At 60.6% G+C, this 209,261-nt stretch overlaps 19 protein-coding genes and 2 non-coding genes across 55 annotated transcripts; 8 read left to right on the forward strand and 13 right to left on the reverse strand.

Moving 5' to 3' along the window:
- The first annotated feature begins 1,088 nt into the window (after positions 1 to 1,088).
- On the forward strand, positions 1,089 to 3,570 carry POLR2H (RNA polymerase II, I and III subunit H). 2 transcript variants are annotated; one of them, XM_074878185.1, is made up of 5 exons: positions 1,089 to 1,224; positions 1,754 to 1,837; positions 2,623 to 2,716; positions 2,866 to 2,949; positions 3,077 to 3,570. In XM_074878185.1, exons 1-5 carry the CDS (start codon positions 1,152 to 1,154, stop codon positions 3,192 to 3,194), a joined length of 453 nt encoding a protein of 150 aa, XP_074734286.1. In that variant the 5' UTR covers positions 1,089 to 1,151; the 3' UTR covers positions 3,195 to 3,570. The 2 variants fall into 2 exon arrangements, with proteins under 2 accessions (XP_074734286.1, XP_074734287.1); XM_074878186.1 differs by lacking the exons at positions 2,623 to 2,716; positions 2,866 to 2,949.
- Positions 3,571 to 3,962: 392 nt separating this feature from the next.
- On the reverse strand, positions 3,963 to 7,856 carry THPO (thrombopoietin). Its single transcript, XM_074878187.1, has 6 exons — positions 7,781 to 7,856; positions 6,028 to 6,483; positions 5,049 to 5,176; positions 4,876 to 4,962; positions 4,499 to 4,663; positions 3,963 to 4,392 (listed from the first exon to the last, which is right to left on the reverse strand). The coding sequence occupies exons 2-6, from the start codon at positions 6,065 to 6,067 to the stop codon at positions 4,210 to 4,212; spliced, it is 603 nt and encodes a 200-aa protein (XP_074734288.1). The 5' UTR covers positions 6,068 to 6,483; positions 7,781 to 7,856; the 3' UTR covers positions 3,963 to 4,209.
- Positions 7,857 to 13,972: 6,116 nt separating this feature from the next.
- Positions 13,973 to 22,000, forward strand: CHRD (chordin). Its single transcript, XM_074878188.1, has 23 exons — positions 13,973 to 14,119; positions 14,495 to 14,598; positions 15,128 to 15,254; positions 15,674 to 15,820; positions 15,902 to 16,019; positions 16,903 to 16,999; positions 17,101 to 17,242; positions 17,317 to 17,457; positions 18,013 to 18,095; positions 18,184 to 18,331; positions 18,423 to 18,529; positions 18,620 to 18,736; positions 18,824 to 18,980; positions 19,067 to 19,308; positions 19,398 to 19,511; positions 19,777 to 19,977; positions 20,060 to 20,153; positions 20,280 to 20,336; positions 20,443 to 20,546; positions 20,726 to 20,828; positions 20,939 to 21,093; positions 21,272 to 21,365; positions 21,530 to 22,000. The coding sequence occupies exons 1-23, from the start codon at positions 14,002 to 14,004 to the stop codon at positions 21,595 to 21,597; spliced, it is 2,838 nt and encodes a 945-aa protein (XP_074734289.1). The 5' UTR covers positions 13,973 to 14,001; the 3' UTR covers positions 21,598 to 22,000.
- A 1,122-nt stretch (positions 22,001 to 23,122) lies between these two features.
- Positions 23,123 to 36,475, forward strand: CLCN2 (chloride voltage-gated channel 2). 9 transcript variants are annotated; one of them, XM_074878624.1, is made up of 24 exons: positions 23,123 to 23,438; positions 28,516 to 28,672; positions 29,185 to 29,316; positions 29,418 to 29,546; positions 30,008 to 30,141; positions 30,219 to 30,296; positions 30,408 to 30,486; positions 31,089 to 31,214; positions 31,286 to 31,370; positions 31,513 to 31,614; positions 31,699 to 31,783; positions 31,861 to 32,016; positions 32,442 to 32,511; positions 32,648 to 32,758; positions 32,997 to 33,210; positions 33,308 to 33,441; positions 33,545 to 33,696; positions 33,779 to 33,884; positions 33,951 to 34,024; positions 34,529 to 34,579; positions 35,164 to 35,202; positions 35,418 to 35,522; positions 35,594 to 35,680; positions 35,773 to 36,475. In XM_074878624.1, exons 1-24 carry the CDS (start codon positions 23,301 to 23,303, stop codon positions 35,983 to 35,985), a joined length of 2,757 nt encoding a protein of 918 aa, XP_074734725.1. In that variant the 5' UTR covers positions 23,123 to 23,300; the 3' UTR covers positions 35,986 to 36,475. The 9 variants fall into 9 exon arrangements, with proteins under 9 accessions (XP_074734725.1, XP_074734722.1, XP_074734727.1 ...); XM_074878628.1 differs by lacking the exon at positions 23,123 to 23,438 and adding an exon at positions 24,057 to 24,145; XM_074878621.1 differs by having other exon boundaries at positions 33,779 to 34,024.
- LOC141947462 (heat shock protein beta-7-like) lies at positions 36,437 to 38,481 on the reverse strand. Its single transcript, XM_074878631.1, has 3 exons — positions 38,302 to 38,481; positions 37,351 to 37,502; positions 36,437 to 36,786 (listed from the first exon to the last, which is right to left on the reverse strand). Exons 1-3 carry the CDS (start codon positions 38,426 to 38,428, stop codon positions 36,598 to 36,600), a joined length of 468 nt encoding a protein of 155 aa, XP_074734732.1. The 5' UTR covers positions 38,429 to 38,481; the 3' UTR covers positions 36,437 to 36,597.
- A 204-nt stretch (positions 38,482 to 38,685) lies between these two features.
- On the reverse strand, positions 38,686 to 44,868 carry FAM131A (family with sequence similarity 131 member A). Its single transcript, XM_074878189.1, is given in 7 exon segments — positions 38,686 to 40,724; positions 41,105 to 41,233; positions 41,421 to 41,603; positions 41,893 to 41,986; positions 43,019 to 43,143; positions 44,768 to 44,811; positions 44,813 to 44,868. Coding segments are annotated over 7 exon segments (1,077 nt in total). The 3' UTR covers positions 38,686 to 40,278.
- Positions 44,869 to 46,732: 1,864 nt separating this feature from the next.
- EIF4G1 (eukaryotic translation initiation factor 4 gamma 1) lies at positions 46,733 to 65,756 on the reverse strand. 9 transcript variants are annotated; one of them, XM_074878636.1, is made up of 35 exons: positions 65,667 to 65,756; positions 64,496 to 64,556; positions 63,046 to 63,154; positions 62,861 to 62,947; positions 62,526 to 62,558; positions 61,888 to 61,908; positions 61,081 to 61,254; positions 60,630 to 60,729; positions 58,741 to 58,853; positions 57,564 to 57,656; positions 57,413 to 57,479; positions 56,120 to 57,016; positions 54,821 to 54,909; positions 54,428 to 54,614; positions 53,942 to 54,075; positions 53,551 to 53,688; positions 53,186 to 53,359; positions 52,908 to 53,105; positions 52,494 to 52,640; positions 52,166 to 52,402; positions 51,980 to 52,084; positions 51,412 to 51,565; positions 51,205 to 51,305; positions 50,955 to 51,057; positions 50,722 to 50,824; positions 49,821 to 50,077; positions 49,611 to 49,726; positions 49,273 to 49,445; positions 48,989 to 49,114; positions 48,822 to 48,903; positions 48,494 to 48,592; positions 48,234 to 48,368; positions 48,063 to 48,144; positions 47,843 to 47,983; positions 46,733 to 47,729 (listed from the first exon to the last, which is right to left on the reverse strand). In XM_074878636.1, the coding sequence occupies exons 3-35, from the start codon at positions 63,118 to 63,120 to the stop codon at positions 47,548 to 47,550; spliced, it is 4,923 nt and encodes a 1,640-aa protein (XP_074734737.1). In that variant the 5' UTR covers positions 63,121 to 63,154; positions 64,496 to 64,556; positions 65,667 to 65,756; the 3' UTR covers positions 46,733 to 47,547. The 9 variants fall into 9 exon arrangements, with proteins under 9 accessions (XP_074734737.1, XP_074734739.1, XP_074734741.1 ...); XM_074878638.1 differs by lacking the exons at positions 61,888 to 61,908; positions 62,526 to 62,558; XM_074878640.1 differs by lacking the exons at positions 61,888 to 61,908; positions 62,526 to 62,558; positions 64,496 to 64,556; positions 65,667 to 65,756 and having other exon boundaries at positions 53,551 to 53,670; positions 63,046 to 63,149.
- Positions 53,434 to 53,506, reverse strand: LOC141947532 (small nucleolar RNA SNORD66). The gene has a single exon (XR_012630187.1). It is a non-coding gene; the product is annotated as a small nucleolar RNA SNORD66 (small nucleolar RNA).
- Positions 54,699 to 54,775, reverse strand: LOC141947531 (small nucleolar RNA SNORD66). The gene has a single exon (XR_012630186.1). It is a non-coding gene; the product is annotated as a small nucleolar RNA SNORD66 (small nucleolar RNA).
- Positions 65,757 to 66,798: 1,042 nt separating the features above from the next.
- On the reverse strand, positions 66,799 to 74,142 carry PSMD2 (proteasome 26S subunit ubiquitin receptor, non-ATPase 2). Its single transcript, XM_074878642.1, has 21 exons — positions 73,974 to 74,142; positions 73,242 to 73,298; positions 72,686 to 72,850; positions 72,317 to 72,438; positions 71,722 to 71,946; positions 71,470 to 71,628; positions 71,039 to 71,183; positions 70,775 to 70,835; positions 70,338 to 70,484; positions 70,033 to 70,139; positions 69,504 to 69,631; positions 69,334 to 69,421; positions 68,794 to 68,956; positions 68,597 to 68,698; positions 68,365 to 68,510; positions 68,061 to 68,144; positions 67,765 to 67,933; positions 67,575 to 67,669; positions 67,280 to 67,406; positions 67,073 to 67,191; positions 66,799 to 66,991 (listed from the first exon to the last, which is right to left on the reverse strand). Exons 1-21 carry the CDS (start codon positions 74,106 to 74,108, stop codon positions 66,809 to 66,811), a joined length of 2,727 nt encoding a protein of 908 aa, XP_074734743.1. The 5' UTR covers positions 74,109 to 74,142; the 3' UTR covers positions 66,799 to 66,808.
- Positions 74,143 to 75,343: 1,201 nt separating this feature from the next.
- Positions 75,344 to 84,248, forward strand: ECE2 (endothelin converting enzyme 2). Of its 6 annotated transcripts, none has more exons than XM_074878193.1 (19): positions 75,344 to 75,652; positions 77,430 to 77,516; positions 77,972 to 78,063; positions 78,279 to 78,481; positions 78,583 to 78,707; positions 78,846 to 78,992; positions 79,070 to 79,135; positions 79,335 to 79,523; positions 79,951 to 80,093; positions 80,235 to 80,349; positions 80,594 to 80,704; positions 80,900 to 80,998; positions 81,091 to 81,168; positions 81,374 to 81,477; positions 81,805 to 81,915; positions 82,268 to 82,335; positions 82,991 to 83,181; positions 83,263 to 83,358; positions 83,483 to 84,248. In XM_074878193.1, exons 1-19 carry the CDS (start codon positions 75,611 to 75,613, stop codon positions 83,657 to 83,659), a joined length of 2,244 nt encoding a protein of 747 aa, XP_074734294.1. In that variant the 5' UTR covers positions 75,344 to 75,610; the 3' UTR covers positions 83,660 to 84,248. The 6 variants fall into 6 exon arrangements, 5 of the variants coding, with proteins under 5 accessions (XP_074734294.1, XP_074734293.1, XP_074734292.1 ...); XM_074878192.1 differs by having other exon boundaries at positions 75,345 to 75,652; positions 77,976 to 78,063; positions 78,266 to 78,481; XM_074878191.1 differs by having other exon boundaries at positions 75,346 to 75,652; positions 77,919 to 78,063; positions 78,266 to 78,481.
- Positions 84,249 to 85,095: 847 nt separating this feature from the next.
- Positions 85,096 to 87,916, forward strand: LOC141947465 (mitochondrial ubiquitin ligase activator of nfkb 1-A-like). 2 transcript variants are annotated; one of them, XM_074878643.1, is made up of 5 exons: positions 85,096 to 85,235; positions 85,517 to 85,676; positions 85,934 to 86,021; positions 86,100 to 86,220; positions 86,412 to 87,916. In XM_074878643.1, the coding sequence occupies exons 2-5, from the start codon at positions 85,560 to 85,562 to the stop codon at positions 87,106 to 87,108; spliced, it is 1,023 nt and encodes a 340-aa protein (XP_074734744.1). In that variant the 5' UTR covers positions 85,096 to 85,235; positions 85,517 to 85,559; the 3' UTR covers positions 87,109 to 87,916. The 2 variants fall into 2 exon arrangements, with proteins under 2 accessions (XP_074734744.1, XP_074734745.1); XM_074878644.1 differs by having other exon boundaries at positions 85,102 to 85,235; positions 85,537 to 85,676.
- A 5,554-nt stretch (positions 87,917 to 93,470) lies between these two features.
- On the forward strand, positions 93,471 to 97,557 carry CAMK2N2 (calcium/calmodulin dependent protein kinase II inhibitor 2). Its single transcript, XM_074878647.1, has 2 exons — positions 93,471 to 93,714; positions 96,171 to 97,557. The coding sequence occupies exons 1-2, from the start codon at positions 93,546 to 93,548 to the stop codon at positions 96,239 to 96,241; spliced, it is 240 nt and encodes a 79-aa protein (XP_074734748.1). The 5' UTR covers positions 93,471 to 93,545; the 3' UTR covers positions 96,242 to 97,557.
- A 1,027-nt stretch (positions 97,558 to 98,584) lies between these two features.
- EEF1AKMT4 (EEF1A lysine methyltransferase 4) lies at positions 98,585 to 102,792 on the reverse strand. The gene is made up of 3 exons (XM_074878646.1): positions 102,618 to 102,792; positions 101,490 to 101,773; positions 98,585 to 98,989 (listed from the first exon to the last, which is right to left on the reverse strand). The coding sequence occupies exons 1-3, from the start codon at positions 102,790 to 102,792 to the stop codon at positions 98,687 to 98,689; spliced, it is 762 nt and encodes a 253-aa protein (XP_074734747.1). The 3' UTR covers positions 98,585 to 98,686.
- Positions 102,793 to 102,941: 149 nt separating this feature from the next.
- Positions 102,942 to 106,149, forward strand: ALG3 (ALG3 alpha-1,3- mannosyltransferase). The gene is made up of 9 exons (XM_074878645.1): positions 102,942 to 103,116; positions 103,527 to 103,626; positions 103,720 to 103,867; positions 104,054 to 104,214; positions 104,365 to 104,485; positions 104,799 to 105,004; positions 105,242 to 105,318; positions 105,528 to 105,672; positions 105,779 to 106,149. Exons 1-9 carry the CDS (start codon positions 102,963 to 102,965, stop codon positions 105,966 to 105,968), a joined length of 1,302 nt encoding a protein of 433 aa, XP_074734746.1. The 5' UTR covers positions 102,942 to 102,962; the 3' UTR covers positions 105,969 to 106,149.
- Positions 106,150 to 106,526: 377 nt separating this feature from the next.
- VWA5B2 (von Willebrand factor A domain containing 5B2) lies at positions 106,527 to 118,760 on the reverse strand. Of its 2 annotated transcripts, none has more exons than XM_074878649.1 (22): positions 118,571 to 118,760; positions 114,920 to 115,075; positions 114,330 to 114,491; positions 113,799 to 114,012; positions 113,529 to 113,683; positions 112,928 to 113,059; positions 112,680 to 112,804; positions 112,381 to 112,557; positions 112,189 to 112,299; positions 111,864 to 112,066; positions 111,443 to 111,557; positions 111,184 to 111,369; positions 110,922 to 111,081; positions 110,557 to 110,846; positions 109,187 to 109,412; positions 108,756 to 109,100; positions 108,539 to 108,676; positions 108,340 to 108,459; positions 108,101 to 108,178; positions 107,815 to 107,884; positions 107,476 to 107,584; positions 106,527 to 107,156 (listed from the first exon to the last, which is right to left on the reverse strand). In XM_074878649.1, exons 2-22 carry the CDS (start codon positions 115,056 to 115,058, stop codon positions 106,566 to 106,568), a joined length of 3,846 nt encoding a protein of 1,281 aa, XP_074734750.1. In that variant the 5' UTR covers positions 115,059 to 115,075; positions 118,571 to 118,760; the 3' UTR covers positions 106,527 to 106,565. The 2 variants fall into 2 exon arrangements, with proteins under 2 accessions (XP_074734750.1, XP_074734749.1); XM_074878648.1 differs by having other exon boundaries at positions 113,787 to 114,012.
- A 3,038-nt stretch (positions 118,761 to 121,798) lies between these two features.
- On the forward strand, positions 121,799 to 126,227 carry LOC141947471 (uncharacterized). Of its 3 annotated transcripts, none has more exons than XM_074878651.1 (2): positions 121,799 to 121,888; positions 124,210 to 126,227. In XM_074878651.1, exon 2 carries the CDS (start codon positions 124,234 to 124,236, stop codon positions 125,533 to 125,535), a length of 1,302 nt encoding a protein of 433 aa, XP_074734752.1. In that variant the 5' UTR covers positions 121,799 to 121,888; positions 124,210 to 124,233; the 3' UTR covers positions 125,536 to 126,227. The 3 variants fall into 3 exon arrangements, with proteins under 3 accessions (XP_074734752.1, XP_074734753.1, XP_074734754.1); XM_074878652.1 differs by lacking the exon at positions 121,799 to 121,888 and adding an exon at positions 122,598 to 122,629; XM_074878653.1 differs by lacking the exon at positions 121,799 to 121,888 and adding an exon at positions 123,315 to 123,344.
- A 162-nt stretch (positions 126,228 to 126,389) lies between these two features.
- LOC141947472 (PHD finger protein 13-like) lies at positions 126,390 to 131,484 on the reverse strand. Its single transcript, XM_074878654.1, has 5 exons — positions 131,297 to 131,484; positions 129,628 to 129,720; positions 128,828 to 129,443; positions 128,463 to 128,501; positions 126,390 to 128,353 (listed from the first exon to the last, which is right to left on the reverse strand). Exons 1-5 carry the CDS (start codon positions 131,441 to 131,443, stop codon positions 128,127 to 128,129), a joined length of 1,122 nt encoding a protein of 373 aa, XP_074734755.1. The 5' UTR covers positions 131,444 to 131,484; the 3' UTR covers positions 126,390 to 128,126.
- A 641-nt stretch (positions 131,485 to 132,125) lies between these two features.
- On the reverse strand, positions 132,126 to 143,981 carry ABCF3 (ATP binding cassette subfamily F member 3). Of its 2 annotated transcripts, none has more exons than XM_074878656.1 (21): positions 143,821 to 143,981; positions 143,450 to 143,597; positions 143,296 to 143,375; positions 142,870 to 142,922; positions 140,660 to 140,757; positions 140,420 to 140,542; positions 139,878 to 140,144; positions 139,591 to 139,671; positions 138,941 to 139,000; positions 138,556 to 138,612; positions 138,326 to 138,348; positions 137,669 to 137,724; positions 137,325 to 137,525; positions 137,079 to 137,155; positions 136,800 to 136,844; positions 136,333 to 136,465; positions 135,619 to 135,707; positions 135,336 to 135,427; positions 134,610 to 134,742; positions 134,161 to 134,248; positions 132,126 to 133,050 (listed from the first exon to the last, which is right to left on the reverse strand). In XM_074878656.1, the coding sequence occupies exons 1-21, from the start codon at positions 143,891 to 143,893 to the stop codon at positions 132,892 to 132,894; spliced, it is 2,136 nt and encodes a 711-aa protein (XP_074734757.1). In that variant the 5' UTR covers positions 143,894 to 143,981; the 3' UTR covers positions 132,126 to 132,891. The 2 variants fall into 2 exon arrangements, with proteins under 2 accessions (XP_074734757.1, XP_074734756.1); XM_074878655.1 differs by having other exon boundaries at positions 142,870 to 142,925.
- Positions 143,982 to 144,823: 842 nt separating this feature from the next.
- AP2M1 (adaptor related protein complex 2 subunit mu 1) lies at positions 144,824 to 174,450 on the reverse strand. The gene is made up of 11 exons (XM_074878657.1): positions 174,361 to 174,450; positions 162,241 to 162,353; positions 156,565 to 156,830; positions 155,080 to 155,162; positions 150,711 to 150,846; positions 150,472 to 150,613; positions 148,017 to 148,136; positions 147,362 to 147,497; positions 146,546 to 146,643; positions 146,288 to 146,399; positions 144,824 to 145,945 (listed from the first exon to the last, which is right to left on the reverse strand). The coding sequence occupies exons 2-11, from the start codon at positions 162,312 to 162,314 to the stop codon at positions 145,811 to 145,813; spliced, it is 1,302 nt and encodes a 433-aa protein (XP_074734758.1). The 5' UTR covers positions 162,315 to 162,353; positions 174,361 to 174,450; the 3' UTR covers positions 144,824 to 145,810.
- A 765-nt stretch (positions 174,451 to 175,215) lies between these two features.
- DVL3 (dishevelled segment polarity protein 3) lies at positions 175,216 to 208,496 on the reverse strand. Of its 8 annotated transcripts, none has more exons than XM_074878660.1 (17): positions 208,270 to 208,496; positions 188,002 to 188,071; positions 183,995 to 184,116; positions 183,481 to 183,587; positions 182,747 to 182,882; positions 182,377 to 182,470; positions 181,964 to 182,033; positions 181,530 to 181,669; positions 181,256 to 181,332; positions 180,759 to 180,826; positions 180,348 to 180,398; positions 180,076 to 180,225; positions 179,107 to 179,238; positions 178,685 to 178,852; positions 177,881 to 178,093; positions 177,196 to 177,594; positions 175,216 to 176,740 (listed from the first exon to the last, which is right to left on the reverse strand). In XM_074878660.1, the coding sequence occupies exons 1-17, from the start codon at positions 208,434 to 208,436 to the stop codon at positions 176,709 to 176,711; spliced, it is 2,196 nt and encodes a 731-aa protein (XP_074734761.1). In that variant the 5' UTR covers positions 208,437 to 208,496; the 3' UTR covers positions 175,216 to 176,708. The 8 variants fall into 8 exon arrangements, with proteins under 8 accessions (XP_074734761.1, XP_074734760.1, XP_074734767.1 ...); XM_074878659.1 differs by having other exon boundaries at positions 180,714 to 180,826; XM_074878666.1 differs by lacking the exons at positions 188,002 to 188,071; positions 208,270 to 208,496 and adding exons at positions 186,661 to 186,800; positions 187,589 to 187,907 and having other exon boundaries at positions 180,714 to 180,826.
- Positions 208,497 to 209,261: the final 765 nt, after the last annotated feature.

Genomic DNA, 209,261 nt, shown 5'->3' on the forward strand with positions numbered 1-209,261 from the left:
GGTGTGGGAGGGGGAAGGAGCCGGTGGGGGCTGCAGCTCCCCAGCCCCATCGCTGGCTGAGTCTGCGCAGCTCATGACACTGATGCCCAGCTGCGGCCGGGGCGCCCCGGGTGAAGCCCCTCTGTCCCACGCCTCAAGGCGGCGGGGGACGGTGGCTACGAGGCTCGGACCTCCCCAGGCGGGGGCCACTGACTGGGTCGGCTCCGGGCCGGGGCCTGCCCGTGGCCGTGGGTGTCGCCGTGGCGTGGGCGACTCCACGCGGTGCCATCCGCGGCCTCGCAGCTCCCCCTGCCGGCACCCGGCCGGGCGGGCCGGGCCCCCCCGCGGCACGAGCGCCCCCAAAAGGGTCCGGGAGCATGACACCCCCCCCGACGACAGGCTGTGCGGGACCCTCCGGGGCCGGCCCACAGCAGTGCGGCCACGCCAGGGGCCTGGCAGCCCCCCCATGGCAGTGCCCGCCCCCTCTGCAGTGCACCCCACTGCTGTGCACCCCCATTGCAACGCCCCCCATTGTAATATGCCCCCACTGTAATGCCCCCCATCGCAATGCCCCCCATCGCAATGCACCCCCCCAGAATAATACACCCCCATTACAATGCCCCCCACTGCAATGCCCCTCTGTTGCAATGCACCTCCCCATTGCAATACGCCCCCACTACAATGCCCCCCATTGCAATGCCCCTCATATCAATGCCCCCCATTGCAATGCTCCCCTACTGAAATACACCCCCACTACAATGCCCCCCCATTGCAGTGCCCGAGCATTGTAATGCCCCCCCACCGCAAAACACCCCCGATTGCAATGCACCTCCACTGCAGTGCGCCCCCACCTCACTGCAATATCCCCCCATCTCACCGCCCCCCCTGTGCAATGCCCTATTCCCCCGGGATCTGCCGCGGCCCGACTGCTCGGCGCTGCAAGGAGACCCGGGGTGCAGCCCCACGGCGGGGGGGAACCGGGACCGGCGGGCACTAGGGCCGCGCGGACACCCGCTGCCGGCCGGCGGCAGTGCGCAGGCGCAGATATCGTCCCGCCCACCCCGAGGCTACTTCCGCCCCGCGGGGAAGGGCGCCCACCCGGCAGCGCGCGCCGGAAGTGCGGGCGCGTCATCGGCGGGCGCCGGGCGCGAGCGAGACGCGGAGCCGCCGCCATGGCCGGGATCCTCTTCGAGGACATCTTCGACGTGAAGGACATCGACCCCGAGGGCAAGAAGTTCGATCGTGGTGAGTGGGTCCCCGTGCCACCTCCCCCGCCCGCCCGGCCCCGGCTGCTCACCGCCGGGTCCGAGCCCGGGCCTGCGCCGCCTCAGCCCGGAGCTGCGCGGCCCAGCCCTCCTGCGGGGGGGTCCTGCGCCCTCCCTCAGCCTGGCCTGCCCCCCGCACCTGTCCCGGTCCCTGCTCTGCCCTTCCCGCCGGCCGTGGCCCCTGCACCCCGGCACCGACCCCCGCCGTGTGCTGCCCTACCCCGGGGCGCCCTGCTTCCCCAGCCCGCCGCCTGTGCTCCACACCCCCGCGGCCCCTGGTGCGCTCCATTTCCCATCCTGCCGTGTTCCTCACCCTGCCTGTGCACATCCTAGTCAGCTCCCATGTTCTGGCATCCGTCCCCAAACCCTGTGCACCTCTTGCCCTCAACAGCTCAGGTGCCAGCATGGGTTAGAGTGGGGGCAAGAATGGTGTGGCCCTGGGACCCTGCTCCCACTCAGCCCCTGGGGGTCTTTTCTGTCCTTGTCCCCAACTCTGCTGCTCTCCCCAGTGTCTCGTCTGCACTGTGAAAGTGAATCCTTCAAGATGGACCTCATTCTGGACGTGAACATCCAGATCTACCCTGTGGACCTTGGTAAGCTATTGGACTGATAGTCCAGAGTGTGCCGGGATGGAGTGAGGTTAGAGGAGGGAGACTGAATTTGTTGTGAAAAAGGAATGAGCTGTCTCAGACTTCCTTGGGCCCCTGTGCGAGGTTAGAGGAGGGAGACTGAATTTGTTGTGAACAAGGAATGAGCTGTCTCAGACTTCCTTGGGCCCCTGTGCTGTTCCCAGGTCACAGGAGGTAGTGGGCACTCTCAGTGTGCTGGGGCTGAGCTGGATTCTGGTTTGCCTCACTGTATTTGTTTGGGCTCATCTCCAGCCCATTCTCCAGAGATGCTCCTTAGTGAAACTGGCTCAGCTGGTGGCAATCAGGCTTTAAGGAACACCTTTTGAAATGCGTTTCTGTGACTGAATACACTAGATGAGTGGAAAAGAGAGTCTTGCCCTCAGCTGAAGCACAGAAGGGCTAGAACTGCTGCTGCAGAGTCTCGTGTACCTGCCCAGGGCTCAGACAAGCTCTCTGGAACTTTCCCTGTGAGTCTATTGCTGTGTCCTATGAAAACACCAGCAGCAGTGTCCTGGTGGCGCTGGTCTTTTCCGGGGAGGTGACCAATGTCTGTGGAGAACAGGGAGACAGTATCCAGTGTGATCTTTTCCTCATTCCCCACAATTCTATTGGAGAACTGAAGGCAGGGGCAGGGTTTGTGCTAAAACCCCTCAGGGTGGCTCCTTGCCACCACCCTGAGATCTGCTGTGGCCGCTGCTGCTGTGGCTGTGCCCCCACCTTCTCACCACTCCTCTGCCCTCTCCTCCCAGGGGACAAATTCCGCCTGGTCATCGCCAGCACCTTGTACGAAGACGGCACCCTGGATGACGGCGAGTATAACCCCACGGACGACAGGCCGTCCAGGTATAGGGGTCCAGCCAGGACCCACATGGGGGTGGATGAGGGAAAAGATGAAGTGCTGAGGGGCTGTGAGGTACCTTCTCCCAAAGGACGCTCAGCTGGGGGAACACCTGGCTTTGACTCTTCTTTGAACTCCCGCCATCCTGTCACAGGGCAGACCAGTTTGAGTACGTGATGTATGGCAAGGTGTACAGGATCGAAGGGGATGAGACCTCCACGGAGGCAGCCACGCGCCTGTGAGTGCCTGTCAGCAGGGGCGGGGGGACGTGGTGCTCTGGGCTGGTGTGGGGGAGGCACCGGGATCTCAGCCCGGGTCTCCTGTGGGATTTCCCACTCTCACCACTCCTCTTCTCCCTGCCCCAGCTCTGCCTACGTGTCCTATGGGGGGCTGCTCATGCGACTGCAGGGAGATGCAAACAACCTGCATGGGTTTGAAGTGGACTCTCGAGTTTACCTGCTGATGAAGAAGCTGGCCTTCTAGGAGACCTCCTGCCTCCGTGGGCTGACCCCAGAGACGTTCTGCTGGCGAGCAAACGCGAGCCCTGGGACCCCAAATCCTGCCCCAGCACCTGTGCTGCCTGGCCCCTCCAGAGCTGGGGGAGGAAGGGGCAGTCCCCTTCCTCATCCTGGCCTCTTCTGACTCCTGCTGGGATCCACAACCCCCTCTTGCATGGAGAGAGGTGTCTGACGACCGAGTGGAGACTGTGCTGGGTGCTCTGCAGTCCTGCCTGCTGGGGATCTCCTCACCTCTGCCCTCCCGTGCTTCAAAAGCGGGCTCAGGGCTGGAGACCGCTTCCTGAGGAGCCATCCTGGGGCAGGCCCAGCTTATTCTTGATTAAACTGGGATGTTTTTTTTACATCTGGCTCTGCTGGCTGAGATGAGGCTGGCAGGGAGCGGGTACACCTCCACGGGGGGGCAAAGGGGGTCCACACCACTTTCCCAAAGGACAGACAGTCCAAACCTGCCTTGGGCTCTTCTCTGCCACCCCGCCGGGCACACTGGGAGCTGAGGAGAGGCAGGTGGGGGTGTAGAGGATGAGTGGTAGCTCTCGTCCCCGAGCGGGCTCTGGTGCCCGACGGAGCCTGCCTGCCCTGCGGAGCTGGCGGCTGCCGCGGGAGGGAGCTGGGCGCAGGGGAGAGGCCCAGAGCACATCCCCGAGGGGCTGCCTCTTACTGAGGTTCCTGGGGATGCACGGTCCCCCTGCCAGGGCCGCAGCGGCGGGGAAATGGAGGACACAAACAACCCTTTAGAAAAATAGCTCTTTAATTCTAAAGCATTCACAGTAGAGGTACCTGCCTGGGCAGGAGCAGGGCCTGTGCTTGCTGGTGCACAGGTGTTGCTGCTGTCTGCTTCTGTGGGCTGTGCGGTCACCAAAGGCTTGAGGAATGGGAGCCAACCCTTTCCCTGCGGGCATCCTCCTGAGCACCCAGAGCACAGCTCAGTGTCCAGCAGGATTGCCCTGACCTGGGAACGGGGTTGAGCCCTGTGCACAGCCTCACCGGCCCCCGCACTGAGGGTTTCTGCCACCCCCCTGGCCTTGGTTGCACAAGTCCTTGGCCAGGTCGTGGAAGAAGAAGCGCAGCTTGCCCTGCACCAACTGCCGGTAGGTGAGGAAGATGCTGGTGACATGGGTCTGCTCCATGGAGCGTGGGGAACAGCCTGGCTCCGAGGGCCCTGCCTGAGGGGTGAGAGTGGGACAAGAGGGGTGACAAATGCCATCATACCCAGCCCAGCGCAGCCGACACCTGCGCCAGGGTGGTGTGACTCGTGTGGGGAGGTCTCACCTCCCAGCTGAAGGTCTGCAGGAGGAGGAGGAAGGAGCTGGCATGGTGGTAAAGCTGGCTGAGCTGCATGGCCCCGCACTCCTGGGTCACCTGGCGCTGGGCCCCTGCCACGGCACCCACCAGCAGTGCCAGGTCGCAGAGGATCTCCTGCCGCTTGGTCTCGTTCTGGGGGAGCAGGCAGTGAGCGGGCTGGCCCCCAGGCCCAATTTATTCCTCTGCCCACACTGGGTCTGGAGGGGATCCTCCACCACCCTGTGCCACCAGGTATGTCCACAGGCATCTTGTTCAGCATTTCTGGTGCTTGTGCCAACCCGGTGGCTCCTCCTCCAGCCCTGTGGGCACCCTGGTGCCAGCACTGTCCTCCCAGCCCCACTCACCGATTTGGATTTCCACTGCTGGAGCCTGAAGTCCACCAAGGGCAGCACCGCGGGGCAGCTGAGTGCGGGCAGTGCATGGCACTGACCCTGCGGGGGAGAGGAGGTGCTGAGGTGAGATACCATGAGCTGTGCTTGTCCCTGGCGTTGGGTTTTGGGGGGGACTGTATCCTCACCGCTCTCTTCTCCATGTCCTTGGCCTCCCCAATGTACTTCTGGATGAGTCTGTTGTCGCAGACCAGCCGTGTTGGGCTGGCATGGCCCTCTTCTATGTGCAGGAGGAAGGATGTGAGGAGGAGCAGCCCTGGGGGAGAAGGGGTTACCTTGGGCACCGTGCCAACCTCCCTGGGCAGCTCCAGCCCAGGGTCATGCCTGCAGTGGCAGCCCCTCACCCCAGCGGTGGCCTTGATGGTCCTGTGGTGGGGGCACAGGGGGAGGTCTAGGGGGGCTGAGGAGAGCATGGTGCTGCCTTCCAGTCAGTCAGCACAGGTGGCTGGTGCTTGCTGGGGAGAACCAGGGTTTCTGTGCCAGTGGTATGTGCAGAGGGGCTGCACAGCCATGGCTGTGCCAGGGGGTTTGGCTCTGCTCTAGGCTGGGCTGCGGGTGGGGAGCAGAACTGTGCTCCCTGCGCAGGACCAGGGCCAGCCCTACCGATCTGTGCCAGGAGCAGCTCCGGGCGTCACATGCTCTTCAGGGAATCCCTGCCTGCAGCATCCTGCAGTGTACGTCTGCTCCTTGCTGCTGCGCTGGCCAAGGGCTTGCCTGCCGGCACGCTGCTGCCCCAGGCACCTCTTGGCCAGGCAGCTGCTGTGCCCAGTGACTGCCCATCCTGGTGACAGGTATCTCCTCCCCAAAGCCCCTCTGTGCATCCACTTGCCTCGCCATCCGCCTTGGCACTACACCTGTCCCTAAAAGCCCTCGGCACAGCCTATTTCCCAAGGCCAGGCATGGAAAGATGCTTGGCTGCCTTATTGCGCCAGTAATGACCAGGTCCAACCAAACCGGAGCCACCCTTGGGGTTTGCTGCCTACATGTGCGGCTCATCTCTTGGGGTGCCCATGCAAGGGATGCTCTGCCTGTGCGGCCATGGTGTCCGCTGCCAATGCAATGCCCCTTCCTGCTCACTCCCGTCCCCCCTTCTAGCCACACACTCACTGTTCAGCTCCATGCTCAGCTGGGGGCTTCGGCCCTGCATCTTCCACCCTGGGGCCAGCGGCTGCTCCCCGGCTCCCGTCCCCCTTCCATGGAGGGTGGTGGTGGCGCGGGCTCCCCGCGAGCCGCCCAGCCGGGACGGAGGGCCAGGGGCCAGGAGCACCCCCGGGGCGGCACGGCTCGGCTCTCTGGCTCCCACCCGGCCGCCCAGCCGAGGCAGTGCGATTTCCTGTTGTGTCGCCGCTGACCTTCAAGTAAAATCGCAGCAGGGGCCCCGGGCCCGGGGGACGGCTTCCTGCCTCCAGCCGCTTCCTCCCTTGGCTCGGGGCGCGGGAAGGGCGTCCCTGGGCGCCCTCCAGGGCTGCTCACCTGCCCCCTGGCCTGAGCGCTTGCCTGCTGGGACCTCGGTGGCCAGTGCCTTGGTTGTGCCTGTCCAGGGGGTGAAGGTGCCCCTGGTACCTGTGAAAGAGATGGCATGGGTGACCTGTGCTGGGCGGCCCTGTGACCATCAGCCCTGATGGGGTCCTGCTCTCGGCTGTGGCAATCAGGCATGAAGGCCAGAAAAAACCCTAACCCAAAGGTGGGCTCCAACCCTGGTGAGCCTCACCCAGAGGTGGACCCCAAGCCCTGGTGAGCCTCACCCAGAGGTGGACCCCAAATCCTGGTGACCCTCACCCAGAGGTGGATCCCATCCCCTTGACCCTCACCCAGAGGTGGACCCCAAATCCTGGTGACCCTCACCCAGAGGTGGGTTCCAGCCCTGATGTCCCTCACCCAGAAATGGACCCCATCCATGGTCACCTTCACCCAGAGGTGGACCCCATTCCCCTGGCCTTCACCTAGAGGTGGACCCCAAACCCTGGTCACCTTCACCCAGAGGTGGACCCCATCTCCTTGACCTTTACCCAGAAGTGGACCCCAAACCCTGGTGACCCTCACCCGGAGGTGAGCTCCAACTCCAGTGATTCTCACCCAGAGGTGGACCCCATCCCTGTTGCTCCTAGCCCAGAGGTGGACCCCAACCCCAGTGACCCTTGCCCAGAGTTGGGCCCTGACCCCTGCATCTGTCACCCAGAGGTGACTCAGGGAGGTGGAGATCCCTGGCGTGGCTGTGGGCCACAGGGACCCCTCTGAGCTGGGGAGGGTGATGGAGCACGGGGGGTCTGGCTGGCACATGGTCCCTGGGGCTGTTTCACCAGGGGTATTGCCTGGGGGTGGGGTGGGTGAAGCACCCACAGATGCCCCCTCCCTGAGTAGTAGAAGCATTGGGGGTCTGACCAGCACCAGGCCCTGTCATAGCCACAACACGCCGTGGCAAAGCCACCCCCCCCTCAGGGCATTCTGGCTGCTGGGGAGGGGGGGTGCACACACCCACACCCGTGTCTACACGCACGTGTTGTCTGTGTGGCACACGTGTACACACTCCCCACATGCACCCTCAGACCTGCGTGTGCACATGCGCACTTCCTGCGGCACGCGTCGGGGCACACGCTCAGATAACCCCTGGGGCCGGGCAGCCCCCTGCACGCTTCCCTTGGTGGGGACCCCCCCCAGCCCACATCCTCTTGCCCCCGCTCTCCCTGTAACCCGCGCGCTTCCTTCTCACACCCCTCTTCTCGCACACTCTCGCACGCTCCCACCCCTGTCCCTGCGGCCAGCGGTTCCCGGCAGCGCCTGGCCGGGTGACAACAGTCAGAGTAAACACCTCGGCCCTGCTCCGCCTGCCCCATGCCCTGCTTGGCCCCCAGCAGCCCACCTTGCAGGTCGCGGGGTGCCCAGACAGGGGGTCCAGCGCGTGCTGAGGCTCCGGGGATGAGGCTGGCAGCCCGGCTCGCCCGGGACACAGCTGGCAGCGGTGGGACCTGCGAGCACTGGGGTCAAACACCGCCGGGCTTCCCCTGCACGGCCGTGTCCCGTCTCTGCGGACGTGACAAGCTGCAAACGCGCCCGCCAGCACCCTCAGCCCCTCTGCCAGCGCTGGCCCCGCTCCTGCCACCAGCCCCGTGCCAGTCCCTGCCATGCCTGGGTCCCTGTCCCTCCTGGGGTGCAAAAACATTGACGATGACAGGCTGGAGAGCTGCGGTGCCCTGCACTCCCTGCTTGCCCTCATAATTAAGCAAATGAACCCATTGGGGGTAACAGAGGGCAGCTGGAAACTGGAGGTCTGCTGGACCCCAGCAGTCACCGAGGCACCCCAAACTGCCCATAATAGTCCCTTCACTCCAAAATGCTCATTTTCAGCTGTGCCAGAAGCTGGCGGGCAGCGGGAGCCCGTGCCTGTGGGCAGCCTGGTATTCTGCTGGAAAGGGCAATGCTGGCGTTTGCTGCCCATGCCGGGGGGCAGAGGGGGATGGGGGTGGGGGGGAGCCCCCGCTGCTGGCTCACCATGTTTTTCCCAGCCCAAATCCAGGGATGCTGTGTGCTGTGGAGAGAGGGGGTGTGGGGGCAGTGAGTGAGGCTCAGGGACCCCAGGGAGGCATGGGGGCTCCAGCTGAGACAGGCCGGGCTCTGGCAGGGGGCAGGAAGCCGGGTGGGGGCCGCGGGGCTGCACAGCTGGCGGGATCCCAGTGCCAAGTTTCCCACCTCTGCTTACAGGGTGCAAAGTGCCGGGAATCCCGCTGCGGGGGGGCAGCCGTTCGCACCCACTTCGCCAAGGTGCCGAGGGCAGCCAGAGGTGCTAGGCAGCAAGGGGGGTCGGCGGGGGAGAGATCGTGGACAGGTGGCACAGCTGCTGTCCCCACAGGCCACCCAGATGTGCTCGGTGGGCACCCCCACGATGTCAGTGCAAGGCGGAGGGGGGGCATGGGAAGCAAACCTGAGCTTCCAGGGGCAGGGAGGGGGGTCCCAGCCCCCTTTGAAGCCCCCATAAAAGGGTCCAGCATAAAGGGAAGAGAAAGTCAAAGGAACAAAGAGAGCGGCTAATCCTGGCGTGAGCAAACAGCCCCGTTTGCTCAGGGCACAGCTGGCCCCGGGGCCAGGGAAAGGAGCACAGCAGGGCTCTGGGGGTGCCAGGCAGCGGGGAACCCCCTACCCAGGCTGGCCCCCTCCTTTAGCGCAGGCAGCCCCCGGGAGCTGGGTGCCCCCTGCCCCCTCTGGGCCTTTTTTCACATTTTCAAGTTGCCAATAAACATCCGTGGGCAAATCCTGTTCCCCACAGCCGTCCTGCGCACCCCGCACCGCTCCCCGGTAGCCCATCCCAGGAAAGCACCGTGGCACTGCTGGGTGAAGGGGCTTGCAAGGGGCACCTTGCCCTGGGTGCTGCAGCTTGGGGGGGTAAAGGCTGACAGGGTTTTCCTCACCTCTCCCAATTCCTGGCAGGCCACACGCTGCCCACCTACCCCGGTACAAAGCCCTGGGTGCAGCCCAGAGGATTCCCATGGGCAAAGCCTCCAGCCGCTGCCTTGTGCCATGGTGCCTTGTGCCAGTGGCCTTGCTGGCACCTGGGGCGATCCCACTGTGCCCCCTTCCCCCATCCTGTTCCTTGGCTGAGCTCCCCACCCCGATGGGGAGCATGGGACGGGGGGCGCCGGGAGGGCACTTCACCCCTCTCCCTCCATCCCGTGGGGCGGTGAAGGGGTTAATGCCAGGCGGCTGAGCCGCAGGTGGGCGCAAGAATGAAATTCCTTCTCGCCGTCCTGCGAAGTCTGGGCACAAATATTTGCCTGCATGTCCGGTGGGGAGGGGGGAGACCACCATCACTCTGGGAGCTTGCTAATCCCCATGCCAAACACGGCCCCCCCATGCCCCGCATGCCCCCCACCTTCCTCCTGCCAGGGTCACCCCACAAGGCCTTTGAGGAGGGGACATTTGGGGCCAGGGGGACACAGCACCTTTGGGTGCTTCTATAAGCAGGGAGCTCTGTGGAGCTGACGGGGTGCTGGGAGCAGACATGGTGCCCTGGGGCACGGCCGGGATCTGCCTGGCATGGCAGATGAGGCTGCTTTGGGGTCTCCATCCTGCTCCCCGAGCTGTGCCCACCGCAGCGGGCCAGGATGGAGGCGAGAGCCCCAGTCATCCCGCCACGCCGGCAATACGCCCTCCGTAATAAACAACATGTGTTTGCAGACAGAAAACAGTCACTTTCCCCCCCCTCCATCACTCCCCCAAGCTGCATCCCCCTCCCCGTACCTGCCACCCCCAAAACCCCCTCCATCCCCAGACCCCCCTGGCCCTCGCTGAGGCGGCCCAGCCCTGCAAGCCACCTACCAGTTGTGCAAATATTGCCGGAACGGCTGTAATCCCCGTGTCCAACGTGAATTATGAGATATTTCCACCCATTACAACAGCCCCCCCCGCCCCGCCGCGTGTGTGCGAGGCTGGGGGGATTAGTCACGGGGCAAGCCGCGCTCAGCACAAAGCTTTGGGGAGGCCGATGGCTCTTTGCTCCCCGCGCCGAGGCGGGCTGGTCGAGGGGGGCTCTTTTTGGAGAGAGGGTGTCCCCCCTGCACCTTCGCGGCTCCAGGCTCGCGCCTGGCACGGGAGTGAGGAGGGGGTGTCGGGGTGCCTGGGAGACGGTGGGAGGCTGTGGGAAGGGGGGGACCAGGGTGTGCGGTTTTGCCTCGACCCCATCCCCGGGGAGCAGAGGCTCCTTCCTGCCGCCCCGAGCCCGGCTCATGTTCAAAGCCGCAAGCAGGCAGCGGCTAATGAGGCCAGACAATAGGGAGCTGCGTGGGGCAGGAGCGCTGGCGAGGGCCCGCCGAGACGCCCCCATGCCAGGCACGGCGCGGCCCTGGCACCACGGCCTGCCAAGACCTCCACGGCACCCTCGCCGCCGGGCAGGGCACGTGCCCACGAAGCCCCGGCAGCACCGCGGGCTGTTTTGGGGGCCACTGTCGGGGTGTCCCACAAGCCGGCCGCCTGCTCCGAGTAGAGGTGCTGGAGGGGTGCGGGTGCCAGGCAGGGTGGCCGGGACCGCCAATGGCCGGCCGGCTCCATCCCCGTGCGGCTCCAGCTGCCCACAGCCGGCGGCCCCGTTGGGGCTATGTCGGCGCCAGGCCCGGCTCCGGAGCGCCTCAGAGCCGCCTTTGTGCAGGGCGCTGCCGGCACACATGTGCGGGTGCTGGGAAGCAGCTGGCGGGACCGGGACCCTTTCCCAGAGCCACCCCCGGCCGGCGCCACCCCCTCCCCGCCAGCACAGGGACCCCCGAGGCGCCCGCTGGCTCTGGCAAGCTGCCCGTTGCCCCTCGCCCGGGGGCACCCCTTGGCGTTTCCAGAGACAGCCAGGGCTGTGGATGAGGGATGCCCAGGCACGGCTGGGGCATGTGTTTTCCCCCTGCCCGTGTGCCCCCACTGCAGTGACGATGCCCCCTCCCCAGGCAAGGATGCCTGCCGCCCTCCCACCCTGCCAGGCCCCGTGCCAGCGTACCACTCCAGTCCCAGCCTGGCAGTGTCACGACACCCTTGGAGCCCCCCCTCCCTCACGCTGCCACCCCGTGCCTCAGTTTCCCCCATGCTGAGGGCCGCGGCCAGGCGGGTTCCCCGTCTCTCCTTCCTTTCCCCAGGAAAGGGGAGGGAGCTTCCCCCGCCGTTTCCCCGCGTCTCGCGGCCAAGCCAGGAGACTGTGACGAGCTCTGGGTGCACGGAGCCAGCGCCGGATTCCTGGCACCGGCGGGGCGGCCGGGAGCCATCTCCCGCCTCCTCCCTCCTCGGCCCCGCTCGTGTCCCGCCGTCCCTCAGGGCTGCTGCTGCACCGCAGTGGGCACCGCGCGGCGACGCTGGCACGGCCACACAGACCCCAGCCCTCCCCTGCACACCACGCTGCCGGATCCCGGGCCAGTGGGGACGCCGGGAGAGAGGACAGGGGACAGGTCAGTGGCACTGCCAGGGACAGCGGGGAGGGCACGGGGCCGGGGGTGCCATGCTGCCCAGCATGGTCCCAGCTCACAGAAAGTGCTTGTGAGCAGCAGGGCGTCGGGCACGGCCATGCCTGGGGGATGCCTGGGACCCTGGCCATGTCCCAGCCCTGGCGATGCCAGCGGGCCGTCCTGCCGGGGGGGGGCCGGGCTGCCCCTCGCTGCCTCACACCAGCTCCTGCCACGGGGCAGGTCCCCAGCACGGCCAAGCCCCCATGCCCCACTGCCCTCCCCAGGAGAGGTGCCCGCTGCACGGGGACACGTGCCAAACCGGGGCAGGAAATGGGATGGGGTGGCCGCGGGCAAGCCAGGGAGGGGCAACCCTGGCATCGGGGGCATGGGGCAGTGGGCTGCAGCCCCCCCAGCCGCTCGCCGGGCCGCGGGGAGACCCAGGAGGAGCCTTCTGGGGAGGCAGGGGCCTGTTGTGCTCCAGCTGTGCCGTGTTTCCCTAGCTACACCGCGCAGCTGGCCGGGTGTTTGTACCGCCCGGAGTTGATTTTGGCAGCCCTGCGCTTCCCCCTCCTCCCCTCCCCACCCGCCTTCCCCTCCCCGGGCGCCCGCCCGCCACGCACCCACCACCCGCACCCCTCCCTGCCACCCTTGGCAGGAGTGGCAAGGCAAGGGACATGGGTGGCACGTGCTGGCCCCCCTCCCCACCAGCCCCCACATCCCCGCAGTGTGTGCCTCAGTTTCCCCAGCTGGATGATGCTCTCCTCAGGCTTTTCCATGGTGTCTGCTCACTGCCCACCGCCGCCACCCTCGCCAGCCCGGTCACATGTGGGTGAAGATCGGGACCAGTGCTGGGTGCTGCTCTCTCAGCCTCCTCCACAGCTGCCCCCTCCCCTCCCTGGGCAAGGGAACCCAGGCATCCAGGCTCCTGTCCCCCCACAGCCGCTGTCACTGGTGGGCAGGAGCCCGGGGTCCTGCTCTGGAGCCTTCCTCTGCCCGGGCTGGGCAGCAGCTGGAGGGATTTGGGGATGTCGAGGGCACAAGTTGTGGGGTGCGTGTGACTTTGCAGAGTGCAGTGTGAATTGTGGGGGAAGGGGGCATGCTTTGGGGGCTCATGCTCGGGGGTGCTGAGGGGATGGAGGATCTGTATGTCCTGGGGAAGGGCTGGCTGTGGGGGGGAGGTTTGCAGGGGATCCATCCAGACGATGCCCAGCCATGCCCTGTGTCCTGGGGTGCCAAGCGGCCTGGGAGGGGGCTGAGTGGATGGAGGAGTCCTCAGGATGTCCCCATGCCTGGGGGGGCCCAACAAGCCCTGGGAAGGTTCATGCCTGAAGGTGGGCTGTGCAGATGGGGTACCCCCAGGATGCCCCGTGCCCAGGGGATGCCCCATGCGAGGAGAGTATGATTGAGGAGGGGGACATTTGAATGGGGGTGTCCCACAAATGCATTATCCCCGAGGGGGCTTGTGTGGATGGGGGACTCCCGGGGGGTTCATGTCCTGGGGGGACATGTGGATGGGGGCATACCCAGGATGTCCAGCGCCCAGGAACACCCCAAGCTCTGTGGAAGGGCTGTGGGTGGTGGTGGCAGTGTCTCCACAGTGCCCTATGTCCTGGTGGGTGTTGTGCGGACTGGGGGGGGGGGGTGTCCTCAAGATGCCCACACCCCGGGGGTGCCCCTTGCCCTGAGCGAGAGTATGTGGATGAAGGCATTCCTCAGGTACCCCATGCCCTGGGGCTGGCATGTGAGTGCGGATGCTCTACACCCGGGGGTGTACGCCATGCCTGGGGGAGGGGGGTCAATGCATGGGGGGGGTCCCCAGGACACCCCGAGTCCGGGGCATACCCCATGCCCGGTGGGTAGCTGCGTGCCCCAAGGTACCGCAGGACGGCCCGTGCCCACCGGAGCCGGAGTTGGGGGGGAGGTGGGGGGTCGGAGCGCGACGGGGGCGCGTCCCGTCCCGTGTCGCCCCCCCCCCCCCCCCGGGCCGGCCGCTGCCTGCGCCTCATTAGCGGGGCCTTTGTTTGCACAGGGCTCGCAGCTCCCGCTTGCCCATGCCGCCGCCTATAAAGCGGAGCCGGAGCCGGCGGCCGGGCAGAGGCGGCGGCAGCGACAGGCAGCGCCCGGCCCCCCCTCCCCGCCCCCGGCCGCCTGCCTGCCCCGGCCGGCCGGCACCATGCGCGCCGCCCTGCTCCTGCTGCTCGCCCTGCTCCTGCCCGGCCGCGCCGCCCGCCCCAAGCTCGCCCTGCCCATCCGGCCCGACACGGACCCGCTGCCCCCCGGGGGGGCGGCAGGTAGGAGCTTTCCCCCCCCCTTCTCCCCGCTTCCTTTCCCCTCTCCGGGCACCCCCCCGTCCTATACAAACCGCTGCCGCACCCCCCCTCTCCGGCTTCGTGCATCCCGCTTCGTGCACCCCCCCCCTGCCGCCCGCACCCCTCGTCCTTGCACCGCATGCCTGCACACGCCCCCCCTCCTTTGCTTGCACCCCGCATCCCCCTCCGGGCCCCCCGGCTGGCCCCGACCGGCACCGGGAGCGGGACCGGGCGCGGGAGCGGCCGCCGGGACCGGCGGGGCGGTGCCGGCCGCTGTCCGGGGCTGCGGCAGGGGGGTGCCCGCGGCCCGGAGGTGACCGGGGGCGGCGGTGGGTGTGTGGGTGGGGGTCTCCGCAGGCTGTGCTTTCGGGGGACACTTCTATGCCCTGGAGGAGACGTGGCACCCGGACCTGGGGGAGCCCTTCGGGGTCATGCGCTGCGTTATCTGCCACTGCGAGCCGGTGAGTGCCCCCGCACCCCCCTTTCCCCCGGGAGATCCCCCAGGGTCCGGCCCTGCTGGGGAGGGGGCTGGCAGGGCGGGAGTCCGACCCCCTCATTCAATACACCCCACCCTCACGGAAAAGAGAAGCGGGGATCCCTCCCGCCAGCCGGACACCTGGATATGTGTGTGCCCACACCCCCCCACCCCACCCCACCCCCCACCCCCCCGCCGCGGCGGCGGGGAGGAGAAGGGGGGTTTAAAGGATCAGGCTTCATTCCTCCTCCCCCTCCTCGGGGATGGCCCCCGGCCCCCTCCCTCCCTCCGAGCAGCCCCCCGAGGCTGGGGCTGGCGGGGCCGCTCACAGCTGGGCAGGGGGCTGGGGGCCGGGGGGGCCGGGCTTGGCTGCGGTACAGGCAGCTGGGGGCTGCGCAAGGTGTCCGGGCTGCCCGCGGGGGCTCCAGATGGGCCGGGATGGGGGCAGTCAGGCTGTGCCGGGGTGGGGGGCACACCTTGGCACGGCTTGGCACGGCTCTCCCCCCTCCCTGCAGCAGAGGAACCGCCGGGGGAAGCCCGCGGGGAAAGTGAACTGCAAGAACATGAAGCAGGACTGCCCCGTGCCCGCCTGCCCCCGGGCCACGCTGCTGCCCGGGCACTGCTGCCACACCTGCCCCAAAGGTGAGACCAGGGGGTGCCTCCCTGCGGGGAGCCCACCCTGCACCCACAGGGTCCCCTGTGGGCATGGGAAAGGGGGTACTGCTCACACCCCCCCAAAAAGGGCCGCTCGCTTTATTATGGAGGTTGCCAGTGCCCTCCGGGTGCCCGTGAGGTGCTGGGCAGGAGGAAGCCCTGATGGGCACAGCCCTGGGAGGGATGCAGAGAGGCTGCACAGGGCTAAACACCCTGCCTGTCTGTCTGCCTGCACCCAGCATGCCCCCCGCATGCCCCCCGCACCCCAGCGCAGAGCCCCATAGTGATTCACAGGGCACATCTCAGTCTATCTCAAGAGGGGGGGATTTAATATTGCCCCCCACCCCAAGCTCTTGCACACAAGCCACCCGGTGCAGTGGTCTCACCCTCTGCCCACCCCACACCAGCCTTGCCAGGCCCCCCGGAGAAGAGCCCCGCACCCCCCTTCGACACGTTTGAGTACTTCCAGGACAAGGAGGACGACCTGGACAAGCCCTACAACGATCGCTCCTACCTCAGCTCCGAGGGGCTGGCCCGTGACGATGCCCGCACAGGTGAGCCACCCACCCAGGAGGGCAGCAGCAGTGCGGGGCACCCCCTCATGCTCCCCACCATCATTGGCATCCCCTCCCCAGAGTTCGTGGCCTTGCTGACAAGCGGCCCAGAGCCGTGGCACCCCACATCCAGTGCAGTGGCCAAGGCTCGCTTCACCCTGCTGCGCTCCTACCTGCTCTTCTCCATCAGCTACGAGCGGTGAGTCCTGCCCCTGTCCTCTGCCCAAGCTGGCACAGAGGGCACCCCTCTGGAAAAGGGGGGGATGCAATGGTGCTTGTGCCTCAGTTTCCCCTCCGACGTCCCCCCTTGCATTGGCAGGGCGAGAGATTTGGGGAGGGGGGCGATATGCTGGGGGTCCAGCCTGGGCAAGCAGCCGGGATTTCGGCACACCCATGGTGTCGGCCCGGCCTCACCCCTTCGCCTCCAGGTCTGGAGCAGGAACAAACGGGAAGAGCTCCAGGCCTTGGCAGAGGACGCGGGCGCAGCGGGCCGAGGCGCTGTGCCGGCCCACGGGCCCTGCCGGTGGGCACCACCGCCAGGTCCCCAGCCTTACCGTGCCCTCCCCCGATGCCCTCCAGCAGCGGAGCCTCTCCTCTCCCTCCCTCCTTCGTGCTCCACTTTCTTCTGCTCTTCCTCGCTTCCAGGCCCCTTTGCATAGTAAAGTGGTGACTAATTTCCAGCTCCGACTGGGGGAGCCAAACGGAGCCGAAAATGCTCCTAATTTACAGCCGGGCCCAAGCGCTTGACTCCCGGTGGGTCCTGCTCTGCTGCCTTTCCTGGTGGGGACCCCCCTCCTGCTGGGTGCCAGTTTGGCACCGCTCCAGGGCAGGGGACCCCAGGGCACCCGTGCTGAGCTGGCACCCAGCAGGATGGCAGCGTTGGGCCAGCCTGGACGTGGGCGGGCAGAACATGGCGCTTGGCATCCCAGGGGAACCTCATCATTCCCTTGCCCACCCCAAATCGCTGACGACCACCCTGTGCCCTCCCCGATGCACCCCTGTGCCCAGTGGTGATGGTGGGTAGTGCCAGGGGAGCGAGGGCCAGAAAGGGGGGTCCTTGCTCACCCCCTGGGTACCCACAGGCTGGGGCGGCCGAGCCGGGTGCGTTTCAGCGACCCTGAGGGCAACGTGCTGTTCGAACACCCCGTGCAGAAGAGCGCTGCCCCTGAGGATGGCATGGTGAGAGAGGCCGGGAGGGCAGGGGGGCACAGCACCCCTTCCTCCCCCTGCCCGAACATGTGGTGCCCCCAGCCCCTGTCCAGCCCTGCCCTTGCCCACAGCTCTGCGGGATGTGGAGGACGGTGTCCAAGGCCAACATCCAGTTGCTGCGGGGGGAGCAGCTCCGCGTGTCCCTCGTCACCCGGGCGCAGCCCTCCGGAGAGGTCCATGGGCACATCCTCAAGCACCGGGCGCTCTTCGCAGGTAAGACCATCTCCCACGTGCCCACCTGGTGGGTGCTCACCGGGATGCCTCTCACACCCCTCTTCCCCGCACAGAGACCTTCGGTGCCATCCTGACCTCGTTGGACCCCACACACCTGGGTGCTGGGGGCATGGCCATGCTGACGCTGAGCGACACTGAGAACAACCTGCACTTCATCCTCATGGCCCGGGGACTGCTGGAGCCCGGCGCCGGGGGTGAGGGTGGGCACGGGCACCCCACAGAGCCTGGCACTGCCCAGGGGGGCTGCGTAGGGCTGGGTGGGGGGGTGCATGGCATTTATGTGGCTTGAGACGTGTGGGTCAGCATCTGTGGGGTCAGCGTGGGTGCACAGGGTGGGTGTAGGGCTCAGGGTACTTATAGGGGCTGTGCATGATATGAGGGGGCTGAGATGTGCGTAGGGGTTGTTGCATGATTTAAGGTGTGCATGGGTGGGGGGTGGTGTGTACCTATCGGGGGGGATGTGGGGTCAGGGGGTGCAGGAGGGCGTATGAAGTGTGGGGGTTGGTGGGCAGAAGGATGAGTTTGGGATGTGAGTTGTTCAATGATTTTGGGGGTGTAGGGGGGAAATGGTGGGGGTCCCGAGGTGTGCAGGGGTCCAGGCATGCAGGCCAGGCCAGGCAGCTGGCAAGAAAGTGGGGGATCAGGTGCAGGGGTTTGGGGGTGATGGGCACTGAGGGGTGGGTTTGGGGGCCAGGACAGTGGTCACAGGCCCCCAGTCCAACGAGTCCAACCCCCTCTGCCGTGACCAGAATCCCCCTGGGTCCCGCTGCGGGTCCGCATCCTGCACCAGGGCCAGACTCTGCGGGAGGTCCGTGCCAACATCACCACGGAGGTAAATCCATCTGTTTCCCCACATGCCCCGGCAGCTGCGCTCCCCGCTGCGCCAGGGCTGAGCCATGGCACTGTGCCACTCCCGGCAGGACCCCGATTTTGCGGAGGTGCTGAGCGAGCTGTCTGCCCACGAGCTGCAGTGGCTGGTGCAGGGGCAGCTCCGCATTGTGGCCGAGACGGAGGGCCGACACGCACGCCAGCTGGCAGGCACCATCACCACCCGCCGCAGCTGTGACAGTGAGCATGGGGTGGGCACCCCGGGGTGCAGGAGGGGGTGGCCGTGCCCCCCCAGCCTCAACCCCCCTGTGCCTCTCTCCCTGGGCTGAAGCCATCCAAAGCGTGCTGTGCGGAGCGGACGCCTTGTTGCCCACCAAGACGGGTGCTGTGGGCTCAGCCAAGCTGGTGCTTCATGAGAATGGCACCCTGGAGTACCAGGTAAGCAGAGGGTTATCTCATCCTCCCTCCTGGGGGTCCCAGGGGTGTCTCCCCCCTCCCCAGCACTGCCCCTTGGCACCCTTCCCGCAGGTGCAGGTGGTGGGTACTGCCAGTGAAGTGGTGGGCATCACACTGGAGACCAAACCCCGGCGGAAGAGCAAGAGAAACATCCTGTTTGACATGACGCCCAGCTACAAGGACGGGCTGGTGAGCGCTGGGTGGTAGTGGGGGGGATGGCATGGGGGCCTTGGGTAACTCCCCATCTCAACCCTCATGGTCTCCCACCGGCGGCAGGCCCGGGGCACCTGGCAGAGCCCCAGTGCCCGCGATGCCCACATGCTGCTGCAGAACGAGCTCTTCCTCAATGTGGCCACCAAGGACTGGGAGGAGGGTGAGCTGCGAGGCCAGGTCATCTCCCTGCCCTACAGCGGGCTGCTCGCCCGCTACACAGGTACCCCGGGGGCACCAGGGGTGGTGGCAGGAGTAGTGGGGCAGGTCCCCCGCCTGCCATCTCCCACGACCCCTGTCTGTGTGCAGAGATGCCTGTGGCGCTGGCGGGGCAGCTGGTGTCCCCCCCGGTGAGCAGCAGTGCCGGGGGGCACGCCTGGCTGTCACTGGACGAGCACTGCCACCTGCACTACGAGATCTCGGTGGCGGGGCTGGGCCGCCCGGCCGACGGCACCGTCAGCGCCCACCTCCATGGGGTGGCTGAGCTGGGCGAGATGGGTGCCCGTCCCCACCAGCACAAGCGTCTGCTCAAGGGTTTCTACAGCACTGAGGTGAGGTGGGGACCTGGCTGGGACACCCCACAGTGGGGCTTGGGTCAGCCCTCATGCCCCCGTCCCTGGTGTCCATCTTGCCCCCACAGGCTCAGGGGGTGGTGAAGGACCTGGATGCCGACCTGCTGCAGCACCTGGCACAGGGCACTGCTTTCCTGCAAGTCAGCACCAAAGCCCACCCCCATGGGGAGATGCGGGGACAGGTAGGTCCCCACCCGGGCAGGGCACCCCTACCCATCCCCACCACTGCCTGGGGTCTCCAGCCAGGTGACACTGCCCAGAGCAGGGTGGGAAGGGGAGAGGATGGGGGGGTCACACCGTGGCACGGTCCCGGCAGCTTGGCATGGTGTGTACTGTGATTGTGGGTGCTTCCTCTACCAGCCCTGACCACGGAGGGCAGCCAGGCACCAGCATGGGAAGCGGGGTCCCCCGGCAGTGCCAACCCTCCTGCTCCATGCCCCCATCCAGGTACACATCCCCAACCGGTGCCATGCAGGAGGGACCCGCCTGGCCCCGGGGGAGGCCGAGCTCTCTGAAGACATCAAGACCAGGGATCTGGAGCAGCTGAAGAAGGACCCCAACTCCTGCTTCTTTGAGGGGCAGCACCGGGCTCATGGCACCCGCTGGGCACCCGATTATGACAAGAAGTGTTCCATCTGCAGCTGCCAGGTACTGGCTGGGGGGGCAAGATGGGGGGCAGCACCCATCACTGGTGCCCCCCTGTAACGAGCCCCATACCTGCTGCCCCCAGAAGCGCACAGTGATCTGTGACCCCATCCTGTGCCAGCCCCTCAACTGTACCCGTCAGGTGCACCCCGAGGAGCTGTGCTGCCCTGTCTGCGAAGGTACCTGGGGACTGGGGGGGTCCCAGGCAGAGGGCTGGGGGAGCAGGGGGCTTCTTCATGAATACAGGGTGAGAGGGTCCCTCTCTGAGCCTCTGCACCCCCTCATGATTTCCGTCTTCCTTACAGAGAAGAAGATGGAGCAGGAGGAGCTCAAGCTGGAGCGGGCACGGGACAGTAGCGAGGGTGAGTTCCAGCAGACATGGGCTAAGGGAGCAGCTCTGCCCCCCAGCCTCCCCGGTACACCCACTCCCCCTGTGGGGGCTGTGCCCACCTCCTCCTCCTCTCCCAGGCTGCTACTTTGATGGGGACAAGACGTGGCGAGGCTCTGGCACCCGCTGGCACCCTGTCGTGCCACCCTTTGGCCTCATCAAATGTGCCATTTGCACCTGCAAGGTGAGTGTGGGTCCTAGTCCCCCCCACCCAGACCCCCACCGCAGTTCAGTAGCAGAAGTGCCCTGGCACCCATCATAGCTGCCCTGAGCTGCTGCGCAGGGACTCAAACCAGGGGGGGTGGGCTTGTGCCTTGTACCAACTGCCCTGTGCCCCCTGTGAGCCCCCTGTGCTCCCCACAGGGCACCACGGGCGAGGTGCACTGCGAGAAGGTGCAGTGCCCGCGGCTCACCTGCGCCAACCCCGTGCGCGCCAGCCCCTCTGACTGCTGCAAGCAGTGCCCAGGTACCTGCACCCCCTTCCTGCCCTTGGCTCTCCTGTCACCCCCCCAGGGAGGCAATGCCGTGGGGTGTCCCTGCTGCATGTGTGCCCCCTCCCAGTGCCCTCTCCCACAGCCCCAGAGAAGAGCGTCCCCGAGCTGGCTGACACCATGCAGGCGGACGGGCCGCGGGCATGCCGCTTTGGGCGCCGCTGGTACCTCAACAACGAGAGCTGGCACCCCTCCGTACCCCCCTTCGGAGAAATGAAGTGTATCCTGTGCTGGTGTGTGGTGAGTGTGCCAGGCCTTGGGTGGCACCAGGGCAAGGAAAAGGTGCCCTCGGGCCAGTCCCCAGCGCTTTGGGAACGGGTGGAAGAGCAGCCCAGGGTGGCACCCCAGGCCTCCACCGCACCCTGAGGAGCCGCCAGTGCCCCAACCCCTGTGCTCAGCCCTGCTTTCTGCCCTGCAGTCGGGGGAGACACACTGCCAGCGCCAGGAGTGCCCGCCGGCCGCCTGCGCTGGCCCCCCCAGGAGGGACAACCCCTGCTGCGCCAAGTGCCGCGGTGAGTGCGAGTGCTCGCATGTGGGCACTGCTCCCCCAAACACCCCCCCGTGGCCCGCGCACCTCCCCAGCCCCCTCGGGTGCTGAGCCACGGCTCGGACCAACACAAGTGCCCTCCTGCCACCCCCTATGTCTGTTTCTCAGCCCCACTTTCCTCCCTCACAGCCCCAGATGCCCCCCCAGATGCACGGGAGAAGGTCCACGATGCCAGGGCGGAGGCGTGGAGCCGCTGAGCAGTGACCGCTGCCCGGAGCGGGGCGAGCGCGCAGCAAGGCCGGGTGGCCGTGAGGGGATCCCCACTGCTCATCACCCCCACACAGGAGGGGGGGCACAGAGGAGCACGGGGGGGTGGATGCAGCCAGGCGCCCAGCCTGGGCACCCCGTCTTGGCATGGCCCCAATGCCGGGGCTGTCCTGCCCGCTCGTGCCAGCGGGCAGCGGCCGGGCTGGCGGAGGCCGGGGCACCCCCTGCTCTCCTGCTCCACCCCCCCCCGGCCAGCGGGCACAGCGGGCATCATGCCCGCCTTGTACATAGTGTAAAATCTCTCCGGTCCCCGTCTTGCCTGGGCTTGTCACATAATTTATGGTGCCTGTGGACGGGGGTCCCGATGTATTTATTAAAAACAGAGATATTGCCCACCTGGCTCCCTCTGCTCTGGGATTTGCAGGCCCTGGCCTTGCTGGGTTTGGGGGATGTGTATGCTGAAGGGGTATTTGGGGAGCATGTGGCCTAGGAGTCAGTGCCAGGCTGAGGACACCCCCAGTGGGCTGTGGGGTGGTGCTTGTAGGGTGGTACTGTCCCCCTCCGTGGTGAAACGAAGAGCCTAAGTGCAGCACCCACAGCAAGCTGAGTGCCTGGGTCTGGGTGTGCCACATGGCCACCCAGGGCAGACCAGGGCGCCTGCTTTGGGACAGCACTCCCCCAGTCACCCCAGTACAGCTGCACTGGACTAAGGCCTCACATGGCTCATGGGGCCCCTGGGAGCCCCACTACTGCTACCTGCCCTTCCATCCCCAATGTGAGGGACTGGGGCACCTCTGGGGACATTATCCCAGCACAGCACTGCAGAATGGGGTGACTGGGACAGCACTAGAGCTGTACTAGGCTATACTGGAACAGTGCCAGAGCTCTAAGGAAAGAAACACTGGGCTCTACTGGGACCGTGCTGAGGCATACTGGCACAAGAACAGTACCATAGTGGGACAGTGTTAGCCTATACTGGGACTGCACGAGAGGCAACATGGGGCTAGACTGGGGTAGTGGTAGGACAAGAGGAGGGTGGCACTGGGGCATACTGGACTGCCACAGAGCCCTGGGGTGCTGAGCTGGGTGTCCTGCTCTGTGTGTGCCCATGGCCATGTGGGTGCCTGTGCCAGCAGGGTGGCAGCACCCGTGGTGGCCTTGCAGTGTACTGGTGGCCCGCAGCCGGGCACGCTGGTGGCAGCGGGCAGAGCGTGTGTCCTGGCACGGGGCTGCCCCTCCGGATGAGCGTCCTGTTGCTGTGGGGCAGTGCCAGGAGCTGACGAGCGAGGAGGGAGCTCCGTGCCCGGGGACACAATGAGCGGGCAACCCATTTTATCACCTCCCTGCTGCAAACTGGTTCATGTCCGGCGATGAACCCTCCTGGGCTGGCACAGGGCATATCCCAGCCCCCAGCCCGGCCATCATCACCCACCCTTGGGGATGCCAACGTCAAACTGGAGGGTGGCACCCAGGCGGCGAGAACTAGCCCGTTCCTGGTCCTGCAGCACAGCCTGGAAGTGCCACGGCTCCGGCTTTCCCTGCACCCAGTTCTTGCCACGAAGGTGCCGTGTGGTGCCCCGGGGAGGAGGGCGAGCTCGGCCCTGCCAGCTGCCCTGGGTGCCCCTGAGCCCGTGGCAGGGGTGAGACGGAGGTCCCGCAGCCAGCCTGCCATGCCGGAGCGCCTTGCCCGAGGATGGCTGGTGCCAAGCTGTGGCCGTGTGCCCCTCTGGAGAGGGCTGAGCCGCTGGTGCCCACCGGGTTTGGCAGCAAAGCGCGGAGCCCACCTGCCTTCCCCGGGGCTGGCAGTGCAGGGACGCTGAGCAGCACCACGGTAAGGACGAGCTCCCTGCCAGTTTTGGGGTACCTCTGGCGAGCCCCCACAGTGCTGAGCTGCCCTGCCACCCGCGGGCAGCCACGGGTCCCCCTGTGCCCTCAGCGCCAAGACCTCAGAGGCACTCTGCCCCCCCAAATCTGACCCCCACCCAGACATAGCCATGACCCTGGATGCCCACAGTGCCTCCAGCATGGTCCTCCCCGCCCCTGCCCTGCTGCCCACATCCCACCGGGGAGGAACCACGGGGAAACCAGCACCAGCGGCGGTGCCAGCCCCCCGTGGGAAGAGGGACCAATGTGTCCCACAGGGAGCTGTACCCGAGGTCACCCCACCCCAACCTGCACCCACCGGCCGCTCACGGGTGCCATCCTCAGCTGGGAAACCTGTGGGCAAAGAAAGATCGCGGGTGGAATGGACCTCGCTGCAGGGCAGAGCCCCCCCCCAGCCCTTCCCCGGCCGGGCAGCCCCTGCCCCTGCCCGGCGCTGGGTGCTCGGCGCTGGCTGCCGGTGCCGGGCGCTGCCGGCGGAGGCGGAGCGCGGCCGGTCCCTCCCCCGGGCAGTGCCCCAGGCCCGCCCCGCACGGCCCGGGAGGAGCCGCCGCGGGCACCGGCACCGGCACCGGCACCGGCACGGCCAGGAGCGGCGGCGGCACCATGGCCTCCGACAGCGAGGCGCAGCGGGCGCTGCAGTATGAGCAGACCCTGGTGAGTACGGCCAGCACCGGGGGGACACCGGGGGGACACCGGGGGGGGCACCGGGGGGGGCACCGGGCAAGGCGGGACGCCTGGGGGAGATGGGCGGTTTGGGGGTGCTGCCCCGCTCAGGGGGGCAGTGCCGATGAGCTCCGCGGTGCCCGGTGTGGGGTGCCGTCTGCGGGCTGTGGCCGGGCAGGGGTACCACCCTGCAGCCCCCTCGGTGCTGGAGGAGCCCAGCTGAGCCCCCCCCCACCCCCAGGGCAGGACTTTTACACGCACCCCATCCCCCCCCTCAAAACTTATCACTGGGGCGATGATGCCCACCCTGAGGGGGGCTCCCAGAGGCACTGCCCGGGCACCCTTCACCCCCTGCACCGCATGTCCCCAGCCCTCTGCCCCCGAGATAGCGTATCTCCCCCGCCTGCAACCTTAGCCCCGTGTTTACGACTCCTTCGCCTCCAACGCCTCCCTGCTGGCACCCAGGTGCCCAGCTGTCCCGGGGGTGTCCTCCCTCCCCGCCATGCCCACAGCCCCTCCACTGCCCACGGCCCTCAGACATCCTGAGCAAAGGTGCTTCTCCCTGGCCTCTGCTTGGGACAGTGCCTGGGGTGGCTCTGCAAACGGGTACTTTGCCCTGGCAAAGGCATTCAGACAGTCAGGGAAGGTGGGGGCTGAGCCGCTGCAGGGTACCCGTGCCCACGGCTGCCCGTGTTTGTCGAGAGCCTGAGCCGGTTGCTGTGAGTGGGGCCGACCCTGCCGAGACTTGCCCACCCGACCCATGGGCACGGGGCAGCATCAGGGAACTGCTGCATCGGGCACCCGCCGCATCGTCATTCCAAGCACCCAGAGCCCTTGTCTAGGGGGTGCTTCTCAGTGCCCACCCCAAGCTGCCCCTTGCTTGTTGCTGTCGGGTGGCTGCGGGGCACCAGCCAGCCATGGGAGCCCTGGCTGTGCCAGCGTCTCCACGATCTTATCGGCCCCACGGTGCCTCCTCAGCAGGGCTGAGCCGGGGGCACGAGCAGGGGTGCGCAGCACCGTCTGATGCGAGTCATGGGGGTGCATCTTCTCCCCCCTGCCCAGCACCAGACTGTCCCCCTTGGTGCCATGTCCATGGTGGGTGGGCAGAGGAGCCTGCAGGCAGTACGGGAGGGGACAGGCACGCCGGGCTGGCATCGGGGCAGCCTTGCATGGCGCAGCAGACTTTGCCCTCCTTTCCTCCGGGCGGGGTAGCACCCATGCCCTGGGCGCCCCAGGATGCCCATCCCCATGGCCTCTGGGCTGCAGTGAGGCTCATGAAACTGCCTGGGGCTCGTGGGTGAGGCTGGGTGCAGGCTCCTGGCCCACAGCCTCACGTCTGGCTTTTGGGAGCTGCCTGGGCACATGCCGGGCAGGAGGGGTGCCCAGCCCTCCCCCGTGCATCCAAGCCACCACCAGCTCCTGCCGGCACCTGCCAGGAGGGTCAGGATCCAGCCGGAGCCTGGCATGGGCTGGTCTGAGCCAGACAGCCCTGGGGACAGCCCTGGGGACAGCTCCTGCTGCCTATGCCCACAGCTGGGACATCACAGCCCCAAGATCCCCGTCCCCACCCCATGTCCTTACCCCCCTCCCAGATTTCACCACCTGGGGTGCCACGGCCATGGCATCGCTTGGGGCTGGCACAGCCCCAGCCCTAAAGGTCTCCCCCAGCCACGGTGTCCCTCCCTGGGGACCCCATGCTGTGCCAGGGGTGCCGGGGTGCGTGCCAGCCCCGGTGCCCCCCACATGCCATGCTGCCATGGTGGGGAGAAAAGGTTCCCCGGGGGAGGGGGGGGATTAAGCCTGACAAACTGCCCTTGTTCACCACGGAGCTGCTCAGGGCGATTAGAGCCCGGCTAAGACAAGCAGCGTGACACACACCCCCTTGGCCTCCGCCTGCTCGCTGCCAGCCTGGGGGACCCCCCCCCCGCCTTTAAATACCCCTTCCAGGATCACGGTTTTGGGGGGAAGGTTGGCCTGCATCGGCTGTGCGGAGGTGGGCACCGCTGCCAGGCAAGCTCAGTGCTATGGGACAGGGTGGCACGGGGACACGGCAGCACCAGATGCCAGCACTTGCCCCAGGCGCAGCATCGCTCGGGCGCAGCAGGCACTGCGGGCTGGCACTGCCCGGGGGACTGCGGCATGGCCGGTGCCCACAGCGCAGGAGCTGGGGACCGCCATAGTGGCCTTGGCCTGCGCCCGTGTCCCCAGGTGCCCCCCGCCAGGCCCCCCTCCCTGTGCCCGCTCCCTGCCCGCCCGGCACTGTGATTGTTCAGCTGCTTCGCGGCGGAGGCCGGAGTCCCGGGGCTGTTTGTGTTTCAAAAGGCCTTTGTGGAAAAATAACCCGAGTGGGAGGAGGAGGAGGAGGAAGGAGAGAGCCCACCACTGGCCTTCACCGCGGCCCCATGGCCGTGCCAGGACTGCGGGCACAGCCGCTGTGGCTGTCCGGCACGGGCACCCCTGGGGTACCATGTCCTGTGCGTGGGGCCGTGGCACAGGGCAAAGGGGTGGCACAGGGTGGCACGGGGTGGCAGGTGGCAGCGGGGTGGCACAGCCCCTTCGCTTGCATCCCTGTGGTTGCAGGTGGGGTTGGCTGCAAATGGGGGGCAGAGGGGGAGCAAAATCCTCCCCCCAAAAGCAGGCTGGACCCCCTGGGGCTGGGCATCCTGCGGGGTCCCCAACACCCGGGGGGCAGCGTGGCAGCCCCTGGCAGGGCCTCAGAAGGTGGGTACGGAGCCGGTTTGGGGGCACTCAGCCTGGGGATGATGCAATTCCAACCAGGGCCGGCAGTGGGGCAGCTGTGGGGCCGGGGGAGGCAGGCGTTTGGCAGGGGGACAGAAATCCTCGGGGTGCCGGCCCGTTTCGTCTTCCAGAGGAAACAAGCTTCGCCCGAAGGGAGCCTTTGAACGCAGGCCCCGTGCGGGGCCGGGGTCCTCTTCTGGCAGCCCATGCTGGATCCAGCCACCCGAGGTGGCCATGCCGGCATCTCCGCCTGGTTTGTGCCTTCCCCCCGGCACTTTTCCATAGGGCAAGGAGGTTCTACGCCCATGCTGAGCAGGAGTTTAGGGGCAAATCCGTGGCAGGAGGGGGTCAGCAATGGAAATGAATGTGCCCCCCCCCCGCCCCCCCGCCTGCTTCCCCACCCTCCCTCCTGCCGCTGAGCACAACCCAGGTATTAGACAGTGGAGAATCCACCCGGCGCCGCTCTGGCTGCTTTCTGCTCCCTGCCAAAGGGAAGGGACCTGAGCAGGAGAGATGCCCCGTGAGAAATGCACCTTCATGCCGTCCCCACGGGGAGCTGGCACGTGCTAGCAAGCCGGGGGGTGTTGTGAACGGGACTCAGGCGTCTGGGGCGGGCACCGCCACCAGCAGCCGGGGCTGGGCTGCCCACGTGCCAAGCGCGGTGCCCACCCGTGGCGTTGCCCCTCGGCCGGGCGCCGGCACGGGCCATGCCGGGGAGGAGGGCGGCTGCGTCCCGGCTGGGCGGCCACGCGCTGCGCTGGCACGGCACGGCGGGTGGGCACGCCATCGGCATGGGGCTCACGTCGCCCCGACGTGGGAGCCTGGCAGGGTCCCCGCAGCCTTGAAGCCTCCCTTTGTGCCGGGCCAATCTCTGGCACTTGGCATTCAGGTCGTGCCGGGGGGAGTGAGGCGGAAACCAAGCAACCGAGTCCTTGGCAGTGCCCGCCAGCGTGGGACAAATGCCCCCGGCTCGGCGGGGAGGACGGGCACAAAGAACTCCTGGCTGGCACAGGGGGCACTGCCAGGGCCCCCCCACTGCCAGGGCCAGGCCACGTGCCACGGCCAGGCAGGAGGCACCTGAGGAGGAGGGGGTGTTCTCTACGTGGGCACGGAGCCACTTGCACCCCCTTGCTCCCCCAATCCACTCCTCACAGCTAAAGGACTGCCCCATGCCTGATGCTGTGCCCCCCTCTTCCCTGAGACTGGGGGTATGCCCTGCCCCCCCACTGCCCTCCTGCCTGCTTGCTGCCGGTTGAGACCAACCAGCTCATGTCACGTGTGGCCCGCTGAGGCCACATCCCAGGGGGGTAGGGGGGGTTGCATCCCAGCCCTGCTTTTGGTGATACCGAACTGAGGCGCCTGTAGAACACCAGCACAACCCCAATACCAGCCCTCAGATAGTCTCCTGGACAGGCTGGCTGTGCTCCCATCACCAGAGGCCCTTCCCCACCCTCTGCCACTTTATCTGCCCAGCCTTTCCCCTGGGGGTGCCATGGCTGCCTGTCCCTCCCGGTGCTGGGAGGCCATGCCAGCATGCCTACTGCTCCCCTGCCTCAGCTGGCCCACTTAGGCGGGGTGCCAGCCCCCCCCCGTGACGCCCCCACCCGCTCCTTCTCCCCCAGATGTACGGGCGCTACACGCAGGAGTTGGGCACCTTCGCCAAGGACGAGGCGGCCCGGCTGCGGCTGCAGCAGGGGCACGGGGAGGGGGACACGTCCCGGCCCCGCCACCCCTCCGAGCTGCTGGAATACACCCAGGGCCGCTGTGCCCCCTGCCGCGGTAAGGGCCACTGGGGGTAGGGACACAGGGGGGCACACCGGTGGGCACAGCCCCATGGCAGCACCTGGTCTGGGCACGGCTGCCCACCCTGCCACGGTGGCGGTGGGTAGGATTTCTCTGGCTGTCATGGGACACCGGCGCCGAGGACAATGCCACCTGCCCGCCGGGCAGCGGGGACACAATGGCCCAAAATAGCCGGGCACGCCGCGGGGACCGGGGGCCCCCAGCCCCTCTGCTTGGGGCTGTGCCAGGGGGGCCGTGCTGGTGGGAGGTGCATGCCCGGCAGCACTGTGTGCGGCTGTGCACAGCCAGAGCCTGCCAGTCCTGCCCACCGGTGGTTGTGGCATGGCTGTGACGGCTGGGCACGGTGGTGCTCCTGCACCGGACGGTGCCAGCGGTGCTGGGTCAGTGCCGCTGGTTGTGAGCGTTTGTGTCCCTGCCAGCCCGGCCCCGCTACCCCAGTGTGCCCATCCCCGGGGCGCCTGGCCCTGAGCCTGTCCTTGTGCCCACAGTTTGCGCCTTGCAGTGCCGGCGGTTCCTCATCTCCAAGGTGGGTGAGGACTGGGTCTTCCTCATCCTCCTGGGGCTGGTCATGGCGCTGGTCAGCTGGGCCATGGACTTCGCCATCGCTACGTGCCTCCAAGGTGAGTGGGCACTGGTGGGCTCCCGGGGCCATGGCGGGGCATGGGGTGGCCGTGTCATGCCCCTTGCCACCCGTGACCCACCCGACTGGCTGTGCCCACAGCCCAGAAGTGGATGTACGGGGGCCTGGACACCAACGTCCTGCTGCAGTACCTGGCCTGGGTCACCTACCCCACTGTGCTCATCACCTTCTCAGCTGGCTTCACCCAGATCCTCGCCCCCCAGGCTGTGGGTAGGGCACTGGGGGGGGGCTGCCTGCACCCTAACAGGGTGGCCCCTCCCTGGGGCTGTGGGTTGGGGCAGCCTGGGTGTCCTCCTGGGCTATGGGGTTGGGAGTCCTGGAGGTTTTCCAAGGGGTATGGGCTGGTCTTCAGAAGGTCTCCTGTGCATTAAGGGGTGGATGTCCTCCTGGACATTGGGGTTAGGGGTCTTAGGGGCCTTGGGGGTCTTCCTAGGGCTAAGAGCTTCAGAGGGTCTCCTGGGAGCTACAGGATTGGGGTCCCCGCAGGGCTATGGGTTGAGCTGTCCCCATATGGCCATGGGGCTGTTCCTGCCAACTGTACTGTGGGGAGACGCGTCTCTGGGGTCTTCCTATGGCAGTGGGGTGTGGCAGAGCATCAAGGATTCCCCCCCACAACTATGGGACAGGGGCTCCCCAGTGTGCCCCCTCCATGGCTGTCCCCACGGTGCCAGGCTCAGGGATCCCCGAGATGAAGACCATCCTGCGGGGCGTTGTGCTGAAGGAGTACCTCACCCTCAAGACCTTCGTGGCCAAGGTGATCGGGCTGACATGTGCCCTGGGCAGCGGCATGCCCCTGGGCAAGGAGGTGAGGGCAATGCCTGGAGCAGGGAGGGCAGGGGGCTGGGGGGGGGACTGTCCTCAGCCATCCCGCTGTCCCCGCAGGGTCCCTTTGTCCACATTGCCAGCATGTGCGCAGCCCTGCTCAGCCGCTTCCTCTCCCTCTTTGGGGGCATCTATGAGGTGAGCAGGGTGGGCTGGCCCCGGGGGGGCTCCACCTGTGCCCCCCAGCAGGTTTGGCAGCACCAGGGGCAGGGGAGGGCAGTTCCCGCTCACCCCCCCTCTCACCCACAGAATGAGTCGAGGAACACCGAAATGCTGGCTGCTGCCTGCGCCGTCGGTGTCGGCTGCTGCTTCGCTGCCCCCATCGGAGGTAGGGTCACCCTGGGCCCCACGCACCCCCACGCACCTCCTGCCCGGGCACTGTGGTCCACCCGGCGAGGCGAGCAGGACCCCCAGGACAGCTGGCATGGGAGAGGGCAGTGCCACTCAGCGGGGAGGAGGAAGGGAGGAGCTGGCACCGTCCTCCCGGAGGTGTAACATCTGCTCTTGTCCTCTCCCCTGCCGCCCTGTGCTCCAGGGAGCTCCCCGCTCTGGCCCCGCTGAGCCCTGCCCGTAGGTTGGTGACGTGTCTAACTCTTCCCTTGCCCTCTGCCTGCTGCGCTGCCCCATTTGTCTGTCCATCCGTCTGCGTGCGCCCACCCCCCAGCACCACCTGCCATGTCGTTGCTCACATCCCTGCACTACCCTCTTGCTCACACCGAGCGCTGCTCCACCGTGCCCGCTGCGGCCAGCCAGGGACCGGCCACGCGCTTTGCCAGCGAGGCCCTTGAACTGCCCCATAGCGTGTCCGTGGGCCTGGCCGGCCCCCCGCGGGCCATGCACGAGCGTGGGCTCGGGGTGGGAAGCATGCCAGGCACCGGGGGCCAGCCTGGGTTTCGCCACCTCCCTCGTGCGCTTCCCCCCCGGTGCCAGGCGTCCTCTTCAGCATCGAGGTCACCTCCACCTTCTTTGCCGTCCGCAACTACTGGCGCGGCTTCTTTGCCGCCACCTTCAGCGCCTTCATCTTCCGTGTCCTCGCCGTCTGGAACAAGGATGAAGGTACCTCCAGTGGGGTGGGGGACAAGGGGGGGTTCCCCTGCGCAGCCCCCCTGACCCCCGCTGTCCCCCAGAGACAATCACGGCGCTGTTCAAAACCCGCTTTCGCCTCGACTTCCCCTTTGACCTGCAGGAGCTGCCCGCCTTCGCTGTCATCGGGTGAGTGCGGCCACCCCGGCACCCATCCCATGGCCTCAGGGTGGCAGTGGTGGCGATGGCATCACCCCATGGCCCCGGGGTAGTGACAGTGGCAGTGGTGACAGGAGGACATGTGGGTGCTCACCCCTTTGCCTCTGCCCAGGATCGCCAGTGGCTTTGGGGGCGCGCTCTTCGTCTACCTCAACCGCAAGATTGTGCAGTTCATGCGCCGCCAGAAGACCATCAACCGCTTCCTCATGAAGAAGTAGGTGCCTGACTGTCCCCAGCACCGGGGAGGTGGAGCCAGGGCTGCACCGACGTCACTCCCTGCCCCGTGCCACCCTGCCAGGCGCCTGCTCTTCCCTGCCCTGGTGACGCTGCTCATCTCAACGCTGACCTTCCCGCCCGGCTTTGGACAGTTCATGGCTGGCCAGGTACACACTGTGGGGTGGCACACTGGTCCCCACCCCGGGGCCACCACCAGCCCCAGCTTACCCCCACCCATCACCAGCTCACCCAGAAGGACACCCTGGTGACACTCTTCGACAACCAGACGTGGGCCAAGCAGGGGCTCAGCGACGAGTTTGAATATTTGGGCATCCTGGAGGCCTGGCGTCACCCCCGCTCCAATGTCTTTGTCACCCTCGTTGTCTTCATCCTCATGAAGGTGGGTGCCTCCTGCCCCTGCCTGTCCCAGGGCGCCACCAGAAGGCTCTGGGAAGGGACTCCTGAATGTCACTGGGGAGGTGCTGGGTGGTTGCCAGCAAGGCGGCACCAGGAGGCACTGGGTGGCTGCTCCCGGAGGCCACCAAGGTGTTGACTGGATGATGCCAACATGCCATCAAAGAGGTGTTGGCTGGGAGCCACTGAGGTGCCAGCAGCAGGTGCTGGCGGGGTGGCCCCAGGTGCCACCAGGGAAGTCCTGGCCAGGTGCCACCAGGGAGGCACTGGCAGGGTGCCACCAGGGAGGAGCAGGGCTGCCCCATGGCATGGTGCAGCAGCTCCATGGCAGCCAGCTGTGGGGCATGGCAGGGGCAGGAGGCAGGGCTGGGCTGGGGGGACAACTAACAGGTGTCTGCATCCCCCACACAGTTCTGGATGTCGGCCTTGGCCACCACCATCCCAGTGCCCTGCGGAGCCTTCATGCCTGTCTTCGTCATCGGTGAGAGCCCACACCCCGCATGGGTGTCCCCAGGTGTCCCTTTCCCCGGCAGCGCTGGGATAGAGGAGAGGCCACGAGTCTGGGTCGGGTGCCAGGAGAGTCCCTGTGCCTGATCCCAGCCCCTCTCTGCGGTCAGGGGCAGCCTTCGGGCGCCTGGTGGGGGAGAGCATGGCAGCCTGGTTCCCCGATGGCATCCACACCGACAGCAACACCTACCGCATTGTGCCGGGGGGCTACGCCGTGGTGGGTAAGCACCGGGCCGGCACACGGACACCATGGTGGGCATCACTTGGAGATGCTCCAAAGGAGCCAGTGGGTTCCCCAGGGTGAGGTGGTGCCCCCAGGGACTGGGGGTAATACCACCACTGGGGATGTCCCTGGGAGGTCCCAAGGGCTCCGGGGGTGGTGGATGCCCCAGGGGAAGGGACCCAGCCTGGTAGGCAGCACCTGACAGCAGCCCCTGTGTCTTCTGGGGATGGGCACAGGGGCGGCTGCACTGTCGGGTGCCGTCACCCACACGGTGTCCACGGCCGTCATTGTCTTCGAGCTGACGGGGCAGATCTCGCACATCCTGCCCGTCATGATCGCCGTCATCCTGGCCAACGCCGTGGCCCAGAGCCTCCAGCCCTCCCTCTACGACAGCATCATCCGCATTAAGAAGCTGCCCTACCTCCCTGAGCTGGGCTGGGGCCACCACGAGTGAGTGTGCAGCCCCTGCCCTGTCCCCAAGCCCTTCACCAGGCACAAGAAGAGGGGGTGGCATCACTCTGAGGCCACTGTTACCCTCCCTGGGCAGAAAATACAATGTGCGGGTGGAGAACATCATGGTGAGGGACATCCGCTACGTCACCCTCAACTGCAAGTACCGGGACCTGCAGCACGTCCTGCACACCACCAAGATGAAGAGTCTGCCGCTGGTGGAGTCGGCCGGTGAGACGCGGGCTGGGGGCAACGCTGGGGGCTGGGATGGCCCGGGGAGGGGATGGCAAAAGGGGTGTCGGGAGCCAACGCAGCCCCTCTCTGCTGCCGGCAGAGTCCATGATCCTGCTGGGCTCCATCGAGCGGGCGCAGGTGGGGGCCCTGCTCAGCCACCAGCTCAGCCCCCAGCGCCGGCTCCAGGCCCTGCGGCAGAAGGCGCTGGCCGAGGACGGGCACCAGCTCTCCGATGCCAGCATCCGCTTCCAGGTGAGGGGGGCGGCCGCCTCAGGGGATGCCCGGCCAGGGTGCCCCCCCCCCGCCGTCCCACCACCACCCCGTCCCCCTGCAGATCAGCACGGAGACCTCCTCGAGCACCCCCGCCCGCGCTGCCCCCCGCAAGCCCCTGAAGCCGGCGCTGAAGCGGGCGTCCAGCAGCCCAGCCGAGAGCCCCCCGGGTGAGTCTGCGCGCAGCCCCCCCGACCCCCCTGTGCCCCTCGCTGACACCCCCTCCCCGCCCGCAGCTGGCACCGCCGACCACACCGGCATCGCCCTCAAGAGCCTCTTCTGTGCCAACACCTCCGCAGAGCCCACCGAGGTGAGTGTCCAGCCCTGCCTGGCCCTTTCTACCCCCTGCCATCCTTCCCCATCACTCCTGTCCCTTTGCATCCCTTCCCACTCCTGCCCATCCCTCCCCACCCTTCCCACCCCTGCCTGGCCCTGCCCCTTCCTGCCCATCCCTGCCCATTGCTTTCCATCCCTTCTCATCCCTGACCCATCCTGCCCGCCCCTGCCCATTCTTGTCCCATCCCTTTCCATTCCTACTCAACCATGCCTGTCCCTTCATCCCTTTCCACCCTTTCCCATCCCTGCCCCTTCCTGCCCTTTCCTACCCATCCCTGCCTGTCCCTTCCCTGCCCATCGCTGCCTGTCCATCACTTCCCTGCCCATCCCTGCCTATCCCTTCCCTTCCCTGCCCACCCCTGCCCATCGCTGCCTGTCCATCACTTCCCTGCCCATCCCTGCCTGTCCCTGCCCATCCCTGCCCATGACACCACCATGCCCTGCCCTAACACCGCTGTCTCTCCCCACGTGGTGCCAGGCCCAGGGCAGGGCCTATCGCAAGGCCAAACACGTCCGCATTTCCATCATGGTAAGCTGCAGCCAATCACAGGCTGGGCACAGCTCCTCTCAGCCAATCGGAGCCCAGCATGGAATCTCTGAACCAATCAGGGTCCTGGCAAGATTCTGCTTGGCCAATCATGTTTGGCCTGTGTCTGTGCACCCAATCTCAGACTGTCGCGATTCTGCTCAACCAATCACAGTGTGCGTCCTCCCCGTCCCAAACCTTCCTGGCGAATCGCAACGTGACCCAGAGCCTTTCGGCCAGTCACAGCCATGGCATTTCCCCCACTTTGCTCAGCCAATCATGGCACAGCCTCTCCACCAATCACACACGTGGTTTGTCCCACCTTGGCCAATCATGGTGTGACCTATGTCCTCTCAACCAATCATGTTACCTGACCTGCGCTCTGTCCACAACCTGCCCACGTGCTGCCTGCACCCTGCCTGCATGTGCTGCCTGCACCCTACTGGATCACTGCTGCCCTGCTGCCCGCAGCCTCGCTGGGCCCTGCCTATACCCTGCCCATGCCTTGCCCACACCCTGCCTGTGGCCGGTGTGCAGGCAAGCTGCCTGCTGCCCTGCCAGCCTGCTCACACTCGCTTCTTTTGCAGGAGGATCTGGATCTGGGTGACAGGATGACCCCGGCAGAGGTGAGGGGGTGGGCAGGGGTAGGCAGGACCCTGCTGCCCATGGGGACCTGGAAGATCCCAACAGGGTGCCGAGGCGTGAGGTGGGGGGGGGAGCAGGGAACGATGGACAACCCTGATGTCCCCATAACACTGGGTGCAGGGAGGGTGGGGGCGCCTTTGCTGGCACCCTGGGGGGGCCGTGTCCCCTCACCCTGCCCCATGGCATCCCCTGCCAGATCCTGGAGTGGGAGGAGCAACAGCTGGACGAGCTGGTGGACTTCAGCAGCGCCAAGATCGACCCCGCGCCCTTCCAGCTGGTGGAGCACACCTCCCTGCACAAGGTGCGCCCGCGCCCCCCCCGGACCCCCACCCAGACCCCCCAGACCCCTAACTCATCCCCCGCTTCCTGCAGACCCACACCATCTTCTCGCTGCTGGGCCTGGACCACGCATACGTCACCAGCATTGGGCGCCTGGTGGGCATGGTGTCCCTCAAGGAGGTGAGCGGGGAGGGCGGGGGGTTTGGAGGGGCACAGGGGGGGAGAGGGGAGCACCCAGAGCTGCCTTCCTCTGACTTTGGGGGTGCCCACAGCTGCGCAAGGCCATCGAGGGCTCGCTGACAGCCAAGGGGGTGAAGGTGCGCCCGCCGCTCGCCAGCTTCCGTGACAGCACTGCCAGCGCCGGCGAGCCCGACACCACTGCCCTGCACCAGCTCTGGGACCGCCACCAGCACCACCCCATGCCCCGCGAGGCCAGTCCCGGGGCCGATGACGATGACGATGATGACACCCCCAAGGGCCAGTGAGATAGGATCCCCCGCCATGTCCCCAGCTGCTGCAGGGACCCCCAGCAGGTGCCAGGGAGTGCCCGCTCCGTGCCCACTCGCACCAGGCTTGGCACAGGGATGGGCACCCTCAATCCAGTGCTGCTGCCCCCTCCCTGTGCCGGGGGCTGGCCAGGTGTCCCCCAGCCTGCCAATGGTCCCCACCTCCCTACCAGCTCCTGGGGCTTTCCACTTCGCTACCTCTGCCCCCCTCAGCCCCCAGTGCCCCCCGGCATGGCCACCACCCTCATCCCCCCACCCATGGGCACCACAATGTCACTGCTTGGGGTGGCACAGGGGGGTGGAGGAGTGTCAGGTCGGGGTGCCCACAGGGACACGGGTGGGCACTGCCCCCCTCCTCAGCACCTCATGGCTGGGAAGGGGGGTCCTGCCAACTCTCCGCTGTGTACCCCTCCCCATGTAAATACAGAGATTTTTATATTAATTTAATAAAATGACTTTATAAACAGAATCAGAACACCGAGGAGCTGGGGGTGGGGAGGGGGCATGGCCAGTGGGCACTGGCCAAGCCTCACCACAGCCCCGGGGTTAGCATCACTCGGGGCAAGAAGCCTTTCTTCACCTGATGCCGGCTCACAGCGTGGCCTCGCTGCGGTACAGCAGCTGCGGGGGCTCGCCGGGGCGGGTGCCAGCGCGGCGCCGGGCGGTGATGACCAGCGTGCCGGCCTCGGTGAGGGCACAGCTCACCGACAGCGGGTCCGTGTCCTCAGGCAACTGGCACTTGTGGGTGAAGGTGTCACAGATAGTGCCATCCTCAGCCACCTGCGGGGAGGCAGCGCCGGCGTGGTGGAGCATGGCACGGCATGGCATGGTGTGGTGGTACACAGCACAGTCCCAGTTACCCCAGTGCTAGTGATAGGGCAGCTCCCAGTCACCCTGGCTCCAGCAGGGAGCTCAGCAGGGCAGTTCCCAGTTACCCAGTGATTCAGGGGCAATTCCCAGTTACCCCATTGCCAGCAGGAAGCAACTCCCATTTGCCTAAGTCTTGGGGGGGTGGGGTAATTTCCAGTTGCCCCAGTGCCAGCAGGTACTGTTCCCTCTCTCCCCCGCCCCCCATCAGAGAATGCAGTGGGGCAGGAGTTCCCAACTGCCCCATTCTCAGTGAGGACAGTTCCCAGTTACCCCAGTTTTGGCAGGGGCAGTTCCCAGTTACCCCAGTGCAGGAGAGGTGCAGTGGAGCAGGAACCACCTGTTATCCCATCACCAGGGGACAGCTCCCAGTTACCCCAGTGCCAGCAGGGGCCATTCCCAGTTAACCCCCACTGCAGGACAGAATGCGGGGGGGGAGCGGGGGGAAGAGGGTGTTGTCCCCATGGGGTGCCTCACCTTCTCGGCCTGGATAGCAACATGACAGTTGGAGGTGGTCACCACGATGTCAGGGGGTTCAAACTGGCTGACGTCGGCCACCACCTGGTAGGTGTCACCTTGGGCACCCACCCAGGTGCCCAGGCTGCAGGGGCACACGGTGCCCGGGGATCCTGTGGGCATCGGGGGGCTGCCAGGCACGGGGGCATGGGGTCATGGCACCCGGGGACTGGGGCACTGGGGGATGTGGGAGAGGCTAGTGACACTGGGGCACAGGGCTGGGGATTGCAGGTGGCACTGGGGGTTTGGGGACATTGGGGGTGCTGGGGGGTTGCATGGACAACCGAGGCCCCAGGGGTATGGGGGGTATTGGGGGGTCTAGTGTCGGGGTCTGGGGGTAGCAGGAGGCACTGGGGGTTCTGGGGGCACCTGAGGGCACTGGGCAGGTCTGGGGGCACTGGATGACCTGGGGACAGCAGGGGAATGGTGCAGAAGGCTGGGGACAAGGGGGACAGCCAGGAAAGTCTGGTGAGAGAGGGTTTAGGGGGGCACTGACATTACTGGGGGGCTCTGGGGGTGTACAGGAAAGTGGGATCTAGCAGGGGACACCAAGGGGTCTGGGACATAAGGGTAGCCAGGAAGATGGGAAAGGGTCTGGGGACACTGGGAGTCTCAGAAGGGTGTGGGGAGGGGGGAGCTGGGGGCACTGTGGGCCTGGAGACAGCAGGGACACTGGGGGTATCAAGGACTTGGGGGGAGTGGGGGGAGGGACTTGACAAGGGCGAGGGCTGGACGACAGTCCAGAGAGCCATGGGGCACCTGGGGGGCAGTTGGGGCTCCCCTCCCAGCCCCCTCCCGGTTTGTGCTGGGGAGGTCCCATGCTGTACCCGGGCACAGGGCAGCTGGATAACCGCTGGGGTGGGGGCCCTTCCTGGGGTAGCATGAACCCCCCACCCTCCCCATCCCCAGTACCTGGGTACCCGAAGGCCTCATGTGCCCGTGGCCCGAAGGGCCTGTGCCGCCGGTCACCCTCGAAGCGGGGCTCGCCATGCCCCTGGCCATAGGCACCGAGGCGCTCGGCGCGGTACGCGGAGGCCATGGCACCTGCAGCCTGTGCCCCACAAGGACCCGGCCGCAGAGGAGGGGGCCGGCCGCCTGCCACCACCGTCACCACCAGATGCCCATAATTAGGCACCCCGGCCCCAGGAATGCGAGATAAGGGACCAGGCTTCGTTGTCACCCTGCGGGGCCGCAGGCGGGGGGATGTGTCACTGCCACCGCCAGCCTGTCACCGGCTCCCAGCCCCCCCGGGGAGGAGGTGCCCCCCACCCGCAAGGAGAGGCTCCGGCGCAGAGCTCGCACAATGGACTTTATTCGAGACCTTGTGGGATGGAGGAGGGGGTTCCAGGGTGTGGGCACCCCATGGGGGTACTGCTGCAGTGGGGCGGGGGGCTCAGGCAGCTCCCATGGGCATGCACACGCGTGCACATGCACATACACCCCCCAGGTGTGCACACGCACACACACACACAGGCAGAGCAAAGCCCCCCCCCCCCATATGCAGGCACCCTGTACCCCCCAGCCCATCCCAGCGTAGTGGGGAGTATCTGCTGTCTCCAGAAAGGGGGTGGTGGTGGGTGTCAGGGAGCCCATCAGTGTGGCGTCGGGCCTGCTGGCCCCTGCACACCCTCACAGCTTGGCCATGCAGGGAGAGGGGAGCCAGCCCCAAGCCGGGCAGCCCAGGGCAGGGAAGGGGAATGGGTGCTGTGCCCGGTGGAGGTTGATGGGGGTGCTGGGGGGAGGGTGTGCAGGAGCAGGAGTGTAGTGGGTGCTGGGGGCACCCTGGGGTGCAGGGCTGTGGCTGGGCTGGGCAAGGAGCAGCATGCAGCGGGAGAGCAGCCCCACGAGAACACGTGCCATGCGGGAAAGGGGGCACAAGCGTTGGCAAAAACTGGCATTCCTCCCCCAAACGGCATGCCCGGACCCCCAGCATGGCCCTAGGGGAGCCCCGGAGCCGGGGCGCCACCCCCGGCCAGGACAGGGGGGGCTGGTCGCCCTCCATGTAGGCACTTGGTTCCCTGCTAGGGGTGAGTGACACAGGGACGGGGACGTCGGTCCCGCCGCCTCCCCCCTCTCTCCACCCCACATTGCCCCACAGCAGACTTGGGGGGCCCTGGCTGGGCTGAGCCCCCTACCACGGGGCTGGCTTGGGGATGCTGTCGCTGGTGGCCCAAAACCCCAGCCTGGGGGCTCATGGCCACCCGGCCCCCACCCGGCCCCGCAGTCTTCCCGTGCCGGCCTCACGTGCGTACAAAAGTATAGAAAGCCCTGGTACCGCAGCACTTCCACAGCCCCCCCGGCACCCCCCCACCGGCCCCGTGCCCCGAGGCGCAGCAGTTCACAGTTTAAAACTCAGTCTGATAAAAGCCGGCTGGAGAGAGAGGAGAAAAGTCCCCGCTCCCCAAATTGCGCCCCCCCCACCGCCCTGAGCCGAGGGTGCCGGACATGGGGCGGGGGCACCACGGGATGCTCAGAGAGGTTCAGCCATGCCAACAGGGGGGGCCTCGTGCCCAAAAGGGGAGCCCGGGCCAGTCTTGGGGGGGGAACATGCGAACAACTAGCCCCACTGATTCGGTCCCATCAGTTTTGGGGGGCACATCTGGGCGTCAGAGCAGGGGTCGGACCCCCCCAAGCCCTTCCCTGTGCCCCTTCCCTGCTCTCATGCAAAAATCCAGGAGGGCAACGATGTGGCCAAGCAGGGCCAGGGCACGGCAGGGGCACACTGGCCGGGGGGGGGAGCTGCAGCAACCCCCTGACCCCCCTCTGCACCCCGATAGTGAGGGGGAGCAGCAGCAGGGCCTGTCCATCGCCCAGTGTGGGGTCCGGCCGGAGGGCGGTGGCGGGGGGGCTGGACCCCCGCCGGGAGAGGCAGGGCACCCCAGGGGGGCATCAGGGTTCTTCGGCCTCCTCCTCCTCCTCCAGCGATGCCACCCCGGAGGACGCAACGTCGGAGACTTTCCGGCGGAGTGGGAAGTCCTTGCTCAGCACCACCTCATCCTCAGCGGGTGAGAGGCAGGCTTCGGCGTAGGACACGGAGTAGAGGGAGTCCTGGCACCGGAGCCGTGCCAGGCCCCGCAAGGCACTTTGGCTGGCCGGGGGGGGCAGCTTGGGCAGCAGCAGGTCCTCGCCCCCCAGGGAGCCCAGCAGTTTGGCAGTGAGTTCGGAGGGGGACACCATCTCCAGGCTGCAGAGGCTGGAGCAGAGGGTCTCGGGGGAGAGAGTGTGCGAGGAGTCGCTCTCGGGCTCGCAGGAGCCGTGCCGCACGCCCAGCTGGCACAGGTGGCCCTGCAGCAGGTCTCGCAGCAGCGCGCTGGTGGGCACCGTGCTGGGCAGCTCTGCGGGAAACCGGGATGCCCAGGGTCAGTGCAGGGCTGATGGCACAGGGGGCTGCCATCTGCACCCCCCCATGCCCCGCAGGATGGGAGCAGCCCTGTGCCAGGCATCATTTGCCCACAAATTTCTGTGTGCATGACACTGGTGACCATCAAAGGAAAAACAAAATACACTCTGGCACCGGGGAGGGTCACATTGCAGGGCTTCCCCATCCCTGCACAGCACTGCCTGCCATGGTGCCAGGCAGGGGCACTGCCCTGTAAGGGGGTGGCCAGGCTGGGGAAGATGGTCAGGGATGGGGCACCCCGACTCCTTCAACCCTTGGCACTGGCAGCGGGACACCCTGCCCGCCCGGTGGGTGCCCGCTTCCCGTGGTGCTTACCGGCAGGCTGGGAGCTCTCCGTGGAGGGCAGGAAGTCCTCGTCATAGGACTCGTCGTTGGAGTCGTCCCCGTCCACGGAGGACCAGGCTCGCAGCTTGGCCTCAGCGATGGCAAACTGCTCCGCCACGCCTGGCACAGGACAGGCACGGGTCACGCGCGCTCCGGGAGGTGCCCCCACGATCCCTCTGCCCCGGTGCCTCTGTGCCCACAGTGCCGTGACACCAATGGAGGGATGGTGGGATGGGGACAACCCGGCCCACCACCCCTGCCCACGGCGGGGAGCGTGCCCGCCAGCCGCACCCCATGCAGTGCCCACCGGCAGCAAAGCGCGCCTCTTGCTCGCCCTCGCTCAGGTGGCAGTAGGAGTTGAAGGCGCTCTCCAGGGCGGCCGGCGGCTCCACCGGCTTGCACCAGCCCTTCCACTCAATGAGGTGGGCGACACGGCCCTGCGCCATGGCCGTCGGCTTCGTCACGTGCTCCTTCACCACCTGCGAGATGCCTGCGAGATGTGCCCCCGTGTCAGCACCCCCCCGGGCACCCCGAGTCCCCTCCAGGAAGCCCATGACCCTGGGACCCCGCAGCCCCCACCTCTGGCCCTCGGGCCCTGGCACCCCCCATTGCTCTCCTCTTGTGTGCCACCAGGGACACTTTGAGGCCCCCCAAACCCCAGAGGGGTGACCCCAATGCCCTCTCCAAGAACCCCAGGACCCTTGCTCACAGGAGACCCCCCCCATTCCCTGGATGGCACCCCCAGGCACCCCCGCGCCACAAGCCAGACGAGCAGTTACCGTGCAGCGAGGAGCGGGCCAGGGCGGCAATCTCCTGGATGGTCAGCGCACGCCGCGACTTGGGCAGCATCTCGACAGTGTCCTCAACATTGACCTGCCGGAGCGGGCAGGGGCGTCATGGCCCCCGGCCACCCTGCCCGCTGCCTGCCACCACTCCCCCTCTGGGACCCCCCTGCCCTGGGAGGGGGCTTGGCCCTGCTCCGTGCCCTCCCCGCGGGGCCTGGGGTGTCTGTGCACACATGTGTGTTACAGGCACACGTGCGCACATGTGTGCAGAGGGATGGTGACAGCCACTACCCGCAGAGCGGTGGGTACACACACCCCCGTGCCTGTGTGCACGCTCCCATGGTTAGCACACCTGTGCACAGTGTGCACACTCACACCTGCACAGACGTGCTCAGCGCACACGCGCCTGCACGTGCCCACTCACGTAACCACGTCACACACAGAGACACTGATACACACACGCTGACCAGAAACACACATGTGCACTCGCACACGCATCCACGCTCACACACACCCTGCAGAGTGGGGCCCTTCTCACCGTGCACACACGTGAACTCCCTGCACACACACGTGTGCTCACTGTGTGCACTCCAAGTGTGCCTGTACTGCACGCACACGGGTACTCACTGTATACACGCACGTGTCTGCACATGTACACACACACACACGTGTACATGCCCTATACGAGCTGGTGCCACTGAATATCCTCCCCAGCTTGTGCACACACACACACATGTGTGTGCAAGGTCACCATGGCCAGGCTCCCCAGTGCCTGCTCCCCAGCAGCACTCGCCATGCCAGAACATCCCGCTGCATGTCCCCGTTGCCTGTCCTGGCCACAGCAGGCCCCGAGCCCATGGCCACGGGGGAAGTGATGCGGGATTTGGAGGCGCGCAACAAATTGCATTACCATGGCAACGAGGCACCGTGGACTGATTTCTCCCAGGATACAGCCTGGCTCGCGGCTGACGTCAGAGCAGCCCCGCAGCCGGCTGCGAGCTGGCAGGGCCAGGCGGGCAGTGGAGCCCCCTGTGCCCCCAGCCACGGCCAGGACGGGTGTCCCACCATGGGGTACCGGCACACAGGCACCTCGGCCAGGCATGGCTGGGCTCAGCGGTACCTGGAGGAAGTCCTGGCTGTCGAAGGAGGCCTGGCGTGCCAGGCGGGGCAGTGGGCGGGTGGCACTCAGCGGCGACAGCGCTTTCACCTCCTTCCACTCCACGCACAGCGTCGTGTCCACGGCCACTGCAGGAAGAGCCGGGGCCGGCGTCAGCACCTCCATTCCCCTGGCAGGCCCCTCCGCCCCCCCACCCCGGGGTAGCAGCTTCTTGCCCAGTCTGAGACCAGACACAACTCATTGCAGAGCTGCTCCGGAGCAGCCGGGTGCTGCAGCACGGGTGACTCACGCCCAGGCAACTCTTCCGCCTGTGTCAGCGGTAACACACAGCCCCAGCCTGGCACAAGGGACCGGGCGCCCGTCCCGGCTTGGCAGCTGTTTTGGGAGGGGTGGGGGCAACTAGACCAGGGTGTGGGGGTACAGACTGGGCCTGGGTGCATGGACGGAGGCAGCGCTGGGCCGTGCTGCGGGGGTCTGGCGCTCCTCCACCATCTCCAACACCCCACTCCCCAGTTCCCCATCTCTGGGGCAGGAGGGAAAGGAGCAAAATGGGATGGGGATGATAAAAGCACCCACACCCATCCCCCACCCTGACCTCCTGGCACCGACACCCCAAATGGATGGGCCCCCGCCCCATCGGGGACTGATTCCCAAGCACCGGGGCCCGGGAGGGTCCCCTGCCACTGCAGCCCCCAGGCCAGGCCAGCCCTCACGGAGCCTCATTCCCTGCACCGAGGTGGGCCCAGTTGACATAAACCGGCTGTGGGGTGGGATATGGGGGGACAAACCATGCTCCCCTATTATCTGGGGGTAGCCCCTGGCTCCTGGAGAAGCTGTTGACAGCATCGTCCCCACCCCCGGCTGTGGGCAGGGGCACCCCGTGGTGATACCCCAGCATCGACACCCCTCCCCTCCTAGCAACAGCACACCCAGGGCCTCCCAGCATGTCTGCAACACCCCCAGCTCTGGCCCGGCCCCCACCAGCCCCAGCCCCGAGAACACCCTCGGATCACAGCCACAGCCCCCATCGCCCCCGTCCCTCCTGCAGCACCCCCAGGACATCTGTGGCACCCCCGCAGCACCCCACACCCTGCAGCACACCCCTGCCAGCCCCCATAGCCCCTCCAATAGCCCCCCCAAACACCTCACTCCCGCTCATAGCACCCCCATACCCTCCCAGGCCTCTGACCAGCACCCCAGTCCCACATCCCCTTCCCAGCCCCCTGCACCCCACACACCACCCACCAGCTCCCCCAGAGCTGCTCTCCAGCTCCTCCAATCCCCCAATCCCTACACATCCCCCCCCCCACCCCATATCTCCCCGCACCCCCTGGGCCACCCAGCTGCCCCAGAGCAACATCCCCGGGCCCCCAAACCCCCACCCGTCTATAGCTCTTATCCCCTGTATGCACCCCAGTCCTCAAGTTCCCTGTATGTCCCCCCCACCCATAGGCACCCCAATCCTCTGTGCCCCCCTCCGCATTTCCCCCAGCCCCCACAGCTTCCCCAAGCCCATAAACCACCCCGTACGCCGTCGCCCCATCCCCTAGACCCCCCCGCCCCCCACCCTCCCACATCCCCCATCCCCCTCATCGCATCACCCCCGGCCGCCCCCCAGCAGCCTCCCACACCCCCCCAGCACCCCCCTACACTCTACATCCCCAAGCCCCCCCCCCGCTCCCTCCATATCCTCAGACCCCCCATGAGCCCCCAACCCCCCCCCGCGGTCCCAGCCCGGTGCCGCTCACCCACCGATGGTGGTTTTGGAGCCGATGCAGCCCATGCTCCCGGGGGGGCCCCGGTGCGGGCACTACCGCCGGCTCCGCGCCGCCCGCATCGCCCCCCGGCCGCATGGGCGGCCCCGGGCAGCGCCCGCGCCCCACCGGAGGCGGCTGCCGGGCCGAGCCGGGCCGGGCCGGGCCGGACCGCGGTGCCGGAGCCCCAAGCGGTGCCTGCGCCGGGCCGGGGAGCAGCACGTCCAGAGACGTCACTGCTGGGGGAGGAAGAGGAGGGAGAGGGGGAGGCGGGAGGAGGGAGGGAGATGGGGAGGAAGAGGAGGAGGATGGGGAGAGGGAGGGAGGAGGAAGGCTGGGGAAGAGGAGGACGAAGGGGGTGAAGGAGGAGGAAGAGTAGGGAAGGGGTGGATGGGGGAGAGGGAGGCTGGGAGGAAGAGGAGGAAGGGGAGGTGAGGAGTGAGAGGATAAGGGGGATGAAGGCAGCCGGGGAGGATGAAGGAAGAGGGGGGCTGGAGGAAGAGGAAGAGGGGGATGGAGGAAGAGGAGGGGGGCGCGGGGAGGAGGAGGATGGACGGAGGAAGAGGAGGGGGCTGAGGAGGAGGAGGAGGAGGAGAGGAAGGCCGGGCACCGCGGAGAGCGCCGTGCCAGCACCGCGGACAGCGCCGCCCCCCCACCCCGGCCACGGTCCCCCCCTCCCCGGCAGGGGCGCGGCCCGGCCCCGGGGAGCGGGGGGACAAGGGGCAGGGACACAGCCTCCCTTCAGCCCCAGGCCTGCCCACGAAAGTGGGGGCATCTGGCCCTGCCTGCCGCCCCACACACAGAGGTGCGGGTGGTGCTGGAGTGAACCTGCACCCCCTGACCCAGAGCTGGGGGTCCCACCTCACTGGGGCTGGGTTTGGGGCTGGTGGGTGCAGGGTTTAGGACATCGCATCTGATGGCACCACAGTGACCTCCCTGGCAGCAGATCCACGCCAGCACTGAGGCCAGGCCAAGGGTTAACTTGCAGCCAAAGACATCTGTTTATTCTGAAACCTACTGATAGCAATCAATGTTGCAACACCTTTCCCTGGCACAGAGGGGCGCAGGAGGGCACTGCCAGGGTGCCACCCTCTCCCTTAGCAACCAGAGTACCAGAGCAGCCCAAGGGCCTCCCTCTACTCACTCCTGGGCAGGGGGAGCTCCTGGCCAGTAGCCCCCCCAACCGAGGCCCTGCTGGCCTTTCCCTGACAACTGCTTGCCAGCACTAGTGGTGCCAGGGCTACAGCTCAGACAGATCGGCCTCTCATCTGGGGAACAGTCTCCGGTTAATTATTCTGCACCCTCTGGGCCATGGCCAGGGTGACTCAGCACGAGGCAGCCCAACCCACTGAAGCACAGCCCAGCCCTAAGGGGGGGCAGCCTCAGGCCCCAGCAGGGACACCCCACCAGGGCTGGGGACAGCCTAGGCTTGCCCCATCTTCCCCCCACCTTGCAAGACAATGGTCACCCTAAGAAAGCAGCTCACCTCTCCCACCTCCTGCCCCAAGGCAGAGCCCAAGCAGAGCACCCAGGTCCTGCCACTTCTGTGCCCATGGGAAAAGGGACACTTGGGGACATTGGGGTGCTGGCAGGGCTGCCCACCCCACCCCGGGACACCCTGTGCGCCAGGCAGAGCTAGTGAGGGGGGATCCCAGAGGGCCTGGCTCCAGGCATAGCCCAGCCCCTTGCCACCCTCCCAGCCCCAGGGTGGGGGGTACCTACCGTCTGCCTTGGGGTGCCTGGGGAGGCTGGCCCCTGCCTGGGCTCTAGGCTGGCACCCCCGCGCCAGCCCAAGCACAAGGGACATGGGACAGGGGGGCGGCAACAGCGGCACACGGGGCATTATTTAGCAATGTTCTTTTATTTCCAGTTTTAAGGTGAAAAGATGCCTTTAAATCTTCAATTAAATACTCCATAAAGAAAAAAAAAAAAAAAAAGAAAAAAAATTATTTACAAATTCACGTGACCAGTAATTGAATCCTTGTTTTAATAATTACACGTGCGGCTCGTCACATCCGGCGCTCTATAAATACAGGGGACGCGGATGCGGGGGCCGCCCCGTCGCTTGCCCAATTGTGGTCTTAAACGTTTGGGAGGAGGATGGGGGCTTTGGGCGGGGAGGAGGGGACTCAGCCTGGCCCAGAGAGAAGGGGTCACCCCCCCTCCTCCCCGGCACCCTCCCCAGGTGTCAGAGCAGGAGCTGGAGGGGATTTATATTTAAAATAAAAAACCATAGAGGGGGGGATCCAGGCAGTGATGGAAGAATAGAGAGAGGACAGGGGAGGGGGAGAAATCACGCTCCTGTCCCCAAACCAAATTTAATAAGTTTATATATATATAATCTCTCTATATTTCAGCAAGAAGTGGGGAGGAGGAAGAGGAGGGGGGAGAGGAGGGGAGAAATATGTCCCCATCCCATCCCCCCTCCCCACGACATGAGTCCAGGGGTGCTCTGCCCCGCTCCTGGAGACCTGATGTGCCTGCACTGGAAGGCGGGAGAGGAGGGGCCCCGAGGGGACCCACCACAGCCGCCGCCTCCATCAGCATCCGTTTATTATCATCACAACATAGTACAGGCCTCGCAAACAGAACCAGGACGGGGCGAGGAGGGAGAGGAGGAGAACTGAAAAGAGAGAGGGGGGCTGCGGGGGGCACAGCAGGTCCCTCAGCCCTGACATCAGCAAGTCCAGGGGGGCCAGGGGTGGGAGGGGATGGAGTTGCTCCCCAGGGTGCCCTGCTCTCTCTCCCCCCCTTCCTCCTCCTCCTCCTCACGGTTGCTCAGTTGTTATCCGACTCGTCCTCAGCTTCCCGGAGCCAGGTGAAAAAGGCCGTCACCGATTTGAGAGCCACCCCTTTGCCCTGCTGCTCGGCCAGGTCCTTGCTGGACTCCCACTTGTAGAAAGCTTCCTCCTTGATGACATCCTCATCGTAGAGAGCGTCAAAGAACATCCGCAGCAGGTCTGAGGTGGGGACAAAGTGAGGCCCTTGCCATTCCCCAGCCACCAGCTGCCCTGCTGGGGTGGGGACCCACCTGCCACCTCCCTCCTGAGCCCACCTATCCCACGACACTCACTGGGAGGCTGGTCCAACTTCACCACCAAGGCTTGCAAGGCGTAGAGCGCCTGGAGCTCCTTCTGCTCGTCCCGCAGGTACTTCTGCAGCAGCTTGGCTTGGTTGCGGATGACCAGGGCATCCACGCGGTAGGGGTTCTCAACTGTGGGAGATGGGGTGTGAGAGGGCGCACAGCAGGAGCAGAGGGACCTACTCCCACCCCGTCTCACCCCTCTACTCACAGATGATGGCCGAGTGGCACACGGACGTCATCAGGGCCCTGATAAAGGTGTTGGACGAGACCTGCTGCTCGCTCAGGTTGGCCTGGAGGAGGGAGGATAGAGGGGCTGTGAGCTGGGGAGGGAGCCAGGAGGGAGTCTCCGGATCTGCGGGCGCTGCACCCACACCCTCACCTCGATCCAGTCGTATATTCTTTGGTTGTTCGGGTTCTCCTTCAGCAGTTTGTCCATTTGCTTGTACAGCTCCTCCGAGGTCAGCTCCTTGCGGCTCGGCGTGTCCGAGCTATCCCCCATCGTGTACTCCAATTTCTGGGGGAGCAGGCAGAGACCAGCTGTTAAAGGCAGGACAGGGGAACACCACACTCCTGGCAGCAGGACCCCCAGGGTCCCCCCCCGTGGCCCATCTTTGCCCCTCGCTGCCACTGAGCTCCCACCTGCTCTGTGACAAATTTGTTGACATCCTGGTCCTCGGGCAGGAATTCCTTCCAGCTCAGGCCCCCATCCCGCCACAGCTTGCCTGCGGTTTTCTGGCTCTGCAGGACAGACAGACAGTCTAAGCACCTCACATCCTTCATCTCCAGAGAGGGCGATACTGTGGCTTGGCCATGCCACCCCCATGCCCCAGACACGGCAAGGGATGGCCCCGGCCGTCCTCTCGGGTGGCAGAGGGGTTCAATCTCCACATGCCAACCTGCCTGCCTCGAGCAGGCTTCCAGCCCCTGAGGCAGCAGCCGGCAGCTACGCGGAGCCCCATGCACTTACCATGCCCTTGCACAACAAGCCCAGCACCTCGACCAGCAGCGTGGTGGCCTTCCCGATGGGTACCAGGGGCTTCGTTATCTCCCTGCGGGGCACGAGAGACCTGGTTGAGCTATCTGCACCCCCAGGAGCCCCCCCATGGCAACCCCACAGAGGAGCACAGCCCTCACCTGAACAGCTCCTCCATAGGAATGCCTTCCTCTTGCAGGATGGGGGTGATGAGTTCGGCCAGGTACAGCCAGATGTGAGGGATGTCAATCTCCATGTCTTCTGCGATCTCCAGGATCTCCCGCAGCCTGCAGGGCAGAGGGGAGGCTGTTGGGATCCAGCAGCCCCCGTGCCCTTGGCTGGGAGGGACCTCGGAAGGTCTCAGAGATGAGCCCTGCTCAAGGCAGGGCCGAATTCAAAGTAGGGGCAAATACCAGCTTGGGGCCAGGCTGCCCCAGCCCCTCACCCTTTGTAGTACTGCTCCTTGGAGAGCGTGCCTGCCTTCACCAGCTGGCACAGCAGGACCCCCATGTGCTCGCGGGAGATGGTGCTCCTCTCCAGTGTGGACTCAATGCCGTTCTGCACAAAGATGTAGAGCGAGGAGGGGCTGCCCAGCTCCTGCACACACTGCAGGGCCTCCTGCGGGGAAAAGGGGGGTCAGCACTGCCCCACGGCCCGGCTCGGCTCCCCTCTTCTTCATCCAGGCACGACCAGCACCCTGCCCAACAGTGCTACCACCCAGGGAAGCAGAGAGTGTGTTATGGGGGCCATGTGGTGTTGTGCCTGGCCACCCCCTCCTCTCACCTTCATGTCATTGATGTGCAGGTATTCCTCTATGATTGCCTTGGATTTCTTCTCCAGCTCCTCTTCCGACAGTGCAGGCTTGGGGGATGCTGCGGGAGGTGCTGGCTCTTGCTTAACTGTGAGGAGAAAGCAAAGATCAGGCACCGCCTGGGACAGGCAGAGCCCCAGGTCGCGGCCAGCCCCCCTGGACACTGCTCCTCCCCAGCTCACTGGTCTCTCGGCTCCTGTCCCGTTCCTCCGTCATGCTAGCAGCCTTGCGCACGGCCTCAGGGCCGCCCTGCTTCTCCCGTTCTCGGCTCCTGTCCTCTGTCTCTTTGCTGAAGCTCCTCTTGGTGAGGGCAGACCTGTTCCTGTCTGCCCGCTCCCCCCGGTCAGGACGCTCCAGGCGGTCGCTGCCCTTCTCCGAACGCGACTCCCGCTCCCCTCTCTCTCCAGCCTTCTCTGACCTGTCGCGGCTGGAGCTGCTCCTGGGAGGGAGGAGGACAGATACAGCATGAAGAGCCCATTGCCACCCTCCCTGACCCTAGACTGCAGAGCTCTGACAGGCAAGGCTCTCCCACTCCAATCCCAGCCCTTCCCAGGGCGTCTTTGAGCACCTGACCACCCTCAGGGGAAAACTTTTCCCCATTTCTCCCGTTTCAGCTCAAACCCTCTGCCTTTTGCCCTGACCCTTGGCATGGCTGAGCAGAGGCTGGCCCCACCCTGCCCACACCTTCCCCCTGCTGCAGACTGTGGCGAGATGCCCCTTTGTTTTCCTCTCCTGAACAAACCCAATTCCAACTCTCCTTGGGGACCTCGTGCCGCAGCCTCCACAGGGCTCCCTCCAGCCCATTGATGTCCACCTGGTCCTGGGGCTCCCAGATCAGACCCAGCACCCCGGTGTAGCCCCCCAAGTGCCAACCGGCAGGGAGGAAGCCCAGGGTAGGGTCAGCCTTCTTTGCCACCAGGACTCATCCCTGGCTCCAAGCCCCCATCTTGCCACAGGGGGATTATTCCAGCCCAGATGCCATACGTTTGCCTATATATTGACTGACCACCGCCCAGTTTGGGGGGTTCCTCCCTGGGCTGCAAAGTAACACGGCCAGCCCTGCCTTGGTGTGTGGGCCCTCACCTCTGCACCACGCGGCGGGACTCCAGGCTCTCGGCAGGAGTTGACTGCTGGAGCGCTGAGAAGCGGTTCAAGGTGCTCGTGGCTGGTCGCCCTGAATCAGATGCTGGGCGTGAAAAGAGGGGAGTCTCAGAGTTCAGCACCTCCCCGGTACAGGAGCCGCCGGGGGAAGGATCCCCCCACCCACCCCCCCCCCGCCCTGTCCAACGGTGCCCAGCCAGCCCCACGTTGCCTACCTGAATCTGCAGGCTTTGCGCCAGACCCTCCGCTGCTGCCTTTGCCCCAGCTCAGCCGCCCACCCGGTGCAAAGAGCTGGTTGTTGGAGTCGATGGATCCAGGCTGCAGGCAGAGAGAGAGAGAGAGAGAGAGAGAGAGAGAGAGAGAGAGAGAGAAGGAGAGAGAGAGAGTCAGCTCTGAACCCCACACCAAGGCAGGATGTGGGCCAGGCAGCCAGCTCAGCTGCCCACACTGCACCCCCAGCCTCACCTTGGTGATCTTCGTTAGCCGGCTGGTGTCGATGGGCCGGTTGCCCTTGCTGATGGGCACTGTGTTCCAGCCATCATCTGCGACCAGGCTCCCGCGCCCACCTGGGCACAAGGGGACAGACATCAGGCGCAGCCCGGCCTCGAGCGCTGCCCAGTGGGAGCAACCCACCCTTGGCAGCCTCAGGCGACCCCGAACCTGGGCACTCACTGCTGGAGGATGGCCCAGGGGGTCCTCTCCTCTTGTCCTTTGACATGAGCTGCTGCACTTTGATGTGTTCCCGATGCTCCTCCATCTCTGCTTCCTTGTGGATCTGGTCGATGGTTTTGGGGCCCTGGTCTCCTCGCCGGGGTACCCAGCTATTCTGCAGAGGGCAGGGAAGGAGGGAAGAGGGCACTGAGCTGGCTGGAGGACGGAGGCAGAGACATCTGCCCTTCCCAGCTATCCCACCCTCAAAGCCTCAGGCCAGTCTCCTGCCCCGGCCATCTCAGCTCCCCATGTGCTGTGGCAGCTTTTGGCACAAAAGGGCTCAGTTTCTGGAGCCCCCCTGCATTAAACAGCTGCCGGTTACTGTGTGCCCACTACCACAACCATGCTAACCAAGGGCTGGGGGCTAGCATGGTGTCTCTGGGGCTGGCCACAGCTTACATATCCACCTCTCCCCTCCCAGGGATACACAGACTGCTGGCACTCAGAGGACACAGGCCAGCAGCTCCATGGGACCAAATAAGGGACAGAGGACAGTCCCCAAGCAATAACAGGCCACAACGCGCCTTACCCGTCTGAGGTCAATCACATCCTGCAGCATGAAACGGATTCGGGATGATGTCTTCTTCTCTTTGATGATCTTCTCCATCTGATTGAAGTACTGGTCCATCCTGGGCTATAGAGGGACAGAGTCATGGTCACATCCCTCCCGAAGGCAAGGGCAGGGCAAGGCAGGGCAGGGCAGGGCAAGGGGTACCTTGGCCTTCTCAAAGTCCAAGTCCTTGCCAATGGTGGTAAGCAGGCGGCAAAGGCACTCAAGAGACTCCTCATCATGGTTTTTGAGCAGCTTCACCACGCAGTCGTGCATGATGGCCTCCGTCAACATCTTCAGTTTGAAGAGCTCTCCAATGAACTTGATGTTGCCCAGGGATCGCCGGCGGGCCTTGTCCCGCGCCTCCTCCAGCTCGTCCTTCATGCGCGCCTTCTCCTCGGGCTGCAGGGAGGGCACAGGGTAGCTCAGAGCCCAGAGCCACCCCGAGGACACCCATGCCAGCCCTCAGCCACAGCCTCCCACCCCAACTCACAGCACTGGCGTCATCCATCTCCTTTTGCCGCTTCTCAAAGATCTCATCATCGTCCTTGTCCTTCTCAAACTCCTTCTGGCAGCGGTTGAGCAGCAGCTTGCGGAAGTTCACAGTCACCGTGGGCTTGTCTGTTGTGGGCACTTTGAGCTGCAGGGAGAGGTACAACCCAGGCAAGGAGCATGAGTCGTATCTCCCCCAAAAGCTGGCCAGCTAAGGCCCAGACACTGTTCAAATCACGGGGAAGCCACCCTACACCCTTGTGATGCCCTGCTAAGAATCTAGACTTGATCCTCCATCCACTCACCCCAGCTTCCCCACCCCACACAGAAGGGCGTGCGCCCTTCTGACCTCAGCCAAGGCCCCCTCAAACAAACCCCTGCCAGCTCAGCGGGAGACCCCCCAACTCCTCCTCACCCCCATAAGGCAACGGCACATGTTAGCATAGGCAACAGAGAAGTTTGGCTCCGAGATGGCCTTCTCGAAGACGAGGTCGATGACACCCTTGAGCCGCTCCTCCGTGTCGATGGACAACTCCATCACCTGCTTCATCAGCTGCTGGAACATCTGGGGAGTCAGCTTGTTGAGGATGCTGCGGACACGGCGGAGCAGTTCCTGCAAGGACAACAGGGTCAGTGAGAGGCCGGGCACATCCCCCCGCTGCCCTCCCACTGCCCACCTGTCCCAGCTCCCACCTGCGTCTTGATATTCTCAGGATCCTCCTCCTCGGAGGCACGCTTGCTGCTGGGTTTCCAGGCCTTCTCGGCCTTGTTCAGCTTGACATCCTCATTGAGGGACACAGTGGCAATGATTTTGCGGGGCTCCTTCCTCTGGCTCTGCTGGGAGCGGCGGGGACCCAACCCTGAGGGCTGACACAAGGAGAAGAAACTCAGCTCTTTGCTCTGGGATCAGCCAGGCCGGCTCCTGGGGCATCCCCATCTGCCTGCTCAGATCCTCAGCTCCATCACGGACATCAGTGGCCCAGACACAGCGGCTCAAAGGCTTGATCATCACAGAGAGGCGGAGGGGGACGGCGTGGGTGAAATGAGGAGATACTCACCAGGCCCCGGTTGCCCATGACGGGCCGGCCGAGGTTGGCGAAGGAGGGGGTGAAGTCAGGGCTGCAGTTCATGCCGCTGAGGCGGATGGGGTCGAGCGCCCGCAGTGGGGTCTTGTTGGCCTGCGAAGGTACACAGGGCTGAGGATGCCCGGGGGCAGAGGAGCGGGATGGATCCATCCCCCAGCCTCAGCGCCGGGACAAGGAACTGGAAAGAAGGCCCCCGAGGTGCCCCCACACACCCACCCCAGGCTCAAGGCTCGTTGCAGATGCTGCAACAGAACCCCGAGCACAGCAGGTAAGTCCCTGCCCTGCCTTGACAAGGCACAAAGAGGAGCCAGACCCCCAACCTGGGCACCTCCCACAGTCCCCCGATTTCCAGGGCCGCACCGACCTTGTCCAACACCACGTCTGTGATCTGGGGCAGCCCCTCAGGTTTCTGCATGCTGGCAAAGATGAACTGGAAGCCCAGCAGGAACTCCCGGTCGTATCGCTTTTTCTCCTCAGGGTTCAGTGGCTTCCATTGCTCTGCAGTGGGGGGCAAGAAGGAGATCCTGATGTGGCCTGTCCTGCATCCTCCACTCTGAGATGTGGCAGGTCCAGGCCCACCCAGAACCAGTGAGGCAGGACGTAGACAACCAAAGAGCTACCCCAGCCTAAAACACCACGAGCACAATGCTGCTTGCTTCGACAGAAAGCCAGATGCCACCAGCTCCCTGCCTCCTGTCAGGACCCTTGCACTGGGGCCTCTGTCCCTCACCCCGTGCCACGTTTGGGGACAAGACAGGAGGAGAGCGTGAGGTTTGACAGCTGGACCATGCCACCCCCACCCTCCCCACCGCTGGGTCCCATCAGAGGCCTGGGCCAAGGCTCAGCTCACCTTCCTTGTAGCGGTACTTCTGGTCAGCAGCCTTGCCCTTCTCCGGGGCCAGCTTGTCCTCCTTCTCCTCCCACGTCTCCTCCGACTCTTCCTGTGGACGGGTGGGGGCCACATCCTCCGCTTCGCGGGCAGGGGCAGACGCGGGGGGCTTGTTCTCTGCCTCTGAGGCACTGTCGCTGATCTGGGACTGCATCGGGAGGGAGGGAGGCAGCAGTCACACCACGAGCCTGGCTGGTCCTGCCCCCTACACCCCGCACCCAGGTGTCTGCTCCCCCTCAGATCCTCATTACCATCAGGGAGCATCAGTGGCCCAGACACGATGGCACAAAGCAAAGTTCATCACAGGAGGAGATGGGACACAGGGTGACGCCTGGACACCCCCAGGATGCTCACCTCTTTAAAGGCATCCAGCAAATCGCCTACTGCCTCCTTCTTGTTCAGCTCCTTCATCCTTCGCTTCTTCTTTGGCACCGACACGGCGACTGGGAGGAGAGGCAGGGAGGTGAAGGACAGGAACCCTCCCAGTCCCCCGCATACCCTGACACCAGCTCTGGGGTCACCAGCGAGGCCCCAGTAACACCAGGCAAACTTCAGGATGGGGCCACAGGGAGCCACAGGGCTGTGGTCCTGCCACCCCAGCACAGCTCTCGTCCCCAGACACGCTGTGTACTCACTTGGGCACCTGCAGCCCCGCAGATCCCACAGCCCACCAAGGCACCCCACTCCCTAAACAAGCACCCCAGAATACACCCCGTACAGATTCACCTCACACCTCTCCCCATCCAGCTGCTGCACCCCAAATTTACCCTGTGCCTCTGTGAAACACCCCATCCACAGCTCCTCCCTAGCGCAGCACTCCCCATCCTCCTGAGCGGATCCCAGCAGACACCCACACTCCTCTGCAGGGCAGTCCTTATGGGGACACCCCCATACATACCTCTGCCCCCATATATGCTCCCCTCCCTGGCACCCCTATACACCACCCCATATAGAGGTGCTCCCCAGAAGCACATCTGCCCCCAGGTTTCCCTCCTATAGCCCCCCTGTACCCCTGCACAGTGCTCTGTATAAACACGTCCTGTGTACCCATCTTCCCCATCCTGCCCCAGTACCCCTATGTAAGCCCCACACTCCTTTACAGAGTGCTTAAAAAAATAGAGAGACATACCTTCACCCCAGCACACCCCCAGGGCACCCCACTTTCCCCAGGCACCCCTATGAACTTGCACACCCCTACGCAGGGTGCCCCCCACAGCTACAGCCTCACAGCTCCACACCTTCCCTGCCACCCCTCCCTGCACTGCACCTCCCCGTGTCCCCAGACAGCAGGGTACAGCCCTCAGACACAACCCCAATACACCCACCCTACACTCACACATTAGGCATCACATAAAACACACTTCCCTCATGACACCCCATTCCCCATGACCCAGAGCACCCCACACGTGCACCCCTCTGTACCCACCCCGTACCCCTGCATACAGACGCACTCCCCAGACATCTCTCCCCATCCACAGGCACCTTGTGTCCCCCCCCCAGCACCCCATACCCACATGTCCTGAGTCACCTAACCCTGCCCCCCTCTCCAACACCCTCCCCGTAGCCCATGCCTAGCACCGCACCTGGATGACCTCCACATCACCCAACACCCATCCTGGGGCACCCTGCACGCCCCAGCCCAGCATCCCCAACCTTGCGCGGTCGCCTCCGAGGTCTGCGAAGGGGCAGGGGCTGGGCTCGAGCTCCGCTCCTGGGCCTCGCCCGGGCCTTCGCTCTCCTCCTCTTCCTCCTCTGCTGGGGGGGAGGCAGGGGTGCCGGGCTGGGCCGGCTCCTCAGGCTCCGAGATGGGGCTGACGTCCGACTCGGGCTGCTCCTCACTCGGCTCCGCTCTGCCGGTGCCCTCCACCCCGTTGGGCAGGGGCAGCTCTTCAGGCTGGGCGATGGGGGAGTCCAGGGTGGGCGCGGGCACCGGCGCGGGCACTGGCTGGCACACGGGCACCTCGGGGACCGGCTCAGGCACCTCCTCTAAGACCCCGTTGGCCTCGGCAGCGGGCTCGGCAGCAGGCTCGGGGCAGGGCTCTTCCCGGGGCGGTGGGGGACTGGGGGAAGCGAGTTTGGCGGGTGCTTCGGGGGCCTGCGGTACGACGGGTGGCGGCGACGGCGTGGCCGGCACCGGGGGCACGGCTGGCATTGGGGGTACAACGGGCATCGGCGACGCCTCGGGGGGCACAGGCGCCTGCAGGGTGGGCTCTGGGAGGGGAATGGCGACCTCCTCCTCCACCTCCTCCTCCTCCTCCTCCGCGGCCACGGCCACCGTGTCCATGTTGGGTGCAGGCACGAGGGGCAGCTCCACAGCCCCTGGCACTGTAGTGATGGCGCTAAACGTCTTGTGTGGGTCGGGCAGCGCCTCGCCCTGCTCCACTTTAGTGTCCACGTCCACGGGGGGCTCCATTGGCACCAGCGTCACGGCCGAGAGCACCACAGGCTCCACCTCGGGGATGAGGGGAGGGGGAGGCGACGGGGACGCCGACTTGCTGGGCTCCAGGGAGACAGGCTTGCTCACCACTAGCGCAGGCTTCGGGCGGTCATCTGCAAGGTGGGTGGTGTTAATGGGGGGGGGGCGGGGGGGGGGGGGCTCTCCGATAGGGATCACTGCTCGCCCCACATCCCCCCACCAGACCCCTCCCTCTGCAGGAGGTGTAGGGGACAGATGTGCCAACCCACATCACAAACAGGTGACGGGGACAACAGGGGTCCTCCAGTGCCCAGGAGACAGCTGGGGTGAGCAGACAGTCCCCATAAACTCTCCTGGAGCCAACACGGGGACACCAGTCCCCAGGTATGTAGGGAATGCATTTGACCCCAAAAGCCCAAGGTGAACCGAGGAACAGCAGGGCTGACATCTCACACGCTGCAGTGCCAACAACAGGGAGCCTGGCAGCAGCCGTGCCGGCTGGCACAACCACCCCCGGCACACACACTTACCTGGCCGGACAATAACTGCTACGTGGGGGGTCTCTCCATTGGCCTGGGGCTCCAAACCGCTTCCAGCCTGGGAGAGGGGAGGCAAAGAGTAAGTCCAGCAGTGCCCTGTGCACATCCCACTGCCCCAGCTGGGGGGGGGGGGTCCCCTTACCTGTGGAGGGGTGGGGGTGGATGAGGTTCTTGCTCCGGACATGATTTCTTCAGTGATGTCTTTGCCGCCTTGGTTGGGGTCTCGTATCCGAATCTGTCCACAGGGCAGGGCAGAGAGGGGAAGCTGTCAGCAGGGTGGGGGACACAGCACACAGGCCACCTCCTTCCTCTGGGCCCGATACCCCCAGGACACCCCCTTCTTCGAGGGGAGAGGAGAGAGGCTCATTCAGCGCTGTGCCTGCCCTGGCCATCCACAGCTTGGGGACCGGTGGGTGCCACCTCCCTTCCCCACGGGGCACAGCACCTCACAGACACCGGCCTGTCCTGATGCCTGGTGGGCAGGGACAGTATGGGGCAGGGCAAGCCTTGCAAGCCATTGTGCCAGGCAGCCAGTGCCATGTGTCCAGGCCAGTGCCCATCTCCAGGGGCTGGGGGGGACCTCAAGGCACCACCACACTAGCATAGGGGCCGCGGGGACACCCCCCACCTCAGGGACAGCACAGGGGATCCACCTTGGCACACAAAAGTCACAGCGAGCTCTGTGCATCTCCAGGCACAGCCCACACGCCCCCAGCCTCACTGGCCCTGTGCCTGCAGCAGGAGCCACAGGGCACCCTGCTGGGGGGCAAACTGGGGCAGAGGGATGCAGGTCTGGGACTCTGATGGGAGACACAGTGCAGCCACGGGTCTTGTTCTCCCCATCCCCAAACCTGACCTGCTCCCAGGGCAGCAAGAACAGAGCCTGAAGGGTGCCAAGGCCCCTCTGCCAAGGAAATGCCAGCATCCCCCCTCCCCAGCCCAGCAGCACCCCCTGCCCCCCAGCACGGGGCCACGTCGGCAGCTGCCTGGCTCCCCGCTATAAATAGGCCCCGCGCGAGGCCTCCGAGCGCCGGCATCTCCGGGAGCAGACAGCAGTTGGCAGCCGCGGCACCCCCGCCCCCCCGGGAGCCGTGACTCAGCACAACGCTGCCCGCCGGGACGGCCAAGGTCGCCGGCACCCGCCATGCACCCCGGTCCCCTCGCTGAGCTCCCCCAGCCTTGGGGGGGGCATCCCCCGTGCCGTCCCCCTTCCCCGGCGTGCTGCACCACATCCCATCCTGCACACCACAGGCAATGGGGCTGGCACCGTCCCCTCCTGATGCAAGCCCCCCCCCCCCCCGGGCCGCCTGGCTCCTTACCGTCTTGCGTTCTCGTTTTGGGGGGATCGGCGGCTGCTGGCTCACAATGACCTGGGCGGTGGGGACCCCCGCTGGGAACTGCTGCACCCCCTGTGCCGGGTAATAAGCACCCGCTGGAGGAGAGGAGAGAGAGTCAGACCAGCCAACCCAGGTCCTCCAAACACGTCGTGGGGACCCCCTCGATCTCCCAAACACAGTGGTCTGTCAGGAGCCTGGGGAGCCCGTGCCGCTCCACAGCGAACCCCCATCGCATCCGGCCCGGATTGTCCCAACCCGCCTGACAGGCCTGACCGAATTCCTTCCCCGTGAAGCAGAGCGTCCCCGCGCCGCCCCCACGCCCAGCCGGGCCCCGCAGGCACCCGCCGTGCCCACCGGCTCCACGCCGTCACCGACGGCCCCGCCGGGACACCCGGCCATGCCAGGTACCGGCATCCCGGCTCTGGCGGCGGCCGCCTTCCTGCCAGCGCCCTTATCTCCCCAGGGCCGGCACCAGCCCAAGGGCGGCTCCAGACAGCCCTGTCCGCACCCTCCATTCACACCCAGGCCGAGGGGCTCCCCCGCACAGCCCAAGCCCCTGGTGAGCCCAGCCCAGAGGAGGGAGCCGCACGGCGGGGGCCGGAGGCAGAGCTGGAGCCCATCCAGGGCTGGCACAGCCCCCGAGAGGTGCTCCGCTCCTCCCAGGGTATCGGCGAGCATCACCCCCAGAGCAGTGCCACGGGGATACAGGCGTGGGGGGGGACGGGACACAGGCACAGCCGGGCCCCGGCCCCCTCCGGCTCCAGCGCCTTCCTGGCTGCGCTGAGCCTGGAACTCGCCCGTGTCTGCCCCATCCCCAAGGCAAGGACCACCCCCTCTGTCCGGGGGCGGGGGGACGGAGGGGCACCGCATGGGCCTCGTATCCCAGGACGGGCCAGGCATGGTGGGCACAGAGGGAAGGAGACCCCGAGCTGCCCAGGGCGAGCCCATCTCGCCCATCGAGGGGCACACAGTGCCAGGCCACCCACCCAGTCTTGTGGGCAAGAGGCATGTTGCTGCCAGCTCCCCTGGGAACAGCTGCAGCCCCAAAGCGTTGGCGGGAGGAAAGCCCATCCCAGAACCCTGAAGAGACACCCAAGGGATGCCCCAGCACCCGACACGAAGGAGCAGCCATGCCCTGGCCCAAGTGTGGGAGCTGGCTGCTGCCAGGGGCCACCTCCCTCCTCCAAGGGGCCAGCTAGGCCCCGGGACAAAAGGGAGGGAGGACGGGCACGTACCTGGCTCAGGAGAAGCCCATCTCTGCCCCGGTTATGTTTTGCGGCCGTGCCGGGGCCTGGTCAGAGGCCTCGGCTCACATTTCTGTGTCTGTCGGGCCTCTCGGGACCGACCAAGCCTAAATATAGTCACAGCCTGGGTGGCCACATGCAAGCGGGGGAAAGAAGGGGGGGGCTGCTCACATCACCGCTCCCCAGTGCCGGGAGAGGGCAGGCATGGAGCAGCCCCAGCACCCCAGGCTCAGCAACCTGGGGAGCAGGGAGCTGAGGAGGGGTTCAGCAAGCACAAAACTGCTCACCACCTTGACAGTGAGTGAGGGGGAGCAGGGGATAAAGTCTGCCCTGGCCCTCTGCCAGGAGAGTTAAACATTAAACAGCCCTGATTTGGAAAAGGGCGGGGGTGGATGGACTGGTGGGACACGATGCGTAGCACTCAGTGCTGCTGGGAGATGGGCAACACCCCCTGCTCCCCAAAACAGCCTGTAATAGAGTCACAGAGCAAGCTGGCGGAGGAAGGAGTCTGTGCTCAGCTCCTGAGCACACGGGGCTGCAGGGAGGCCAGAGGCAGGGGAACAAAAAAAAAGGGGGGTGCTGGGGCTGGAAGAGCACCGGGGAGCAGAGCAATCCCCCTGTCTGTACCGTAAGTCCCGAACTCTGTGGGGCTGGCTCCAGGGTAAAAACTAGGGGCACCGGGCTGAACCGGGTACTGTTGGGTTGGGACGACGTACGTGGAGCGACCCTGCAATGGAGGAGAAGACAACAGGTCAGTTACCTCCCCTGTGAGGCATGGACGTACCCCAAACCACTGACCCAAACCTGCCTGTGAACCAGCTGGGTGCCAGGGCAGGGAGCAGGATGCAGGCAAAGTGGGCACCAGGTGCCTCAGTGAGGCTGCCGAGGAGGGGGACCAGTGCTGCCTGCTGCCTCTCTACAGAGCCAGGCAACACCCCGCTCAAATCAGTGGCTGCTCAGAGAGCCTGGGGGACGCCTTCCACCCTCCCAAAACAGACCTGGGCTCCAACCCCGGGCAACACTCCCCACCAGCGCCCACCCCAGCCCCCTCCTGCAGAGCCCGGGGCACTGCCCTCACCTGTCCGGGAATGTAATAGGCTCCTTGGGAAGGTGTGTAGGATATCTGGGAGGGTATCATCATCACCTGGGAAGCAGCCGGATACACATGGGCAGGGGGGCCGGGCCGGGCCGTCGTGTTACTCTGCACACGGGACGCGCTGGCGGGAGGCTGCGCCCTGTTCTGGTAGAAATGCTTGGGGAGAGATGGAGCACGGCGTCAGGTGGGGCGCCAGCACCCCCACACCCAGGGTGGGACACCCCCCCACTCCACCCCATGGGGGAGCAGCCTGGCAGTGTGCATCACCCCAAAAAGTCAGCCTGGGCACGGGAAGAGAGGAGCAGCTCCGGGGCGGGGGGGATGGAGAGAGGGGAGTGCCCCCCCCCCCGCCCCCCCTCCCCTTCCCAGAGCTGACACCCCCACCCCAGCACCATCCTGTCCCCACGCACCTGAGGGGCCGCCTGGGTCCACCCGACCCAGCTCATGCCCGGCGTGGCCCCCTCCCAGCCCGACGGGGGCCGGCAGCTCCAGCGCCCGGAGCCGGCCACGGCCGCACGCAGCTTGGCGGCGGCGGGTCCCGGCGTGCCTCGCACCGGTTCCTGGCGCTCGCACTGAATGCTGGGACCTGTAGTCCCGCCGTGCCGAGCCGTACCGGAGCCAGACAGCCAGGGCGTGCGGAGCCGGCTATTTCCCCGCCGGCCCACGCCGTTCATCCCAACCCGGCTTCTTTGCCAGGCAGGAGCATCCCCAGGAGCAGCAGCTCAAGCCCGCAGCGAGTGGGCAAGGAAGGGTCCACACACGCACCCCGGGGCAAGGAGAAAGTGTTACCTGAAGAGACCTGAATCCTCCCTGTTAGCAAGCGCACGCGTACAGAGGGAAAAGGGGAAAGAGAGAGACAGGAGTTACCCATATTGGGACAGGGCTTGGACGCAGGGTGGCTGGCAGAGGAGGGGACAGAAGGCTGGGGAGCCCTTTGCCCAGTGTCCGTGTTCCATTGGGGTCTCCCATAGGGAGACCTCAAGGGGCAGGGAAGGGTTTGAGGGGCTCCCAGCTGGCCCAGCCAAGGACATCACCAGATCTGTCCCCAGCAGCTCCTCCACAGAAGAGGGCTGATGGAGGTCCAGAGCCTTGCACAGCACCACAGGGCCTTTGGAGACCCCCGCGAAGTGGGGAGGAAGAGGAAGAAGAGGATGAGGAAGGGCACAGGCAGAAGCAGCAGCCTGGGCCAGGGTTAGCACAGGCACGGCCACATGCTGCAGGCTTCATGCAACGAGGAAACTGGGGAGACACTGCAGGGAAACCGCCCCCAAATCGAGCGGGTGCCCCCCCACTTTCCCCAGACGAGCCTGTCCCCCAGCTCTGGTGTTCCCACGTGCTCCCCAGCCCCCTCATGCCCAGGGTGGGTGTTTCTGTGCAGTGTCAGGACAGGGTGCTCGGCATGCGGGGTGGGGGAAGTGGGTTAGTACCTGCTGGTGAATAGCCCGAGGCCCTGCTGGAAACTGAGAGAGGAGGAGAGGGAGGTTTGGGGCAGGGGAGGAAGGAGAGAAGAGCAGTCACTCGGTGGGCATCCCCCAGCCGGAGGCGTCTACCCCCCCCACCCCAGGGCCAGGAGGTCCCCAGGCAGCGGTCACAGTCCGGATCACGGGCACGCATCCCCTCACAGGCACACGCCAGCCCCGAGGGACACCACGAGGCTCCTTGCACCCCTGGGCACCACAGCGGTGGGGGCTACTCGGCCAGGAGGCAGAAAGCTGCTGGATGCCCCCCCATCGCCCCCTCCAACGCGGGGCAAAGCCCTTACCTGGCGCGGCTGAGAAGGCGTATTCATTTGTGAGGTCGGTGCCGGGTTAAAAACCACAGGTGCCGTCTGACCGGGTGGGAACGTCGGCTGGAGGGAGGCAGGGAGGGAAGGAGATGGCACCGCTGCCCCTGGCATGAACTGGGGAGGCAAAGTTGGGTCCCCCCAACCCTGAAGGGGCCGGTTACCTGCGGCAGTCCGGGAGAAGGGGCAGGGTGCGGGGCTGTCGGGGCTCCTCCTGTGGGCTGTGGAGCTTTGTTCATTTCATGGGGTTGTGCATAAGGATCCCCTCGCTATCTGCAGGGACAGGGACAGCGGGCGTAAGCCGGAGGCGGGCAGCACCCCGGGCATCTGTCTCCTGTCCACGTCAGCCCCAAAAACGGGACATTTCCAGCCCCTCAGCGTAAAGTCAGACACCGGCCATGCCCCACAGATGGTACCCCACCAGGGCACAGACCCCACCCACCCCCTCCTGCCCCACTGGGGCACAGGGAGAGGGTGAGCACTGCCAGGTCACCCAGCGCGGGTAGGTCCCCACACCCCATGGAGCAAAGTCCCCCATCGTGCCCCAACCCCAGCCATGTCCACCAGCAGGACTGACCCCCCCCGAGGTGACCCCACAGAGTCCGGCCGGGTGCCCCACACAAATGGGCACCAGCGCCCGTGACCTGCCACCAGCACCCAGGCCACCACCAACTCCAGGGGGCTGGGTGGGCCGGCGGCACCCCGGCGTCAGCCGTGCCCAGCTCCACCCCAGCTGACCTACTAAGCGCTTCCCCTGGCCGGCCAAACCTGTTCCTGCCGGTGGTGCCGGGTCCCCGGCGTACCCGCAAACGCCTACCGGGAAGGGCAGGGAGCAGCTCCCGCGTGCCCCCGCGCCACCGACGCTCCTGCCCGCTGTCCTGCCTGGGGGAGCTCCCAGTCCCCAGTCACCGCCAGCACCCAGGCGGCCTGGGCACCCTCCCGGCTTGTCCCCAGGAGGGACTTGGCAGCCGGTGCTGTTCTCCCCGCCCCAGTGCAAAGGCCACCAGGGCAGGAAGGAGAGGCAGTGCCCCCCCCCCCGCACCCAGCCGGGGATCCCCTGCACCCCATGGCACCCGGCGAGCCCGCTGTTGGCCGGGACACCCGAGGGAGCAGCCGCGGTGCCTCCTGTAACCTGACGCCCAGCCGCGTCAGCACTGCCGGCCCCGCCGGCCCCCAGCCCCGCCAGGCACGTCCGTCCCACCAACACCGGGACACGCAGGCACCCCCGGGCCACCGAGTGCCCTGACACCCACCCCGCCCACACACCCAGGGCTGTCCCCTGGCATGGGGGGCTGCCACCCCATCACGGGGGTCCCCCCAGGGGTCGTGCTGGTGTTTTAGGAGGCGGCAGGGGCTGGGCTGCACCCCTCGGTGCTCCCCCCGGCCCCCTACTCACGGGGGAACCGAGAGCCTGGCAGGGGCAGCCCGGTACGACTGCCCTGCCCTGCCCCGGGACACAGCGGCCTGGGCCATCTTAGCTCGGCCTTAGCACTGGTCTCTTCAAAAAGAGGGGGGTGGGCGGGCGTCACACAGGGGATGGGGACGCCCGGGGACAGCCCCGGCCTCCCCGGTCCCCCAACCGCCGGTACAACCGGGAGCGAGCGGGATACTCACCCCCCCGCGGGAAAAACCTGGGCCGGCTGAGCGGGCCTGCAGAGACCGTTCATCCGACTGACTGGGAGAGAGGAAGGAGGGGGAGAGAGAGATCAGCCCGGGCCCCGCCGGGAGGAGCCCACCCCGGGCCCGCACTGCCCCCTCCCCGGCCGGCCCGGCGCTGCCCGGGCTGAGGCAGGTCCCGTCCCGGGGCCGCGGAGGGAACGGGAACCGCCGAGGGGGATCTGCAACAGGAGCAGCCGCCGCGGCCGCTGCCTCCCCCGCGCCGGGAGAGGCCGGGCCCGCGGCCTGCGCTGGGCCCGCAGCCGGGGCGGGGGGTCCCTGCCCGAGGCCGGGGCGCTCCGGACCCCTCCGAGCAGGGGAGCGGGAGGCAGGGCTCCGCGGCGGCGGGGGCTGACTCGCCGGGCGCCCGGGGGAGGGACGGACGAGGCGGGGGTCCCCGGCGGCAGGGCCGGGCCGGGCCAGGCCGCGGCGACGGCGCGGGAGCAGCCGGCCCCGCCAGGCCCCAGCCCGGCCTCGCCCCCAGGCCGAGGCGGCGGCCCGACCGGCTGGCGCTGCCGGCTCCGTCCCGGGGCGGCGGGCAGGCCCGAGGCGCCGGCACCATCTTGGCGGCGGGAGGGGAACCGCGGGGCGGGGGGGGCGGGGGCCGGGGCGGCGGGGCGCGGCGAGGGGCCCGGTGCGGCATCCGGCAGCCCCGCTCCCCCCCGCGGCGGCGGCGGCCTCTGCCAAGGACACGTGTCACTGCCGGCCGCCGCCATGGCCCCGCGGCCCCGCCGGCACCGGCGGGCGGGGGCGGCGGGGCACGCACCACGTGCGGCGGCCGGCGGCGGGCCTAGGCGGGCGGCGGCGGCGGGAGCACGTGCGCGGCGGCGGGGCGCACCGGCCGGCACGTGGGCGCGCGGAAGCGGCGCCGCACGGGACCGCCGGGGCGGCGGAGCCGGGCCGGGCCCGGCGGAGAGCGGAGCGGGCCGGGGGCAGGGCAGGGCGAGGGAGGGGGCCGGCGGCAGGAGCGGGGCGGCGCCCACGTGGTGGCGGCGGTGGCGGGGCCCGGCGGCGCGAGGCCCGGGGCGGCGGCGCGCGGCCCGGTACCGGTCACCCCCCTCCCCCCCCCCCACCCCCCACCACCACCCGCCCCCCCGCGGCGCGCGCCCGCCCCGCCCCCGCCCGTTACCTTCAGTCTCCTTCAGCGCGCGCGGCCCGACGCAGCCGCAGCGCAGCGCAGCACGACCATTTCCGGAGCCGCGCCGCGCGCAGGGGCGGGGCCGGGCGCCGCCGCGGGGGAGGGGCGCGCGGGGGCGGGGCGCCGGCCGCCGCGCCTGAAGCCGCTCTGGGCGCCGCCCGCGGCACGTGACGCCGGCGCCTCCCCCCCCCACCCCCGCTGTCACGTGGCGGGGCGGGAGGATGGGTCAGCTGGTCTGCTGGAGGGGAGGGGTGGGGCGGGGCACGCCCCCCGCTTGGCCACGCCCCCCGCGCCTGCCCTGCCCCGCGCAGCTCGTGCGGGAGCACGTGCCGCGCCGCCCGGCCCCCACCCGTGACCCGGCGTCACCCCGCTCCGCACCCGCACAGGATCCGTCCCGCGCCAACACCCACCCCCCGCGGAGCAGCACCCACCCGCACCCTGCGGCCATTGGCCTCTGCTCTCACCCGGGACTCGCACCCACCCCGCACCCACGGGACACGGCCCCTTACCCCTACCCTGCACCCACCCCCTGCCCCCTGGGACCCAGAGCACCCCACACCCATCCAGAGCCCGCCACCCCCTCGGGGCAGGGCACACACCCTGCTGGTTTTGGAAACAGGACAGGGTTTTCCCTCTTTTTCCTAAAAATATTTCCGCTTTTAGCCGATTTTAGCCCTGATGCCAGCTCTGGAGCAGCACCAGACCCCGGCAGAGCCCAGAGCACCCCGGGGCAAGGAGCTGAAGCCTGGGAGTCACCATCCAAGACCCCCCAAGAGAGCAGTTGTGGCCGGGGACAGTCAGTGCTGGGCCAAGGCAGGGGCTGGTGCGGCAGGGAGAAGAGCTGCACGCTGCCAGCTCACGCTGCTGCCCTGGGCACACCCGTGGCACCCCACACCTCTGCGTTCAGCCTCTGCTTCTCGGGGTCTGCACTGTGCCCAGCCCCCAGGGACAGCAGGTACCCTCGGGGGGATCTGAGCCCAGCCCACAGCCCCACCACAAGGAGGGCACAGCCACACTAGAGTCTTCACATAGTTTATTTCCTTGCCTGTCAGTAACAAAACCAAACAAACTAGGTTTTTCCCGCCCCCCTGCCCCCCCAACCACCTACCCACCCCTCCCAGCCCCCCCTCGGCTCAAACATCATAGTTGGGGTTCTTTCGTAGGATAACAAATCCCTCCAGGATGGGTGTCACGGGCACGTGCTCCTCCGTGGCCAGCTCTGCCCGCTCTCCATGTGCCAGCAGCACCGGTGTCGTGTGTGTCTGGAAGCCGGTGATGGTTTTGGGCTTGCCCGCTTGGCCCACCACGTCCACAGCCTGCGAGAGAAGAGCGAGGTAAATACTGGGGAGAGGCAGGGACACTGTAGCACCCCCTCCTCGGCTCTGCGTACCCCTTACCTGTCCTACCCGAACCGACACAGGCAGAGGTCGCAGCTCCTCGTCGAAGGTGACCAGCATGCGGGGCTGCATGGCAGCAACGAGGCCATAGAGAACGTAGTGGGACTTGCCCAGGATAACTGGAGGAGGAACAGAAGAAATGGGGCTGAGCAGTGCCCACCCCATGGGACAGAGGGGTGCTGGGGGGGCCGAGCCCACAGTACTCACTGTTGCGCACATCCAGGAAGGACACGAGGACGGTGAGCAGCCCGGCCACAGCCACCTGGCTCATGAGCTGGCGATCGCTGTGGTATGGGCACAGGGTGAGTGTCCCCTTGCCCAGGTGGGTCAGGCCCTGGTACGGCAGAGAAACACGTGAGAGAGCAGTGGGGTAATGCCTGGGATCCTCAGCCCTGCCCGGCAGGAGGGAGACACCCCCGGGACACCATTCCCCTCCCACACCCAGGGCAGGGACCCCAGCCCATCCCTTCCCCTCCACGAGCAGCGAGCGCGGGATCATCACCTGGGCTAACCGCACCATGAAGAGGTTGTTGGGGTCCTTGGCGTGGTACTGGGCAAGCTGCCGCAGCATCGCTGCCAGCCGGGCGTTGTTGGTACCTGGGTGCAGGCAGAGATTAGGGTACATGGCTCAGGTCTCCCACCTTCGCCCCTCCGCACCCCAAGCCCCAAACCGGGCTGTCCCCCAGGCTTACCACTGCCCACCATGCCCATGGCAAAGATGGAGTTGTAGGAGACCTCGGGGTCAGCGTCGTGGGAGAACTTGCTGAGGGTGTCGAGGATGTTGAGCCGGGGGTTGGAGACCGAGATAAGCGCGAGGGCCAGGGGCACGGCCCGGCGGAGGGTGGGCTCCCCATACCGCAGCTGCACCGAGGGGAGGTGGGTGTTAGATCCAGCTTACCAAGGGCAGCGAGGTTTACAGAGATGCGAGGCAAGACCCAGTCTCTATTCTCCATTCCCAGCTCTGTGCTGTTCCCCCAGTGTCACTCACCAGGTGGCCAAACGTGCGCAGAGCCATCTCAGCACCAATCTCCTCGCCCATGGCAATGAGCGCGATCCCCAACACCGCTACACCCTGCGGGGACACAGGCACTGAGCGCCAGGCAGGGAGCACCCAGCCCAAATCTCAAATTCTCACAGCCCTTGCGCCCCACCCTGAGCTCAGGGGGACAGGGAGAGCAGTGGATGCTGCTGGGGGCTGTTTTCCTCCAGCTCTGATCACACAAGGGCCTTAGGGATCCCCCCAAAGCTAGCTCCTGCCCAAGGAACACAGGTCCCTGCCCACATTTCCCCACCTGGTGAGCCCCCATGTCAGCTGAGCTCTCTTTCTTCTCTTTCTCTTTCTTGTCCTTTTTGTCCTTGTCCTCCTCTTTCTCCTTGGAGTCAAAGTGCTCACTGCAGATGTGCAGGAGTTGTTGCACCTTCAGGACATTCCCTGAGCCTGGGGACAGAGCGCAGAGCCAGGATCAGCAGGCAGAGTGCCTGGGACCCACCCTTGCCTTCCCCACCTCAGTCAGCCCAACTCACCCGCATAGGCGCAGATGTCCACCAGCGTGTTGGCAAAGCTGCGGAACGGCTCCGACACCACCTCCAGCGCTGCCAAGATGGCCTCAATCGCCTCTCCCTTCCCTGTCGAGGAAGGCGTGGTGGTTAAAGGACAGCGGTGGAGGGATGCTCCCACCCTGCCTCCCAACTCATGAGCCACTGGCACTGCCCAGCCTTACCCAAGTGGTTCAAGCCCAGGCCGAGCGGCAACCACCGGGCATACGTGTCCTTCAGCTCCGTCTCTGATTTCTCCATGATGGTCTGGAGGATGGTTGAGGTAACGTCCCCATTGCAGGAGCCCACCGATATCATCCCACAGGCCAGGGCGGTCACACCAGCCACCTGGTGAAGGAGACATTGTACATGAGGACAGCACAGAGGGAGCTGACCCACAGCTCGGGGCCAGGCCTGCACAGTCTGACAGCTGCCCAGCCCAAGAGAGCATGGGTACCCTTAGTCCCCACTTTGTGCGAAAATTTGGGCTCTTGGAACACCTGACGGCTTCCGACCCTCCCACATCTGCTGCAATCCCATCGTGGGAGCAGCTCAGATGAAGAAAACTGGGACCCTGGTGCTCTTCTGGCACAGCACGGAGGTGGGACATGTAGCCTTGCTCTCAGAGCCCAAACCAGCTGCAGAACAGCCCCTGTATTCCCCAGAGCTGCTGGGGACCGAGTGGGGAAGCAGGAACCCCAGGTGAATCCTGTCTCACTCCCTACCTCCATGCTGGACTTGGAGTCTCCCATCACAGGTAGCAGCAAAGTCAGGACGTCCTCACGGTTCGAGCCCGCGTACGCCAGCCCCAGCCTGCGGAGGAGAGTCCAGGGGAGCGTGAGGGGGGAGCTGCATGCCCCTGCGCAGCACGGGGAGGCTGGGAGCAGGTCCTTACCCAAAAATGGCTCCGATCCTCATGGTGTTGCTGTTGTGGAGGACATAGTCGGACAGAAGGGCCAGGGCAGGGTCACACTCGTTCCTCACCCCTGAGTTGACAATGCCACAGGCCAGGAGGGCTCCCGACTGCAAGGCAGAAGCACCGTCACGCACCAGCTACCAACGCACAAAGCTCCCTGCCAGCCAGTGACTAATATCACTCCACACGTTACACCCACTCCCCGGGATGGGCAAGTTGATACCAAGTGAGCAATGCCACTCTGGATCCAGCTGAGCAGTCCAAAGCTCGTAGCTCTGTGACAAAGGGACCCCAAGGGTGCCTCCTGCAGTCCCCAAGAGTTCCCCACCTTGCCGGGAGCTGCTCAGAAACCTGGCACGCAGGGCATCTGACCCCTCTCCGGCCAGGAGCTGAGCCACAGGGCAGACCAAGGCAACGTCAACCATTCCCCAAGCCAGATGCACACCCAGCCCGCAGCAGGGCTGCCCCACACAGCTGTAGAGCCCGTGCTGGGATCGGTGCCACCAACCTTGATGTAATCCTCCGAGGAGTACAGGTACTTGTCGATCTGCGTGAGCCCCCCGTCCACATCCCACAGCAGTATCGTGCCCAGGGAGGCTGCAGCACTCAGCATCCCTGCAGTTCCAGGGGAGAAGAGCCCACATCAGCCCTGAATCGATGTGCCCTGCCTGGGGCAGGTGGTGGCCAGGGACATGGGGCAGCCCAGTGGCAGCCGTGCCCTGCAGCCCTGCTTTCAGCAGGCCCCCAAAAGGGACAGGGTAGCGACCCCAAGCCTAGGGGCAGCTCCAGCCCCTGCCCAGCCGGTTCCCTCACCGTGGTCCTTGTTCTTGTACAACCATTTATTGCCATCATCCGTCAGCAGCTTGTCCTGTCCAAACGCAGCGTTCACAAAGCCGTTCACAAAAGAGGAGGCCAAATTCATCCGGGCTGAGTCCACTTGGGAACCGCTCCCCCCGAACCCTGAGGAATGATGTGAGGGTGAGCCGGGCAGCCAGAGCAGCCCTGCCAGCCCTCCACCGCACAGCCGTCCCACGCTATGGGAGGATGAGGACCTGTCCCACCACCAGCAGGAAGGAGAAGCCCAAATCTACAGCAGTCAGCTGGGTCTGCTCCACACCAGGTCAGAGACCACGGGCAGGCCATCTGCCCACCTCTGGATACACAGCTGGCTGCACCGGCCCACAGGAGCCTTGCAGCCCCAGGAACTCCCCACAGGCAGGGACGACAGAGGCCAGGACACAAGCCCTTACTGTTATTTTCCAGGTGGGTTTTGTAAATATCATCTGGCACTTTGGGCTCCATGATGTCCAGCTGCAGAGATAAGGGAGAAGGGGGTTACGTCCTGGCCAGCACACCCCAGGGCAGCTGCCCTACAACAGCAACGTCTCCAGGAGGTGCCCGGCCAGGCTCACAAGGATAAAGGATCTCTTCCCAGATCTTGTCACAGAGCCCAGCAGCCAAGGCAGCCACAGCTGGAGGCAGCCCAGGGCTCTTTTCCCAGCTGGGACACGCACCTCTCTGGCCAAGGCCAGGAAATTGCTGTTGAGCTGGACGTTGGACATGATCTCAGTCAGGTCCTCGTACTCCTCCACGTCCTCGTTCAGCTCCAGGAAGACCCCGTGGCGGCCCAGCATAAAGGCCATCTGCTTCTGGACAACTCTGTGCAGAGGGGAGAGGTTTCACGAGTGCCCAGACCCCAGCCAGCCCCAGCACAAACACATGTTCACCAAACGGTGAGCCAACCTGCCCTGCTCCAGAGGCACACAAGTGCAGCCCAGAGATGGCCCGCTCTTTCCCATCTTGATTTCAGGGACAAGAGTCTCAGTCCAAACTCCCAGATACCTCCGGTGGTGGCAGGATCCAACCCAACTCTGCCCAGATGGGGAGCCGTGCCCCACCACGACAGGCGAAGTCCCCAGAGGGCGGGGAACGAGTCTCCGCTTACACATCTTTGCAAGAAGTGAAAATGTCCTCCACCAGCTCCACATCATTGAGCATCAGAGCCAGGCGCAGGGCTTCAGGGTAGCGGCTGAACTTGCGGAAGATGCCCAGGGCACAGCGCAGGAGAGCCGAGTTCTCGGGCTCCGGGACGTAGCTTACACAGCTTTGAGGAGGAGACAGACACGAGGGTGACGACCACATCAGGCAAGCTGGGCCCACCAGGGACCAGGCCCCCTCCGCCTGCTGAGCCCCTCACCTGGTCAGGTAGAGGCACACTTTGGAGTAGGCGTTGTCATCGATGTACTTCTCCAGCATGTCCATCTGCTCGATCTCCATGAGCAGGTCACAGGCCTCATGCTCTGCATTGTGGGCCATGTTGTAGGGGACAATCTCCTTGACCAGGGTGAGGAGCGTGTCCCTCTGAGCCTTGTCAGCTTCATCGATCTCCTGCCACTCCTTGGCCACCTCCCCTGCCAAGTGCCTGCAGGGACAGAGGGACATCACCACCACAGCTTCACCCAGCCCCAAGGATGGGGAGCAGCTGCTTCCAGTTAGCCAGGGCTGTGTATTGTTTATGGGCATCCCACATTCCTGTGAGAGCTTATGGAGGACAAGCCCAGAGGGGGAAGAGGGTTAAGTGCAGAGATTACAGAGGCAATGGCAGCAAGATCTCTGCAGCTAGCAAATCACTGTAGAGAGAGGATGAGGTGACACATGTGCAAGTGTGACAGCGGCAGCTGAGCACAAGCCCAGCAAGTCAGGACATCTCCCAGGCGGGCTAGAGTCAAAACGCTGGGGAAATCCCCCTGAGCCCTTGTCCTTCCCCGAGCCCTGCTCCTGCCCAGGCTTACCTGACGTATTCATGCCCCCACGATGCCAGCTCCTCCTGGGAGCCCACCAGCCGGTACTTCAGGCACTCACGCTCCCCACTCATGGTCATGGCCAGAACAGAAATGATATCTGCCGCAAAGCGCTGGGGAAAGAGTGCCAGGGGCTCAGATACACGCCGGGCACGGGGAAGCAGGGGCAGCTAGGGACAACATCCTCCCTGCACCCACAAGCTGTCGCAGGCAGCAAAGGCACAGCCCTGGCAAGTTATAATCCACCAGAGCAAGTCACAAAGGCTGACGTGAGAACAGGGGGTCCAGAGGGCTCTGCAATCACCTGCCCCAGCACCGCCCCCGCCAGCCACGTGGGATGGTGGGGCCAAGAGCCTTTACCTTGTTCTCTCCCGGAGCCATGTTCTCATAGATCTCCTTCAGCTTGCCATAATGGGGCCGTAGGAACTTGAGGGGTTTGGGAACAGAAGTCATGGAGGTGGTGGAAGAGCGGATCTGCCTCCGCAGCTCCTCCAGAGCTGGGCGGTAGAGGGACGTATCTTTCTCCTGCAGAAGGAAGCTGCCTGTCAGGGAGCAGGAGGCTCGTTCTTGCACCACCACCCCGCCAGCCCTCCTCAAACACAGCCGTGGCTCTGAGCAGAGCAGCCCCCCCACCCTGGGCTGCCTCCTTCAGTCCAAGTGCTGGAGAGGGAAAGCACAGTGGGGCAGAAAGCCACTCACACAAGAGGGAGGCAGAGGTCCCTTGGGCACAGGCCAGACAGGCAGCAAGGCTGGGGGACAGACTGCAGCAGACGAGGAGGGGCCCCACTCACCCCCCCTCCATCCCCATTGCACAGGGAACAACCGTAAGCAGGGACAGACAGACTTAAGTAGTGGCTGGGGCTCTGCTGCTTCACTCCTCCACAGCTCCTTGCTGAGGGGCACAGCACAGACTTACCCCCAGGCGCTCCACCAGCATCTCCAGCTCATCCTGCAGCTGCTTGTCTTCCTCTGACTGCCGAAACGCACAGGAGAAAGCAGAGTTAAGGGCACCCAGCACAGACACCCCCCCGTTATGACAGGGATGGAAGTGTCCCCTCCAGCTGCAGGGGGACCAGGACATGGTGACCCCAGGGCACCATCCTGCCCCAGCGCTGCTGGGGGTCAGTGCCCCCATCACCTGGGGACACCCTTCCCGAAGAGCCCACCCGTTCCCGCAGCACGAGGAGCGCCTCTCCCGTGACCCCACGGAGAAGGACACGGTGGGGACAGCAGCCCCTACCCAGAGGCAGCCCCCCCGCGGCCCAAGGGGACCCTGGCCGCCGAGGCCACCCCCATAGTCCCCGCTGTCACAGGCGCATCACGGCCCCCCTCACCCCACTCCAGCGACATCACCCCCCAGAGGCCCCCCCCCCTCTCTGCTGCGTCACGCGGGCACCCCCAGGACGTCACGGCCCCCTCCGCGGGGAGCCCCTCGCTTCAGCGACGTCACGGCCCCCCCGCCGGAAGGAGCCCCCTCTCGCCGGTGACGTCCCGCCCACCCCCGCCGGAGGGAGCCCCGGCGACGCCACAGGCGCCCCCCGAGGAGCGCCGGCCGCCCCCGTGACGCGCGATGACGTCCCGCCCCGCCGGTGACGCGGGCCCTGCCGGACCGTGACTCAGCTGCAGCCCGCGGCGCGGCAGCGCTCACCAGCTCCTGCTCCTTCTCGGGCCCCGCGGGCGGCTCCCGGCGGTCCCGGCCCCAGGGCGGGGTGGGCTTCTCATCGCCGCCCGCCCCGGGGCCGCCCTGCACCCGGCTCTGCCCGCCGCCGCCGCCCGCGTCCATGACCGCTCCGCCGCGCACCCGCCGCTCTGCGCCTGCGCGCCGCGCGCGCCCGACGCCAATCGCCGCCCGACGCCGCCGTGACGACGGCGGCGCGCGCCGGGGGCGGGGCGAGGGGCGGGGCGAGGGGCGGGGCGGGACCGCGGGTCGCGAAGCTGCGCAGCGGCGAGCACCGGCAGCGGCAGCGGCAGCGGAGGGTGGGGGGGGGCCACCGCTGCCGGGGAGCGCTGGCGCTCGGGGAAGGGGACTCGGCGCTCCGCCACCCTGGCGCGGAGCACCGGTGCCACCCGCGCCGAGCAAATGAGGTGACACTGCCCGAGGTGGGCGGGCTCGGTGGAGAGCCGACTCGCCACGGACACCCGTGGGTAGCCCCGTGCCCCTCCACACACCGCCCCCCTGCGCACGTGTGCCCCCAAGCACCGCAGTTCAGGCTGGTGCCTCCGACTCACGCACCCCCTCGGGCAGTACCCTGGGGGGCATCTTCCCCCCCACCCCGGGGGGCAGCACCCCTGGCTGTGCTCCCTGGGGACCCCCCGCGCAGCGGGTGTGGTGTCAGGCATCTCCTCACTGATGTCTTCAGAGGCGTGGCACACCCCGGCACCCACATGATAGCTGTGCACCCCCTATCCCAGAGGGTGAGGGGGGACCCTACCCAGATACCTGCACCCGCACACCCCCCCGCACACGGCTGCCCCCCCGGCAGCGCCCCGGGCACCGGGCGGGTGACCTGCGGTGACACGCTGTCCCGGGCAGGTGGTAGCAGGGGATCGGCGAGGCGGTGAGGCGGGGTGCGAGCCTCTGTGCACAGCCACGGCCTCCCCTTCGCTCGCCACCGCCGCGGTGGCCGCGGCTGTGCACACTTGCGTGTGCACGACCCTGTCACACCGTGCACTGCGCGGGGGCCTGCCGGTGACCTCGGGGTGCCTCGGGGTACCGGAGCAGGGTGTCAGTCAGCGTGTGTGTGTGTGCGTCCACCCGAGCGTGTGTCCGGGTACGGGGCGCGCTGGGCGGCTGCGGCTGTGCACTGTTACCGTCCCGGTGCCGGTACCCGGTGTCCCGTGTGCCTCCCCGGCTGCTGAAGCCCGGTGCCGGTATGTCCGCCAGCGCGCCGGTGCCTGTTGTGTGAGCCCAAGTGGCGAGGGTGCGGGTGCCGGTACGGCTGCCGGTGCCGGGCTCCTCCCGTGCGCACGGCGGTCACCTTGGCGGCGGGGCCGGGCCGGGCGCAGCAGAGCGGTGCTACCGGGCTGGGCACCGGTGCCCCCCGCTCCATCCAACCCCTGGGGCACCGGCCCCAGCCGCCCCCACCCGGTGTCTGCGGGCCGCGCCCCGCCGGTACCAGCCCCCGCGGCTCTATCCCATCCCTGCCCGTTCCCGGTGCCGGTGCCGGCGGCGGCGCGGCGCCCGGTGCGGACCATGGCGGTGGCGGAGGCAGGCGGCGCTGCGGCGGCGGCGGGGGCCCGGCGCGGCCCGGGCGGGGAGCGGAGCTAGGCGGGAGGCGGCCCGGGATGGCCAGGATGAACGTAGCCCTCCAGGAGCTCGGACACGCCGTGAGTGCCCGGGGCGGTGGCGGCGGGGCAGGGCGGGGGCAGCGGGCGGGGAGTGGGGCAGGAGGCGCGGGGGGACACAAGGGGGGCACCGGCTCGGGGGGAAGAGGGGGCGGCTCGAGGGGCAGGAGGGGGCCGGGGCAGAGGAGAGCCCGGGGGCTGCAGGGCCCAAGGAGCTGGAAGGGCTGGGGGGACTGCGGGAGCCTGCGGGAGGAAGGGATGGGGGGGGGGGGTGCTGGGGGGAGCCCCTGGGGGAGCGAGAGCCTGGGGGATGCAGGGCGCTGTGTGGGGCCAAGGCTGGAAGAACTGGGTGGCTGGAGGGTCCCTGTCCCCCATGGTGGGGGGAAGAAGGAGGAGGAAGGACCCCCCAAAGCCTGAGGTTGGGCAGAGGGAGCTGGGGTGGTTTGGAGATGGCCCCACAGACCCTGCTCTGCCCCGGCATGAAGCCCACCTGGGGTTCAGTGATGCTGCTTGTAGGGTGCCCCCCAAGGCAGCACCCCTGGAGGAAGCAGGGGGCCCTGTCCCCACAGGTCTCAGCCCCACGGAGGGGCGGGAGGAGCCCCAGGACCAGGTCCTCCTCCTTCCTTGGGGGTGCCAGGAGGTGCCAGGGAGGGGGTGCTGCCAGCAGGTGCCTGGGAGGTCAAGGACCATCCAGGCGGGGAGAGGAGCGTGTTGGGGGATCCAGGACTGTGGGGGTGCCTGACTGGCTGAGCTCCCACAGGATGCCGAGCTGTCCCTCCTAATGCCAGCAGCTCCCGGGCACCCGCCCCGGCGGGGGGGTCCTGCCAACTGTCGATCCCAGCCCCACGCCCTCCGGCCACGGCAGCGCTTGGTGAAGCCCCCTCCCTGTCCCAGTGGTGTGGCAGTGGGCAGAGCTGGGCACGGGGTACTTGCTCTGCTTCACCCCCTGCTCATCATCCTTCCCACCCCAGCTCCTTCCTGGTCCCCAACACCAGCTCCATAGGCAGCCCCAGGGCATCAACCTCAGTCTGCAGCACAGACAGGGGGGTGAGCTGCAACCCACCCGGGAGTTAACTCTGAAACCTAAGGATGGCTTGTGACCAGCAGCATTGCTGATTCTCTTCCACCAAAGCCTCCAGCTTTTTCTTCCATCTCATTCCCCACCCCCCCAAAGCTGCTGGCTCAGCTCCACCATCTCCCTCTTGGCTGAGTCCTTGGCAGCCCTCATGGCTGGGTCGGTGCAAGTAGCCCCTGCCAGGCTGCCCCACAAGGCCAGGAGTGAAGGGGTCCTGCCCTGCCAGCTGACACCCCTGGTTGTGCCCCCTCTCCCCCCGCACACTCTGCCCACACAGGCTCAGCCCTGCACCCTGGGTACCCCCAGGGCCGGGATGGGGCGGGAAGTGCTTCCAGATGTTTCGGACCGGTGCACATCTGCATGGAAAGTTCCAGGCGGGGGAGGAGGGGCGAGGCAGCAGAACTAGGCAACGGTTGCCTGGCAACGGGGACCATGTCTCCGTGGCGATGTGGCACCTGTCGGCAGGGCTGATGCTACGGCTGCCATGGCGACATGGAGGGATGCTCCGGTGCCAGCCCCCAGGCGCCCCATCAACAGCTCTCCCCGTGCTCCCCGGGGCCACCCGGGGCTGGGGACAGCCAAAGGGGGAGGCCCAGGTGCGTCGAAGGGGGTCAGGGGCTGCCCCAGCCCCTCTGTGCCCCCACTGACTGGGCACCAGCCCTCGCCGTAAGAGCTGGAGGGTGTGGCAGAGTGGGGGGCAGCCACCCCCATGCCCCCATCCCAGCCTGCTCCCTCCCTCGACAGATGCCCGACTACAAGCGTGCCACGCTGCAGGATGACGAGGGGCCAGAGCCGGCAGGGGACGGCAGCGCCTCTCCCGACAGTGTGGAGGTGAGGTCTGCCTCGGCACCCCCCCCATCCTTCCCCTCTCTATCCTCCCTGGGCCCCCTCCTCACCCTCACCCTCAGCCAGAGCCTGCCTGCAGCCGGGTGGGCAGCAGGAACAGGGCTGGGAGCCAAGCCAGCCCTGGCTGTCCCCAGGGATGTGCTGGGAGGCAGCCAAAATGCGGCAGAAAGTGTGCCCGGGCCATCATCCTTCCTTGTGGCTGCGGGGGCTGCCAGCACCCACTGCTGGCTTGCCGGGGCTGGTGCCCTGGGCACCCGCAGAGGGATGCCCCGGTCCCCACCTTGTCATGCAGCCAAGCCAGGCACTGGGGAGTGGTGGGGGAGGGAAGGGGGAGCAGCGAGGTTCGGTCCCTCCCGTGGTGCGATGGCAGGTGCTGCTCCTGCCCAGGTGGGGTTTCGGAAGGGGCCAGGGCCACTGCTGAGCCGCCTGGCCTCGCGCAGCCAGCTGGAGCTGGTGCTCTGCGCCGTCGCTGTCTCCCTGGCCCTGCTGCTCAGCGTCGCCATCGTCGCCCTGGCCATCCAGTACCGAAGAGGTAGGGAGGGGGCCCTGCAGCCCTGCCGGGGTGGCGGTGGTGTCCCCACACCTGAGGGGGACACAGCAGGATGGGGAGGGATGGGTCAGCTCCTGCTCCGGGAGCTCTGCCCACCCCGGGGTGCAGGCAGGGCTTGGCCCCGTTCCGTGCCTCGGTTTCCCCTGGCACACGCGCACAGCCCCGGGCATGCCTTCCCTGCCAGATCCCTCTCACAGCACGTGCCTGACTGATGCCTGCATCCGGGTGGCCAGCAAGATCCTGGAGGCCCTGGATGTGGAGACAAACCCATGCCAGGACTTCTACCAGTACTCGTGCGGGGGCTGGATCAAGAGGAACCCGCTGCCCAACGGGCGCTCCAAGTGGAGCACCTTCAACAGCATCTGGGACCAGAACCAGGCCATCATGAAGCATCTCCTAGGTGGGCACTGGGGGGCTCATGGCCACCGGGGGGGGGATGACCTTCAGGCACAGGCGGGCAGAGCCCCGGCGTCCCTCGGGCTGACCCGCAGCCTCCCGCAGAGAACGCCACCTTCAACTCCAGCAGCGAGGCGGAGCGGAAGACGCAGCGGTACTACCTGTCCTGCCTCAAGGAGCAGAGGATAGAGGAGCTGGGCTCCCAGCCCCTCATGGAACTCATCGACAAGGTGGGCGGCCATCCACATGTGAGCCAAGCTGTCAGGGCTCAGCTTGTCTCCCGCTCGGCTCTTCACATAACCGGGGAGGGGGCAGCTCTCGGGGACGGACCCCATCCCTCCTGAGGCGCCAGGTCCGTCTGCCGGCAGATCGGGGGGTGGAACATCACCGGCTCTTGGAACCAGACCAGCTTCATGGAGGTACTCAAGATGGTGTCAGGCACATACCGGGCAACCCCCTTCTTCACGGTGTACGTGGGTGCAGACTCCAAGAGCTCCAACAGCAACGTCATCCAGGTTGGCACCTTGGCACCGAGGGGCGGTGGGCACCGGGGGGGCACTGGGCTGCCCATGCTGCCCCTCTCTCCCCCCAGGTGGACCAGTCGGGGCTTTTCCTCCCATCCCGGGATTACTATTTGAACAAGACCGCCAACGAGAGGGTGAGGCTGGGTGCTGGGCACGCTGCCGGCAGCAATCGTGGGAAACCCACGGCAACGGGGTGCGAGCAGCACTGGGGTACACCTGGCACCTGCCCCTGCCCTTTGGGCGGCATGATGCCCAGGCAGCAGGTCGGACCCCCCCCGGGGAGGTGGGATGAGCTGCGGCTGGCGCTGAGCCTAGGGCTCGGGGTCCCACCAGGTCCTGGCAGCGTACCTGGACTACATGGTGGAGCTGGGCACGCTGCTGGGGGGTGCCCCGGAGCCCACCCGCCTCCAGATGCAGCAGGTGCTGGACTTCGAAACCCAGCTGGCCAACATCACCGTGCCCCAGGCTGAGCGGCGGGATGACGAGAAGATCTACCACAAGATGAGCGTCACTGAGCTGCAGGTGGGCACGGCCCGGCAGAGCCTGGGGAAACCCTCTGGGGGTGCAAGGGAGGGTCATCCACTGGGATACTGAGGGGTCTGTGCCCACTGCTGCCCCCCCGCCCCAGGACACCCCGAGCAGCGACATCTGTTCTGGGACATGAGCTGGGTACCTGAGTGAGGTCCTTATCCCCTCAATTGTTAGGATTTGCAGGGAGCTGCCACCCTGCAAGGGGGGTCCTGGGGTCCCCTCCTTGTCCTGCAGCATTGAGAGCAGCGGGGAGCCACAGGAAGGGAGCTTGGGTGCAGAGAAGGGGTCTGGAGTGATGAGGGACCTTGGGACCTTCTCAGGGAGCACAGCCCCTGGCCCGGGGGATCCCCCCATGTCAGGCAGGATGGGGCAGAGCTGTGCCAAACACCTGGGTGCCACGGCCACATGTCCCCTCCAGACCCTGGCCCCCTCCATCGACTGGCTGGATTACCTGTCCTACGCCCTGGCCCCGCTGGAGCTGGCGGACACGGAGCCCGTGGTGGTGTACGGGGACACCTACCTCCAGCAGGTCTCTGACCTCATCAACGGCACCGACAGGAGGTGAGGAGCCCGCAAGCCCCCGGCTGTATCCGATTTGCAGCTGCCCCCATGGCAGGGGCGTGTTTTGGGCTCACTGGTGGCTTGGAGGCTGGGGTATCCCCATGGATCCTGGTGAGCCGCAGCATCTCCCTGCCCCCACAGCATCCTGAACAACTACTTGATCTGGAACCTGGTGCAGAAGACGGCCTCCAGCCTGGACCAGCGCTTTGAGACAGCCCAGGAAAGGCTGCTGGAGACACTCTATGGCACCAGGAAGGTAACGGGGGGCCCAGGACCAGCCCCCTCTGCCTGGAAGCAGCCAGGATCACATCTGCCCTTGGGATGCCCTTGGGATGCTGAGCGCTGGATGCTGCAGAGGGAACCCAGGGATCATCTTTCGGGATGGGGGTTTAGCTGCTGAGCATTTACCCCCTGGGGAGGGGGCAGAGCTGGGCTGGGGGAAGGGAAGAGAGCAGGGGAGGGGGCTGGGGGTCTCACGGACCCCTGTCTTGCTCCCACAGTCCTGCACTCCCCGCTGGCAGACCTGCATCTCCAACACAGATGACACGCTGGGCTTTGCCCTGGGCTCCCTCTTCGTCAAAGCCACCTTCGACCGGGACAGCAAGGCCATTGTGAGGACACTTCTGCCCCTGTCCCCTCCCCATCACAGTCAGTAGGACCCCCAGTTTCCCCCCCAAACCTCAGGGCTGGAAGGCAAGGAGCAGGAAAATGGGACCCCCAGCCCTGGGGAGGTTGCATCCTGCCCACCCTCTCCCTGCCCAAGGGGCTGCAGGGGGCAGGGGGGCTTCATTCCCTCCCCTCCCCAGGCTGAGGAGATGATCAGTGAGATCCGGGCAGCCTTCGAGGTGTCCCTGGACCAGTTGGACTGGATGGATGAGAAGACCAGGCAGGCTGCGAAGGAGAAGGTGACCCCGGGGAGGGGAGAAGGTGGGAGACCTCCCCCATCCCAGTAAGCCCCCCCACCCCCATCTCACTGCTGGGGCCTCTCCCCACACAGGCGGATGCCATCTACGACATGATCGGTTTCCCTGATTTCATCCTGGACAACAAGGAGCTGGACGATGTCTATGACGGGGTAGGGGGGCACCCGGCTTGTGGGAAGGGGGTCTGGACCCTGCTCACACCAAGCCCTGGGGGGCCCCATGGGACGATGTCCCTATTTGGGGGATGCATTTCGGATGGGGTGTTATATGAAGCCACCCCAGTACCGAGCGCATCCTGGCTGGGGTGGGGGGAACCACCCCGGTGGACCCCTCTTCATCCCTCCTCTTCCTCACCAGTACGAGGTCTCGGAGGACTCTTTCTTCCAGAACATGCTCAACTTCTACAACTTCTCTGCCAAAGTGATGGCTGACCAGCTCCGGAAACCCCCCAACCGTGACCAGTAAGGAGGAGGGCCCAGGGTTGGGGGGGGAGCAGAGGATATGACACTGGCACAGTGTCACTGCAGTGTCCCCAGCATGGCCTGGGTGGCACTGGTTCACCGGGGGGAAGGTCCCCCCATGGGGTAGCACAGCGTTGTAGGTCACCTGTGGTGGCTCTGGCTTGTCCCTGGGACAGGGTCCCTTGGTCACGGGGTGGGGGCAGCAGTGCCGGTCCCGGGCAGGGCAGCACGGGGGAACTGCGGTAGGAGATGGCACAGGAGGGTGGCAGGGTTGGGGGGAGAGGGCACACATCCCTGCCTGTCCCCTGTCCCACCTCCCTGCCCCAGGTGGAGCATGACCCCGCAGACCGTCAACGCCTACTACCTGCCCACCAAGAACGGGATCGTCTTCCCTGCCGGCATCCTGCAGGCTCCCTTCTACGCCCGCAACCACCCCAAGTGAGCCTGGTGTGGGGATGGGGGGCATCCCTCGGGGGCGGGCAGCCATGGGCTGCATCAGGGGCAGCACCCCACAGAGCCCCCCACAGTCACGAAGCAAAGCCCTGGGGGGCTTGAGGGTCCCTCGAGGCTTTACATCCTGCAGCCAAGACAGGCTGCAAAGTCCCCGTGAGGCCACCAGTGTCCCCAACAGGACTCATTCCCCGATGGGTGCCAACCAGTGCAGAGTCTCTCCGGGTGCTCCTGGACACAGTCAGGGTGCCCAGGCTGCCAAGAGGGTCCCCGGGCCAGGGTCAGGCTGCAACAGCATCGTCCCCCCGCACTTACCTGGTTCTCTCCTGTGGCCCCACAGAGCCCTTAATTTCGGCGGCATCGGTGTGGTGATGGGGCACGAGCTGACCCATGCGTTTGACGACCAAGGTGAGAGCCCGTGGGCAGCGCTGGCCCCATCATCTTCCCACCCCCACCACCAGGCCCCGCACCAGCCCGCTGGCCTCAGCGTGGGGAGGGGGTGCTGTGGGCACGGGGGGGGTCCCGCTTTGCCATCCATTGCATCATGCGTGCTCGTGCCCCCCTGGCCACCCCCCCCTTCTATCGTCCTGTCTCCCCAGGTGGCACCCGCCGATACCTCCCCCCGGCTTCTCTGTGCAGCTTTCGCTCCATCCGCTTGGTGAGGACACGGTGTCTGCAGCCCCGGCCCCCTTCTCATCCTCCTCCCTGTGGGGCACGGGACGGGTCCCTCTCGCATCCACTCTGCTTTGCGCCTTCACCACAGCCCCGGAGCCGAGATGGGGTCGATGGGGGAATTTGGGGTGACAAATCCAGCTTGGGACAGCGGGGATGCACCAGGGGATGGCTGGGGACCCAAGTGCATGGCTGAGCCCCAGCGGGAGCCCCCCCTGGAGCAAGGGCTGGGAGACACCATCTCCCCTGGGCATGGACACAAGGCGCCAGGTCCCCCGGTGTCCCCTGGGGCTGTCCCCACTGCACCCCACCTTGCTTTGGGACCCCCTGCAGCAGGGGGTCTGCAGGGGGCTGGCATCCCCTGGTCCCACCCCATGGCTCGGTCCCGCAGGACGGGAGTACGACAAGGAGGGCAACCTGCGGCCGTGGTGGCAAAACTCCTCCCTGGAGGCCTTCAAGAACCGGACGGCGTGCATGACAGAGCAGTACGGCCGCTACACCGTCCACCGCGAGAAGGTCAATGGCCGGCAGACGCTGGGCGAGAACATCGCTGACAACGGCGGGCTCAAGGCAGCCTACAACGTGAGTGCCGCCATCCTGAGGGGACGTGGACCCCCGTGCCTGTCTGTCCCTCCCCGAGGCTTCAGGACACCTCTCCCACAGGCGTACAAATCCTGGCTGCAGAAGAATGGGGAGGAGAAGCGCCTGCCAGCGCTGGGGCTCACCAACCACCAGCTTTTCTTCGTGGGCTTCGCGCAGGTAGGGCTTCGCGGGATGGTGGGTTCCCCATCCCTCCCCGGACCCTTGGAGCCACTTCACAGTCCTCCATCCTGCCCAGGGAGGGCTCTGCCCCCCATCCCTGAGGCTGCTCCCCCTCCGGCAGGTATGGTGCTCCGTCCGGACACCTGAGAGCTCCCACGAAGGGCTGGTGACTGACCCCCACAGCCCTGACAAGTATCGCGTCATCGGCACCCTCAGCAACTCCCGGGACTTTGTCGAACATTTCGGCTGCCCCCTGGGCTCCCCCATGAACCCCGGCAAGCACTGTGAGGTGTGGTAGGGATGGGGAGGGTCCTGGGGACAGAGGGGACAGTGCTCAGCTCTCAGCCCTTGCTGGCTGCTGGAGCTGGCCCATGAGCAGAGAGTGGGGCCACCCCCCAGGTCACCTTCCGTCCCGCCCTGTGCACACACCGCACGCCACCTCGCCCCACCTCTGCCCCCCTCCCCAGCACATACGGCCCCACACCGGGCACCCACTGCAGCCCCCATCCACAGCTTGGGGCCGGGAACTGCCGGCAGAGAAGCCGTAGCACCCCCAAAACACAGCTCTGCCCCCCAACCCTGATGTGCTAGACACGGGCACGGCTCAGCCCCCCCAGTGCCGCATTCCCCCCAAGATGGGCAGGTCAGAAGGGTCCCAGGGAGAGCACTAGAGCCGAGCTGCCCCCTCCCCGCTCCTGCCCCCCAGCCTGCCGGAGAAGGAGGCTGCGGGCCACCCGGCTCTGCTCTTCCCTTGCCCCCTCCCGATCCGGCTTGGCTTCCCCATCCACTTCTGCTGGGACCAGCGGGCGGCAGCGGGGACTCTGGTGCCTTCAGCTGTGGGTGGCTGTCGCTGAATTTATTTAACGATTAAAAGCAGTTTCCACTTACTCCATCGGCTCCAGGTCCTTGGTGGTGTCGCGGCACGGGGAGAGGTGGAATCTGGAGTGGGAGGGGGTGACTCAGGATCCAGGGGACATGTGGGAGATGAGACATCCCAAGGGATGGGAGCAGGAGATGAGAAATCCCGAGGGACCCAGGGAGGGGGAGCAGGAGATGAGATGTCTTGAGGGACAGAGGGAGAGGCGCAGACATGCGGGGAAGGAGAACGGCAGCCGCAGGGCTGACCCTCAGCCAGGGTCGGGGGGACGGGTCACCCCTGAGCACAGGCATGGGGGGGCTGTGCTGCCAGCTGGCACCGAGCGGGGTGGCTGGGGGACACCGAGGGTGGCTCTGGGTGAGGCTGGGGCGACAGGAAGGCAGGAGCCGGGCTGGGACAGCCCCGCAGCCCCGACTCATCCCCAGCGGCGTGGGGGTCCCCCCCGTGGAAAGACCAGCCAAGGGGGCCCACTGCCCCCCCAGGTGGGGGTGACAGCAGGGGTGACCCCATCCTGCCCTGGGGCCAGGCCATGGACAAGCCCTTTCCGCAGAGCGCCTGGAGCCTGTGCCCCGGCCGGGACGTCCCCGCACACCGCGCCCCCAGCCCCATACCGGGGTCCCCCCTGCACCCCCGCCTCTGTACTGGGACCCCGCGGGGGGTGTGTGTGTGGGGGGGGGGGTCTCGCAAAGTCCGCCGGGAGTTGTAGTGCGGTCGGCGGCGGGCGCAAGGCCCGACGGGAGCTGTAGTTCGGCGCGAGGCACGCTGGGAGCTGTAGTTCCGGCCCGCGCTCGCCCCGCCGCCGCGCCGCGGGGCCGCACTCCATTTCCCAGCAGGCAGCGCGGCGGGGCCAGGGTCCGGGCCTGGGCGCCTCCGGCCTCGGAGGGCAGCGGGGGGCAGCGGGGCCGCGCCGGCGCGAGCGGCAGCGGCGGGGCCGGGCCGGGCCTGGGTCCGAGCCAGATCGGGGGTGCTAAGCCCGAACTGGGGGTGCCGGGCCTAGGTGGGACCCTGGGTGCAGGGCCCGGGCTGGGTCAGGGGGGCTGGGCCTCGGCCCGATCCTGGGTGCAGGGTCAGACCCAGGCTGGGCAAGGGGTGCTGCGTCGGGCTGGGGCTGCCGGGCGCCTGCGGGTGCTGGTGCTGAACTGCCCCCAGCCGGGGCCATGGGCAGGTTTGGCCTAGGGCGGCAGCGCCCTGGGGACAGGGTCAGTGGGATGTCCCTGCCCTGGGGACAGGGGCGCTGGGACATCTCTGCCCCTGGGCTGACACGGCACTGTCCCCCAGGCACCACGTTCACCTTGCAGGCGTGCTGCCTGAGCCTGGCACCATGGACGCATCGCCCATCACGCCTGGGGAGCTGCTGTGTCTGGGCTCCAGCCTCGCCTTCTCCGGCCTCTTCTACTACCTGTACAGGAAGAAAGCCAGGGTCGTGGCACACATACAGGTAGCCCCATCCCTCAGATGCTCTCTCCTGCCCACTGTCCCTTCCCCGCTGCCCTACACTGCCTGGCCAAGAGCCTTTGATTTGGGTGCACCCCGCTGATGACTGCAGCCTGCTGCACCCTCTGCCAATGTCACGATGCTCAGGACCAAGCAGGTCACATCCTGCCAGAGATCCCCACAAAGCCATGCATGACCTACCCTCTGCCTGCCAGCCCGTCTCCCCCTGCCCATGTTCACACTTAGTCCCTGCTCTTCCAGGAGGCCCCAAAGCTCCAGGTTGATGACAATTTACCAGCACTGGTGTCAGCGGCTGATGGGAGGTGCCTGCCTTACGTTGCTCTGGAAGGTAAGGAGACCCTGTGGCCTCACACCCGGAACAGGGGCCGGGCTCTCCTTCAGCAGTGATGCATCCCTTGGTCCTTAGGCATAGTGCTGCCAGCCAAGGCTGCGCTGACCAGCCATTACCATGAGGGGCTGCAGGGCGTCATCCAGAAACTGCTTCTGAAAGAGCATCGGCTGATCTGGAACAGCTTGGCCCGGAGCTGGTGAGCGGTGGGAGGGGACAGCAGGGATGGGCTTGCACCAGTGGGTGGGTCCAGACCCCCGTCCTCTGGGGCCACTTGAGAGGCAGAAAGTGTCTCGGTTAAAGGCTTTAGTCCCTACCCTCAGCTCAGCCCCAGGAGCTCAGAGTTCCTCCGCGTTGTCCACATCCCAGCGTTGCACTCTCCTCTTGCAGGAGCGAGAGTGAGCGGGTGCTCTCGGAGCAGGTCTACACCGTCCCCTTCTTGCTGGCCTCGCCAGACACCCAGGCGGTGACACAGGTGAGCGTGGAGAGCCCGCTCCAAGCTGTCTGCCTGCCGCTGGAGACAGTGTATGAGCGGTTCCAGCAGCCAGCCCACGGCTTCCGCGACCTGCTGGGCCAGTACTTGAGTGGGGAGAAGCCCAAGGGCATCCTGGAGACCGAGGAGATGCTGCGGGTGGGGGCTGGGCTGACAGGCATCGGGGAGCTGGCTCTGCACCCCGACGGCTCCCTGCACCTCCAGCCGCCGGCCCGGGGGGGCGAGTATTTCCTGTGCCTGGGGGACTGGCAGACGGTGCTGACGGAGCTGGAGTCGGCCAGCGGGCTCTGGAAAGGAGCGGCCATGCTGTGTGCTGCGGCGGGCCTGGCCGTCCTCCTGCACGCCCTGTGCCGTGCCTACCGCCGCGCCCGCCTCAAGCAGCAGCGTGAGGACAAGGAGCTGGACGACGAGGAGGCTGGGGATGGGGAGCCCGAGGACTCCTGCGTGATCTGCCTGACACGGCCCCGCGAGTGTGTCCTTCTTGGCTGCGGCCACATCTGCTGCTGCTTCCGCTGTTTCCAGGCCTTGCCCAGCCGCCTCTGCCCCATCTGCCGGGGGCCCATCGACCGTGTGGTGCCCCTCTACCAGGCCTGAGAGCACCTGGGGGGTGCTCAGGGAGGGGCAGCACGAGCCAAGCCAAGAGCCTGCAGAAATCTCAGCTGTCCCCTCGCGTGCAGCTGCGTGAGTCTTGTTGGGGGGGGTGGGGGGGTGTCATGGTGTGTTCCCCCTGTCTGTTTTTGGGAGAGCAGGAGAGTTATAGCCTCCTCATCCTCCCTTTGTCTGCCAGTCTGTCTTTCCCCTGAACATGAAGGCTTGGGGGAAATGTACTCAGTACCTGAGACAAGTCCCCTGCCCCATGCCAGAGTTCTCCTTCGGCTGGTGGCTGTTTGACCCGTGTCCTCTTCCCAGCCCTGACACCCCCCCAAAGCCACATGGGTCTTTTCCCTTGTTTTGCTTTCCCAGCGTGTGGCTTTATGGGGAGAATGGCAGGGGCAAGACCAGGGCTGGTGGGACACAGTGGGCAAGGTGGGGTGACAGAGACCCAACCCCGCCCCCCCCAGCCGCCACAGTGGCACACTTTGGTGCCACTGTTGTCCTTCCACCTCCCCAATCCGTGTGCCTGTAGCCACTGCCCAGACTGTGCTGCAGCACCCAGGGGCTGGTGGCAATGAAGCGTGCCCCTTCGCCAGCTGCTCTGCCACGTGGGGAGGGAGACAGCGTCCCTCTGACCCTCTCTGTGGGGTCCCTGCTCTCCTGGAGTGGGAGGACAGCCCTGGGGTGTCCGGAGCCTGCTCATGCCTCTGGCCCCCGCTGCACCCAGCTTTCCTGCCCGCCTCCCGGCCAGGACCGGGTGCGGGAGCGGCTTGCAGTGGTGTGTGGCGTGATAAAGCCAAGGAGCTGAGCTCGGCCTTGCCTCTTCCTTTACGCCGTTAAGTGGGGGGGGGCTGGGGGGATGCGCTGGGAGTCGAGGCTCTCCCCTGGGAGGGGGGTGGTGCCTCCCTCCCCACCCAGGGAGCTGCCCCAGGTGCAGAGTCCCCCGCGGTGGGCAGGGGACCCCCGGCCAGGGTACACCTCAGGATACAGCCCTGAAGGGCTGGGGAGGGTGAGGGTGGAGGGAACAGGACTGTTGCCAAGGCAACCCGCTCCTCCGGTCTCCATGGCAACTGCTCCCCTGGACCGCTCCCCATCCCTGCCTGGCTGCAGTTGCCCAGGCAACCCACGGGCTCTCCTGGCTCCTGCGGCTTTGGGGCACCCAGGATTGGGGGTGGGGGGCAGCGCTGGCAGGCCACTGGCAGCCAGGCAGCAGCTTTGGGGTTGAGGGGGGGGTGATGTCCCCCCTCCCCAGAGCAGCAGCCCCCACTGCTGCCAGCTTGGGGCTGGGAGCTCGCTTGGGGCAAAGTGCCCCTGTGGCATTGCCCCCGGGCCCGCAGCTAGCCACGATGCCCCAGAGCACCCAATGAAACCTCCTGGGACCCATGTGCCTTTTTGGCCTCCCCCCCCCGCCCCGTCAGTCTCTCAGCCTAGTCTCTTCCCTGTGCCAGCACTGTGACTGCCACGCTGCAGAGTGAGCAGTGGGGCCTGGGTCCCCCCCCCCCCCAGAACCGGGCATCCCCCCCGCAGCAGGAGGGATTTCGGGAAGGAGATAAATACCAGATGGAAGAGGGCTGGGCTGCCAGGAACACAGTTCCCCGCGTGCCAAGAGCTGCTGGCGCGAGTGGGTGCGTGGGCCGGGGAGGGCGGGGGGTGCCCGTGCTCCCAGAGACTGCTCGCCTCGTTCCCTGGGGCCCGGCAGCCGGCTGGGGACAGGAACAGCTAGAGAGGGACCTGCAGCCACCCGTTCCTCCCTGTCCCCATGGGTGCCCAGGGCAGGGAATGTATCCCCCATGCTGGAGGCCCACAAGGAGGGTGCCAGCACATGCTGGGGCACGGCCCTACCCTATACCCCCCCTCTTCGGGTTTCTGCCACCCCCAGGAGGCCACCAGCCCTGCGGTGGCCTGGATACACAGACACCACAGAGCAGCCCTGCCTGACACCACTCTGGGCAGCAGCGTGACTCAACCTCTCAGCTCACCGCCAGCCAAAGCCTTGCTGTGCCAAACCACCCGGCACAGGGGCTGCCCGGCCATGCTGCAGCGCCTGTACCCCCAGGCGAACCCGCTCAACGTGTCCCCCCCGCCCCCCACAGGCATTCTTGGTTGGGAGCAGGACAGTGGGGAGCTCACAGCGCCTGGGCTGAGCCCTGCCCAGCCTCCCTCCCCACCACACAGGGCCCAAGAGGGACCCCGGCATCCTGCCAGCTGCACATCCCCCCCCCTCCACCGCAGGGTCCCTGTGAGTGCCAGCTCATGCCCATGGCTTCCCCCCTCACACACCCCACCCACCCCAGGGCTGCCAGCCCACTCCCGCCTGCCTCCCTGTCTGTTGTCATGGTGACCAGAGATGTGGTGACAGACGAGGATGGAACCTCACACCCCAGCAGGGCTGTTTGTCCACCCAGCAGGGTCAGCCTCCCCCTGACTCCCGCTCCCCCCACCTTGGGTCTGGCCAGGGGACCCTCCGTAAAGCCCCTGCCCCAAGCAGTGTGCTGGGGGTGCCCCATCTGCTCAGATGCAGCCCTGGCCTTGCTGGGACCACAGCTGTGCCCTGGGCAGCACGTGTGAGGGACAGGGACAGTGCCATCCCCCTTCCACCTGCCCTGACTTACAGTCAGAGCCCCTTCAGGAGCACCCCCTTCCCAACAGCAGGCTGTGTGCTGTGACTAACTCATCTCACTAGTGACAACCTGCTGGCTGGCTGCCCCCAGCTGTCCCGCAAAGGTTTGAGCCCTTCCTCCCTGCGAAAGGATCTGTCCCTCCAGGGACGGCTTTTGGGCCTCATCTTCCCACATCACCATCTGTGGGGACAGCACAAGGCGAGAAACATGCTGCTCTTGCACACTTGCCCTGGGCTCACCCACCACACAGCTGCTGAGCAGGGTGCCTGTCCCCTGTCCCCCAGCATCTCCTCACTATGGTGACAAGGGACACCACAACCATTGGCAGGCACGGCTGTCCCCGCCACCTGCACCCAGCCAGGGTGTGTGTCTCCGCTCCCCCAAAATGCCCATGCAAAGGGGCTGCCTGTGCAAAGGAGCACAGTGGCATTCCCCACCTGGCCTTTGGCTACTGAGAGCCAGCAGCAACAGCCAAGGACAGGAACATCCCTGACCTTGTTGCTGACCTTTGCCAGTCCCCCGCACCAGGCTAGGGACGGATGGGTGCTCAGAGAGAGCAGCACTGCCAGCAGCAGGGAGCTGGCGCTTGGCAAAGCCCCCCTGGCCGCGGCTGCCACCACTGCGGAGCAGAAGTGCCATTTCACGTTTTTTGGCAGGGCTGGGAGCAGCACAGATGGAGGCACCCGAGCTGGCCTCCAGGCACGCCTCTGCAGCCCCCAGCCCTGTGGCACCAGCCCTGGGTGACAGCACCGATGGGCTCCTGGACCACCAGCAGAGAAAGCCCCGGCTCTGGTGGCTGATGCCTCCTGCCTCCTCCGAGCCCTCTGTCACTCAGCCACTGCCTGCCAGGCCATCGACCTGTCCCTGCTAGGCCTTGAGGACCAGCATGTGCTCCCATCCAGTCCAACTCCTGCTGCCCGGGGGTCCCTGCAGATCCTGAGTAGGACATGTCCCACCACGAGCTGCCTGCGCACGCCCAGGGCGCTTCTCCACCATAAGACCACTTGAAGCACCAGTGACTGCGGGGAAACCCCTCACCTCGGTCACAGCACCCAGAACCAGCACCCAAATCCCCACCAAGGGTGCAGGGCTCAGGGGCAGCATCCAGCCAGGTCTCAGCAGGGGCCCGTGGGCTCCCAGCGTGATCTCCATCCCCAGGCCCACTGCAGCTGGGAGCCCGGCTGCGTACCCCCCGCTTGGCCCCATTATCCACGCTCGGGGGGTCACGGCCGGCCCCCAGCCCTTCCATCACCTGCAAGGTGATCCAGCTCGGGGGCTGCGGCCCTGGTTTAAGGAGCCAGGGCAGGAAGAACCGCCTGCTTCCCGCTCCCACAGCCCCTTCTTCCCGCTGGAGCTGGCTTTGTGTGGGACAAAAGGCTGCAAAGGAAGCGAGAAAGGATATTATGTGGCTGCTAAAAGGCAGATATCGAAGGTGGGATGAGAGCCAGGGGAAGGAGGGTGTGGGGGGATGCGATGAGGGTGGGGTCCCCCCTGCACCCCCCTGCCCACACACCCACATTCCAGTCCTTAGTTCCTTCCCCCCCGCCCCGGGATGCCTGACCAGCAGCACCCTCGGGGAGTCCGAGACTAGAGATGTCCCAGGGAGATGCAGTGCTCAGAGCTACGGTGCTGCCCTGTTCCACCTACAGCCCAGCCCTGCCAGCATGAATCCGGCCCTCCTCCTTCCTGGGCTGGGTGGAGGGTCCCTCCCACACCCCCAAACCCCAGCCAGCCCCCAGAGCTCCCCCTGCGCGCAAGGTGCTACAGATACAGGTGCAAGTGTGGGATAAGCGGGGCCATCCCCAGGGTGACCCCTCTCAAGCCTCTCCCCAGGAGGCTGCCAGGCTGGAAACCCTCCTGGAGCGCAGCACCGGCCCCGCTCACATCCCACACAGCCCATCTGCTCCTCTTCTCGCTCACCCCCAGCCCCGCGCGTGCCACGGCCTGCCTGTCCCTGCCCACGGGCAGCGGCACGTGGGCCTGGCGATGGGAAAAGCAGGCCACATCTCAGCGTGGGCCTCTTGCCTATTTTCCCGGGCGCTTTTTGCAGGAGCAGAAGCCGTCACATGAAAAAGTTCAAGCTGGTTCTTCAGCAAAGGCATGAATAAAGGCACTGCTTCGCCAGGAGAGTGGGCACCACTGCCCCATCCCTCCCTGTCTCTGGTCTGGGAGGGGAGAGTGGGGATGGGTGTTCTGCAGAGCTGGGCACAAAGGGAAAGGCATGGCTGAGCCTTCCCAAAATAGAAGTACCTGCCCTCTCTCATGGACCAGACTGGCTGATGCTGTTCCGCAGCACCTTTCAACAGGATCTCAGGCCATGAGGATGCTGGCATGGAGCAATGGGCCTCAGAGCTATCTGTAAAAACCCACTCTTGCTCCCTTCAGACACGCAGAGGGAGATTCTCAGGGGGCTGGCAAGTGCCATTCCCATGCAGGGCTCTGGCTTTGCTGTAACCCAGCACACCCACACGAGCAGCAGGAACAGGGCTGCCCCATGATGGGGTGGTCCTCTCCAACCAGCCACTACTGACGACACCACCAGCATCAGGTCCAGGGGCCAGCCAGATCTTCCTCCATCATCAGGGCCAGGGGCCAGCCAAATCTTGGGCCAAGGCTGTACCCACAGCTCAGGCAAGAAGCAGAAGCCCCAGTCTGAGCTTAAATAGCCCCCCCAGCCCCAGGTGTCCAGGATGGGGTGTCCCAGGTGAGGTCACTCAGGACCACCAATGCCAATTAGTGCAATCACTGCACTGGCAGTGGAAAATGCAGGAGGAAAGGGCCAGGGTGGGTCTGGGGCAGGGGTCTGCAGAGGGGACACAAATGGGGCTCTGGAGGGACACTGGGGCCACTCTTGTAGGTCTCTCCTTGCTGACCCCATGGCAGGTCCCCACAGGGGGTGGCCCTTCCCCTTGTCTGCAGAGAGCCCCCAGGGAAAGCCCAAACCATAGGCAAGGGGTGTCCTGGGGCACAGTCCCTATGTGGCCATGCTGACGGGCACCTGCAGAATCACACCCGTGTGCCCCCCACAGTCCTGCAAATACACGCAATGGGCACTTGTGTACAAACACATGCACACACATGTGCAGGGACCCACATGTGGGGGGCCAAGGGGACTGGGGCAGGATCGGTGTGGTTGCAAGGGGGGACCCCAACACTAGGGAGGCTGTGGGAGGGGGTGCCTGGATGGGTGCTGGGCAAGAGGCACAAGTGGTGGGCTGGGGAGACACGAGATGAGAGCTGACCCGGGGGTTCTGGGGGGCTTGAGCCTGCTGGGCTACAGGAGGCTGGGAGCTGTGAGGGGGGATGCTCGGTGGGGGGGGGGTTCTGGGGGATGGAAGCGGGGTGTTGGGGGGTCTGTTTGACATCACCTCGGTGTGCTGGGGGAGGAGGGCCCGGCGGTGCCTGGTGGTCCTCGGCTGTCTGACCCGGGGGTACCCGGCTGTGCCAAGGGCTCCCCACTCCATAGGGGCACCCCGTGTTTAGGGGCACCCCCGAATTGGGGCGACCGCCCCAGGTAATGCTGTGCCGGCGGCAGACAATCCTGCGCTGAGGAACGGGGCCGGGGATGAGCTCCCCCCATCCCAACCGGGCACCAGCCGCGGTGGCGGGGGGTGGGGGGGGGGTGTCCCTGTCCCTGTCCCGGCCGTGCCGTGCCGGGCCGCGGCGCTCCGGAGCCGCCCCCCGCCGGGGGGGTCCCCGCTCCCCCCGGATGCATGACTTCATCCTTCCGCCCGGGTTTCCTCCCCGCCGCCGCCGCCGCCGCCGCAGACCGGCTCCCGGCTCGGCGCGGCGCGGCTCGGCCCGCTCGGCCCCGCCATGTCGCAGGTGCTGCCCTACGGCGAGGACAAGGTGGGCCGCTACGGCGCCGAGCCCGAGGCGGGGGAGCTGCCCTTCAGCTGCCGCCTGCAGGACACCAACGCCTTCTTCGGGGGCAACCAGGGCAAGCGGCCCCCCAAGCTGGGACAGATCGGCCGCGCCAAGAGAGGTACCGCCCGACACCCCGCCTCTGCACACACCCCCCCCCACGACCCCCCGCCTCAGCCCCACGGGCATCCATCCCCGGGACCCCCGCGTCTGCCCTGCAGCATCCCCGGTATCGCTGACACTGGCTCTTGCATCCCCAGCGCTGCCCCACGGGCATCCCCGGGACCCCCGGATCTGTCCTTGCATCCCCGCCTCTGCCCCCCGGCATCCCCGGCACTGGCTCTTGCATCCCCAGCGCCACCCCACAACATCCCCGGGACCCCCCGTTCTGCCCTTGCCTCCCCGGCATCCCCGGCACTGGCCAGTGCATCCCTGGCACCCCCAGCATCGCCCCACAGCATCCCCGGGACCCCCGATTCTGCCCTTGCATCCCCAGCTCTGCCCCACAACATTCCCGCGACCCCCGATTATGCCCTTGCACCCCCGGCTCTGCCCCACGGCACCCCCGGGACCCCCGATTCTGCTCTTGCATCCCCGGCTCTGCCCCACGGCATCCCCGGGACCCCCGGCACTGGCTCTCACATCCCCATCTCTGCCCCACATCATCCCTGGGACTCCCAGCTCTGCTTTGCATCCCCAGCACTGTCCCCTGGCACCCCTGGCACTGCCCCACAGCATCCCCAGCACTGCCCCCCCCCCCCCCCGCCCCAGTATCCCCAGCACTGTCCCCCCAGCATCCCCAGAATCTCCAGTTCTGCCCTACATCATCCCCGGCACTGCCCCCCAGCATCCCTGCGACCCCCAACTCTTCGACTGGCACCCAGCACTGCCCCAAAACCGCAGGGCCCCCCCCGTCCCCAGCTCCAAACACCAGCGCTGTCCCCCCAGCGCTGCCCCACACCCCCCCGCAGCCTGGGGCTCCCCCCGGGACTACCCTGCAGCATCCCTGGGGCTGCCCCCGGGACTATCCCCAAGCACCCCTGGGGCTGCCCCCCGGCACCTCTGCGAGTGCCCCCGGGACCCCCCGGAACTGCTCCTCAACACCCCTGGGATTGCCCTCACATCCCCTCGGACTGCCCCCCCCCCATCCTCTATAAACAAGCCCCCCCAGCATCACCAGGAACAGCCCCCCCCCGCCCCATAAACCGCTCTCCCTCACATTTCTGCCTGCCGCAGACCCCCGTCAGCAGCCGCTGGCGATGCTGATCAACAAACATCCCCCCCCCGTCACCCCCCCCGTTTACTGTCCCCCCAGGACTCCATGAACCTGTGTGTCCCCTGCCCCCCGGCTTTACTGGCTGCTGCAGAGACCCCCATCAGCAGCTCCCCTGCTTCCATCAGGACCCAAATAAATGCCCCCCCCCCCCCCCGATCTGTCACCATCGATCCACCCCAATGCCTTGGGGACCCCCGAGAATGACCCTCACCTTCCCTACAGCCCCCACCCTACCTGCTTGGGGGACCTCCCTAGACAAACACCCCCCCTCCTTCAGCTGCAGGGGCAAAAGTGTGGGGAACAACGGAGCCCCCCCGCTTCCCGGACAAACACACCCCAGCCCCGAGGGGGGATGAGCTGCTGCCTGCTCCACCCGCTCCCCTTTGCAGTGGTGGTGACTGGGTCTAGCAGATCCCCCCGGGGGTGATGGGGGGGCCCGTTCTCCCTCGGTGGTGATGTGGGGGGTCTGGCTGCTCTCCCAGTGATGCTGCTGACCGGGGAGGGGGGTGGAAAGCGAAGTGTGCGGTGGTCTGGCCAATCCACCCCCAGGGTGCTGATGGGGAGGGGGGGGTGGTGTTGCTGACCACCCCGGTAGTGATGTTTTGGGGCGGGGGGTGTGTTTGTGTCTGTCCTCCACCCCCGAGGGTGATGGTGATGTTGATGGGGGGGGGGGGGGGGGGTCTGTGTAGCCCCCCGATGGTGATGCTGATGGGGTCTGGCCAGCCTCCCACTGGTGATGCTGATGTGGGGAGGGCTGCCCAGAGGGTGATGCTGGGCGGGGGAGGGGGCTGTGCAGCCCCCCATGGTGATGCCTATGGTGGGGGTCCGTGCAGCCCGCCATGCTGACGGGGGGCTGTCCGGCTCCCCCGACGGTGGTGCCGATGGTGGGGGGGGGTGGGGGTGTCCTGCGCAGCGGGTGATGATGCTGACAGGGGTCTGGCTGCCACCCCCGCCGAGCTGGCGGTGCCCCCCCCCGCTGGGTCATTACCCATTCCAGTCCTGTTGCTCTCATCAGCGCCTGCCGCAGAGAGGAGGGGGGGGTCCTTCCTGGTCTATTCCTGCCCCCCCCTTTCCCAAACCACCCATCCGGAGGCAGCCGGCTGGCTGCAGGGGGGATGCTGGGGGGAGGGCGATCCCCCCCATTGCACCCACCCGAACCCCTTCGCCCTGCTCCCCAGCATCTTGGGAGCCCTCCTGGGGTGGCGAGTGGGGTGAGAGCCGGCGGGGGGCGGGTGGGACAGAGGCTGTGTTCGCGTCCCCTCGCCCACGCCGCGCCCCCCCCCCCCCGCCTGTCCCCGCAGTGGTGATCGAGGATGACCGGATAGACGAGGTGCTCAAGGGCATGACGGAGAAGTCGCCGCCGGGGGTGTAAGCCGGGACCCGCCGCCAGGACCCGCAGGCCGTGCCCTGCTCCCAGCCCGCCCGGCCCTGCATGCTGGCTGGACCACCGACCAGGAGGGGGAGGCCATGCCCGTGCCCCCCCCGCTACCCCCACCCCTACCCCAGCACCGGGAGGGGGGGGGGGGGGGGGGGAAGGCTCTGCGGCCACCACCACCACCCCCCCCCCGAGCCATGCACTTTACCCCTCCGCCTCCCCCGGGGCTGGGACAACCCGCCGAGTCCCCCCACCCTGGGCAAGGACACCCTCTCCCCGGGGAGGGGGGGAGGGGGGGTGTCCAGCCCCCTCGCTCTGCGGTGCGTCCCCCCCATCCTCCTTGGCGGGGGGTCCCCGAATCCCGGGGCGGATCGGGCCCCACGAGCGGGTGGGGGGGGGGGGGGGGAGGGGAGCGCTGCTGTCCAGAGACATTTTTTGCTCCATCGTTTTTTGCATGAGCTTGGTGGCCCGAGCGCCCGGTCCTGGGGCCGAGGGTCAGCCCCACCACTCCGGCACGCTTCTTTTTAAACAGAAACTCCTCATATTTGTATTTTTATATCCGAATCTTTGTTAAAAACGATCTGCTGACGTTGAGATGTCGAAGTAACCGCATCGGGAAAACAAACAAACAAACAAAAAAAAAGGTTCATATTTTTTTCCATAAGAAAAAAAAAGACAAAAAAAGAAGAAAAAACCGAGGGGGAAAAAATAAAGGGGGGGGTGAGAATGATGGAGGGAGCACAAGGAAAGCCAAAGGCGCAGGGAGGGGAGCGGGGACCCCTGGCCCGACCCCCCCCCCACCAGCAGCGGGACCGGCCGGAGGGTTTGGCAGCACCACCGGCCGCTGCAGTCGCCTCCCGGCAGCACCGGGGCTGAGCCCACCGGGGCTGAGCCCACCAGGGCTGGCTGCCGGTGCCAGGGGGTCCCGGCACTGCCCCTCGCTCGAGGGTGGTGGGGCCGGGGGGGAACGGGGAGGGCAGGGACCAGCCTGAGTCGTTGTTTTTAATTTTGTACTTTAATTTAATTTTATTTTTTAAGAAGCTTCTCGGGGGGGTCTGATGTGCATGAGAAACTCGTCATCTTTTTCAATAACCTACGAGTGGCATTTATGGAGACGACGACGCAAAAAAAACACAACAAAAAAAATGCCAAACAAAAAACAAAACCGAGAAAAAAAAACACAAAAAAAAAAAGGAAAAAAAAAAGATACTTGTGTCATGATGTTCTACAAATGATCCATTGTAAATTTAAATGCCATTTTTCACTGTACTGGTGAACAAAATGCAATGAATAAAATACATTCATGTACCGAGGCGAGGCCAGCAGCCGCCTGCTCCTTTCTGTCCCTCCCAGGCGCTGGCTGGTTTTCGGGGTGCCTGCAGGATGGGGTGGCGTGAGGTGGGGGGGACACCGACCCTGGAGTCCTCTGCCAGCTCCCGGCGCGGGGGGAGCCACCAGCTGACCCACTTACGCCCTTCGCCAGAAATAGCAGCCCGGCAGCTTGCGCCTCTTCAGTATGTCACCGCCATCCCTCTGAGGAGGGGTCTCTGTGCCCCCCAGCGTTGCCCACCCTGGGGGGGGGGGGTGGTTTGGTGCCCAAACAGCTCCTGGGGACACCACTGGTGGCACCCATGCACCCGCCACGCTGGCACCCGCGCGCAGCCAGCCCCGCCAGCACACGGTGGCATGACTGTCACCAGCCCTGGCACATGCGTGTCACAAGCCCTGGCACACGCGTGTCACTGCGCTGCTGTCCCCAGGCACGGGCCGGGTGTGTGTGGCACACTGGGGTTGTCACCGCAGCCAGGATAGGGGATGGGGGGGCGAGGCGGGGGGGGCAGGGACAGATGTGGCACCCTGCCCACACATACGCACCCTGCGGTGTCTCCAGCCCCACGCTGGCACGTCCCAGCCCAGACCCCCCGCTGCTCGGCTCGGGCTGGGGGGTGACAAGGACACGGTGCCCTTGCACACCCCCACAGATAAAAAGGCTGGTCCAGGGGTCCTGGCGCAGGACAGGGGTGGGGGGGGTAGCAGGCACCCCCATCCTGCCCCCTGCACCCAGTGCCAGAACCCCCCCATTCTGCTCCAGCCCAGCTGCCTGTGCTGGGGGGGGTGGGGGGGAGCAGGGAGCCGCTCCCCACAAGATGGATGGGTAGAATTAAACCCGATTTGGTTTCATTACCGGCCGCAAAGCCCGGAGCCCTGGCTGCTCTCCAGCTGGGTGAGGGAAGGGCCGGGAGGGGACACGGCATCACCCGCTTCCCGGAGCATCCCGCAGCCCCCCGGGAGGAGGCCAACCCCCCCCTTTTCTCCCATTACTCACATCACTGGAGCAGCTTTAGGGGGGGAACACACTGGTTCCCCGTCCCCCACCTGTGAGGGTGGAGCAGCTTAAGGCTTTATTACGTGGGGGGAGGCTGGGGAAGCCCCCCCACCAGGTCACAACTGGATGGCAAGGAGATAGTCCTCATCGTCGTCTGGCGGGGCGGGGGGTGGTGGCGGGGCGGGGGGCAGGGGGGGCTGGTGCAGCCGTCGCCCCAGGGCCAGGTCGGTGGGGTCCAGGGGCTGCCCCTTGCGCATGACGTAGAGGAAGTAGTGGAAGGCGCCGGCGTCCCCGTCCCCGCAGGCGGCGTGGCGCAGGGACCAGCCGAAGGCCTCCTGGGCGTAGTGGGGCTTGCGGAAGTGGGGCTGGGCGAAGGTGATGGAGATGAAGCAGCCCCCCGGGCGCAGCACCCGGCTGACCTGTGGGATAGGGTGGGGGGCACACAGTGAGGTTCACCCCCACTGGCAGGGACCACCTCAGCCCCAGGGATCCCCCATCACCACCTGCCAAAGACCCCCCCCTCTCAGCCTCTCCCATCGCACCCCCAATTCTCCTGTCCTAATCTTAACCCCAGAGACACGTTCCCCGGTTCTGACATGTCCCCAGTCCACCCACAGCCAAGTGGCAATGAGGAACGGGGTGTCCCCATGCACCGCCTCTCCCTGCACCCCAAAACTCTTCACCCTCATCCACAGCAGACAGCACAGAGACCCAACCCTGGTGCGGGGAAAAGCTTCACCCTCCTGGGCACAGGGGCCCCCCCAGAGTGGCGTGGGACCCCCATCCCATCCACCCCTCCCTGGGGCACCCAGTGCCACCTCGCCCCCACCAACACCCAGCGTCCGAGGTGGGGGGGTGTTTGGATGGGAAAGAACTCGACCCTTTTAATCACCATTTTCTCCCCACTGGAACTAAGCCCCCACTAACAGGATGGAAAAGAACATCAATTTTCTTGCTTGGCTTTATCCAATGTCAAAAGGCTTTTACGGCCAGCGCTTGCGTGCTCGGCATGCAAAGGCAGTGCCTGGGATGGGCAGGTGGCCAGCCCCCCAGCCAGCCCCCGCGCCGGCACCCTGCCCCAGGTGGGGACACCCCCAGACCCCCCCAGCACTCCCCCAGCAAGGGCAGAGAGCCACTGCGGCAGGGGACAGGGCTGGGGGCCAAGGCGGGGGTTTCCCGAGCTCTGGTTTAATCCTGCTGGGAAGCTCCATGGCTCAGCGCTGGCTGGGGCCAGGGATGGAGAGGGGTCAGGCAGCCTCCGTGTCCCCCCCCTGCTGTGGCCGTGGCTTTTGAACCAAACCTTAGTGGTTTTGGCCAGGAAAAGGGGAAGGCAGTTCCCTGCATCCCGCCTCCCCCACCGCCTGGGCACCCAGCTCAGCATCCCTCCTGCAAAGCACTGGATGCATTTGTCCTGGAAAGACCCCTCCGCTTCCCAACTGATGGGCATGGGGGTGGTCCCCGGGGCGGGGGGCAGGCAGGGATCTCCGGCTGGAGCGGAGGGAGGCATCCTGCATCTCCATCTCCGCATCCCATCCCTCATTAATAGAGCACTAATGGCCGTTGCTTAGAAACGGGTGCAGGAAACCTTCCCATCCACCAGCCCGCACGCGGGGGGAGGCGAAGGGGGCTGCCCCCCCCCCCCCCCCTCCACTGCCCCCGGACCGCTGGGACAGGGGTGCCCCTGGGGTATCCCCACAGTCAGGGTGGATTTTCAGGAACTTACATCCCCCCAACGGGGAGAGCAAGGCAGAGGTTGTGAAAACCCTGTGCCTCCCAGCCATAAGAAGGGGGGTGGGGGTGAAAAGGGGGGTGCCAGCCACGGCTAGACCCATGCGAGGGGACCAGCAAAGCAGCAAACGGGTGGGAACGCCTAGCCAATGCCCCCGGGGACGAGGACAGAGGGAGCTGGCCGCAGGCAGAGGCCGGTGCCCAGCGATGCTGGGGGAGGGCAGGGATTGAGCGGGGGATTAAAAAGGGGTAAAAAAAAAAAAAACAAAAAAAAGAAAAAAAAAGTAAATCCTCACTGTCTGGCCAAATGACAAGCACAGGCAGCAGTGTTGGCAGGGCAGGGCCCGGACGGTGGGGACAGTCCCGCTGCCCACAGCCCCTGGGGTCCTGCTCCCTCCTGCACTCAGTGGGGAAAGCTTAGGGCGGGCAAGAGAACTGGGGGGGAATAGCCACAAGCACCCCCCCAGCACCCCATGTCCGCACCCAAGGGTGCCAGGCAGATGCAGCAATTAATTATCCTTGCAGTTATTCCCAAAGGGCGGGGGAGGCTGTGAGGACCTGCACCCCCCCTCCCTGCACCCGGGCAGGTTCAATCCAGTCCCTGCCTCCACCACCGCCAATTAATCGAGGCCTGGAGGCATCGCCCGTCCCCGTGGCAACGCCAGGGCCCTGTCGATGCTGACGGAGGTTGCCATGGCAACCCCTGACCAGACGATGGGGACCCCGGCTAATGAAATGGAAGTGGGGGCGGGGGGCCTGTCACAGCCCTGCGGTCATCACCTTGCCCTGGGCAGGCAGGGCCACCTCAGTGTGTCCCCCCAGCTCCCCTCTGGGCACCCCTATAGTCACCCACACCAGGATGGGGCTATTTTTACTGCCACTCCTTCGTATTTAGGGTGCAAATAAAGACGGGAGTCACCCAGACCCCCAGCAAGATTCAGGGACACACCCTGTTTCATCCACCTCCCTGGGGAGAAGGTGGTGGGGTGGGAGGGGGGGTCGGGAGCCCCCCAGGTGCCCCTCTGCAGCGTAGTAGAGAGAAAGTAACACCAGCTGGGGGGGGGCAGTGGCACCGCCTGGGGCATCCCAAGGGAAGCAGGGTGACAAGGGGACATTCTGCACCTTCACCCACCCCAAATAGGGATGGGTTCCACCTCCCCCCACACTCCAGCTCCCCCTGCCACCCCGTACCTCTGCCAGCACCCGGTGCATCGCAGCGGCCGCCTGGGGCGACACGTCCCAGGGGTCGGTCTCCTCCACCATCAGCACGTCGAGGGTGCCCTTCTCCAGCACGACGTCGAAGGCAGCGTCGGGGAAGGCGAGGGCGCGGATGTCCATGACGGCCCAGCGCAGGCCGGGGCAGCGGGCGTAGCGGGCGCGCATGGCCGCGATGCAGGCGGGGGAGAAGTCGATGCTGGTGACGTCGGTGTAGCCCAGCTCGTGCAGGTCGTGGCTCAGGGCGCTGTTGCCGCAGCCTGTGCGGGGTACGGCTCAGTCGGGGCTCGGCGGGTGGGGGGGCTGCCTGCACCCCAGCCCTCTTCCCTCAGACCCAGGGAAGGGAGCGGATGGGCTGGGGCAGCTAAGGTCATCGCCAGGCTGCTAATTAGTGAGCGCTAGGCTTGTTTTTAATTACCCCCTTCCTGCGAGGGGCTCCTGGCCTGCAGGATCGTGGGGGTGAGGGCAGCCCCCCTGTACACCGGGTCCCCCCATCCCGGGGTGGGACGCCCGGGTGGCTGCGGGGATGCTGGAGGCAGGGAGGGAGCGAGGCGGGGGGGAGGTCCCCAGTTCTCACCCCCCCAGTGCCGTGGGGCAGGTGCTGGCCGTGCGCCCCAAAACCCTGCGGTGGGGCAGGGGCCAGCGGCAAGTTAAGGCGGCGTTTAACCGGGATGGAGGGACAGACGGACAGAGGTGACCAGCACGGTGCCAGGCTGGCCCCAGCAGGACACCGGGAGAGGCCCCGTCCCTTCCCTTGGCCGCTCCGCCGGGGCTCAGCCGCCCCCCGGGGGATCCCGGGGGGGGGCGGATTTGGGGGCTGTTAAGCGCAGCTGGCGGCGGCTGATCCGCTAACAGGATCGGTGATTACACCCGCCTAATCCCGCCTGCCCGGGGAGGGCGGCACGGGGGAACCTGCCGGGCCGGCGGCGGAGCAGCCCGCGGGCGGGACAGCGGGGCGGTTACACCGGCCCCCTCCCGCACCCCCGGGAGCGGGGCCGTCCCGCCGGGCCGGGCGTTACCCGCGGTACCGGGCCCGGTGCCGCCCCGCCCCCTCGCGGCCGGTACCACCGGCGGGACCCCAAGCCCCGTCCACCGTCCACGTACCGAGAACGAGGATACGGTCACCGGGGCGCAGCTCGGCCTCCAGCTGCGGGAGGAACCGGGACAACCCCCCCAGCCACTCCCGGGGCTCGGCGCCCTCCTGCCGGTACAGCGCGTCCCAGAAGCGGCGCTGCCGGTAGCGGCGGGTGGCGGCTGGCGCGCGCCGCCGCCGCTCCATGGCGGGGCGGGGGGGGGGGGGGGGGGGGGGGGAGCGCGAGCACCGGGCGCCACGTGCCGCCCCGCGCCCCCCACGTGCGGCTTCCGGCCTCGCCGGTTGCACCGCCCTAAGCGTTCCGGTTGGAAACGCGGAACGGGGAGGAACGAGCGGAGCGGAGCGGAGCGGAGGCCATGGCGGCGGGGCGGGGGGGGGCGGCGGCGCTCCGGCGGGCCTGGCGGGAGCGGCGGGCGGCGCTGCTGGAGCCCCGCTACACCCCGCTGGTGGCCGCCTGCCTCTGCCTGGCCGAGGGCGGCGTCAACCTCTGGGTCATCCGCAGGGTCCCCTGTGAGTGCCGGGGCCCGGCCTAGCCCGGCGCGGAGCGGGGAGGGGCGGGGGGACCGGCCCGGGGGTGGCGGAGCTGGCCCGGGGCAGTGCAGGGGGTGGGGGGTGTCCTTCGGGCAGTGACAGCTCGTCCCCAGGCTGGGCAGCGCTGGGGGGCTCCCCCTGGAGCAGCGGGGGGGGAGCTGGGGGCTGCGCCCAGCCTGTGTGGGTGACAGCATCCCCCGACCAGGGCAGTGGGACACACACACACACACGGGGTGGGCTGGGGGTCCCTGGATGGGGCCGCAGCCTCGGCTGACGGCGATGCTGGGGGGCACGGGGCAGGGCCGTGGGGTCTGGAGGGGGGCAGCCCTCCCCGCAGTGCCCCCTGGCCCCACCTCGCCCTGCCTGACCCCCGCCTTCCCCCCCCACAGACACCGAGATCGACTGGAAGGCCTACATGGAGGAGGTGGAGGGGTTTGCCAACGGGACCCTCGACTACACCCAGCTGAAGGGTGACACCGGGCCACTGGTGTGAGTGATGGGGACGGCCGAGCTCCCTGCGACGGGGGGTCCCGGGGGGTCCTGGAGGGGCAGCCCTGGCCCCTCACTCCCGTCTCTCCACAGCTACCCCGCCGGCTTCGTCTACATCTTCCTGGGCCTGTACTACGCCACGGGCCGTGGCACCGACATCCGCCTGGCGCAGTACCTCTTCGCCGGCCTCTACCTCCTCAACCTCCTCCTCGTCTTCCGCATCTACTGCCGAACCAACAAGGTAGCCTGGGGCCAGGGGGTCTCCCCAGCTGCCTCGGGGCCTCTCCTGCTCTGCTCGGTCCTCCCCGAGAGAAACGGGCTGGGCAGGAGGTCAGGGTTGGGGGGCTGAGGTTTGGAGGGGCTTGGCGGCAGCTCGGGGTCCAGGACAGGCTGCTGACTGCCTTCGTGTCTCTCTGTCCCCTGCAAGGTCCCCCCGTATGTTTTCTTCTTCATGTGCTGTGCGTCCTACCGCATCCACTCCATCTTTGTCCTACGGCTCTTTAACGACCCCGTCGCCATGGCCATCCTCTTCCTTGCCATCAACCTCTTCCTGGAGGAGCACTGGTCCTGGGGCTGCTTCCTCTTCAGGTGAGGGTCTGGAGGCAGGGTGGGGGCTGCTCTCCATGGCGTGCTGCATGCGTGAGCGAATTCAGCCCCAGGGAGGAGGCTGCGCGCAGGCTGGGGGCTGTCTGGGCACCCATGTGGGGGGCCGCAGCAGTAATGCAGCTTCCCACTCAGCCTGGCTGTGTCAGTGAAGATGAACATCCTGCTTTTTGCGCCTGGACTTCTCTTCCTTCTCCTCCAACGGTTCGGTCTCCTGGGCTGTATCCCCAAGCTCTGCATCTGTGCCCTGCTCCAGGTAGGTCCTTGCTCACATTAGCTACGGGGGCAGGCTGGCAACCCCATCGGCAGGGCTGCCCTTGCCTGCATCGCAGCATCCTGCCTGGCTGTCTTGGGGACTGGAGGCCTCTGGGTGGATGTACAGTGGCACCGGCACCTGAGTTGGCCTCACACAGCAAGCTGGAGGTTGATAAATAATGTAATTCACGGGCTTCCATCTTTGGCTGACTGTCCCTGTCACCCCACGTGGTGCCAGGGTTCTCGGGGGGGTGGCAAGGGTGATGGAGACCTGGCTTATGGCTGCTGTGAGGGTGCTGGTGTGTCTCTGGCAGGTGGTTCTGGGGCTGCCCTTCCTGCTGGTGAACCCCGTGGGGTACCTGACGCGCTCCTTCGACCTGGGCCGCCAGTTCCAGTTCAAATGGACAGTGAACTGGCGCTTCCTCCCAGAAGAGGTTTTCCAGAATCGGGCTTTCCACGCCACACTGCTCCTGGCTCACCTGGCTGGCCTGGGGCTCTTTGCACTGCACCGGTGGCACAGGTGAGATCCAGGTTCCCTCACGGGTGCTGGTCTCCATCAACCCCCACGGTGCAGGATACGGGTCTGAAACTCCCCTGCCCCCACTGTGATGCAGTTCTGGGGATGCAGGCAGAAGGTGGGGGAGAGTTACTGTTCTGTTTCGGGGAGCACGCTGCCCAGGCGTTGTGGCTCACAGGGGAAGGGCAGGGTGGGAGAGACTTTCAGCAGCTGAGATTGATGTTTGTGCCTCCCCCTCAGGTCCAAAGAGAGCATCCTGGCTCTGCTGAAGGATCCTGCCGAAAGGAAGCACGCATCCCCTCCCTTGACCGTCAACAATATCCTTTGGCAGGGTGGGCAGCAAGGAGTGGGGGAGAAGGCAGGGCAGGGCAGAGTGGACCTCAGGCTCAGCATTCGCAGGCTCCCGGTCCTGCAGTGCTGGGAGGATGACTCGGTGCTGGGGTAAGGAGCTGTGCTGTACGGCTGGAGAGCTGGTGTGGGATCTCACCTCCAGCCTCCTGCGTTTGTCCCCTTAATGCCAGCGCACAGATCGTCTTCGTCCTCTTCTCCTCCAACTTCCTGGGTGTCTGCTGCAGCCGCTCCCTGCACTACCAGTTCTATGTCTGGTATTTCCACACACTGCCCTACTTACTCTGGTGCACCCCTACCACCAAGCTCGCCCATATGCCCAAGTACGTGCTGCCAGGGAGGGGGACTACCCGTCTGCTGGGGGGTCTAGGAGCGAGGGGGGCTGGTGTGTGTCCCTCCCATGCTGACCCCCAGCTTTCCCCCCCGCAGGGTGCTGCTGCTGGGCGTGATCGAGCTCTGCTGGAACACCTACCCCTCCACGGTCTGCAGCTCCCTCTCCCTCCACATCTGCCACGGACTCGTCCTGCTCCAGCTCTGGTACGGCACAGCCCCCCCGCCAGCACCACACCCCCCCCAGCCGAGCAGGAGGCCCACAGCCATCTCCAAGAAGGCCCAGTGAGAGCGTGGCCAGCTGGAGGATGGGAACTGGCCTCTGGGACTGCCCCTTCTGCCCACTCTTTCCCCACCTGGCCATCCCAGGAGGGCTGCAAGCCCTGGAACTGTGCAAAGAGGGCAGCGTGGGGACCCCCAACAGGCAGGACTTCCCCAATAAAAGAGGGCTTTGTGTGCCCTTCCCCGGCCGCAGCGTCCTCGTGCTGTGACGGTGTCGGGACAGCCCTACCCGGGCCTGCCCCACCTGTGGGGAGGCAGAGCAGCCGCCGGGGCCTTGGGAGCTCCCTTCCCAGCCCCAGGAGAGCACTGCCCGGGGCAGGGGAGCAGCCTCTGGGGTGAGGTTAAGACAGAGGATCTGCAAAAGCACTTTGCCTCAAGGTTTGAATGGCCTTGATGCAGCCCAGGGATCCCTCCAGCACAGCTTTTCCTAGTCCCCTGTCTGCTCCCCGCCATGGGAGGTGGCTGAGAAGGAGGTGACCCCCCCCCCAGGGCTGTGGTGAGCCCCAGCATGGCCTGAACGGGGCCAACAGCTCCCTACCCATAACAGAAACACTGGCGCAGGCAGCACGGAGCCAGGTGTCTTTATTGGCCCCTCCGGCAGCCGTCAGACGTTGTTGGGGTTGTAGCACAGCATGTTCAGCTTGATGTTCTCGTCCCAGTGACGCAGCAGCAGGAACAAGTGCCTGGCCGCCCCTTTGAGGCAGCCCACGTCCACCCCCTCGGGCAGCCGCTGTGCCTGCAGCCACGCGTCCGCCTTGGCTGCCACCAGCTCCCACTCCTCGAAGAAGCCGGCGCAGCGATGCTCCAGCCACGCCAAGGCCACCGCCGTGGCCCAGCTGGCACTCTCCAGGTCCTCTGGCCCCACGTCCTGCCAGCTCACACCAGCCTCGGAGGGGGCAGCCGAGTGGGGGCCGGTGTCGGACTCGGAGCCGTGCCCGCTGTCCGCCTGCGCCCACACAGCTGCACTGGGCACCTCGGAGCAAGTGCTCCGGGACGGGGGTGAGCTGGGCTCCTCGCCCTCGTCACGGCGGGGCCCTGCCTCGGGGCTGCTCCTGGCCACCGGGGACACGGGGCTGAGGCTGGCTCGGTGAGAGGCGTAGGGGGAGGCCCGGCGCAGGCGATCTAAGGGGATCTGCACCACTTCGGAGAAGCTCTCTGTGAGCTGGAATGGCCCCTGGGCTTGCTGCAGCTGCACCTGCAATGGGGGGGCAGACGACTGGAGGTGGGGGGCAGGCAAGGGAGCAGACCTGTGGCTCCCAGCACTCAGTGGTGGGGGCGGTAGGAGTGTCCTTGGGGCACAGGGATTGCCCAAGTCCCCCCCACCCCTCAAAAAGTCAGCAAAGGCCCCCAGGGCCATTGAAGGCTGCACCAGGGCTGAGCAGGCACCCTCCGGGTTTGCCTCAGCTGGATGCTGCTGCTGGTGCTGCCGGGCATCGCCTGGGCGGCTTGGCTGTGAGCCAGCAGGGAAGGTGCCTGCTTGGCCCCCCCGGGTGGGACGGGGACGGGGTCCTTACCAGCGGGAGGTAGTCATGGCTGGCGTGGTTGTCGGGGCGTTCGCTTTCCGGGCTGAGGCACTGCGGGCGCAGCACCAGGCTGGGCCCCCTGCGCCTGCTCAGGCTAAACCTGTGGGGCGAACAGGTGAGTTGACGGGGCAGGGGGGGCAATTCCTGGAGGGCAGCCGAACCCCAGCCTGCTGCAGGGAAGGGGCTAGAGCAGCAAACCCCACTCCTTTACACCGCAGGAGCTGGCAGGGGACGTTGGACCTGCAGCACCCAAGAAGCGGCACTGTCCCCCTCTCCCTGCAACGTGCCATTTTTTGGGCCCTCGCATCCCCCCCCACCCTGCAGCTTCACCTGGAGCCAGCGATGCTCTCCGTGGATTTCTGGGAGCCCATGGAGGTGGTGGAAGGGCTGGTTGGAGGCCCTGCAAGGGGTGGGGGAAGAGCTGAGCATGGCAGGGGCCATGATGCACCCAGAGGTGCGTCTCACTCCCCAGCACCTGTGAGGGCGGTTCAGCCCACATGCTCTGGGCAGCGAGGGCACGGCAGATGCTCCAGCTCTCAGCTGCCAGCAACAGAGTGCTGGGGGCACCCCCTGTCCCCCACCATCCATCCCTTGGCCCCCTCCACCCTGGACGCACCGTTTGAGCAGTTCTGCTTTTCCCAGCCATAGGTTGGGGAGGAGATGCTGGCCGGAGACCCTGGGGTCTCATCTCGCTCTGCAAAAGAGCAAAGCCCTGAGGGCTCCTGGGCTCCTGGGACCCTCATGGCCCAGAGCTGTTGCCAGGGGCTGCTACACTGCCACCCGTATCTCCCCCACAGTGTGGGGCAGATGCCTCTTCCTGGGCATCCACGCAGCTGTGAGGGCCCAGATTGGTACCTGCAGCGACGGGGGCCCCATCCTGCTCCTCTGCATCCTGCTGCTGACCCAGACCCACCGAGGAGCTCCTGTGGTTCCAGCTTCCTGCCGTGGTGGCTCGTGGCCGGCTGGCCGAGCCGGCTGCAAGGAACGGTGCCACCTCAGCCCTCAGTCCCCTCACTGCCCCCTCCCCAGCATGCCAGGACCCCCCCGGCTGTACCTGTGCCCCACACTTCAGGGGCTGTGGGCAGGGCTGCCTGCGTGGCACCATCCACGGACACCAGGCGGGTGTAGAGAGAAGGCACGTTGCAGGCTTTGCTGGTTTGCATGGCTTTCAGGCGAAACCGACGGGCAAAACCTGCCCAGAGCGAGGCGGTTAGAGCTGGGGGTTATGCCGGGTCTGTGCTGGGGTTGGGGGGGCACACACCGACACCCACCCTGCTCCAGCTCGGCTTCCCGCTGTGCCGTGTTCTCATTGTCCCGGATGACGGAGCGTGCTGCCAAGCGGTGCAATGGCTTGTCCCCGGCCTTGCCTGCCCGCCATGGGGGATCCTCCCTGCCTGGCCCCTCCCGAGGCTGCAGCAGCGACTCCAGCGAGGCCGTCACTTCCCAGGACACCGGCTTGCCGGCTCGCAGCGCGTGGATCACCACCTGGCAGCGCAGGGGCAGGCTGGCATCGCCCAGGCTGGGCTCCCCTGGTTCGGGTGCCGGCGAGGCGCTGAAGAGGTAGGAGGGCTCCACCAGCATGTCCCAGTCCAGGTGGGTGGGCGAGAGGAGGTTATCTGGGCAACGGCAAGATGTGGGCTCAGCAAGGCAGAGGCACCCGGCTCCATCCCCACCGCCCTCGTCCCCCGGAGCCAGCACACACTTGACTCTACTGCGCTGGGCTGCAAACGCCGTGTTCGGGGTCCCAGCTCGTCCAGCCGCCCCTCCAGGGACTGGTTCCTCTTCTGTGACACCTTCTCCAGGGCCTGGCAGAGCCGGTGGGCATCCAGCTCCCCGTGCGGCGAGGAAAAGCTGCGGCCAGCCAGGGCGGCGCGTGCCAATACCTTCTTCCGCCGTGCCAGCTCCTCCGTGCTCAGGGCCACCGTCACCTGCGGCGGGGGGGAGGCTGACAGCGAGCCCGGCGAAGGCACCGGCACAGAGCCCAGACTGCACCAAACTGTGATGGGACACCTGCGGTCCTGGCCGGCTGTTGGCTGGAGCCTCTGGCTGACGCCCAGCCCCATCGCTCCGCAGGCTGGCTCCCGGCAGCCTCCTGGGGCGGCGGGTGATGCTCACGAGGCTCCGAATACACGTGGGAAGGACTGAGGGCACCGAGAGAGGAGTTTTCAAACATCCCGGGAGGCTGACTCGGACTGACGCCGAGGCAGGAGGAGTTGGCAGGGATTTTTGTGTGTGCGGCATGGGGGGCTTAGCTCAGTTGCTCAGGCTATGGTGGGATGCAATCCCCAGCACTGAGTGATGTCTGCTTCACCTAAAAGCTACGGCAGGGCAGCAGCACCCACACCGCCTCTCACCCCAGCAGCAGGGAGCCCGGAGGGGGATCATTTACACTGCAGGGAAATCACTTACGCTTGACATTTCAGCAGCAAAGGCCACCAGCTGTGCTGTTGTGCAGAGGGAGCGGGTTACCTAACCCGTGCCATCGGGAAGGAGCGTGTCCTGGAACTGGGTGACAGCTGGCCTCACCCGGCCTTGGGGCCATCGTCACCGGGGACAGGGGGTGGGGGGAGCTGCCTCTCCCCATCCCAGTGACCTGGCTGGGTTTTAAACCCAGGTATGAAGCAGCAGGGACGTGGCCCATTGTTAATGAAGCATTGGGCAGCTTTGGCCAAGGGCTGAAGGAGCCAGGCGGGAGCTCAGCCAGCCCACCCCCTCCTCTCCAGCTTGGAAGGTTCGTTACCTGATGCCAGTCCAGCTATTTTCACTTGATTTCTGCAGCATCAATGAGGATCTGAGCTGGCTAGGGGATTTGTTAGCCACCCAGCTGACTACTGGCCCGGGAGCTGGGGGACCATCTACTTAGTCCCCAGCTGTCCTGCTCCAGTAGGACAAAACCACCAGAGGAGCCTCCTTTTGGCACCCACAGCTGATCCTTGCCTAAAATCCAGGCTACAGCGCTCCGGTTTCCAGCCCAGTGGCTGCATGTCTGGGCACAACAGGGCAGCAAGACCCTACCTAAGCCAGGAGCAACCCCCCCATGTGTGAGCCCTTGCACCCCACTGGCATCCTTACCTTGGTGCCAGCCAGGGTGGAGGGCAGCGGGGCAGATTTGGTGGAGGACTCACAGAGGGACAAGCTCTTCTGGCCCTGCTGGGAGGTGGCATCGGCACCAGGGGCCAAGGAGCCACCCTCAGGGGCCACATCTCGGGAGCCGGTGGACTCACTGCTGGTGGAGCTGCGGGAGAGCAGCCCCCGGCTGCGGTCGGTGCTGACGGAGCAGTGTGTCAGGACGTACTGCTCCTGGATGTAGGAGGGCTGGTAAATCCGCTTCCAGATGTCTCCCCCCGAAACGGGATCCGCGCCTGCCCGGCAAGCGCACACCCCGTCAGCCCACAGCTCCCACGCTTGCCCCCCACCCCAACCCTGACCCCACTCACTCCGCTCCGACGCCTCCGTGCCCCCGGCGGAGAGCTCCAGGGAGGCGTCCCCAGATCCCGGGGTGCTCCGGGGTGGCTGGTGGCTCTCCCTGGCACTGAGCACCTCTTCCTGGGAGGGGAAGGCTGAGCCCCGGGAGCCCCGGCAAGCCCCTTCCCGGCCCTGACAGAGAGAGGGTACTGCTGTCAGCCCCCCAGCACAGGGAGAAGCCAGTGGCACTGGGAACACGCCGTCCTCCCCGTGCCAGGGCGGTGCCAGTTGTACCAGTGGGCGCCTGTCGCGGAAGCAGGCGATGCTGTAGAGGACGCAGTAGCTGACAAGGCGGTCGCCAGGGTAGAGGGCCGGGAGCTCAGTGGGCGAGAGCAGAGCCTCCATGCTGTCGGGGACATACCAGTCGATGGTGATATCACTGACGGCCGGCTCGATCGCCTTCTTCAGGGACTTGATCAGCTGGGACAGGAAGAGGAGCTGGTGTTGAACACTGTGTGGCCCCTGTGCCCCCCTGCCCTGGCCCGGGTGTTACCTTGGGCTGCAGCCTCTCGGTCGGGCTCAGGAACTCAGCGCGGCCCCGGCTCACCTTGGCCATGCCCTTCAGCAGCCGCCGGCACGCCCGCGAGCCCATGCCGAAGCTGAAGCACCTGCAGGAGAGAGCCAGGCGATGAAAAGCCATGGCTGGGCCGGTGCCAGGGGCTGGGCAGCCCAGTGGCGAGCCCTGCAGCAGGGATGGGCAGAGGTGTTTGATAGCCAGAGATGCTGCCCTGGCTGTGTGCTGGGTTGGGGTACCCCGAGGGAAGCCGAGCCGGTGGGGTTGGGGGATGTGATGGGTGAAGGACACCCTTGGGGCTGGTAGAGGTGAGATTTGGGGCTGCAAAAGGAGAAATCAGTGGGAACAGCTCAGGGAACATGGAGAGCACCATGACCCCACCACGGTGCCGGAGCCATACCTGACAGTGCTGGCCTGCCTGCGCACCAGCCGGAGGATCCTGCCCGCGTTGCCTGCTGCCGCGTTGGTGAATAGGAAGAGCTGGCGGGGGTAGCCGTGGTGGAGGGGCTGTGCCAGTGCCCAGCCCAGCGCTGCCAGCAGGTTGGTGCTGCCCGTGTCTGCCCGCAGCCCACCGATGTGCTCGCAGACGCGCCGCAGCGTCTCCTGCCCGCACGGACAGCCGGCCTCGCAGCAATCCCCTGACTCGCCAGCCCTGACTCCACGCCGGGGAGCTGGGAGGGGGGATGGAGAGGGGCTGGTGGGGGGCTTTGCCTGGCAGCACTCACGTTGCTGCAGAGACGGCTGGATGGGAAGAGCGGCTTGACTTCGGTGCTGAAGCCAGCGATGTTGAGCAGCGTCCCTGACGGAAGGCTCTTCAGGGCCACCAGCAAAGCTTCCTGGGGTGACAGCGGGGACCGGGGAGCGCTGCTAAGGATCGGCCACCAGGGAGCATCCCTGCCCCCATGGCCGTGCCTCACCTTGACCTTGTCAAGGTCGGGTCCACTCGTGGTGCCGCTGCAGTCGATGAGGAAGAGGACCTCGCGGGTGACACTCTGCAGGTCCCCAGGGACACCCTCCGCCGCCGGGCAGAAGTTCAGCATCAGCACAGGGTTGGGGAAGATGTCTTTGTGGAAACGCTTCTGCACGAAAGCCACCTGCAAGCCAGGCAGGGCAGGGGCTTTCTTGCACCACCCCGGCCTGAGCTGAGGTCTTCCTCACCCACACCCCACCACCTCCCCCTTCTTCCTCCTCCCCACCAGTGGCCGTGCCCTGCCACCTGTCTCTCGCCACTGCCGTCCTTCCTGGCGATCCGTGAGTAATCCCGGCGGCTCCGGACATGGGCCTCATACTCGGGGTATGTCATGGTGCCGTCCTCCATCACCAGGTGAGGGTGGTGGGGTTCTGGGGGGCACAGGGTGGGTTTGGAGCCACCCCGTACCACAGGGGGCTGGGGGGTGCTCCTGATGCTTTTGGGGCGATGCCCCATCTCCCCCAGATCCCACCAAGGGCACCGTCCCCTCTCACCACAGGGGTAGAGGATGATCTCCAGGTCCCTGTCGTAGCGGTGGGGCTCAGCCAGGGTGACGCAGGTGGTGACGGCAGAGCTGGCCCAGGGGTCGGCATCGGCTCGCAGGGCATGGGATGGGCTCTCCAGCCCTGCGGGGAGGAGGAGGCGGCGAGGGGGCAGCCCCTCGCACCCCCCACCTTAGCCTCCCACACACCAGGCTCAATGCCTGTGCCGGACCCGGTGCCATGGTGGTGGCTGCTCCCTGCCAGCTCTAATGGGATTAACTGGGCCGGTGGCCAGGAGCGTGTCCCCACCAACCTGCAACCCCCCCTTGCCCATCCTCTCCCCCATCCATCATGTCTCCCGGGGAAGGAGGCTGCTGACCCAGAGCTGCCCAAAGCCACACGTGGGGTGACTTTGGGGGGTCCCAGCCCCCGGGGTGGGATTGGGAAAGGGCTTCTTTGCATGGAGGTAGCACCAGAGGATGTCTGGGGAAGTGGGCTTGCATATTCCTAGAAGCATGAAGGGACCAGAGGGACACCATCCTGGGGGGACATTGCCCACATTTTGGGGAGGTTTTGCTCAATCAACCAACACTGCACAAGCCACCCCCCCTACCTGCCAGCAAACAGGGGCCCTTCACCAGCAGCTCGAAGGCAAACTCGTAAGGAAAAGGGTTGCAGGGCCGTCCCCGAAAGACGTCCACGCTCTCCACAGGCACTGTGGGGGAAGGCTGGCTCCGGGCACCTGGCCCCCCAAAACAGCTGGTGGGGCTGTGAGGGGAGAGGTGGTGATGGCTCCTGCCCCCCGCCCCACTCACCCAGCATCAGCATCCCCCCCCAGGATGGCGGAGACTGAGGAAGCCATGAAAATCACCATAGGGCCAACCTGTCGTCACACAAGCTTGCCGGCTCGCTCTCAGGGACGTCAGGGATGCGGGGCGTGAGGATGGGGGGGAGGAGGAGGCGCAGGGCCCCGTCCGGCAGCGTGGCCAGTTCCTGCGCTGTGCTCAGGGTGACAGCCAGGCTCTCCGCTGGGCACAGCGTGCCTGTGACGATGATGAAGGTGGAGCGCTCCGCATCTTCGTCCAGGACGAGGTGGCCTGGGCAGGGCAGGGATGTTGGGGAGGGTCAGTGGGGAGTGTGAGGTGGGGGAGAAGGGGTGTTAATTGACCTAATTACTCTCAAAGGGGACAACAGAGCGCAGGTGTAATGAGGGCCATGCAAAGGGATGGGTAAAGCCCCGGAGAGGCAGAGAGAGGGGGGAGACTGAGATCTCCAGCCCCAGAGACCCCCCAAGGCACCAGGGTGGCCTGGCAGAGGCTCTTAGCTCCTTGTGTCTCCCCACACTTCATCCCTGCTTGTTCTGAGCCTCCCATCCAGGAGGACACAACAGGGTCACCCGTGCCATGGGGCTTACCACCGGCACAGCGGCGTGGCCGGTCAGGGCTGGGGCTGCACTGGAGGCAACAGTCCTGTGCCCGGTGCCGGTTCTGGACCTGGAACGTCACCCGCCGGCTGCCCACTGCTGCCTCGAAGCCAGCCACCACCTCTGACTCCTCCAGCGGGTAGATGAAGATGCCTGCAGGCAGGAGAGAGTCCCAAGGCAGATCCTGACATGGACATGGCTGAGGCATGGTATAGCCCATGGCAGCATCGCTAAGAGCCTCTCTGACTCACAGAGTGATTTAGCTGTGTGAGAGCGGGGCAACACCCAGGTAGGACCCACAGCCTCGCTATCCCGGAGGAGGACAGGGAGGATGAAATCCCCTTCTTCCTCAGGAATGGGAATGTTTTTGCTCAGCCACACTCTTCTCCTGCCCGTAGGGCGATGCTGTGTGTCAGCAGTGCCCTCACCACCACTGGTGTCTGCTTTTGCTCCCCAAACTGAGCAAGGGTTGGGGGCCGGGATGCAGGTGGGCTGGAGACAGGATGCTCCCCAGCACGGGTGCTTTTAGGGTCCCGTGCAGGCAGCCCGGGTCCCTGCCAGCCCCAACAGCTCCCTCTTACCTTCCACAGGCTCCTCGTGGGGGTTGGTGTACACGAGGTGAGCAGTGATGCTCAGGGAGTACCCGTTGGCACAAGCCTTCACCTTGGAGCTCTTCAGGGGCAGAGCCTCCCAGGAGGAGAGGGCGTACAGGCCCGGCATGGTCCCTCAGCAGGCAGCTGTGGGCAGAGGGGAGGCAGGTGCTGGGTGCTCAGGGACGGGGTCTGCTGCGAAGGGCTTGTGCATGCAAGCTTCTTCCATCTGCCCAGCCTGCAAAGGGGGAGCAGGTCCCCAGCCCTCCCCATCCCAGGGACACTGCTCTGCAGCATCCACAAAACACACGCACCTGGACCCAGCTCTCTGCTCAGACCCCAGCCCACCTGCAAACCAGGTCTGGAGTCACAGAGCCCGCAGAGAGCTCTTCTGCCCCACGGGTAAATAAACCTGGCTGCTGGGCAGCAAAACGTCTTCTCCCATGGGCAGCAGTAGTTAAGCAAGGCCCAAGCCCTGACAGACAAGCAGGGACTCCTGGACAGGATGGATAATGGCCAGCCACACGCAGGCCATCTCTCAGCCACCCCACAGCAGCTCGGAGGCTCCAGAGCCTCCCCAGACCATCTCCCGCACTGGCTGGGAGAGGAGCATCTGCTGCTCCCATCTCCATCCACCCACAAAGGTTACCAGGGTAATTTGGTTTTTTTTTAAAACAAAAAAGAAGGACAAGAAGCCCACAGTGTAACTAGGACAGAACACCAAGCAATGTTTGCTGGGGGTTTAATAATTAACAACAAGGTCAGCGCTGCACTGAAGAGCGGCACAGAGGGGAAGGCACTGCAGGGAGGGGAGCCTGGCTTGGGGGATGATGCTGTCTGCCTCTGGGTGAGTAACGCTCTGCCCAGAGTTGGACACGTCCAGCATCCCACCCTTCGGCAGCGGCTGCAGGAAGAAAGGCAGCTGGGGAAGCCTTCCAGCCAGGGCACTGACCCACTCCACACCTCTCTTCCCCTTGGGAAAACCACTCGGGAGCAGCATCTCAAATGATTTCTCGGAGCCAAGGCATCTCTCTAACATCACCCCACCTCGTGCCATCAAATATTCATGTAAAATATTCTGATTAGCCTCAGCCCTGCCTCTCCATAGATAGTGGTGGGTCCCGCTCCAGACACGGGTCTGCACCTCCGCACTGTATCCCCTGCTCGCCCCAAGCGCCTGCGACCCAACAGCAGCGAGGTCCCTGTGTCACGCCGTGTGCCGGTGCTTCAGCATGCACTGTACCCCGAGCAAGGCCAAGGCCAGGTACAAGTGAACCATCTGGTCCCCCCACTCTGGTGGCCTTCATCCTGGGAACGGCTTGTACGAGCATCAGTAACAGGAGGCTTGGGGTGCCCTCGGCGTGTGATCACAGGGTGCCTCTCCCAGAGCATCCCTGAAAGCAGAGCAGGGCTACATCCTCGGAGGCAAGGCCAGGACCAAGCTGCCCACAGCGGGTGCAAGGCAGGGAGCCCCTGAGAAGCGCAGAAGTACATTAGGAACGTGGCTGCATCCCAGGAAAAGAAGTCCCTTATGTTGGAGGGGAGCTATTTACGTGCTCAAATGGTATTGCAGCGTTATGCTGGCAGGTCCTGGTCACCCAACCACCCCCCACCATTGCCAATCCTTCACCCTGTGTGCAGGATGCTGCACGTGCTGCTGAGCCCCCCCTGAGTGCTCTCCCAGCACACAAGGCAACACAGGGTCCCTGCACAGCCCAGTTTTCCTCCACACCAGCCATGCCACCACTGGGAACATCATCAGCTGGGTCCTACCCTGACCACATCACCCAGCTGGGCTCCAGGGACCAGGACTCCTCCAGCCCAGCCACACTGAGCCATTAAAGATGGATTTCACCCCAAAGCCCTTCCATTTGTTCCCAAGGCACCCAGCTTAATGCTCAGCAACGCGCCTGCTATTTGCTGTGCCGCCCACTGGCCAGGGCACTGCCGGCTTGTTTACCGGGGACTTACTGGAGAAGCTGTCCCGACTGCTTTTTATCGCTTCTCTTTACATTTACACTCGCAGAGTAAACAGGCCCCATCTGGCCCTGCCACGCTTTGTGCTGGCTGCTCTAAGCCCTGTGGTAATGAATAAAACCAGACCCAACAGTCCTCGTCCCAGCCTCTTCGTTCTCTTCCACCTGGGGCAGAAAATTGTCCCCAGGTGCCAGCATGGCATCACCAACAGGTCCCTGGCCGCCTCCCCATCCCCAGCATGGTCACCAGTGCCTTCGCAGCCCCCTCCTCTCCCTCCTTTCCCACATGCTGCCCGCAGGAGCTGGCTTAACCAGCAGCATCCCTGATACGGAGGGGGCCGCAGCAGGAGCAGGGCTGGGGGCAGCTATCCATGGCGGTGGCAAAAAGCCCTCAGTGAAGGCAAGAAGGAGGTAACTCTTCTCTAGGTCAGAATAACTTAACGTTTCTCTTCTCACCCGTGGGCAGGTTGAGTTTTCTAGCAAAGCTGCTGCAGCAAGCCAGGCGCCTGAGCCCAGCAGACTCCTTAGCTGCCTGCAAAGTTGTCAGAGTTTCACCTGCTGCATCAACAGCCACCCGCGCCGGAGTGCAGCGTGGTCCCAGGGAAGGATGAGGCCAGCCCCAGCACAGGCAAACCCAGCGGAAATTTCCACTGGTGATAGATGCACAAGCCAGTACAAGAGAAGGATGGAAGGAGAGGAGCCCAAACCTCAGTGGCAGCTTCTGGAGCAAGGAGGCATCTCTGCCCCTCCTGCCTTACCCCCTGCCTCGCTCACCTCCCCTCCCTGTGGGACATCCCTGCATCGCTCCACTGGGATGGGGCAGGAGGGCAGGAGAGCAAGATCCATCCCCACTCCTGGAGCAGGGAGAAGGCCATGAAGGCAGGAGGTGATGGTGCTGCTGCCCAGCACCCATGGGCCACGCCACTTTGCAGAGAGCCCAAAGAGGAGGAGTGGAGGGGAAAGGGATTTCCCCAGCAGGTGAAGGGGACTGGGTGAAGGGTTGTCCCCCACCCGAGTCTCCAGCCTGCGGTGCCATCCCCTGTCTGGCACTACTGCTTCAAGTGCTGGGAAGTCAAAACATAGAGCAGAGTCTGCTGCACACACACACATGCACACACACACACACGTGTGCATGCATGCACACACGTCCCGGCACACGCACCGCATCCAGGATCACCGCGTCCAGACCTGCGCTGCTGCTTTTGCCTCCCCAGAGCCACTAAAACCCCTGGAAAAATCCCCATCCCTCTGCCAAGGAACAGGAGTTATTTGCCCTCGATGCACTCTAACACAGGCACTCCCCAAAAAAATGTCCCAGCCCCACAGATTTCCCCTGACACAGGCACATCCCAGCAGGGCAGCCCTGCAGAAGGGTCTCGCTGCTCCTCTGGCCGCGGGGGCATTTTTGGCGTGGGCCAGGGACTGGTTGCCAATACTCTGGGGCACGTTCCCAGCAGTTATTAGAGCCAGCCCTGTCAGGTCCACACCAGATGGTGATTTCAGCACTTTTGTGGCCCTGCTGCCTCATCTCCCACCTCTCACCCTTCCTGTGAGCCGGGGCTGCCCCAACAGCGGGTGTGCAACCCTGGGGCACCCACAAATTGCAGGATACCCACAGGATCCTGGGCCACGGCGGTCCCAGACTCCCCCCCACCTTGGCCCTTACCTGGAGGAGGAGGAGGAGGATGACACAGAGGCTGCAGACTCAGCTCAGCACCCGCTGGGTCCCTGCCCTCCGCAGAGCTCTCTGCCCTGGGGGTGGGTTTCCCTGCCCCTCGGGCTGGGGGGCTGCGGTACCCAGGGGGGATGAGCGGTGCTTCCCCGCCTCTCCCTGCTGCAGGCTCCCTCTCTGGCACTGGCTCCTTCACCGCCCTCGCTCCATCCCTCACTCCCTGTGCCAGCAGCAGAGCTGCTCCAAGCCCAGCCTCATTAAAGAGACACACGCCCTGGTACTGCCGCCCCGGGAAGGGCTGGGGGATGCTCTCATGGGTGATGCTGGGGGTCTCAGGGGACGGCCAACACCCCCAGAGGGTGACAGGCACCCGCCAAGAGCTCTGCACCCACAGTGTGGCGATGTCCAGACAAATTCGGGTGCTGGTGAGACCCCAGGGTGATGCTGTGGCACCCACAAACACCGTGTTGGGCTGCCCGGGACACACAGCCACACCCCTGTGTCCCCCACAAACAAAGCATGGGGCAAAAAACAAACCCCCATCAGCTGGCTGAACTGTCTGCTACAAATACATAGGCCACAAGCGTCACAACCAGCTTCTCTAGGAAAGGTCTCAGCTGCCCCGAGACCGCCGCAAGAGGACTGAGCACAGGCAGATGCTGAGCATCCACCCCAAACCCAGATGCCCTGGGGTCCCACTGGAGCTGCCCTCATCAATCTCCATGTGCTGCAGCGAAATCCCAGCCCCAAAGAGCAGGAAAAGGGGGGATTTGGGGACAGCCCAGCCTTTGGGTGACAACAAATCCCCTTGGGGAGGGTTCAGACGGTCAGAAAATCCCAGCAAAGCCAGGACACGTCTGCTGGCAGGGACATCTCACTGCCTGGGGCGTGGTGGGAATCCCTCAGCAGCCTCTGCCGGCCCAGCATTCCCAACTGGGACCAGAGAAAACCATCAGATTTGGGACTAATTTCTGCCCTGCCTCTCCCAGGCAGCTCCCTCGCTGTGCTATAGATAGGGCTGTGCTACCACAGCTCTTTTTATAGAACACGCAGAGGGGAGCCACCCCCCTCCCCTGCACCGCAAAACCCACCAGCGCAGCCACGCCGAGCCCGGAGCCAGCTCAGCCACACAGACACACACCGGGGCAGAAAGAGCAGGCAGCACCGGCGTGGAGAGCAGTCCCCTGTCCTTGGCAGGTGATTTTGGGGCAGCGCCGGAGGGAGGAGGCCTGACAGAGCAGCATCTCCCCACTGGATCTCACCTCTAAGCTGACCCACGCGCCTCTATGGCTTCAGTTCCTCGGCACAGGTTTCACAGGTGACGGCAGGAGCAAAAGGAGGAAAATCTCAGTGGAAGACGCCCTTTGCTGCACACGGTAGCATGGGGCACGCTCCCTCCTCCCAACCCCTTACCCTGCGCTTCAGCCAACACAATTATCTGGCAGAGAGGCACTCTGTGTGTCCCTGGGGTGCTTGCAAAAGCACTCTGAGCCATTCCCTCTCCCCATGCGAGATGCCCCACGGCACGCTGCTTCCCTCCTTGTGCTGCAACAGGGAGAGAGGAGAGCTAAAGTGTGCAGCTGCTCTCCTCCCCTGTCATTTATGACTGCAGAAGAAGGATGCTAACCCATATATTACCCCCCCAACATGACAGACGCCAGCTCTGCGAGCCGCTGGAGGCACAGCACACACCGCAGCACATCCACGCAGCCTGCGGCGTGCGCGGGGCTCTCATTCCCATCGTCACGGCAAGCGCCGCAGCCGCTCCAGCCCTAGAAAAAAAAAAACCACGCAAGCTTTGATTTTTCTCTGAGATATTGTTTCTAGGCCAAGCTGAGGTGAAGAAAAGCATCCAAATGGGAGTGCTGGGTCGGTGCCACCAGCTGGAGTGATGGGGCTCGGCCAGCCCACAGCATCAGGCACCGTCTGCAGCCCCAGTGTTACAGCAGGCGAATAACCACAGTGTGCACAGCACAGGGGGGGCACAGCTGAGCCCCCCTCAGACTGCCGGCGATCCGCAGCAGCCCCAGGGAAAGGCAGACGGGGCTTCATCCTGCTCCATACACTGCTTACACCAGCATCAGCCAACAGACATGCGTGTCCCCGCTCTGCACCGTCACAGCTTCCCTACAGCAGCTCGTCACAGCCACAAATAGACCCTCGGAGAGCTCGGCATTGCTTTTCAGCTGAGCTAAGGCATGCGTTAAACCCTACAAACACAGGCCTGGCTCAGCCCAATGGCTTCATTCAGCACCCTGGCACCCCAGCAACCCCATGCAGCGCTCACCAGCAGCGGTTGTACTGCCCGAGGGACTGGTCGTGGTTGGGGTATGACCCCCAAATCTTCTGGGAGTACCTTGTTCTGGGTTTACTGAGCTGAATTGTCACCCAGAGATAGGGCTGGCTGGAGCATGGACCACAAAGCTCTTCCAGATACTCTCAGGTCCTGAGTTACTGATAAGCCCTGTGAATTTAATGCTATGGGAAGAAATAACCTGAAATCCAAGGAGATACCAGCCAGTGTCAGGCTGGCAGCAACTGCGCTCAATGCAGCTGTGGCTGCTCAGACCCAGCTGAGGGCTGCACAGGCAGAGGCTCTGCCGGCAGAGAGAGGGGCAGGCAGGGATGTCCTGTTCAGCTGTCTGCTGCTCATTAATCAGCACGAATTAAAGGAGATCCTGAGGAGGAGTAGCCATGGAGGAGGAGGGGAATGCCGGTGTTGTTTCTGGTCAAAAATCAGGTGCACCTTGGTTTAACCTGTGCAATATTGGTCTGCCCAGCTGCAGAGAGTCACAGAGGGGCTGGAGGGAGAAGGCAGGAGGAAATGAAGCATCAGCAAAGATAGAGATGGCTCATGGAGACATCGGGGATCCCTGGGGAGAGGAGCTGGGAAAGCTGCCAGCGCTCTTGCCCAGGCTTAACCGAGACCCTCACAGGATGCTGGCGTAGGCAGATGGGGCTGGAAGTGTGGCTCCAGCGCAGACACAGGACACGTGCTGGTGGCTGCTGGGTTTCCTTCCCGCAGCTGAGAATAGTGGGGGCTTGTGGGCACGGGGCTCTCGCAGCAGCTGCCCCACTGGGGCAGCTGGGCTTACTCAGCGGCTGGCTCACCACGGCTCCCGCCGAGGCGCCAGGCTCGCTGCTGGAATCGAAACTCCGTGGGTTTCAGGAAGCGCCGTGGTGCTGACGCCTGCCTCTGCGCTTCCTGCACAGCAGCCGAAGCCTTTGCCGGGGCTCCGAGGCGGGGTGCCTCGGCGGTGCGCAGGGACCCTCCTTGCACAGCAGCACAGCCGGGCAGCGGCGTGCCCGAGGGTCTGTATTACCGCTCTGGTTTCTTGCTGCTGTCCTTCTTCCGAGGGTCTGGTGGTGGTGGACCGTGGTGGTTTGGGCCAGCATGGTGCCAGCAGCAATCGGGGCTCAGCAGTGTGGCGGGGGGTCCCGTTAGGCCAGCCTGACACGGGAGCCCGAGGGTGAAGGTGGGGTGCTGGGGGCCAGGTAGGGCCCTGCTGGCCCGTTTCCCTGCCAGGCACCGACCCCTGCCCGCGGGCAGCGAGGGGGTCCACCGGGCTGGGGTTCCCTCCCCGGGGAGCGGCGGCTGAGGAGTGAGGCTGGAGAGACGGGGCGGGAGAAGAGGATCTGTAAGAGAAACCATGTCGGCAGGCCCATGGCGGGGGGAGGGCGAGCAGGGCGCAGAGGGAGCTGTAGGGGCTTGTCCCCAGTCCAGAGCAAAATGATGTTGGCGGGGCTGGGGGCAGCGCGGGGGGGGGGGCGCAGAGGTGTTGTGGGAAGGACGCAGAGGGGAAAAGGGGAGGTGAGGGGGTGCTGGAAGGGGGGGACGGGGCAGGTCCGGGCAGATCCCCGGCAGGCGGGGATGGGGATGGCCGAGCGGCTGCTTCCCTCTAGCGGGGAGCGGCGGGCAGGGCGGGGGGCACCCAGCCCCGCACCCCGCGGGTGTCGTGTGTTCCCCCCCCGTGTCGTCGTCCGCCCCCCCCGGGGCCGCCCACGCGGGCACGTGGTGCGGGCGGGACGCGCTTCCGGAGCGGCGGCGGAGCGGTGAGAGCGGGCGGCGGTACCGGGCCCCGGGCACGCGTGGGGACCCCCGGGGCAGTGCTGCGAGGGCCTCCCCGAGCGCCTCCCACCCCCACGCCGTGTCCCACGCCGGGGGGGGTGATGGGCCCTCGGGGGTCCCCGCCTGGTCCCCGCGCAGCCGCGGCACCCGCGGGCACCGCTCCCACTTCCCTAGGGGGAGACCGTGCTGTTCCCCCCCCCCTCACCCTCCCCTCTGGGTCGCCACGGGGCAGAAGCACAAGCCCCCACCCAGGACTGGGTTCCGGGGGGGGGTGTGCAGAAGCAGCCCAGCACCGCGGTGTGTCACCCGAGGGAGAAGGCGTGGGGACAGAGCCCCGGGGCAGCCTGCACCCCGGGGAGTGGGGTGGGCTGACCCTGGCTGGGTGCCAGGTGCCCACCAGAGCTGCTCTATCCCTGCCCTCCTCGGCTGGACAGGGGGGAGGAGAGATGACGAAAGGGTCGTGGGTCGAGATGAGGGCAAGGAGTGATCACTCAGCAATTACCGACATGAGTAAAACAAGCTCAACTCGGGGAAAATTAATTTATTACCAGTCAAAATCGGAGTAGAGTAAGGAAAAATAAAACCAAATCTTAAAACACCTTCTCTCCACCCCTCCCTTCTTCCCAGGCTTAACTTTACTCCCGATTTCTCTACCTCCTCCCTGCCAGCGGCGCAGGGGGATGGGGAATGGGGGTTGAGGTCAGTGCATTACACATTGTTTCTACCGCTGCTTCCTCCTCGGGGGAGGACTCCTCACACTCTTCCCCTGCTCCAGCGTGGGGTCCCTCCCACAACACAGTCCTCCACAAACTTCTCCAGCATGAGTCCTTTCCATGGGCTGCAGTTCTTCACAAACTGTTCCAGTGTGGGTCCCTTTCAGGGGTGCAATTCTTTAGGAACAGGCTGCTCCAGTGTGGGTCCCCTGTGGGGTCCCAAGTCCTGCCAGCAAACCTGCTCCAGAGTGGGCTCCTCTCTCCACGGGGCCACAGGTCCTGCCAGGAGCCTGCTCCAGTGTGGGGTTCCCACGGGGTCACAGCCTCCTTCAGGCACCCACCTGCTGTGGTGTGGGGTCCTCCCTGGGCTGCAGGTGGGTCTCTGCTCCCCCGTGAGCCTCCCTGGGTGCAGGGCACAGCTGCCTCACCATGGGCTGCACCACGGGCTGCAGGGGAATCTGCTCTGGTCCCTGGAGCACCTCCTCCCCTTCCTTCTTCACTGACCTTGGTGTCTGCAGAGTTGTTTCTCTCGCATATTTTCATTTCTCTCTCCAGCTACAGTTGCCCTTGCACAGTTTTTTTCCCTCTTAGATATGTTATCACAGAGACACTACCATTGTTGCTGATGCACTTGGCCTTGGCCAGCAGCGGGTCCATCTTGGAGCCGGCTAGCATTGGCTCTATCAGACACTAAGAAAGTTTCTAGCAGCTTCTCACAGAAGCCACCCCTGTAGTCCCCTTGATACCAAAACCTTGCCATGCAAACCCAATACAGGCAGGTGCAGGGAGAACGAAGGAAAGGGAAATTTGTGTTTTGGGGACATGCATTCAACTTTATTCCATACCCACAGCACGAGACCCTCTGACGCATAGTGATGGGGAGACCCAGGAAGGATCCCACCAGCACATCATCCCCTCAGCCAGCCACAGCTGCCTCCAAAACCACCCCCGCTGCGTTGCCACCTTCCCCCTCGGCCACCCAGGCCAAGGCCGTGGCTGTGGGCAGCCGATCCAGGAGTGCTCTGGCTGCCGGGGCTGCTGGCCCCAGCCGCGGGGCAAAGCCAGACTCCTCTCAGCCAAGACCCACAGCATCCCGTGGAGCAAAGTCAGAGTCCACTCAGCCGAGACCCACAGCATCCCGTGGGGCAAAGTCAGACTCCACTCAGCCGAGACCCACAACATCTCGTGGAGCAAAGTCAGGCTCCACTCAGCCGAGACCCACAACATCTCGTGGAGCAAAGTCAGGCTCCACTCAGCCGAGACCCACAACATCTCGTGGAGGCCAAGGAGATGCCAGGGACCAGCACACAGGATCTGCTGGGAGTCGCTCTGCAACCCAGAAGAAGCCGCCTGATGCCAAAGGAGCCGCCGGTTCGGCCAGACCTGACCCACATCTGCAGAAGCCTGGGGCTGAGTCAAGCGAGGCCTGGAGCCAATTCTTGCCCCCCCTGGAGAGCCAGGACATCCCATGGGTGGAGAAGGAGACCCGGGGCCAGCGGAGCAACCCCAATTGGTACAAGTGGCGGGAGAACCGCATCACCGCCTCCGTGGCTCCCAAGATCGCCAACAGCAAGTTCGCCAACAACAAGACGACCGAAGTGCCTCAGTCCTACCTGAAAGCGGTGGTGAGCTCCAGCCCTGGGGTGCAGACACCAGCCATGGCCTGGGGGATCCGCAAAGAGAAGGTGGCTGTGAAGGCCTATGAGCAGATGAAGTCGCAGGCGTTGGGCAAGCCGGTGTGGGTGGATGACTGTGGCCTCTTCATTCACCGGGACAAGAACTGGATTGCTGCCAGCCCAGACGGCATCATCAAGGAGGCGGCCACGGGGAGGGCCCTGGGGCTGCTGGAGGTGAAGTGTCCCTACAAGCACAGGAACAGGACGGTGCGCGAGGCCTGCAAGGACAAGGACTTCTGCCTGGAGTTGGACGGGGACTCCTATGCCCTGAAGAAGGATCATGCCTACTTCACCCAGGTCCAGTGCCAGCTGGCGGCTGCCGACTTCCAGCGGGCTGACTTTGTGGTGCATACCACCAAGGAGACGGCTGTGGTCCCTGTGGAGTTTGACGCCGAGTTCTGGGGGCAGACAGTGCCCAAGCTGGAGAAGTTTTACACCGAGGCAGTGATTCCCCACCTGGAGGAGAAGGCAAATGGCTCCGTCTGGGCCAAGGAGGAGTAGAACCCCCCTGCACCTCACTCACCTGGATGCTTGCTTGGCTGCACAAACCCAGCTTTGGCCTCTAGCATAGAAACCATGCCCGGTTTTGCTTAGACCATTCGCTGCCTCTGCCCCAGCGCAACTGCCTCAGGACTGACACGTTGTACCAGCAGTGCCCTGCTTTGGTAAGGGTCCCCACAAACGCTGACCTCCTCCTGCTCTAGCCAGGCCAGCGCTTGGCGCCCAGTGCCTTCTTGCCCTGTCCTTCACTGTATCCCCCATTTGACCCCACGGCTTGATGGAAGCTGGCACACCTCCGGATCTGCAGGGGAAGCCAGTGCTACCTCTGTGCTGGAATAACAGACTTAATTTGTGGAGAAAACTGGATCCTTTGGCACCTGAACTGCTGCCAACACTAAATCTTACTTCTACTCCAGAGTGGAGACAGGGAAGTTTTGTCAAAGCCCAAGAGCTTTTGAGCTAAATACTGATGTGCCTTAAGAGTCACAGCAAGAGTGCGTGGACACCCTTCCTCCCCGAGCCATCGGACCTGCTGCTGCTTTGGAGCAACCCATGAAGAGCTGGCTGCAGCCTCGAAGATGGCTGTCCCCCAGCCCACGCACCTCCCGAGGACCTTCCTGTGGAGCATCCCTGTGTGCTGCAGCAGGGCAGGGAAGCGGTCATCACTCCATTAAATACAAGATGCACTGGTCTGCTTGTTCCCTGTTGTTTGTGCAGCTCGGTGTTTACCTGGGGCGGGGCAGGGGGGGAAGCAGGACTGGGTGGGATCCCCACACCAGGTCCCCTTCCAGCTACAGCAGAAGGGGAGCACTCAGGTCTCAGAGGGATGCAAGACTACGCCAAAGCCACCACCATTATGGCAAAAGTACTTTATTATATACATAAGACTCCAGCCACACTCCACAGGGCAAGGACCAGAATTCGCTATTTTACATATCAATACAAAGTAACTATAAAAACATAAAGCACTTTTGGGGCCCAGGCTTTCCACAGGAGGAGAGAGGCACAGGGACGAGCCTGGGGGCTGCTGAGTGACAGGGGGCTGCCCCACACCCTCCCCCAGCTGTGGTCCCACAGTAACCAGATGTGCAAGTAGGAAAGAACCCAGTTAAGAAACATAGTCGTGGGGACTGGCAAGTGGGGATTGTCCCACTCCTTGCTGCGAGCAGTGGCACGCCAGGAGCCGAGTGTCACTGGGACAGGAGTGGGGTCTGAGTCCCCCAGGGAAAGTGCAGAAGGCACATGGGCCAGGCTCTTTGGAGGGGCTGCGAGGAGAAGGTGGGATCCAACGGTTAGTGCACGTGGGGCCCCAGGAAGTCACATACACACACACACCACGCACAGGGGACATGGAGGGGGAAAAGCCTTCCACTGCCAAACTGAACCAGGGGCCTGGAGAGGGCACATCCTGTGTCTCCAGAGCAGCAGTTGCATAGCAGAAGGGGCTCAAGGCCCACTCTTGACAAGTCATTAGGTTTCACTCTACATGTCCAGAAAAAAAAAAACCAAAACCACTTATGTGATGGAGGGAGCGCTGGGAAGCCAGGCCCTCCCAGCTCCTGGCCCCATCTGAGCTCAGGTCTCAGCATCCAGCTGGTGTTGAAGCTGATGCTTCACCAGACAGCCCTGCAGGCAGATGGCCACAGCGTACAAGCTTCAGTTGTTTTAAACTGGAAGTGGAAAACATGGAAAGCTAACCAGAGCACTCTCCTGCTTCCCTTCCAAAGGGATCCCAGCCCTGCCACAGCCAGCTCTGAGGATAACTTCAAGTCTCCTGCCAGGAATCCCACCACCCTTCACACTGGAGACCTCAGTGTAACTGGAGACCATGAACCAAGGAGGGCTGCTCGGCAAGAACAGCCTTTGTAATCATTTACTAGAGGATGTCTTTGCTGCTCCTGACTCAACAGGCCTATCCTGGGGCCATGGGCACAGCAAATGAAACCAGGAGCACCATGGGCCAGGGGAAGGACCTCCCCTGTGCAGCCTACGAGGCTGATGAGCCAGAGATGGATGGCTCCACCAGTACCCCCAAGACGCAGAGCTGTCCCTTCCCCTCCTGCCCTGGAGAGTGGCACACTACATGGAGGGAGCTTGCCTGGGCTGCACCTACTTGCTGGAGGAGAACCTGGGTCACCGGGGCTTTGCCATTGCCACCCACCTGAAGGTCCGAGGCAAGGAAAGGATAAACGGTGAGGAAAAAGGAGGAAGGGGAGTCACATCTTGGGATAAGTGTAAGCTTCCACCACACCACAGAAAAACTACTTGGACTAGGTTCTCCTCGGCTGCCCTGGGGAAAGGCACTGAGCCAGCTTCGTGCGAGGACAGAGATGTTTCCGAGTGACCTAGTGCACGGCTGGACCACCCTCCTCTCCCCCCGCCACCTCTGGGGTAACTGAGCTCCATGGCCAACACTGTCCCCAGGGAGGACACGCGTGGCAGCTTCCAGGAGTCAGAAGAGCAAGGGGGACAGTCCAGCCCCGTGGCCCAGCCCCTCCCCTGCCATTACTGTGCATTGATTGTCTAGCCAAACCGGGCTACAGTCTTCGGTTTAAAAAGGGGACCCCCAGCCTCCCTGCTCTGGAGGAGTTTCAGTCACAGAAGCGCTTGCGGGGCACCGTCCGAGCTCGGTTCGAGCGGCGAATCTCCTGCTTGGCATCGCGGCATCGCTGGCAGATGAAAACCTCAGGCACGTTGGATTTGCGGATCTTGGCACAAGAGAGGTGGATCCAGGTAGCACATTCGTTACATTCGATCATGGGCCTCCCCGCGAAGGGCTTCAGGCAGAAGCAGGTGATCAGATCCCAGGCATCGTCGTCTGGTCAGGGAGAGAGACACCGGTCAGAAACCACCTTACCAGCCGCAGGTCCGGCTGTGGCCAGACTAGCCCGTTCCACTGGTGTTAAATGTGACAGCCCCCCACTCACCTTCTGCTTTGGTGTTGGGAGCTGCTGCAAATTCGACTGCTAAAGTTGCAAAAGGGGAGAAAAAAAAAAAGAGAGGGGAAAAAAAAAAAAGACCAGATGAGCAAGGCAGCCTACACCCCACTTCAGACACGTTTCAGCTCTGTACTGCTCACTCTGCAAAGCAGAGCTGCCAAAGGGCAGGCCAGCTCCCTGCCCTCTGCTCTTCAGTCCCCCCCAGTCCCGAAGGTACTCCCCTTGCTGGGAGAGGCTTGGGCCATCGACAAGCCCTCCCTGCAGCCAGCATGGGGGGTTCCAGCTGAGGGGGGGAGAATATTCGGCACTGGCTGAAGCGCAACAGGGCCCGCTGCGCTCCCCTGGACACTCACCATTAAGTTGGGAGCTCCCCCTGCTTGTGTCTTCTCCTTCGCTTTGGTCCAAGGTACTACAAGAACTGGGACTTTTCCTCCCTCCAGAGCAGGGTTCGTGCTCCTGTAGCTGAGGATCATTTGCTGCTGGCTTCTCGGTCCCCTGCGCTCCGTGTATCCAGTCCTTTTCCTCCTTCATCAGCTCCTCCAGGAGGGAGTTGGGCTGGGGGTCCACAGCCGGGTTGAGGGAAGGCTCCAAGAGCTGCTTTTTCACGGGAGGCACCTGTCCCTCCAGCGCAGCCAGCTCCTTCGCCCCGTCCTGCTCTGCCCCAAAGCTCTTCCCAGTGCTCGGCGGCACCCTCTTCTCCACCTCCTGCTCCAAAATGAGTTTCTTTGCTGGTGGTTTCTTCCGTTTGGTTTGTTGGGGCCGGACATCATAGAAGCCGGTGGGGAAGGCAGGGCAGCTCACGAGCAGGCTGTTGTCCACAGCCCCCCTGGCCGTGGCGTTCCTGCTCCTCCCGTCCTCCGTCAGGACATGGCAGTCGGAGGAGTGGGACGAGGCCCAGCTATCGCTGTCCTGAGTGCTCCCCGTGCTGTTTTGGGGACTCATGCTGCCTCCGTGGGTCCAGGGCTCATTCTGCAAGAGGGGAAGAAGCAGGACTAGCGTGGGAGGCTGCAGCACAGACATCCAGGGTAAGGAGGAAGGGGCTGGGGATGAGGAACCACTCTCCAGGAGGAGAATCAGGAGCTGGGTCTACACATGTCAGGAAGCCCAGAGGAACCAGTCCTTTTGTAGAGAGACACCCTGCAAGCCCACTTACCTCTTCAGGGTAGGGGATGTAGCCCGCGTAGGCCAAAACGAAGGTGCAGAACTGGTTGAAATCCTCCACAGTTCTCTGTCGCTTCTGCAACGGCTGCAACAAACGCCACGTGTCGATTAAACTCCCTGGATACCCCTACCCGAGCCGAGTACCACAACTGACCCCAGCAGGCAGCCCTGGACCGCCAGGCAATTAAACAAGCACATAATATTTAGGTCACCCGAACATCCATCCTTCCCGTAACCCATCTGCATCATCTGGCTCGACAGATGCGGGCAGCTCTTCCCTTAAAAACCCAGATCACAGGGCGGGGTGGGGGGACACACACAGACATGCAGTGACGACACGATGGGACACCCCGAAAGCACAGCAGCCGCCGGGCAGGGCGTGAGTCAGAGCCTCGGGAGCCCCGGTACCGGGGATGTCCACCCACGGCCGGCTGACTCAAGGCCGGAGGGGGAAGGCGCCGGGGCTGGGGGGCGCCCGCGATTTGGGCTTCCCCGGCCGCTCCCGGGTCAGCCGGAAGAGCCCGGCGTCGCTCGGGACAAGGGCCCGCGGGCGGAGCGCGGGGACCCACGGCCCGGGGCGCGGAACCACCGGGAAGGGCCGGGAGCCCGCGGCGGAGCCACCCCCGCGCCGGCGCCCCCCGAGCCGGGGGAGAGGGACCAGACACACACACACACCGCCCCCCCCTCCCCGGGGACCGAGGGGAGACCCTGGGGACGGGCTGCACAGCTCCCCCCCGCGGGAAGGCGGCCGCGGCCGGCCCCGCCGGGCAGGGCCGGGGAGGGGAAGGGAGGGGAGGGGGCGGCCCCCCCAGACCTCCCCCGCCGCCGCCCGTCCCCGCGCCGGGCACCTGATGGCTCCCAAGATGGCGCCGCGCTCCCGGTCCTGCCCCGACCGGCCGCCGGGGGGGCGCGACCCCACCCCCGCGCACGGACACCCCCCCCGCACGGGCAACACCCGCACACGCACGGCCGCAGGACACCCTCTGCCCCCCCCGCCCCCCGCTCTCCATTCCCGGAACCGGCACACAACAGCCCCCCCGCCCCCCCCGCAGCCCCCGGCCCGCTCCGGCACGCACACGCCGCGGTACAACCCGGCCACGCAGGAACCCGGCCGCGCCGCCCCCCCCCCGGACCCCGCGTGTCGCCGCCGCGCGCACACACACACACACACACGCGCGCGCGCGCGCCCCGGGCACCATCCCCCGCCCGCACCCACAGCCGCCCCCCCCCGGGCTCCTCGCACACACACAGCCGCCCCCCCAACCCCTACCACCCCCCCCGCGCACACTCACACACACACACAGCCCCCCCCCGTACACACTCACACACAGCCCACCCCCCACTCACACACAGAGCCCCCCCGCTACACACTCACACAGAGGCCCCCCCCCGGCACAGCCCTCCTCGACACCCGACCCCCCCGCGCACACTCACGACCCCCCAGCGCACACAACACACACACACACGACTTCCCCGGCGTAAAAACAACCGACCCCCCCGCGCACACGCACGACCCCCCCCCCCCCCCCCCGCGCACACACACACACAGGACCCCCCCCGCCACCCCCCCCCCCCCCCGCACACACACACACACACACACGACACCCCTCCCCCCCCCCGCCCTTCCCCCGCGGGTACCCCACGGAGCCCCCCCCGCTCACCTCCTCGGGCACGGGGGATCCGGGGCTGGGTACGGGGCTGCTCCCCGCCGAGCGCGGCCCCCCGCGGGGGAACGCTCCTCCGAGGGGGGGGGCGGCGGCGGCGGCGGCCCCGCGCCCCTCACCTGCCGCCTCCCCACCGGCGCTCATCCCGCCCTGCCCTGCCCGGTGCGGTGGGTGCCCGCCGCCGGTCGGAGCCAGGCTCGAGCACCGCCCCGGCCGCAGGGGCGGGACCACCTGGTGGCGGGGAAGGCGGGGGCGGGGCCTCGCCCCGGTTTGGGGGGAGGTGGGGGGGGGGTCCGCCTCTACCGGCGCGGGGCTGGGGCCGCGGACAAGGCCGCGGGGCACCGGCTGCCACCGGTACCGGGACACCGCCGTGCAGCGGGGCTGGCCACGCCGGCACCCCCCCTCACCCCCCCCCCCGCTGGGCACACCGATGCCCCCCCAGCACCCCACCACCCCAGGGGGTCCCCACCCCCCTTCCCCGGGCTGCCAGGGCCCCCCCCTCGCCTTGCTCTGTCCCCTCCTCCCTCCCACCCTCTGCCCCCGGTGTCTCGCCGCCCCCAAACCACAACCGGATCCAGCGCTCGCTCCCGTTCCGAGCCCCCCGAGGTGGCCCGCGGCCCCCTGGAGCCCCGTGGGCCACCCCGCACAACCCACCCCAGGCACCAGCCCGTCCCCCCCCCCCCCCCTCCACTAAGGAGCCATTTAATTTGGCGAGGCCCATCTGCAAAGCATCTCCCCACCCCACCCCCGCCCCAAACAGCCTTGTGCTGCCGGCCACCCCCCCACCCCCAAATTCAAGCCCCCCCGAGGAAAGGAGAGCGCTGCACCCGCTGCGTCCTGGGTTTATTTACACGGCAACCTCTGTGCGGGCGGGCAGGAGGGGGCCGAGCAGCCCACCCCAGGGCCGGCTGGAACGGCAAGGCAGGCAGCGAGGCGAGGGGGTACCGGCAGCAGCGCGGGGAAGGGAGCGGGGAGCGGGGCCCAGGCAGCGCCGGGCTCCGGCCCCCTCGGCACTACAGACACAAGCCCCTGGGGAGGACAGGCCAAGCCAGCCCCGCTTCCAGGGGCGGGGGGAAGAGGCAGGGGTCACTTTTAGCAGCAAAGGCCTCATTTCCCTCCAGGGCGGCAGAGGGGAGGGTGGCATGTGATGGAGCCGGTGTAGTGTTCAGCCAGTTTGGAAAAAAAACCCACCAAAACAAAAAAAGAAATAAAAAGGCAAGAGGGGGAAGCGAGGAAACACGGAGAACAGCTCCTCTCCTGCCCTCCAGAGCACGGAGTTAAACCAGGGGGGGGTGGTCGGGACGCGACACCTCTTTCCCTCCTCTCGGCAGAGCAGCAGCCCCGGAGCCTTTCCCGGCGGCAGAGCCCCTGGTGTGCTCCCGGCCACATGCGCACACCGGGCCCCAGCTCCCCCGCTGTCCTGCCGCCCGGCCCCGGCGGGGGACAGCAGTTCAGGTGGCGGTTTGATGGCATGGCTGACGGTCCATGCGGGCAGCAGCGTCCTCGGCGCTCTGCCAGGCACAGTTGGGATGGATGCTGAGGCGGCTGAGCTTCGCGCTCCAGCCCCCGGTGCAGTCCGGCTCCCGCCTCCCTTATAGGAAACCCTCCTTCCGGAACTGCTCCTTCAGGATGTCTCTGTACTGGTCGAAGCCGCCCTCGATGCGGGTCACGGTGGCGTTCTCGCACACCCACAGCTCCTGGCACACCAGGCGGATGAAGCGCTCGTCGTGGGACACCAGAATTACACCTCCCTGCCAACACACAAGGGGGAAAAAAGGGAACTTAGTGGAGCACAGCCCAGGGCCCAGCACTGCTGGCGTGGAGATCCTGCGCCCCTGTCCAGCCCGTGCCCAGGACTTCGGGCTTCCACCCACTCCGGGGAAGAAGGAATGATATTTCTTGGTCTCTTTAACCAAGTAATGAGTGATAAGACAAGAGGCAATGGCCTCAAGTTGTGCCAGGGAAAGTTTAGACTGGATATTAGGAAGCATTTCTTTACAGAACGGGTTGTTAGGCGTTGGAATGGGCTGCCCAGGGAGGTGGTGGAGTCCCCATCCCTGGAGGAGTTTAAGAGTAGAGTCAACTTAGCACTGAGGGATCTGGTGTAGTTGGAAACTGCCAGTGCTAGGTTAACGGTTGGACTAAGATGATCTTCAAGGTCCTTTCCAACCTAGATGATTCTGTGATTCACTAGCAGGGACCTAATGCCAGCCTCTCCTTCCTTCGGGGGGACAGACAGATCACGTACGGAGGCGGCATGTACAGCAGTAACATATTTAGCCTCTGTCTGAGGGCAAGTGCAGGGTTTGTTACTGGCTCTCCACGTCTCTGACAACTGCAAGGACAGAGATTCCAGGTGGAGTCAGTAACAGTCAAAAGGTGGCTGGGCAAGGCCCCCAGCAACCTCAGTTAAGCTTTTCTTTCACAGGAAAACTGCCCCAACCCGAGCAACTACAAACCAGTGAGAAAAAGGTTGATCACAGCAGTATCTGGAGGCTGAGTTTTTGGAGATCAGCCATTAAATGTGCCTAAAGAAGATCCAAGTGGTCCTAAGCCAGGGCTGAGTGCCACATGCAGCACATGAGAAGTCACAGGGTGTAGGTGACCGGTTAAGATGGGGGACAAGGTGCTCTCTGGTCTGCTGTGGCCTCTCCTGGCCACCCCGAGCCAAAGCCAGCCAGTGAAACAAACCACGAGGATGGACAGTTAGGGCAGCAGCATGACCGACTTCCCAAATTCTGCCCTGGACTTGAAGCCACCACTGGTATTCGACCATTCACCTCTGGCTGAGATACCAAGTAACGAGCTGGAGGCTGCACGAAGTGTTAGAAAAATGGGAGATCTTGCCAAGAGAACCTTACCCGGAACTTATTCAGTGCCTTTGCCAGTGCCTCGATGGTCTCCATGTCCAGGTGATTTGTTGGCTCATCCAGGATGTAGAAGTTTGGACTGGAAGAGAAGACGGCTCTGAGCACACACTGGAACAGGTACGCACCCCATCACACTACAGCGATCTCCGCCAGGCTGCTGCTTTAGCCACTCAGGGCCACAGCCACCAGCATGTCCCTGGCCCCAGGATTGGTGTTGCCCAGCTCCAGGGATACCTCTTATCCCTGTGACCCCAAAGCAGTAGGAGAAAGCCACCTGGCTCCTTCCACACAGTCCCCCCTAGGTCACAACCTCCCTCCCCACAAAAGTCCCAAGGACGAGGCTTCTGCAGGGCAGCAGAAAGTCCCTGAATGCCCACCTTCCTCCCGGTGAAGCAGGGATGGAGCCATGCAAAAGTTAACAGCATCTGGGAGAAAATTACCAGGACATAGTCATCTGGGCAAAGGCCACACGACTCTTCTGACCTCCAGACAGGCTGGCCACGGGACGCACGGCCAGCTCCCCCGAGACGCCGTAGCTCCCCAGCTGATGCCGGTACTCCTCCTCCGTCTTCCCTGCAGGAGCGTGTCACAACACAGCTATGGCACACCCGGCGTGACACAGGGCCCTCAGCGCCGCGAGCTCGGGGGGCACCGCGGCTGGGCAGCCTCTGCCAGACCGGGATGGTGGGGGAGGAATTCAGGAGCCGCTTCCAGGCAACTCCCTCCCAAGCAGGGGGTTTGCGGGGAAAACCTGACACCATCGGGACAGGGGCTGCAGGGCTGGTGACTGACTCCAAGTGACACTGCCCCCAATTCCCTGTCACTGCGTTACATAATGTCCAGCGGCGGAGAGGGGAGCCAGAGGTTTTGGCAGCTGGGAAAGGGGGAGCTGGTGCTCATTCTGTGCCCAGCAGGAAAGCGGGTCATCTGCCCCCAAAACCCAGCCATGGTGGAGCACCAGCCTGAGGTCTGCAGACCACCAGCTACCCCTGCTTCTTGTGGCTGGTGTCCTGAACTTGGCTGGACGTGGGGCTTATCCCAGAGCAGGTGGTGTCCCTTAAGCACTGACATGACAGAGCCTTCTGCCCAGGGCCACAGAACAAATCAGTGCTGCCTGGCAAAGGAGACCTCAATGGCCCAGCTCTCCTGGGACCTCCAAAACTCACCCGGGAACTTTCTTGCCAGTAACTCTACAGCACTGATGTTCAAATCCAGTTGATCCACGTGGTGCTGGCTGAAATAACCAATCTTTAGGTTTCTGCAGAATGAGAAGAGAGATCGGGAGCTGGTACCAGGCCCTGCAACCACGGTGTTCGCAGCTGCAGCTACGGGAAGGAGGACATATGTGGGGGTGTGCAGGACCCATCCCCATCACTCGGGCAGCCATCGCTCCAAAGCACAGCCCAGAAGCACCATTCCTCCCAGCCCCCAGCCCTTCCTACCAGGTACCTGTGAGCATGTCTGATCCCTCTGACTGGTGCCAGCTCCCCCATTAAGATCTTTAGCATGGTCGACTTGCCAGCTCCGTTTTCCCCAACCTAGAGAAGCAGCAGCAGCATTGGAGAACGTGAAACCCACGAAGGCACTTCGGAGAAGGGGGCAGTGATCAGGGAATTTCAGCTCTCTTGGATGATCATGCAGCGGAGAGGGGCAGGATGAGAGTCTTACCAGTGACTCCAGCTACCTGGAAGCTGCATTTCTATCACTGATGAGCAGCACAGGCAGCAGTGCTAGAAGATGTTCCCTCCCCAACCCTTGAGCCTAAGGATTACCTGGTCCCAGCCTTATTTGCAAGCAGAGTGTCTCTCTGCTGCCCATCCAATGTAGCAAGAGTCCCCCCTACATGCTGCTGTTGTCAGCTAACAGGGACTTACAGAGAAGATGGACCCAGTCTCTTCTCAGAGGCACCCGGTGAAAGGATGAAGGGCAACAGGCACGAGTCACAAATTCTAACTGGTATTAGGAAAAATGTTCCTCAAAATGAGGATGATCAAATGCTGCAATGGGACCCAGAGGAATGGGAGAAATAGTCCCCCACTGGATATCCAGAATTCAACTGGACCAGGACCCGAGCAACCTGACCTAACATCAAAGCTGGCCCTGCTTTGAGCAGGGGCCTCCGAAGGTCCCTCGTAGCCACCATTACTCTGCGATCCCACATACCACACAGATACGGGACTCCAGGTCAGCAGAGACAGAGAGGGAATGAAAGATGTAGTGACTTGGGTCGTAATAGAAGTCTACTTCGTCTAGCTGCAGGATTGGGGGGGAGAACTTCTCAAAGCCATCAGGAAACCTGGGAAGGCAGAAAGAGGCGAGAGATGGCCAGGAACTTCAGAGACCCGGCTCCCAGCTCCCCAGGACAACCTCTGCAACCCCCCAAGTGGCAAGGGGGTTTCCCTACCATGCAGGGCCTCTGGGAAGGATGGTCTCAAGAAGGGGACACGGGTCTGCAGCCTTGGCCCCAGGAGGGAACCCAGTCTGAATGCAGGGCCCTGTCTGGGCTCCCTGTCAGAGTAAGGCTGGCCCGCAGGAAGGGGTGGTTGTCCCAGCCAGGACAGGACCCAGGAGGAGCTCACGTCAGAAACAGGGGCAGGGGCCCTCCAAGCAAGGGTTCAGGGGACACTTACTTCATGATCACCTCAGATTCCTTGTCCACAGGTTTCAGCTCTGGCCTGGAAGAAAGGGAGACACATAACAAAGCTGCCTTGCACTGGGGGTTTGTTCCCACGCCAGAAGCCCAAATAAAGTCTTCAGTTCTGTAACACCTCATCCTAGCCAAAGCCTCTGGACCAGAGACAGAGAACCCAAAGCCCAAACCACCTCTGTATCTCCCAGGCACCCTGGGAACCTCTGTTTCTTCCCACGAGCACTGTCCCTTCCCAGAGAGGAGCAGGACAGGCACTCACAGCTTCTCCAACAGCTTGAGCTTGCTCTGCACTTGGGACGCCCGGTTAGCATTGTAACGAAAGCGGTCGATGAAAACCTACGAGAGAGAAAAGCATCAGAGAGCCGTATGTCCCCTTCAGCCCCAGCCACCCCACCCTGCTGCCAAACCTCCTGCAACAATACAGCCACATCCACGGGTCTAGAAGCATGGAGAGAGGGACAAGGCTGGGAGAAGAGTGCCCAGCACTACCAGATTCTCCCAGTACCTGGATGTGCTCGCGGTACTGCTGCTGGGCTTCGTACTCTCGCTGCTGGTTCTTCAGCCGCTCCTCCTTGATCTTCATGAAGTTCTCAAAGTCCCCGCGGTACGTGTCCAGCCGCTGCGAGTGCAGGTGGATGATGTCCGTGGCCACCGCATTCAGGAAGTTCCTGTCGTGGGACACCACGAGGATGGTCGACTGCCAGGTCTGGAGGAGACAGCGAGAGGGAGGTCTGAGTGTCATCAAGGCAGAGCGCAGGGCTTGGTCCCAGCACCCAGCGAGGCGAGACACCAGCCTGGAGGACATCTCCATCCCTCGCCTTTGCTCGGGGCCTCCCACCACCCCCCTACCTGCAGGTAGGTCTCCAGCCACAAAATGGCCCTCACGTCCAGCATGTTCGTTGGCTCTGAGGGAAGGGAAAGGGACACTGAGGTCAGGAGTGATGAGGATGGCTGGATTATGCTTTTTTACACAGGAAAGGCTAGTGGTCAGTGTTGTGGAGGAAGAGACCCTGCGTGGGGACCTTCCCCCCCGAGCTCAGCGGACCCACGCATGTAGGGTGTGATGGGGTGTGGGCATGGGGGCCGAGACTCAGCCAGGGACGCTCCCCCCACTCCACACCGGTACCCAGACCCTGATGCCCAGCAGCAGCATCTCACCCAGACCCCCCACCCAAGGTGCCTGCGGTGAAGGGACTCCCCCCAGCGTGGGCTGGCAGCCAGGGCACATCACAGGGACAGGCGAGGGAAAGGGACCGCTTGGGGCAGGATGACACTTCGACCACCCGGCTGGGGCAGCGGCAGAGCTCTGCTGAGCACAGACTCCCCCGCAGCACCGCCAGCTCTGCCCGCCCTGCCCGGGCAGCACCGCCAGCCCTGCCAGTCCAGCCCCATCACGCAAGGGCTATTTTGAGCTGGCAGCTAAAGGCCACGGCACGTTCGCAACGCCAGCAAGAGCACAGGCAGGCCCAGCAGTGGTGTCAGAGGGGACTCGCAGTATCAACTTACCATCCAGCAGAAGGAGATCCGGCCTAGGAAAAATAAGACATGGGTATCAGAAGCAAAAAGAGCACAGGGTCGGTGCAGAGCGCACTTCACCACACACACAGAGCTGCGATGCCTCCAGTGCTCCCACCCTGAGAGCCTGAGTCGAGAGGACCCCCGGGCAGCACCCCTGCACCTCGCAGCAGGGACAGCAAGGAGGGTTAACCCCACAGCATGAAGGCCTGGACACCAACCTGGCAAACAGGGCTCTGGCTAAGGCCAGTCTCATTCTCCAGCCTCCAGAAAACTCTCTGAGGAGAGAAGAGGTTGCAGAGAGGGGTCACTGTTTAATGCAGAACAGCTCCACGTTTGCCTGCCTGCCAAGCTCCCTGTTCCCCTACAGCCCTTTCGGCTCTGTAGTCACCCAGACAGCTTGTCCCTGCAGAGATCTTGGGCGCAGCATGAGATCCACGGTCCAGTGCCCTCCCAGAGCATGAAACCAGATCAGATGGGCAGGAATAGACCCTCACTCTCCCACAGGGCTCCCCTCCATTACACCCACAGCAGTGCGTGAGGGCTCGCTAGGAACAACATCTCCCCAGAACCATTTCTGTCTCAGTGCCCAGTTTGAAGACTTACTTGGTTGTCTGTTGCTGCATCTTTGCATTAAAGCCCAGCCCAGCGAGAATGACGGACGCCCTGGGGGAAAAAGGGAGAGAACTGGAATCCAGCTACAGCATCCAATGGCAGAGCACAGTCCGAGGTCTGGGACCCACGGCCACCAAGGGGACTCTGGTGCATGGTTTAAAGCCATTCTGGTGCAGGAAAACTTCCCTGCACACCCAAGAGCAGTGCTTGGCTGGGAAATGCAGCCCAGCAGGGCACAGCATCCACGTGAAGTCCCAGGAGACTTGCAAGAAGTTTTCAGCAATTTGGCCAGGAAGAGGGTCACTACCACCAACATCCCAGAAACACTCCCCAGACACCAGGATCCTGGGAAGGTCCAAGAGGAGCAGCAGCAACAACGCAAACCATTTAGGGCAAAAAAAATCCCTCCAGCTTCCGGAGGAAGCTCGACTACTCCTAACCCAGCAGAGCTGTGACAGAAGAGGTAAGAGCAGTGGGGAGAGCCCCCTGTCCCTGTGTCATGGTTTAAAGGGGGCCGAAACCAGGACACCCCACATGCTGGATCCCAGGGCCACAGCATCCCCCTTCCATGCCCCACACCCCAAACCACTGCCCAGGTCTGGCCATGCCAACAGACAGCAGTGCCCACAGGGCTGTCTCACCTCGCTGGTGCCTTGTCTGCCTCAATCTCCTCCAGCTTCGCGTAGATCTCCGATAGCCTGGCACCTTCTGTCCCTTCTCCCCTGGGACAGGACAAAGAGGAGTGTGTGGGACTGACCAGGGTCAGGGTTTAAGTGCTGGGGGATGCCGATCTCCCCATGCAAGACTAAGGTGGGCAAGATACAGCCCACGGCTGTCGGAGCCCTTCATTTGAAGGGAGAAACCTCAGAATGAGACCTTGTGGTCAAGAGGCCGTAGAAGGGCTGGAAACCCAGTGGCAACATCTCACCTGCCAGCATTAATCTTAGCCGTCAGATCCCTCTCCTCCCGCAGCAGGCTCTCACGAGTGGTGTCACACTCCAGCACGCTCTGCAGCGCCGGCGTCTCGTCCCCTGCCACCTCCTGCTCCACGTGCAGGATGCTGATGTGCGAGGGGATGCGCAGGCTCCGGCTGGCGATCATCTTCAGCAGCGTGGTCTTCCCCAGCCCGTTCCTGCCCACCAGCCCGTAGCGGCGTCCAAACGCCAGGTTCAGGTCTGCTCCTGCCAGGAGGACACTAAAGAAAGAGAACAGGGGGGTACCTGGTCAGACTGACCCACGGAGAGGCAGGTAACCGGCATCCACCTGCCCCCAGCACATTTCAGGCTGTGCTGGAGCCAAGAAACCATCATGGACTTCTCCAGCCCAAAGCCAACAGGGTCAGGTGCCCACCTTGCTTTCTGATCTTTCCCATACCCTCTGTAATTTCTCAACCACTCTCCAGTCCAGTCTCAATCCCCCATGGTCCAAAACCCCAGCCAGGATCTGTCCCACCTCCCCACCTGCACTCACCGCTCACCGAAGGACACATCGAAGTTCTCGATGCGCACATCATACGACTTGTTCTTGCCTGATGACTCCATGCGAGTCTCCTTCTTGCTGGCAGCTTGGCTGGCAGATGCCTCCTCAAGGACCCTGCAGGCAGGCAGAAGACAAGGGAAGGGGGCTCAACAGGAAAGCTCTGGTACAGCCAGATCCCAGCCACGCTCAGCAGAACAGGATAGGGATGTTCGAGGCTCCCTCCATACTCACAGAGGGCCAGATGACTTCAGGGAATCCCGCTCCATCCTCTTGTCCTGCTTGGCTTTCAGCCTGGCTTCCGCCTTCTCCAGTTTCTTGGCATTCACCATCTGGGGCACAAACCAGAGAGTTTAGAGAGGAGAACGCATCTTCAGCAAAAGCCCCAAAAGCACCAACTCCAGGAGACAAGAGATTGATCAGCCCCTCACACCTGGAAGGAAGGGAGGTAGGACAGGGGAACTGGGGCAGATTTGAGTGCATTTTGAGGAAGCTAATCATGCCAGGAAGTCACTTCAGGAATGAAGTCCTAAATCAACTGTTCATACACAACAGTTCTGCCTCAGCAAGGCAAAGGGTTTGGCTGACCCTAACGTACGGCCAGTTTCTATAGTTCCAGGGACCTGGGTCAGCCAAATCACAGCAGCAACCTGCTACACCCTGCACCCACCCTTGCCCTGGACCACGGGGTGTTTCCCTTCCCGACATGTTAAACTTTAGCCAGTTTGGAACAAACTCAGCTTATGCAGTGGATCAATCACGACAGAGACAAAAAGAATTTAATTAAACCTGAAGGCAAGAAGGAGCCAAGTGTTTTAACATGGCCTCTGGTCTTGGCCAGGCTCTCAGCCCACTCCAGCTTATTCCTGCGTCAAGTCAAATATTTGTGGCTGACCAAGAACACTCCTAGATATTTCTAGGCAACTCTGCAGCCACTGGAGCATGTTACAGACTTGCACGCTAGACTGAAGAGCGTCTTGTTACCTACAGACGAATTGAGTCATTCTGTAAACGATGCCAAGCTCCCTGAATCTCCCAGTAAGACATGTCCTCCAAAACTCGAGAGGCCTCCCAAGGCCTCCTCTGAATCGTCTCCAGTTTTTCTGAAGATCCTTTTTGAGTTGTGGACATGAGAGCCAGAGAGTGAACCCAGCACCAACAACTCTGGTGCCAAAACCAGCAACAGCTGCCAGCTTTCACTTAAAACTCCCATTCAGACATACGGGGATCACGTTAGGTCTCAGCCTCCAAGCGAGGGGTTCTTGTCCTCAACACGTTGCCCCAGGAAGGGAGAGCTCTATACGAGACCAGCCCAGTAGAGAGACTGCCCACCCTGTAGAGCTACCGCCGTCCTTGATTTGCAGATGCACAGCCGCACCTCACCCGTACTCAAACTTTGGCACAGCCAACGCAGAGGGCAAGCCAGGTCACTCCTGACCAGCTACACATTTCATTGGTAAAGATGTTCCGATTTCTTCTAGGTCACAGAGCGTAACTGCTTCCAAACTTCTCTGCTCCTGCTCTTATTTCCCAAACCATGACAACCCACAGCCATTTCTAAAGCTGGGTTTACAATCTCCCTGCAGCAGCTCTCTGGAAAACAGCTGCTCCCTGCTAACTTCCCACCAGTAACACCTCAACATCTAACCATTAGCCAGGATTTTACCTCTCATTGAATATGGCAAGATGTCATCCTGGTACATCCTATTTTGTCAGAGGCCTTGCTGCCAAAGCCACAGGTCCCCATGAAAGTCAGAGAAGCTGCACTCTGAGCACCATCGCCACTTCACAGAATCACAGAATCATTCAGGTTGGAAAAGACCCTTGGGATTGAGTGCAACCTACTCTACAGAGTTCTCCCCTACACCATATCCCCCAACATCTCATCCAAACGACCCTTAAACACATCCAGGGATGGTGACTCCACCACCTCCCTGGGCAGCCTATTCCACTGTCTGACCACTCCTTCTGTGAAAAAGAAGGTTCCTAATGTCCAGTCTGAACCTCCCCTGTTGCAGTTTAAAGCCATTCCCTCTTGTTCTATCACTAATTACCTGTGAGAAGAGACCAGCACCAACCTCTCTACAGTGTCCTTTCAGGTAGCTGTAGAGTGATGAGGACTCCCCTCAGCCTTCTCCTCCTCAGACTGAACAGTCCTAGTCAACCACACTTTGAAGCTCATTAAGAAATTACAGCAAAATAGATCTTGTCAAATTAATAAACCATTAACTCTATTGACCCTCTTTACCAGACCAAGGTCAAGAGTTTCCCAAATTACAGTGAACCTGACAAGAGGTGCAGCAGTACCCCTGCAGCTGTGTCTTTAACCAGGATGGCTGCTCGTCCCGGCTGCTCTGAGGGCGAGCTGACCGGTGCAGATCAGAGCATTAGTTTCTCCCACCGTGTCTGTTGGCTTCCGAACAAGGGCACGGTCCCCCACTTACCGAGGTCTGGCCTCTCTTCAGCAACAGCCCTGGCAGCAGGTCCATGCTGGCATCTGCTGCAACAAGACAGTTGGGTTGGTGAGTGCATGCTCCAGGGAGGCTCCACAAAACGCTGCCTTGACAGCTGCCCACAACCAGGCAGGACTGTTCCCTGTCCCAACAGGACGAGGGGACCAAAGGGTGGCTCCTCTCCTTCCCTCCCACCTTACCCTGCGGGCAGCCGGGCGCTGCTGACCGCAGCTCAGCAGCCGGAAGAGAAAGCGGGGTGCAGCTGTGAGGGGCAGCCCGAGGCGTGCGGGGGGAACTGCTCCCCAAGGTCCGGCACGCGCACGCTCAGCGCCCCGAGCCCGTCCTCGCCGCTGATGGCAGGGCGGGAGCGGCGGGGGTGACACGCGTGGCTGGGGGTCCCCCGCAGGCACCACTCACCGTATCCATCGGTGATCTGGGAGAGCTGGATGGGAGCATCCAGCAGCACCTGGCTGCAGCGCTGGGCCCGGCCCTCATCCCTGCGAGAGAGGAAGAGGAGGAGGGTGAGGAGGGTGTGAGGGCGGGCGGGGGTCGGGGCCGGGGCGACCCTTACAGCTGCAGGGTGTTGAAGAGGCGCTGGCAGATCTCCCGGATGGCGCCGTCGTCCTTGGTGTCCTGCGACACCTCCCGCAGCAGCTCCCCCACCGCCTCCACCAGCTCGTCCACCGACTCGAAGTCCGCCCCGTCTCCGTGCAGGATCCCTGCGGGCACACGGCCACCCCGCTGCAACACCCCTCCGCTCGCCCGCTGTCGCGACGGAGGGCCGCGTGTCGCGATATGGCCGACAGGTGGCACCCGCCCGCTCCTCCCCACCCCGCCGCCTGTCGCGACTCGGGCGCGCGGCCGCCTGTCGCGACAGCGGGGAGGTGTCGCGACATGCGGCGGGGCGGGAGGCCGAGCCGCGGGGAGGCGGGCACCGCTCACCCGTCACGTAAGCGAAGACTTCGCCGTCCAGGTCGGGGAACTCGCTGCGGAGGATGTCGGCGCACGACGCCATGGCAGCGCCGGAGCGGGGCCCGGCCGCGGTGCGGCCCGGTGCCGCCGCCGCACGGAGCCCGGCACCGCGGCAGAGGCGGAAGGGCCGGCGCGGGGGCTGCCGGGAAGGAGGCGGGCGGCCGCCATGCGCGCGGGGGCCGCCGGGAAGCGGAGGCCGAGGCGGGGCGCGCGTGCGCAGTGCGGGCCGCGGGGAGCCCCCGCTGCCACGTGCGGCCGCCCGGTACCGGCGGCGCCGCGGGCGGGTGCAGCGGCACCAGGGCCCCGCGACGGGCACCGGGGATGGGGTCGGGCAGAGCGCTGCTCCCCCCATCCACCAGCGAGCGAGGGTCGGGGGGTTCCTTTCCTCTAAAAAAAGTAAAATAGTTTCAGCTCTCAAGCAGTTTGGTTCCTGCTGTAAGGTGCAGGGCGCTGTGCTGCTGTGCTCAGGCGCTGCCATCGCTCACAGCTGGAAGACTGTCAGAGGGAGTCAAGGAAAGGTCTCCCCTTCCTTGCCCCCACCCTCCAGGAGCCAAAATCAAAAGGGGAAAACACCTTTGGGGTGGGGTGTTTTGGGTTGGTTTTTGTTTTTTTTCCTCTCAGCTGCTCACAAGGAAAAGCCACCAAGGTTCACTTAGGCCAGGTGTGGGCAGAAAAGCCAGGCTTGCAGAGAAGCCTTGTGCCTCACCAAAGAGGGCAGCAAGGGTCAGGGCAGCCCAGCTGGAGGTTTCGGTGAGCCAGCCCTGGGGGAAAGCCCAGAGCACCCTCCTTTCCCGGGGGAGCTCTGGCAGCTGGAATCTGAGATTCCAGAGCCCTGGCACTGCTGGAAACAACAGCCTCACTTGTTCTTTTCACCTACTAACACCCAGGGCTGGGGAAACAACACAAGGAAGCCCGGAGACACCCTGGCATGGGCCCAGAGCACAGCACGTTCCAATCAGCAGCGCAGGTAGCCTTCTCCGTTCTACATACTTTATTAGATTCAGAGCTGGACAAATCACAAAGTGTACAAAATGGAGACCACACTACCAGAAGCAGGATTGTGGGTAGCAGCAGCATTCCTATGGCCCAGAAGCATTTGGTAGAAGTGTGGAGAGGGCAGGCTGGGGCAGGGGGCTCTTACTGCCAACCACATTTGAGATTCCCCGAGGACAGACCCTGTTCACATCCTGACAGAGCTCAGCTGACCCGCACTCCCCAGGACAGAGGGGACACATTTCCAATTTGTTTGGAAAGGACAGACTGGCTCGAGCCAGCAGTGGGTGGGGGTAAGTGCTCTAAGGACCTGAAATGCTGTGCCACCCACATACACACCAGCAAGAGCCTAAACCCTCATCTTTTTTGGTCACAAACCTTCCCACGGCAGGACTCTATACTGACGACTTTGCAAGAAATATAAGGTGGTGGTGAGATCTGGTGAGCCCACCATCTCCTCTGGTGGAGGCCCGACAAACTCACCACCCCAGGCATCTCGGACTGGCCAGCAACATCTACCACAACAGCAATAGCTAGTACAGAAGCCAGGGTAACTTCAACTCAGATTTGTCCAGTCTATGTTTAGGTCTATTCTACGAGTACATATGCACAAGAACTTCAAAAATACTAGGATATGATGCAAGTAGTGAGACACCAACAGAAGAGGAGTTTAATGGTGGACGTTCCCTAGAAAGATCACGAGAGGATGGGAGTTAGACTAGCCCTTCCCCACCCTGGGACGGGGAGCAGGAGGCTGACTGCGCCCCTGCGCACGACTGGGTTCTGAACTTCAGCTGCAGCATGGGTGGTAACTGAGCACAGGCAGGCGAGTCCGCTCCCAAGGTGAGCCACAGGGTCTTCCAATCTGCGTAGAGGGGCCAGGCAGATGTTTTCTCTGAATGTAGCTGAAGACTGAGGAGAGGCGGAGGATGGCTTGGAGAAGAGGGAGCCTGCCAGCCTGCTGGGGCTAGCATCTGGTCTCGTAGATCCCGCTCCTGCCGATGTACCTCACCCATTTTATCACATCATGGTCACTGTAGTTCAGCTTTGGCTCAAAGACTTTCAGGTAGCGCACCTTCAGCCCAGAGGGCGCAAACGGGACCTATGGAGAAAGCGAAAGGCAACAGAGCATTGGAACAGAGGGGTAAGATGCTCTCCGTACACTGTATGCCAGAGGATCCCTGGGCTGTGCATCTAGAAACGGACACCAAGAACCCCTGTTCCCTTCCCCACTCCCTGCACACATAGTGACAGACTCTAGTGGTTTTAAGGGTCATTTTCTTCCATTAGCTTTGCCATCTGGCTGGCCTGATGTTAGGAAGAGTCACATGTCAGCTTGGGACAGTGAGCACTCCAACCTGTGCAATTCCCACGAGGGCAGAAGGGACTGGACTGACAAAGCTTCTGAGGTTAGCTGCACCCTGGCAGGCAGACAGGGACTCACCTCAAAGTTCATGGAGATCGGGGGCCGAGCCCACTTCTTCTTGTCATTGGTGGGCAGCAGTTCAATCTCCGCACTGATCTGGGATTCCTTCATTCCAGCCATACGTTTTATCCTATCAGAGAAAGCCCAGAAGTGAGAAGGTGCCTGAGCTTACTTCTCCCCTTCACTACACGTGCTCAGGGCAGCCAGGAGCACTAAACAGACTCTGTCTCCCCAAGCCCTGCCCCTGCAGCACCCCAGACCCACACGCTCACTTACTTCCAGACAATGGCATTCTCACTGGCCTTGTACTTCGCCTTCCCCTTCATACAGATGACTTGCACTCCACTGGTGTTGAGGGGCGTTGGGATCCGGACCTGGAAGGCAGAGTCTGGTGAGCAGGGGCAAGAAGACCCTGGGCACGCTGTGCAGTCTCAGGGGAAGGTCACCTGTCCTGGACCCCTTAGCCTTCTCTCTCCCATCTCAGGGCCCAGAGAACATTGGCTACCATAAGGTATTGTAGGCTAGCTCTCCGGTTTCTTGCTCTGAAGGTTCAAACACAGTTTCAGAATTCACCCCAGTCAGTGAGGAACAGGGCAGAGCTCTCCAGTTCAAGCTGCAGGGAGCCTGGCTAGTGTCAGGCAGACGAGCTCAGGAAGGATGCCAGGCTGGCCAGGGAGGTCTGGTTGCACCAGGCTCTGGACAGCCTAGCTTTACAGCAGTAAGCCTTTCCTAGAAGGGGACTAAGCTGCAAAGTCACCTTTAGCCTGTCTTACACAGCTCATAACCTGCTGCCTGTCCAACATACCATCAGATCATGCAGACAGAAGAACATGAACTTTTCACAGGGACCGAGACATTAAGTGAACAGTTGCTGCAGGGAATGAGGCCTCTGCCAAGGTGGCTGTGCAACCGAAAACAACTTCCAACTCACTACAGCAGCTCCCTTCCATAGCACAGCAACACCGCGCATCTGTGGGGCATGCAGCTGACTCAATCCCATACAAGCTTGAGGACTCATGCGTGAGCACTTCGCAGCAGGGGACATAATGTAGAGGCACAATTCCTAGGCACAAGAGACCATTATTCTCTTACCTCTATCTTCTGGGCCAGCAAGGAAGGTTTGAAATTTGATTTGATCACCACTTTCACTTCCAGCTTGGTCCGACCCACTTCCCGCACCAGTGGGATCACACGGAAGGGAAGGATAATGTCCTTAGTGGTTCGGTATCTGCATGGATGGAAGCAACAGTGAACTCTGAGGACTTAACTCCCTTACAGTCTCAAACTGTACCACTTTCCTAAAGAGATGGCCTCTGCATAGGGGGAACAGCTGAGAAACATCAGCCAGAAAGGGAGCCATCCCAGAAGGAAGCAGCAGTAAGATCGGTGCTACTGCAGGACAGTGATGGTTTCTTGAGTCCCAAGTTTTTTATCTGGTTCCTGCCAATGGCTCTGTTCAAGGACACCAGTTTTAAGCACTAAAAAAAACCACAGATACAGCAAGCCAAAGGGTAAGGAAAGCCACATCCAACACTATGGTCGTGGCAAGGAAAATCATGCAGTTGGGCTTCTACCACATTCGGAACAGAAGGATTTGTGGGACACCCTACAGATTTCACTCTGAAAACAAGAAGGCAAGTGTGTCTTTGCAAGGTGCTCAAGGGCTACAAGGCTGCCTGAGAGCAGCAACACTGCTGTAGCAGTGAGCAGATGCCAACACCAGCCTGTTCATCCCCCACCACAGTACCTCATGAGCTCAAACTCTCCATCTGGTGGAATGAAGCTGATGCTCCTCTCAGAATCAAACTTGCTGAGCCTCACGCACTGGTGGAAAGTGCAGTCATCGATGGCGATTGACTGTTTGCCGCTAAAAACACAAGACACAGTTAAACAAGTGCAAGCTGCAGCCCTGGTATCTTGGTGCAGTCAAAGTCTGCCCAGGCAGAAACTAGTCTACAGAGCATGTTGCCATTGCAGGTGTCCAGGAAATGGGGAGGCAGGGAGAGATTTAGGGCACAGCAGCCTCTTGGCTCAGTCTTTCCTTCTTTCACCACCGCAAAAATCATATTTCAGGAAGCTTGTTTGAAAGAATTCTCTCCCTCCTCTCCCCAAAGAGGAGAGAGATTAGAGGAGCACCCTTCTGTCATAGCCAGCAACACAATGCTTGGGTCTGCCTGCCAACAGCACCTCAGTACTGCAAAGGCAACTCTGCTAGCCCAAGTCTTCTTGCAGCACAGTTCAAAGGAGAGAAAACACTTTCCTGTCCACAAAGCTATCCCACTGCCACACAGCCAGGAGATGCCAGGTTTGGGGTCTTCCTGTTCAGAAATCTTTTCACAGCTGTTGATTTGCACACTGCTAGCAGGTGGTTTGATCTTGAACTGATTTGCCAGAGACCACAATATTACACTGTAAAAATTTGCATCTCTCACTTCTAAAAAATCCACACAGCTACCATCTGTCCATCTAGGTGCACTAGCCTAACCTGCCAGCACTGAACTTGTGCTGGGTTCTAGTCTCTGAGAATACCTTCCTCGCTACAGGTCCTGAGGTCAGCCAAGATCTCTCAGCTACTGAGAGGGACCAGAAAATAAGAAGGCAGTAGCAACAGCAGAGGCCACAGTGTAGAGAAGGTGCAGTGTTGTGATATCTAGGCTGCCTCAACTGCTGGGAGCAAGAGGACAAACACACAAGTGAGCTGAGACAGTATAAGCACTACAGGCAGGTTCTGCTGTCCTAGGAACCACCACTCCCTGCAGAAATGGGAAGCAGACTGACCCCAGGCTGACTGGCTGTTTAGTTACACAACCCAGTGGTGTAGTTTGCAGGAGTTACTCTTTCCTAATCTGTTGTCCAGATGACAATGTTAGCCAACTAGTTCCTGTTTCTTTGGAAGACTGCTGGGAAAGCCCTGCTGCCTAGCACTGCTCCAGGTCTCAGGTAGCATTACTTGGGGTTTAGGTATTGCCACATGCTAGATGCCAAAAAGCAACTGGCAGCAGCTGTCCCTTTTGGTCACCTCATAACTAAATGCTTCTGGAGAGTAATATCTCCAAGCTCTTGCCTACTGGAGAACCACAGCTAGGGAGAACTACCTAGCAAGAGTCCCTGTTCATCTTGCTTCTGTAACTCAAGAAAATAGCACATATACAGGTAAAGGTGCTCATGGCACAGAAGCTTTGGGACAGTGTTACTGACCCTTCAGAGGTCTAAACAGATGACATTTTCACTACAGTATATCCCCACTGGGCAGCCACCTGAGGCTCATCCATTTTACTAGCTAGATTCAGGTACAGGAAAGATGGCTTAAAAGTGACAGTGAAGTGATAGCTCTTGGCTTGGTTCTGAGAGAAAAGGCAAATAGCAGCTCAGCTCTGTTTACAGGAACCATCACGGAAAGTGTCCGAGATCCAGGTTACATGCACAAGTCACACGAAGCAAGACAGGGGGAGAGCAGAGTGCACACACAGCTGAAGCAGATTATCTACCTTCCCAATTCACTGGGGGTCAGCAAAAAAAAAAAAACAACAAACAACCAAGAGAAACACAGTTGAGTTGCAAATGGTTAGTGAGAGAAAAGTGGCAGTCCCTTTGCTTTTAGCTCTTCGCCCCAAGCAGGAAGGCTGGAAAAGGCATAAGACCTGTTTTCAGCTTCAATGTGGGTACTGACTGCGGTGTGGCTGGGAAGGAAGGTAGCCGGGCTCCCGGAAGGGATGAGCCTCCAATCCATATGGTCACTGACCACCTGTGTGTCAGCAGGAGGGGCTTACCCAGCGTTAGCCTGTCAGCTCTTCTAGTCTGTGGGAACAGTCCAGGTAGAGCAGGCTATGGTCAGAGGGGTTCCTTCACTGTTCCTCAGGAGCACTACTACTGTATCCTATGAGTAACAGTCTCTGCATTGACTAGAACTGCTAGAGACACAAATTCTGCAAAAATCCATCTTGGGGAAGTGTTTCCAGCTGCAAGAATTCCACACTTAATAATATGTTTGAATCTTAATACTTGAAGAGCTGCAAAGAAGCCCTCTGTATTGAGGCCCTCAGGCTGGTAGTTTGCATGACAACTGACCTACCCAGAGAAAAGTTAGTAACATCTGAAGGGAAGAACAGATCAGTTTGTCTGTCAGATCACAAAAGCTATTAAGTGCTGCCCTTTCATAAGAGTCCCTGGTGGCAAGTGGCTTTCACCCCAATGCCTCTTACCTTTTCCCCGTTTCATCCGCAGTCCCTTTGCCCTGTTTTTCAATTACAATCTTGTCATTCATGCCAAACTTGCACTCTGGCATTCCACTCAGGTAACTCTTCATCACCACTCTGCCAGAGACGTGGGCGCTCAAAACCTGACCTGGTGTAGGGAAGAGCGCAGTTCAGAACACTTAGCCAAGTCCTCACTCACAAACCTTGAAGGTGAGAAGGATACCAGCTCAGTAACTCCTACTTACCCTGGGGGGACATCAAGAGATTCACACTCTCCAGCACATCAAGAAAGAGTTCATTGCGACGATATTTGATCCCTTCACGTCTCCATCCAATCTGTCCAGTCACCTGGCTGGTGATCTGGGACTGCTCTTCCTTAGTCTGAAGGGAAGGAATGACATCTTAGACCTCTAGGTAAATTCAAAGACTAAGAAACCTTGCTCTAAATCTAAGAGCAACTGCTTGCTATTTATTACGCACAACTGTTTTTGACACTTAGATATGGGTACTGTCACACCCCCCAAGAATTGGTCATTCTCTCCTCAATACAGCAAATTCTATGCCTAACTAAAAATTGGTCATAATAGCAGGAAGGGTTCTCCCCTAGTCCATTAGGCTACATCTAGGTGCAGGGAGGCATGGGCTCCACCAATGACATTCAAATCATGTCTCAGACTGTCACATCAATCCATGTTAAGCAGAGAAGCAGCTGACAGGCCAGTTCACGCCCTTATGCAACATGAAACTCTAGGGCCACAAGACAGCTAGTCCCCTGCTTAATGACTGCAGTCAGAGTTACATACCAACACTAACTTAACATGCATCTAACAGCATTCAGGCTCTAAGCCTCCTAAGAGCACTAAGGACTGTGTTGAGAGGCACAGGGAGGTTTCCTACCTGATGCTACAGGCGGGGTCCAGTCACACGCAGAAAGTCAAGAAGTAGATGTATAGCAGCAAGTGCGGTGCACACAGGGTTAACAGGCAAGCAGGTCAATAGCAAGAAGAGGGAGGAAGGGAGAAAGAGCAGGTTAGGCTTAAGGCTACCTCAGGACAGGAACAAAGCAGGCTGGCTCATCATTAATTAGGTAGCTAATTAGCACAAACAAGATGAGGGGCTTTGACCTTTAGCCCCCCCTCAGGAAAACCAGCACTCCTAGCAGTGAAGTGGCTTTTCAGACTTGGCCCATTATGCACCACCCAAACACCAGCTAGAGCAGAGGGAGTGACAGAGCAGCCAGATACCACTCCCAGTAACGTTCCTGCACAGAGCAGACTCCTCACGCTGCTGTTCCTAAAGCAAGTCCTGGATGTTTATCATGGCAGAGATGCCCAGACTATGAGAAGTACCAGGCATCCAGGACTGCAGACATCTTAAATCTGGGTCCTGTATAAAGTTATATCCCTGTTAATTCTGCCTCTTCCACCACAACGACTACACAACACAGAAACGGGTCCTGTCGCAGCAGCCTTGCAGGGGGCCCACAGGGTGGCAGTACATGATCTCAGCTTTAAACCAGCAGTGCCTTGGTTTCACACATGATCTTGCCACAGACATGGTCACTCCTTGAGCAAGCAGAGCCATTATCATAACATCTAAGAGACAAAGGGTTTTTATACTCCCCTGAGAACTGCCTAGGTAAGTGCTCAATGTAGTACAAAGTACCTCCCTTGTCTGTCCCACAAAAAAGCCTCCTTATCTGCCTTGTTCAATGCTTTGTTCAGGCTTAAGAGGAAGGAGGCACATGTAGATATGAAACCCAGTTCTCTGGCTTCCAAAGGGACACTGATCATGTGCTGTCGCTCCCACTGCCTGCAACACCAGCGGTGCCATGAACTATGCGCTTATGATCCCTACAGAAAGGGACTGGATGGATCTGAAAGCAGATGCCTGGGGAGTGCTGAAGCTATCACCCAACAGCATGAGTGTTCCTTAAGGGAGGGACAGAAGGCACTTGGGTCTGAAATTTCTCAGGACTGGGAGCTTCCCTGAGCTGGACAAATAAGTTAGCTAAAATGGGACAAGAATATCCAACTTGTTGTACTCAGTTGCCAGCATGCTGACTAGGTTAAAGGCAGACAGTTACCAGCAGGTTTCCTGGGTTCTTGCAGCTGGTAGCAGCCCTCTCCTCACTTTCAAAAAGTAACACAAGCATTTTAGCACTAAAGTACCTCTAAGGTTTGGGAAAATACTGTAACTAAGAGTTGACCAATTCACACTCCCAGAAAGCACCTGGAGGGGAAGAAAATTACAGCATTCACCTAATTAATGAAGTCTGGACAGATGCAGACAGATCTGAAGAGTGAGAACCAAGGAAGTACATGGAGCACAGCCCCACCTCGAGCTGTAAGAGCAGCTTTAGCCTCTGCTGGAGGAAGATATCTGAGCCAATGCTTGTGTCAGTTCTGATACAGGACACCAGCAGGGCCTGCAGATCTGCTGTTTGAGTAGTGGGCTACTTCCGAGGTAGGGACTAGAACTGAAACCATGTTGCACACCAGCAGCTTTCAAAACCCATGTGCCACAACACCCCCTTCCCAGAGCGCAGGGGTACTTCCCTTGACAAGCAGCAATATTGGACCCACTTTAAAAAAAAACAACAACCAAACAAACAATGAAGCAGATCTTGTATTCCAAGATCACCCGCCCTGGGAAGACCACTGCAGATGTACAGCGTGGGCATTCAGAGTGCAGCAGCTCAGTACACCTCAAATCTTTCACTGAGAACAAAGGTAAAAAGTTGTGTTTGGAAAGTCTGCCATAACTGTGGATTTTGCTCCTTAAATTCAGCAGGACACAAGCCCAAGGAAAGCACCATCAGGAATTACGCAGGGATAAGGGAACATGGATGACAGGCCACCCAGTCCCAGATTTTGGTCCAAGGTACCTGCCAGAAGTTGGTTTTAAGTGAAGGAGGAGTTGGAGGCTAGATGTACCAGAGTAGAGAGCAGACAAGGAGATATGGCAAGTACTGTTTCAGTTGTTGCCCTTGCCATACTGTGCCTGGCAAGGATTACTTCTGCTTTTCGAACTGGACTGCACAAAATTCCAGAGAGCAGATTAACTGCTTACTTATGTAAAGCTGAAGTCTGAACTCTTCTTTGTAAGGGAAGGACTAAACCTGCTGTTGAATGAAGCAAGATGCTGTGACAGTGGTTTGCACATAAACAGCATGAGTTTGTTAAAACAGACAAAAGCAAAAAAAGAGCTAGGGAAGGAAGTGAGGGTGGTGGTTAGTTTTGAGTTTTCCTACGAACAGGAGCTGACTCATCTATCTTGAGTGCTGACTGCCCAAAATGTCAGACTGCAGAAAGCCAGAGTGATTTACACCAGGGCTTGGGATGGGGGACTGAGACCGGATGCGCTCACATCTGGCCACTGCTATATGCATGTCCTCTTGCAAAACACTGTTTGCTGTTCTACAGGAAATATGTTGCTCAGAGGCAGCTTCTCTCTCACTGCTTTCTAGAGGGATGCAGCTAGTCTTGCTACTAGGAGATTAAAAGTTTAAAAAGGAATTCTTAGGAAGTCAGTGCTGATGAACAGAGTTGAAACAGAGCCTCCAGAGGCTTTGACCTCTGCTTATCCTAAACAAGAACAGTTGTCAGGCAGCCTCTTGTTCAGCACTTTGCTTCTGTTTGTACCTTGGGGCTGAAGCTTCACCCAGATCTCTGCTGCAGACAGTACAAACTGATTGCCAGCTTTTCTCCTGACTCGCGTGCTACACAGGGGAGAGGACTAAGGTTTAGGCTAAGTCCTCATTATGAGTTGCATAGCTGTGTTAGATGGACAAGGTGAGCAACATTCCTTGGGGACACAAGAAACAGTGACTGTAACAGTCCTCTGGTTTCAGAGGTTGAGCATGAGCTGTCCAAGATGGGAAACCTAGTTTTGAGGACTGTAGCCTGGAGTAGGATTAGAGCTAGTTTAAAAGACATTCCCAAGAACAGTCCAGTTTAAGTGTCTTTTTCCCCAGGTGCCCTTTATCTTCTACCTCCATGTAAACTTTGTTGCAAGGGTTATTACATTGCCAAATGCACAGTCGAGATTCTCTAACATGAGAAAGCTCAGGCTGTACTGATGCTGATCTGCAAAGATGCTACAGGCAGCAACAGAATAACATCAGCTTCCTGACTGACAGCAAGATCCACAAGGCTGAAGAACACTTCCTTACAAGGCAGGCCTGAAAGCCTGACAGTTCAAAGCACCGAAGGCTGGTGGAAAACAGACCTGCTCAGCGAGATTCACACACAGAAGAACAATTTCTGGTTCAGCAGGTAGATTTGTTTATTCTCTGTCAGAATCTAACAGAGAGCAGAGCCTGAAGCCAGCAATCATTTACACGCAAGGGACTGGCATTATCTGAGCTCAGGGCCCTTCCTCCCGCATCTTACCATGCGCCAGGGAACATGAGGTCACACAAGTGCAGAGACACCAGAGCAAGATGCCACTGAGTTGCATCCCTGCCAGGGTGTTCTCAATGTACTCGGGCACCTTCACTCAGCACAGGTCAAATGGTTAGTTGGTAATTAAGACCGTACTTTCTTGAACAGGCTTACAGAAAATTAGTAGTTTGGTACAGAGCAGTGCTGTACCAAAAACTCCTCTGGTTACCTGACTCTTGATGCCTTGCTGAGTGATGAAGGTCTTCAGGGCCCCCGTTTCAGAGTTCTGAGGATAGCCAAAGTCCAGGATTTCTACAGAAGGGTAAAAGAAGGTTAGTTCAGAGCTGCAAGGTATAAACATGCCAACCGTGCTAACCTTCCTATAAGGAGAGAGTCAGTTAGTGCACAGATAGTGCTTGTATGTTCAATTTCTGAGTAAGCTGCTGGAGCATTCCTTACCAAGAGAAAAGAAACAGCCTTGTTAAACTGACTTCCCAGTGCAATATTTTGGAGAGGAGAGGTGATGGAAAGTTGTCCAACTGATGGATTCACTGGTTTTAATACAACTGCATTTCAGGACTAAATATCAACTAACCTAGCTAAGTATGTGCACAGGGCAAACTGTGGAGTTTTTCTAAAAACATCCAAGGGACTATAATGAGGGTTTATCCTACAGCAGAACAATCTATGCAGCATTTTCTTTAGGTTTTGATTTTTGCATGAAGATGTAATAAAAATCAAAACCTAGAAAAAAAATAAACAGCAGAGTAGTGTCGCTGCAGGATGATGAGTGTGGGAGAGAAACAGATGTTAACTACAGTGCCCTTAACACCCACTCCCCTAAAAATGAAGGGAACAACCTCCAAGAGAACTAAAAGAGAGAGAGGACCACTAACATGAATACCAAGTAACACCACACCGGCAGGTTTTGATCTCACTGTGCCTACTGGGAGACAGCAGTGACTGACCAAAGCAGAGAAACAGTGGTCTCTCCATCTGCCCGAATTAAGTTAAAGTCACTGTGACCCTTGGCTAAGAATCCCAGGACACACACACGTGGTGCCTTGTCTGGAAAACAAACTGAAGCATAACTAATACAAAGTGCTCATGTTATGCGAAACAGGGACAGCTCAAGGGCAATCTCCACAGGCAGGCTGATATTATGAGCAGCTGAAGGGACACTGTATTATTATTCTGTGGTGAAATTTAGAGCTGTATCGCTGGGGGAGGTAGGGCTGGGACAGAGCAGGTTGGGTTTTATTGATTTACTTCTGTCTCAGAACTTCTCCCAAGAGACAATCCAAGAGTAGGCAACCAATTGCAGCCTGGGGTGACTGCTACCACACAGTGCTAGAGCTACCTGGGCACTAGCTGGGATGGCTGGCCTTAGAGGTGCTAATGATAGCCCTCTTGATATACCTTGATATAGTGATAGCCCTACATCTACACAGGATCCACTCCAGTACCAGCTGCCTCATTTTACAAGTGCACAGCTCCCAACACTTCAGCAAAGCGAGCCACGATCAACACAAGGCTATGGGCTTGAGATGTTATCCACACTTCCAGTACAGGTGGCATTAGAAAGCAAAACAACTAATTTTGAACCCTGTCACACATGTTAAATACTTCAAGGATTATTACTACATCAAACTAAGCTAAGGGTTTTAGAATGGCCAAGTGCAATATCACATAGCAGATAAGGGAAACATCTCACCATCCAGTAGCTCATAGATCAGCACAAAGTTGTTCTTTATGTTCTCCTCACTGATCTTCCCGAAGTAGGCAGTCATCACGTCACACATCTTGTAAAGAAACTCGAATACCATGGCAGCGTTGACATTCTGCTTGGTGACAGCAGCCAGCCAGATGTTGGAACGTTTGACGTGGAAGAAACTTGTGCGGGCGATGTTGGTGACAGGCGAGCGTACCTGCTGCCGTGCGTGGATGACATTGACGCGGAAGGCGTCGACAGCATTCCGCCTACGAGATCACCAGCAAAGATTAGTTAGCACAGCGTACGTGAAAATAAGCTGGCTGCACAGTTCGGCTTATGCGACTACAGTCAGACGCTGAACTACATACACCGAGCTCACTTAGGAAGGGTGCCTGGGGATGTCTCTATGAGGGACAAGTGAAGGCTCTGAGCAGAGTTAGACAATAAATTCTGCACATACTAAAGGAGAAACAGAGTGCTACTGGTCTCTAAGGAGCTTTGGACTACAGTGTAACTGTAGTCAAAAGGAGAAGCTAACCTTCACCTGGAGTCAGATGGCAAAGGAACCTCCCCTTCAATTAATTTTGCTAGCACTACCAATTGATTGCCATAGCCAGGAACAAACACGGTAGCAGCTTATGGCTCAAAGAAGAGCCCAGTTTTGACCAAACATCTAGTCACTGCATGCCCAGGCCTTCATACTCTTGCCCCAAAGCAAGCTGTAGTCTCCCAAGATATCTGTCGATGGCAGTTCCACCCAGACATACCACTGAGGAAAACACAGCAAAACCTACCTGGGTCACCTGACAGATGTCAGTGCCCAGGTACACCACAAAAGGGAGCTCTAGTTCTTGGCTCCACCTCACCTCCATTCCCCACGCACAGAGGGCAGGCTCAAAGCAACAAGCAGGATTAGGAATATTTTTGGCTTTCCTGTTACAGATGTCCTCTCAAGCCTGCCAGGCTTCAGAACAGGTAGGTCTCTTGCACATAGACTTAGGGTCCTCACAGTGCAACGTGCTAGTAGCACTGCATTAAGTGCACTGGATGGTCCAGTACTATTTACAGGACAGAGGCTCTGCACAGTGCTGAAAAAATGCTGCAGAAGCTTCCCCTAGCTGCTGCCACCTTTAATCCAAACTGCCTAGACACTACTGACAGGGAACAAATCCCTCCTGGGTAAACAGGGACGTCTGGGTGGCATTCTGGATGCCAGCTCTTCCACACCAGAGTTTCCTTATCCTGTAGCTATAAGTCAGGATAAAATGCCCGAATTAAGTTAAAGTCCATCAATCCTAAGAACACAGGAAGAACGAAGCATGAGTGCTTTATATAACAAGACCGAGACTTAAAGCAATAGTCTACACACCAAGCCAAGACCCATCTAGTTGTGCTTTATTACTCATACTGTCAGACACTATTTAGAACAGGGGGTCTTCTGACTGCAGCATCACAGCCATGGTACTGATTATGCAGAACCATGTTTGAGAGCAGACAGTAGTAATACCCTCACAAGCAAGGATACAGGCATACAAGTGCTTGTAAGCATTGAGGGTTGTCAACCATCCAGCAGACAGTTCCAAATTTGAAAACAAGGGATATTCAAAGGAACATAGGCTACCACAGCACATGTTTGCTCCTTGAAGGTTTGGGTACATATGTAGAAGCTTCATCAGTAAACACGCTCCCCCACAAGCAAAATTCTGGCCTTCAAATACTTCTAAGGTTTTATTGTTCCAGAAGGTTTACGAGTTTGAGTTAATATTTAATTCCTACCTTAGTTTTTCCGTAAGTAATTTAATCTACTACAAAATATCAATATCTAAAACCCCCATTCCTCCCCTCCAGTAAGCCCTGCAAGGAAAGTTCAGCTTGTTCTGGAGAATCAGCCCTCCCAGCCTCAAGTTCTAACCCGCTAGAACTAGTACCAGAACCAGCAACCAGACTGGTGCATGCTAGAGGAGAAGCCTCAGGTTGGTGAAGCTTTTCTAGCAAACCAGTTGCCCACTGTGCAGTGCCAGTCATGGCCTACCACGCATCTCTTACCTATTGCTACAGCAGCCAATGAGATGGGATGGACAGAAATGGCGCCAGCGGAGAAAGGAGGAGTGACAGCAACAAGAGAAAGGGTTAGAAACACACACACAAGGCACAATGAATCCAAAGAGATAAGAAGAGACCAAACAGCACCCCCTCCCCCTGCTCCTGGGCACAAAAGGCCAAGGTGGTATTGGATGGACAGTAACAAGCTGTGGCAGCAATGAAGCCCTCGCAAGGCACAATGCTGACATGCCGTGGTCAGGCTGCCAGCATGGACAGACTTGTGTTTGGCTGAATTTTAGGGCTAACTGGGCATTAGTCCAGATGAGCTGCATCCGTGTCACATCAGTGATACCCAGTCTGCTCTGCTAATACATGTAGCAGGCCTTGGAGGGGAAAAAAAACCCAAAGCCTTGATTTGAGGCATCGCCTGGGGACCGTCAAGTTATCAGGTATCTTCTTCCCAGTCTGCCTTGGAACAGGGCTGCAAATCTGAGTGGACATTTCTATGACAGTACTTATTTGAAGCTGTTTGGGTTGATGCTTTCTGGCTTGGTCCAGCCAACAGGAAATACAGCAAGTTTGATAGAGCTGGAGCACATCTGGAGAGATAAGGCACATCCTGCAGATTCAGACACTGCTCTATCCAGCTTGCACTTTTTCCTTAAGGATCAAGAGCCATGAAGCCAAAGTGATGTATTAGAAGCTCAGAAACCAAATGCCTATTACATTTAAAGTTCATGCAGTTTGTCATGTAAGCTGCTCAGTTTCAAATAGCTTATTTTTATTAAATATCTACGTTCTTAAATGCAGGTAGCTTCTCCCAGTGACTATGTCACTGAAGAACAAGGCACCTGAAGATCACAGTAGAGCCCTCCATGGTATCCTGAATTAAATGCATAATGCTTTGCCCTTTTTTTTTTTTTTTTTTTTTAAGAGGCTGCTTACGCATGCAGCTAGCTGCTGTATGGACAAACGCACTACATGCACTAAAGCCATTCTAAGTTGCAAGCAAAGAATGTTCAAGTTTTGTGGTACTTCTGCCTTTAACAAAGTCAAGGGAAGGGTTTCTTCATTGACCATCACTTTGCTCTAACATCTGTGGTTATTTAGAGCCTTAAACTGTGCAAGGGGAGGGGTTCTCATAACCACAGATAACCTTTTATCTCTTGCAACACATAGGTTGAGGCTTCAGAATGCCAAAGGCAAGTGCCAAGACCAAGGAGTCTTAAGGGTCAATCACTTGAAGACAGGCAGCAGCTATGCTCATTTCCCATTCAACCTACCTCCAAACAAGCTGGATGAGCTCAGCCCTCAGCACTTCATATCTACTGTTTAGGAATTAAGAACTGTAGAGTGTTCTGGAAGTCTATTACCTGGTTGTTCGGTTAGAGACAGAACTACAGAGTTGAGTACAAGCTACCATATCAGGGCTATTCCTTTCCCTGCCTCCCTCTGAAGGTTAGGGTACTAAAAGCTTTTAATCAGACCTCGTATTGATGCTAATGTTCAGACTAGGAAATGGCAAGATTCTCATTTACTTGATTACACCACCAGATGAGACCCAGTCACTTTAAGACATCTTGTTTTATAAGGCTACACATCCAAAAAATTCCAAACCAGGTTTGAAGGCCTGTTTCAGAAGGAATCCAACACCTTGGGGAGCAAGCTTGGTTAATAGCCAGCACCAGCTCCACCTAAGTCACAAGACTGACACTTTCAAAAGAACTGAGTGGAGGATTTCACTCAAGAGAACACCGACTCCTGAAGTCCTAGAGAAAACACTTGAATCTTTTTGGCACCTTTTGACGAATGAAAAAATTAAGATAGGATCAGACAGGAAATCCCGTTCTCTAGTTTTGTCTGGCCAGCCAGTAGGAAGTACTTTATCACATACTGAACACGAGTCAGTATGAGAGGAATGAGCCAAGACAAAAGCAATGGAAGATCACTACATTAAAAATAACTACTCGAATCCCCAGTTTACATCTCCAGAGCCAGAATGCCCTTTAAATTAAAAGGCCTTCCTGAATAAACATCAGTTCAAGCAAGCCTATCTTTAAGTGCTTTAAGTTTGCAGGCCACAAAAAAATATTTCTGCCAGAAACTGCAGTAACAGTGTCCCTAGCCTCCCACACAACATATTCTCAAAATTTGTCTATAATCCAGACGGGCTTGGCTCAGTCACTGTGATACCTATTCATTAGAGGAACTTTACAAAGTCAGATCTGGCATATGAATTGCTCTGAAGAGCTTCAGCTAACAAGTATTCAGGACTGAAATGAGTTAGTACAGCAGAGGAGAGGCAAAGTTTTGTAGGCAGTAGTTTTCTGCTTCAGAAATACAATGCTTCCTTGCTCAGCTCTGTGTGGAATAACTTAGCCTTAGAACAGCTACTTTACTCTTAGTTGACTTAGAACAAGCCAAGAGATTTAAAGCTCATTAGGTGAAGCCTTATTACAGACACCATGTTGACTGCTACTCCATCAACGAAACTGTGCAAGCCTTGACTAGCTACTAGTTCTACCTCAATTTTTAACCTCCACTGAACAATCCATAACCAGAAGGAACACGGTCTTCAGACTAGAGCAGTCTGAAGGCAGACTGGCTTGAAAGTTTTTTGTAATTCATGGCAAAAAGTTATTTCACAGCACATTCTACCACTATTCATTGTGGAGACCTGGTACAAACTATTTTTTCCTAAACTGGACAGAAGGAACTCTCTCATTGGACTTTGAATTAACACCTACCAAATCCCCGCTCACATTAGCTATGTTTTAACTCTGTTTACTTCAATTACTAACTTCCACCAAATGCGTAACACCAATGAAAACCCACTAGGAAGAGTAGTGTTGTGCAAGAAAGCCACTTAAGGTTTTCAGTCCAAGCTGCATCATCACTTGATACTGGGTTCCTTTTAGCACTATCCACTGCCTATAAGACACCAAATTTTTAGTAAGGTCCCTTCTGGGAACCAGCAGCCTAGGAATTGTACAGATCCAGTCTAAGTGAGCATCGTAACACTTGTGTGAAGTGCAACGAGACACCTACAAAGACTTTCAGTGCTTCCCACAACTTTCATTACCCAGTGAATCTAAGCTTTTTACAAACAAGGCTGCCATACAAAGTTGGGGGACAGAATGCCAGCTTTAAGCATACAGCCGTGGTTACTGTGAGACTGCTTGCAGACATAACTTTCCAAGACCACAGACAGTCTTCTGCATGCCTGTACCTGACACTAGACATGTGTGTTTGAAACCAATTCAAGAGTCCTGGTTATAGTGCATGGCAGACAGCTCCCACATGACTGCTCCTGTAAAGTTTTAATAGTTACAGTGAGGCTGGTAGACTCGCACAGTGGGAGTCCATGTTGCTGAAGCATTTGGAGTAACAGCCAGATCTCTACCATCCAAAAGAAAGTCCCAGGTTTGCCTGCAGGCCATCCTTTACTACCACCTGTAAGTGACCAGGGCTTAACAAACGCTTTTTCTTTATCTGAACTAAGCCTAGAGCAGCAAGTTGAGTTGCAGTCTTACATGCATGCACAGCTAATGCAGAACAAAGCAGCTCTGGGTTGTTGTCCACACCAAAATGAGACAGAAATGCAAAGACCAGGGATGCAATAGAAGCACTTACCCAATGTCATCCCGGTAGACTCGAGAGATTAAAACCTCTCCTTTGTGATTATAGATGAATAAGCCTCCGATCATGATGGAATTTTAGTCTTCTCTTCCCATGTTGCTTAAGACCTGAAGTAAGAGAAGGCATATATCAGTAGGCTGCATGGCAACAAGTGGTACAGCTGGAACAGACTTTGACACCTGTTGGCTACTAGCCAGGGCACAAACATCTTTTGTCACACACATCCTCAACCAGAAGGCAACTGTTACAATACCTGTGGTGGTGAGGACCTTATAGCACACATCTTGATGCCACGAGAGTAATGAATTTCAGCAGATTGCAGGGAAGGACAAGTGGAGGACACGCTCAGAAATATTCCTGAGTCTGATGGTGTGGGCTACTTCACCTAATTTATCTTGTTACTTCTGGCCAGGCTAGCACACGGCTGAGGCCCAGAAGGGCAGCTAGAGACTCAGGAGCAGCTCAGATGCTGGAAGCAACTGCCTGCCTCACACTTACACCTGGAGAGGAGAGTACAGAGTTCCATAAAGGACTATTAGAAACAGTGTTTTACTCTGGAGAAGAGGGAGGTAGTCTTATTACTGCAGTCATAGATTACACTTCGATCTGGTGGGATTTTATATGGAAAAGTGTGCGTTTCCAATGCACAGTACAGACTGTATGTACCACAAGAAACCTAAGCCCTAACTACACGCCAGTCTCTCAGGATCAGTGTTCCCTCATGTTTGCTGTAGAACTGCCCCTCAAGGGCACATGATAACAAAGACTCAATGAGGAAGCCCACCGGGAACCAGCTGCCTTGTTCCAGATGGAAGAAGCCAGTGCAGGAATCCTGACAGAGGCCCAGCTGAGTGACTTCCTGAGCTTGTCTGAAACAACTCAAGAGCTTAGGTCTAGGTGAGTACACACAGCTGCCATGTATCCTGTAACACACGAGGATCTGAACGCGATTGCAATCTGCAGCCAGAACTGAAGCTTAAAATTAGCACTGAAATAGATGTAGGCTTAATTCTCATTTCATTCATCAGCATGGATGGATCAAGCCTCAGGTATTAGTAGTAACTGGCCTATTCCCTGAATGCAAGAAAAACCACAGGCCTGGAACTACAAGCAAATCAGAGACTCTTTATTTCTCCTATAAAGTGTCTATCTCCCCAATGACCGAGACACAAATTGGATGCAATTCATACCTAGTCTTTTTGCATACAGTTTACACAAGTGTTTGAGATGTCACCAAGTCTACCACTGTACAGCAGGCAGTTCTTAGCAGCAAGTACACCTTGGTTTATTACCATTTTTACATAGTTTTTATATAGCAACATTACAGCCTTTGCTGATCCCTAGCAGCAGTACTGAGTAACAATTCAGAGTCCAAACTGAGAGCAGTTGGGCCACAAAGTGCCATTAGAGTGGGAGATCTCAACCATGACCCACTTGCATTGGGGGCTAGTGCCTCAGAAGTTACCCTCTTAAACTGCCAATCTTCTCTTTCTTCAAAGGAAGATTGTTTTGAAGAGAACTACAAAGCTAGTAGACATTGATGCAGAAGACTTTTTTTAAATACACAGCTACTTCATCAGATCCCATTCCTATTGTCATATGCAATTCTATTCACTTAGGTCCAAGTCATAATACTCACTCTAGCAACTACTTGGCTGACTTAGTCCAGAGAAGAGCACTACAAATGCAATAGGGCAAGCCTCGTGACTAGGTCTTGGGCTGATCACATAGGTATTTCTCAGTTTTGGCACTGCAGAGCATTAGATAACCAACCATCTCCACACTGCTGTCAGGGTGGGTTAGCCTACACCCACTTGTCTGGGGCTGGCGGAAAGGACAGGGAGAAGCTAGCCTAGAGATACATGCTGACAGCGGACTGATATGTGCTTGCTCAAGAACACAGCAAAAACAAAGTTAAAGTGACCTGGCCTCACATCAGCTCAAAGGTCAGGGCAAAAAAGAATACAAAATCAATACACACAGAGGGAGAAAAGAACTTCCAGGGTAGAAACCTCGAGTATTGAGAGTAACGTACCCTCTAGAAGTCATGCTCAAGAAACTAAAGTAGCTGCTTATTTGAAGGAACTACTGCAGACATGAGTTCTGTGCTAAAAGAAGATTACAGTGCAGCCACTACTTTTAATTTCAGAAACACAAAAAAGAGTTTAAATTTCATACGCCTTTACACCAACATTTTTAGCTACACCTAATGAGTCCTCAGAGAGTAACATTACACATACTTCTCTGCCATGGGTCTTCAGGTACCAGATGGCTGCTTCTGCTCATTAAAAGGAACAAATAATCAAAAAGTCAGCTGTTAAGTCAAAATAGCAAGAAACAGACAGACGAGCAGTTTTCTCAAAGCTCAATAGTGAGCTTCCTGGCTTTTATTCCTACATTCTGCTGGTTAAGTGTCTTTGGCTACTAGCAGGCTGCCTCCTGCCACTTGTCAGTGGCTTCATGTGGCACTGTCATCAACATTTTTTGATGTCTGAGACTCCACCTAACACAGAAGAGGTTTTCAAATATGTTTTACTTCCATTCCCATTAGTGACACTTTATAACTTCACGATACAGTATTTCATTTACTTTCAGGATAAGTCTCTGTAACCAAACCTATTAAGACAGAGGCAACACACAGTCTGAGATTCCCATGTCGTTACAGAGTGGGAAAAGCCACCTGTAGCTGCTCACTGTTCCACACAGGGGGACTGCGGCTACACAGCGTGGCTGGCAGCAAGGCTAGCATCCCCAGGCCAGAAGACAGACACAGTCCCATTGGTCAACAGAACAAAACGAGGTTCTCAAATTTAAGGAAGTGGCTGTACCACAGACTCATGGCTACTTACATGGAACACACACGGCCCTAACAGGCATGCAGGAGGCCACTGAAAGGTAACATGCAGGGCTAGAACCCAAAACATGGAGAATATCTGTTTCAGTATAAGCTGCCCAACAAGTCTGGCAGATGCTGAAGCTGTAAGTCAGCAAACATTTGAAAGATCATTCACACAGGCCAAATGATTAAAAAAAAAAAAAAAAGAACCATTATGAAACCACAATGAAAGCAACTTGTTGCCTGCTCTAGAAAATTCATTCTTAATTAGTATAAGAGACAAGGATGTCTTTTCAGACTGCTACAGTGCCAGCTTCCACATTCAAATATGGACTATTGCTACCAAAGGTGAAGAAGAGTTCCTGCATCCTCTTTAAGACTTGCATTATATAGAATAGTTTCCTGGAGGCTTACGCAACTGGTCAAAGCTGGATCATATAAATCCTACAAACCCTTTCCAGAAGATTCCTAGAAAGTACATCCTAGTCTTAAAAAAAAAAAATAATCTCCCTCTCGGGTTTAATGTTGCTTAAGTTATTTGTTTCACTATTTTTAGCAAAAAGGAAACGTCTGCTTTGATGAGCAACAGGATCAGACAGACAGCATATACAAGACAAACCCTCTTGCTAGCATGACAAGCCAACCGCTTTCTGAAAAAGCCTTGATCTGAATATTTACTACATTATTATAAAACATGTGGAAGACTGCTGATTAAGCTTCATGTTGGAAATTAGAAGTCTTCTCTTGGGAAGATCTACAAACTTTAATGTTGATTGAGATAATGAGGCTATGCTTTCTCATATGTTAGAACATATTCTGCAATAGCTTCACAAGTTACAGGCAAAAATATCAGCATTTTTAACTGCATCACAGTGCTAGGCAGCAGAGTCAACTGTTTGCTTATCTTATAGGTTAGTAAAAACACATTAGATGGAGAGTAGATACAGCATGATTCAAGAGCTTTTAGTCTTCAAAAAAATTCTTTGTCAATGCAGTGAAGGGACAGTCAGATAACTGAGAGGACAGGTCAAGATCCCCAGGAGATCCCCCTGCAACGGCTTGTTTATTTTGGAACTCTCAATCCATCTCTTTAAAGTATTTGCTCAGTTTCCTCTCAAATCTCTCCATCAGCAGCATCCCATGGGAAAAAAAAAAGTCTACAGCATTTTAACTACTGTATAAAACACCCTCCTTTTTGTTTTAAGCCTGCTTTTTCTTCCCTTCCCCAGATTTGTTTAATGGCTTTCAGTTCAAGTACAGGACAAAGCAATTAAGAACTAGCCCCCATACCCTATCTCCAGGCCTCTCGGGATTTTGCAGATCTCCTCCACTGGTTTCACTGCCCCTTTCTCAGAATGAGATGTTCCCACCTTACTCAGTTGTTCTTCACAAGAGAACTGCTTTATGCTTTGGTCTTTCTCAGTGCCTTCCTCTACACATTTTCCTTCTGGAAGTGAGTGCAAAACTGAACAAGTTATTCAACATGTAAGCAAACCATGATACAAACAATATGACAATCATATATATGCTGCTTTGATCTTTTCCTAGTGATACTCAATATCTTACATTTTTAAAACCACCTCTCAGCAAGAAGCTAACAATTTCATCATCTATCATAACTCCAAGATCACACTGAAATCAGTCTTCAAGGTGTTTAACCACACTACAGGTGAAGCTAGAATTGCTTTTGCTCCCTAATTCACCCACCTGCTATATGCATCATTGTACATTTATGTACCTTGAATTTAGTGTGCTATTTTACAGTCCCATCACTGCACCTCTATGCCATTTCTGACCTACTTTGTCCTTACTAATACCTTCATATCTAGACACACACCCCCCATGACTACTGACCAGGATTGTTCTTAGTGCAAATCCTCACTTGCTACAAACTAGGAGCATGCAGAGAGATTTGACACAAACCAGCTGATGCATACTAGCCATGCTCCCCTGGTAATGTAACTCTATATTGAACAACTTGCTCGAAGTCAGAAAGGGACTGGCTCTGTGCTACATGAACCTCTGGTTAACACCTGAGGTGGTAGTTTCACTTACTACAGGTGTAGCCACAGGATCAGGACCATTCTGCCAGTTTGTTTTATAATAGCAGCCTACCAGCATAAATATACCTGAGAGATATGCACTAGCATTATTTCACATGTAGTAGCAGCTTGCCTCCATACCAGTTATGATTATCCCCAAGCCTGAAAAAAAACCCACAATTTTACAGCTCTATAGATTAAACTGGATTCACATTTAAGTGCAATTTATTCAACTTGATTTGTGTGAGACAATCCGTAAAGTGTTTTCAGGTACCAAGCAAAGTCACATGGGCTAAGGACAGTGACTACAAGGCAACAGTTTCAGATGACAAACCCAACTGTACCAGCTATCCATCGGGTCCGTGTGGTAAATGAAGGACACATGCAGTATAAACCTCTTGCTGCACTCCCATCTAACGACATCAGGGACCAAAGAGGTCTCAAGTACACAATTATAAGCAGACTTGTCTTGCTCCACTGGATTTCTGCAGTCCAGCATCTTGAAGAGCTCCAATTGTCACAAGCACAGACAGCACCAACGCAGCTTAGAGCGAGCTTGGTTCGGTGCAGTGCCAGTCTCTCAGACAGCCTTCACCAAGTTTGCCCACGATGGAAGTTCAGGGAACACCAACAACACTCCAGTCTCCTGCTCAAGCCTTGCATTACATCCCTCCCAGACACAAGATCACAGTGACCGCACTCCCTCCCCACTACAGTTACTTCCATCAGCTAATGGGAGCATGTCCACACAGCTGGAAACTCAAGATGTGGAATGACTAGCCCAGAGATATATGAACAGATGAGATGAAAGCTATACAAAGGGCAGCATGCAAAAGAAAGTTGCTTAAAGCTTAACAAGAAGAATGGCTCTTTAAGGGGACAATGGCTCTCCTTGAAGTGGCTGCAGTGAAAATAAGCCTGCTTTGTTTTGATTCTCATTTGTGTTTCAGTACAAGTTTGTTCCAACTATTTCAAGGTTACACTGCAACTAGAATGAGGGTTTTTAGTGGTACAGTTCCCAAGTTGCTATGATCTTTCACACGTTTTTAAATAACGAATAGTTTTCTTTCCAGATCAGCTTTGAAAACAAAAGATCCTAGTGCTTGCAATGGTTAAGAACTGCAGGGAACAGGGCTTAAATTAATTTGAGGCTGATATTCAGTGACTCATGGCTGCTGGAATCAGAAGGCCCTAGAAGAAGAAATCCACCACAGGAGATGGGTTCATCTGCTCGCTGTGCATAAGCAACATGACTCAGAAAGCTTCCCAGCATTGCTCAATCAGCTTTCCATGACTCATTCTGCTCCTCTCCACAGTCAGCCTTTTCTAGGGAGCTTGCCCTACACTGTTTTTGAGTTTCCTCGGGCTAATAGCTCACTGCAGGACACAGTTTAAGAGCAAAGCCCATCATTTCAACTGTTTATCACTAAGTGCCTGGAAACCAAGATGACTCTAGCTGAAGCCTTTGGGTTAATGGTCCGTCAAACTGCATTTTCAGAGCTTTGCAGCTCTGCTCCTTCTGTTTCACTAGTTTGAACATATGGTGACCCACTCCACACTGCTAGCTACAGCCCTGTTTTCTAGTTACGGATTTATTCTAGTTAAGGTACAGAGAAGATCCATGTATATGTTGAATTCACATCAGCTGTGACTAATCACCTTAATTTAGGATCAACAGTCCTCTGCATTGTTCAAGCAGCTAGCTACTGGGGTAGGAGTGAGATCTAACATCTGAATGCTGCTCCTACAAATACCTAAGGCTTCCTACTCTGCTGCCAAGTACTCACATTCCCATATACTTCTATTTCAATCCATAAAGAGAAAAGAATCATGAAGAACATCACAGACCACATACTTATACATGCTTATAAACCCACTAGGAGTTAAGGCTACATACACGGAAACGTCTTTCCAGAATGCCTTTTCACTCAAGTGAAAAAGAGAAAAGAGCATTAAGATACACTTTTATAGCAACTGCAGCAAAGTTACAACATTAAGACAGCCAGTTAAAAAAAAAAAAAAAAGAACATGCACAAAAATGAAATGCTGGGATGCAGATTTGAATGCATTTCAGCAGTTACATAACTGAAAATCAGCAGGATTAGCTGGACCCAGAATGACTGACATGGTAACATGCAACTTCTTAAATAAGGCATACTCATCTCAAGCCATGTCACGGCTCATGCTGTGCAGGGGATGTGCCTTAGGGAGTATCCCTCTCTCAAACTATCATCACACATTAGACAAAGCCCCAGAAGCCAGTCTGCAGCACATCAGCTGCAGACCATGACCAAGGGAGTCCAGAGAAAGAAAAAGACTCAGTAAAGCATAGTAACTCAAAAGCTGCTTTTGTCCACCGATTCTATCATAGATGGAAAATGCTCTATTTATTAGCTCTGACCTGAAGACAGGTGGTTCTCCAAGAGCCACCAGACTTTGCCCTTTCAGAACTACATTGTGCCACACACTTGGAACGCGTGGGTGCAGTCAGGCGCACAGGCTCAGGCAGCAGGATCCTGTTGCTGGGCTCTCAGTAGCTTCACATATTCTGGGATGCAACAAGTGGCTGAACTGGGAGTTACCTAGTAAGATGATGCACTAAACCTGCATTTAGCAAGTGGAGATTCAGCAGCTCCCTCCTGCAGCATGTAAGAGCCCAGCCTTCCACTTCCATTGCCTCTTCATGGATTCTGACCTAGAATAGCTGTAGAGAAATGAACAATATACAGCACAGAGCTTTCTTAGACTAAACAAGGCAGACATAAGGAATGGACTAACAAGCATAGTTTGTTCCCTCTGTGGTGGTCTGTCTGTATCTGAAGCAACTCTTCCAGAAATGCCACAGCAAACAGTAGCAATTCTCCAGTCTTTGTCCACTGCATTAGCCTCTTGTGGTCTCTCTACTTGAGAAGCCATAGCATCACACCAGTAACAAGACACCACTGTTACCAGTCATCTGTTCATTAGGGTATGAAAGGCAAAGTTGAATTCTAGCCTAAATCCCAGATATACAGACATTCAAACAAGTGATCTTCTCCAAAGATTTGTGCCATTATCTGAAGTCTTTCAGGTGATGCCATGTAGACCTTTAATCCTTCCCTGCACTAGCAGGAACAGTGCTGGCTTTAACCTACACCACAAACTTTGGAATAGTTGCCTGCCTTTTATAACTGTATTCGCACAAATTAAAACAAAAAAATAAAGAAGCTGATCTGCTCAAATTCATTGCTTAGGAAAAATAGTGAATTGTTCATCAGTTTTCTGTAGTGGTATGAGGCAACATGACTGCAGTAACTGCAGCTTCATGTACAGGCAAGAGATGCTTGTTCTAGCTCTAAAAGAATGAGGCACTGTCTGGAGGAAATATCATTTGCAACATGCCTACAGCCTACCAGTACTGGAGCCTCCATAAACTTTGGTCATATATTGGTATTTGTGCTTTGTCTGTTTCTCTAAGTTCAGTGCAGGCAGAAGCTGCTGAACTCTTGAGCCAGGCCTGGCCGCTATCATGGCAGGTCTGCTCAGCAAATCTTCCATGTTCTCTCTTCAGAGGTGCAGTGGTAACACAGCAGCTCAAGAGCAGCTGGACAGCAGGGACAGAAGTTCTAACACTGCCCCTAGCAATATAACTACAGTTCCACATTACCACCCAAGCACCAGCAGCCTCAGGATTCGGTGAGCTCTGGTAGCATCCCGATAGCAGAGTGCATTTGTCCATTCATTTTGGAACACACCTTTGGGATCAGCTGTGTTTCACTAAGCCAGCTGTGCGGGTGCTATTTTCACTGCAGAGATACCTCTCCAGGCAAGAGTCTAGCACTAGAGGTGGTGAAAATAAGCACGTGACATGGTCTGCCTTCAACTCAACCCCTGACAGGAGCAAGGCTCTGAGGGTTGATCAGCAGGCTCCTGCTCATCTGCACAGACACAGCCCCACTGTGAGACAAGCCGTTAGCTTTACCGAGTTTACTGGGCCATCAAGTACAGGATACGAATAAACACAAGATGATCAGTAGTGAGCCCAAGACCCAGCTGCTCTGGGCTTTGTCACTCTCATTAAGGGGCTAGAAGTTTCCCACAGCACAGACATCACTTAGTTTGAATGAAAACAGGAATGCTTATTTCTCTCATCTGCACAGCACATCTAGGGAACAGCAATCACAAGTCAGTTAATAAGCTGATGTAAAGCAACCAACCCATTTTAGGAGTCTATTAAAAGAAAGTTTGGGTTCTGACTTAACAGTGAGACAGACTTCTGTGCATTAAGGAGCTTATTTAACTAAGCAGTTCAAGGTACATTAGCTGCTAGAGTTCTCATCCAGGAAGAAACCAGGAGAGGAATTGCAGCTCTCACCCAGGGGGCTGAGGGTAAATCACCAACTGTAACAATTTCTGCATTCCAGAAATCAGTATGATCTTGGACAAGTGACAACAGTTGAAGCAGGAGGGGGATTAGTCAGGCTGCTCTGGCAAACTGGAGTTATTCAGAAACCAGTCCTTTCAGGCTAGCGCTAGCCATTATCAAACCAAAAGGCTTAAGGCTTACAACAATGTCATCACCCCACCAGCTAATCCAAGCGTCTAAGCTTTGCTTAGAGGGCTGCATTAGCCACTTTCCAGGAGACCATGGGCTGCACTTGGTTTTAAACAAAAGTAGCTGCAATCACTTCATCCTGAGGAAGACAGGCTGCATAATTTAATTAAGAGGCACACTGTGAGCTAAAGAGCTATTGAAATAAACCCATCAGTTTCAGAGAGACTGTTCCTATTTTAAACCCAATCCCATAAATCCCCATACCCAGTGGGCAGGAAGAGAAGCACGTTCAACTCTTACCAGGCTCTCCTCCCACAGTCTACTTCTACATGTCATACTGCACACAGCCAGTCTAAAGAGTGACAAGAGATAAATACTGACACAGGGAAACACGAGAAGCTCCCTTACTCTGGTAAAACATCACAGGAACAGTATTTAACACACCTCTACACCTTATTTTGAGTACAACCTTATCTGAACAGCCCCAATGCCTTCTTCCATTTCTACCAGTTCTTCTAAGGCAGTTTTTTTAAAAGTCAGTCTGAAGCAACTTCTACTTGCTTTTCACTCTTGAGCTAGAAACCTGAACAGTAACTTGCATTCTATTCATCTCCTAACAGAAGATGTTAGAGACACAGACTGCAGTTTGAGTAAGAGCTTATATTCTGCAGACCAGTAATGGTCTAGATGCCCTGACTTGTCAGTGTTTCTTTCTACAATAACTGTAGAGCAGATAACTGCATTTCACATCCTGTGCCTCAGTCTGCAAGCTTTTAGCTGAGCTGCCAACTCCTGCTGAGATGAAAATAATATATGGCTTGCTAGTAACTTTTGACTCTGTAGGTCATTCACTAAAGGAGAGAAGCTGACTCTGCCATGCAGACCAATTATATTTTGGCACCCCAGGCTATATGTCTGTCCATCCTCCAGTTAACCCTAAGAACAGCCTTTAAATACTCTAATGGTCTTTAGTAGTATAAGCTTAGAAAACCAGTGCAAGATGTTGTGCTGCAAAAGACAGTCTTGGCTTTATTATTTCTTGATGCAGGGATGAGACAAGAAAAGTTTAACTAGGGTCACAGGAAGTTTCTTTACAAAGCCCATTTTGTTTAGTGATTGTTCCCATTTCATCAGGGAAAAAAAAAAAAACTATCAAACCAGAGTGCATTTCCAGTCATCTGTGCTTCAAAGAACTCAAGATGTAACGCTTCACAGCCTCAAGACTCAACTCTTCAAAGGCAAGAATTGTGTTCTCTCAGGAAGAGGAAGCAACCGGCCATAATACCCTTCAAGGATATTTCAGATGCTCTCTCTGGAAGAAAACATGGCCAGTCTGCAGCCCAAAGAACACCAGGTATCTTTGTCACTAGATGTCAGTAACATGGCACTTCCTACGGCAGAGAAGTGATGCCTCCCTTCTGACAGGGAAAATATGGAAGTAGGCAGTTTGGCAGCATCTTGTCAGATTAGCAATTGTCCCTGCAAGCAAAGCTCACAGGGACAAGTACAGCTTTTACTATAGGAAAAAAACCAGTAGCTACAGCTCTGATAGCATTCAAGCAAGCGTTGTCCAAGAAGACAGCACATGAGTCCGCATGCAGTTAGAAACCTGTAATACCTAGACTTCCCAGCTGCAGAAGCCATCCAGACTCACCTATCTGGGAAAGTTCCAGGCTCAGATTTTAGCAGCCTGAGGCTAAAACTTGACAGTAGTTTTGTCATACTAAAGCAAGCAGAAAACATATCATGGAATCACACAGCTTATGGGGAGAAGACTAGCTCAAAAGCAAGTCATTTCCTAGTGGGGAGAAAAGTCAACTGCGCTGGACAATAAACACAAGCTGTTTCCTGCAGATGTACTGAATCCGAAAAACCTGATCCAGGGAAGAATGGAAGTGGAAACACATCTAAAAGAGCCGTTGGATAAGAGCCCGTTTTAAGCCTCAGAACAAGCACAGTTTAGCATCAGCAGTGCTACGTTCTGCCTCAGCAGGTTTTCCAGGGAGAAAGCTAGAGGGTGCAAGCCATGACCTAGCTAATTCACGTTTGTATCAGTAGTACAGCAAAATGATTTTAGGAGAAGTTCCAGCCCGATCTGACTACAAGACCTTTGCTCGGGCTGACCTAGCACATCGGTGCAGGCCTTCCCTAGCCGTCCTGTGCCACACAGAGCTTGACTCTGTCCCCACCCTCACCCGGTTCAGCACCGCAGGGCTGCCACCCCAGGTATTCCAGGCAGATCGCTAATTAACAGGAACAATTAATAAACCTAATCAACCCCAAGTAACATGAGAGCGGATAAGCCAGCCTCAGCGGGGCTGGGGTCGCCCAGCAACCCCTCACCGGGGGCTGAGGAAAAGCCCTCCCGGGGGAGCCCCGCTTCGCTCCCACACGGCTCCGCAAGGCGCAGCCCGGCTCCGGGGGGCACTCCCGCGCCCCTCCTCAAGGACAGCCGGCGGGGGACCTCGCCCTGCAGGACGACCCCCCCGCCCCACGCCTGTCAGGGCCGCGCCGCGCCCCGCGGGGTAGGCCCGCGGAACCCCCACCCCCGGCGAGCGGCGGGGTAGCCACCACCCGCGGTAACTCGGCCACAGCCCAGGCGCGGCCGCAGAGCCGAATCCCGCCGCAGGAAGCCGCCCAGGGAAGGGAAACGGGCCTGCGCACCCCACCAGGGAGCGCGAAAACGGCCCGGGGCATCTCACCTGCCGCTGCCCGCCGCCGCTCACTGCCCAGCGCCCAAGATGGCGGCCGCCGCCCCCCCTTCCCTCCGCGCCCCCCCTATCACTGCAGAGCCGCCGTCGCGCATGCCCCGCCCGCGCCCCGCCGCACCACGCATGCGCCGCCGCGGGGAGGCGGGGCTCGGCGTCCGGCCGCAGAGCCGGGCGGGGGCGGGAAGTCGGTCCCGCGCGGAGTCTGCCGGGAGCTGTAGTCCCGCGGCGCGGGGTGTGCTGGGAGTTGTAGTCCGAGGAGCGCGGAGGGAGAGAACGCGGGGCGGCGGCGCGGCCACCGTGTCCGCGCGAGGGGCGAGCGGCGGCGCCGGGGCTCCGGGCGTGGGGACTCCCCCTGCTCCCCGGTCACAGGGGTGTGCCCGGGCGGGGAGGCTGCTCCTCCTCCGCACGCACGTAGAGGCCCGAAGCCACCGTGCCCCTCCACGGCGCTGCTGGCTCCCACGGCCCCAGCACCGCCCAGGGCGCTGGGCCCACGCACCCGCGGGGCTCGCCCGCCCCCCTCTTCGCAGCGCGGCCGAGGGGAGCTGCACCAAGCGCCGCGGCCGCGCCCGCTGTCAGACTGATTCTCCCCCCCCGCCGTGCACCCGCGGGAAACGGGAGACACCCGGGGACAGCGAGCGCCCGCGGGCAGCCCCGCACCGGGGAGCGGCGGCAGCGGGAGGCCGGGCCGGGCCCAGGTTCGGGCCCTCGGCACCCCGGGAAAACGGGCTCAGCTGGAAAACAGGCACGGGGTGCCCTCGTCCCACTGGGCTCCGGCTGCAGAGCAAAAGGCAGGGCAGAAAAGAAGAAGCTGGGGAGGGGGAAAAAAAAACCAACACAAGGCAGGAGTCCAATAAAACTATGTTTATAAATAAAAACAAGGAGATTGGTTTTGTTTGTATAAAACCCAGGGGGCAGGGTAGGGCAAGGACGTGAGCAGTGGCCAGGGAGGCTGCTGGGTGGCATTAGGAATGGGGGGGACAGGCGGCAGCTTGCTGGTGCCCAGATCGGGGGACAGGAGGATGGCAGAGAGCAGGCGCGGGGCAGGCTGACTCCGGCGGGCCGAGGGAAAGGCGAGGCTTTAGGGAGTCACGGCGAGATGAACTGATGGCACGCAAGAGCTGGCAGAGAGGTTGTAGGGGCAAGGCAGACCCCCAAGGAGCAAAACACATCTCCAGCATATAAAAACTGCAAACATGAGAAAGACAGGAGGCAATGCCTGCAGAGAAAGCCATGGCGCGGCGGTAGGACAGTGTGCCAGCACCGACGGGAGCAGGGTCGAGCGTGTCTGTACTGTACCGTGCTTGGCCCTGGGCATGGGGAAGGGGCTGCCCCCAGCCCGAGGCACATCTCTGAGTACCCAGAAGAGGAAGTAAAAAGGGCAGGGAACGCCGGAGCAAACGGACTCAACTGTCCTGGCACATCTGTGGGCATTGAGCCCAGATGCCACAGTTCAGGCTGCAGACTCCCTCCCCGGAGAGCTCATGTTGCTGCCAGGTGCTGTTGACAGCCCGGAGGGAGTGGGGCCATCCCACCTCCATCCCAGAGTCTCATCCCTCCCCGCAGCCAGGCCAGCAGCGCTCGTGGTCCTGGGCAGAGTGGGAGGCAGACTCGGGCCCTTCACAGGGCAAATACAGGGGACCTCTATGTTTCCCCAAAGCATGAAAGCAAACCAGTTGTGGCCCTTCCTTGCCTTCTATCTCCATCCAAGCCCTTGAAGATGTCACACTGCTGAACGTGACAGCAGGAGGGAGAAGGCCACAGCTGCCACCAGCAGCCCCAGGCATGGGACAGCCCCTACAAATGGGACAGGCAGCAGTATGTCCAGGCAAGAGGGCAAAAAGGAGGATGGAGGGAGCAGAACTCTGCCCTTAAATCCCCCCCAAGTACACAAGGGCAGGTGCAGGGCCCCGAGTTGCGCAAGACTGCGCAGGCACCCACCACCACTCTGGGTTGAATACAGAGGTACAGCCCCAGCCCTGAGACTCTCAGCCCAGGCAAGGTAAAGGAGGGTCCTGCCCTGCGGCAAGGCCAGGCTCAGACCTGGCCCAGTGTGTGGGCAAGGGAAGGGAGGCAAGAGGCAGCATCCCTCCACTCCCCAGAGGCACTGAAGCCCTGGAACATTCATGCATTAGCCAAAAGGCAACTACAACGGGATTTAAAACGCATATATAAGGCTGGTCCCTGCTCCCCTCTCAGGGCTGTGGGAAGGGCAGGGCGTCTTCCGCAAAGGGGAGGAAAGAAGCCATCTTCAGCGCCACGCGTGCCCAGCGCCCCTGGAGCTCTGTGTCCTCCTGTCGGGCCACGCCACGCTCCAGCTCTCCCCCCCACGGGCGGCAGGCTCAGAGAAAGTCAAACACCCCGTAATTCTTTGCTGCTTGATAGAAGAAACACAAAAGGGTGAAAAGAAAGAAGAGATGTTTAGGGTGGAAGGACCGAGGCAGCGGTGACACACGGGCAAGCAGCACAGGGCGCTGGGATGGGTGCGGATTAATGGGGTTAGAGAGGACGGCAGGAGGGAATTACCATTGGCAATACACAAGTCTGGTGGCGGGATGGCCTGGCAGCACCCAGCAGGCCTGCCAGGCCCGTCCACCCCGCTCGAGGAGGGATTAGAATCGAGGTTTAGTTCCATTTATTATTTTTTTTCCCTTTTTTTCTTTTCATTATCAAGACCAAAAAAAAAAACCAAAAAAACAAAACCCAAAAAACAAGGGGTGAAGCCAGGGCTGGTCCTAGGAGACAAACGACGGGGATAGAGGGGGGGAAAGGAGGGGCAGCAGACAGACAGGGGACGGGCGCTTCACATTACATCCACAAAGAACTCACTGGGGTTGCCCATGGCCATTCGGAAGGACTGTCTACTGGCTGTCAGTTCGGGGGGCACAGAGGCCAGGTCACGACCCGGCGGTGCCCCGGGGGGCCCCATGGCTGAAGGTGGTGGAGGCATCAGCAACATGGGGGGGCTGAAGAGAGGGGGGAGGCCGGGCGGCCCGTATGACTGCTGGCTGTGGTGGCTGCGGATGCTGTGAGCCAGAGAGTGCTGGCTACGCTGGCTGTGCTGGCTGGCCGGCACCGAGCGCTCGCTGGCCGCGCGCTCACGCCGCATGCTGCTCCTCGTGGTGTGGTCCGACTCGCTCCCGCTGCCACCTGACTTGGACTCCCCGGTCTTCTCTCTCTCCTTCCTCCTCTCACTGCCGCTGCGATTGGAACCGCTGCTCCGGCTCCCTGTGAAGCAGAGGAGGCAAAGTTAGGTGACAGCTCAGACAAGCCAGGAAGAAAGGATGCTCCTCTAGCCAAGAGAGGACTACAGCACGCTGCAGCACAGCCGTGCGCCAACACAGTCCGTGCTCTCAGCCTCCTTTCAACTCCAGATCCTACAGTCCTTCTGAGATGGCTTTTGCCCTGGCTCCCCCCCCCGCCCCACCCCAGGACCTTGCCTAACCAGCCTTTTCCTGCTGCTTCCCTGTACTGAACAGGGCATCTGCGCACCCTTTTAGTCCTTTTCACTCACCTTCACTGTGCTGGCTGCCTGCACTGCCCCCTCCGTAGCTATAGCCCGGGTCAGGGAAGCCGGGGTGGGGGTTGTATGGATGAGGTGGTGGATACTGATACGGGAAAGCCATAGGCCAGGGTGCAGCTCCTGGGTGGGGGAGCGGAGCCAAAGTGTCCTGATCAGAGGCACCGCTGGAGCCATCGTGATCATGAAGAGAAAGATTAGCCATGTCTGCAAGAAAACAGAGAAGAGGGGTTAATCCAAATGGAAAGAAAACCATGTGTGATGAAGTTGTTCCTCTCTGCCCCTGCTGATGGACCAGGACCGGGTACACAAGGAGACACAAGTTGGCACTCTCCCTGCTAGTCAACACAACCATTTGTTCTTCCTGGCTGGACAACAGCCAGGCTGTGTGAGTCCGAGCTGCCATCCTAATACAGAGACCAGCTTGGGGGGAAAGGACCACATCACAGCTACAGCTCACCCTGCTAATTACTTCCCCCCATGCCTCTTATTTGAGCAGAACCCAGTAGTCTGAGCACCACCCCCTTGCAAGCACTGGAAGTTCAGAGCCCAGAGACAAAGTCAGTAAAGACTAAGATCGCATAGTAGGGGACACTGACAACACTGCTTCCAACTTCACCACTCCAGCAGCATGACAAGGCAGCTGGGATATCCTTCATCACTCTCTAACAAGGTGTGTAGAACAAGGGGCCCAGTCCGATGGCAATGGCTGTATCTATGTCCCCATGATGTCAGCAGGGCTCTGCAGGACCTCTACCCCTCCCATCCTCTCCCTCCCACCCATGCCAAGTGTCATACTTCCACAGAGGTCCCCGAAGATGTAATAGCACTGCTCCGAGAAGGTGATCTTGTTCACGGTATGTCGGATGTAGCCAGCCTTCAGCAGATTGCTGGCATATTTGCGGGATTCACGACGGTCTGTAAAGCCCTCCACGTGGTGATAGAGCCAATCCACCACATCCGAACCTGCCACCAAACATCAGAGTTAAATACAGCAAGAGAGGAAGACAGTGGCCCTTGAGGCAGTGGGCCAAACTGGAGCCAAGACAAAGTGGGCCAAAAGGTGAAAAGGGACTGCACAGCTAAAGGTTCAATTTGTGACTCTGGCCTGGTCAACAATTAGTTTATGGTGACAGAGATGCTCCCTTGGGCATCTGCTTGGAAAACAGGCCACTCATTGCCCAGTCCCTGCCTCTGCTGCAGGCAGCACAGTCTCTTACCGATGAAGGCATTGGGGATGGTGATCTTCAGCCACATACGGTCACGCACCTCCAGGCCTGACTCTGGTGAGGCCATGGCTTTGACAATGGTGGCCATGTCGCTGTGGATGGACAGATGAAAGTCATCGAGGCCTGTGGTGTGGACGAAGGAAGGGAGGCAGAGGTGAGACAGGACAGAAAAGACAACAGGGCCACATGGAAGCATCACACACAGGAGGAATGGGCCAGGGAACAATACATCGCAGACAGCCTTGGGGCGCATGCTGTGTAACCCCCCTTCCAGCCTTCCAACGTTACCCGTCACGCATCAGCCATTTCCTCTGTACAAAACCCAGGCTAGAGTTTCCTTCTTTCCAGCCAGTCCCAAGCAGCTGAGATCCAAAAGCTGCCAACTGAGCCCACACAGCCCAGAAAGAGAATTCTCTGCTCCTCACATATTTACAACAAACTCCTGGCTCTTTGCCCCCGTTCAAGCTCTCCAGACCCTTAGCTTCAGGCTCTGTATACTAGAATCACCCGAAACCTTCAGAAAGCAACTAAAAGAGCCCTGTGCTTAGCAGGACCCTGCCCCACTTGCAAGGCTCTTTGCTCCCAGTTGCCTCCTCTCCTGCCCTATCTGCTGGGAGGGCAATTGCTCCAGGGACAAGCTGAATCCCTCTGGCCCCACTCTCAGCCACTAACACTGACTGCCCCGAGCCTTTCCTCTGCACCTGCCATAGCTCCTGGATTGCTCCCAGACTCTCCTACTCTGCTTATGTAGAAGGCTGAAAAATGTGCTATTAATTCACCCAGGCAGAACTCCCACTGATTTAAGTGCCTGCCTGGTGAGAGCTGCCTCCCTCCTAGTCCCTTGGCAGGGCAGATCTTGCCCATCCCAGCTGTCCCCAAGCAGATGTATTGCTCCCTTTACAGCACAGCGAAGGCGAGGAAGCCGTGCAGCGGGTGGAGCACGGAGGCACAAGGACTTACGTTCGGTCTCTGGGATGGAGCTGGTGATGGAGGAGCTGGTGGAAGTGATTGTGCTCATGGATGGACTCATACCGTACGCTGGGTAGGTGCCAGTCATCGCTGCCGTGTGAGACACCCAGGCTGCCGGGTCGATAGGCCGGATGGGCTCACCTGCATTGAAAAAAAGAGTCAGTCAGTAGCTATAAGAAATTATCCCCTCATCAAATCAACCTCTGGGGAGGGACAGGGACTCAGCGCAGCCCATTCCATCCCCAGCATCTGCCGGGACTCACCCGGATCGGAGCATGGAGAGTCTGGCCCAGCCCAGATCCGCTGGGGAGCAACTGGGAGAGAAAGAAGAGAGGGAGGGTCAGCAGGAGAGGTGCAGAGGGAGAGATCCCCCTATGGCTCAAGGAGGGGTTTCTCTTTCCTCTGGCGCCCCGAGCAAGTGACCCCCCTGCCCCAGTGAAACGCGTCCCCAGCGTGATGTGGGAAGGAGGGCTGGGCTTATGGGCATTTTGGCCTGGGAATAGGACATAGCAGCCTCCTAACAGGAGAGCTGAAACCCCATCAAACCCCAATTCAGTGCCACATGGAGTCACACACACAGGGGAGGAACAAGACAACAACCAAGTAAGTGCTTAAGGCAGGGCTCTCACATGAGCTGGGCACCAGCGTTAAGGGTGGGTCAGCTATCCACTTACTCCTGGGTAACGAGAAGCAGCCCCGGGGGCTGGGGTCCCAGCACTTGGCCACCGTCAGGGTGATGGGCCTGCAACAAAAAGGCAAGAGTTAGAACAAGAGCCCAGTGGCACAAACCCCTGCGTGATGGGCAGATGCTGTATGCTGGCCCTCTCCTGTCAGGCAGGGAGAAGCTGCCAGTAAAGTGCCTGCGTCTCTCTCCAGCTACGGATTTTCTTAGCGGCATGGACAAAATTATGTGACCCTGCTGAGGGTTGTTGATGACCCTAATGACACACCATCCCCACAGAAAAGGGGCACAGACCCCAATTCACCAACATTCTGTTGGCTGCAACTCTTGCTTTGGGTGTGAAAACCCAGGAATCAAAGCAACACCAGAAGCCTAACTTCTGAGCTTCTGCAGAGTCACTGACAGAGGTGGCTGGAAGACACGACTCACACAGCCCAAGCACACACCGTACAGCTGCCCGTGGAGGTAAGGAACAACCTGAGTACTTACCCCGGCTTGTGCACAATTTCCCTCAGCACCCGCACAGCATCATCGTTGCTCATGTTCTCAAAGTTGATGTCATTTACCTGCAAACAACGCAAAGAGGTGAGTCCCAGAGATGTGACCAGAGGCTGAGCTCCCCACTCAGCTCAGCAGTGACTCAGCTTCCCTCTTCCAAGCGCAACTTCCTGGGTTTAGCCTGCCAAAGTGCACAGGGAGGCTTCTGGGTCTTTTCTTACTGCTTTCCCAGGCCCAAAGATGGAGGTATGTGGGCGTGAAGTACCTGCAAGAGCATGTCTCCTGGCTCAATCCTGCCATCAGCTGCCACAGCGCCGCCCTTCATGATAGAGCCAATATAAATGCCTCCATCCCCACGCTCATTGCTCTGTCCCACAATAGAAATGCCCAGGAAGTTGTATTTCTCTGCAGGGATGGAAAGAGAAAGAAGTAAGACACCATAAAGCATCAGGCACAAGCAGCCCTGACCTCAGATAAACCACATGCTAATGATGGTCGCTTGCACTCGTGTCCCAGAGAGATGTCCTGGGACGCAGAGCAACCCTTGAGAGACCAGTGCTTCAAGACAAGCCACTTTCCTACAGAACCCATCTCCTCACTCCTCCCCACATGTTCTCTCTTTGTCCCCTCCTCAGTTCCCTCTCTGAGATCCAATTTGCTCTGGAAGGACTGTAGGTTCCATGCACAGCACCCACTTACCCATGTTCAGTGTGACCGTGATGATGTTCAGGGACATGGTGGAGTCTGTGATGCTGCTGAAGGACGATGACTGCAACATAAGTGAAATCTGAGATGTCCTCCTGTGCCTTGGTAACATTCCCAGCCCAAGCTCCCTCCACTTGTGCTCCCTGCCACTCCCTGTGGCACCACAGCCACCACCCACAACTCCAGCCTTATGCTGGGAGCTTTGTAGAGCCAGAGGGCATCAGTCACAGTCCTTATGACCTCTCCACAGCCTGGACAAGGTCTGTGGCCCCAGCTCTTGAGGCTACATTGGCTTGGGAAAGGTTTACAGCACTTTATGAATTCTCAGCACTTGGACACCACCTGTCCCCAGCTGTACCCACCAGGCACCCACCTTGCCCTCCCCAGGACACCCAGCCCCTGCGTACCCGCTCAATGCGTGGAGCCTTCTGTTTCCGCCGGCGTCGCTTGTGCCTCCTCATTAGACGGGAAGCACTGCTTTGCTCTGTCGAACTGCTAAACCTAGAGGCAAAAATTGAAAGTCAGCTCTTCTGCTGCCAGGGTGGTGGCTCTGGCAGCAAGAGAACCACAGAAATGGCACAGGGAATAGAGGACTGCAGGAGTAGAATATACATGGGGAACAGAAAATAGCAGAGGGGGCTACTGGGTGAGGCTTGAGACAGAGGCAGACCTGAGCAAGGACCCTGGAGCTCAGGATTATTGTGCCCTACAAAGGCATCTCTCTGTGCTGGGAGGGAGGGGGAAGCCAGTGTTCCTCCAGGACCTAAGCTTTCCTACCTGCTGGTGGAGTCATCTTCATCTGAATCGAAGAAGCTGGTGGTCTCCAGCTCACTGCTCATAAGCGTGGAGGAGCTCTCGTACCCACCCAGGTCTCGGCGTCGCTCTCCCTTCACTGTACCATTCACCCTGGGTGCTATGGAAAGACAAGGCTCAGTATGCTTCAGACAGGCCACAGGTGAACACCTCCTTCCTCCACGCAGGGTTCAAGACAACCTTCTTAGAATGAATCTGGCAATCAGACAACTCCATCTAGTGCCAGCCAGCTCCGAGCCCACCCTGGGATCAGATCCATCTTCTGTGGGATACCTCTTCTACCCCACTAGAGGATGGGGAAGAGGCTGATGGACTACGAGGAACAACGCTGATAAAGCCATGGAAGACTCTCGCAGCTTGTGTCTTGGCAGACCAAGGAGCAGCACGGAGTGCCAAGGCTATGGCACACTCTGCTTTTCAACTAAACAGGACTGAGGCACTGCTGCCTCTCTCTCCTGCTCTTGAGGCTTCTACAGTAGACAGCTCCCTTGCCCCCAAAGGTTTTGTCACCAAGCTCTGATGTAACACAGGGGTTAGCTCCTGCCTCCACCATGAGGCTATGGCCTCACACCACTGAACAGCCCTTCCGAGCTGGGAAGGTTCTGCAGAGCAGACAGAGCTGCCCCATGTCCGGAGCTGGTGCCTCCACCCTGCCCAGACATGCCCTGCAGAGCTCTTGCCATGTTATCAACACTCACCATGCTCAGGCCCATCTTTCCGACGAGGTCGTTCCCTTTGCGATGACACCACTGAGTCTGTCTCTGTCTCATTGTCCAAGTTTTCTCGACTCCCCCCAGTGTTAGGGCTGCGATGAGATAAAAGGAACAAATATGTCCAACAGGGAACAACTTAAGCAGGCTCCCTCTACCTCTGTGCTGGCCAGCTTGAGCCTCCAGCCATCAGCTGTCTCCTCCTTGAGAAACCCAAGCAGAGGTGGTGGAAAACAACCATAGCACACCTATAAGAGCAGGGCAAAGGACTGGGGGAAGCTGTGCCAGCTCTTTGGCAACTTCCCTGCACTATTTTCAGCATGCCCTTGCTTGCTGAATAATGCAGCTCTACTTCGAATCTGTTCCCAGCCCTATCCTCCTCCCCTCTGGCTGGCTGTGATCCCTGCCAATTTGGGTAGGAGTGTCCCAGCCCCTGGTCTGGATTTACACCAAAGTCACTGTGGGCCCCTTGGAAACCAGGATAGGTGTCCCCGTAACTTACTGGAAAGAGGGGGGCCTGGAGTCTCCAATTCCTCCCGTGCGCTCCATGGAGGGAGGCAGCTCCGTTTGGTTATCGGCACAGACCGAGCCAGCATCTGAATGGGAACCCTCTGCAGACACCAGCTGGAGGGACAAGAGACAAGAGAATGAAATGGCTGAGGCACTGGGAAAACGTTTACAAGAGTGGCCAAGTGAGCTGGCCAAAAGCCTGCCTGGCACAAGATCTCATCTCTGACGGTGGACAACAGCAGGTGCCCAGGAGCGGGTACGAACAGGCCAAGCATGTAGCAACATTCCCCCTCAACGCCTTCCCAGACGCCGGCTATTTGTGGCTCAGGAATTCCTGACCCGGTGGTGAAGTCGGGGTGGCTGACAGCCCTGCTTAGAGACTCTGACATCATCTGCACAGCACACCCACGCCACACAATTTTTACACTCAGGTAACCTTTAGCACATGTCCTACAGCAAGGAGTGGATTCCCCTAGTTGTTCTTACATCGGGAGAGGCAGCTACCAGTCATTCCTTTTCTAGATTTTACCAGCCTCTACACCTCTGCCTTCAAGCTGCAGGACTGAGCAGGACTTTCACCTTCACAGCCCCACAGGAGCTGGGGGTAACAGAGCTCAAGGCTGAGGCTGGCTTTGAAACAGACTCTAACATATTATTTTTCTGTCTTCCACACATACTTTGCAAACTTTCAGGTTCTGCCTAGCTAATTGGCTTGGGCACAATCTCCAGGCAACCTCTGGGAAGCTCAACACTTTCCCCAGCACAAAAATTCAAGAAAGGGTCAAATGCCAGGAACTCTTTATACCAGCCATGCTTTGGGGCAGCCCAGGGACACCTACATCCATGCCTCTGGCCCTAAGATAAACCATCAATTTCAGGGCTCAGGGAATGAGGTGGCGCCTCTCCTGGGAAGAACGGGCTTGCCAGTGGGATGAAACAGGATAGCTCACAAATAAACTCAATAGAAAGTGGTTTCCCCAGCATCGCTCCCAATCCAGGTTTGTGCTTTCCTCACTTTCAAGCTGCACTGAGCAGGGCTAATCCCAATAGGGCTGGGCAGGAAAGCAACAAAAAGCCTTTTTGTTGCAAGAGATATTCAAGGATCCCCAGAGCAGAGGTGACAGGGCCCAGAAAAGAGTCCTGCCTTGGCCAGGGAGCAAGTCCCCAGGGACCAGCTAGAGCTTGCAAGCAAGGGAAGATCAATTTTCATCTTTAAGTATCTTCCAATGTGCTTTTCACGTCTGCCCCACACCTGTCCCCTGCACAGCATGGGCAAGCAGGGCAGGGGCTGGCTCTCTCCCAGTGTCAGGGAAGGACTGCAGGGCCCAGTGCCTTGATCCGCCCCAGACAAAACAGGCTGTGGGTCAGCCTAGAGCCAGTCCAGGGAGGTGAGGAGACCAGGGCAGGGGACAAGTCTCAGCCTGTGTACTTGAACCAACTGCCAAGCCATCAGCCACCACAGGAGAGGTCTGATCTAACAGAGGTGAGAGATGCCCCACTGTGGGTCAGGACAGAAGGATCATGAAATATGGGCTGGAAAGGAGCTGATCGCTGCTGCCCACACCATAATGCCAGTGTCAATGCAAAGGCAGCTCTGCTGCTTGCAGGTGAGGGGACCACATCTGCATGGAGGCAGGAGCAGATGTCAATCCAGGTGCTGGAGCACAGCCCATTTACACAGGTCTTGAGCACCTCCCAGCATCACTGATCAAACACAGAGCAGTGCCCTGCCCACCTTCAAGAACTGGGAAAACCATGATAAAGGGGGGGATGGACCCCACAGATCATCATTAGGGCAGGGGGAGAGGGGTCTGCTGCCAGGGAGGCAGTGGGAACAGAGACAGGGATGCAGCCGTGGCAAGAAAGACAGAGCAGCCCTGAAAAAGCTGCAGCCAAGGCAGCAGACAGGGCAGAGAGCACCCTGGGGAGTCAAAAGCTGCAGAGCCCGTCCCACAAGCCCCAGGACAAGCCCAACGGCTCCTGCTCTGGCAACTGTCTAACCAGCTCTTGTCTCACACTTGGCTCAGCTTCCCTCCCTTCAGCAAGCCCCAGGCACATGCCCAGCTCTGCTCCCAGCACCTTCCTGCTGACTTGTCTTCCCAGGACACATCCCACTCCCTGAGGTCCACATCCCTGATCTGGAAGCCACTGTCCAGGAACACAGGGAAGAAGAGATGCTGGAAGTGGCCAGCATTACCTAGGGAAAAGTCATATAATGCTCTGTGCTTGGAGATCTCAAGACAAGACCAGGCAAATAGATCTGGACAGAGGGAACTAGTCACAGGCAGCTGTCAAACAGCAGTGAGGAGAGGAGAGCGGGTGTTCCCAAGCAGGGGGACTGATGCTGCCTTCCTCTAACACTCCCAGGGCTGGGATTTCCTCCAGGGAAGGTTTTGATAACCACCCTGCACTTTTCCTGCCTCTTGCACTGTCATGAAATATTCACTTGGATCCAACCTCCTGTCTTTCCCCCTAGCTAAAATTAGTACCAAGTTCCTAAAATAGCCTCATCCTGGCCTGTCTGGCAGAAGCAGCAAAGCAAGTGCTCCCCCCCAGCCCCCAAACCACCCATGGACAAGAAGATTCTCAGCAGAGATAGAAAAAGGGATCATCAGTTGTGCATAAAGGTCACTGAGAGTCCCATCACCCTTCACGCACAAGAGCTGTGAGCGGTCCTAACTCCAGGCACAAATTCCCTGCAAGGAGCCAGCACACCAACGCGGCAGCACCGTGGCCTCGTCACACCAGACAGAGCCACACTGGATCCATGCCGCTCACACTGAGCAACCAGAGAGCCCCTGCAAGGAAAACCAGAAGCTGCGTGGATGCGTGGACCATGAGGAAAAGCACACCAGGTAAAAAAAGATCAATGGAAAGGGTTCAGGGACTCTGGGACTCCTCTCAGAGCAGGGGAAAACAAAAGGCAGCTGGAAAGGGAGGGGTAGGAAGATGTCTTGGGGCAGATGCAGTCGTGTCGGGGATGGTGGCCACGAGCTGGCCAGGATGTTTGCTGAGGGGCCCGGCTAACCGCTAGAGGGAGGACGGCAGCACCCGGCCACCGGCTCTTTGTGTGGGAGCCCCCTCCCCGTGCACCCCCTCGTTCCAATGCGGGGAACGGGCAGGACCTCACTCTGCCCCCCTGGCCAGCATCCCAGCGGGAACCAGTCTGTCAGCTGGGCACCCACCTGCCTGGTCCGTCACCCCCACCCACCCTCCCGAAATGCAGTCACTTTATGGGTCCCCAGCTGAGGCCTAGCTGTTTGGTGCAGGGATAGAAGCAGCATTAGGTCCGACCTAGTCTAATTTGCTGAGGGTTTTTACTGTTTAGGGGCTATTTGGTGGCTTCTGGAAAAAGGCACTTGGGTCTTGATTCTGCTCCTGGCATAGATCCACACACCCCCATCAGCACAAACTGCAGCTCAGCAGAGGGGAAAAAGGGATGGCTGGCTATGGGGACTGAATACCCCTCTCCCCCCTGCCAAAAAAGAGGATCCCCTTGGGGCAAGGGAGGCATGCGGGCAGGGGACAGCATGTGCATGGCATGGCATGGAGGGAGAAGCTTGTCCTGCAGCTGCCCAGGCAGTACCTTCAGTCGTCAGGGCAGTCAAATCCAGTCCGCTTCGCCAGCACTAAAGTCACTTAAGCCCTTTGCGCCAGTCACCGAGCAGGACTTTCCTTGGAAAGCTGACCCTGCCATAGGGGCACACGGGTTACACTGCAGACAGGCCAGGACCACCACCTCTGCCAGGCATCAGCTACCGCGGGCTCTCCAGAGAGGCATCCCACATCGTCCCTGGCACGGGGGACCCAGCACCACGCAGCCCCCTCTCCAGTTGAGGGATTGGAGCGTGGCAATCCAGCTCATCAGCTTCGTTAGCAGCCAGCACACCGACAGTACGGAGCAGTCCCCGTGCCTTACTTGGCACTATGCAACCAAACGGTGGTTTTCGGAGAGGGCAGAAACAGGCAGTGAGATACCGAAGCAAGGGGCTTGCTTACCCACGACACCACCCGGCCGTTGAAGCAGGGAAGCTTGGCATTGTCATCCGAGATCTCTTCTTTCACCACCCTGCAGAGAGGAGAGGAGGCAGTCAGAGCTGGGTCCGGGACTGCAGAGGACAAGGAGACCTTCCCAGGCGGGTGTTTTGCACCCTGCAATAGGCAGCCCAGGCTTGTGGATGGGGCAGGGAAAGGACCTGCAGGTCCCTCCTGGCTACAGCTTCCTGTGCTCACAGCCATAACTGGCAGGCTGGAGGGGAGAACACAAGGGCAGAACAGGCTCTCCTGTGTGCATCCAGCTGTTTTATCCCCCGATCCACATTTTAATCAGTAAAAAAAAAAAAAAAAGAATTCAGATGCATATTTCCACCAGTTCGCTTATTTCTAAAGAAATAAATAATTTAAACCTCTTTATAATGATCTGAAAGAATCACAACGTATGCCAGAGATTTCTAATAGATGAAAGTGAAATACATTAAACATGCTGCCTCTCAAATGTTACTGTTGTTTTTTAATTACGTACATAATATTTCAACATCACTTCAAGCTTTATAGTTGTGCCACAATGTCATGTTCCTGCATTACACAAACAGGTACGTTATTATCCGTCTTCATAATGGAGGCACCACCGATAATTTTTTTGCCCCGACAGTAAACACATCAGTTTTCTTTGGAGAGAAAATTTATTCTATTTTAAGTATCACTGGGTTTAGGTACCTTTTCCACAGTGAATCTGCAATCAAAACAACTTGTAAATTCACCAGATTCAATTAATACCATCTTTGATAAATCAAATTTAATGGCAAAATAGGCTTTAACAAGCTCATTTTCTTTTCTACTCAATGACAACGTTTTAAGCACTTATTTAATACAAAGACATCTTACAAGTAGTTTGTGATATTAATTTCCCCTTCCAAGCTCTATCTAAGGTATCTTGACACATATTGTGCTTAAAAAAATAATGTAGTAACTAAACAGTGAATAAATTATGTTTGGAGGGGAAAAGAATCCAACAGAAAAAGAACAAAAGAACGAATGTGAAACCTAGGGAAATTATGTATTAAAAAGCAGTAGCTTGTAAGTAACTAACAGAGTACACAGAGGTGGGATTCCATCAACAGCTCTGAAGGGTCCCCAGACCAGTCCCCAACTCACGGAGAATCGAAGAGGATGCAAGCGTGGGACGCGGAGCTGTGACCCATTGCCCCAGACTGTCACGCAGTCCAGGCACTGCCATCGAGTCGCAGCACGTTGGGGCTCGGAGAAACAGGTACTCTGGGCTCCCGGCTGTGCTCCCTGGTGTGCCAACTGTCCAAACCGTCACCGAAAATACGACGGCAAGGCTCGCCAACACTTGCAAGGCATCAGCAAAAGGCAAATGAACACTGCTGGAAGACTAAAACCTGGGGAGCAGGCTCGCTCCACCCTGCCAGCCGTGCTGGTTGCTCCAGTGTCACAAACGCTCAGCAAAGGGCTGTCCCACAGGGTGAAAGGCAGCACGTTGCCACGTCTTTGCTGGCACTCACCATCCCTGCCCAAACTGGAGAGCCAGCAAAGAGACTGGACAAATGCTACAGATCCCCAGAAGGCACAGATGAGGAGGTCACAGTCTGAGTAGTCTAATCCACTCCCAGGATGTGCATTAGTTCTTCTTGCACAGATGGAGAAACAGGAAAAAGCAGGAAAGGAGCAGCGAGGATGGATTAAGAACACTGCTGGCTTAATGCTTTTTCAGCATGCCCTGTGCCAGCCACTGCCCAAAGCCCCTGCAGCCCAGGATGAGTGTCAGACGCAGGCAGTCTTCCCCAGGACCCGTTCCCTTCGGTGCCCACGCCAACCCTTTCCAATGCAGGCAAGTTGTTGTCTCCTCACTTCCAAGCACACACACACACGCACCCTGGCCTGGCTGCACTAGCATCCATTCATACTGTCGCCAGCAGCCTGGACTTCATCCAATTCCTAGAGAGAACTTCAGGCAGAGCCAATTTTCAGTGCTGCATGCTGCCTGCTCAGGGACACACAGCCCTGCCTGCGGGTGAACGGACAGGGTGATATGTTTGCAGGGTCAAGGTGACCAACCACTATGCACAAATGAACTATTCCACTTTCAGTGGAGCCAGAGGAAACCAACCCCCAAGACCCTCCCGCCCACCCTCAACTGCAATGCCCGATGGTGAACAAGCTTCCTCTGTCCTGAGAGCTGGTCCCTCGTCGCTCCCATTACCCCACTGCTGCCCCAGACATCCCATGGGTCAGCTCCACCCCGGAGCAGTTTTCTCCCTCCTTCCCCAGCCACTACATTATTTATCACTATTTATCACCCAGATGCCAGAGGACAATGGATTATATATTTAGACTCTACAGAGCAAAAACTGATAGTACTGGAGTCAGGCGCATGCCAAGGAGGAATCTCTCTGCAGTCCTGCTCACGCCTGTCATCCCTTGCACCATCCCAGCTATTTGTGCCCTGCATTCCTCTCCAGCCTCAGCCCTGAGCTGCAGCCTTCCTCCCCCCACCTCTCACCGCTCTCTTCAAGTCACACTTTTCACACGAACAAGGCCGCAGGTTCACGTCAGAAGCCACCAACCGAGCAGCCTCTGGGGGAGCTGTGAGCAGTGCCACGTTTCTCCTCCGCGGCTGCATAGGGAGGCAGCCATGAGATGAAACTGTCCCGATGTGCTGGGAGGGAAAACCATCCTGTGAATGTGCTGGGAAGAGCCCCCACAGCTGATGGGGTCTGAACCTGGGAATCCTGAAAGAGCAGACCCAGAAGGAGCTCGGGCTCTCTCAGTTCTGTAAACGCCTTTCCTTTTGGCAGGAGCCACCACAGCCCAGGGAAAACATCTGCCCAAGGCTGATTTCAAAGGGACTGCTTTTAGTTTACCGGCCATCAGGGCAGCCCAGTTCCAGATTTTCCCATGTTTAAAGTCCTGCTGGGGGCTGGGCATAAGACGGTGGCCAGGAAAAACCCCCTTCTATGGAGAGGCCGCCCAAGCCTTGCCCAGGCCAGCGTGGGTCCAGTCCCCTCAGCACTGCTGCTCTGCATGGACAATCTCCCCACAGCCCAGGTGCTCGCCAGCCCCCAGCCCATCCCCAGGGCCAGCAGACATGCTGTGGCCAAGCTGCAGGCTCAGCGCCTGGCCTGCAGGCCCAGCGCTCCCCGGCACTCATCTGCCTTGAATTTTCCAACAAAGAGACCTGCGGGAGGGAGGAAGGAGGGAGGAAGGAGGGAGGGTTACAGGGGAGGCAGGCCGAGTGGGCGGATGATTCAACCGCCATCCCCAGCGACACGGGGCCAAGCTGGGGGGGAGGAGGAGGGGACGAGGCTCTTGCTGCCGCAGGAGCCGGGCTGGGGTGTGCAGAGGGGGCTGCCAGGGCTGACACAAGCACCACATCTGCTCCCATGCGGCTGGGGGAGGGGAAGGGGCAGCACCGGCAGCAGGGAGGGAAGCGGAGGAAACCCAGCTCCAACCATGGCTCCATCCCTACCCTCCCACCAGCTTCTTCAGAAGAGCCGGCAGACCCACTCCCCATGGCCTGGGAAGATGCCACGCTCCCAGCTTCCCTCCTGCTCCCCGCCGGCGGGAGCAGCTGGCAGCCTGGAACAAGGATGCAGAGGCAGGCAAGGGACAGGCGGGCAGACGCTGCCTTCTCCAGGGAGCCCCAGCCTCGCTCAGGAAATTAGAGGGTATTTTATATCACAGAGTCATGTCCTAGGAATGAAGGGAAGGTGGGGAACAAGAGTGTGTGCACAGGAGAGAAAGGAGGTCATAAAACCCAAGCCTCGGAGACGGCTGTGTCGTGTCAGAGACCCCGGGCTGCGCAGACATTACCAGCGCAGCTGCTGTGCTCCCAGCCTCCCTGTTTCCCCTCGGTGGCCTCCAGCCCAGGCAGGCTGTAGATACGAGGGAGTTTCTAGCTTCAGCCAGCTTTGGTCTCTCCTGAGCGGGACCCGCTAGCCACAGCAAGGTCCCAGAGAAGAACTCGGATGGAGTAACGCAGCAAAAGAAGTAAGCCAAGAGGCACGGACAAAGGCTCCAGCAGAAGGATTTGAATCTCAGATTTGGATGCAGGCTGGAACTCAGCAGCGATCGCTGCTCGTCTCTGGCAGTCCCGTCCCCCAACTTGTCTATCTAAGGGCACGCAATGGGGAGGATACCCAGAGAGAAGCACTCACGCGATGTGGCAGTGATCAGAAAAGCGAAATCTGGTGTTGAGGGGTCAGTACCAAGAAAGGAGGTGAGGGAAGGGGACCCTCAAGCACGTTACGACAACTTGATGGCCAAGATGCAAAGGAGTCTGTTACTAAGGGAGGTGCAAAGGTTGAGAAGACAACTGAGCAGTGACAATTTCACACTGAAAAGATGTAAAGCTAGTAGAGCAGATGGAAAAAAGATCTTTTCCTTCATTTAGTTCAATTATTAAGAAGAAAGACCTTTACAGAACAGCAACATTTTTTTCCAACATTGCAAAGCCCAGAAATTCATTGTTAAACTTAATCTTCTACTACAACCTTCCAACAGCGCACAGCTTAGGTGGGTCACTCCTCTGACCTTAATAGCGCCCAATCTCCTACAGCCTGCAAAAGAAAAAAAAAAACCAAACAACTAAAAAACATCAGGAGACGTTTCTACCCAATAGCACAAGCTCCAGGGATTTACACACCAGAAATATGATCTCATTTTCAAGACCTGTAGTACACACCCCTGAGGGTAGGGATGTCTTGTCTCCAAATGATCGTATAGATTAATAATGCTTCATAGCAAAAGGAAGCACCTTCATGTGTTACTATCCAAATGGGAGCATCTCCTAGCTCTAGAGGAAAATCCTACTCTATTCTGCAAGATCAAATGCTGAGGCCACAGGGATGAGCTCTGCAGCCATTTCACCAGAAGAGAAAATTGGACAGGGCAATTCTCTGACAGAGAATTTCAGATAGGAAATGCTCACCTGTTAGACTAAGCCCAGACATGACATGTGTGCTTCCCATGGGGATCCAATCCCCCCAAGGGCTACAGGCCCATCCAAAGTATACACACGCCAACGATCACACGTGTATTGGTGAGACCTCGGGCTTTGCAGGCAAACAGCATGCATCAAACAGGATTAGAGGATTTGAGCTGTCTGTCTTCGTAAGCCAGGGAATTCTTCAGGTCTTCCTCAACGTATTTTTACCTCCTGTGTGAGGAGGAGTACATAGCATACAAATTGCATGGTGCACTGGGGTGAGAAGGGCTCTCTGAGTGTAAACAGAGACCGTCACTCTCCCATTTATTTCCCTCTCGAGCCCCCAGATGGGGTATTCTCCACTGCTCCTCTATGCTGTAGCACAGGGTAAAAAGCAAAACACGTTTGTAGGTGGGTTTAATTGTCAGACCCTCCCCCCCAGAGGAGCTGCTGTCCTCCCATCTATCCCTGCACCTCGTGTGAACATGAGCTCCCTTGCAGCACTGTCATTACCTGGGGCGTTTTTTAAGAATCAAGGAGCACAAACCAGCTGTCCTGCTAACACACGATAACACAGCTCTGCATTCGAGCAGCAGAGGCCACCTCTGCTCTCCTAACAAATCAAGGGAGCTTTACAAGGAATCCTCGGGGAGCAGGTCACCCCATTTCAAGCTACTACCCACTTTCCTCAGGAGCAGAGACATTGTGCCCGTGCGTGAAAGCACAGGAACAGCCTCTTTTGTTCTCAGGCTGTAAACTACAGTCTCCCTCAACTGCGCTCACCACTGCTGCCCCACAGCTTTCTGTGCTTTTCCCCCACCGTCACTCACGCAGAGCTGAACAGACATCTAAGATGGCAACTGTTCTCCCCAAGAACCTCTCATCAACACATCAGCAATCACTCCACTGGACTTACACCAGGACAACCACAGCCTCCCTGTCCAGGAGATGCTTGGCTCCAGCTGGACCCATGCTCAGTCCTACAGGCATCACTGGGTGCGAGATGACAGACGACAGACCTCCTGTTCATCTAGTCCAAAGACTGGAAAAGGAAAGGCATTTGGGAATGAGCCACCCAACCTCACAGGGCCTGCCCAGGAGCTGCACTTATCAAAGCAAAGCTACAGACTTTGATTTCCGAATGAGTCCAAGAGCCCCAGCAGCCCCTCCCGCCTTGATCTCCGGAGTGACCATCTGGCTGCAGCACTGCTCTGCAAACAAGCCCAACAAGCCTGTCCTCTGACAGGAGAAGGAAGCTGCACCAGGACTGCAGGAGGCACCTCCACACTAATTAATCCAGCCCTGCCCAAGTGATGCTTCCAACCCCCAGAAGAACATTTAGAGACATCATCAAAGGAAGCATTCTCCAGGCCCCCGAAGGTTCAGTGACACTTTGAGTCTCTTTGAATTGGAAATCAGGACAAACGGGAACTCCCAGCAGAAGCCCAGCCAGGTTCTTCACCCTGGTAGCTCAATTTCAGCTCCTCAACAGCTCTAAGAGCTTGCACAGCCCAGCACAAAGATACAAGACAAGTGCAAGGACTCACTGTGAGAAAGATTTGAGGTTAAACATCTGCAGAAATGACCTTCAGAGAACAGAGACAAATCCACAGATATATCCACAGTGACCAAAAGCTGGGCTTGTATTCAAGGAGGGATAGGAAACAGGCCCAGAGAGGCCCCAGCCGAACAAAGACATGTGTGTGAGACAGGGTAAAATCCTGATGCAGTTGCGATGGTTGATATTAATGTTGAGAAATGGCAAGCAAACTGGAGGAGACTTGGTCTGCTCTGACACTTAGCTCTGTCTGGACACAGACAGCAGGAAGAGCCCACAATGCAGAGCTGCAACACAGCAGCTCCTGCAGACAGAGAGAAAGGGATTGTACCACGAGGTGGAAAAAGCATTTACCCAGGTACCACTGCTAGCAAAACACAAGAAGCTTGTAGATGAGGTGTCTGGGCCCCACAGGGAACTCCTTGCAGCTCTCCACAGAAGTCACTCACCCCTTTCTAGGCTGGTCAGAAAGGCAAGAGTCTCCCTTGCAATGCCCAGGGACTTCATGCCAGTTAAGACAACAGTGAGGAGCTGTAAAGGGCTGCTGGGGGGATGGTGTGATGTTAGCACATACACAACAGTCAAGGGAGAGGGCCATGATGTCTGTGAAGGCTTGCATGCACCATGAGGAGGGTAGGACCAGGCCTTCCTTTTCTGGCCCTCAGCTGAAGGACGCCAAGTCAGTCCTGCTTTTTCTTAACAGCAAGCGAGGCTCCTGCCAAGAAAGCGCTGCTGCTGTGGAATGTGCTGGGCCAGCAGTACAGCTCATTCCTGGAAAAGCATCAACTCAGCAGGAGAGCAAGGAGAGGAGAAGAGGGGGAAAACGGGAAGAGGGGGAGGGTGGGAAACAAAGTCTGAAAGCTTGAACTTCCACACCTGGGGAGGCAGGGAGCTGCCACAGAGCAGTCTGCTCGCCAGCACCCCCTTGTCCCAGGCTGCCAGCACAGCAGCTCTGCCCAGCACCAATCCTCTGCTCTTGGAGCACCTTTCTACTGGCCAGTCACCTCCAGAGCAGGTCTGGGAAGGCACAGACCAAGGCAGATGTCTGTGGGGAGGAGTGAGGTTCGTTTCCCCATCATGTTAACAATTAATTTGTATTTAATGACAGATCTCCACCAGGAGATGACAAAGCAGCCTCCACACGTGTCCTGCCCTCAAGACAGTGACCAGCTCACATTACTCTCTCCTAGCACAAACAACTCTGCAAAGAGTCTCCCAAGGAAACCAGCCTAACCTCCTACCCAGTGGGAAGGGGCCTTGAAGTGTAACAGGCTCTAGATGACTGCACCTATTCTTCACATCCAGCTGGGCTACCATCAGCAACATGTCTGCTAGCGGGGTCTATAAGACATACAGAGAACCCCTATAAAACCAACAGGGAGTTAATAAAGCTCAAAACTAAGTTCCACCACAAAACATTTGCCAAAGACAATGAGAAGGACTCACGCAAAGAAAAGCCTTTCAGAGTCACAACAGCTGCATGGTGGCAAAGAAAGAACTTTGTTCCCAATCCCAAGCTATTGCAGCACTCCGAAAAAAGGGCAAACAGTGATATTACATCCCTTTGATCCTAAACTGCAGGAGGCAGCAGACACCATGAGGGGTCTGCATGCTCATAAGGACCATTTCTGACCATCGCTGGGACAGGGATGCATGTTCTTTTCCTTCCTCACCTTTGGGCCCTGGATAATTTTTGGTGCAACCCAAAGTATTCACTTCACTGTCAGGAAATTGTCAGCAAGCCAGGAAGAACTTGGGAGAAAACCAATCATTTAAATGATCAGCTCCTACACAGGTCTACCAGTAGACAAAACCAATCAAGGGTAGAGGAAGGGTAGCTGTTTCACCTGGTCTCCTGCTTTTGATGGTGTCAGTGCAGGGGACGGTACAAGAAATTCCCTGTACAAAGGCAGCGAACAGAGTACATTTTTGTAGCCTTTTATATATTTCATCTATTTCAGCTACTACCAGTCATCTTCACCAAACTCTTTTCAAGATGCAGGGCCAAGCCCTTGAACAATACAATGATCAATCTCCTACCAAGCATCCTTTACCAGGCCAGCCAAGCTTGACCTCCAGCTGTCACCCTGCAAACAAGCAAATACTGTTCAACTGCTGGAAAAAAAAAAAAAGAGACAAGAAAGATGCTCCAGTCCTAAACAAACCATGCATGTGCTGGTACACAACTCACTCAGCCAGAGGTCCAGAAAGCGGATGAGCGCCATAAAGCAGGAGCCAATCAATTAGTGTAAATTAAAAGGAATCTGATTAGCCAAGAAGCAGGGAAAATATGAGCTGTCTCCACTGTGCTGCTGTTTTACTCTCAGCAACAAAAATACTCATTTCTTTTTCATTCCTTTATGAAAGCCCTTCCCACAGGACTCCTGCTGACACCTGACGGATGTTCCACTGGACAAAGCAATACCTAGGCAGGCAGGAGACCATTGCCTACCTAGGACTCCTCCAAAGGAGTGTCAGAGATCTACTCACACAGGGTGCAGGCCATGGTCTTGATCTGGAAGGCAGGCGTTTTCTGTTTCAGCAGCCCAGCAATAAGGGATGACTGGCATTAGTCTGTAGTCTGTGTGAGGTGCCACGTACAGAACCCCGTCCAGATCCTGCCAGGACTCACCTCTACACCAGAGATCAGCAGCTTTTTCAACAAGAGGGTAAGTTTCCCCACAATTCAGAAGAGGACAGTGTGACAGCAACATACCCCATCTCTGCAAGACCAAGTCCAACCCAGAGCTGCTGCTTTTCTTTGACACTGTGAACTCCCGGGCCTGACTCTTTTGCATACCATTCAAAGCCTTCCCACCTGCCATCTCTGACAACTGCACCAAAGGCTGGATAATGGTCAGTGACCTCCAGAAGTCACTATCACACGTGACATGAAACGTTTCTCTTGTGGAGGGTCTCAAAGCCACAGCTACCAACTCACAGGTCCTTCAAAGATGGAGAAGTGCAGTGAAAGGCAGCACAATCTGTCTGCAGTATGTAAATATCCCATGAGCTTGGTAACTGTGTTGAACTGGTCACTCTACACATTAACTATTCCCAACAGCAGCCCGGAAAGACTTGTCACATGTTAGCACTGCAATAGGGCCATTTCCCATGTCTGTGGATCTGCTGATGAATCAAGTTACAACTAGATCCTGATTTTGAGCTTCCTAATTATCTGTGATACTGACATCAAATTCCCCTGCAGCATGTCTCCTTCAGTCAGATGTAAAGTCACCACAAGCACTTTGTGCCAGCACCATGTGTTGACCGACCAGGAGCTCACCTGGTTCCTGCAGATAACACGGCCAGACAGTCTCCACCTCAAGTCTACACATCTCGCTACATGGGAGAGCATGTGTGCCATGCAGCTTCCTGCTACCACAGCACAGGTACCAACTGCACCAAAGGTAACGTCGTATGAAGGCACCAAAACATTTTTAGTGTCCCACGCTGGCAATATATAAAAAAAAAAACCCAAACAACTGCTGTAGTAGGCTCCCATGTTTCTGCGCGGGGGATTCAGAAGCACAGACACATCAGACTCAACGCACACACCCTGTATAGATATTACATACCTCTGCAGTAGGTCAGAGCTGCCCCAAGGAAACCCAGACAGAGCATACCCTAAGCTGAAGCAGATTTTGCCACCCCAGAACTCCTCTGCTGCTTCTAGGATGCCTGGGTAGGGAACAGTCTTAAGAGTTTTCCCAAACTAACCTACCTTTTGGCCCCAGCTGAAATGAAACACTTTCACTCTGGAAGGAAAATCCATCTCACAGGAGCCACTTCAGGACCCAAAGGTGCATTTACCAGCACCAGGTCTAAGGCAACTAGGAGGTCTGCCATAAGGGACTCGGCTGTGCAGCTAGATCCATGAAAATCCACCCTTCTCAGAGCTACAAAAGCCAGTAAGAAAAAATTCAAATGAACACAGTGCAATGGCAAGACTTCCTGCATTAAGCCCCTATACGGGTTTCCAGTATAGCACAGCCTCAGCTGGGCCCACAGGCAAATCTCTTTGCGAATGGCACTAAAATACTGGTTTAGCTAGGCAGGGCTGAACAAACTGGGACAGCTCGTTAGCCATATGCAAACAGAAGTATGGAGTTTGCATATCCATCACAGCTTCTGAAAAAAGCTTCAATTTGAGAAGCTGCTGCACCCTGGGGCCAACCTAGCTAACAGCCATCAGCACAGCAGCAGCCTTCTCCCTGCCCCTGCCCTGCTGATCACGTCGGGCCACAAAGCCAGGTTTGTCACTGCACTTCTGACACTGCTCTGGTTGTCAACAAGAGCGGCGTGGCACAGCACAGTGACAGGGGACAACCTATTTGCTCGCAGATGGTGAGACACAAAAGGACCATGAATCTCAAGCAGGTCAGATAGGTCAGAGCAATGCTGAGGGAAAAAATTGAAGATCAGCGAGTGGGCAGGCTAATGTACTAGCACCAGTTTCCCCACTATGCTAATCCACACAGAGACAGAGCTCCCAAAACACAGACCCCTCTGGCAGACTCTCAGTGCCCTCAGAACCAGCCTGCACATGGCAGGAACTGCCAGCCATCAGAAAACAAGGAAGAGCCCACAGCCTCTGTTACCCAGATCCTGAATTCCCAGCCTATCACAGAGACAGCTGCCAGCGATCAGAGGGGCCACGTAGCAAATAAATTCCTCTCCAAACCCTTAGGGGCAGGTCAAAAACCAGCAGAGTAAAGACCTTCCCACACAGCAGCTGGTGCCAGCTCTCCCAGAAACTGATCTCTGCTCCAAGTCATGCAAGGAAGCCTTCCCCCCCTTCAGCTCACATCTTCAGCCAGGACCAGAAGGATGGACTCCCACTGCAGTGATTCAAGTCACTGCTCACTGTATCTTCTTTTCCTCCAGTTCTCACGAGATGGCAAATTTTAGCAAACAAGACACATGGACAGATGCCCCAGCAAGGGGATAACCAACACAGAAGACTTAGTGGCAGGGTACCCAAATGCTGCTTTTGCTGCCTTCAATAGCTAGCTGTGACTGGAAAAACAATGCCTCTGGCATGTCTCCTTTAATAAATACCTGATACAACCACCACAACAGTCCCAACCCTCTGCTGCGATACAGGATTACACGGCACAGGAAGGTCAGCACCAGGCATCTCTGCCTGCCAAAGCCTCCAGAGAATTCCAGCCCATTCCTGGACGGGCTTAATATTAGTGCTACAGCAGTAACAATACAGCGACGGAAACAAGTGAAACCAAGAGCTTCAGAGCAGGGGCTCAGGGAGATACTAATACTTCAGCTCTGCAAGCTAATGCAGCCCTTGGAGACAGTGATATTCACAGCCCAAGAGCTCACATACTCTCCTAAGGCCACTGTGGCATTACATAGATAAGCACATGGACAAAGCAGACAAAGTCACAGAGATTAAACTAATTCCCAGATTTGTACCTTACTTCAATGTCTTCCAAAAAGCCTTCACAAAAGGATTTGGTCCAAAAATTTCCAACAGCAGCCACCGTCAGGATTAAGTTCTATTTAACTTGCCAGCTGCTGCCTAACGAGCCAGCACCATCAGGACAAACAGTAACACAGCCACGTGGTACCACATCCCCCTTCTGGAAAACCACCATCCATCTAGCACAGGTCAGAAGGGCAGGCTCCGAATAACAAACAAGGGATGGAGAGAGGAGGAAATCAATAGGAAACACTGAAAACACACAGCCCTGACTGCTGCCTCATCAGATGTGCAGCAAGATGCAAAAATGGTGTGACAACATGAAGGCAATTTCCTGCAGGCACAGTCTCTGCTGTGTTCTGCAAGCCCAGCTCTCCTTCATGGGCTTTTACATAGATCAAATATCCTAAACCACAACATTGTTATATCTATTTGGATGCAGTCAAGGGTGGAGGAATAGCACTTCATTACAGCAGATACCCTCAGCTCAGAACAGTTCAGCAACTGCCATGCAGACATGCAAGAGGCTTCCCACCACCTTAAGTACCATGAGCTCAAAAAGGACTTCACGAATTTCAACTGTGCTCCCTACACCTCTACATATACAGCCTTCAAGTCTAGACGGAGGGCCTGATGCCCACCCTGAGAGAGCATCGAAGCCAAACACATCTGTGCAGCAGAAAAGCTGCGAGGGAAACCAGATTTTCTTTGTTTATACTCACAGTGCCCTTCTTCCCTGAGCATCCCCAAACACACGGTGGTGGATAACTACCCCCACCTTCAAGGGTTCAGGCCACCACGCTGCCAGACCCAGATGTCTCTGCCTGCTGGGAGAGCAGGTGGGGAAATCACAGGTGAAGGAGGCCAGGAGCATACTGAAGAGGGACTTCTTGAAGGCTCAGTGCTCTGAGCACATGGGTCCTGGGCTCATGGGCTATCTGCCTCCATCCCTACAAGCCAGCACCTTCCTTCTCAGAGTCCATTATGAAACGCTGCGTCCCCAGATGCCTGTCCTGCTCTCATCACAGCTGCACAGGAAGAAACATCTCTCCTTACACCACCACCCAGAAGATCCAGTACCCAGTCTGTGGGTGAGCCAAGGTCTGGGATTTGGGAGCAGCCAACTTCTAGATGAAACTCTGAAAAGTTGTATTTCAGTGGGAACTAGATGCCTGAGCAGTGAGGCCGCCACTATCATCCCAAAACAACGAACAACGTTCAGGTCACAACCCTGATTATGATGGTTTATGAGCCATTTTCACAATGTTTGGCCTTGACTTCAGAGACTCAACCATGTTGGGGCACAGCTGCACCACAGTCAGGGTGCACAGATTTACTTCATAGCAATTTCTGAGACTTCGAGGTAGGTTTTTGCTCTGTGCAGGAATTTGGAGGACCAGAGTCCTTCAGATGATTTCAAAACACAGCTGCATTCTCATGGATGGGCAAAGGTTTCTTAACCTTTCTTTCTCTTTTTTTTCAGAGATGACAAGGGAGGCTTAAAATTAAGAAACATTCCCATGAAAAACACAATTGAAAACAATACCTCTCCAAGAAAAATGCTGGCTTCAATATAACACCATATTTTGGGAGAAAATACATTCAGTCAAAAAAAAATTCTGACCAGCTCGAGCTGCAAACAAGTTCAATAGCTGTTGTAAAGCTTCATTGTTTGCATAGTACAGACAAGGCCTTAGGGAAATTGGTCTGCAGCCCGATTTGGCTAACTTGGCTTTCCAAACGCCACCCCTGGGCAAAGAAACCAGGCTGTGACTGCCATCCAATGTGGCCTTCAGAGCACAGCTCCAACCACAACAGACAAAGCCGGACACCTACGGAGTCACTAATGGCTGGGTCTGAACAGCAGGACACACACTGCCAGGCGCAGACAATACAATCCAGGGAAAAAGCAAATACCATCAACTAACCCTGTCCATCTGCACCCCAGCCCTAGCACTGCTGCGGCCCACCACCACCACCGCGGCCCCCCCCCACCACCACGGCACTTGGAAACAGCCTCCAGCAGCAGCTACAGCCAGGATCAGCTCCAGTGTCGACGGGCCACCCCCCAGCACGGGCAGCATTACAGGAACTTCCCACCACAAGCGCAGACAGTGGTTAGCAGCTCTCTGCCAAATCCTCAGCAGCCCAGGAGAGAGACAGACGCACAGGCTGCAGTAACCTACATGCAAAATGTCCAAAAAATAACCTCTGGTGGACCTGGGGCAGCACATCTCATGTGAGCAGGCAGGGAACCACACATCCTCTGGAGCGGGGAGCACAAGAGATGGAATGCTGTGGCCTTTCACATGGCTAAGTGCTGCCCTCCACACAGAAAGGATGGGGACTGGCCAGAAAATGAAGAAAAGTGATGGCCACCTCACAACCAGGCCAATGCTGTCACTCAGACAGAAGCACCTCGAAGGACGCGTGCATGCAAGGGAGTCACACGCAGTTTTGGAGGCCCTTTTGTTCACAGACCTCTTGCCAACCTCTCCCTGCATGAAATCCAGGCTGAAGTGGAATCACTCTCCATCAGGGGCATGGGATCGGCAAAGGTCATCTGCAGATCACAGAGTTTTCAATTCAAGATTTAAAAAATAAAGTTTCAAAAATCAAAATAAAACAACTCCCCCAACTCACGCTACAAAGAGCTGGCAGGAAAGGCAGGGGCACCATGCCAGCGGCTCACCACTGCTTAGGGACTGACACTGCTTATTAAGTTTAGGATCCCTTCCCTGGCTCCAAACGCTTCGAGCCAGAAGGACAGTCACTGCTGGCATCAATTTCAAAAAGACCCTGCAATAAAAATAAATCACCCAGCCTTTCAGTGAGCGTCAACGCATTTCCCCATGCACATGTGCAGGACATGAGGTTGCCAAATACCAACGGCATCTGACCTCTGCGCTGGGAATTCCAGCAGCGCCCGCTTTGTTCTGCTTCCAGAGTGTTGCCCTAATCACTGCCTCATACCCAGCTTTGGAGAGCAGGTGATAATTATGCAGGTCTGGATTAGATACTGGGCTAGTGATTAGTTGGATACCAATTTTCACTTGACAGTTGAGACCTAGGAATCACCCACCACAGCTCTGAAGTTAAAACTGGAATCGAGACCTGCAAGGGGGAGAAACCAGCAGCAGCGGGAGGAGGAGCAGCACCATCCCACCACTGTACCTCGAATCGCTGGTGTCCTCCTGGCAGTGCGGAACAAGTAGGTAAGGCGGGGAGAGGGGAGATGATCCCGTTGCAGAAGTGGGCCCTTCTGCTCTCCAGCGTGGAAGAGGAGAGGTGGAAAAGTGGAGATAAGCACAAGGATCACCCAAGTGCTTTCTCCACACGCAGAAGAAATTCAAACTTTCAGGTACTCCCGAATTTATGGGAAGATGAGACAGAACTTCAGGCCAGGTGACAAGGACTTACCTGGATGCACAAATTGCACTCATTCAACTGAAACTGCTTTGAAAAGTTTAAATTAAACTTCAGCATGTCCCTGTAGGAACACCTTTCAATTGATAGAAAATGAGCATCATCAATTACAAGCAAAAAATGAGTCAAAAGAAACCACATTTCAACTGATAGAAGACTACCCTCAGAGTTGTACCAGTCACCTGGCCAGATGAAAAGTCAAACCTGTAGTTCAGCTGGGGCAAACATGCACACAACCTGGCTGGCAAGAAGATCCATGCTGCCCAGGGACAGGTACATTTCTCACGATGGACTCAGGCAGGAGGTATCTACGCATTGCTGAAGCCCATGTCTCAGCAAACTACAAATAACCACAGACCATCAGTGCAGTTGTTCCTTTCCCACTGCACAGGTCCCCAGGAGAATTTACAGTACTGTTCTTGCAAAACCTCTATGGAACTGAGAGCTCTGTCACGCTAAAATCCACATGATTGTTCACCCAAAAAGCTCACCGTGTCAAGTGGACAAGGCACAGGAGCACTGTTAGAATTTCCATTTTACAGATTAGGAACAAAAAAGACAGAAATTAAAACAAAACCCCACGAAAAACCTGTGGGTGGCTTGATGGAGAACATGGATCTCACAAGCGGTCATAGCACTGCACTGATCTAAGGCTCTCTCCTGCTGACCAGCACACAGATCTTACCTGTAAAACACTGAATCCAAAAAAAAAAAACAACAAACCTTCCTTCTGTAATGAGGGCAAGGTTATGAGGCTAAGGGTAGTTCCACACTTCACAGCGAAGCACATTCACACTTTAAAGTATCTCAGGTCCATAAATATCTCAGGTCCAAGAAGAGCGTACTACATCAGTGTGCTTAGCTCCTCCACATGTCTCCAGTTCTGGGATTAGCAATACACAAAGCCAACAAGGGCACAAATGGCTGCACCCTGCATCACTACTCCGCACCGCTGGGCTCAGGCTGGATTCTCTGTTTGTGGCTGTAGCCCACTACATGCTGGGTAGACCAGACAACAAAACCCTGCAGCCTTCCTACTGCTCACAGCTCCTCTTCCCAGGATCGGGTGTATGAAATCTTTTCATTTCTCCTCCTTCCCACATAGAGGTGACAGCATTTTGGGGTCGTCTTAATTTGGGGCTGAGTGCTTTGAGTAGGATTAGCTCCTGGCACAGCCCAACAACTCCACAGCCACCCAGGGGAGCCTCAGTTCACATTTCCAAGGAGATATAAACACTGAGGCTGCTCCATCACCGCCCTGATTCTCAGAGCAAACAAATATTAACAAGATAAACAAAAGAATGAAAAATCCCACACACCAAGACTGTGGCTGTAATACTGCCTTGGGGATGGGGTGAGCCGAAGGGAATGCCAGCCTGGAGACCCACAGCCTGGAAGGAGGAGTAAGAGCGAGAAACAGATTCAATCTGGGCAACAGAGGTGAGAGGAAACCAGCTGACCCTGGAAGGTGAGATGCCTCCATTCCCAACAAGAGATGAGAGGAGAACTTAGTCATGCCACAGGGATTCTGCAAAAGGTCCAATCACTGACAAAAAGCATGAGCCATTGGACCTGCAGGTCTCCTCCTCATTGATCAGCTGCCATGGGGCCATTCACTGTTAACAGCTCGTCTCTTTTACAAAGGGGCTTTACCCTGGGTACCACTCCTGGACACCACCCAACTGACAAAACCAGCCCAGCTCAGAAACTGTCAGCACAAGCCAGGCCATCCCCCTTGCTGGGCAGAGGGCATCTTGAGGGAAGTGGCCGAGAGGGATACACGTGTGAGAGTGCAACTCCCTTCCTCGGCACACAGCTTCTGAATACAGCCATCGCTAACCTGGTTTTCACTAGTTGCCCATGCATTTACAGTCAAGCAGCTGAGGTGCCTCCTGCCCTTCTGTCCCTATCTCTCCCTGCAGACCAATGGCTTGCTCTCTCCTGGACACCAATTACCAGGGATCACAAAATATTTTGGTTGGACTCAATGATCTTAAAGGTCTGTTCCAACCTAAATGATTCTACAATTCTATGATTCTATTTTGAGCGGTACCTGGGGCTCCAGGGCTTCTCAGAGACAAGGCTGCAGCTGGACTGCTCTGGCTGTCCCCTCCCTGTGCTCCAGCCAACCACCAGCACGTTCTTCAGCTCTCTGGTAAGGAGCAAAGACAGCTTTCCTGATGGGGCATCCATGGTAGCACCATGAGAGGCTTTCTCCCCTCTGTTCCACACAAGACCTTGCCAGGTGCTGCTCCAACTGCGCAACTCATCACACAGGACTTCGCCAAGGAACAGGCTGCCCACACGCAGCCTCCGACCCCTCTCTCAGCTGCACCTTCCCTTCCAGAGAGGTTCACTCTTCCCAGAAGAATGAGCTGAATTGGTCCCAACAAAAATCTCACCCCATACATTTCTGACACACCTAAACTCAATGCATCTTCCCAAGTGATTTTCTCCTCCCCGTGCTAGCCTGCACAACTCCCTATGCTGCTTTAACGTTGAGTTTCATTAATCTACCATCTGCCTCCTCTTGTGGAGCCTTAAAGAAACAGGAGGATGAAAAGGCACAGCACAGAACTGTGCTGCCACCAGACCCCTCTTCCCAATGCGAGACGCTGCTATTTATTACTAAACTTTGTTTATAGTTACGCAGACACTCTCCCACCCACATGGCAATATTTCATTCAAGACAAGTTTGAATTCACTTCAAGAACAACATTTCAAAGGATCCCAAAGCATTTGTTTACAAACAGCATGCACGGAGAATTTGCTTCTCCCACCAATGAACACGGTCCCCTCTGAGATGGGGAGAAGCAGCTGTTTCGTAGCACCCAACGCTACTCAACAGCTGAGGGACAGGAAATGATCTACAGGCAACTGATATTGCTGAGGAAGTTTATGGAAAATGAGGGCTGGAGACTTCTATTTGCCTGGAGAGAACGGGGAAGCTTCTGAGGACTAAAGCTCTCCACTGGGTCAGGAGGAATTTAGGGAGGCAAAGCATCCCAGACTGTGGTCAAAGGAGTGACTCCAAATTTCAAGCCTCATCTGAAAGCTGGCACCTCCCAAGCTAACGGGAACCTGGGCACTGGGATAATTTGGCTGCAGAGGGGAGAGCACCCCCTGCTGAGGCAGCCACACGGATCTCCATCCAAGCCCCGAACAGGCCCAGCCCTGTTCAACGTAGGGTACGAGCCAAGATGACAGCCTAGGGAGGTATTTGGTGCCATAAGAAGACACTAGGAAGACTATAAAACTGAAAACTTTTTGCAGTCCCAGTCTCCATACACAAGACTAACTGTAAACGCTAAATCTTCGGAGGTGGAAAAAAAATCCAGAGGAAGGAGAATCATGCAACTCTTTCAAACACCAAAGTGCTAGGAATGGTAAAGGGTCACACGTTGTGAAAGCCAAGAGAAGCTACGTTCCCAGGATGGAAACAGAGGTCCTCAAAAAGGCTGGAGGAGATGCAGATGTAGGAAGACTCTACACAGAAGCATGGAGACAAAGGGTCTTACAGAGGGTTGGCTTCACATGGTACTTGCTCCCCAGAACAATCACCAACTTTATGAAGGTAGGAGACAGCAGGGACTCCCCAGAAGATTAGTCAGTACAACCATCCAAACAAGGAACAGAATATACCTCCTCACCTCCAAACCGCCAAACGTAATGGAAGGAACTAACGGGTATCACAAAAGAAGTGATGAAAATACTGGTGTTGGAAGAGAGCTGCCCTGCAGGAGATGGGATGCGAGGCAGGACTGCACCCCTCTTCTGTACAGACCCATCCCAGAGATCGAGCACAGGACATCTTACACTGACGATGGGACACGTACATGGGTACAGCAGGTCTTGCACACACCCCTTGCTCAGAGATGGGCAGCATGTGGAGAGCTCTCACTCCTCCATGGAGGCAGGGGAGGAGAAAGCTGGTCCCCCTTACCCATTCTTCCCCAAAGATGGGATGCGGAGGACAAAGCTGCCAAAATGGATGGCCCACCCCAAAATGGATGGTAGGAGAACAAAACTGCCCCCAGATCCTCTCCCTGAGAAGGGCTGGTGAAGAGGACACTGCCCCCGTACCCACTTGGTGGAGGAAACAAGGGGCACCTTCCCCAGGCAGGCACAGTGGGAGATGCCCAGGCCCTTTAGATGGGGAATGACAATCCTGAGTAGGATACGTGGTGGGATGACACCCCTATAAACCCCCAGGGTGGGCTGCACTGGGAGATATCCTCTCAGGCAAGGTGCTGCCCAAACATTGTGAGTACAGGGAGGGAGTCATCCTCAGATGGGGTGATGGTCTCCTCCAAAGTGCCTCTGGCAGACATGGGGGCACAGCCCTAGAGAGGGTGCACGGAGGATGCCACCAGCTCCCCCACAGAGGAATTAGCAGGGGGCAGCTCCCCCCCGAGTGGGTGCACATCAGGGAGGATGGGGGCTGTCCCCAGAGGCAGCATCCCCAGAGAAGATCCATGGGGGATATCACCACCAGCCCCCCCCGGTGAGGTAACTGGGGGTGCATGTGCCCCTGGGGTCTAACCCCCCCCCAAGACAGAGCACAAGGCGGGGGGGCACCATCCCCGCCCCCCTCCAGGGCAAAGCAATGGGGGTAGAGAATGGATGTGGGTCCCCCTCCCCAGACCGGGCCGGTCCCGAAGGGCACCACGCCAACCCCGGGGGTCCCAGCCCCGCTGCACCGAGGGGACGCCCTCCCCGGGCGAAGGGGGAGGCCAACCCCAGCCCCCAGCAGCGTGCGGGGCGGGTGTCCCCAGCCAGGCCCGCAGGGGCCCCCCAGAGCTCCTCACGGGAGCCCGCCCTCCACGGGTGGGCACTGGGGACACCGCCCCCCCTCCCGCCGGGCGGTCGGCGGGCCGGGCCCGAGTCCGCGCTCACCCGAAGTCGTCGTCCATGGACTTGAAGTAGAACTTGTAGTTGGGGCGGTTGAGGAGGCCCTTGAAGTCGCCGAGGGTGACGCGCTCGGCCGGGATCGGCAGCTTCACCAGGTACGGCGTCTCCTGCTCGTCCAGGTGGTAAATGATCTTCGTCTCGGCCGCCGCCATGGCGCCCCTGCCCGGCCGCCAGGCCTCCTCCGCCGCCGCCTCGCCGCCTCCGCCCCCGGCCCGGCGCGGCCCGCCACCCCCGGCCGCCGCCTCGGCCCCGGCCTCGGCCCCCGCCCGGCCCCCGCCCGCGCCCCGGCCCGGCTGCGGCCTCCGCACGCCCGGTCCCCCCGCGCCCCTTGTTCTCCGGGTCCCAGCGCCGCCCGGCTCCAGAGCGCAAGCTCGGGCTCCGCCGGCTCCTCCCCCGCCCGCCCGCCCGCCGCCCCGGCTCCGCCGGAACCGGAACCGGCGCCCCGCCGCGGACAGAGCCCCAGCCCCAGCCCGGACCGGGGGCCCGGACCGGGGCCCCGGCCCGCAGCAGGCCTGCACCCGGAGCCGGTACCCCGGGATGGACCGGGACCGGGCTCAACGGGCACCCCCGGAGCGCATCCTCGACCCAGACCCCTGCCACGGTCCAGGCCTGCACCCTGCCCGCCGGCTACTTCCCGCGCTGATACGAGACCCCCCCCGGGCTGGGACTGACCCCCACCGGCCCCATCCACCCCTCTCCCCAGGGCCATACATCCACCGCTGCTCCTGCTGCGCCCCACCCGGGTGCATGCCCCCCGGGACTGCACCCCGCATCACCTCCCCGGCCATGCACAGCCCCACCGCCTGTGGAGAGGTTTGGATTTTTACTTTACATCCACATCCCTTGTATACATGCACCTATGCGCCCGTTCCATATCCCCCTCCCAGGCTCCGCACCCCCATTTAGCTTTCATCCCCTCTCCCACCCACTGGTGCAGCTTCATACACATGGTCATTCCTGGGCCACATGTGCTCCTG

The sequence above is a fragment of the Strix uralensis genome, chromosome 9, assembly GCF_047716275.1.
Source record: "Strix uralensis isolate ZFMK-TIS-50842 chromosome 9, bStrUra1, whole genome shotgun sequence".
Lineage (NCBI taxonomy): Eukaryota > Metazoa > Chordata > Aves > Strigiformes > Strigidae > Strix > Strix uralensis.

Excerpts from the sequence above, each read along its gene's own strand:
- LOC141947462 (XM_074878631.1), bottom strand. The coding sequence starts at position 38,428 with ATGGCCTCCGCGTACCGCGCCGAGCGCCTCGGTGCCTATGGCCAGGGG. Across the intron at positions 37,503-38,301 it reads TGAGGCCTTCGGGTACCCAG|GATCCCCGGGCACCGTGTGC; the intron begins GTACTGGGGATG and ends CGATGCCCACAG. Across the intron at positions 36,787-37,350 it reads TTGCTATCCAGGCCGAGAAG|GTGGCTGAGGATGGCACTAT; the intron begins GTGAGGCACCCC and ends GCCTCCCCGCAG.
- EIF4G1 (XM_074878636.1), bottom strand. The coding sequence starts at position 63,120 with ATGAACAAAGCTCCACAGCCCACAGGAGGAGCCCCGACAGCCCCGCAC. Across the intron at positions 53,106-53,185 it reads CTGAGAATATCAAGACGCAG|GAACTGCTCCGCCGTGTCCG; the intron begins GTGGGAGCTGGG and ends TTGTCCTTGCAG. Across the intron at positions 50,825-50,954 it reads CGCAAAGCCTGCAGATTCAG|CATCTGATTCAGGGCGACCA; the intron begins GTAGGCAACGTG and ends TTTCACGCCCAG.
- LOC141947472 (XM_074878654.1), bottom strand. The coding sequence starts at position 131,443 with ATGAGCGCCGGTGGGGAGGCGGCAGGTGAGGGGCGCGGGGCCGCCGCC. Across the intron at positions 129,721-131,296 it reads GATCCCCCGTGCCCGAGGAG|CCGTTGCAGAAGCGACAGAG; the intron begins GTGAGCGGGGGG and ends CGTTTGTTGCAG. Across the intron at positions 128,502-128,827 it reads GGGGAGCTCCCAACTTAATG|CAGTCGAATTTGCAGCAGCT; the intron begins GTGAGTGTCCAG and ends TTGCAACTTTAG.
- THPO (XM_074878187.1), bottom strand. The coding sequence starts at position 6,067 with ATGCAGGGCCGAAGCCCCCAGCTGAGCATGGAGCTGAACA. Across the intron at positions 4,664-4,875 it reads AGCAGTGGAAATCCAAATCG|AACGAGACCAAGCGGCAGGA; the intron begins GTGAGTGGGGCT and ends CTGCTCCCCCAG. Across the intron at positions 4,393-4,498 it reads TGCAGACCTTCAGCTGGGAG|GCAGGGCCCTCGGAGCCAGG; the intron begins GTGAGACCTCCC and ends CTCACCCCTCAG.
- CAMK2N2 (XM_074878647.1), top strand. The coding sequence starts at position 93,546 with ATGTCGCAGGTGCTGCCCTACGGCGAGGACAAGGTGGGCCGCTACGGC. Across the intron at positions 93,715-96,170 it reads GATCGGCCGCGCCAAGAGAG|TGGTGATCGAGGATGACCGG; the intron begins GTACCGCCCGAC and ends CTGTCCCCGCAG.
- ALG3 (XM_074878645.1), top strand. The coding sequence starts at position 102,963 with ATGGCGGCGGGGCGGGGGGGGGCGGCGGCGCTCCGGCGGGCCTGGCGG. Across the intron at positions 103,627-103,719 it reads GGTGACACCGGGCCACTGGT|CTACCCCGCCGGCTTCGTCT; the intron begins GTGAGTGATGGG and ends GTCTCTCCACAG. Across the intron at positions 105,673-105,778 it reads AAGCTCGCCCATATGCCCAA|GGTGCTGCTGCTGGGCGTGA; the intron begins GTACGTGCTGCC and ends TCCCCCCCGCAG.
- CHRD (XM_074878188.1), top strand. The coding sequence starts at position 14,002 with ATGCGCGCCGCCCTGCTCCTGCTGCTCGCCCTGCTCCTGCCCGGCCGC. Across the intron at positions 20,154-20,279 it reads GTGCTGCCCTGTCTGCGAAG|AGAAGAAGATGGAGCAGGAG; the intron begins GTACCTGGGGAC and ends TCTTCCTTACAG. Across the intron at positions 20,337-20,442 it reads GGCACGGGACAGTAGCGAGG|GCTGCTACTTTGATGGGGAC; the intron begins GTGAGTTCCAGC and ends CTCCTCTCCCAG.
- POLR2H (XM_074878185.1), top strand. The coding sequence starts at position 1,152 with ATGGCCGGGATCCTCTTCGAGGACATCTTCGACGTGAAGGACATCGAC. Across the intron at positions 1,838-2,622 it reads GATCTACCCTGTGGACCTTG|GGGACAAATTCCGCCTGGTC; the intron begins GTAAGCTATTGG and ends CTCTCCTCCCAG. Across the intron at positions 2,950-3,076 it reads ACGGAGGCAGCCACGCGCCT|CTCTGCCTACGTGTCCTATG; the intron begins GTGAGTGCCTGT and ends TCCCTGCCCCAG.
- LOC141947471 (XM_074878651.1), top strand. The coding sequence starts at position 124,234 with ATGGGGAGACCCAGGAAGGATCCCACCAGCACATCATCCCCTCAGCCA.
- EEF1AKMT4 (XM_074878646.1), bottom strand. The coding sequence starts at position 102,792 with ATGGAGCGGCGGCGGCGCGCGCCAGCCGCCACCCGCCGCTACCGGCAG. Across the intron at positions 101,774-102,617 it reads TGACCGTATCCTCGTTCTCG|GCTGCGGCAACAGCGCCCTG; the intron begins GTACGTGGACGG and ends TACCCCGCACAG. Across the intron at positions 98,990-101,489 it reads TGCACCGGGTGCTGGCAGAG|GTCAGCCGGGTGCTGCGCCC; the intron begins GTACGGGGTGGC and ends CCTATCCCACAG.
- PSMD2 (XM_074878642.1), bottom strand. The coding sequence starts at position 74,108 with ATGGACGCGGGCGGCGGCGGCGGGCAGAGCCGGGTGCAGGGCGGCCCC. Across the intron at positions 72,439-72,685 it reads TGGCTCCGGGAGAGAACAAG|CGCTTTGCGGCAGATATCAT; the intron begins GTAAAGGCTCTT and ends CTCTTTCCCCAG. Across the intron at positions 71,184-71,469 it reads TTCACTTCTTGCAAAGATGT|AGTTGTCCAGAAGCAGATGG; the intron begins GTAAGCGGAGAC and ends CCCTCTGCACAG.
- AP2M1 (XM_074878657.1), bottom strand. The coding sequence starts at position 162,314 with ATGATCGGAGGCTTATTCATCTATAATCACAAAGGAGAGGTTTTAATC. Across the intron at positions 155,163-156,564 it reads GATCTATGAGCTACTGGATG|AAATCCTGGACTTTGGCTAT; the intron begins GTGAGATGTTTC and ends ACCCTTCTGTAG. Across the intron at positions 146,400-146,545 it reads GAGAATGCCATTGTCTGGAA|GATAAAACGTATGGCTGGAA; the intron begins GTAAGTGAGCGT and ends TTTCTCTGATAG.
- DVL3 (XM_074878659.1), bottom strand. The coding sequence starts at position 208,436 with ATGGCGGCGGCCGAGACGAAGATCATTTACCACCTGGACGAGCAGGAG. Across the intron at positions 188,072-208,269 it reads TCCATGGACGACGACTTCGG|GGTGGTGAAAGAAGAGATCT; the intron begins GTGAGCGCGGAC and ends TCCTCTCTGCAG. Across the intron at positions 182,471-182,746 it reads GAAGATGACTCCACCAGCAG|GTTTAGCAGTTCGACAGAGC; the intron begins GTAGGAAAGCTT and ends TTTTGCCTCTAG.
- LOC141947465 (XM_074878643.1), top strand. The coding sequence starts at position 85,560 with ATGGACGCATCGCCCATCACGCCTGGGGAGCTGCTGTGTCTGGGCTCC. Across the intron at positions 85,677-85,933 it reads GGGTCGTGGCACACATACAG|GAGGCCCCAAAGCTCCAGGT; the intron begins GTAGCCCCATCC and ends CTGCTCTTCCAG. Across the intron at positions 86,022-86,099 it reads GCCTTACGTTGCTCTGGAAG|GCATAGTGCTGCCAGCCAAG; the intron begins GTAAGGAGACCC and ends CTTGGTCCTTAG.
- ECE2 (XM_074878190.1), top strand. The coding sequence starts at position 77,178 with ATGGAGGGATGCTCCGGTGCCAGCCCCCAGGCGCCCCATCAACAGCTC. Across the intron at positions 80,094-80,234 it reads ATCAACGGCACCGACAGGAG|CATCCTGAACAACTACTTGA; the intron begins GTGAGGAGCCCG and ends CTGCCCCCACAG. Across the intron at positions 80,350-80,593 it reads CACTCTATGGCACCAGGAAG|TCCTGCACTCCCCGCTGGCA; the intron begins GTAACGGGGGGC and ends TTGCTCCCACAG.
- VWA5B2 (XM_074878648.1), bottom strand. The coding sequence starts at position 115,058 with ATGCCGGGCCTGTACGCCCTCTCCTCCTGGGAGGCTCTGCCCCTGAAG. Across the intron at positions 114,492-114,919 it reads CCACGAGGAGCCTGTGGAAG|GCATCTTCATCTACCCGCTG; the intron begins GTAAGAGGGAGC and ends TCCTGCCTGCAG. Across the intron at positions 107,157-107,475 it reads GCCATGACTACCTCCCGCTG|GTGCAGCTGCAGCAAGCCCA; the intron begins GTAAGGACCCCG and ends CCCCCATTGCAG.
- CLCN2 (XM_074878621.1), top strand. The coding sequence starts at position 23,301 with ATGGCTGGTGCCAAGCTGTGGCCGTGTGCCCCTCTGGAGAGGGCTGAG. Across the intron at positions 28,673-29,184 it reads CCGCTGTGCCCCCTGCCGCG|TTTGCGCCTTGCAGTGCCGG; the intron begins GTAAGGGCCACT and ends TTGTGCCCACAG. Across the intron at positions 33,211-33,307 it reads CTGGGCTGGGGCCACCACGA|AAAATACAATGTGCGGGTGG; the intron begins GTGAGTGTGCAG and ends CTCCCTGGGCAG.
- ABCF3 (XM_074878655.1), bottom strand. The coding sequence starts at position 143,893 with ATGGCGTCGTGCGCCGACATCCTCCGCAGCGAGTTCCCCGACCTGGAC. Across the intron at positions 138,613-138,940 it reads ATGCAGCAACAGACAACCAA|AGAGTTTTCTGGAGGCTGGA; the intron begins GTAAGTCTTCAA and ends TTCTCTCCTCAG. Across the intron at positions 135,708-136,332 it reads TGGAGTCCCGTATCTGTGTG|GTTGGGGAAAACGGAGCTGG; the intron begins GTATGTGGGATC and ends CTGCTTCTCTAG.